Source organism: Larus michahellis, chromosome 7 (assembly GCF_964199755.1).
Source record: "Larus michahellis chromosome 7, bLarMic1.1, whole genome shotgun sequence".
Taxonomy (NCBI): domain Eukaryota; kingdom Metazoa; phylum Chordata; class Aves; order Charadriiformes; family Laridae; genus Larus; species Larus michahellis.
In genome coordinates, this window is record NC_133902.1 from 44,419,519 (window position 1) to 44,707,876 (window position 288,358).

General features: G+C 43.1%; 3 protein-coding genes across 35 annotated transcripts; all 3 read left to right on the forward strand.

Annotated features, from left to right (window-relative positions):
• Positions 1–2,515: 2,515 nt before the first annotated feature.
• On the forward strand, positions 2,516–26,485 carry ERCC3 (ERCC excision repair 3, TFIIH core complex helicase subunit). Its single transcript, XM_074593719.1, has 15 exons — positions 2,516–2,583; positions 2,721–2,926; positions 4,028–4,264; positions 4,874–4,923; positions 6,215–6,350; positions 6,566–6,730; positions 7,793–7,997; positions 8,998–9,312; positions 10,503–10,687; positions 14,339–14,541; positions 18,015–18,111; positions 18,295–18,412; positions 19,582–19,700; positions 23,721–23,873; positions 24,699–26,485. The coding sequence occupies exons 1-15, from the start codon at positions 2,565–2,567 to the stop codon at positions 24,831–24,833; spliced, it is 2,343 nt and encodes a 780-aa protein (XP_074449820.1). The 5' UTR covers positions 2,516–2,564; the 3' UTR covers positions 24,834–26,485.
• Positions 26,486–34,235: 7,750 nt separating this feature from the next.
• Positions 34,236–55,229, forward strand: CYP27C1 (cytochrome P450 family 27 subfamily C member 1). Of its 4 annotated transcripts, none has more exons than XM_074593721.1 (9): positions 34,236–34,716; positions 39,448–39,638; positions 41,582–41,781; positions 44,358–44,567; positions 46,286–46,449; positions 49,835–50,001; positions 50,806–50,884; positions 51,919–52,122; positions 54,827–55,229. In XM_074593721.1, exons 1-9 carry the CDS (start codon positions 34,375–34,377, stop codon positions 54,941–54,943), a joined length of 1,674 nt encoding a protein of 557 aa, XP_074449822.1. In that variant the 5' UTR covers positions 34,236–34,374; the 3' UTR covers positions 54,944–55,229. The 4 variants fall into 4 exon arrangements, with proteins under 4 accessions (XP_074449822.1, XP_074449825.1, XP_074449823.1 ...); XM_074593724.1 differs by having other exon boundaries at positions 34,591–34,716; positions 39,521–39,638; positions 54,827–55,090; XM_074593722.1 differs by lacking the exon at positions 34,236–34,716 and adding an exon at positions 34,932–35,056 and having other exon boundaries at positions 54,827–55,090.
• Positions 55,230–73,518: 18,289 nt separating this feature from the next.
• BIN1 (bridging integrator 1) lies at positions 73,519–171,253 on the forward strand. Of its 30 annotated transcripts, none has more exons than XM_074596064.1 (20): positions 73,674–73,903; positions 116,597–116,677; positions 123,711–123,765; positions 124,230–124,324; positions 126,218–126,313; positions 130,859–130,966; positions 133,636–133,728; positions 138,988–139,073; positions 140,916–140,991; positions 142,969–143,051; positions 145,804–145,854; positions 150,610–150,760; positions 154,847–154,975; positions 157,888–157,995; positions 159,775–159,798; positions 163,332–163,424; positions 164,214–164,324; positions 165,725–165,826; positions 167,034–167,084; positions 169,275–170,140. In XM_074596064.1, the coding sequence occupies exons 1-20, from the start codon at positions 73,820–73,822 to the stop codon at positions 169,380–169,382; spliced, it is 1,785 nt and encodes a 594-aa protein (XP_074452165.1). In that variant the 5' UTR covers positions 73,674–73,819; the 3' UTR covers positions 169,383–170,140. The 30 variants fall into 30 exon arrangements, with proteins under 30 accessions (XP_074452175.1, XP_074452193.1, XP_074452165.1 ...); XM_074596065.1 differs by having other exon boundaries at positions 145,804–145,848; XM_074596067.1 differs by lacking the exon at positions 167,034–167,084 and having other exon boundaries at positions 169,275–171,253.
• Positions 171,254–288,358: the final 117,105 nt, after the last annotated feature.

Below are 288,358 nucleotides of genomic sequence, written 5' to 3' on the forward strand. Positions count from 1 at the left end.
TATGCCCGTATACATATAGCCAAAAGTGATGTTTCATGGATTAGCACTGTTACTTATAGAAACACATATATCCATCAGTAAGCTGTTGCTGACTGAGTAAAGCAGGTACTAGTAAAAAGTGATAGGCACTGCCCGTATTTCAGAGATTTGGGTGTTTATAGTTGCTGTTTTGGTGTGCAAAATTCATGCCAGCATTAAAATGAAGAGTTTGCTTTTTAAAACTCTTTTTAACTTAATCTTATTGTTGTCATTCTAAAATTAATGTGTAAGCTTGGTGACTAAACCCTGGTGGCTCTTCTAGCCAGGTTTGAGCTTTGGGACATTTTTAAGGAACGCCGTTGAAGACAAGTAGATTTGTGACCCGATCTGCTCTGTGCGCCATGGTAGGAACATTTCGAAGCTGCTGGGAAGCAGCCCGCATGACATGACAGCCAGATGTCACCCGCAGTTACCGGGGTGTCAGCGCTGCCTTCAGGAGGAGCCGCAAAGGCACACCAAAGGGGGAGGCAGAATTGCTACCCACCTGCGGCTTCTGAGTCAAAACCCTCGATCAGAAACAAAGGAGCTCCTTTCTCTTTTCATTTCCCCCCGGCTTGGCCTGCACGGTTTATTTTTTTCTTTCAAAGTGAAATACTGCATAGGTGGTGGCCACCGACAGCTCACGAATAAGGTGCGAGTTCACGTACAGCTTTCTGGGGGGGCCACGTCGCTTGAACTCGGGAGGCTGCAGGTCCCTGCCGGCCGGAGCAACCCCTGGGTTTTCCCCAGGCGATTATATACAGGGACGTATTCGAGAGGTAGATGGGATGGGGGAAATGAAATTCCTCACGTTTCAAAGCAGCGGTGCTAGCAGTCGCGCTTTGGCTCCGTCTTAGTTTTCATAAACCTACTTTAAAAGGGAGAGGAACTGGATTAAAACAATAAAAATTGTATCTCATGGTTCAGCCCTTACGTTGGGTCCACGGCTGAGGGCTGGAGGTCAGTCAGGGTCTTCTGTCGAGTGAGGAGGAAAAGGATACGCGAACTCCAGAGTGGATATTCATGGGAAATAAATATTTCAGAGGTTTTTCATGTCTTTTACCCCAAAACTAGACGATCCTTTTCCCCAGCGGTTATACAAGGTGGATTTAAAAACAAGGATTGCATCTTCTTTTCCGAAGAGGCGTTATCGTTATAGATGGTCGGTTCCCTTGTGTTTGTTTCTCGTTAATCGCAGTAAGAAAAGGTGGTGGCATCCTAAAATTGGAACGGTCGATGAAAGCATCGTGTCTGTCGTCTCAGACCTCGCAGGAGTCGTGTGATGGAATATCACTGTAAATAACGTGGAGGAGACTTAGATGAGTCAGAACGTAGGCTTTTAGTTTTCATGAAGCTATGAATAAAAATTTGTAAATTTTTCTCTTGATCCTAATGTACATTTTTATGTAGCCATTAAATTCTCTATTTAATCTATCAGTTTCTCACTGTAAATGTTTTTACTCTCAGTTGAATGCTGGGCACAGTTTGTAATGTATGTACACAAAGGTGTTTTTTTCTATCAACGTTGACTTTTTTGCACATTTTTGGAAATATTTAATTTGTACACTGATTTACTACTCTGACCAATTGTCGATGGGTGTATGAGAATCACGTGTGTGTGCAATGTACTACTGTCTGGATGTATGGGGGGTTTTATTATTACTTTTGAGATGTTGCTACCAGTAACTGCACTGCTGTTGCTGCTTTACATGGAATATCTTCTGTATTTAAAAAGAAAAAAAAAAAAAAAAAAAAAAGGCGATAAAAACAATTAAAAAATTAGCCTATGGTTATCTTGGTTGAGGAACTTGGGAGTTGAGCGTTGCTTACTAGTTCCCTTGGTCTAACAACCTTCCAAACTTAAAAACAAACAAACAAAAATCCCTTGTAATTCTGTGTATGCATTGAATGTGTGTGTGTATCTATATCTATCTATCTATCTCCCAGTAATCTTATTCCACGGTTTCATTTCTACATTTTTATGAACTTGTTTTTTAAGGGTACTATGTTTAGTTAGAATAATTAAATATATAAAAGCTTTGAGAGATGATTTACTAGATAAATATATTTTCAGCTGGCTGATGTTCAAAATATTTTTTTAATTTTTTGTTTTTAACCATTCGAAATGTATTTGTATTTCCAAAATCAGACACGAATTGTACTTAGAAATATATTAAAACACTCTGTAGGGACAACAGTGTCATTTCTCTTTTAAGAATTTTGTGCTTCAGAACAATGCGGGATGTCAGTCTTGTGCCCCGATTTCCAATGGGCTTTTTTTTATTTAAAATGTGCTTTGCGGAAGCCTCTATTTTTAATTCTTATTTTTTAAAAACCCCCGTTCTCTGCCGTTCCCCTTCTCTTTGCCCGCTGTCACCGAGGCCCTGCTTCCCCTGCCCGCCCGCGCCTCCCTCCGCGGTGGCGGCGGCCCCGGCAACAGAAAATCGATGGGTTGCACGTTCCCCGCCCGCTTCCCGCCTCCTCCCCTCCCGCGCGGCGGAAGTGACGCGCCGGCCGGGCGCCGGCCTGCGGCGGGCACGGCGGCCATGGGCAGGAAGGAGCGGGGTGAGCGGCGGCGGCTCGGGGTGGGCGGGGGGAGCCCGGCGGCGGGGAGCGGGACCGGGGGAGAGACGGGGAGGGGGGGTCTGTCCGCCCCGGGGTGCCGCGGGGCCACCTCCTCACGGCTGCGGCTTTGCTCCCAGAGAAGAAGAAGTCCAAGAAGCGCCATCACGATGAGGACGAGGAGGATGAAGATGAAGTGCCCGGCAGGGAGTCTCAGGAGGCCGTGCCCTCGGCGGCGGGGAAGCAGGTGGAGGACAGCGGCACCAAAGTGGACGAGTACGGGGCCAAGGACTACCGGCATCAGATGCCCCTGAAGGCCGACCACTCCTCGCGGCCCCTCTGGGTGGTACGTGGGGCGGGGGGGGCCGCACGCCGCCCGTCGGCCGCGGGTATAGAATCGTAGAGTGGTTCGGGTCGGAAGGAACCTTAAAGATCATCTTGCTCCGCTCCCTCTGCCATGGACGGGGACACCTCCCACTAGACCAGGTTGTCATGGAGTATTGGGGGTCAGGAGGGGGCCCACACGCCTCCCGTGGGGCCGGCGGCTCCCGTCAGCCGCGGTTGGCGTGGAGTAAAGGGTGCTGTGGGCCCGGGTGGGCGACCTGGCTGGTGTGAGCGGGTCCCTCGCGGGCGGCGTTTGTAAAGGGAAGCTGGTGGGGAAGCGGTTGTGGGTTCCCTGCAGCCTCCAGGCAGGTCCCCTCTCTGTCCCTTGGTGTGCCAGTGACCGGACCGGGCAGTGGAGCAGCTTAAACCAGATGTTTCCGTAAGGGAGGTAAAATGGCTTGTGGAAGCGATTGCGTTGGCTCATGGCACGAGTGGGATCTGTCATGTCAGCGACACAGCAGTGGGGTTTGTGTGTTGGAATGGAACAGCCTTAGGACGGGCTGGTCTCATCTTCTGTAACTGGTGCCATTTCTCTCTGCCCTGAAAATGGCCTCAGTAAACCTCTCCAAGACACGGTGGGAAGCACAGGCACACAGAGAAGAGGGGGTTGTTACTGACTGTTGCTGAGTGCTGTGACACACAAGTGCTATCTTTCCTCCTCCGATCGTTGGGTCAAATGAGTGAGGAGTTTTTTGTTTCAGGGGAATAGGGCTGGAAGCTTGCTTCTGCTCAAGCAATTTGCTTAGCATTTAAAAAGAAAAAATACCCCAACATGTCAGTCTGGAAATGCTTAATCAGTCTGGGGGTGGTTTATTCTTAGTGCCATAGAAGGGATGCACACAAATCAATGTCTGGACCCTTTCAGAAGACAAAAGTTGTATGTTCCTGTGTCTCCGTTATTCTTTTTCTTGTTTTTAGGGAAAACGCTTTTTTTGAAACCCTGTGATGCATTACTACCTACATAGTCGACTGTCTCTATATCATAACTCCTGCTTTATAGGGAACTCCCAATTCTGTTCAGCTAACGCTGTTGTGCCTTCAGCATTTCTTTTTATTTCCGTAGGCTCCTGATGGCCATATTTTTCTGGAAGCCTTTTCTCCAGTTTACAAATACGCACAGGATTTTTTGGTTGCTATCGCTGAGCCTGTGTGCAGACCAACCCACATTCACGAGTACAAGCTGACTGCTTACTCCCTGTACGCTGCCGTTAGTGTTGGCTTACAAACGAGTGACATCACAGAGTATTTACAAAAACTGAGCAAGACTGGTGTCCCAGATGGAATAATTCAGTTTATCAAGGTAGGACTATTTTATTGGCATTGGAAATATATCTACTGCTACTAGTGAAATATTTCCTGCTGCCCCTGCTTAATTGATTTATTTTTAATAATTCATTGATTTTACCATCAGATTCTATTCTATCACTGTGTCAAGAGACTGTATGTGTTTTTTGCACACATACTATTTTCACAATATATCCTGAGTGGAGTTTATACCTTTTAAAAAAAATATGTATACCCATATGCACAGCTTCATCCAGTAATATGGCGAAAGTTTCCTCTGATTTGCTCTGGAAGAAGACTATGAATGTGGGAAGCTATCTGGAATAGCCAGGCACTCTCAAACATAGCCTGTCTAATCCTGCAAGTATGTTCTTGCAGTCTTGGAAGCAGGTTGGAATTGGGTATAAAAACTTGACTATCTGTGACTGGTCTCCGGCATGGGATGATGGGTGCATCTTTTGCAAATATCTTTTCTGGTGCATTCTATAAGCATAACAACACTGCAGGTAAGCGTTTTATGGTGCCGTGCTTCCCCAGAAAGACCTAAACTGCATTGCAGCATTTGGTCCCACACGTAGAATCGCTCTTTTGCGTATTCCTAACGACTGCTCTTGTTTGTTTGCAGCTGTGTACCGTCAGCTATGGGAAGGTGAAGCTGGTACTGAAACATAACAGGTAAGTGGCTTCTTCCTTAACCTGGGTGGCAGAGGAAGTCCTCCGTATGCGCAGCTCTGCATAAACGCGTGGTCTGGGTAGCTGTTGAGTGTTGCAGCTCCCGGCTGAGTGTAGCATCTGTTGATACAAGGTCGCTTTTTCAATTGTTGAAAGTGTTTAATACATCAGTCAGTCAATTCTGTGAGGCTGTCCTGAGCTCCTGGTGGTTAGCGTTGGACTTGCAACGTATCCTTGAGGTTTTCAGGTAATTGTTTTGTTCATTTCTTCCTAATTTATGTGAGCCTGGTTAGACAAGCTTTTCTACAGTCTTACGTATTTTGACTTTTAATCCATTACTCAGGAAGGATAAGGAAATCCATTGGCAAGAGGTGTATGCCTGTTGCTGGGTTAAATCTGATTTACCTTAGACCTAGAAGATGATGTTGGAAGGGGCCCCGAGAGGTCAGCTAGTTTAGAGCTGACCAATTTTATCTCAACCTGTGATTCTGCGATAGGGAGAGGGAAAGGAAGAAGGTGGCAGAAACCTGAAGCCTAGGCCTGTAGCTTGCCTGTGTTTTCTCTTTCTGCTTTTATTTCATTTGCAAAGTTCTCTGTTGTCCGACAGCCCTGGGACTACAGTGCTGTGCTTGTGCTGCTGCTTTTTTGAACCTGCTGCTTTGGGTAGAACTAACACTAGTATTACTAGCAGGTTTTTGTCCTCTTCCTAGGTGTTTCTGAGAAAAAGATTTCTTCCATACCACGTAAGACTTTTGTCTTTCTTGGCTCGTATTTTAACTGTGATCTCCAACCAGCATCGTTATTGATGAATCTCCAGGGAGAGAAACAATTTCAGGATGTGCTAATTTAAATTTTTAGATGGTTTGTGTTTTGGAGGTTTTGGATTTGGGGCTTTTTTGGTCCTGTGGGCAGGACTCTAAAACACCACATCCAGTGTTTTCACAGACTCGCCTCAATTCAGTCTCAAAAAAATGGACTTGTGTCACATGTCACAAATAAGATGTGTACGTGAGAGCTCTCTATAGTCAGTTCTGCCAGAGTTTTCCTGCTTGTGTTGTATTAGAGAACATTTGAGTAAGATGGATAACTGCAAAGTACATGATGCTTTGGTATAAGGCATCTTTTAAAGATTTTGATTGACATAATTTATTTATTTTTAAATTACCACCCCCAAGACTGGATACTCGAGAGTGCATTCAGGATGGTTATATATTAAAGCATCTATGCCACTTTTCCTTTAAGTTTTTCAGTTGATTAGTTCATAAAAATGTTTGTCTTTGTTCTTTAATTTTAGGTATTTTGTGGAAAGTACCCATCCTGATGTCATTCAGCAGCTTCTGCAAGACCATGTAATTAAAGACTGTCGCCTGAGAAATGCTGAGGGTGAAGAAACAGAGCTCATTACGGAGACGTTCACAAGTAAATCCGTGGTATGTTTGGCATGTCTTAAAATTGTTGAATTAACAGTAGATATACTGTTGAGTAGTTTGGAGTGGTTGTTGTTTGATTATTGTATCAGCAGTTGCGTTTGGTTCTGTCAGCAATGATCTGTGCCTCCTTAATGAGCCCAAATCGGCAGGGCACAGACGGACAGAGTGTGTCTCCAATGAAACTATTGGTGAAAATTCCTGTCCATCTATTTCAGATCTCCAAATCTAGTGAAGGTGGCTTTGGTCCATCAACGTCACAGGGAACAGATGCTCAGAATAAGCCAGACGTCCCAGCTGACTTATTTGAGTTTTATGAACAGATGGACAAAGATGAGGAGGAGGAGGAGGAAACGCAGACAGTGTCTTTTGAAGTCAAGCAGGTATGAGTATTGTCTCTGCATTTGTAGCTTTGGGGAATGTGCCCGGGTCTTGCAAATACACATGCGAACTTAAAGTACTGTGGCTCTTTGTTTGATAGGGGAGATCGCTGGAAGTCATTAACATTTCTTTCCTCTTGCCTTCCAAAATCTTAGGATCTTCCTCTTCGCTACAGAGGGCAGCAGACTGGGTATTGTTCCTTCCTTGCCTGCAAGGCATAGTGCTCACAGGCCAGAGAAGGGCTCCAGAGTAAGGGAGGTTCCTGTCATGTGCAGCTTAGTGTTGCTTTGGGCAAGGCAAATGAGAATTCAGTGGAGGGCAAATCTGCTGCTGGATTCAGAGCTTTTTTTTAACTTTTCGACGTGTGGGCGGTTCTGTTTTTGTTTTGTGATTCATGTTTGCAGAAGGAACTCTTGGTGGTTCTGATTTCATAGCTTGAGAAGGGCAGCTGGAGGTTGGAGCACAGTCCTGGCTTGACCTTCAGAGACCCTCTGTAAAATTTCTCAATTTGTTTTTGGACTCGGTGAGTCTAGTGATGTCTTACTGGGGAAAACGGATTTTTTTTAAAAAAAAGATAACTTGGTAGCTATTTTGTTTACCTAAAAAAACCCCAACCCAACAACCTCTTGGTGATTGAATCGGCCTGTCATTGTGGTGGAATAACTGCGTTACCAGGGTATGAAGATTTTCCAGATAACAGATGTGTAATACACAGAACCTTTTGTGTCTGTTATTGAGCTCTTTGTTGCAGGACTTCAGGGTGTAGTTTAGTCACTGCCGGATAAACAGCACATCTGAGAGTAATGCATCATGTTCTTCCATCTGTCTAAATAGCCCTCTCTAATATCGACTGTTATTTAAAATGTTTGAGGGGGGCAGGGGTGGTCATGAATAAAGTTTTTGGAATAAACTTTAACTCTTGCAGACTTCGTGAGCATAAAGGATAAATGTAACTTCACATAGTACTATATAATCTGGTTGTTTAGTGGGGGAAAAAAAAAAAAAGAAGAAAGAGTTGATTCAGATGTGGAGAATTTACCATTGTAGCTGTGTTTCCTCTCCAGGAGATGATTGAAGAACTTCAGAAACGTTGTATCCATTTGGAGTACCCCTTGCTGGCAGAATATGATTTCAGAAACGATTCAGTGAATCCCGATATTAACATAGATCTGAAACCTACAGCTGTCCTCAGGCCCTATCAAGAGAAAAGCCTAAGGAAGATGTTTGGAAATGGACGAGCCAGATCTGGTGTTATTGTCTTGCCGTGTGGTAAGTTTCTGGGTTGGTATTTTGGGGGTTTGTTCTTTATTTGTCTCTAATAAGGTGACTTCCAAATATTAGATTTCAAACAGTAGTAGGGACTGTTCCGGGTACCAGTTTGCGGAGTCCTCTTGGTTTTTAACAAGCGGGTGGTGAGGCTGTGGTGAGGGAGAGGCCTTTGATAGAGCTGTTGGTATCCTTGGAGTGATTGAAGAACTGATCTGTGGTTGCGGTAGCTTCACATTCCTGCTCATGCTTTCCCTGTTCCCTCCAGGTCAGCTCTGCTGGTCTTCCAGTGAAATGTAAAGCTGTTTGCATTGGAATCATTTGTTCCTCGGTTGGGAATAGGGAGACTGGGGTGAATTGGGAATACAAATATGGCATAAGGGGGTGCAAGGAAGAAAAGTGTTTGTGTGTACGAGTTCTGGGCAGGGGAGCTTGAGAAAAAGTCAGGAATGTGGAGATTGGGACGACCTATGGGAAGCAATGGAAAAGGGAGAGAACAGGAGACTGCATGCCAGTGCCCTTGGCATTTGGGGTGCAGGGGGCACACGGGAGATATGGCAAGGGCCTGAGAGAGTGTGTCAGGGATGGCTGGAGGAAGTGTGAAGGAGGAATGGAAGGATTTAAGGATTTGCTATGTTGGGGGAATGACCATGACTTCCCTCTAGAGGAAGCTTTCTGTAGCCACCTGGAATTTAACATGCTTTTGAAATTAAGAAAGTGTTAAAATTATTGCTTCTAATTGGCAAAGCCATTGTTTACAATGTTTATCCTGAGAAAATACAGTTATGTGTCCAGCGGACAATCCAGCTGGTGATTTAGAAGTGAATACTCCCATTTCTTTGAGACTGTTACAGTAAAGAAACAATGAAGAATTTGCTCTTACATGATTTCATATCCTCTCACAGTTTTCCTCTTTTCCTTTGCTCTTTATTTTTTTTTTCCCTCCTCCTGCTCAGTGATCTCTGAGAGATGAGTTATGAATATCACTGTTCTGTCCCTGCAGGTGCTGGCAAGTCTCTTGTTGGCGTGACAGCCGCGTGTACTGTCCGCAAGCGGTGTCTGGTCCTTGGTAATTCTGCAGTGTCGGTAGAGCAGTGGAAAGCCCAGTTCAAGATGTGGTCCACCATCGATGACAGTCAGATATGTCGGTTCACTTCCGATGCCAAAGACAAGCCCATTGGCTGTTCCATTGCGATCAGCACGTATTCCATGTTGGGACACACGACAAAAAGATCCTGGGAAGCAGAGAGAGTAATGGAGTGGCTTAAAAGTCAAGAGTGGGGCCTTATGATACTCGATGAAGTACATACTATCCCTGGTAAGGAAGCTGTGTGCAAACCTTTCACATTATTTACACTGTTAATGTTACTCTGCTCTTTTAGAAGTGGTGAGTTTTTGCTGGTTTTCTCATGATTAATATAGTGAGCAAATCCATGGCTTAGGATTTTGAGACAAGTAAACTGCCTTGTCCTACCTTCTTTTTTTTTCTTTTTTTTTTTTTCCCCCTAATACTACAGAGTTTAGCTAACCATTAGTTTTCTGAAGCCCTTCAAATTAGACACTGTGTTTTCTGTAATGGTAGTGTGAAATACAAGTCCTTGTCCTTCTGTGTAGGTTGATAAAGTGCTCTTAAGCACTGAATTACATTTGTATAATTTTGGAGAAGAATTCATCTGCCTTCTTTTGAGATGTAGTGGCACCGCAGGCTAGCTTTTAATATCTATTTCTACTCAATAAACTATGAGTAACCATAGTGATTCCTGTCCAGAAATAGCTGTTGTATTTGAAATTACTGTGTAATTGAGATCTATTCTTTTGGAAAGCAATAATGTAGTATTAAAGTGTCTGTGGAATAATCCTGGCTAAAAATACCACTCAGGGTTCACCCTCTACCTGTTCTCATGACTTCATTTGAATATAATTTGGTTTCTACAGAAATGATGGATTTCAGAAATAGACCTTGATGATTAACTGCCGTTTTATCAAAGTGGCATATTGCTGCCACTGTTCTTTCACTTTTGTTCTTTCTTGGTTTCATAAAAATTAAGGTATAGAATCTCCTCTCTGTCTTCAGAGTCTGCAGTTACCGGATCTCTAGCAATACTAAGGATGAGTAGTTCTGCCATACGCTAGAAGTCTTGAACGTGGCAGAGTCAGCCAAGAATCCTTGTGTCATAGTTCTTTCTATGAAATACTGTATCACCTAAACCAAGCCGTGTAACCTCTGAGTATATTAATTTTATCTCGGCAAATGGGAAATAATGCAGATGCCAGAAGGTTTACTGGGATTTTCAGAGTACACTGAAGATGTAAACTAAAGCTGCGATCAGTGTGAAGTTTTGCTGTAACACAGCTTTGTTAGAAGTGTATGTGAAACGGGGTAAAATTTCCCAACGCTGGTGCCTGCTCTGTGTTCAGGAGTTGATGAAAGTCGTTTTTTAAGTTGCAGTGTGTGTCTTCTAAATCCATTCAGGAAAGTAAACAGAAAATTTGTCTTGCATTTCTTAGCAAAAATGTTCAGACGTGTGCTCACCATTGTGCAAGCTCATTGTAAACTGGGGCTGACTGCTACCCTGGTCAGAGAAGATGATAAAATTGTTGACCTGAACTTCCTGATCGGACCAAAACTCTATGAAGCCAACTGGATGGAGCTGCAGAACAGTGGCTACATTGCTAAAGTCCAGTGTGCCGAGGTGATGCTCTGCTTTTTGGTACTACTAGTGTTTCTTTAGTATGCTTACAACTTGTTTGTTGGGTGGTTTTTTTAAGAAAGATGTATACAATTGTAAGTATTTAACTGGTAAAATCGGGTGCTGTTACGACTTTTCATTCACTTCGTAGCTTGGGCAAGGCTGCCACTGGTCGGTATGAACAAGTGGCAAATCCAGTAACCACGTGTTCTTCAGCCACATGTTCTTCAGAGTGACTTCAGCACTCTTTCTCTTGGCGGGGATTGTGGTGCCTGATGGGCTGTCCCCAGATCAGCATTCGGAGAAGTGAACAGTGGTTGCAGTATCGTAGACCTAGTTCGATGCAGCTGACATTTGTGTTGTCTGACATGACTTCGTACCTGAAGCTCAGTTCTCTGTGGTAGCACAGCATGGTGTTACAATGAGCATAACATCAGGTGGCATGCTGGAAGCTGCTTTTTGGAGACTTCAGCTGGTAGACAGACTGTAGTTTGAGGAAAATCCTTGTAACTCTTAAAACAAAGAATGATAGTAGAAAGTTTAAAAAAAAAAATAAGAAAATACCCACTTATTTCAAGCCTGAAAGCATGAGGGTGAAAACTGAAAACACAGGGGTGGATCTTACTATTTTTTTCCAATATAAGGGTGTGACCTCTGTTCTTCCAACATATGATGAGAGAAAAACAGGTACCAGAGAAGTGGAAGCCTTTCACACAGGCACATTAGAATTTTGAAGTAAACTTTCTGGTCAGACTAAAGGTCTAATTTAATATATTGTGTCTGGTAATTGACAAGAAAGATACTTAGGGAAGAGTATAAAAACAAGACAAACATATCTGTTACTTCTCCTGATACTTCTCCAAGCCATCCATCTTTTCTGACCTATACTTGGTTCCTCTGTAACCATCACTGCGTTTCTTTTTCACTAACTTGTCTGGACTGCCATTGAATGGAAGTGAAGTTTTAGCAGCTACAACTTGCTATGGTGGAGTTTCATAACTTACCTGTCTCTTGGGGTTTTTTCTGGGGGTTTTTCACTTTCTTTCTTGGTTTGTTTTTTTTTTTTTCTTTTCTTTTCATTTGGGAGAAGTTTTTTTTGTTGTGGGGGTTGTTTGTTTTTTTCAAACCTATCGTGCTAGTTTCATGGGATTCTTCCTTGTTCTGGTACTGGAATAAAAGATGCAGATGCAGGTCAGCTGTTCTCCTTTTGAAATTTGTGCAAACTGGAGGCTGTAGAAGGAAGAAACCCTACAACTATTTTTAAGTAATAGAATGCAAGTGAAGAGCATCTAGAAAATAACTAGGTTGAAGGGAGAGTAACCGGTCTGCAAATTTAAATTTGACTGTTTAGGCACTTTGGTTGATTCTGCCTTGGGAGCATAATTCTTCTCAGTCTCTGAACTGCCCTTTAGACATTGAAAAGTGAAGCACGGGCTACCTTTGTCCTGAATCATGTGAAAATTCTGCAAGTTTATATTCTTTAGGCTTAGGCCAATGTTTTGACATAACATTGGATAGGACTACCAAAAGCAAAGAATCAAAAAAAGCAATGTTGGTGGCTGATAAATAACAAGTCTACTACGTGCACGACTGCGTTGCATATTTGTTTGGATTTTCTTGATATGTTGTTGAGCAGTAGCATCTTTAATCAACTTGGCGTATTCCCCGAAGCCACGAAAGATGTCTGGTTTGCTCTTTAAGTGCAGTTCTTCCCAGGTGGCAAGAGAGGGCAGTCTGGTAAGGCAGGTCATTGTCACTGCAGGTACTACTCTTTCACTGCTCTAAAAGAGAACAAGCAGCACAGTTAAAAAGTGAAAAGTTTAAAAAAGGAGAACAAGCCTGTCCTTCAATTATATTTTCAGAGTTTTGTGATTTACAAATAATCCCTTTCCCAGCTGCCATACTAAGTTTTTTGGCTTGGAGTGTGCATCTTGCAAAATGTGGAAATGGAAAGCTCACTGGGGTGAGAGGTAGATCTCATCCATTTCCAAATCCAGAAGAGAGTGCAAATACAAATCAAAATATATTCAGTTTGCTATGTAGTCAGAGGCACTGAGCAATAGATAAAGTATTTTACTACAATCAAATGTTCAGTATTCGTATTTCGTTCTCACTTTGAAATATTTTCTTCTGATTTAAGAATTTTAAATCCTTCATATAGACAGTATACAATAACAATGGAGCTTATTCAATGCATAAATTTATTGTTAATGTAGTCAAGGGATGAAAAAAGCCTCATGTAGCATTTAACTCACTGGAAAAAAATGTTTTGAAACAAAAACCTGTTCTTAACAGTCCAGGTTGTTTAAATAAACTCCTGTAAATTGTCACATAACTTCCTTAGCTGAATGATGGTTATGAAAGAGGCTTTTCTTTGCAGTATTCTGTTAATTTGTACTGTGCAATGGATATGGGGGAATAATGCATGTACAGCAGAATGAATATCTTCTAAATTATATGCACTATAGATAGTGTCATTAGATGCTATAGATAGTATCATTGCACTGGCTTAAACTTTTAAACTTCATAATTTCTTCTATTTTCATGCTACAGTAGAAAAAATAGGAAGCCTAAACTTGTGCAATACTATGATATATATTTATATAATAAAATAGTTGCTTAGGGAAAGCTATTGAAAACTTCTAATCAATCCTCGTGTTTTGAAAGTTGTAGACTCAATAGCTGTTTAAAATAAAGAATCATAGAATCATTTGGGTTGGAAGAGTCCTTTAAAGGTCACCTAGTCCAACGTCCCCTGCAATGAGCAGGAACATCTTCAACTAGACCAGGTTGCTCAGAGCCCTTTCCAACCTGACCTTGAGCGTTTCTGCAGACGGGGCATCTACCACCTCTCTGGGATAACCTGTGCCAGTGTTGTAAAAAATTTCTTCCTTACCTCTAGTCTAAATCTTCTCTCTTTTAGTTTAAAACCATTAGCCCTTGTCCTATTCCTACACTCCCTGATAGAGTCCCTCCCCATCTTTCCTGTAGGCCCCCTTTAGGTACTGGAAGGGGCTATAAGGTCTTCCTGGAGCCTTCTCTTCTCCAGGCTGAACAACCCCAACTCTCTCAGCCTGTCCTCACAGCAGAGGTGCTCCAGCTCTCTGATCATTTTTGTGGCCTCTTCTGCACACATTCCAACAGGTCCATGTCTTTCCTGTGCTGAGGGCTCCAGAAAGATCACTCCTTTGTGGGTATATGAAAAAAAACATTGGTGAATTTGTTCTGTAACGAAAACTAAATGTGTCTCTTAGCTTTCAGGATATGGATGAAAATTAATTTTTATGAAAAAAGCTTTGACTGCTGTTACAGGGAGATTATACAGACAGTTCATTCCCTTAATCATTGCTCTGTAAAAAGTAGTAGCATTCAGTAAAATTATTAAGTATGAAACGTAAAGGAAATATCTTCCAGTCTTGTTCCAGTGCCACTGCCAACACATTTTGGAAGGCCAGAATATTAATGAGGTTAAACAGAGTTTGGCAGTGCTGGAAACCAACTGGTAGCTTTCATTTTGGTACAGAAATTACTGTGTTAAAATCTATACAGAAAGTCATAATGCATTATCATCCCCCCAGTACCTTTTCAATTCCCAGCGGAATAAAAAAAATAAATAACGGAGGATTACTTTGTGTGTATGTTTTGTAATTCTAGGTTTGGTGCCCAATGTCACCTGAATTTTATAGAGAATATGTAGCTATCAAAACAAAGAAACGGATACTGCTGTACACCATGAACCCAAATAAATTCAGAGCCTGCCAGTTCCTCATCAAGTTTCATGAGCGACGAAATGATAAAATCATCGTATTTGCTGACAACGTATTTGCACTGAAGGAGTATGCAGTCAGGCTTGGGAAGTAAGTGTTCACAACCAACGATGGCACTGTTGTTTTCCTCCTTCCTGGAAAATTGCCTCGTAATCTCACAGCTTTCAGTGGTCTTTAGATATTTCTTGTAATACTTTGATTTAACTACAGTCCTCCTACGTGAAAAGGAACTCAGGAGGGTATTTTATTGTCACTGCAACATTATTTCAGTGTGGAACTGTTTGAAAAGAATCTCTGTTCAGCATTTGCCTCAGAGGAGTTTTCATCCAAGATTTCTGTGAAAGACTGTTAGTATTTCTCCATCCATTTCTCCATTTACTATTATTGAAAGCCAGTGGAGAAATGAAGGGCTTTTAAAAATATCACTAGAACTATTTCTTTAACAGATCATAGCTTCCCCTGTCTCTGTGACGAAGGTTTTCAAACATACACTCTCTGCACCTTTGAAGATCTTTTGGACCTCGGGGCATTCCTCTGCAGGTTCTCAAAAGGTCTTAACCTTGTCTAAAAAACTTAAGACAAACTTTTTTGGGATTTGTGCTGTACCACTGCACTGCCTAGAATTATTGTAAGCATTTAATAAACAAAAGGATATTCCTCCCATGAGCTCCTCAGCTACCTTAAATGACTCTAACATGAGTGCAGTTACGGAAGGTTATGCAAATGGAGTTTAATGTGGGGTTAGCGTCAGTGGGTTTGGAGGGATGATCAGGGAGAGTGTTTGCCAGGATAAGGCATAGAACAGTTTTTGGGGAAAATAACCATAGAAGCTGGCCTCATCCCGCGTAACATAATAACGTAATAGCCCACATAACGCCTTGCTTGCTGGAAGCTGTGGGGCATTTTAGCTACGTATGATTTCATGTCTAGGAACTTCAGCAGTACTTCTTAGCAAAACTGCTTTCCAAAATTCGTGGTCAGTTTTGACTGTAGTTTAACAGCCATGTTGTACTGGCTTGCTCTGACATCAAATAGTAAGCAGAGCTAATGGGGCTGGATGAATTCCAACGCCCGTGGTCTCTCTCATCATTATTTTAATCTGTCTGGACAGAGATTAGCTGTAATGATGCCTCTGGAATGTCTCTAGCAGTGTTCAGTGCACCACAGAAAAAGCCTTTAGCAAAGACGATGCTGGGAGGGGGTGTTTGCTAAGTAGTGCGGCAGTTGTTACGTGGGGCAGATGCTCCAGAAGCAGGGCAGGGAAACCAGTTAAAGAAATATTAGGTGCTTGCTATTCGTGTTCTTGAGTGAATTCTCCATTCCTTACATCACGTGTGGAGTGCCAGGTTATACGGCTGTCAGTGTTGAAAAGAAAGGAGGCTTGCAGTGCTGGATAAAGGTGAGGGAGTCTTTGTTTTAACCAGAGAATTTTCTATCATAGGCTGCTATGAGCATGCTGAAACAAGGGGAGCTGTTGGTTTGGAGGGGGCAGGAATTATATGCGTACGGAGGAGAGAGCAGCGCAGCGGGTACAGTGGTTGTGGCCGAGGCTCTGCCTGGCCCGGGCTGGCCAGTCCCCACCGCGCTGCTCATGGCCTGGTTCAAGCATGTGGGGTGGTTGGGCTCCTGGACGGAGGACGCTCCCAGATGGAGGGAGAGATGGCCATCGCCTGGCTGGCTCTGCCGGCTCCTCCCTTACCTACCCCCCTTTCCCTTGGTACTGTCAGGGAAAGACCATGCACGTGACAGGAATTAGTTTGACTAGTAATTTTGGGGGCTGCAGAATTCAAATTTGCTTTGCCAGCTTTTACTCTGTCATGAGTCTGTCATCCAGTGTCGTATAGCTCACGTGCTGTTTTTTACTGGTGTTATTAATATGTTTAAATCAGTGTTTCTGAAAGATTGTGCCTCTATGGTTTTGACAGTTATGTCAGTTAATGGGAGGGGGATCTATCTTTGCAAATCCCTCAAATGTCTTTTTGCAGTGAGGAAAAGGGGTCATTTTAGAAAAAAAAATAAATCAGTCTAGCATTGAATATTGTAGGTTCAGGAAGGTACTCAGATATGTGTTAATGAATCATTGTCAAGTAGGATCTGGGTGGGGGTGGGGACTGAAATGGAGGATTGATAGCCAGGAATTCTAGGTTATTCTGTTCTTAATAAAAAATGTGTTTGAAGCCCTTCTTGGTGGCTTTAAGAAACAGAAGGTTCACAAATGCTTTAGTTTCAGTTTAAATCTTCCATTTAAGTTTTGTTGGGGATTAAAGTTGTCACAATTTAAATATTAAATGAAATTTCGAATAAGGTTTAAAACCATTACTGAATGACACTAATTGAATAATAACAGTATTGTTTCAGAGTTGACGCATTTGCCACTCATTTTTAGCTGTGCTTTTCTAAAAATCTGATTAAGTACACAAAGTAGAAGAATTAGATTACAGGTGACTAGAATTGTTTGGTAAAAGAAAAATAGTTTGTAGTAAAGAAAGCAAGAGGAGCCAACGCACAGGAATTAGTTGATAAGAATAAAAAAACCTTAGCACTGTGTGCTGCATGCGTATGTTCAGCTACCACCCACCTATTTGCAACATTAAAAGTTAAATGAAACATTTGAGGTTGGTTCCTTGTGTTAGAAATAATGTATGGAAGTGTGAACAAAATAGAAATTGTAGAACTTAATTCCTGTTACTTGAAGGTGCTTGTTAACAAGCATTTGGAAAAGTAGTGCAACAGATGAAAAAGCAGTGTCTATGCACTCCTGCAGACCTCTTGTTTTTCATGTGGGCTTTGCCACTTCTGGCTTTTTTTTTTTTTAAGCTCTGCTTAGGCAGGAGGAAAACAGCCAGACTCTAGAGAGAATCTTGGAAATTCATAGTAGCCCAAGTTACTCAGGAAGTCTGTGGGTGACCAAGAGTTTGTGTGAGCCTTCTGGACTGAGATCTTGAATATTCCAGGTGATTCACCATCAAACATTAGAAACCTTAGGTGAAATGCCACTGTGAGCTGCTCGTGGCCATGGAACCTTTGGGACCTTGTTCTCATTTCAGCAGGTCCAGAAGGTCTTAGGAGGGGCAAGAGGTTAACTTCAAAGGCAAATTTTCCCAGAACAACATCCAACAGCCAGCTTGTGACACTCAGCATATCATGGATAGAGAAGCCTGGATTTTCAAGGAAGCAAAGGTTGCAGCTGTCAATGTGCTAACTCAGTAGATTTGAGGGAAAAAACCCTCTTATTTTAACAGCTGCCTTCAGTCTTTCATGTAGGCTCAGCAAATGCACTCAGTCTGTTGCTCTACAGCTTCATTGGTGCGTGTAATTGCAAAACATTTCTAACTGTCAGAATTTATTTCTGGCAGACTGGGTTGCTGCAGAGGGTTCCACAGCCAACTGGGTGGCTGCCATAAAGAGCCAAACAAGCTAAAAGTAAAGTGTAAGATGTACCAAAATCTGTTTTGGTTTTTATATCAATTCAGATGCTCCCTGCTGTGCTATCTTAGTTCCTGATAAGAAATGATAGAGGAATCTTGAATTGATTTAATTTGCATGTGTTCTGTTCTTTTCAGACCCTATATATATGGTCCTACCGCACAAGGAGAAAGAATGCAAATTCTACAAAACTTCAAGCACAACCCAAAAATCAACACTATTTTCATTTCCAAGGTAAGCGAGGACATTCAGTGGGTCATCGTACCCATCTTCAGAATGAACTTAAGAGTGAGTTATACGTGCATGTTGTGCGTTTGACACCTTTGTATCGCAGCTCACAAAGTGTCCTTTGTATGAAGTCTTTGTTTATGACACGTGGAAATAAGATGCTGCTCAGAGGCTGCTTCTCTGTTCCAGGTAGGTGACACATCCTTCGATCTGCCGGAAGCCAATGTTCTGATTCAGATCTCGTCCCATGGTGGGTCTCGAAGACAGGAGGCTCAAAGACTGGGACGAGTGCTGAGAGCCAAAAAAGGTAAATGAGGTGGTTGTTGGGCTCTGGGCCCTGGATCATTGCATCGCAGAACTGCAGAGAAACTGGATGTTCATGATACTTATTTATATTGTTCTTGGATTTATGTTTCAGTCAAAAAGAATATATGCCTATATAGCAGTGAATGAAAATGAAGCGTTTTCTGGGTCACTAAAGCTTTGTGTTGGGAAAACTTCCAAAGGACAAAAAAAGCTGAAGGAAAATTAACTTTTTGTTCTTTCAGGCTTCTTTCACTTTTTAATTCCTTGATAATCTCCTTAACATGAAATAATTTTTAAAAAATCATAGTATTAACTCTAAAAAGCAAGTCTCTAGAAAGCACGTTTTTGATACTGCAGATTACTTTATTTTAAAAATGGGATTTGGTTTCCAACTAGTTGCGACTCTACAACACATAACGAAGGAGCTCTTTGTTTAGAAAAATGATTCTTAAAATACTTCCTGCTTGCATTTAAGATCTGCATACACTTATTTTATGTGCAGTTTGTGCTTGTTACAGCTGGGGCTTTGTTTGAAAATGCGTACAAATCACATGTTAGTGAATTAACAAAGTCTCAGTGAAACCTTGGGTTTTAAAAGAGAACCCAATGCTGTTGGGTAATAGATATTTAGGACTGTAAGTTTAAAAAAAAAAATTATACGCAGCCTGGTATATCCTGGCCTTCAAATAGACCTATGAATTCTTAGGTAAATATCTTTGTTTCACCTTTTTTAGTGCAAAAGCACAGCGAACTCTGGTTTCCATTGATAAAACTTTTCTTTTGTGTTTTTCTACTGAACTTTTTGGATGTGTGTTGCAATCCTGGCTCTCGACTTTTTACTTCTGCTTTACATAATAGACTTGAAAATAATTTTATCTTTCACCTTGCTGAGCATAATAAAGAAGCAGGTTCCTCTCAGAGCACTAATGTAATTGTGGTAGTCTACATTTCCTTTTCCGTTTTTAACTTTTCACCCATTCTCAAGTTATTAAGGATGAGAATAGGAATTTGTCAATCAGTTAATGTCAGGTCTGGGTGCAGCTAAAGCTTGCAGATTTTTTATGTGGAGAAACAACTTATTTAAACACCTGTTTTCAGTATCCAGATCTTTTTTGTTCTTGGTTTCAGTGTTCCAAATGGAACTAATCACTCGGTGTGTTTGTCTCCTAGGCATGGTTGCAGAGGAATACAATGCCTTTTTTTATTCTCTTGTATCCCAAGACACTCAGGAAATGGCATATTCAACAAAACGACAACGGTTTCTTGTAGATCAAGGTTATAGCTTCAAGGTAACTTGTCCCTTGACATTTATTATATTTGTGGCCTAAGAATATTACTTTCATATTCTTTCATGTCAAATACTTGAAAATTCCGGCTGTGGAATGTATTAATGAAGGTTTTGCTTGCAAGCAAGAACTGTTCCAGTATTGTTTTATCACCTCTATTACTGTGAGGGTAGATAGAAGTAACTTAGTACAGCTTCTAGGAAGGTAAGTATTCTAACTTCAAACCAAGAACCCACTGGGGAGTGAAGCAGAACATTACTTGCATGGTTGGTTTACGTTCATGCTCTTCAGTTGTCCATCCGTACAGTCCTCCTATTATACGTTATTGTATTGGTTGTGCATAAAGCCTTGTTGATAGGTGTTCATGTCGGAGTGGCCAGCAACAATTCAGAAAACTTCCGGAACATCACAAGTCTCAAATAGTTTCCAAAGAACTCCTGTCTCAGGCCAGTGTTTCCCTATGGAGCAAAAATCTTTTTGCTTGTGGCTAAAGACAACATAAAACGGGCAGGATTCATCTGTCCTATATTCGTACATCTGACTCTGGGAATCATAGTTAGGTGTCTGAAATGTCTAGCAACCCATTCCAAAACAAATACCTTTCAGGGATCTTTGTCCGCGCACTAATCTTGTGCACCGTTTCCACAGTGCTGTCTAAAGCCTGCAGTGGTACAGAAAATCAGTCAGGATGCAGACGTGTTGATGTGGTGGCTCTGTGGTAGCAGAAACTCTTCTGGCTAACGGAGCTCTTCAGACTGCTTATTTAGCTTCTGCCAACAGTTTGACCTTCCTCTTGTAATTTTCTTAGCATGGAATTAAGTATGTCACCAAAGTCACTGGGTTGAATGTTAATTGATTCAGAAATGACAGAATTTACTACAGGAAAAAGACTTACTGCAGAGTAGATATCTTCCTACTTACAACTAAAACATAGTCCTCAAAATAGAGAACATTTTCAGTGTTGACAATGTACCAGAACCATGGCTTGTAAGTCAGAAGTTTCTCCTGAAGTCCCTTTTGTAAAGGGCTGAATGCTGTCTCATTTCTCCAGACATCCTTGAAAATTGATCACCCCTTGTGCTTCAGTTTATTGTGTATCTCTAGATGTTGTCTTCTTCCAAACATAAAGTCTCATTTCACCAAAGCTCCTCTCTTATATAGATTTCACAGTGTATCTCATTTATTTTTCTTTTAATCCATGGGCTCCCCCGTCGATTGGGTTGTTAAAGGCAACAGAGTGTCGTGATATCTCTTGCTTTAGGTAAATTATTCCGTTACAGAACTGGAGTTTACTGCTCTGATTAGAAGCCTTCCCAATAAGACACATTGCTGAGAAGAATAAAAGATAAGGCTCCCATGTCTGCCTTTAGGGAACAAGCTCAAGCTTACGGTGTTGATAGAATCACGCAAGGATTGCTGGAGGTGCAGGGGCAAGCACTGGAGCTATTTGAGAGCTTTTCCTCAAGAGGCATACGTGCACCACAGGACATCGCGATGGGTGAAACCTCTCTGAGCTGCAGCCATGCTCAAGTAAATAACTGCTCTGTCATCACCATTAAAGAGAGCTTTAAGGGGGTCCTTACACCAAAACAGACGTGTCACAGTATTAATAGGTAAAAACCGTGTTTTGCTTTGTAGTGAATGTATTTTGACAAAATTGCAGATCAGTACTAAGCTGCAGCTAATTACTAATTACTAATATGCAGCAAATGCATCTATGTGGCTATAGCCAAGAAGATTAGATAAATCCCCTTACTTATATTTGAACGCCTTGGATTTTAGAACTAAGAAAGAGGTTAAAATAGAGGGACTTTATTTTGCAAGGAAGACCTTCTGGGAGCTTTGGTGTAATATAAGAAAAAATGCAGTGCAAGTGGCAGCCGAGTATCTGGAGCTCACCAGTGCTGGAATGTTCTTTATTTGCAGTTTAGAAACAAAATATTAGAATATCTATTTTCTTCTGTTTGCCAAACTTTAAGCCTTAGTCATAGCTGGCATCAAAGGATAAAAGGGCTGGAAGAAACTTCCAAGAAACCATCTATTGTGTTTCTTCATTCCAAGCCAGGATCAACTATGTGTGTGTCATTCCCAGCAGATGTTTCTCTTCTTATTCTTCCAAATATGGAGACTCTACCTCATCTTTTGGTAATTATTTCAGTGCTGATGTCCTCTCCTTCAGAAGTTTTTGTTCCTAAATTACTAAAAATTCATTATCCCTTTAAAAGGGTAACAGCTTTCACTTTTTTCCTAAGACTTACTTTCTTCTCACCATCTCTCAATTGCTACATTCTCTGCCTTTCATCAAAAAGAGGACTGGAATAATATTTTATGCTAAATCACATATTTTGTCTTTGCTTCTTAAATAGGAGCCTTGTCACCACAATTTACTGCATGGAGTTTACTGCTGGCGGGTTTTTTGTGTTAGCTAACCATGGTTTAGTTATTTACTGTATTGTGTTTTTATTTAGAGGCTGAATGTAGAATATATTAAATTTTAAACAACTAGCAGAAGAACTGACTATGTCAAAGTATTGGGGATAACTTTAAACTTGGCATCTGTTGAACAGCTTAAAAAAACGATGATGCAGTGGGAATTCTTTCCGTTCTGTGAATCACGTTAGCACTGTTTTGCAACCACAACTGGAAACAGGCTAATGCAATTTAAAACTGCTTTTCGTGACTTCTTTATTTTTGAGAAGATCATAGCACATACCCTGCTAAATAAACAAGAAGGGGAACCATAGTGTTCTTTTAGCCAAATATAGTAGGACAGGTTGCTTCCCTGAAAGGATTCTTAAAGCTAGGACACGTCTCAGGAAGACATCCATTTTCGAATTGGAAATTGCCATTGCTAACAGCCCACGAGACTGATTGTTCATTCTAGCATTTTTCAAAAACAGTACTTTGTGTCTAATATGGATTGGTTTACCTTAAGCTGTATTTCTATTTTTTTATCAGTCATTGTGATCAGATCCAGACCAGATTACTGAGGTAATTAGTTTCTAATTGTATTGACTCAAGAGATAAGTTGAAAAAGGAAGATGAGGAGGAGAAACACTACATAATCAAGGGAAATGGATGAATTAGAACGTCTTTCTCAAAACCTCTTCTAAGTTGGAAACATAGTGGGGAAAACTGAGATTCTCATGCATAAAAATATGTTTACCAGAATGCATTTAATTGCAGGAAAATTTCTTGTGATGTTTTCAAAATACCTTTAATTAAGAAAGCAAGCTGCCTATTGTAGAGCTTTTTAACAGAAACTTGAGAGTTTTTCAATTCTTCAGAAGGTTCTTCAGCTAATGGAGTATATGGCACTGTGCTGCCAGTAGATGGCATGTGCCCTGCATCCATGGCTATCAAATGAGTTGCTAAGAATTTCAAAGACAGCAAATCTAACAGAAAAGTACACAAATGTTGAAAGCGTCCTTTTGCTCTGCTGCTGGTACTTTGTTGCAAGTTTCTGCACTGTCTCTCAACGACTGATGATATATCTCAATTTTTTAGTTGGTTTTTTTTTCCCCGCATATTTCTCAATGCTTGTTACTAAAATTCTCAGTGTCTGGAAAGCTAGTGGATTATTTTTGTTAAATATAAAGTACTAGTTCTTAAACTAGACAAATCTAGAGTCTGCATCAAACCTTGCAGTAAGCTGAATACGCATCTGAGCTATATGTGCTTTGGTCAGGTTCTTGGTCAAGCTGGTATGGACAGTGTTTGGCTGACATCCTCTGCCCAGAGCTTTTCTTTTTTCTTTTCTTTTCTTTTTTTTTTTTTTCCTCCCAAAGGTTTGTATTTTGCATTTCCAGCTAGAATATAGCAAGGGATGGATGCGTGTATATATACGTACACCACGTAACAAGATTTTGTATGTATCTGTGCTTTCCATTGTATTAAGAAATTCACACCATCAATAAAAGTTGAAGGCAGTTCTAACAGGGTATGGAATCCAAAATCCTTGTCTTGGTTTTGAATAGCTAACGCTGAGGAGGAAGAGCCCTCACTTTGTGCTCTGTTTCTTAGGTAATAACAAAGCTTGCAGGCATGGAAGAAGAAGAACTTTCATTTTCATCCAAAGAAGAACAGCAGCAGCTTCTCCAGAAAGTCCTGCAAGCGTCTGACCTGGATGCTGAGGAGGAAGTAGTTGCTGGGGAATATGGTTCAAAGTCAGCTCAGGTAATGAAGAATGCTTTGAAAAGGATGACCACAAATGCGACAGAGCCAGACTGTTCCATTTTAATTCTAAATGTGATGCCATCGTTGATGCCCTAGTATCTTTGTGAAACATTGGAGAACAGATTTATTTTTTAAGCTGCATTAGTACTTAGCTATTTGAGTAAGTCACTTGTTGGGCACTAGAAAAAAGCTAGGTGTGGAATTCATATCCTTCATTATATTTGAGGGAGAAGATGACAGATCTGTTGTTACAGATTTTGAAGTAAATCTTCCCAGTCACAAGCAATGAAAATATTTTATAATATTTTTAAGATACATCTATGTCAGAGCACATACTCTTGTGGTGGCACTATGCTCCTTGAGTCATGCCCTGATTTCCTCATGCCCAGAGGGCAGAAGCGTAAAGGCCACATCATTTTCAGAAGTACTATTATTGTCATAGTTTAACATTTTCAGAAACAGATACAAGAAAATAAATAGCCTGAAACATTTATTGATACATAAGTTAAAATCAAGCTACAATGTGATAACTAATTTTCTGGGGTTAATTTTTAGCTAAATGGCGTTATGCTGAAATGTATTATGAGTTCCCACTCTAACGTATCTTTCCATATTAAATGTTATATATGTTTGTATACTTACAGTGAGCGGCAGGCACTGACTTTCTTTGTAGAAATTCTTTTTAAGAAAAAAAAACTTCAAAGACTTTTTGGCATTAAGGTCACTAAATGAACAGTGCCGCCCAGTAGCCAGCGGGCACCAGTAGGTTAGAGCTGGTCTGTCTAATCACACACTAAGCATGTGGTTTTCTCCCCTTACTTGCAGGTGTCGCGTCGTACAGGCACAATGAGCTCTATGTCAGGAGCAGATGATACGGTTTACATGGAATACCACTCTTCACGGAGTAAGGCATCTGCAAATAAACACATCCATCCGCTATTTAAACGCTTCCGGAAATGATGTCCATCATGTGTGCATTTTGTTAAAACTGTGGATCCATGTACCTGGTTCCGTAACTAAAAATATGGAGTTGAAATTTCTGACAGGTCCTATAGAAGACTTTTTATATAGCCACATATTTACATAGCAACGTATGTGCCCTCATGGATGAATGTGAAAGTGAAAAAGGAATTAAATGGTACCACAGGAAGGATAGTATCCAGTGACTGGATCCTGGTTAGACCTGTCTGGTTTTCAGGGTAATTAATAGACTATATTTTTATCAGCTGAAGAGCCTTTTTCAGAAAAATTCTGGAAAGGTTTTGTAAATGAAGTTTGTACTGATGTTTGAAATATTATTTATCTGATTATTGTGTCTGCTCAACAAAATACTGTTTGGTTTTTTTTTTATCAAGACCATAACATTGGTCTTGATCTGTTGGTTCAAAATAGGTTGGTATAAATCTTCACCATACTGGAAGGAGTAGAGCTATCCTGGTTATATGACAGTTGTGCTTCAGAAAAATATTGACTGTTTCTTTTTAGCATCAATTAATAAATTGAGAATACAGAAATATTGGAAGCATAATTCAGAACACATGGTGCTTGTTTTCAGTCTCTGTATCAGTCAAGTAATTTTCAAAATGGAACTCATCTGGTTCAGTTTAAACTTCGTTTAGTCTCTGAGCCCTACCCTGTAACACACGGTTCCTTCTCTTCTTCTGGGTCTTCTGCCTCACTAACTGGGACCAGCCATGACAGTGCTTGTGTGGCTTATATGGAAGAGACTGATGTGCAGTATTCTGCTGCTGATTTGATGATGAGAGGGCTGGAGCACCTCTGCTATGAGAACACGCTGAGAGAGTTGGGGTTGTTCAGCCTGGAGAAGGGAATGCTCCAGGGAGACCTTATAGTGGCCTTCCAGTACCTGAAGGGGGCCTACAAGAAAGCTGGGGAGGGGCTGTTTGCGAGGGCATGTATTGATAGGACAAGGGGTAATAGTTTTAAACTAGAGCAGGGTAGGTTTAGATTAGACATTAGGAAGAAGTTCTTTCCAATGAGGGTGGTGAGACACTGGCACAGGATGCCCAGAGAAGTGGTGGAGGCCCCATCCCTGGAGACATTCAAGGCCAGGCTGGATGAGGCTCTGAGCAACCTGATCTAGTTGAACATGAACATCTAGCTCGTCACAGGGGGGTTGGACTAGATGACCTTTAAAGGTCCCTTCCAACCCAACACATTCTATGATTTCTTCTCCCCGGTTTTAAAGCATTATTTACTTCTAATAGTAGTTCGGACCAGCTCTTGTGGAGAAAGTGGAAAAATGGTAATTTAGCATAACAGGTGGGGTCTATGATGGTGGGATAGCTGAGGAAGTCAGTCAGCATCCCTCCGCATAATTCTAACATGCTTTATGAATTGCTTTGGAACTATTCTCCACTCTCCATAAACTTGAAAAAAAAAAAGGAAATGGCTTAATAGTAATACTGATTTTTGTGCTTGTGGCACTAGTAGTGGCTGCATTTAGGACAGCGCTCTAGTTCTTATGTAGTAAATCTCGGCTATGATGACTAATGATCTTACTTTCTAAGTAATGGGTCTGTGTGGGATGCAGTACTTCAGTATCAAGTAAAGCATAATAATTTTACGAGTAAAGAATGACTCCATGCTTCAGCAATAGTGTGTTGGTATTCAAACTTTAGATGTAATTACTTTGATATAATTACTGCAGTAATTACTGCCTGCTATTACTCCAGACTGTAGCTGCAAGTGGCAGACTGGCATGCATTTACTCACTGCGAAGCACTTGCTGCTGCGCATGGTGGCATCTCTACTGGAACACGGTCAGTCCGTTGTGCTTTCCAGACGGGAGTCGGTCGCTGAGAAACTGCTGGTTCCTGGGGCTTTTGTTGTACTGGCCCCTTGCGACTCCCAGAGTTCCAGGTCCCACTCCTCACCCGATGGTCACCACAGGCTGCTCCAGGATGGCTCTGTAATCCCAGTCCTCCACGAAACTACTTCACCTTCTTCAGCCACAAAACTCAGCACTGCATTTTTGTCAGGTGGGTGCCTTTATTTGAAGCAGTGCTAGACATTGCAGTCGGAACTGCACCGTGACCAGGCAGTGCGTGGTGGGCTTTGGTTGTAGCCTGAACCCAAAGAATCTGGGACCACCTCTCTCTCGGAGTGCAGTCAGGTCCTCACAGGCTTTATCAGACGCTCTTGTTGGCCAGTGCTTCTCTTGCACAAATGCATAGCGAGATCCCTTGCTAAGCAAAATCATAGAATCATTTAGGTTGGAAAGGACCTTTAAGATCATCGAGTCCAACCGTTAACCTAACGCTGCCAAGTCCATCACAACACGTGGAAACAATATGGATGAGCACTCCATGTTTGCCTTGAAAATGGTGCAGATGCAGAAAATCTTGCTTTCTGCCATGTGCTGTATACATACCCTTCTGAGATGCTGCCTTTATCCCTACGGGATTATGCCTGGACAGCACTGGCTGTTTCCCAGCAGCAGCAAGGTGCAATACGGTTCATGGATCCAGCTGACTTGCAAATGAATGGTGACAGCTGGATGATTACCCAGAAAGGATTTGTCTGCTGTAGGACTCTCGTTAAACTGGGGGTAAAATAACAGATTTGGGTGGCAAAACTGTGTTTTGGACCATGAGCGATGGCAGAGGCAGGTGAACTTTGGCATAAGTACATTGTTTCTTGGAATTCCGAGGGCAGAGGAAGTGCGATTTTCTTGGATGTAATTCAGGTTTCCTTGCTGAAATAAAAGCTTTCACTCCGCTTCCTGGCCACCTCCTTAGTTAGGCTGAATTCCATACTGAGGACTTAATCTTCTTGAGGAATTGTCATTTTTTAATAGTTCTTGTCTTTGCATTTCTGATAGGCTACAATAGTGAAACTGATGTTTCTGGGCTCTTCACTCTCATGGCAAACCAGCAAGTGTCTGTGAAGGGATTAATGCTTGAAGGATCTTGTTGTTTTTCATTACGATGGCCTTCTAGACTAAAAGGGCACAGTGACATTGGGGTGGCAATCCCTGCAGCGTTGCAGCTCAGCAAAGCTCTAAATTACACCCAGTTTCTATTTCTCTGGTTCCTTATGCCATATGGTTCCTTGTGATGGTTATATTTTAGTAGCGCCTTACTTTTTTCTGGGGTTTTTAAAAACTTAGGACTTCAAGGCAAGTGGTTCTCAGGATAACTTCATGTGGTACACAATAAGAAGCACAGGATAAGGATCTAAACCTGCTACAAAAAGTCTACAAGTAGAGCTGAATTCTTTATTTGTTGCAGTGGATTCGTGGGGTTTTTGATAAGCACTGAACAGTAAATCATGCAGAGGGCTATCAACACCGGGGATTGGCTAGCTTGCTCTGATTTAAATACCTTTTTTTTGATATCTGATTAAGATTTGAATTGTTGTCATATAGAATCATAGAAATGTCTAGGTTGGAAGGGACCTTTTAAGATCATTGAGTCCAACCACCAGGTCGTTGATGACACCAAAGATTGAGAGAAGCAGTTTTCATTTTTCTGTTAAACTAAAGCTGCTTCCATAGTAAATTACCCTTAAGCTCTGTTCTCACCGTATAGCCTGTTACATTCAAATTTGTCCCCTTTTTGGGAATTTGGAAAGCATTTAAAATTCCAAAGAAGTAACTTCACAACTTGAAAAGATCTTTTCAGTAGATGGGTTTCAGGACAGTCAGAAAAGGCAAAAATCATGACTAACTGTATGGCTTTTTCAGTGAAGAGATGTTTTAAACTACACTGAAAATTTTTGCTTATGTTTCTGACATTTCAACACTGTTTTTCTGCTTTTCTGTTCTGAAGAGCCTCTCTGTACAGTCTTAGCTGAAAGTGTTAATTGTGCAAAGTTAAATGCTTCTGATCAAATCTCTTTTACTCCCATAAATTATACTTGCAGATGCATTAGCTATTTAAACAGTTACGTAAAACATACAGCTCAATGTTTATTATACTGTATATCATAAAATAATGTTCAAATAGTTACAAGCCAGACAGAACCAAGACACTTAAAAAGTGAGAATAATTCTAAGAAAACAGAATTCCTGGTAAGATGATAATGTAACCATTGACTCTGAATACCGATGTTATTAGGACACAAAGAAAGCTTCAGCTGAACTTTGTCAGAGTTCATGCAAAGAGGAGGGCAAGTTTAAATTGGATTTAGAAATAACTAAGTGAAGGTAACAAAGGACAATTAATATGACCCCAGTAGGGGTTCTAGACTGAGAGAACAGAGCGACTGCAGATTTAGAGACAAATTACCATCCAAAAATAATACATAACTTAAATTATCAATAGTTGAGTTTAGCTTATACTGTGATCCCGTTACATACCAAACATTAACTAAAATTGAAGCACTTCTGCTGCGAAGAGGCATGTGTTCCAACTTGTTTGAAATAACAAAAGCCCAAACTGACTAGTTACATAAAACAATTTTTCAAACTCACCAGACCAGGCTAGGACAAACGTCATTGTTTAAAGAACTGTGAGTGTGTTTGCAAGTCGCTGTTGAGACATCTGATAAATATACATGCTGGAAGATTGTAGAAGTAGGAGAAAATATTTATCTTCTAAGTCACATAAATGTGTTTTGGTTGGCTTGTGCTGATGGCATAACTTCTCCCTTCTTTACAGTTTGGTGGGTTTACGTGTATTGGAAGGAGGTTTTATATCATGGCTGCTACACTCACCATTATTCCTGGGAATTCCATGGCAATACTACTGGCCTTCTGTTACCTGAAACAAGTCTGTGATCATATTTGGGAGGAAAATGGGAGCAGGCAATGCCGATCCGTCCACCAGTTAAGGTTACGCCCTAAACCTTTCGCTATGTAAAACTCCCTGCTGCGCTTTCAAATGTTTGTTGGTTTCTCTCCTTCACTTTCCCTTTCTCTTTTTCAAGCCTACTCCAGGAAACTGTTATTTCAGCTTCATCTATCTCTTGTAGCATACATCTTAGGGTTTACTCATAATTGTTATTTAACGTGCTGCAGTTTGCATGTTTGACCTCCAACTCGGATTCTAAGGATGCTAAGTGTGTCAGGGAAGCAGCAGCCTTAGTGGCACATACAGACATTAATAACGCTAATTTGAAACTCAAACAGACCCACAAAATTGTGATCTGTCACAGCGAAAAGAAGCAAATAGTTTAATTACACATTCCATGTTGTGGTAGCCCACATGTATTCATTCAAATTCATAAATACCTGCTTCCTGTATTTGGCTATTTAAATACCATCCAATTTGGCTATTGTTGTCTGGAGTGTTCTTTTTCTACAGTTTACCTAGAAAAACAAACTTGGATCTGCACTGATGGGTTACTATAGTATTACCGATAATTATTGTATTGTAGTGTAGTAATAGTGTACCTGAGCCTGCATCTATTAGTGGCTCCGCATTTCTACTCCATCTAACAAACCTCCTAGAAATATCTATTTTTTTTATAAATATTTTTTGAACATTAAACCAGGGTTATTTCATAACCTATTTTGTGACCCTTCTGTCATGTTATTCCCTTACGACAAACTATGGTATGTTGGCCTTTTAGGCCCACTGGTCCTCAGACCTACTGCTGGTCCAGCACCTGCCCTACGTAAAAAACGCGTTTCTGTGGATGTCAATCCACTCGCATCTCCTTTTGTACAAGGAAGTGCTCTTTACACAGATTTGCAGAATAGCATCTTTATTCCCCCTTAAATCCTACTTCTGTTATATCAAAGGAATTTGGCAATTTTCATCATTAATGCATTGCTACATTGTGCTTTATTCATTTATTTTTTTCTGTTATACTCAGCTGGTGCCTCAAACCAACTCTGGAAATTCTTCAGGATGGGGTGATTTTGGTTTTTTTGTAAAACACTGACTTTCTAATAAAAATAACAGATAGTAAGTAGTAATGGAGGTGTTAGGCGCTCCCTGGTTATGAATCTTTTCTCAAATGGCACATACATTCCACCATTTCTTTAAAAACAAATAATAAGTATAATATCTTATTCAAAGTCAATTATGTACTTTGAGGTTTTCCTGTAATTTTTGGTTGTTTGTGGGGTTTTTACATTAATAATTATTTGCATGTGAACAACAGGAGAAACTTTCTTAGACTTTCCATTGTTGAGTGCTATCTTAAAAAACAACACCAAAGTCTATCCAGACAGCAAAGAGCACGTCAAATTCTTCAGGAGGCTTAGCACAATGGATAGCTAGATTTTTTTCCTAAAATTGGCTTTACCGTGATTGTATAAGGTGCACATATATACTTGACAGCTGGTAATCATAGAATGTTTGACTAATATTAAAGATTTGCTGAGGATTGCCAATAATGAGATCTGAAGGACTGCAGCTGTTTTACATGCCACACCAGATGAGCTAGTAAATAGAGAATATATATAAATGTATACAGGTAGGCGTTCCATTGGAGGATTCGCTAGTGAGCAAGGTAACTAATTAAGAACAGCTTGGCAAGGTAGGAATTATGTAATGAATAATCCTGCAGAGAGACTACAGCTGTGAAGGAGCATGGCTGCCTTGGCTGCAATTAAAAATGAGACAGCTCTGCTCTATAATATTAAACACATAATACACATAAACACATGTTGTACACAAGTTCTATGGTTTGGTGTCTCCTGAAGGGAATGGCATATGGACAATTAGTGCTGCCTTCAGCTCCCTGTTTTACTGAGATCGCATATTTGCCGAGTGTTTACCCGTTTCTTTCAAATGGGATCTGTGTTTCAGACCATTTCAGTGCAAACAAACAAATAAAAATCTAACAATAAGTAAACTGCCTAAAAGACTGAGTGAAAATGGGGTTATACAACACAGTTCCTGTGCTGGGACTACTGCCACCTCCAGAAATTCCTCAGAGGGAAAACAGGTACTGTCCTGGTGAAGTACTTACATGGTAAAACTTCTGAAACTCTTTTTCAAGTAGCTTGGCTAGAAACACTCCTACAATGATTTTCTTGGAAAAGAAGTAACTGTGGGGGAAAAAAAGTGAATGTCCAAACACGGAATTAACCACAAAAAATGTACAACCAGAGAAAGCTACTGTCACTTGCAAAACTGTAGCCTTTACAGCATAATGTATCTGAATTTATGAGATGCAGATGCTTAATGGTGTATGACTTTAAAATAATAAAATGAATACCTACCTGATAGCTGTGAACGGCAGTTTTTAGGAAGGGTTCACACATTCCCTCCATCGATCTAGAAATTACAATAGGAATATAATTTTTAAAGCTGGAGAACTACTGCGTAAATTTGAAAAAAAAATCATTTTCAAATTATTAGTACTGAGATTAAGAATTTATTATTTTAATTCTGATATAACCTTGAATATGTATAGTTAAGGAATTATATTGGTGTTCATTACAAAGTGAATTCATATTCTTTCCTTTCTATTTGTTGAATTACAATCTAGGGACATCTGTTGTTCAATAGCTTTAAATTTTTGTGGTTTTTGTTCTTAGAATATGGCAAATGTAATTTAGATAGTGCAGATAATTTAGATAGTTTGGATTCTCCTTTGCATGTTCTAGGACTTGTGTCCATTTTTCCTGTCAAATAAATAAATGTTCCAGTTTTAAATCCTTCTGCAGACATCTCATAGTGCATCTACTTGCTCTGGGAAATACTCCTTGTTGTTCTTCTCCACTGTCCGTGAGACGTGGAATTAGCCTTTTATTTACTTATGATGATAAACTTTTTCTGAATTTCACACTCACCATCTGATTAAACCATATGACATCTCTGTAAGTATTTCTTTTCTGAGTAACTGTGTCTCTCAAAGAATCTTTAGATAAATATTAAAGAAATAATATAGCTACACCACATAGGAGGAAAAGGGAAAGTCTAGAGGTATCCTAGATGGTGATATACCCAGATGTGCCTGACTGACAGATGTTTCTCAAACCTGTTCTTACAAAGGTCAGTGACAGCAATTATATAACCTCCTGAGATATCTCGGCGATCTGAGACATCCCCGAAATATCTGTGACAGCAGGGCTACCTGAAAATCTAACAAAGAAATCTGTACCTGCAAACTAAGCCCATCATCTTCTGTCTTCTCTCTCTGACATGCATCTATGTTTTAACAAAACGTACACATCTGTAGGCCGTTGTCATGCTCCTGGTAATCATCTTTCACACATGAAATAAATCTCTCAACCTCCTCCTTATGTAATTTAAAAAAAACTTCTATTTTTTTTCTGTTGTTCTCTGGACCCTTTCAAGTTATGATGAAGCCTATTTTAAAGACACTATTTTAGCTTAAACCAGTGCGTGCTTGGTAGATTTTTAAGACTGTTTACCATCTGCCTTTTATTCCTGTAATATTTACATATTTACTGCTGTATCTACAAAGACTGATGCACATGTCTAACTTCGGAGATAGATTCATTTCAATGGAGTTATCAGTGATAAAATTAGGCATGTACACAAATCTTAAGTGGACTGCGGCCTTAAAAATATAAATGTAGAAAAATAAAAAGAAGGAAAACAAAGGCAAATAACTTTGAAGCTCGCTGGACTTACTTTTCCAGAAGTTTATTCATAACTAAATTCTGTAAACATGGATCTTCCTTGAGACTTTCCTCAAGTTTTACCTGACCTTCTGATTCAGTTAAAACCAAAGTAGTCTCTTCCATATAATTTCTAAAAGTAATCAATATTTTACAGATTATCACGCCACCTTCAGAATTATAAAGAAATAGGTATAAAGACAGCACAAACACTTTTGAAATTGTGCGAAACAAACTGATAGACAGGTTGGATCTGTGTGTGATTATAGATCTATGCAGCCAAATTGAGGAAAAACTGTGGTGGGACGCTGTGCAGTTACAGGGCACTGGTTATTTTCTACAAAAGTTGACACAAGCTGCTTATAGAGTATATCCTGCCCAAAAGATAAATCATTCCGCAAAACAAATAACATCCCTGGATATTGTCATTTATGGGAACTGTTTGTAAGGTTAGTGTGTAAAACCATTGCTATTTGTACGTGGATGCAGAAATGTTTTCCATACATGTTACAGGATGATGAATGGTACTATGAGAACTTCTGGCAGAAAATACAGCATTTTCTAACATATCAGAATGAATTAATGCCACAGAAAAAAATAGCCCTAAACCCACCTTTTCAGTGAAGGAGAAAGACAAGGTAATCCTTGCGTGTGAGCCTTTTGCCAAACCAATGGGGATAAAGAGGGAAAAACTAAACTTTGGCTGCGTGCTCAATGGGCAAATTTATCGGATTTGAATTATACAAAATAATAGGTTCGCTCTATTCAAGTCTCATCCCAGACCCACCCCCCTTTTCCAGCCCGAGGGGAGGGAGCGTTAAATAATGGTCTGTGTAAACTGATGCTCATGCAGCGAGAGTTTGGAGAAGTGCTGCTTGTACAAGTTAAAGCAGGCAGCGAAGAACGAGAAACCCAATTAAAAAAAAAAAAAAAAAAAAAAGAAAAAGAAAAAAGGCAGCTGCAGGAGCAAAGTGGACCTTCCTGAAATTAGAGATGTCTTTCTTCACCAGAGTTTTGGCGATGAAAGGCAAGCAGAGGCTTGAACCCCAGAGGACTTACTTTTACCAGGGGGTTTTCGCCCGCGGGTTTCACCGGCTGCCCCGGCTCTGCGGCCCCGGCTCCCTGGGGGTGCGGAACGACCCGCCGGCCGCGGCGGAGGACAAAGGCGCGGGGGCCATGGTGGCAGCCCCGGGGGGGCCCGGGCGGCTGCTGGAGCCCACCCGGCGCCAGCTCGGACGGGTGAAGAGCCTGCAAGAAATGCCGGGACCCAACACCCTCTACAACCTCTACGAGTTCTTCTGGAAGGACGGCTTCGGCCGCATCCATGAAATACAGGTACGGCTTACTCGGCTGGTTGGTGGTGTTCTATTTACTTCAGCCTTTTGCTTTTCTCCCCTCACAAAACGCCGCTCGCTCACCGGCACCGCGGCGGGCACCGCGGCGACCCCCGCCGCGCCGCCCGCCCACTGTTAGGGAAGAACCGGGGTTCGGAGGATCCGCCGCCTCCCTCTTGGAGGTTTTTATGCGGTTTTGTCTCGGTATGGAGCCGAGGAGTGTGGGGCTGCTGAACGGAGCCGGCACCCCGCTCCCGCCTCCCCCGCCTCCGCGAGGCGACCGCCTGGCCGATCCTCCAGCTCTCCTCGTTCTCATCTTTATGCGTATTTTCAACTTTTAGGTAGGTGAGTCAGACTTTAAAAAAATACTAAAGCCCATCTTTTTGAACCGGGTTGCTTCACAGACTTATTTTTGGCGGGCAGAGCAGGGGAATGCAGGCTTTCCTCGGATGCCGGACCGTAGCGCCCACCCTGAGGTGAGGCCGTGCCGGCGGCCGGGGCCGCCTCAGTCCCGCTGCGGGCATTCCCGCCGCTTCCCTGCTTTCAGCCCGGCCCGGCGCTCCTCCGTCGTGGTCAGAGACCATTTTGTCTCTCCAACCCTCAGCTTCTACCCTGGCCTCCCCTTACATAAATATACTTCGTATATATAGGTCCCCTGAGGGGGCGGTAGATGCGCCTGGCCCCGCTGCCGTCAGCGCTGGCCGGCCCACGGCTGCGGCCCCCCCCGCCCTCCTCTCAGCAGGAGGCGGGCGGTTTGAAACCTTCTCGGGGGTGGCCGGAGGGGAGTGGGGGGAACGACGACGACGGGTGGGGACAAGGGCTGCCCGCCCGCCAGCTCTGCCGCTCCCTCCCTCGGCGGCCACATCGTCTGGGTGCGGCGGGGGGGAGGGGAGGCGGGTGGCGGGAAGCAGGGCCCGATGGTGGCGGGGGCGGAGGTGGATGGTGGGGTAGGGGGGAGAGGAGGGAGGGCGGAGAGTGGCTCCTGTCACCTGGAGGACGCGGTGGGGAGATGGTGAAATAAATCTGGGTAAATGGTGAAATGGGGTTGGGGGGTGTTGAGAGCTGGCCTCTGTGGTTCGGGCACCTCCATTGCTGCGGTGTCCCGCAGGCCGCGGCCTGTCCCCTGCCTCAGTCGCACCCCGACAAGGCGAGCGAAGCGGCGGTGGTCCCTGCCCGGGAGAGCAGGAGTTGGGTGAAGGAGTATCCATCTTCTGCACAGCGTTTCTTGGCTGTTGGTATGGGCAGCTGACATAGCGTAAGGCTGTCTCTATCCAAAGATGATTTGGTGGTTTGGTGGTTTTTTTGGTTGCTTGGCCAGGCATGTGGGTTTCATTCCTAAAAAGTCACAGTGCATCTCCTGGGGCCCTTCCCCACATAGTCCAAGTGATTCTAAAGTAAGCACTTGTGTTGGAGGGAGTAAAACAGTGGTTTTCACCCTTTTTCAGTTGTGGATCTGTAAGGCTTTGATCTGTCAATACAGATCTCTTTGGGAATACCTCAGATGTGTCATTTATCATTTTGCTTTTCTTAGTGACCTTTCCCAGATTGCTAGGAAGAGATTCACAGCCAACCCCAAGAGGTTCACTGCGTGGAAATCACTGAAATAAAGAAAAAATGTAAGAGAGGAGTGAAAACAGAAAAGGGAAACCAGGACAGAACTTTAACTGGTTTGAGGGTCAAAATTTGAAAGTTAGGATTTACAAAGTGCCTTAAAAACACCAGGAAGAGGCACGAAACACTAAAAAAAAAAAAAAAATCACATGTGTAACTTTGTTGTATTTACCATTGAGATTTCTAAAAAGAAGTGTTAGGCTCCTCAGTCTATGCTGTGTTGGTAGCAGCCGAACTAGGTTGCTGATGATGAATTGCTCAACTTAATTGCTTGCTAACCAAGACATCTGCAGATGAAACTTTATGATTGCTAAAGCTTTTTGTTGCATTATATTTCTTTTTTTTCCTCTACCTCCTTGATGGTGCACAGAATCTGAGAGGCACTTACCATAGTATCATAACACTAAAAAAACACTACCATTGAATTCAGGCTTTCACTGTTCTTTCACTGTCAAAACTGAAAATTATTCAAATATTAAAAGGAACAGTAGGCAACGTAAATAGTGTATGCTTTTTACTATCACTGGCTGATACAGAAATTTTTTTCTTTAATAAATGTTATTCATAGAAGGAAAGCGGGAGGAAGGATAAGGAGGAGTTGTAATTCGATACTAGTTTTTATTCTAAACAAGAGTCTTAAAAATCACTTTACAAATCATGAATGCCCTGCTTGCATACACACTGGATGCAAATAGGCATTAACTGGATTAATAACAGTCTGTTAAATTTAACAATACACTGAACATCAGGAACGAATTAATCTGAAACCCTTTGGTAACCAGCACAGCTACTTAAACCATGTCTTTCGGCGCACACAGATATTTGTACCCTATATGCAGAAGGGGTGGGGAAACCAAGCACTTTTTCACAAAGGAGGTTCTGTTCTCAGTAACATGATTCCAGCTAGTCCTGGCCAAAGCACTAATGCCTACAGCAATTATGACAAAGGGAAAGTATTTTTAATTTGATGTGGTTAGATCTCTTTTGTCTCATCAGCACTATGCAAGTATAAAGAAAAGAAAGGTGAGGGGGCAGGGTTTGCATGCTGGCAGTTTGAATTTATGATGTGTGAAAGAATGTCTGGTGTGAGAGTGGTATGTGAGACATGAAAGTGTAATATTTTTAAGGTATGGAACAAAAGAAAGAAAACCTATGTTGTCATAGAAAATATGGAAGAGAAATTCTGGGCATTTCGTTAAATATGAAGTTGATATACTGAACATCATTCTGATGAAAGCAAGAGATGTCCAAATACCTTGTCTTTGTCTGATTCTGGTTTAAAACTGATATTTCATTTGTTTGATTGGATGGCTTGACACTCGATTTATTTTCTGTTGAAGTTTATCCTCCCACGTAAACCTCACCATCTGTGGAAAAAACAAGCTGCTCCATAAATAGCACAAAATTTGTTGAACCTGTTTTTCTGTGACTGATGACCTGTATCCCCCTCACTCCACTGCCTTTTCCTTGCAGCACTTATTTCCCAACTCATGCTGTCCTTTAAAGACTCATGCTCCCAGTTCTCTCCAAGTTCAGTTTCAATGTCCCTAAAATATCTCCAGAGCAAGAGACACTTTGGGTTTTGGGAGTGCTTGTTTGTATGTTGGTCTGCATGTGACGTTTGGTTAGCAGCAGGCCAAGCAGAAATGGTAACAGTTGAGTTCCTGCTGTAGCGTTTCCCTCATCAGGGTGACTAAGCTGAATCCAGATGCTGATTTTTGAAAACAGTAAGAATATAATTGCAGGAGACCTTTAACTCTCTGTTAAACTTGACTGAAATTGGCCATTGTCTACCAAAAGTAGTTAAGAACAGACTGGCAGAGACCACAATTGCACAACTCTTGTTTTATTTGGAAACCAGGCAAAAAAAGTTACATTTTTTATAAGCACTTGGTACCATATGCTAAAGAGTGATTCATGTGTCTTAAACTTATTGTTGGCAATTAAACAATTCATCTCTGTAACCAAGACTGATTAAAAAAATATTTCTCATAAGTTAATCTTGGGTGAACACTAGATTTTCACTAGTGTAGTTCTATCAAACGTCTTTGTTTTATAATCAACATAACTCTGCAAGCAGATGTCTTTGGATTAGATTCAGGTAACGTGTCAAAGTTAAACTTTGGTCAGTTTAATTTGTTAATTGCTACTTAAATTTTAATGCCTTTATTTCAGATTAAAATAGTTCTTGAATCTAAAGTTCTAACGATATCTCTTGAACAACTGCTTTGCGGTTTTGGGTTTTTTTCCCCCTAAAATGTTGATGTACCTCTAGTCCAAGTGAATTCGTGGTAGTTGGGTGTTTAATTTCATGACCATGTCAGAATGAAATTTGTTTGAAATAATCGGTTTCATGGGACAGTGATAGCGCAATCTTACTGGAAAACTTTTGGGTTTTTTTTTAATACATATTTTAATGTTTTCCAATCCTCTTTCTTAATTGCCTGTTGCTTGCATCCAGCTTGAATCATACAACTTGTGGGTCAGCCACTAAATAAACCTCACAGCAGGAATAAGACCTTAACTTTTTCTTCCTTTTGCAGAATTAACATATGTCCTTCTAAAGTTCACTGTCCCAAAATGCAGTTTCTCACTAGGCTGCCATACCATCACTGTCCTTGGTTAGGTGTGAGAAACTTCTGGTAGTTTTCTGTAAAGAGTAAAATGGTAGAGTAAGTCTTTATTTACAAAAGACGTTAAAAGTACATTATTATAGCTTTTTATTAGACTGTTAATTTTGCCCTTTTTGCCTCTATGTTTTTCCTTTTTTTCAGACGTTCTTTCTAACCTGTTTGATCTGAAGAGATGTGTTTTTAAGTGCCCCAGGTCCTTTAATCTTCTCAGTATTTGGTTTCACTGATGCTTTGTGCCTTAGAGCTTTGGGTCTTTTCAGTCAGGGGTCCTGAACAGTGTGACCTCTCTGTTTGCTTTGTGAATATTTCACAGTAATGCGTAGACACTTTCTCCTGACATTTCAAACCATTCCTTGACTGGAAGGCTGAGTGTCAAGTTCTAGATGTGATAGATGGAATCGCTCTATGACAGATTGTCAGTTTCCTTTTGTGTTATTTTTTCCTTAGTAATATTTTACTTCTGTTTCTCTTTGTTGGTGATATTGTAGCAAAAACACACTCAGGAATATGGAAAGATCTTCAAGTCTCACTTTGGTCCCCAGTTTGTTGTATCCATTGCAGATCGAGATATGGTTGCTCAAGTCCTCCGGGCAGAAGGTAGAGCACCACAAAGAGCTAACATGGAATCCTGGCAGGAATACAGAGACGTACGAGGGAGAGCCACGGGACTTATTTCTGCGTAAGTGTTGTTAGTCTTTCATTTTCTTTGTTTTCTTGTAAAAGTGTAGTGATTTTTCTGAAGGAAAATTCCCATGTCATCTGGGAATTCAGGCTTTTCTGTCTGGGGAAATTTGTGTATTTAGTGGAGTGAAGAGGGTAGGAATTTATGGTGGATTGTCTGTTGTGCTGTAAATTTTCAAAGGGATAGTAATGATGTGTAGTTTGAATACGGAGTAAGCTACCTTGCATAAAAACATTCTTGAGGAGTGTGTATCAACTAGAGATGTCTGAGCTGACTTCCTTGCCTGGAAGCAGTATTACAGGAAAGGGCTAACTTGGGCACAGCACTGCAGAAATGTGGTTTTATTGCTTCAGATCTAGACTGTTGCATCCAGTTGGCAGTGTGCTGTATGGACTTGTTGGCTCAGGCTGTCTTTATCTTCATTGTTCACCAAAGTGTCTCCTCAGTAGATTAATGCAGAGAAGTCACTGTATGGTAAATTCACACTGTAGTGCATCCCCATGCAGATAGTTTTGTACGTGTCTGATTTTGGAAGAGTTATCTGTTTTTAAAGCTTGCATAAACTGGCAGTGCGTGTGGGTGTGGTTAATTGCCACTGGGAACTACTCACAGGCCCCACTGACATAGGATGTTTATTTAGAGGAAAAGTAATTTCCTGAGTCATGGACAGTCTGTTTCTTTCATGGTGGCAAAAAGTGTTATGTGTTGCACTGTAGACTCAAATCTTAAGCTGCAGTTCAGAGTCAAGCTAACTAACAGTTCCCTGATATTTTGTGAAATGAGATCTTAAATCAAGAGATAGTCAGAAAATGTCTCTTAAAGAGATTAGATTCTTTTTCAGGCCAATAAGTTTCTGTAACTTGCAACAGCATTACTCCAGGTAAAGGAATTTAATGGGAAATACTTATATAACAATTTAAAATAAACACATAAAAGGCAATTGCCTGTCTTCATAAGGAATTGAAAGATATCCTTAGAACCACTGTTCCCAAATACTCTACTCATATGAAACATGTAGATGCTACAGTTCAGATTTTTTGCCTTCATCTTCATTTCAATAGATGGCTCACCTAAAAGAGAATCTAGCTGTAAAATATTTCTCTATAGCTAGGTCTGCTCTCCCATTACTGGGGATAGCAGTACTGAAAGCGATGTACATATAATGCATTTATGATACTGGATCAGATCGTTGATTTGTCAGATCTGGATGTGATGCCTTTGGTAATCAGGCACCAGTTCTAGGTAAAAGAAAGCAATTTTGCAGACTATCCATTCACATATTTATTTAAAGTAATTTTAATAAGCAAATTTTGCAAATCTCGCAAATTTCTTGTGTTAGCTACTACTAAAAATACTAATATAGAGACACTTGTCAAATTCAGAGCACTGAGTGGACAAGTTCTGTCACTCAGACCAGAGATTGACTTACAGATGTACATACGTGTTGCAACACTGACATTTAATGAGGATGTGCAATAAATAAAGAATAAAAATGTAGGAGCATAATACCAAATATAGAATCATAGAATTGTCTAGGTTGAAAGGGACCTGTGAGATCATTGAGTCCAACCATTAACCTAATGCTGCCAAAACCACCACTAAACCGTGTCCCTAAGCACCACGTCTACCCATCTTTTAAATACCTCCCAATATGATGACTCCACCACTTCCCTGGGGAGCCTGTTTCAATGTTTGATAACCCTTTCGGTGAAGAAATTTTTCCTAATATCCCTCCTAAACCTCCCCTGATGCAACTTGAGGCCGTTTCCTCTTGTCCTAAAAAATGCTGTGCAAGATCATTGCACATTATCGTCATTTTCATTTCACCACTTGCGCTCATTTGAGATGAAAAATCATAAACAGTTTCATTGCAGAGCTCCTACCCAGCAAATTATTGTTAAGGAGAATTGTGTATAGACATTATTAATAATTTCTTCTAGGGAAGGGGAACAATGGTTAAAAATGAGGAGTGTGCTGAGGCAAAAAATTCTGAAACCCAAAGATGTGGCTGTTTACTCTGAAGGAGTCAATGAAGTTATCACAGACTTAATTAAGAGAATCTACACCCTCAGAAGTCAAGAGGACGATGGGGAAACAGTGACCAATATTAACAACCTTTTCTTCAAGTATTCAATGGAAGGTAAGTGTGGGCTGTATAACATCTGTAAAAAAAAAAAAAAAAATGGCTGTAAAGCAGTGTGCTTATGGTTAGGAATGTTTGTCAAATGGCTAGTGCCCCGCTGTGGTTAATCTGAAAAGGGAAGCCTGATATTCTGCATTCAGGTGTCTTCCTACTTAGTGCAGTAGAATTCCTTTGTAGAGTCCAAAGAGATGATACCTTGTATTAAGGAAAAATTCCTGTGGAAATGCTGGTACATAGGTAAAATGTACAGTCAAGGCACTCAGCAGTTTCAGTTCTCCGTATTTCTGTATTAATTTCTCAAGAATAAAGGTGTTGACCTTCTAACTGATTTCTAAGACGTGTTAATTTCACAACACACTGGCCAAATTCCAGGTGGGGAATCACTGTGTGATATATCTAATTTCTGCTCATAGGTTAACGTGGGAAAAGACACTGCTTTCCCCTGCCTACACATGCCAACTGTGGGGTTGTTGTGCTTGCCTGAAAATCATCTGCCACTGGCTACTGTTAATGAGGGAATGCTAAATGGAGCTCCAGTCTGAGCTAGTACAGCATTTCCTGTGTTCTTGTAGAAATCTAATGGTGATTCATATTTCATGCATTCCTTTGACTGCATACAACCTGATCTTGTTATATGAACTGCCTTTTAAAAACATTGGTACTCTTTGCTGACAGACAGCTGAGTAAGTTGAGATTTGCAAGGACTTCCAAATTGCTCACTTATGAAGACGCTGTATCAAATGGCTGGCTGGCTGTTCGGTAAACTAACCTGAGTCTGTTCTACATTAATAATGTCTAAAAATGGCATTCAACTAAGAGTTACCAATTTTATGGAATTCTAAACTCTGAGCTTACAGATTCACTTTAACTGATGGGTTAGTGTAAATTCTTCACATTCTTTTAGCTTTTCATTTATAACTTGTGCCTGGCACGCACTTATTTCCTATATAAATCGCAATTTTAATTAACTTACACTGTCGACTGTTCAGGGAACCAAGGTGTACAATTCTTTTTTAGAAAACCACATAAAAAGCGAAAGAATGCATAAGAACTAGCAGTTACTGAAAGAGGCGCAAGAGAAATAAAAGGCACAGAAAAATATCTCCCCAAGGAAGAAAATTAGGGAAGGAGGAGTGAGTTGAAAATAACCAGATTTTAAAATTATTCCTATCAATAAAGAAGAAATATGAAGCAAAGAACAGGGAAAAAAGAAAAGTTTCTTAAAAATATATATATTTTTTTGAGAATTTATGTAGAGTTTCATGGAGGGCAAGATCAAGGTTTAAACATCATATCTATTGTACCTGTTTTTGTAGGAGAGACAGAGAAAAAAAAGAGACTAGAATGTTAATAGACCAATTACTCTAATTATCTAGTTAACAGTTATTCTAATGTTTCCTGAAAAGATGTGGACAAACTGTTAACTAATAAATTTTAAAGCACTAAATTTATTTCAAAACATTTGATTTGATGCAAATGGCTTTGAGAAATTAGCTAAATGCCTTTTTAAATTACCTAATTGCCCCACTGGATGTTAGAAAAAATATTAAATAAGATTATTTTGATAATAGGAATGCTTTTTGTACCGTACCGTGTGATATTTTCATAAATAAACTGGGTAATATGATCTAGATTTTTGCAAATTGTGAGGAAAAATTTCTAGAAACTTGTGTTCAGAAAATAATTAAAATGGTTTGCTGTCAAAGTGAGAGAACATTTTGGCAAACTCCAGTAGGGCAGTTTCTGGCTGAGTTCTGTCTAATATTTAATAATTTGGGTATGTTTATAAACTGAGCAGAGAGATTGCAGGGACACTAATGGATGAGTAAGAATTAACTTGATAAACAGAAGAAATGGTCCAGAATTGAGAAGAAGTGTAATAATGTAATAAATGTATATATAAAGTAATAGAAATATATATCTATAAAGGGGGGGGAAGGGGGGATGGTATTTCGAGTGGGGATCACTGCAGTACTGCAGACAAAACATCTGAGGAAATTGGAGCAAGTCAGGAACAATAGACTTGTTAATATCACTTGCAACAATGTCACACACTTGCTATCTTTCAAGGCCACATGGGGTATATTGTGTGCAGGGAAATCACTGTCTAGAGTGCAAGCTCTTTATCCATTTATGCATATTCATTATTCATTTATGACCAGCTTATGACAAGGAAAGGCATGGCCACTGCTGGAAACTCCTGCGTTGTCACCAGTTACCAGAAATGGGTTTGGACTTGTATGTTCCTGTGTGTTCAGAGGCAGGCGCAGGGTTTGTGGTACAACGCAAAACAAAGCAAACATGCTGGAGGGCTGCTCTACTTCTGGTGGAATTCTGGGCTGTCTTCTCATGATGAGCATTATTGACAATTGACATTAGTAGCCACTGTCTCGCTACAGTGTTTAGCTGGGATTTTTTACTGTGTTTTAAATTTCTATTTTATCTGCTCCCAACTGCAGTAATAACTAGACATTTTTGGAAGGTAGTTACATTATGTTAGCATTATAATTCCTTAAATTATTGATATGTATATATGCATGTGTATAGCAAATTCTTTGATTTCGTATGTGCAGGTGTGGCAACTATTCTGTATGAATGCCGGTTGGGCTGCCTGGAAAACAACGTCCCACAGCAGACTGTTGAATATATTGAGGCTCTGGAGTTGATGTTTAGTATGTTTAAGACCACTATGTATGCAGGTGCTATTCCCAAATGGCTTCGTCCACTTATTCCAAAACCCTGGAGAGAATTCTGCAGATCCTGGGATGGACTCTTCAAATTTAGTAAGATTTAGTAGTAAAAAGTTCAGCTGTGTTTCTGCAGGTTCTCTGTGTGTTTGAACAGGACTTGCTGCATTTCGCTTCTAAAATTATAAGAATACATTGTGATAGAAGTAAGCTTCATATTAAACTCAAACTGGCCAACACAACTGTTTTTAAAAATAATCTACTGAAAAAGAATTTTACCACTACAGTTTAATTACTCCCCTACTGTACACTGCTGTTTCTTTATTTGTCTTCATCTGTTTCAGTGCCCAGTCCTCACTCCAGGTCTGAGTTCTTTGCCAAGGCTTTATCTTAAGCCACTCAAATTTTTATAAGGGTGGTTTTGTTGATTTCAGCAAGTTTTCAGTCAGGCACTCTGACAAGTAACCGCTAAAACTGACTAGAAAGTTAAAAAATGAGACTCTAGCAATTAATTAAACTCTCTGTGAAGTTTATATATACACATAAAAGCATATAAGTAGACATAGAAGTACACTGTTGTACTACAATATTTTTTGTGTGAATAAAGCATTCCAGGCTACTTTATCAATCAGCTTTCATGTAAGTAAGAAGGAGTTGACTTTGCAATATATATTTTTTTAATATTCTAGAGTGTTTAAAAAAACCTTGAACCCTTTTATCCTCTCTAATGTTAGAAAGCTGCAAAAGTTTTAAAATTTTTTTTTATTAGCACTATTTGTCAAGGTAGGTATGTGTACATCTTCTTGAGAGTAGATTCTTTAGTTTCTTAACTTTTAATATGCCTAATATGCTTAATTTCTAATATGTATTGATCTGTACCTACAGTAGGCATTAGGGAATCCATTTAATGCTGATACAGGTGTGTTTTCTGTGAAACACATACTATTTTACACTGCTACTTTTAAATTGTTTCCCATGATAAAGCACTCTTGTTCCCTTTTGTGGGTTAAAAACAGCAGCAGACTTCAGCTTTATCCTAGCAGCAGCTGAAAAACTGTTCTTGAGGAATTTATTTTGTTTGAAACTTGTTATGCTGTTTCTTTGTTTAATCCCTTTGTGAAAAAGGAATGAAATGGTGAGAATCAGTGTATGTGATTTGTGTGTTCGTGTAGGTTTCATAGAGGAATATGTTGATTCTATTTCTTTTTTTTTGATTTTCTGAGGAGTTTTCCTCTTTTTAAAGCCCTAGTTTCACTGAAGATGCTGTTTGTAGTCACTACAGTATAAACGGGATTGCGGGTGAAATTGCTCAAAAAGTCATTCACAGAAGTTTTTCAATTTTTGTTACTACTCGATGCTCCTCATCTTTGTCTTCAATGTGATTTAGTTCTGTGGCTTTGTCCTTCTGGTTGCTGCTAACATCTTGCAGCAGCCGCTGTGTGCTGACTTGCAGCATGCTCTGCAGAGTTCACTGCTTCTTGCAGAGTCATCAGAAAACAAGCCAGGTGGGCACAAAAACTTGACCTTGAGCTTCCTTTGCTCACAATCAGAAACTGTAGTCTCTTGGGTCCTTTCCTTGTGCTCAGCATTCTCATGCTGTGAGCTACCGAGGTTCCTGTTAGCTCTGTCTTGCCTTCCCGTGAGTATGCAAGGATCTCCACCACCACCCTATTATCTTTTCCCTGAGAAAACAGATTCAAATATTTTGTCTCTTTATGGCTATGTAGTGTAGTGTAAGGGGGAAACGTCATTACTGAATGGAACCAGCAGAAAAATAAAAAAGGAGACTTAACAAATTTTTTTTAATCCCAAAGGTCAAATCCATGTTGACAACAAATTGAAGGCTATTCAGTCTCAACTGGACCAAGGAGAAGAAGTGAATGGTGGGCTACTGACATACCTCCTAGTGAGTAAGGAACTTACTTTGGAAGAGATCTATGCCAATATGACTGAAATGCTTCTGGCAGGAGTGGACACAGTAAGCTCGTTATCATTTTTCTTGTGCACATTTGTTTTTGTTAACCAGTACCATTCACAGCTATCTTTAGCAGGGGTTATGTTGTTTATAAGGGCATAATTTCTGATACATTTAAGTCATTACATCCTTAAAATTATAGAAAATACTTACAGCACTGTGTAATCTCTCTACTAGAATGAAGTCAGTGTTGTTTGGTTCCTCCTGTGGTTTACAGGAACCCATCATTTGGGAGTCAGTTCCGGAGTTTATTAAATGGATAAAATAGCAATTGTCTTTACATTCAGCTTGAATTTCATACATTTTCTTCTCTTAGTTTGAATAGAAGGTTGGTATTTGTGTTTTTTTAAGGTAGGCCACAGTAGAAAAGGCTGCTGAAAGTTAGTATGAAAAAAATTGATCAATGAACTCATATGTAGAATTTGGTAAAGGATTTTTACATATGGCTAATTAAATCATCCAGGACACACATTATGGATCAGATACCTGGTTTGTGCTGAAGTCCGTTAGGAGGGGGGTGTTAGGCCAACAGTAATGTAGATAAGGCATAAGTTCACCACCCGTGCTTGTGCTGGTAACATACAGTCAGTCTGAGACAAAGAGTTGTGGTGATGGGGCATTAATGAGGCTACCTTATGGGGAATGTTAACACTTAGGGAAGCATTTTCAGTGGCCACCTTTCCTTATTCTTCTGATTTGTCATCTAGAGTGTTTGAAGAAACATTAAGGTCATGTATATTTCTTGCTCTCCTTTCTTTCCTATCATATGAAGTCAGTGTAGCTTAGTATTGACTGCAGCATTACAATCAGAAGAATAAGGAAAGATAAAAATGAGTTATTGTATATACAATATATATGGAGTTACTCAGGATATCAATGAACACTGTTATTGTAAATGATTGTAAATGAGGAATTTTTACAAAGAAATCTATGTGGATTTCGTAGAAAAAGTGCTATGTAAAAATGTGTTTAATAGTCTTACAAAATACGATATTAAAATAAGTGAAACAGTAAAGTGGCCATAACGTGAAAAAAAAACCTCTCTGGATAATTGAATTCACATTTTTTTGATTTGACTAAGTTTGCAAGGTTTCTAGAGAAAACAAAAAAAAACCCCAACAGTAATACTTTTGAGTTCCAAAGCAAGGAGCATATGTAAAGCTTATTTATATGCTGAAGATTATTCCATTGGTTACTATCCAAGGGGCTTATGAGTTTGGAAACCTTTTTGATGTCTGGTTCTTGAGTAAAGCACAGTTATTCATCCCATTCGTTTTCTAATCTTTCGGACCCTTAATTTTCCATTTGCAGTGTGTGAGAGAGTTTTCATTAAACTAAAAGGACAGTGTTCAAGTTCATGCCAATAAGAGTTTCTCTTTCCATTTGACTCAGCTTTCTCAGCTGGCAACAATCATTTTGTGAGAGGACGGTACTTCTGATTTCCTCATTTCCAAGTACAAGACAGAAATTGAGGGAACCTTTTTTCCCCTACTGCTGTCACTTCAGATCTCATTTTATCATGGAAAACGAAAGAGGTTTAGAGGATTATAAAAGCTTTCAACAAAATTGTAAGGCAGTTTTTGTCTACAAAGCATGTTGGCTGTCCCTGGAACAGTGCTAATTTTTAAGAGGTTATGAAGGAGCTGGGAACCTGGGAAGAAAGAGTGTTTATATCAGAAAAGTTCTGTGTACAGCTGGCACAATTGCCAGCTCTTCTGAATTCTGAGAGGAATAGGGCAGGGTTGCATTTTAGCAAGGGACAGCCACTCAACATCACAAGAAGAGAAAAAGAAAGGTTCTGAGAATGATATTTCTAGCATTATATCCCAGTCTGAAAACAAGACATAAAATGTCACTATCATGATGAATTTGCGTTCTAAATCGATCTGAAATGTAAGCCCAAAATAGGACATTTCCAGAAGTTGGGTTTTTCACCCATACATTGTTTATAACCTTAAACTTTGTTGTGCCAATGAGTGAGAAGCTGAAAATAAAACTGTTTCCTGCCTGGAAAGCGAAACTAGTTGTCTGTCTTTGTTATACAAGTTGAAAAAAATACATTTAAAAATAATTTAAAAAAATAGGGTAGAGATTACAATTTTTCTCTGCTAAATGCTGTAAGACACTAAGAACAACACAGGTACGGAACAGAATGATTCCATTGTCACTTTTCTCTGCCATACTTACTCCGGAACATTGAAAATACTTTTTTCAGGGTAAACTTTCTGTCTTCAGTGATGGTTGTGAGGGAAACAGGCTCAAGTAAGGCCTTTGCTTAACCTTAATGTCTTGGGTGCAGCTGATAGGAGAAGCAAAATGTCTGGTATTTGACTAAGTCTGTCTAGTATTTGAATGGAATAGACCCTGAAATCCAGGTAACTTAACCACAGGGACTCATGGTTAAATGAATGATAACTATTGAATCACAAATAAAGAGTTTAAATACTCTACTTAGTTTGTGTTACTACAGATGGAGTGAGTTTGTGCTCTTAGAGTGTATCCTAAACCACAGATGTGCACTGAAGTGCAGTTTTCCCAGCTGAGGTTAAATAGCATTATGTGATGGGTTCCTTTAAATTATCTTGTAGTCAAAGTTGAACTGTTTTCTGCTTTGTCTTCTGTTTCTTCCTTCAGAAAAAATATTTTAAAATGATTTTTCGTACAGTACCTTTTTTCTGGAACCTTGATGATTATTAGAATCATTAATTGGGGAGGGGTGAGTGGTATATTTTAACATTTTGGGGTCACTTTAAATATGTAAGCTCCTGTTTAAGCTTCCTTAAGAAAGCTTTCAATAGGATGGTGAATGTCAGTCAAGTGGGAATTTTCAAGAGGTAGAAAGTGCCAATTGTGGTGTAGCATTCCTTACCAAAAGGATAAAGTGTAATCTTAGCAGGGATAATATCAATTCTGTTGTGTGGATGCTATGAGGAGACCACCGTATGCTTAAAAGGGGTTGGTGGTGTTCTGAATAGTATTCTCTTATCTTGTTTCCCGTGAAATATTTTTGTTGGGAAGAAAGGTGAAACACATATTGAAAACTACCAGTTAACTTAATCCATTGCTGTTTAGAGTCTTTATGTTTCAGTACTGTTTATGTACTTTTTTTTGCATTTGGTTTTTCTGTTGCTTTTTAGTATTTCACTGAGAAAACATCAGCATGGGTTGTTTTGATGTGTGTGGGATTTTTAGATGGAAAAGGGATGGAGGAGAGGATGGTGAAGTCTGACAACATTCCATTGAGTCCAGATGTGAATCATTGCCATCTGTTTTATAATTTTAAATGTAAAAAACACATAGTTGAAAACTGTTTGTTTTTCTTGGCTCGAAATTATTTGTAATCTAATCTTGTTGGACTTGATGATGATGGTTGTGGTTTCTTCCTTAGACTTCTTTTACTTTGTCCTGGGCAACGTACTTGTTGGCAAAGCACCCTGAGGTTCAACAGCGTGTTTATGAGGAAATAGTTAATAAGCTGGGGAAAGACCAAGTTCCTCTTTCCCGTGATGTCCCAAAATTGCCTTTGATTAGGGCTGTGCTGAAAGAAACCTTGCGGTAAGTAGCAGACAACTGCAATCATTAATTAAAAAAATTAATTCCATGTAATTCTAATGGATTTTGGGTCCATGCTAATGTTTGTATTTTGTTGATGTTACTGCTATTTATTGCTTCTGCTTTTATTTATTGTAGCAGTATTGTCTCCAAGGATGCACAAGCAATGAAATGTGATAGTTTATATAAAGTTTAACATTTTTAAGTATGGTAGAAGTAGTATCATATATGTAGGACGTGTCTGTTGAGGTAGGTAATTGAAAGCTTGAGTTTTGCCTTTGAGGTATTAGTCTGTATGATGGACTGTAACAACCTCCTCCCCCACACACTACTGCAAAGTGGTACTTTGTAGTGCCACTACAATCGTTTTAAGCTTCTTGACTTAAATTGAAAGCATGTGACATGGTTTTTTTATATGTTTATACCAAATGTTCATAGTGAGATGAGGGGAGTAAGAGGATTTTAGAGAAGGCATCATCAAGGCTTTTTCAGCTCTCACTAGTGCTAAAATATCTCCAGCTTGACCAACTGGTTGCATGTTTATACATGTGTAAAGCAAATAAATATATAGAACAAATAGCTTAACCTCCAGTTACTCGTGAATAACTTTAGCCGGTATTAATCATGTTCTCACAGATGATTCAAAGCCTTTGAATATCCAAGGTGTTCTGTACTTTTGAAAAACCTTTTTGCTGTGAATGCGTATTGCATTCATATTGCATTTTTTGTGACTATAAATTGGAATCTTAACTTTTAAAGTTTTATTAGTTATTACTGTTGAACTTCTCATAAAAAAAATTTCTCTAGGTTATATCCAGTATTGCCAGGAAATGGAAGAGTGACCCAAAAAGACTTGATCGTTGGAGGATACTTCATACCTAAAGGGGTAGGTTCTGTTGCAGTCCTCTGCAGAGAACACAGCTTAATTTTTCTGTATGAAATGTCATTTGTTACAACATGTATACACTTCACTGATTTCAGAAGATTTCACCAAGCTAGAGCATTAAGAGGAAAGTATTTCAATAATACCCATTTATATGACAAAAATGGATTTTATAATTGGCTTGTTGCTGTTGTTTTTTTTAGACTTGGGTCCTCACCTGCTAATCAAATTTACCATCGTGACTTATTCTTAATATTCTTGAGGGTGGAGTCTATTGATAACATCTCTGTGCAATGTTTATAATTTGATTAAAAAAACATTCATTTTTCTTTCAGTTTTCTAATTCTTTAATTAGAAATTAGAGAATTACTCTATTAGTTCCCTTTGTAGGAAAAAATTTATTTCCTTTTTAAATTATTAATCTTTCTTTTATACTATTCAAAGATTACACGGAGGTCATGGTAGAACCATATGGCTCTATTTTAAATGATGGCACTTTTGTGTTGGAACAGTGTAGCTTTAAAACAGTCAGGATTCTTAATTCTTAATGTACTTACTTAAATATTATTCCACATATATACCTTCCCCGCACCCCACCCACCACCTTACCTCCCCGGGCTTGTTCGGAAACATCATCACATCAATTATTGCTGTGTTTTTCCTGAGATGCATTTTGTTTTTTCCTTCCCATTCACTGTTTTTTTCCTTTTCAAATGTCTTGTATCTCTCTTCTCCTTCTCTCCGATACTATCTTTTTGAGACAATTCCCAATACTTGTGACTTTTGTTCCCATCTCCTTCCCCACTGCATCTTCTCTAATATATCCAGCAACATGTAAAACAATTTGAAGGTTATTTCATTTGACCAGTTGAGAAAGGGATCTGATTTTTCTAGGTATCCTTTTTTCTTCTAGAATTACTCAAAAATACTTAATTATTATCACCTCATATTGCAGTAATTACAGTAATTACAAATGCTTTTCTATTTTATTATGCATATTGGAGTTAGCTAAATATAAATATCATTTATTTCCTCAGACGCAGCTGGCACTCTGTCATTATACTACTTCATACAGCGAAGAAAATTTCTCAATGGCAAATGAGTTCCGACCTGAGCGCTGGCTGAGGAAAGACAATTTGGACAGAGTAGACAATTTTGGTTCCATCCCCTTTGGTTACGGCATTCGAAGTTGTATAGGAAAAAGAGTTGCAGAGCTGGAAATTCATCTTGCACTGATTCAGGTTAGAACTATGTGACAGCATTACAAGAAGAAAAATATATTGGTATGATTCTTTTCTATGTATCCCATTTCTGGATATCTTACAGTGCGCAAAAACTTTGTTTTGGAGTGTTGTCTAGCATACTCATCCTGCAAAGGCTTAAAAAATTGAAAATAACTGTTCTTGAAATATAGCGTACTAGTTAAACTACATTGCAGAAGAAAAATTCTTTATAGTGCAAATGCAGTAAAACTAAAGGTAAGGTTGTTAAGGAAATGTATGTATTTAGTACAGAAAGTTTTTGTAAGCAAATTGGAAGTGTTTCTAATGTATATTAGAATGGTCACCTGCTCAGTTTCAGTATTTTAGTAACAAAGAATTCAGTACTTAGAAAAATGTAAAAAATGTTTTATATCCTCGTACTGATCATAGTGTTACGATAAATAGTAGAATTTTTCTGTTGTCCTTGGTTTTCTGTCCCTTCTTGTTCTTTCTTCTCACTTCATTATCATTTTAGATATACATAATTTATAGCTATACAAGTAGTTAGTACATGTTGATATATATTGTTTTCCATTGCTTCATATCATAAAGAAATCATTCCCAACAGCTGCTACATTTTTGTCACTTAGAAGACACCCTTTAACTCAAATGCTGAGCTCAGATTGTGCAATCAAAACGCGAAGATTTGGGAACTATCTATAGTTAACTATAAAAATATTTAGACCTATTATATGTATTCAAAGCAAGGTTTGATTGAATTTGCCTTAGAATTTCCTTAAGTAAACTCCTAGAGTAAACTCCTGAACAATTAGCACGTGTCTTTCGGAACTCAGAGTGAGATAGCTCTCAGGGGGCTGGATAAAACAAACACACTTGCATCTTTTTGAAAAGGAGGATCAAGGAGATAATAGAGAGCCTGCTTTTGTTTTCTGGAGAGAAACTAGAACAAAATAGTGCACAACCTATTTACAAGCATCAAGATAATATTTAAGTGATTTAAAAATAGAAACACATGAAGCATGGAGCTGATCAAAGAGAAACTGTTTCAGACCAGTCTGATGTATTTCTTTGACTTGATCGCTTACCTAATGTGGTGGATATAAAATAAAGCACGTATTCTGACTTCAGGAAGTATTTTCACATGTTGTATACATTGTTCTCACAATTAAATTAATCAAATGTGTTCCAGATGGAAGTACCTGTAAAATACATCCACAACTGGTTGGAAAAAAAGAAATAGCTGGAGGCAGTAGCTGTCAAATATTTGCTCTTGAACTGGGAAAGCATTTAATTAAATATCTATGAGAGTTTGTCCTGCATGTGATTTAGGTTGGTATTTTCATTAACAGTGTAAATAATGGATTAGAGAATAATTTCAGAGTTTGTGTAGGATACCAAGCTAACATGAATTAAGTTAAAATCAGAGGATGTGAATACAGAATTAAGAAAAAATGGAGAAACGTTCCCACATCAAACCAAAATTGTTCACTAAGGACAGCTGCAAGGTACTGCTCTTGAGAAGAAATCAAATGCATAAATACAAATTGCTAACCAACTGACTGGGTAATTAGTACCGTAGAAACAGACTGGAGGGATATAGTAAAAAATTGTTTAACAGTAATGATGCTAATTCTGACAAGGCAGTGTAATCCTTGGGTGTATTAACAGTATTAACAAGCATGTTGTATGTCAGAAAGAGGAGCTACATTACTCAATCTTACCAAACATGAATCCTCAGCTAGACAATGATACACAATGAACCCTGTGTACTACATTTTAAGGGCAATATAGTCAAATTGGAGGAAATTCAGAAGACAGAGAAGTTTGAAAAAGAAGAATGAGATGAAAATTTGATCCAAAGTCTAGCACTGAAAAGGTAGTTATGTATAGGAAAATAGTGCATTGTTCATCATGCTTACTAGGAGAAGGGTAAGCGAAGATTGCTTACTTTATAGGAAAAAGTGTTAGATATTTAATATTAGGAAAAGTTATGGATGTTGTGGTATTTCCTTCTGAATATTAAAAATAGATAGCTGAGGTGTTCTATGTTCAGCTTAAAAATGGGTGAGATCAATCTCTTGAAGTTTGTTTTAGCCCACGATTTCTGTGATTTATGTTTGCAACTGATTTTCTCCGTTTCATTAATTGTATGGAAATAGAGGTTTAATGTGTAGAGAACCTGTGGGACTGCATTATAGTGATTCTGTTCAGGAGAGGTTCTAATATTTGACTCCTTGAATTATGATTGTTTCACTTGGTGTACTGGACAGTTGCTGTCTCAAGTTTTTTTTGTTTCCTCCTGCCCAGGCAGAGAAATGTGTGCGATGGAATTGGGACTCTCTTATTTCTTTGTTTTATAATTGCACATATTGATTTATATTAAAGGAAGCAAAATCAAAAACACATAGAGAAGGAAGCTCACAAGGTTTGAAAGAGACCTTAGTTTCTGTGATAGCTCAGACTGTTTAATCAAATTGTTGGAAATCCTTCAGAAAGGGCTGGCTCAGTACTCCCTCAATCAGAGTAGGAAGATTTTTAACTATAATCTTCACCTTCTAAAAACCACTTTTTTCTTTCCTGTGTGAGAATCATAGCACTTATACTTCACAGAATTGGCAACAGAAATTTTGTTTGTGACAGTCTGTTATGTTCTCTTTTCCAAAGTTTAATCTTCATCTGTAATTCTGCAGCTATTTAATACTTGTCCTGTTTATCTTCACAGTTGCTTCAGAATTTTGAGATCAAAATTTCTCCCAAAACCGAACCAGTTCGTGCCAAAACCCATGGACTTTTGACTCCTGGAAACTCCATCAATGTGAGATTTTCTGACAGAAAGTGAGACTCACATGTTTTGGAAATACTTATGTAATTTTCATGGGAACAGATTTGCATCTTATGGATGTTATCTTATGGATGTTTAATCATGCTTGTTCTCTGCTTTGTAGGTATTTGGCAAACTGATCAAGTATTATGTTCTGCCTTAGTTCTAGCAGTACATAAGAGAAATTACCTCTCCTATAATAGATAATTACACATATGAAAATATATACTGAAAAAACTCCTTCTTGCACTGGGAATCTCCTTTTACCTGGAAAGATTTCTAGTAACGCCACCACATGCATTGGAAAAAAAAAATAATTAAATTCAGACATGTCAGTATCATTCAGTGTTTTTGTTACACTCCTTTGTCATAAAAGTCAACTACTTGGTGAGTGTCTTTGAGAGCAAGAGGATTACTATATAATATGTGAAAATTAGCTGCATTTATGAGTTTGTGTTTTCCCGTGTCTTGTCCTCCAATGTTTTTTAAAAGTCTCCACCTAACAATGAAATTATGAGATCATTTTTCTCTTGTCTGTAAAAACATTTACTCTGCATGTATTAAAAAATTAATACAGTAATATGAAAAGATAGGAAAAATACAATTTCTGTCACTTAGTTTAGACTCAAAATACAGAAAAATTAAAAATTTATCCAAACATAATCCCCATAAAAAGTTTCTATATAATTTTTTTAAAATTTAAAATCTTTAAAGTTTAAATGTCACATTGTAGAGTTATGAACCCAGACATTGTTCTTGTCACCAAAGCATAAGCTGAGTGGAATAGCACAAGCCACTTTCACTGTTCTATCTAATATTATGCCAAACCCAAATGTAAATAATGAAAATGAAGTAGTTGATATGTTTTCAACATTTAATTAAAATACTGCTACTAACTGTCTTCACAGTTCTTCAACAGTAAGAACTGGAAACTTCCCATTGCAACATGCTGAATCCATAGGTGGCTGCGCAGTTGCCTTCTGTAGGATGTAAACCTGACTACTGAAGTATTTGGAGATTTTTTTACTATCTAGTGTCTAATACAAAGAGTGGACACCTGAAAGGTTATTTTTTTAATTATGATTTTATTTTTCCTATGACAACTAACAGAAATGTCTCACGTGCATGATATTTTAGTCTTCAGATGACTTTAGTATCGCTGCACTAACCTTACATTCTCATTTTTGAGAGAAACCTTATACCTTGGGTCCATGTTATGCCTTGAACAACGCACAAACCTGCATATCCTAATATGAAATTAGCTATGTAATTATGTATAGTTAACTGTTTACATGTCAGGCGCTGGCTGTTGTTTGTGAGGTAGTTTACGTACCGATAATCGTAAACTTTTCAGCCGTACACAGAGTTAGAAAAAGTCGTGCAACTCTGTTTTTAAAATGAAAACATTTTTCTTTGCTCATCTAGCTATAAGAAGTCAAAGTCAGGTTGCAAATTAAATAACACACTGTAGTTTTAATGATGTACATGAAGTTCCACATAGCTAACTACTACAGTCACATTGGTGTAGTATTTTTGTTACTTTTGGTAGTGCCTTTTCAAGGTCTTGACAAAAGAAAAAAAATATCCTTTGTATGGATCTTGTATATGAAAGAAGAACACTAAACAAAATTGATCTGATCTGTGAGATTAAATGTTTACATGATGACTTTAAAATGTTAATCCTGTGTTGAACATATATACGTACTATAAGAAAAACAGGTAATCTGCAGAGGATTCAATCTGCTTGAATGAGCTTGCCTTCTGGTGCTGTTTTCCAGGGCTTCACATTATTCCCTTTATTTTTATTTCCCATTCTTAAATAGAACGTCCCCATCTTAAATAGAATGGAGAGAGTTGTATTTGCCAGAGCCAGCTGACATTCCAAAGGAGGTATTTTGCAAAGGTCTGTTTAAAAATCTGCGGATTGAGTGTTTCACTCCATAACTCTGCCTGTTTTTGTTGACTTGGGGATGAAAGAGCCCAAACCACGAATCCAAATTTGGGTTCTATAAGGTGCCTTCCTTTTGCACTGTCAATAGCACCAGTAGAAACACCAGCCATTGCTATATGGCAGTACGCTTGATACTTTGTATCAATCCGTAAGTAATACATCACTCTAGAAGAAGGAAGAGGCGTTTTAAAATGCTCTTTGAAGCATTTGAATCTTTTCATGAAAACAGAAAGCCTGTGATTTGTTTTAATAGAGCATCTATCCATGTAAGTTGTCTTTTATACATAATAAAATATTTATACAGAATTTAGAAGTTGTGGTTCTTATTTTAACTGCTATTTATAATTGCATTTTCCTTTAGTGTCTTAAAGTTTTTAACTGGTTGACTAGAACTGGAAGATTCACTGCTACATGGGAAATTGCTAGTTCAGCTAGAAAAGATGGAGACCGATACAAGAATTTAAGGTGTGTAATGACCTGGATGAAGGAGAGATAATGTTTTGATTAATGATAGTTGCTTAATATGTAGAAGAGTATTAATAATATAAAGAGTGAAGGTATAAAGTATAAAAAAACCCCAACAACCCAATAGAGATGGGTTGGAATTTAATAGCAAAAGACATGTATGTAGGGAATAAAATGAACTCATTTGAGGAGCTCACCAGTTGAAAATGAAATGTGTAGAGGAAGACCTAGGTAATCACAGATGACTAGAAGTTGCAAGTCTGTTGGCATAATGAAAAATACAGCCTAGAATGTCTGAGATTAAGTATATCTGATAGAGACTGGAGAAGAATGGGTGTACATAGCATCTTAAGTGCTATGTACAGTGTGGTTATGTGTTCAAGAAAGGTGGAGTTTAATTTGAACAGGTAAGGCAACTACTAAGATTATCAGGTTAATGAAGCTTCTGTGAATGGAGAAAGGGTTACACTGCATTGCTTTTTGCTCTGCCTCCCTGTGATTTAAGCAGACCACAAGCTTGCAGATCAAGCCCTGGCACATCTGGAAGCTATGCGACCATGGGTTTAGGAGAACTTGTTTCTTTGGACACAAAACTGTGCTGACTTGGTTGCACTCCTTCCAGTTGGATCAGGTAGCAGAAACATGGATGTCTGCAAGAGACTAAATGTATCCTCTAAAATATTCATGTAGTTAGTCTAGAAAAGTGAATATTGAGAGAAGACATAAATGTTCTCTTCAAATACGTTCAAGTTAAGGTGTTTACTCCTTAAGGTAAAGGGCAGTGCTTGCCCAAAACAAGTAGCACCAGCTAGTAATGAATAAACTGGTGTGGAAAGTTTCAAGCCAGCAGGACAATAAGAGTTTAGAATAAATTTACTGTAAGAAATGGTGAAGACAAAAAAAAAATAATTAAAAAATCTCCAGCCAGCCATGAAATGATGTAGCATGGTGAAAAGAATTCTATAAAGCGATTGTTTATCTAGAATAACTGTATTCAGTCAGTCTGTTCTCTGTTTTTTCTTACTCTGTTGTAGGTACGTAGGCGTGGAAGGAATCTATGTGAAGTAGTCACAACTCCAGCAAAATTGTATGCCAGTGGTGAATGAAACTTAAGAGCTCCTTAAATACCCCAGCATTGATGTGGCTGTGAGGATGGAGTGTAGCATGGCTGGCAGCTGGGAACATGAGAGAAGTAGGCACCGGGGGTGTGTTTGGAGCTAGAAACAGGAGTTGTGCTGTCGTGCATAGGGCTGCGGAAGGGGAGTAGGAGAGACACATGGAGTGGAGGCTTTGGGGCTATACCAAATAATCTATGGAAGCGTACATGAGATCAAAGTTAAGGAACTGGAGAGGTGAGCTGTGGACTGCACATAGGTTGGGGGAGGATGAGAGAAATAGGATGAGGCAAGAGCAATTTGGGCATCTGATGTGTGGGCTATTTGCACTATATACCAAAAAACCCACGAGGGCCGCTACTGGTTTTAATCATTGAGGTTTTTCCTTCCTGTGTTGTATTGCCACATAATAACTTTAAAAAATGCTGTCATATAATCACTAAAGATTTACAACTTCTGTAATACCAAACTTTCCCTGTGCATGCCCAGAGAAAGACTCTGAAGGGTTATAAAAAAAAATCACTAATTCTCAGTGTTCCAGAGCAATGTTGGTTTGCACTGGCAGGCTCCCACGGAGGCAGATGCTTTGAGGGTTTTTCACCTCCTGAAGTGTCAATACAGGATTTACAGGGTCATGTGAAAAGCAAATGCTAAGATGATTTAAAATGCTACCAAGTTATAGTCACAGCACTGTACGGCTGCTTAGGATAGATGTAAATACATATGCTAATACAATCACTATGGAATGCACATTCAACTGGCCTTACACATTGGACCCTTCTGATTTTTGTAAGGTGTGATCGCCCGTATCATGGACTGTATATATTGAAGCAAGATAAACTACAGTTCACTGCAATGTGTGTTGGAAAATATTATGAAAGAGAGGTCCAAAGTTGCCAGGTATTTCTTATTCATATATAGGTTTTCATCTAAATTTTACACCAGTAGTAGTAAATAATAAAGTTAGATGGGAAGGTGTGAGTAGTAACTATTTTAATACTTGGTGATTTAAAAAGTATATTTTTATATATGTAACTATGCACAAAAAAAAGAAAAATATTTTATCATCTGTGATTAGTACACACATTCACATACTTTTCTCCCTTTCAAAGGGTATTAACACAGAAAATAAGTAAATGTATACTCAGAGCTTGCAAATGTTATTTATTCATGTTCATGCTAAATTAAAAACAAAACAAAACAAAACAAAAACATGTAGATGTCGTGTGGGTACTTTAAAAAGAATTTCATCTGAGAGTTTCCCCCGTGGTTTCCAAGCTTTCTACAAGGAAACCACTGAAGTACTACACTGTTTTTGGTACCACTAGGTGGTGCTGCTTTTATAGTATTCCTTAGTAAAAGTCCGTGATTATGTACCTATGGAAAAAAAAATAATTATAGCTAAAAGCAATGTACTTACTATAGCTTCCTAAAGATAAAAGAGTTTTGTTTTACTTGTTTAACAAGGACTATTAGCCCTTGCATGTGTAAATGTACTCAGTTTGTGTTCATCTCTTGCACATGCTTGCTTAAAATGGGAATTTGCATCTACCAAGTAGTACAGTGTGTCCAAAGTTTCATGTTTTCTCCTTAGAGAAAATTCAGCCTTTGCAGTCCTGTATGCCTTCTCCTGAGTTTTATCTTGAACAGAGTTTGTTAATCATTGAGCTTTGTCACTCTACCTCTTATCATGCAAAATTCAAAATAAAGACAGTTCCTCCTCTGAAGAGATTACAGTCTAGGTGAGATAAGAGTAAAGAAGACAGAAAATAATTGAGGGGGATATTTGGCGTATTTCAGGCACCACTGCAAATTTCAGTCCTGCATTGCAGTAACCAGCAGATCTTTTGACACAGTATTGAGCCAGTCTTGGCAATGTTTGAAACTTACTTTTTGCTGCCAAGTGTTTATCTAGTTGGGAAACAGTTAAATTGAAGCATAGACTCAGTGAAGCAGCCCACTTTGCTTAGATAAAAGGAAGGCTGGAGTCAGGGAATTTGGAAGGAAGTGTCAAGAGATAAACGACTGCAAGAGAATATTTGCCCAGATAAGTTTCAGGATAAGATCTGCTTTTACAATTTTATTGTTTCAAATCAGTCAAATGTAGAATTGGTGTCTAAACCAGAAGCTGAAAGGTCTGAGCAGATTGTTCAGATTGCATTGTTTCTATATTTTTGAAAGGAAAAAATGGAAAAATTTGGAAGTATGAATGAAACATTTTTCTTAAAGGCAAAAAGTTGTGTGCTTTGCCCTATGCAGGACATGAGCTATGAAATTGCCCAACTTTCCTCAGCTTAATCATTATTTTTCAGAAAGCAAGTTGCTCAGGCAACTTCAGGAAACCAGTAAGCAATAGTAGCTGTTTGGAAGACATTTAAAGTAGGTTAAATTTCTTTGTCTGCTAGATGCAGGTAAGAATTTGCTTTCAGGTTGACACCCATCAGCTGAACTGCAGAAAGTTTGGGGGGGCTCTTAGCTCCCAACAAATACAAAATAATGCAAGTAACCTGCAATAAGGAATATTAAAGTAAAGTTGTATTGTCATGAGCCAGGAGTACACACGTAGGCAATTACCAAACTGACCTTGATACACATTATCTTAATAATTTCTTGGAATATTAGCATTTATGGGAGATTAGTACAGTTTAAAGTGCATGCTGGGACACAAACTGGAAAAAGTATAATAATATGAGATAAAGCGATGCCATATGAAAGTATTCCATATAGCACATACATGATAAACCCCAAAACCATGCAGAAACCATTAACTGTTACAAGTGGTCTCAAAAATAGCATCATATGGTATCTTTCCCAATAGCAAATGTTGATGTTCTTAAAATTAGAAAGCATGCCAACATATGAACGCCATTTTTTTTTGAAGTGTTTATGGGAAATGTCAAAGAACTGTAGACAGAGAACATGACTAACATGCTAAAGGAACTGTTGGTGGAGAAACGTGTAATACATCAACATTGACACATGCACAATCATGGCAATCTAGTCTTAAGCAAAAAATCAGTTTATGTAGGATGAAAGCAATTGTAACACGGGAAATCTAGGGTGTGCAATTAAATAAAAAAAACCTATAATGTACATTAAAGTTGCTAATTTATGATAGAAATCTTTGACCTGGGTCTAAGGGAAACTGATAAGACGGGATGCCTGAGAACTTTCCTCAAATCATAAAATTTCAGCCATGTTTACATTAGCAGCTAGCTTCCTTTGGGCAATTAGTTTATCAGCTGTTTGTTTTTCTAACTGAATTAGTGCTTACCTTGGTTTACAATTGCAGGCGTAGACAAAGAGAAGATTAAAAAACATTCAGATGAGTCTTACTGTCAGTAGCTCACCTTGTGAAGGTCTTTGTCTCCTTTATGCAGATAGGGTTAACCACTTGAATTTGCTTGAAGGTTCCCCAAATACTGCAGAGACAGTCTCATCCCAGATGGAAAAAGGAAGTATTAACTCTAGATGATTAGAGAATGAAAAAGGTATGTGGGGAATGAGTTACACATATCTGGAAGGGCTTGGTTAAAAATCCTCAACTAAGATACTGCTGAAAAGGCAATCAATATTTCACTATCACATTTATAGAAACTTCTTTTATGTTATTGTCACAAATACGTAGATAATAAATGCATAATAACCATGATAACTCCATCAAACACCAGTTATTTTCAGATGAAGTTGCATGAAATAACATATCATTCTTTTCAAACAGAATGTAAGCATGAAATTAATCCAAGAAATAATGACTTACTAGTTGCTAGTCAGTTTAGTTTTGCAATATAAATAGGTATCAGTGCCAGAAAGTAGGCAGACATTTGTCTCGCTTCCATCCTACATTGTATTTTAAAGGTGGCTACAAAAAATCCCAACTGTTGCAGAGTTCTGAGACCTTAGTCTCAGCTGGCAAAGCTTTCTAATTCCTATCGCGACGCGGTGCATCAGTCAGCTTCTCACCAGCGAAGACTGCAGGGAATGGCCACGTTTGTCCGTTCCCTGGCTGTGTGAGATTAAGTTGAAACAGGAAAGGTGTAATTCAGCCATGCTACTCTACCAAAGCAGATGTCTCTAATGTTTGTATGTTTGTGAGACTGTAGACTTTAGGCCCACGGTGAACAGTTTCAGTATGTTGAATTCCACTTTCTGCATCTTCTGGTGCTGGCTCATCTTGATTGATAAGGCATTATTGGCAAATGTATAGTAGAGATTAATGTTTAAATCTGTCATGACACTGGGCCACATTGAAATGCAAGAGTAGTACTTGCAATTACTGCAATTATGTTGATGTATAATTTGGTATTACATTTATAATTATTTTTTGATGTTGGCATTTCACCACCTAATATTATGGGAGGGGGGAGAGCAAATGAAATTTATGCAATTATTTGGCTAGAAAAAATTTACAGATAGCACACTATCCTCATTCTACTGGCACAGAAAATAATGGTCTATTAATGAGTTTCTGTCACGAGAAGCGATAAAATATCAATTGTTCAATTCAGGTAGAATTAAGATTAATTAAATTACAGGAAAATGTATGGTGGGGAATGATCTTCTATTTCCCAGATGATAGGTTAGGTCAGGGTACTAAGGTTTTTCCACCATATCAGCTACATCTGAGTGGAGAAAATCTTGCCTAGGCCACTTCACTTCACTTTTATGACTAGTATTTCAACTGCATAGTGTTAGAAAAAAGTTGGGAGAAAAGAGTTCATTATTTTTTAGATGCAACACGTGGAACAACCCTCCAATTCCTTATTCATTATCAATATGTATTTGGCATCTAAAGTTTGAAAGTCTAATGTTGGACAATTTAACTGGAAGAGTGATGTTTAGCCTTAGGACCAGGGAACAATGAGAATCCATTATTTATTTGTCAGGGATTTGTAAAGGACTAAACCAAGGAAGCCTATTGTGTCATGCTTTAGTGTTTTTATTGAGTATTTTTTAAGAGGATGGCAAATCAAAAAAGGGTGAGAACTGCTAGCTAGAAGATATTTTCATTGGTTGGTTTCTTTGATTCTGATTGGCTTTTTAGTGCCTGGTGGTTTTGTAACCAAGAGGCCAAGAGAAACAGATATCAAAGACAGCATGATTCAGTGTATTCTTTGTGATCAGCTGGACGTTCCTATGGGATGAAGAGGAACTTTTAATTGCAAGAGAATGGGGGACTAGTACTTGTTGTGTCCAAAGAACTGTTTTGTGTCTCTACTCTTTCATATCAATGAGCAGGAGCCTGTAAAATATTTTTTAAAAAAAGAGCATTGCTGATCTGATTAGCTTTATCAAAACATGTCTAGGGTACAGTTCCATCCCATATGGTATAAAAACAAAAATTGTGTGTGTTTATATATATATATCTCTTCAGATATTTATATAAGATGACAAAGACTTGTTGGCTGTGAATTTTGTGGATAGGATAATTAATTAAATACCTCAAGGAAACATTGCATTAATGGCAAGGTCAAATCTTCTTCTTCTCCACCTCCCTGTAAAAAAAACTTCCTGTATAGAATGGGAATACCTAATTTCAGGAGGAAAGAATTGTGTGGTTTCTAGGATTATCACACCCCTATGAGGCTGTGAGTAGAGGTAGTATTGGTAGGATTTGCAACTGACTCATAGCTATTAGTTCCTCTGTCTGAATGTAGGATTGCTTGCCTTGCTAAATGTTTACCGTGGAAGTCTTGGTAAACTTGGAGCGTATTGGCATGCTAGAAGGAATATTATTCTTTTTTAAAATCTATGATCTCAGAAGGTCTGTCAGCATACATACACCCAGAGGGATAATGCTGTGCAAGATTATTCTTATCCAGGCAGTTTGCTTTGTCTTGCTGTAATGGAGATGACTAATATTACGGAGAACAAAAATACTGTTCTCTTATAATAGTTGCCTTTTGGGTTTCTGTTTTCTACCAGTTTCTGGAAGCTAAATATGAGTAGCTACAGTATGCAGTCACTTGTTTTCTCATATCTATTTGTGGGTATGAAGTCTACTATTGCTCACAGTAGTGTGACAACAGTATTAGAGGTATAAGTAAGCTAATGACCTCAGTGAAGCAGGAGTTCATGAGGAACAGTCTCTTCCAAATCCCCAGAGCTAGAATATAGAAGAACTAAATCCTTAGGATTTGAAAAGATCAGATCATAACTGAGATTTTCATTCTTTTTTTTTTTTTTTTTTGGAATAAGACATTCAAAGTTTCTAAAATCACAACACTGATCTAAATGGTATCTGGGGAAAAAAAATGTGTAAATGGAGAAACTAGATGAGTTTATGGTTTTGCTTTTTTTTTTTCTTAACAACAAACATTTTTTGGATGTTTGTTTGAAATAAAATATTTGCAATAAGCAGTTTCTCTTTCATTCCTCTCCTTGCATAAGATGGAATTACTGGATGGAAAAATAGCCCTTTGAGAAAGGGGAGTAGAATGTTAGTAGTAGCTGTAAACTTTAGCTTGTTTTCACAGTTTCATGTTCCCATTTCATGCAAGAATTTATTCGACCTATTTTCATGCAGGTTTCCTTGTTTCCTTAAAGGTGACAGCGAATGGAAATATCAAAGCCTTTACTTCATGGAACGTGGAGTTCCTCTACTTGGGTATTAGTTTCAGTTTGTTATTTAGACTGAAATGCGTATGTGAGCATTGCAACCCATGAAACTTTCTTCCTTTATAGGGACTGGTCTTTGGGAAGCTCAGCGAACTTCCAACTACGCAAACTCTCTCCCTTTGGCTAAAGTGTTAGAGGCTTAAGCTTTTAGCATAGATGCATTCAGCCCAGGGCTGTGCACAAGAAGTTTGATGTGGTTTATCAGAATTAGTGGTTAAATGAGGTTAGTCTGGCACCATACACTCATTTCGGACTACATAGCTTAAGTTCTGTGAAACATTTTCCTGGATGTGGAGATGTGAGAATGCCTCCTCATTTTGTGCTGCTCTTTCTTGACTTTCTCATCACTGTACTGTTTTTTGTCAAGCTTTGGCCAAATATCAAACCAGGTGATGCTGATTGTGACCACATTCCCCGGTCACTCTTAGGCAGGAAAGAGACTCTCTCGCTCCTCTTAAACTGCCAGGGCTGTGCCTGCAATAGCTATAGGAAGTCTGCATGAAGGGATATAAATGGGAAGAACAAAGCATTTAAGGATTTCATACAGTAAAGGGACCAGTGCCTCACATGTGCAAGGGAAGGGGCTTTCTGCTCCTATTCAACACATTAGAAGCAGTGCAGGGAAGAGTAGGAGGTTCTCTGGTTGTTTTCCAAGCAGCATATTTTTGCGATATAGAAACTAAATTTATCTTTACCTCCATATGCAAGAGAGATGTATCACGTCTCATGTATTCCCTTAGCTTATGACTCAATGTCACTATCATCAAAGTATGCAGGGAAAGAAATGACCATGAATGCCTTAAAATAAATGAAAACATTGAAGCAATGGCTTAATTCTACCTGCCCTTCTTTGGTTTTGAGTTTTTGGGATTCAGATTTTGAAGTTTTCTTCCTGTCTGGAAACCTATTCATATGATTCCAAAAGGGAGGGTTTTGACAGAACGTCCTGTATTGCAAAATTTCTAGCAAAGACATTGAGATGCTGCAACATTTCCAGACTTGTTCTTTAGCTTTCAGCATAAAGTAGTAGAAATATCACGCATTTCCATCACTTGTACAGTGACATGTTCAGAAAAAGTTTCACAATTTAAGATGTTTGGTTGGTTTATCTGGTGGAGTTGCCTTGTTTCAAAATGGAGTTTGGAAACAAAACAGAAATTTAGCTTGACATTTATTTTTTTTCCTTCTAGCATGCTGATGACCCTGATATCTGTATACACAAGGCTGTGACTCATTCAACCGTCGAGGAAGCTTACTTTAAGACTCTGTAAATGCTTTCTGCTAAATTTGGCAGGGACACTTCAAGATACCAGAGCATTGAATGGCATGTAAAAATGTCACATAATCTGTGAAGAGAAATATGTCAATTCTAACTAGGTGACCCTCAATTCTAAATCTCTATAGTATTCCATTGTCAATCGTGGATCAAATATTTGTCTATGAATACCAGAAAACTGGTAATTTACCAAATTTGGAAACAGATAACTACCTGCAGCAACTGAGTACAGTACTTAGAATTTAGGTAAGAATCCAGGTTGGAGTAGCAGAGAGCTGTTCACATTAAGAACCATTTTGATGGGATTGTCTGCTCTTTTCCTTCACAATGGTTTACACTTCATTTCTGGATTTTTAAGCATGTACTATCGCAGTGCAGGGACCCAGACTAATTTTAAGGTGGAATATTTAAGTGATGCAACTAGCACCTAGGTAATAGAAATGATTCCAATGCATTAAGGCTTACATACAGTAAACACCTACTTGAATTTTCTTGAGCCTGTTCTTTTCTTTTCATTGGAAATTAACCCTTTGGTGTGCACTAATGGTAAAAATGGTATAAAGAATAAAGCACATGCATAGTTTGAAAAATTCCTTAAAGTCCCTATAATATCCAGAAGCATTGTTTTCCTATATCAGATTTTTTTACTAGAAATGCAAACATTTGTATTGATTTACCTTTAATGAAAACTAGTGTCTCTGAGAGTGTTTTTTGTGAACATGTATAGTTAACTTTGAAATTACTTACTAGGCTCTTTAATTCTTTTGAAGTCTTCACTGTTTTTCACTGAGTCTTTATGAAAGTCTTTGATAGAGTTTATAAAGCCAAACCGGTGGAAATGGCTGAGTTGTTAAAGGTAAGAATCATATTTTTGCATTTGTCTGTGTTGTATTTTCTGGAGGTCAGTCCTGGTCTAGAACTAGGAAAACACTATTATACATGTCAGTTACTATTAATTATAATAGATTGTATAGTACTGACATATTGAATACATGCAGGAAACTGCATTTGCCAACCTGGAAAGTTACTGATCTCATTTTCTGAAAAATCAAATCCCAAACACCAAAAGCAAAGACTTGACTAACTTTGAAAACTAAACAAATCTGAAGTGGTAGTAAGCTTACAGTAGATGAAGGTGAGATAGCTCTCGTAAATGAATGAGTCACTCAATGTCATTTCTAAGGAAATGAAATGAGGGTATCGGTAAAGGGAAGCAAGGAGGAAGACATTGCAACTGGGGCAACTGTTACAATTACGTAAATCGACCTGGTATGGTTATCACCAGTGTGAAACCTTGTGGAGTTATGGTTTTTAGAAAATATTTTCTGGATTTCACTTATGTTTTGTGCTGTTGACATGGTATCCTGGTGATATGATATCCTTCGTGTGATTTTACCAGATGGGCCATGTGTTCTACCATAGGTAAGAAGGACATAAACTGGGCCATCTATTAGAGTATATAATTAATCTCCATTTTAATAAATAGTAGAAGGCTTCCAGAATCTTCAGAATAATTTCCAAAGCAAGCACATGATTCACTTACCTGCTCCCTTGTTGACTGATGATAATGAAAAACTAAAATGCTTACATGTGCACGGTGGGGCACATAGAAATTTTGGTAAGCTTCTTGGAAGTATATTTGTGTAAAGCTTACAGACCATTCCCATTCTTTACTTACTTCATTTATTAGTGAAGGGTAGCTGATCTGTTATAAATTCAGGGTCTAAGATGACTGTGATGGCCAAATCCCCAGAAAACAAGAAAGGCAGCAAAAAGAAAATAGCTACATGCAGCTGAATCAAGCATGCAAAATGGCACGTGGATGGAAAAGAAATTTGATCTGAAAGTTGAAGTTCAGTGAAAAATCTGCCAAAGTTTTGAAGTCTCACCCAGTAAGATATATCATGAACACCACATAATTATCAAAAATTCAAGCAAGGTTGCAATCAAGTCTTCAGTGAGATCCGAGACAAAGCTTTAATGTAATTTTATTTCCTGCTTCTCCCCCTTTCTGAGGAATTGAGTCTTCCTGAACTAGACTGGCAAAGCTCTCAGCTTTGGAGCCTTCCCTGTGCTATGGTATTAGATATTTTTTTTGTGTTTAGGACATGAGAAGGGTTACTTACGTATCATCTTCTGCTCCTGATAACAAGATAGTGAAGAGATTCAACAGAAGTTGTGAGTTTGAGAGATGTGGGAGAGAACACCTTCTGGACACTATTTCTAAACCGAAGTTGTTTCATCTTGCTTTTGTTTGAGGGGACAGAACACATAATGAGCAAGGTTTTATCTATTATTTTCGTGGCAGAAATTTCCTAATCCCCCCCCCCCACCACCTTTCTGTGGGAGAACAAAGGCAGAGTTTGCATGAGAATATAGTCAGTCAGAAAGGAATGTTAAGGCAAACTAATGGTGACACTGATGTCTGAATTACCCTTGATAATGTTATCAGATTAAAAGGAGAGATAGAAGTCACCTTTGCAAGCTCTTCCTGAATGTTGTCCCGGAAGAATGCATGATCTGCCATGGAAAAAAAAAAAAGTGAGCATGCTGTTTAAGGCAAACAAGGTTCGAGTCAGAACTTGATTAGATTTTCCTACAGAATGTATTTTGTGTAACTTGTTGTTTTCAAGGTGTTGGATTTACTGTTTTAAATTAATCCTTCAACTGACATCACTAAAGCAAGGGAGTGGCGTTGGCAATTGGTGAGGCCAGCTGACTTGTAGTGTTAGAGCCGGAACAAGACTATGGATCCAAACAACCAGAGGCTTTGGAGTTGTTTAAAATGTGAACCCAGCTTTGAATACAAACAAGAAATCATGACTGAAATAGACCCATCTTGCGTTACATTAGTACTTGGGGAGAAGGGCTTTAGAGTTTTTGGAATAATTTATTGAAAATAATATTATTTAGTATGGATATAAACATTTTAAGAATTCAGTAATGATATATTTATATTTACCATAAACATCTTTAATCAACTGAGATCTAAAATGTTTAAAAAACCCCAATAATTAAAGACTCAAAATCAGAACTCCTTGCTGAAACGAAACAAAAATCATGTTTATTGAATTTTAATCTTCTCTGTAACTGGAATGGAGAATATATACTTCTAGTTCCATGAATGGTAGAGACCACTACTATTGTAATTTTGAAATTATTTTATCTAAATGAATTGGTTTATACATGGAAGATTTTGCCACCAGTAGCAGGGAAGCAGATACATTTTGACTATCACAGCTTGTAGCTCTAAACATACAAGCTACAATTAAAAGCTCCCAGTCAGAAAAAATAAAGATATGTTAATGGACACATTGCTGAAATTACTCTTTAAAAAATAAGATTTTATACCAATTTAAATTAGAAATCATGAAGAAAACATCCTGTTCCCAGATGGACAAACTTGGCAAAACAGGAATAATAATTAAAAAAAAAAAAGAGATATAACAACAGTTTGTGCAACGAAGGGAATAAATTGTACTTAAACTACCAAGTAATAGTCTCCAACCCAGCGAGCACTTAAACATATGCTTAATTGTAAACAGGTGAGCAGTTCATCTCTCTTTAATGAGACAACTGAGAAGTGAAATGCAGTTATGGGGATGAGACCTAACATAGGCATTACTGACTAGAGTATTAATGGAGTAAGAAAGCAATAAAAAAGCAATGGTAGGTATGTACATGTTAAATATGTGCTTTTGTGCTATTGTGTTTGACAGATTTGCTGCTTCCCTATGAACTGTGTAAATGAATCATGCTGTCACCAGGGAGATGGACTACAGGTGGGTTTCATAAACCACCTGGCTCTCTTAACTTTAGCTATTTAAGCGATTCATCTAATCTCCCTCTGTAGCTAAGGAGGAAGGGAGATGTTTCTAGAAGCTGTTTTACCTTTTATCATCCTTTAGAGGTACTGATTTCCCTCTTTTGACTATAAAAGGAGCCTAGGTGACTCAGCTTAAATTAAACTAGATATGTTTAGCTGGTTACAATTAGATGAAATGAAGTGTCCTAAGGTCTAGTGTTAGAATAAATGAGACAACTATGCACATATTGAACCTACTGAATCTCATTGCAGGAGACGGATGTAAGCATCAAGGTCTATTTTTTTTAACTCCAAGTGTGCAGAATCTGTCATTAATGGCTTCTAAAAGGTTAGACAGCTCTGCCTCACAATGACGCAAAGCACAAATGAATATAAGCATTAAGTTGCTAGCCTGTATGTTTATTACTATGTGCAGTCCTGTTGACTTACAAAATTATTATTTATGTTTATAAGCTTGTAAAAAAACTGTAAGCTTGAGATCAGAACAATGGTGGATAGATGTGAGTCTCAAACCTCTCTGGTCCACAAAGCAACAGCCTTCACCGTATATCACCTGGCTAAAATGGCTTGTGTGTTCGTTCAGATGCATAGCCACTCATTGTATGTGATGTTCACTGGGTCATGCTAGGGGAATACCTTTTGTGACACACCTGGAGCCCCACAAATGCTTTGCAGCTTTGGTGCTGATCCAATCAAGCACAGAAATATCTGGGAAATGACTCATGCTGGGAGGTGGATTCTTGCTGTTAATCCCAGCTTTTAAAATGTACACAGTTTGTCATCGTTTTTCATTGTGGTGAACGTTTGTGTGTGGCCACTTTTGTTTTACGATTGTCTCATGTTTGCCATGGACTCTCTTTTCAGCTCATGTGCTGCAGTCATTCGCTTTTCACTTGAAAGGACGTAATCAGACAAAAATCCCTTCAAAACCAGTTTCACTGAAGAAAAGACCTAAGCGGGAGAAGCAAATATATGAGGTAGGATGGAGAGGAATGCATTCTGACCCTGAAACATCTGCTCTTTTAAATGTGATGTTACAAATGTTTAACCACATGTGTATCTTTCACTTTTAAAAGCTCAGCTAAGGAGGAGGAGATAGGGAGTAAGGGACAAAGAAAACGGGATATTAATTATGTTTCCAGATCATACTGAGCAGTGAGATGCTGCAAAATTGTAGATGGTACTGGACAAGAAATGTAATACCTCATAAGGCTGAAATTATGGTCAAAATGAGACGCATTTGGGACAAAAACACAGATGTGTATCTAGAGAAAAACACAGAGAAATAAGAATACTAAATGTAAAGCCAGAAAGGAATTGAATAAAATTGCAGTTTGCAATACAGTGTGGCATCACAGGTATGCATACACTTGAGTCTGAATGTGTCTCATATCACTGCACTTTCCTCATATACAACTGAGGCACATGCCTAAGTATTTTATTGAATAGGAATAGTATGTCTAGTAACATAATTGAAGTATAACATGGATTTAAACCAGTTTCTGAATGAGGCCTTTTGTCATTAAAAAAAAAAAAGCCATTGTCATAACAGGCAAGAAATGCAGAGGCATTATCTCATGAAGCCTCACAAAGAGGTGTTGACAGGTTCTCTGCCCACAGTTTCTAAGGGCTCTGGCAAGACAATTGTTTTTATTCCAAGTTCTGAATGAACAGAAATAGTTCTGAAGCAGAAATGGGAAACAATAAATGAAATATAAGGTGAAAAAGCTGGCCTAGCTCTCTCAAGTAATCACCTTCGACATTTTTCTGTTGCTTTAGATCGCAATAGTGAGCGCTACACTCCTCCCTATCTGTGTGAAACCCTGGAGATAACAGTCTTCATGTGGCAAAATAAAGACTGTATGAAATCATCTTGGAACACAGGTAGGTTTTGGTACCATCTTTGAATTAAAATAGGTGTAAGAGGTGCAAGTCTCCATCTTCAATTAAGGCAAACGCAAGTTCCTTAAATATCTAAATTGCCTGCAGAGCATTGGTTCGGTTGATACTGTACTGGGCGCTGTGTGTGCCCCAAGCAGATGTAAGAGCCCACAAATAAGTAAGGCGAGTGTGCAGAAGCAGGCAAGGCGGGAAGCTTCCCCACCACCTGACCGAGCCCCAGCATGTGGAACTGACGGAAGCTTTGAAGCTGAGTATTAGGATATGAATAACAGTGCTGAGGTGATTTCTTGTATTCCAGGAAGCAGAACTTTGTCCTATCTTGTAAAGGAATAGAAGTTCACGAAAGGTATTTGCACCGTAGGTCTAGCAAAGCATGACCGAAGCCCTGTTGGGATGAAAGTCATGGCATAACTGCAGTGTACGCAGTCAGGAGGTCCAGGATCACTGAAGGGGGACAAGGGCAGACAAGAGGCAGGGCGTGTATTTGGGCCAGGAGCAGCAACACTGAAAAGCAGTTGATCTACAGCTGAAAAATGATACCATACAGACTAAGATAGCAGGAATTCAGGGGAAATTAGGCCTATAAAGCGCTCTGTGCAGTCATGGTTGGTTTTCTTCAGGTAAACTCCATCACTGCAATGTCTTCTGCAGTGGAGATACGCAAAGCGCCTCACTCCGCTGTCACCATTACTCCCTAACTGTAACAGCCATCATGTGCAGTCGTGCAGAATCCAAATTCTCGTGCAAATCTAAAACCACGTAAAAAGCCACTACCACAGCACATTCAAAGTTCTGTACAAACATTAACCAATTACCCATCCTAATGTTCCTGTGAGACAAGCTGGTCAATTGATTATTCCAGTTCTCAAAGAGACAGGGCAGAGGTGAAGGCATTTACCTGGCTCCCGTAATAGGTTGGTGCATTAAAGGATGAAATCTGAAATTTCAGATTGCCCTTTTAAAAGCAGAGTATTGGTTCACTTACAGATCCCTTCCCCTAAGAATGTAAATTGGTCAGTGTTTGTAAAGATCTGTGAATAATTTGAAAAGTACCTTTGTTGTATAAATTTAGGAGTACGGACAATCGGCAGTAGCAATGAGTGGTACAAACACTCTTAAAACAAGAATGCCGGTTTGCTGCAGGATGAAAGACAACAGCAACCTCGCGCCATCGTTACCTATCTAAGACTAAGATTAATCGCTTGTTACTCTCTGTGATTACTAACGAAGACCGATACCGCCATGAGCCAGCATCTCTAAGTAATGTTCCTCTAAGTCATGTTTTGAAGTGTCAGTGACTTCTTCAGGGGCACAGCTCCTTTCCACCAGGTATCTCTCCCTCCATCCCATCTCTCTCCTTGGGATGCTTCCCAGATTTTCCCCACCCTGCCTGGCTCCTCTGGGCCAGGCTGCGGCGGATCCCCCGCCGCAGCCTGGCCCAGAGGAGCCAGGCAGGGTGGGGAAAATCTGTCAAACACCTCTCTTTTCGCTTCTTCTCTCCCTCCCCGCCCCCGCCGGCAGCATCCCACCCCTCGCAGCCGAGATACCCAGCCGTGTCGCTGCTGCCACCTCCCGGGGCGACGCGCGGCCCCTTTAAGGCGGCGCGGGGGTTGCACTGTCCCTTTAAAAGGCGGCGGGAGGGAGGCGGTGGCCACCGGGGCCATCGCCTGCCCGCCGGGTTTTCCCCCCCTTTTCCTGCCGGCCCGGCGTTCGCAGCCGCCCGTTAAAAAGAGGAGGCAAGATGGCCGAGCTGGGCAGCAAAGGGGTCACCGCCGGGAAGATCGCTAGCAACGTCCAGAAGAAACTGACCCGAGCGCAGGAGAAGGTAGGGGACGAGGGGGGAAAAGGCGGGGGGTGCGCTACCGCCACCGTTCCCGCCCTCCCCCGGGATGCGGGGGGCGATGCCGGGTACCGGGGATGACATCCCCTCCCCAAAGCAGAGATGCGTCTGGCGGTGTGTGTGTCGGGGGGAGGGCTGGCAGCTGCCTCTCTAAAGCCTGCGGATTTAGGGCCCCCTCGCATCCCGGGAATGCGAAATATCGCTGCTGCGAGCTGTAAGGGTTTTCCGTCCGCCTGCACGCTCAGGATAGGCAGAAACATGGCATCGGATTCAGCTGGGAGAGGGGAGGGAGGGCAGGGCGCCGCACGTTGGTTTTAAATATGTAGATGTTTATTGTTTCAGCAGGAGGAGACCGGCTTTCTACGGTGTTTAGGTTGTGCTTTATGCGGCGATTTCAAGAGCAGTACGGTATTTTGCGATGGCGCTAAATACGTAACCTCAAAGATGGTGAGGAAAAGGAGATGGGCACTTGCTTCCTTATCTTCTAACAGCACAGCATGATAGTCGCTACTTGCTTTACTGACCTTGAACTCCAGATTGTGGAATGGTGGTAAGGCAAAAACCATACTGTCTTTGTAGATTGTGCCGATGTCTGCTGAGGGAGGGCTTTTTTTTTGAATCCCGGGAGCCCTTTCGCTGCTCTCCACCCAGCCCCGTGCCAGCAAAAGGTGCCAGGAATATGCAATGGATACTTTTCATGTTCATCTCTCTGGCATGCTGCATCTGATGCCAGATGCCTGCTCTGTGTAGGGATTATCGGACGTTTTACGCAGGGACATTGATCAGCTGCTTTTATCTCAGGCACGCTCATCTTGGTTTTCAGTGATTTGCTGTGGGATGACATTGACTGAATAAGGACTGGTGCATCTTCGAGGGAGGGAGGGTGATCTGCCCACTGCTGCTCTTGTTGCCTGTGAGTTATCTTTAGCAGCTAGATTTAATCTAGGAGGTTTGGGATTGGATGCAGTGCTGGCCTGAGCCTTGTACCAATCGCTGACACTGTTACAAAATGCTGCTGGCTCAGAATGGCAACCCAAACCTGTTGGGCCTAATGTTGCACATGCTGCTTCCCCTGGTTTAAGGTCATTTACTGAGACTAGAAGCATGCTTTGGACTTGCCTGATTGCTTGGAAAAAATAGCAGATCCAGTATGGAACTGGCTGCAGCAACCTGGCTGTCCTGGCTTCGCTCCATTCATGAGAGTGAGCGTGGCCACATCCGTGTTTTTTTCCCCCTTACTGTGGTTCCAGGAGGGGACAGGACAGGAAATCTGTCTCCTTATATCTGCTCTACCTGAATTTGTCGTAGATGCTAAATTCGTTCTGTGTTAGCCACCAGATGGCAACCATCTTAATAGTTAATATTAAGGTAGGTGGTGAAGGCTGAGCTCCTGGCCTGCTGATGAAGTTATTGTATTTAATGGTGCAGCTTGGAGCCAAGTGTGGCCTGCCAGGCCCTTCCTCGGCTTCTTATCAGAATACACACAGGTTCTTTTCCTAGGGGAGAGAGTTTTCCACAAGTTCCTCTCAACTGGCGATCCAATTCACTTCCTTGCTTATTCCCTGATGGTGATTGGTGTTGTGGGAAAAACAACAACAATAATAATTGAGAGTTTAGCTGTATATTGCAGGTAACTTGCATGATCTGAAATCAGTTGTTTGTCTCTTTACACAGGAAAAAATACAGCTTTTTTTCCCCTCTAAGGAGAAAAGCAAAACAAAACCCAAAGCACTTGCTTAATAACCTCACACAATTTCTAGGCCCTTTGGCTGTTGTTATCCTAACGCAAATGAAACAACTTTGCTCTCTGGGCTCTCAAAAAAGCAGTCTTGCTTAATTGTCTGTCTGGTTTCTTCATATTGCTGCAGCTTCATCAGCTTCATCTCTAGCAATTCCTCTTTTGTGGAGCGGTAGGTGCTTTACCCTTGTCTCTAAGAGACAGAGTTTCACTGAGGCAAGCGTGTGAATGTGAACTTTCAGCTCGTGAGGAAAGATAGAGCTGAAGATGAAGTGAAGAGGAAGGCACCGGCAGTTATGGCACTACACCGGTGCTGGTCTTGTAGTATTTTGTTTTAAACTGTGTTAACGTGATACTATGTGTAGCAGGAAGGGTAAACCGCGTGTCTGGAGATAAGGACCAGGTGTTTAAAAAATATTAAAAAAAAAAAGAAAAGGTAAAGGTGAGCAGAAGTGTGCAGAGGTAGATCTGGGCACGCAACAGACCAAGCGCTTAAAGATGTATCAGATTTTGGTGAAGGGATGCTGAGTGTGGTTGAACTTTCCTTTTTGAGGCGAGTATAATTTGACGCTTAAAGAAGCTGACAGTGTTCCTTTTACGTATCCTCTTTCGATTTGAATCTAGGATAAAAATTCTTCCCTTCAGAGTGGTATCTCCCTCCCAACTTGAGCCCTGAGGCTTTGACTTCAGCAATTTCCTTCATGGTGAATTTAAGCCTTGTGTTAAGTAAAGAATGATGTCTTTTTGTTCAATGCAGAATTTGCACTGAAACACTGTACACATCTTTTTTTCCCTTCTGAGATGGCTATTATGTAAAGTATGTAAGATATTCCTTCAGAAGTACTGTTTGTTTTGAGCCTTTCAGCAAAACTATTGGCTATTTTTGGAAGATACTTTCTCAATTCCACAGGAAATGTGGGGCAGAATGGTTGCCTATGCTGTTTGCAAATGGGCTGCGCACCCTTTTAACCTCTCTCTCTATTCAAAGGTAGCCTCAACTGTGATACTTGGTAATAATTTGCCCATTGTCCAGTGAAATATATCACATAAGTTGATGCCTCTGTCCAGAGCAATCCACCTAGAAGAAAGGACACATGCAACTGTTGCTAGCTCATATATCATCCTTTGCAACTAACAATTAGGTGATTTAGGCTGGAAGTCACAATTTGTTCATCCTGAAGGATTTTCAGACCAAGACATTGAGCTCTGAACCTTTCATAATTCTAAACTTCTTAAAATGGAGTAAAATTGTGATGCCTCCAATGACATGGTGTTTTGGAGAGAGCCTAGTGTTTGCAAGCTCTTTTAAACTTTGCCAGTAAGGATTTGAAGTTTTTTTGCTTTATGTCTGTAATCCATCATCTCACTTAAATTTTATGTTTCTGCGATGTGATCAATTTTTACCTTATACTTTTGAGTTTTTTAAAAATTTCCCCAATTTCCACAGTTCTTACTTTGCTCAAAGAGTGTCCTGTTTCCGGACGTGTCAGTCTGCACATGCACAGACATTTCTGCTTTGAACAAATTAAAACAGTGTCTCAGTTACTTGATGCAATCCTGGTATGAGGGTAACTCCTCTGCAAGGTTCCAGGAAGGGGTTGAGTTCAGGGAGCAAATGGATGGGGGTTCTGTCGCTTGACTGGCAGTGAGGGTCCTCGTCACAGAATCGAGCTCTTTGCTTTCCTCCAGCAGGTTGGGCAGAGATTCAGAGTGGAAAGAGGGTACTGGCTGCACGGGCACTGACTGAGGTTTTAAATTGCATACAGATTAATAGGCACATCTGAGGAGATGAATTGTAAAGTTGACATTAGAAAGAAAGGTTTTTCTTCAGGAGCTTTTTTTGTGTGGAGAGTAGAAAGAGATGAACTTACTTGTCCCTTGCTAGACTTCGACTGAGCATGGGAAGTTCCTATCCTATAGGAGTGGTGGTCTTTTGCTCTCTTCATTACAAAGCTGGGCAAAATGAGGAGTCTCTGTTCTTTGCCATGAATAGGCTGTCATATTTTTTCATATTTTTACTCTGAGGCACCAAAAAACCAAGGGATCCCCTTTTCTCTGTCCCTGACCAAAGGGGAAGACTTTGTTCCAGGACCTGTCAAGCTTTAGTTTGGACATCCAAACTCCCTTGTGTTAGAGGGTATCATTTAGGTTGTAGACTCTGCCACTGACTTGCTGTGTTGCTGTGAGATGTCACTTCTGCTTTCTGTTCTTGGCTTACTTTGTTTATCTCACCGATGTTTACCCACAACTTTGTTTACAAAGTTTCCCTGATTAAAACTTCTGTCAGAGCAAAGTTCCGCTCTCCTCTGTCTGCACAGTCCAAGGAGGCTGGGCTGTATTCCTGTCCCACAGGGCTAGTATGACCATAGTTATTGGCAGCCAGGCTTGCTGATGCTTATTCCCTGCCTGCTACAGTGCAAAAAAAGATTTATATGCCAGTAAACCAAAGGCTTCGCTAGAGAATTTGCAGCCCAGCAAGGAGAAATAACCAAGGACGCTGGCCCTAAAAAGGAAGTTGGAGGGCTGCTTTTGGCAGGCCACTGTGACCTGATGTTCCAATGCTTTTTCCAATTAATTTGTCTCATGTAACAATTGTAGCAGCACAGGCTGGTCCAGAAAGGATCTTTTCCTTTCCCAGAACCTAAGGCTTTGTTTCTTTCCCCTTGTAATCCTTTGGTGGACATGAGGAGGTAGTGATTTGGGTGGAACATGGTTTGCAGAAGGCATGGCTTGCATTTTGTGTTTGCCCTGATTAAGACTTTTTTTCCACCCGATAAGACGTGCTCCAATAGGTGGAGCGCAGCAGATCAGAACACCTAGAATGAAATCTCAGCCCTGTTGAAGCAGGTGGGAGTCTATACCAATGAGCAGCACCCAAGAACCTTAAACAAAATTTAAATACAGCTGTCTTCAGGATTCAGCTGGCAGAGGCTGCCTGATCTGTAGCACCTCTGCAGATGGGGAGGGAGGCTTTATATAAAAAACGGTAGATGCAGAAAGCTCTCTTACTGAGCAGGAAGTATCACATCTACCTACTTGGGATGAGGGAAGTTCCTTATTGGTTTCCCTTCGGGATCCTTCTGTCTCTTCAGAGCTTCTATGGTTTTTGCTTTGCTTTGCCACCAAATCGTCCTCCCTGTGCAGTCTGCCTTGTTGTGCCAGTGAAATACAAAGAGCCCGAGGATCTATAAGAGTTGTTCTCTTGCTGATCAGGCATGAAACTTCCTTTTTTTTTTTTTTTCTTTCCCCTTGGAGAACTCCCTAGAAGACAAAGAAAGGGCTTCTTTATATCTTTTAGCTTGCTTTCTGAAGAAGGCAGGGCTTAGGTGGCAGGTAGAGTCTCAAAGGTCTCTTGTGCTTAAATGTTGCTGTAAAACAGACACTGGATGGAGGAGGGAGATCTGAATTAATGCCCCTAACGTACAGACAGATGATTCCAGTATGAGCTCAGACTGTATTACTGGGTATCAGATAATCTGCATGGGGCAGGGAGGAGGTGAAATAGGAAACCAGGCTCCACATGTTTTCTTGCCCATGGAATGGTTTGATTGGCATGGTGCTTGCAGTACCCGGCTGAAGGTGCCCCTCTGTCTGGGTGTTGGTGACAGTTTTCTTTTAAGAAGCAGAATCCCACAGATGGATGAATTTTCTGATTGGAAAAGGCCCAGACCTGTTCCTGGTCACTTTATCTTCCCTGTAATTTTGAGTCTTACAGCCAGTCCCCTTAAGTGCAGTTCTTGTGAGTTTGGATCTGTAAAGTAATAAGATCTTTTCAATGAAGACTTTTGGTGAGGCTTTAGGCAGGATGGAGTTAGTGTCACAGAACTCATCACTCGTCAGGGAGGGTGCCATCAAACCTGTCTGTCCTCTCCCTCCATCGAGCATACTGATTGTTAAGCAAGGTTTTGTGTTTCCAGGCACAAATGTTTTTTGCAATGTCACAAATGCTCTTGGCACGTGACTAGCAAATGGCATGCCCTAGCCAAGCCATTCAGGAAAGCTGTGTGCAGACTGAGGTGTTCAGCATCTAGCCAGACTGGGGCCTTTGGGAATAAGGCAAGTTTTCCTTTTGGACAGAGACACAAGACTCTGTTGCTTGGGACGAAAAGCTCTGGTTTTAGAAATTTTGGAGTGACAAGAAGGTATCTGAGGTTGACAGGTATTAGAGTGGCTATTTTTTTCCACTGTTGTGATGGTGACCAGACACCTGAGCTGCCTGCTGTGCGAGTTCTGCAACTTTGCAAGGATTGTCTTACAATCCTGGCTGTCTACCTGTACGCGCAGGGATCAGACTCTCTTCCCAGAAGTGCTGTAATGGCAACTTGACATTATCATGAAGATGGGCTTGATTTGCCCAAGCAGAGCAGACTTATAGCCCTGTTTTCTTCAACTTGCCACAGCTCAACATGCAGGGCTTCCTGTGTGGGCTGGCAAAGCTGGGGTGTGCGGACTAGCTGCTTCTGCTGTGGGATAAGACTGTATTAATGTTGACCAGGAGACTGTGCATTCTCCACCCCGGAGTGATGAGATGGGAATAAATATGAAATATGAGTAAAGCTTCCTCTGAGAGCTGCTGGCAGGTGGAATAGAGCATCAAGGTCCATTTTGACGTCAGCCTGTGTTTTAGCCTTCTCTTGAGGGACCATATATTTGTTTTTCTCCAACACCTGCAATATTGAATGCATTGAATGCCAGCAAACCTATACCATTCTGACAGTCATAGTGCTGAGCTAAAAGTGGGCAACTCTCACAGGAAGGTGTTGGAGGAGAGAAGAAAGTCATTTACGTTGTCTTGCTAGTTAAAAATCAATTTTAAATATCGTATTAGTTGAGTATTTAATATTGTCAGAACAGGAGTGAGGAACCTGTGCAGAGTTGCCTGAACTGTTAGCAGCAGTGCAAGGGTGAATAAATTTGGCAGGTGTTTTTTCAGCAGGTGCATGCAAGTGACTGAGGGACCTCAGACAGTTCAGGTTTCCCTTGGAAGATCTCCTGGCTTTGCTAGCCTCTGAAGCTTCTTCACCTTCACAGAGCTGGCAGTACTGCAGGGGAGGTCCCATCCCTCATTCCTAGAGAAAAATTGGAAATAGCTAATTATTAGCAGAAAACAGGATTAATGACTTTATTTTTGTTTGTTTTAGGTTACATTTTTATTATGCCAGCTTGCTTACATAGTTTTGTTTCCTAGCTGCTACTCAAGCAAGTACCTCTCCTTAGATTTGTAGTTCTGTGGTCTGAAGGAACAGCCCTGGTAAATGGGAACAGAAACTGTCCAACCTGAATAGGTTATACAATTGTTTAATTAATTCCCACCTCCCCCTTTCCCCTCCCCCCCCCTTTTTTTTTTCTGTCCTCAAAGTTCCTCCTGGATTATGTTGCATTCAGGAAGGGTTTGGACAGTAGTTATATTTTGAGGAAGACTTGGAAGTCAGAGTTGGGGCATTACACGGACCTAGACAGAGGTCTCAGAATCACCATGAAGCAGCTTTATGAAATGAGGAATAGGTGCCGTGTTTGCTCAGACCTCTGCAAGTACATATGTATAACACAGATTTTTCTACTACTTAGGCTGTGCTGCAGTAAACTTTGCTCAAAACTGTGGCTGGCAGGGTAAAGTTTTTGAAAGTCAGCATTTCCAGAGGGGTGCAGTTAGGAGAGTCATAAAAGCCAGACAGTGTTGCCTTTCTTTTTGTCTCTTTCTTTAGAAGAAAGGAGAAGTCTGGGTGGCAGTTTGTCTTTAATGTAGGCTGCCGGGCAGGATGTTTCAAAAGTGCAAACTTTACCAATAAGGAAGAAAGCAGTACTCAACAACAACTAATCCCTGTGTGAAAACCACTGGCCGCATTTAATCTCTTGATGATGCACGTGTATCAAAGTCTCAAGTACTGTCTTCTCTGCAAGGATTTGACAGGCAGACTCGGAAAGCTGGTAACCTGTTCTGAAATTATTTATTTTTTGGTAATTCTTCACTGATCACGTTTGGTTTTAAGAGCCACACTAATTTCTCAATTCTTTTCAAATTTACCTTTTCAGGAGGGAGATTAGAGGCTGATGTAGCTGAAGTACAAACACTTTTCACTGGGCAGTTGCTAACACTCTGCTTTGAAACTGTGTTAGACAGAACTGCAATGCTTGTTTGCCAGCAGGGACCAAAAGGGACCTTCAATCGTACAGTAACTACAGTGTTTGAAAACACAACTAAAAGCATTTATGCTTTTTTTTCTTTTTTTTTTTTTATTTCATGCTACTTAGCTTAATTGCATATTTTATCAGGCCAGAAACAACAATGCATGACTTACCTTCAAACTCAGCTCTAAGGTGGGTATTTGCAGAGTGAATAAGCAATTATTTCCCATTGGATTTATTTGGAATGGTGCCAATGACAGATGTGAATGTATACCGAATAAAGTACAAAGACTGACTTTTGAAGAAAATGTAGATCTTGCTCCTTAACAGAAATGCTGGTCCTGTAGCTCTCTAGTACCGTTATAGGCAATGTTACCCATTCCTGTAAGTTATACTGGGTCTTTTGGTCCTACCAGCTCCGTGAGTCTGAGCGTGGAAGGACCAACCTTATTTCCATTCCTACTTCCTCAGCCATTGCCGGGAAAAAAAAGGGCAAAAACTTGAGGGGAAAAAATAGTATATTTAAAAAATGCAGGGAATTCCTTTCCTGGAATTTGAATGCTCAGCTCATTAATTTTGAATTTTCAGGTAGTTGAGTGGTGTCTTGGGGAGATGCTTTCTTTCTTCTCCATCTGTGCGTGGAACATGACCCCTCTGGTTCAAACGTTGATTCTGGCACAAGAGACCAAAAAGAAAATTGATTGAGTTATTGTGGCAGAGGACAGCATGTTTCAAAGGTTACTTTGAAAAGATATTTTGGAAAAATTCTGGTGAGAGGGATGACGGGCTCTATGAGAGAAACAGTGCTCAGGAAAAGCTTAAATTCGTTCAGATTGAGAAATATACTTGTGTTTTGTGTTGAAACACTCCTTAAGGTATAGGTTCCTCAGCGGAAGAGTGAGATGACTATTCTTCTGTGTATTGAACTAACTTCTACAGTAGGAGAATACTAGGAACTTTTTTTTGTTTAGACTGAACAGCCATTGCGAAAAGCCAAACCTAGCTGTGTGTTTATAAACTTGAGCCATTGAAAGAATGTATCCACTCGGATAATGTTTCCCTCCTCGTGCATACAGACAGCATGATTATTTGTTGGTATCTGCAGTGTGCTTGTATTATATACTGCCAAAAAAGGCCATTCCCTATCCTGAAACAATTCCAATGTAAATATTGGACAGTCTCAGATAATTAAGATGCTTCTGGTTTGTTTCGGTAAAATTCTGTGTTCCAGAAGACTTAACAGCGTTTTCAGATATTTTTGCAGAGGTTTGCTAAGGATGGTTTTGTAGGCAAGGGTGCAAGCCTATTTTTGAAAAACAAAATTTTTATGAAAATACATAAGCTGAGGAAATTGGAAAAAGAGATTGGCTTTTTATGGAGAGGACGAGCAGCTGTATGTGCCAGGCTGGGAGGGGAGGGTTTGGAGACTGTGGTGTGGTGGAGGGCTGTTAGAGGAAGTCAGAGGGGTGACGTGATGAATTGATTGTAGAGGCCTGTAGTGGTACGCTACATCCAATTGCTCATGTTCTGGGACTTGTCTGTGCGTGGGTTGTTGCTAGACTAGAACTTTTTGCCAAGCTGGAGGTTTTTGCTCTTTTAATTCCCTGACCCTTGGTGAACATAAATAATTCAGGGAGGAAGTGTGCATTATCAGGGCTGGATGCCCTTATGATGAGGCTGTGGGTACAGTAGGTTGGAAGAGCCGTGTTGCTGTGCTGGATGAAGGTGATCGACACAGAGCTGAGGTGGTTTTAGATGAAATGTCTTCTAAGCTGTCAGTCCTGAGTCTCCAGTTGAGGCCTTAATTTTTGAGGAGGCTCTTTAGGGAGCACATTGCAGTGGTTTTTCTCTCCAAAGACAGTGTGGCCCAGATTCTCAGCAAGTACTCCGGCAAAGAAGCCAGTGGGCTCGCACCCATTCGCAGCATAAGAACTTGGCCCATCAAGCCCAATTCTCGAATCTGCTGTTACTCGTCCTCCAGCTCTTCTGAAGTAGAGGCAGTCCTCTCAGGTGGAAAGGAAAAAGAGCTGTTTAAAAGCTGCTTAGGAAGAACCAACAAGAACTGATCATCTGTGTTGCTCCTTATCTTCCCATTTCGATGGGACAAGCCACGCTCTGCAGCCCAACCTGGCTGTGGAGGGCACCATTCCTGAATCTTTCCCCCATGTCTGATCCTTTGCAGCTATTGCTCTCTGACTCAGGGAGTCCCAACAGCTGCTCCAAATGTCTGTGTCTCTTCCTTTGTGTGTTACTTGTTCCAGATCTGTCCTGCATTTGAGAAACTCCCATCCTTGTTCAGCAAGGTGGTCGTGAACACGTACAGGAGGTTTCCTGTCCTCTTAAGGGCTCAGCATCCAGCCTGTGCCTTCTGGAGTCCCTCTCACATCGTTCTGCCTTATAAGAGCTCCTCTGCCCCTCTCCCTCCAAGCACACACCTGCTCCTTTATCTCTTTCTCCAGCTCAGGCATGACCCCAAATGCCTTTTATGTTTTGTCCCAGTTTGGTTGCTTCATTTTCCATTAGGGCCTGCATAAAAATAAAAATACTTCTTGCAAATGTATCAGCGTTTAAAATGAGTGTTGCAGAGGAGGAGGTGGAGGACTTGAGAAGGGGGATTTGTGCAAACAGCATTATTTATGCTATCAGTTCCTCTTACTAGTGTTACTGTTGGCTATAGATAGGGTTTAATTAAGCTATGTTAAATGCCTACCCAAGTAATAGACATTGATGTCGCTGAAGTCCTGTTGCCTGGAATGTCATGTTGATGCCAGCTGAATTAAGTGATGCCATTTGGCCTTATTAACTACAGAGCTACGATGTAGCTACTACCCAGTTCCACAGTTGTGCCCACTTTTTTTGGTCTCTGATGTGGTATCTGTTTAAGGCTGGGGCAGACAGAAAGTAGGGTGGAAATTTACCTGCTTTCTTGGAGACTGTTTGACATTTCCTGCTTCTTTGTTTTCAGGGTATTGATAGATACATATTCTCCCAGTCTCTGGTTTGCTGAAAAGTAGGAACTCTACGGAATTGAGTGTTTTTACCTGCCTGCTTTGAATAAGAGCAAACCAAATGGGGAAAAAAAAAATGCCCAGAAAGTTATGAATTAGGCATGCAACTGCATATGGCCAAGATGGCTTGGTTGCACAAGCACACCTAACGGCTGTGCGTTCAGTGCTCTGTCTCTTGGGCAGTTATGTGGTAGAGTGGTAAACATGTGCAGCCCATGCACCTCAGACACTACAGACCAAGACTGAATGGTCAAGATGACCCTAATGGAGCTTATGTGTCTTCTGGTGAAGCTGTGAGTTTTCAGCACCTGTGGTATCAGGCCATCTGCTTAAGGTGTCAAGGTTGAAGCATTCAAAGTCTGAAAACTCTGGCTTAAGCTCTTAAGATTCTTAATCTCCCACGCTTCTCGAGGTAGGTGCCTGCTTCTGTCTCTGGATTTGTTCTGGTGGAAGAAGTCACTGCTTACGAATGGTTACCCCACTGTCCCGTTTCCTGCCCGGCGCACCTGCTGCTGGAGCGCTTTGTGTGAGCCTCCATCTGCTTGCCTCTAGATAAAATCTTGTCTTTGTCAGACCAACAGTTTGAACCGACCCAGCCACTTTGACTGGGGCAGCAGTTGCACGTCACTCTTAAACCACATCTGCCACCGACATGTGTCATCTCTAGTTGCTTCTTTTCTCCTCCTTTCTGCATGCTGCTGCCCCATTACCACCTGTCTGATTGTGCTGCTTTACCTGTTTTTCTTTCAAGCCCATCCTCACAAATAGGTGCATTCCATAGTAAGTTCTGGATGGGGTGGACTGGAGAGGGAACAACAAGCACAGGGACAGAGGAAAGACTAGCAATCCAGGGTGCTCAAGAGAAGATCTGCCCCGAGGTAAGGGTAGAGTGGAGGTAAGACAAAGTTTGACCCGAGGCAAGAATGTCTGAATCAGCAGGACCATGGGGCAGTGGGGTGGTGGCTGCGCTGGGCTTCTTTCCCAGCTCAGCTCAACTACACCTATAGCTAGCACCCGACCTCTTAATTTTACATTCCTCTTTCCTTTATATTCTGACTTTCTGAAACCCCTGTCTGAAGGATATAAAATAGATGAGGAAAAATTGAACGTGAAGTCTAAATGACATTTGCCAAGGTTTGTTTTTATTCTCAGAAGCTTATGTGGTGAAAAAGCAGGACATTTCCATGTTCTTCTTAAAGATAAATAGGTGGATGAAAAGTAAAGGCTAGGAGAGGGATATATCCATGCTTTCTTTTTAACTGCTAAAATCTGTCAAACAAAGGAAAAGATAAATAAATAAAAAACAACATGCTTTCCTAATAAACATTCACAAAGCAAGGCAAGCTCATGCATTTATAGAAGGGGGAAAAAAAAGTGCACTTAATAACACAGTGAGTTAGACCTGGAGGGAAGATGGTGTATCAGTCAAATGTTTGGGGGTGGGAGCATAGATACATGTAAGGAAGAAAAAAAGCAAGAAATCATTCTTGTTTCAGTTTCTTGTATACCGTTGGTTATAGCTGAGAACCAATCCGTGAATTTATGCCAGGGTACAAGATTAGTGCACGGGTTGTACCTATTGTACCGGGCAGGCATAATGCAAAATTGCCTAAAGAAATGAGAAAGAGGTATAGGCGTAACATAACAAGATTGAATCAGCAAACGCAGCAGGAGCCTCTAAAAGGAACCTGGTTTTGAAGGTGCTCAGATGGCCTAGGGGTAGACAGTCACTGAACTGCATGCGAGTGTGCGAGCATAGCACTATGGAGACCAAACTATGATGTCGTGTCAGTGAGAAGAGAAATTGCTTTTCTATATTGCCTGTCACAGCACCACTCCTGCTATATCGTGACTTAATTTGACCTGAATGATGCCAGAAGCTAAACTGCAAAAACTGTGGGTGGGAGTCGGAGGCAGAAACAATGTGAAAATATTGAAAACAGTCAAGGGGCTAAAATTTTCATATAAAAAAATCCTTGAAAGTCAGGATTTGGGTCAGTGCTATATACACATCAGGGGCCCCAGCCAGTTCACCACCTCAAGACTTGTCCCTCTTCTAAGTACCCTCTGTGGGAGAGGAGATCGTTGGTTTGAGTCTGTCAGTTATGTACTTAAAAGCACCTTTCTGCTTAACTGATTTGCCATGTGCAAAGGTGGTGAGAGGTAATGCTTGCAAAACATCCGGAGAACTGAGGATTTATTTGTGTGGTTTTGTAAACATGCTGTAGAATTGCCTTGAGGAAAATAGCTCTTGCATCCTGGAGATGTACTGTGTATCTTCCTAAACTGCCGGTACGGCGCTCTTCTTGTGGAAAGCCATCCTTCTAAAAGCTGATATTAGAAATATAGAAGGTGCATTAATTTTCTTTTGCAACAATGAAAACAGATTCTTAAGCTAGATCTTTTGCTTCTACTCAGATTTCGGTTTCGATCCAACAACTAATGTTCACCTTTTTTCATGGCTGGCTTTTTTTTTTGCTGTGGTGTTGGGCCAGTCTTCCACTTGTACTGGCCTTTTTGTTGTGTGAGAGCAGTTTTGAAGAGGTTCGTGTTACATCTTGGTCATTTCTGAAAGTCACTTGCGGGATTTTTATCTGTACTTAAGTAACCACAACCTTAATGTTAGTGCCCCGCCTTTACAATTAAGGCTCTCCTATCACCCCCTTTTCATTTTGTTTCGTTTTGTTTCTAACTTAAGTGGCAACAAAAATCAGTTGCTACTGTCAAATGAAAAAACTTTGTCTTCACCCTTGATTGCCAGGCTCCTGACTGAATTCATGGCGAATCCCGGAGCTCGGGCTGGCAGACATGGCTGGAAAAGCTCCCCCCTCCCAGCCTGTTCATGTGCATGGTAAGCTGACTGTGACTTACTGCACGTAAAGGGGAATGAGGAGTGAGGCTGCGGCTGCACAGATTAAAGAAATCCAACTGATTCTTTTTCTGGGACAAAAGAGAAAGCAAAATGATGTTGCAGTTCCTTGCCACCTTAATTTAATTTCATGGTATTTGATGGGTGCTAACAGCAGCTTTCCTTTTCTGCTGGTTCATGTTGCACCTGTGCAGTTTCTCCTGCAATAGGTGCCAAAGCCCCTTTTTCAGTTCCTGCTCAAAGGTGAGCGCTACCACGGGGCAGTTAATGTTCAGAAAAGCAGTCTGTTGTGATACTAAAAGAGTCTGAGTGGCTTCTCCTTCAGTATCCTGATGGATTGACTTTGACCACTGCAGTACAGTATGGATGCCAATGACCTGAACAACTTACCCAGGAAGGAGAAAATGATGCTGATAGCGCTTCTCAAGATGATTTTCTTCCACACAGCGATAAATGATTCATCCAAAGTCACTCTTAAATTAGGTGAGAAGATGCCCAGGGTAGTTGGGGGAGGGCACGCTTCAATTCAGGATTGCAGTAAGTTGCTATCAAGCCAGGTATCCTTTGGTATGCCAGGAAAATCTTTCAGCAAAAGTGTCCTTCTGCAGTGTTCATGTCCTGTTCTGGGGAGCTGACTCCATAAATGGACTATTTGGAGGCTCCGGAGCGTAATATTCCCAATTACATTACCTGCAGGGTCACCATGCCCTCTAATGCAGCTTGCAGCCAGAGAGTGGCTTTGTCCTGTCATAGTTATATGCTTAAAGAGCATTACTCTGATTATCCAGGAGGGTGGATTAATGGGAGTTGATGGATAATTGGAGGAAGGGAGAGGTGCTCGGGAGGTGAATTTGAGTTGGCAGACTTGTTATGCAAAACAGTGCAGTCTGCTTGTGAAAAAGTAAACCAAAGAAACAGGTCTGGGGAAACTGTCCTGCCTTGAGGAGCTTGAGGAGGCAGATAGCAAGGTGCTTGCATGGGAAGTTGGGTCATTAAAATTGTCACTAGTGAGTTGTGATTGTGTTTAAGGTACTCAGTAAATCTTCTGGAAGAAAATGAGGAAGACAAGATATCCTTCTGTCCCTCCAGAACTTGGCAGCTCAATTTAGCTCCAAAACATCTGTGTTTTCTAGTTCTAGCCCTCTCCCATGGTGTAAGAGAAGCGGAGTCCTACCTGGTGGGATCATAAATGGAAGTCAGTTAGATGTTGCACAGCAGCTGTGGGTGGGCAGGGGTGGTGAGGAGCTGCCTGTCTCTGTTGTGGGCAGAGGAGGCTGTGTGGCAGAAGGGAATGAAGGAATGACCTGGCCAATCAGGAAACCTTTTGATGTCCAGTGGCTGAGAACAGCAGTGTGTTGGGAGTTGTACAAGTTGTTTGATGAGGAAGAGAATGGAAATGTTCTCCTGGTCACAGGAGAAGATCTGATTGTGTGGAAGGAACAAATGTGTTTTAGGGACCTGAATAGGATCCAACTGTACTCTGGGTAATCTGCACTCTGGGGCTTCCAGAGGAAGGATAAAATGAGACTTTCTGCAGGGGAAGTGACACTAGTGCCAGTTCTTACCTAAAAGAGTGCTACTTTAGAAGGACAGGAAAGAAAGGGATTGCCAAAGAAATCCCTAGAGAGTGATGGTCTGCCTTGTCTTTCTGGAGTATGTGTTTGTAGGGACTGAGTCCTACCCTTGAACAGGCTCTTAACACCACTGCTGACCTTGGCAGGGGCTGCATGTGCAATGCTATAACCCTGTCTGTCCTCAGAGCCCTGGAAACACAGATACGTGTGCCCCCCTGGTCCAGTGAAGTAAGAGTAACACAAGTTGGTTTCCTGGGTGAGTTAAAGTTTCACCATCATGAATGGGACTGTGAATGAAAACGAGGATGGGTCAGTGGAGTGGCAGGCCTTGGAAATTAAGTCCTTCTTGAGAGCCTGCACTAATTGCCTGCCAACCTCCAGTGATGGGCAGCGGGAGGCAGAGGGACAGCTGACGGCTCTGTTGAGGGAGGTACCCTGCAACTCATTCTTCAAGCTTGGGGATGGCATGGGTCCGAAACCAGTCATGCTGTAGATGTGGAAGGGTATCAAAAGCATTGATGGTATTTTTAGCCAGAATGATTAGGGGCAAGGGTTGAAGGGGACAGAAAAATTTAGCTATTCATGCATTTTTCTCCTGATGCTGAGGAACCAGGTGTCCTCGTCAAGGGATGACTAATTCCTTGTTTCATGGAGCGGAGAACAAAAAGCAAAGCATTTCTTTTTTCCTCATCAGATAAAACAAGTACTTGTTTTTAGAGGTGAATTTTTCATGCTTGGAATCTGCTGCCTTCCTTCTCTGTTCCCCCTTGAGCTGTTAGTTGATCTGTGTCACTAAGACGTGTCCTTTAATGCAAGCGTCAGTTCCCTCGCACAGTGTAAAATCAGACTTGACTAATGTCCCTTTTTCTTTAAATTAAGAAAAAAATAGATGTCGGAGTGAGGGAACCCTGTTGAAGCAGAGTGTATTGTTCAGTTGCTCTGGTTTGTTATTGTAGGGTTGCTTATCAGAGCTGGGCTGTGAGTATTTACCTAAGCCTTTCCTGTTTGGTCCCCTGTCTCCCCCACTCCGCTCCCCCCTCTCCCCCGCCAGATCTCTTCTGTGGTGAAGCAGCTGGGGAAGATACGAGAAGGGGAAACCCGGGGTCTGAAAGATGTGTAGACTCTTGTTCCATGCTTAAGTGCTCACTCTCTGGATGATGAAGATTAAAAAATGGAAAAGGGTGTGTGTGGCAAGAAAACAAATTCTTCCTTCATTTCTTCCCCCTGCTGCCACCGTCCTTAATTTTCCAACTGTAATAACCTTCTGATGATATTTTTAATCACAGAATATTGTCCCCAGTGGTAATGGTAGCTCTTCTGCCAACCCCATGCACATGTACTAACTTGGATAGAATTTTTTAGTGTGTTATCCTGAAGCTGTGGCCAGGATAAGCAGGGATGTTAACAAGTGGCTGGAAACTTGAGGGAGATGTATGAAAACAGAATCTGTTTTTGTGGTGACAGGCTGAGAGATGAAAATTCATGTATAATGCTTTCTGCTGGCTTTGCAGTCTGGCTGCACTGCTTCCTTACTAAAATCCCTTGATCTGCTTTCTGTTTGCGATCATTCTCTCTAGTGTTTCTTCTAGCTGTCAGTCAGGGATGGCTCGCATTGATTTTTGCCATTTGTGTAAGGGGAAAAAAAAAAGGTGCAAGTCGGGATATCCTCTGCTGAAGTCAGCTCTGGCTGCTCTGGGAGAGTCTTGCAGGGGAGAGTAGAGGAGAAGGAGATGATGATATGAGGTCAGTCAGTTCCCCTGTCCTTGTGGCACGTGTCCATGAGGCATGCTGGACTGATGCAACTCATCTCTTTGGGCCTCAGAACTAGTTCTAGCTAGTAACACATGGATGGCAAAAAAAAACAAAGAGAGGCTTGGAGAAACTGTTGTGTATTTACCTGTGTTAGTATATCCTGGGACTAATATCTATGCATCCTGGGTGATTCAACCCTGTCTGTCTCAAGCAGTAAATCTCAGAATTACCATGTGGGAATGGGTTTTTTTTTTGAACCCTTTAGACTGGCTTTCACTGCACAGTTGGTGTCCTTGCTTTTCAGAAGGAAAAGACCCCATGTGGCTGAGATTCAGCCTATGCAAAGCTGACTCAAGGTTGCAAAAGTAAACAGAAGCTTTTCATCCTGCCTTTACTATCACCCAATTCTTGAAACCTGGAATGCTGAAAGACAGCCAGGAACACAATCAACATCTTTGTCTCCTCCAGCAATAGCTGGGCTTGCCTATGTGTCAGAAATCTTATCTTCTTCGTGTGTACTGATAACACAATGGTCTCAGCAACAGTAAGGAACAATGTTCAGGAGTTGTGAAATCATGCGCTTGCTTTTATCGTGCCCCCTCAGGGACTATGTGAGAATACTAGCCTCGCTAGGATAGAAAGGAAAGGTAATGATATGGAAAGGCATTCTGATTTGTACAAAACCAAACAGAGCATCTGTGATTAAGGCAATTTTTCAATGCAGCTTTTCCTGGTTTTGAGGGGAACTGTGACAATTTCTCCATCTCTTCTGTAATAAAGGTTAATATTTAGTATTGACCTACATGTAATTTAGGGTTGTTTCATACCACTGTGGCACACTCCTTGTACAGCCACGGGCAAGTTACTTGTTCTTCAAGAGGTCTCATTTTGACATCTGCAAATGATAAAGAGGAAGTGATTCTGTGTTGGGGTGAAAAAAAAATAAATCTTTGAATACAGGCCTACTTGCAACAAGCCATTGCACGTAGCCTGTTTTCCTGACAGTGCTGTTATAATGCAGATAAGACTGTCCTGCTCTCTGTAGCAGAAATCGATTAGGCTTGTGTTGTCTGTGGTGCTGACGATTGATAGAGACTTGCTTTCAGCGAGCATCTTTGGCTTATTTATGTCCCCGTTCTGGAGGCTGAGATGAGAAAGAAAGTGGGGTTTTTTTGTGCTTGCAGTACGCTGGGGCAGCACCAGTGTTTTTCTATGATGCACTTGTTTCTTTTGATACAGAAGAAGGTTCTGAGTTTGCTTCCAAGGAAGATGTCCTAGCATTTCACGCACGCTGGTGGGTGCATGTGGAAGAATAGCTGCAGCTGTATGCTTGTGCTTCACAAGATATTGGCGATCAGCGCTGACTATGCATGCATTTCCTTCCTTTCATCTGTTTAGCAAAGAAATTAACTTCTTGATAGCATCAGCTGCACATCATTAAAGTTTCTCCTTCCAATCGCATCATCCTTTCAATCCCACACAGTAATCTCCAGCCATCACCACGCTTGGCAGGAAGCCAAGTGCGTAAGAGCCTGGATGCCCTCATCAGACAGCTACCAAGAAGGGCTTTCCCAATGAGATCCAGGGGAAGCCCTAGGAGCCTACTCATGGTTCTGTGCTCCCAGCTTCTTTTTGTTGTTGGAAAAAGTGCCCCTGCTTTGACTGTATTTTCCTGCTCTTGGAAAAATTTAAGCAAGCTGCCACATCCAACAACTCACTCTTTGGATTTTCTGTCCTCTAATTCTAGACCAGCCAAAACACAGGCAACCCTTCCTCTTCCAAGCTAAGACTTCTTTCTCAGGATCCATGTTGTTCCACAATAATATCTATTTAGTTGTTGTTCTAGATCCATGTTGTTCCACAATAATATCTATTTAGTTGTTGTTCTAGATCCTTCTTGCTATAATTTTTCTTTCTCTTCCCATCATCTTTAACCTTTGCCTGTGGCAGCTGTGCAATCAGACCAGAATCCAAATGAAGCTGCCACTTTGATCCTAGCCTGCGTTTAATAATAGGGTTGTGGTTGTTACTGAGGAAAGAACATATCAAGGTGCGTTGGCTCTTCTCTTATCCAAAAGTTTAATTAGAGATTTGGGCAATATACAATAGTCTTTGTGCTCTGGAGTGGTTGTATGGAATTAGGGACCTGGGATACTCAGGAGTGCATGTCCTGCTCGGTAATACCTGTTACACTTGGTACTTAAAATACCTAAATGAAAGGCATGTGGTAGATGTGACACTGAGTTCATGATACCTGTGAATCCTCTGGATTTTGACTTTTGCCTTCCCATAAGTTATCCTGTTTTCCTGGGAGCATTTGATGCATTCTGGTACACAATCCAACTGGTTTTGGCTGCCCCAGAGCTGGATGTTGTTTCTGTGGAGTGGCTAGATGCAGGTTGGGTACACAGAAGTGCTTTGAAGTTTTGCCATTACAGATTTATCTCCATAATTTTTGGTCATACTGTATGTGGCTTAGAATAGGAGATTCACGCTATTTTTTTAAAACACTTGAATCTCAGTGAAACCTTGAAGCATTATAGAAAGTGTGTAAAAACTGAGGTTTGGAAAGGCTCTTGGTGAGAGAAGCCAAAGTTTTCAATAAATAAAATGGTTCCTGAAACACTTTGAATTTGAATGAGTTTGTCTGAAAATGTGATTGATTTATCTGCATCTCCCTTGTACAATTAAGAGTTTAAAAAAAATTTGAAATGCCAAGACCAGAATTTACCAGCTTTTCTTGAAATAGAAAAAGGCTTGGCTGTGATTCTCCCTCTTTAGAAATGGGAGTGAATTTTTAGTTCTGTTGAAATACAAGTTTGGCAAGTGATGTTTTCCAGGGACTTCATAGATAGAAACGGTACACAATTCTGTTCAAACCCAGGCACTGAATCTAGTCCTTTAGCGAAAGATCCACCCTCACAGTTGGTGTGACTTAGTGAAAACAATGGCCCAACGCTTTGTTAAGAGGGCATAAGTAGGCACGGCTGCTAGGAAAATCATTTCCACCCCTTATGAGCCAGGCTGGGACATCAGAAACTACTGGTTACTTTTAACTCGATCTGTATTGCTATTTCTAATTGAGGTTCATTTCTCAATCCTGTTCAGCGTATGGCCGCTCAAATTCTTGGGTTAGCGCAAGAGGGACACAGTGATGTAGAGGCAGGAAAGAGAGTGGTAAATTAGACTTTTTCAGTGGCCTTATTGGGAAAGCTTGTATTCATGAAACTGTGGCCTCTCCAAAGACTCCTCTGTGCTTTGGGGAATTCTCCAGTCCAAGGCAAATTTTCTTTTCGTCCCCCCAAGCAGGATAGTTCTGTTCTGGAAATGAGGGTGGAGGAGATGCTCTATTCATTTGTGCTGGAGAATGTACTTCAAATGAAACTCCTATTGTTTCTTGCAGGAGATTAATTAGAGCAGAGCTTTCACTCTGGAAATTGTGACAGATTGCACACCTGGAAGTGATTAGGTGGCAGTACTTTTGAATGCTTTGTATGTATAAGCTGTCTACAGAAGATAGCTTCCACATCTTCTAGCCAGTGCCTGAAGGTTTTTAGGATTCTGGCTTCTTAAGAACCCAGGACCCTTTGACATGCAGCCCCCCTGCCCTCAGTGCAAGCCAGAAGTGCACAGAAGGTAGAAGCAGCCCAGCCTATTCTTTCCTGCCCCATCCTGTTTACTAGCGCTGCTGGAATCGATCCCTGTTGATTCTGGCGCAGCCGTGCTAAAAGCCACAGGGGGACAAAAGCTCCTTTTGTTGGGAGCTGCAGCCAGGCGCATGGACGTGCTTCTCTGCATTTGCCTCTTTCCCGGGGTATCACGCAGTGATTTCGCTGCTGCCTGGGATGCGTGTCCCTCAGCTTGGTGTTGCCGCACTGGCCAGGGAGTGTTTCCCGCTGTCGTCTTCTGGGAGAGGGAGGAGAGAAAAGGCATGTGTAAAGTGGCGGTTGAGGTTTGCACAAGAGGAAGTTAAATATTGGGTGAACATGACCCTTTATAACCAGGTCCAGATAACAAACGTGAATAAATAGGGAAAAATAGACTTTGCTCCTTGTTCTCTTCTGTCTTCACTCTTAAGGATACTTTATGCAGCTAAATCTCAGTTGTGTGGGTTTTGGGTGTTTTTGTTTGTTTGTTTGTTTGCTTTTAAGACCTGTCTTTGTTCAAGCAGTACTAGCATTTAATATTTCTGAAGCTCTGCAGGCTGCACATCACTAATACTAAAGTGCAGTGGTTGCTGGGGAGAGGAGTTGTAGAAAGAGGTTGGAATTGGAGGCATGAGCTGGGGAACATCTGCCTGGTGCAAGAAGTTCTCCTCCCTTTTCAGGTTTCTGTTCCCCTTGGTGGGAGCACTCCAGTTCCTCTCCTTTCTTGGGTATGGTTGCAGAGCTGTTTAAGGAGGGGGAAGCGGAACCTGTGGCAGGATAGGATCCAAGCATGGAGGTTTTATTCTGTGCCCATGACTGGTGGGGAAGGGAGGTGGCAGGGCATGTCACTTGCCAATGAGATCTCAAAAGCTTACATTTAATCTTTGAAACACTGTCTCCCATGCCCAGCAGGTATCTGCAGCATCATCCAGTGTGGTGGGGAATCGGGCAGCTGCTGCAGCAACTGTTGATGGCAGCCTCAATGCCTACACCTCTTTCTCGCAGGTGATAATAGAAGTAGTTAGGTGATGGCACTTGCCTCATGGGAGTGAAGGCACAGAGTGGTGTGCACATGCCATGTGTGTTTTCCTGAGCTATTAGTATGGATTGCAGCAGCCGTGGAACACTTGCTGGTTGCTGTCATGATTCATTTTTATTAAAATCATGCCAAGCCAAATTTAGTATGTAGGAGCTGCCCAGGAGGCTGATGTGACTGTACTGGAAAGACATCTGTGTGGGTTAGCACGCGTCACGCTGACGCCCTCTGTACCGAGGAGGGAGGTATGTTTTCGCCTGCTCGTAGCAGTTCACTGCAGTCACAACACGTGTGTTGCTGAACGTGAAGGTTAGTGGCTGGATTAGGAACCTTACTGGATGTATAACATGGGATGTGCCATGTTTGGACAGCTGTATTGGCAGACCTGGCATGGCTCTGTGTTTGGGGATCAAGAAAGGGATGTTACTCAATTCTCTTGACTTCTGCCTGGGAATTATAGAAAACAGAGAAACCTTTATAAGGTTTTTGGAAAGAAAGCTTCTCATCACTATGGTTCTTTTGTTTTTTGTACCACTCACTCCAGGTTTAAGTCTTTATTCATAATTGGAGTAGATTGTCTTGTTATAGTCTAATAAGGTGCTTGTTCTTTTGTCAGATACACCAGGTACTGACTCCTGTTGAAGGGGTTAGACCTGGCAGACTCTGAGTTGTGTCTAAGGTGAAGATTTTTTTTCATCCCCTTAGCTGTTTGGTCTGCGAATGTGTCAGTGGGGTTGAAGGAGGCACCCTTAAAACCATGATGAGGAATATACCTCATGAAAAGATCTCAACTATGCTCTAGATGAACTAGAGCAGGGCTTCAAACCTTTTATTGAATCGTGGGGCTTTAATTTTCTTTTCCAGGAGCCTGGCCTTCTCTGTAAATACCAAATATACAGCTTGCTTTCTATGGTTCTTCTTCATGGGCCTTGAAGTCTGCAGACCACATGCTGAAAATCACGCAACGTTCTCTTATGTTTATTACCAGAACTGTAATTGCAAACCAATATCTTCTGGCCTTGCTGTCTGTTTAACTCCCTGTGCTGCTTACATTTTGAGATTCTAAGCAAGTAGTAACACGTAGGCAGGCACCTATAGTCCCTCCACATGTGCTTGAGTTACCCTCAGCTTGCTTCTCTGAGTAAAGAGTTTTCAACTTCCCTCTTTTGAAAGGGAATTTAATGTGAAAGCTGAAGTCTGTGGTATGGCAATAATTCTGTGTGCTTCCACTTGAGCTTTCTTCCTGCCCCCTACTCTGAGCCTGATCTTGAGAGTAGCTCTCGGTGCACAAAACAGTTCTGATGTACACAGGTTGGCTGGTAGATACGAGCTTTTCCTTCCCTTCACTCTGCTCCTCTCCCACCTACCTTTGTTCCAGGTGGCCTGTCACCTTGTGACTAGGACTCCGTGGAAACAGTAGCTTACTTGCCTTTGATTAATGTTACAGACAGGACTTCAAATGTTATCAGGCTGGAAACAGCAGCACTTGATGGCTTCTGTAGCACATACAGTATCTGGTTACTCATTGTGCAGGGGGGTCTCAAGGACAAGCAGCCTTTCTTTCCACTGCTGCTTCCACTACCTCCTACCCCCTCCTCTTCCCCCCCCGCCAATTTCTCCTCACCTTTCCCTAAATTCTTCCCTCATGGTTCACCTGAAAATGAAGCAGAGAACAATGGAAGTGTCGGCTTTGCTGTCCTCTTGTTGGCAGGAGGTTTTGGAATGTAGACCTGGGCATGGCTGTAACTCTTGGCAGCAATAGCTCTTCAGAATAGCCTGATCACTGGACAGAGGTGCCTCAGAGGTGCTATCCTGATAGAGCCATGGGTGCTGAGCTGGCCAGGGATCAGGGTAAGGACAGGCATGGAGTAGGATGCGAAAGTGGTGTGTGTCAGCCCTGAGGACGATGCATGGGGCAACAGCTCTGTTCTTGGCCTCCTTCTCAAACTCTGACACTTGGTATGGCCTCTTTGGTCCAGGCATAAAGCTCACGATGCTGTGTGTCACTCAACTGAACCTCCTTTTCTTTGCTTGACAAATTTCTACGTGCAGGAAAATTCTGGAGAGTCTGTACCCTCATGGGAAGATGTTTTTAGGGGTTTGCAAACTCAAAAGGTTGAACCACCATCCCAAAACATAGCATGACTAGCAGACTGCTCACTATCAGAGTGAGTTCAGACCTTTATTTGGTTCCTAACATGGTCTCCTGCATCTGGGATCCTCTTGGCCCAGTCCTGCAGTGATCAGCACCTGATGTAGTAGATCTGTTTGTGGTGATGGCCTAAAACCTCAGTGGGGTTTTCTCTGCACTCTGAAGATGTAGGAAGAATGCTGAGAGGGTATCTTTCATGTGTCCTTCCTATTCTTGGAGGTACTTGCTTTATTAAAACCTTGCAATCCCCATTCAGGCCGTGTTGAACTGCTAGAAGCACAGTATGGTGGTGAGAGTGTGTCACTGTGCCCATCTGAACATGGGCAAAGCTAAATTGCCTGTTCAGATCTGGCTGCCAGAGTGGTGAGATGGCTTTGCACCAAACACTCCCTTCGTTGATTCCCCTGTCTCTGCCGAGAAGGATGCTTTTTGGCAATGCATAGTGGAGGTTGCTTGACTGATGCCTGTGTCTTCCTGGCTGCCTTGGTTCATCTCACCTCCTGACTGATAATTGCTTTGAGGGGCAATCAGAAGTGGTAACTAACTTCTACAGCAACTCCCGTGTGTCAACTGTGGCAACTTTCTGATGCTTCCTACAGTGCCAGATCATCTGTTGCTGTTTCTGCCTTGTTTCATGTGTTCAACCACTGCCCTCCCTCTTCTCCTTCAACATAGATCTGAACTCTGCCCTGTGGGGTTCATTCTCTGGGAACCGAGTTTTCCAAGTAGATGAACAAAACCTTAAATCACTCTAGTCATTGAAATCTTAGTTCCCTTCTTTTGCTGGTTCTGCCTCTTCCCTGACTTAGCAGCAGCAAGAACAGGAACAGAATAGGAAACCACCAGGATAAGGGGGACTGTGTATAAACAAAAGTCAATCTCAAGTTAACAATTGAGCAAATCCACTGCAAGGAACTGGGCAAGTGGAAAAGGTCCCTGCTGTATTTCATGTGTGGCACAAGGGAGGACGAACTGACTTGCACATAATCTGGAATAATAAATGCTTAAACTGTTGACTTTATAGTAAAGATTCAAACATGGTACTCCCTGTTCCAGAGGCAGAAGCTTTTCAAAAAGCTGTTTAGGATGCTGATTATTACCCAAAGTTGTACATGACTGTCTGGAGACAGTTAATGTTTAAATGACGCAGGTTTTAAAATAGGTAACTCGCCCTGTTTGGTTGTAGCAAAGTGTTTAAACACATCCTGCTGGATAGCACAAAAGCTTGTCTGTTCCTTTTTTGCTACTTGGATTTCATGTTAAACTTGCGGCAGAGCGAGTTGAATGGAGTGCTGGCATTTTAAGTGCTCTGCTGGTGAATCTACCTCAAGGTCACAGCTTGGTGCTTTTGTCACTGTGGTGGAGAACTGGCTTTTCTCTTGCAGCGCTGAAGATGAGCTGGTTCTAGGGCACAGCCTGGCTGGTTAGTAGATATGATTGTAACGTATCAAATACAAGGTAAAAAAGTATACTACACTGTTTGGTCTTGTTCCAATGTGCATGGTCAGGTCCTTGTGTTTTCCTTACAGCACCATCACATCTTGAGGTAGCAGTGAACAGAAAAGGAGTCTAGCCATCTTGCTCTTAGGGCTAACTAGCTGCAGGGATCTGTGGGTGGCTGGGACGTGAAGTGTCCACATTGATGCAGAGTGAGTCCAGGACTAGAGATGTATTAGCAGGTTCTACTTACTTCTTAAGTAGATTGTGTACTTGAATCCTTCTTGGTCATCCAGTGTAGTCCAAGGTGTCCGTTGCATGTCAATTTTACCATGTTGAATATGAAATGAAATGTAAGAGGCTGTGAATGTTATTAGGTATGGGGAGGGCTTCTCTGGTTCAAGCACTGTTTCTGTGTTTGGGAGTTTCAGGTGATGTTTTATGGCGGGCAGCTCCTGGGGTCTGTGTCCTAGGCAGGAAGCATGCTCGTACACCAGCTCTCAGGTAGAGAGCTGAACAAGTTGGTTCATCTACAGTGAGACAGCATTGTAGCAGCCAGTGGGCCAGATGATGTACAGTGTTCTACTTGGCATGGTAAATCATGAAGTTCTGTAGTCACGAAAACATTGTCTTTTCCTGTAATGCAGAGCAGAGAGGGTTTATGGAGTATATAACCTCAGACAGTTGGATAGAAGCCCTCAGATCCACCTTGAATCTCTTGATTTGCTCTAGCATACACATGCCAAATTAAAACCTACGTGACTTAAGCTGTGTAAGGTGGAATTTCAAGGCGCTGGGTCTTGATATTGCAAAGGCAATCCAAAAAAAGTTTGTGAAATACTGAAATCTTAGGATCAAAGACAGATTCAATCACTGGAATTAGGTACCCTTCTGCAGGTGCTCTCACAGCCTGTGTTGAATAATAGAGAGGACTTCACACAGCAGTGCAGATGACAGTGACATAACCGAGGGAGGGCAACAGTGAATGGGCATGACATCTACTAAACAGCAGTGATGTGGTTAAAGAGTCTTGCTGTGATCTGGAGATGAGCTTGAGTTCTACCTGGATTTGCTCTGTCTGCCTCCTAGTAACCTTTTGCGAACAGGCTCTTGGGCAAGAGGAGATACAAGCAAGTAGATGCAGTTCTGGCCTTCCTTTTCCCGTGAGTGCTGCTAGCTATAGAAACGAGCGTGCTGTAACCACAGAAGGTCAGCAAGGCCTTTAGGCTCTGGACAGACATCTGATTTTACTGTTAGCCTGTATAACAAGATTAGCACCAAATGACTCACAGAACAAGTCAGGTGGTCTTTAATCTTCTGTAACTGGGTTGGTATGAAGGCATTTTCATTATCATGACAGAATGTGGCTGAAAACTTTGACAAAATCAGGTCTTCAGTGACAAGTGTTTTCTGTAGGAACTCTTAACTTCAATTAAAAACTAAACATTGAAGGGGTGGGTGTTTTAGGGGGGGTGGTTTCAGACAAAAAGCTGAACATCCCTGAAAAGGATTTTGTTGTTGAAGTTTTTGGTGGGAGAGAAAGTGATGCTTTCCCGTTAGCTCGGCGGCGAACCCAGGGGTGTCCCTATGGCCTGAGTGTCTGGATTGAGGGGCCAGTGGACGTCACAGCTGAAGCTACAAGTTATACCAGCTTTTCTTCTGGAAGGCAAACTCCTTTCTGACTCTCCTGGGCTGCCTTCATTCATGTACTTATTGGTTGCAAGCTGTTCATGATTATTCCAGCATGAGGATTTAATCTTTATAGTATTAAAAAAATAGGTAAATCTCTGTAATAAGTGAAATCTGTCCTAAATAAAGAGTGTGTGTTGCAACAGAATGCCTTTTCTCTTAACTACCTCTGTGATCATGGTTGGCCTTTATGCCACAAGTACGGAGGGCGCGGCAGAGTTTGTTCCCGTTGGAGGAGCAGGCTAGGATTCAGACTAGAATACCTTTATTTTGTCTCCATTTCAGGCTTCCTGTAAATAACACAACTGGCCCAGTCAAAGGAATAACACCAGAGCCAACCTGTAAATACCAGTTTATGTGCCATCTTGAAAATGGTCTGGAGTTTTCCCTATGTTGAAGTGAAGCTAATACCATTTTTTTTTTTTTAAATAAGAAACATTAACCTATGTAAATACCACTTGGCTTTAGCTTATCAGGTAGTATGATGGGATGGGGAAAGGAGTTGTATTTTAAAAGTGGAGATCCTGACTTGTTAATGAAAATGTGACTGGAGTTAATAATTTCTGGCAAGGTAACTTTACATTTCTCCTCTTTTGTTTATTATCTGGCCATGATAAGTTTATGGTTCTGCTTTATAACAGCTCAAGAGGTTTAAAAAACTACTTTGATTTGCACAACTACTGCAGGAGGGAACAGAGAAGCCCAGAGACTCTGTTCCCCGAATTTCCAAGATGCCTCTTGAATCACTTCTGAAAATGCGCTAAGGGTGAAGTCAACCCTTGCAGGAAGGATGAGAACTGTGTGCTTGACTCTTTTTGCAGGAGCTGGGACCACTTATAACTGTGGCAACTACTTCTGCACACCAGGTGTGTAATAAAAGTGTGTGAGGATAGTGAACAGAAGGTGACAGAGCCGGAGGGAGGCCAGGAGAGAGCAGCTGGGTGATATCACTTGAGCACGTGTGTGTCTTAACAACCTTTATGATTCAGGCTGATATTTGAAGCAGTCTTGTATGATGACAGGGAGGGATCAAAGGAATGGCTGTGCTGTCTGTAGACAGCAGGTGCTTTTTAGGGATGATCTTCAAATACTGGATAAACAGAAAAGTGATTATTAATGGGGTGGGCAAGAAGTGCTCAGGCACTAGCGGATGTAATTCTAGTGATACGCATGCCTAGAGAATAGGGTGTGGGATATACTCCTCTCCTCTAGCTACTGCCCAACTTTGCTCCATGCAGAAAGCCAAAATCACATCTGCTTTTCAGTTATCCTATTTTTTTTTTTTAGGGAATATTTCTGTTCTGCCTTAAAAGGTGTATTGAAAAATTTAAACTCCATAGTGTATGACAAGACCTCCCCTTCTCTGCACCCTTTCACATCTGAGATGCAAAGAAAGGTGAGTGGGCCGGGTTTTCTCTGCAAGCAGTGTCACAAACCTGGAATCATTCAGCCAGGGGCAGTGGGGTTTGCTTCTAAATCACTGAGAATCCATTTCCCAAAGAATCTTTTATTCTCAGAGAGCCCTTTTGAGAGATGGGAGATTGCAGGTGCAAGGCTGCCTCCCTCCCACTCCGCAATAGGCTGCGGGAACAGGACAGTAAAAAGCAAGGGTTGGGTCTTTATAGCACACACCTGAGTGATGATACAGGAGAGCTGAGTGCAGGCTCAGCTCGGTCCACTCGTGTGCATTGATTCATATATAAAACGCTTTTGTTTTCCACGAGTTATGCAGGTCTGCTTACGATTTCAAGCCTTTGGGAGAGCTGCAGGTTGCTGCCAGTTCTCTTGGTTATTAATGGCCACAGCAAGGGCTTTCAGGTTCTGAGAATAGACTCTGCATTTGCTTTAGAGGGGACAGCTGACAATGGTGTTTGATACAGCAATATGTCTCTGCCTGACTTTTGACTGACAGTGACACAAACTCGCTCTCCACCCAGCCATGGCTTGAACCTGGTGACATTTACAGCAGAGCTAGCTTCTCCAGTCTAAGTTTAGATGGTGATTTTTGTGTTTGTTTACATGTGTGCTCTTAATAAGATGAAAAAGCAGGAGGGGTCTTCCACAAAGAAAAGTGGAACAGGATTTTCAAACCATGGCTGAATATGAGAGAGCGAGGCCTTCACCCTGCATGGATTTTCATGGTCTGGTTGCTGTGGATCCTTTTTCAAGATATCCGAGCGCTGGAAGGTTATTGCTTACTTTGGCATTTTTGTTTTGCTCTCATGAAATATGTGGTAACTATTCATAACTATGGGGCTGTCTGTTTGACAGGGTTTTTTTTGAGAAAGCTGCACTTGGAATTGTCTGGTAGCCTTAGCCCCACCTGTGCACAGCTAATGACATGTGCTGTGGGTGTATGTCCGTAAGCCATCTGGAAATAGCCTGTGATCTTAGCTGACTGCTGAGACTTCATTTCTTGCCATGTATCCACGTTACTCTTTTAAAGGCTTTTCCTGTTAATGAACCCCCCTGCATGAGAAAAATCTTCCTCCCTCCCACAGCAGAGAAGCCCAGAAGAACAGAACTGCCAATGTGCTTCTCAGCCCTGCCTTGAAGGATGAGCCATGTCAAGGGGAGCCTGTCTGTGTCCCATTTGATCCTCAAGCGAGTAATGCTGAAGCATAGCATGAGTGAGAGAGTGGATCCTTGTCTAGTGATGGCTGAGCAAGAGATGTCCTGAGTTTATGCATAACTTTATGCTGTTAAATGGTGGTTGAGTGGGACTAGCTTTTGGTCACTAACACTTAAAAGCTTATTTCAGATGAATGACCTAAAACAGAATGGTTTTGTCTCCCATTACATACCCTTTTGTAAGCTTTCATTCTTTCAGGAATGTGACTGTTTTCTCATACTGTCTACTCTAAGTCTGGCAGCAGGTCATATAACCCAAATAGAAATAACTGCCTTTTAGACTTGGCCATGAGGGCTAGACACTCCGTATCCTCCACTAGATGCATGGAGAATTTGCACCTATGTTCCTCTGGCATTACAATGAAAAATGGACTATGAAAGCTGTTGGAACTCAACCCTTCGTGAACATCATAAGCAACTTAGTGGCCATGTGTTTCTGGATAGTTCTCCTGGGACTTCAGACAGTGCTAGCAGAGTTACTTAGAGAAGTCTGATGGCAAGTAGCCTCCAGAGAGGCTGTCTCTGGAGCCGGCCAGATGAACCCATTTTAGAACAACACTAGTGTTTAGAAAAGTGGTTTCAGCCATCCATTATAGGGAAAGCAAGCTCCTGGTTTTGGCTTCTTTTTTGTCTAAAATGAAGGCACAAATATGTACGATCAGGGCAGCAGTCCATATGTCTTTGCATCTACCTTACCTCACTTCTGAGTTCCTTGTCAGGAACAATTGGCTACCTGTGATGAGTAGGAAAAGATTTGCTGGAAAGGGTTTTCTTTTACCATTCCTCTTCCTCTCAGTTTCCACTTCCCTCACTCCCTGCTCTTAAAGTTTGCAGAACTCCATCTACATAAGCAATGCTAGCAGTGTTTTACGCTGTCGCTTGATATTTGTCGAGTGAGCTGCACCTTTTGTCTGCAGGAGACTTGGGGATTTCCAGTTCCATGTCCTTTGCAGCCCTTCTGCCCTTTGCTAAGCTGGACACGTGGTCCCAATTCATTCTTGTTGGTGTGATAATGCGTTAGTACTGCAGCAGTTCTGAAGGGTAAAAGCCCGGGGTCAGGATCCTGCCATAATCAAACAAATCTGGAACAAGAAAGGCCTCTTGCCTTGAGGTTGCACACAATGAGTGATGGTGCAAAGCAAACCAAGCGTGCAGCTGCACCGGTGCTGTAATCAGCAATCCTGGTTGCCTGCATTTGGGATTTCCTGGGGCATGGTCTGCAGGTGCAGGTGAGAGGCAGGAGTCAGTCCATCAGCATTTGTGTGAATGAAAGGTGCAGAGCTCTGCTGATCTGGTGAGTCTTATTATTTCAGTAACTAATTATGGGATAGTACCAAAATCCCTAGGTATTCTGTGTGACATCTGTGGAGATACGAGTGGTAGATTGGTACTGCCTTTCTCAGAGGAAGATGGAATGGGAAACTTTTTTGTTTCCCCACCCCAACAGGTTAAAGAGATTTTTTGAAGCCGTGTACCTCCCTAATGCTCTCCTTGAGATCTTTTTGCAGCAGTTTTAAACAATCACCCCTGTATTATTTCATGGCCCTGTTTCTAGTGTTGATGAATGTATGGTCCATAGCAGAAATAAAAGCAGCCTGAAGGTCTTCTAACAGACCTCCCTCCAACTGATTTACAGTGACATTTCCTCAGTGTGCCTTTTCCTTCTCCTGTGGGAGTGACAGCTCACGTCCACTTGTTCGTAATATATTCAGCATCTGTCAACACCCTTCCAGCCTGGAGCTGAGCAGAGAGCCTTCTTGTCCAAGGCTGATAACTGAGCTCTGAGACTGCTGTCAAAAATAAAAGCTGCTGAGCTCGAATCAGATCTGGTTATCTGAGAACTGGAAACCACGTGAAAGACAGAAGTGACTGAGTTGATTATTAGGAGCGCTTAATGTTTTGCCTTGGCTGGGAGATCTTGATGTAAATGTTTGAGAGAGAATAAACATGAAAAACTACTTTCCTTGAATTGCTGTGTCCTGTACCCAGTTTAAGGACTTGGCAAACTTAATACTGCTGCTGTAGCATATGAAGGAGCCCTCTCTCTCCTGCTCTCCCCGTCTTTTTAAAAAAAGAAAAAAAAAAGAAAAGCACCCTGAAGTCCCCCTCCCACTCTCTGGCTTCATATGCCAAACTCACAGGTACAGACGCTCATGAAACCCTGTTGTCCCATGCAAGTGTGACAGCTTCAGCACAGCATCCTTTCTGCCCTGTGGTGGTGATGTCAGCTCATCTGGGCTCTCTGGGCTGGCCTTTACATCTTCTGCCATGTAAGAAAAAGTCACTTTAGAAGTCTTCGCAGCACTATGTAGAGGACGACGTGGTCACGATTAGCTGAGAAGAGGAGGCAGAGGAACTCCTCATGTCATCGTCTGCTGTGGGATCACATATATGACTAGTAACATGGGGATAGCATCCCCATTCACACTGCCAGTAAATCTGTGCCTGCTGTAGGCAGGACAGTGAAGTGTGAAAGGGCCCTGTTCTCCACAAATGGCAATATCAAGCAATGTGTCATTTGTAGCATACCTGATATGGGTATGTCAGGTGTCCTTATGCCCTTCACCTTTGAGTTGTGCTTTTGGGAGAAGAGAGTGAAGCATTCTGGATCTGACTTTTGGAGTGAGGGGAAGCATTTTCTGCCAGGCCAGCCAGGGGGTCCTGGCTTAGTCTTTCCATGATACCTTCCCTCTAAAGGTCTCCAAGTTCAGTGTCCATCATGCTGGTAGCTAATAGAGCAAACCTGCCTGATGCGAATGTGTTCACAGTTGTTGTTGGAAGGAGAGGGCTTGTGCTTGGCAACCTGTTCTTAAACTCTGAAGAAAATCTGGGGACTAGTTGTATGACTTAAAAAAAACTGCTGATTTGTTCAGAAATGTCTTTTCAATGTTGGCCACTGAGAGGGTGTTACTGTAGGGTCTATCATAAAAGGGTTCCGCATTGCCAGTTTTAACAGTCCTTGCAAGCATATTTTGGACCTTACCAAAAAGGACAGCTAATAAAAAATACTGGATGTGCTAGTGTTAGGGGAGCAATTCAATTTATGACTTTTTTCTTAAAAAAAACCCAAACCCAACAACTTTATGTAACATTTTAGGTGGAACATTGTGCTTGTAGTGTAGCTTTTAAATATATCCCAGTGATATTGGGAAGATCTGAGTTTGGGAGTTTTTGTTTTGTACTGTTTTTCTGTTTTATTTTTTTGTCTTCTCTTTTTAAAACTCAGCTGGATCCATTCAAAAGTACTATGGGCAAGGGTTTGGTTTTTTGTTTTGTTTTTTCTTCCACTTAAAGTGCTATCTGGAGTAACAGCAAGGCAATGCATATAGGGCGTGCCCCTTTAAGGAACTGCATATAGAGCTCACCTCTTTCTTCAAAGATCATGTTATTTATAGGCTTTTTGCCAAAGCTGATGCCACAAAAAAATGACTGAGCCCCTGGACTTTGTGTACACTTGAATGTCATCTTTATCTCTTTCCTTAATTACACTGTATGAGGCTGGAATTAGCACAGATTAGCTGCACAGTACTTCCTGTGCCCTTTGATTTCAGAACTCTGATTTGCAGAACAGGTCCCACTGCTGTTTTGTGGAAAGCCAAGATCAACCCATTGAACTTGCTGAGATTTAGATATTGTAGCCCAGTTGTATGGGAAGCAGCGGTGAGCCTTTGGAATAAGGTGAAGGACTATGAATGTTTTTTTAAAAGGATTTCTGTACTGCCTGGGTATTTGTACTGCACTCATTAAACTATCTGGATGTCAGATGTGAATCCTGTATAACAGGTATAGAATAAACTGCCTCTTAGTTCAGGTTCCTGATGATATCCTGGGAACTTGGAAAAAGTGCTGAAAAGATGAGGACTAGATCAGTAAATGACCTTTCTGCATCAAAACAAAAAAATACTTCCAAAATACCAAACACGGAAGTTGTGCCAGCCAGGTATGGAGCTTTTAGCCTGTCCCATTGTGCTGGTCCTTTTCTTTCCTTCCTACTTTCTTCCTTAAGTTTACTTGTTGATAATATACTGTAGTTAGAAACAATGTTAGCAGATCCTGGTATTGAAGGCTTCCCAGAGTGACTGGCAGTAAGGCAGGGCAATGTCAAAGCCCAGTTTATAAAAGTGATTTAATCACAGGGTGGAAACTGAAAGCAAAGCGCTTAGCACTTCCCTCTGAAAGAACTGAGTACTGCCAGTACGGTGGGAATGGTCCAGCAGGGAGCCTGCTGCAGGTCCTACTCCAGAAGCAAAGAGGCTTTTTATGTTGATCCTCAGAGATGTTGGTCTTGCTGAGACAGGGAGTGGGGTCAGCAGATATTATTGTGGATGCTAAGAGCAGTAGAAACAGAGGAAGGCGTAAGCTGCGTAATGAAAATCGCCCTGGCCTTTTTCCTAGCACAGAAGAATTCGGTTTCTGGCCCCAGGTCCAGGAGAGCTCTTTATCTTGGGCACAGGCCTCTGCCCATGGGCTCAGCAATTTTGATTTGCAAAGCAAGACAGTGATTCTCCTTGCACAGCATGGGAGCCAGTTTCTTAAGCTCCAGGTGCAGGAACAGGCTGAGGTCTCTAGACTCAGAGGTAGTGTGGGAGGAATGTGAGTCTCGACCTTGGGCACACTTCACAATTTTGCTACCCCTCTGTTTTGCCACAGCGACATTCCTTATCTTTAGGCTGTGGGGTGGGCACAGGAGACTGACCAATGTGCAGAGCTGAAGTACCCAGAGCCTTCTCCCTCCCCTTGCTGGCTGTCCTGCGCTGAACAAGTCTCAGGGTTTAGGCCGGGTTCTTCTCATTGTGTTTACCTATGGTCTTAGGACACTCAGTAATGATGTACGATGTATGAGGTACTCTTTGATAACCACTATATGAGTGATGTGAATCCCTTGTTCGATAGCCTGTAACTTTAGATAAGCGTCCCCAAAGGGAGCCAGGCACAGGAGGAAGCATCTTAAGAGCGAAAGATTTCACAAGCTGGTTCCAATTAGTCTTCATACTGAATACCATGAAGTCATGTAAGTACATTTACGGAATGCAGATATCCTTCCTGTAGTAGTATTGATTAACATGTTTCTACATGTTTTTGTGTTTTTGTGATGTTTCAGTGTGGCAGCTAGCTGAGTCTTTGCATCCATTTATGTTGTCTGCTAGCTGCTGCATCCCATGGGGAGAAACAGAGCACAGTAACTTTGTTTTGCTTGAGGTCTTGGGTGAAGCACGTGGTGCAGTTAGGAATAGCCTGTTCCCACAGGCCCATCGCTGCAGGCTTGTACCCTGCAGTTGCTTCAAGGAAGGCTTCTGAGTTTGGAACAGGGATGGCAACCGCTATAGAAGAATCTGATGCTGCCAAACAATCCTCTTTTTATGCTTCATAGAAAAAGGGGAGTCTTCAGCAGTGTTATTCAAAGGAAAATGCTCAAATAACGCAGTCATTCTTAGATGAGCATGGTGCAACACACAGCTTCAAAAGTGGGACAGGTCCTTTGTGTACCCCCCTCTTGGGGATATTACTCACTACTTATGACTCAACCTTAAGGATAAGCTGACTATCGTTTCAAGCCACCAGACTTGAAAAAAGTCCTGCACCTGCTATGCTTATTTGTACACCTTGTCTTACACCTGGCATGATCAGAAACAGGGATATATTCTTAAGATGCTAATTTCAGCCTGGTGAAACTTGTTGCTGTAAACTTCCTCTGAGCCCATTATGGGGAAGTAGGTGTTTCCAGAAAATAATTCAGAAGGAGAAAGTGGAGTTCCTGGTTTTTTCCCTATTGACTACAGAGTGAGGGAGAAGGATTAGCCTTGTAAGGCAACCCAGTGTGACCACACTGAGTCACATTAAACTCGAGAGATGTGTCTTGAAAGTGCAGATGATGGTGAGGCTGCTCCTTAGTAGCTGTCCGAGGCAGATACTACAGTTGAGCCTTCAAGGCGATGTAGTGTGACTCTTGCTGCTACAGAAATTTTACAATATAGTGCCATTTAGGGAAGGTGGCAGTGACACGTGTTTCTTTGATGATAGGCTATACATGCCATTATTATCTAGTCATGCTTGGATATATATTGCACTTCCAACTGTGATATGGAGGAAGGAGTGAGGTCTTTTTTCAGAGGATATTTGTTCAGAGACAAAGTGACTGACCTTCTGTTGCTGTCATCTTCAGGATTGGGAAGACTAGCTTTGGAAGGGCCTTACAAGGTCTGTCCCCTGTGTGGACTGGGATGTGGCTTAAATCACACTTGAGATGCTTGTCTAATTTTTTTAAGTCTTTCATTAGCAAAGGATCTCTATGCAATCTATTGTAGTGATTTAAATTCTTCACTGTTAGCATATTTTTGGGGGATGTTCTGAGACTTCAACCCTGCAGTGTGACCAGAAAATTATATTTTTAGTTGTTTGGTGTTTTTTTCCCTAGTCAGTTTGGGTTTTAGAATATGGCGAAGCACGCAAACTCTCATTAGCAGGACACCTGTGAAAATCAATCTCAATGTGTCTTGAGCTGAGCACTCAAAACTGGTCATCTCCTCTCTCTGTACCTCTTTCCCTTTTGCCAGCTGGGGATGCCAGGCATAAATTTGGTGACTCTGTGACATACTGAACAAACACTTCTCTTTACAGCTGGATGGATGTGACATTGGACATGCATTTTTCCAGGTCATTCAGGAAGTCTCTAACAAAATACTGCATTGAACCCTGATTTCCCAACTCTTGCCCAGTGATTGAGGCAACGTCCTGTCTTTGCAGGATCTATTGAACCTTGTTAGCCAGTAAGAAGCAAACAAGAAACGCTCTGTCTGCGCCAAGTGCGACGTTGCCCTTTCCCATCTTCCAGTGATCCGAGGGTCTTGCTGATTGCTTAGCCACGGGAATAATTTTCTCAATTTAAAATGAAGCGTTAATATGTTTGGAGTTTCTTCCTCTCCACCCCCATCCTCCTTTGTCCCATTGTTTCAAAGAAAGACTTAATTGTGCCAGGCTTGCATGAGGAAAGCCAGGCTGTCCCCAAGACCAGCCTAGAGGCAGGCGTGGAGGGCAGGAGGACGTGCCCTGCTCCTGGGGAGAGTCAGAGGGGGAGCAGGACTCCCACTGCTGCTCTTGCTTTTCTCCCTGAGTCTGAGTGGAAAAAACAAATTACTCCATGAGCACACATCTACTTCGTTGAGCAAGTCACATTTCATTTGGGCAGAGAAGAAACCAGGCTTAAAAAAGCTTATGAAACTTCCTTTGTACCTTATTAAGTTATGTGTCTTTGTATTTTCCATCTGACTTGGACCATATTTTCTTCTCCCTCTCTTCCAAGTATAATGACTTCCATGGAAGAATAGGCAGTGGCCTAAGATCAAAGATTTGTTTGTTCTGTTGCTAGTTGACCCATTGGCACATGCCAATTTGTTGCAATTCAAAATTAGTCACAGTATTTACTGGCTCTACCCAGTTGGTAGTTGGAGAATAATGCACTGGAGTTGGCAGATACAGCAAAAGTCAGAGACCTCGTTTATGAGGGGAGGAGAGGTCAAGAGATGGAGTGATTTGGGAGCATCGGGTCCATCTCAGTAAGACGTAACCACAGCCCCTTCTCTGATACAGTAGGGAGTAAGATGTAGACCTGCAGGGCTCCAGTTCTCTGGCTCTGGGCTTAATGGCTCCCTCTTCATCAGGGCTGGACCACCCTAAATTCAGATGTTTCAAATGCAGATTTAGCTCTGTTAGGGATTGACAAGCTGCATTGATTTTTGCCTCTTTACTCGACACCTGCTTTCTCCAAACTGGCCTTTGGCCTGGGTGACCCATAAAGTAGTGTTTTATTAGGTTTCTGCTTCACAGAAAGGGTCTGCGTGGAGTTTGATGAGACTATTTGGGGGTTTGGGTCTTTTGTTGCAGCATTGATCTTTCAGAAGAGAGTGATGGGAGGTGCTGGGTAAGAACTGTGGATGCATAAGCAGCTGGCATATATTTCCCTATTAGAAAACATATACCTGAATCTGTTGAGGTTGTTTTTTAGAGCAATTTAGTTGCATTTCAGTTAGTCTGATACTGCTTCTTGATGCTAGCTGCTGCTGCACTGCTGGCAAGTGTTTGTCTTTAATGGTGATTTGTGTTCATCAGAGTGTTTGGTCACAGGGCTGATCTCCATTTCCTTCATGCCCAGTGCTCAAAGCAGAGTGTGGGAGACCTTGTGCTAAGCAGTGTGGGGGTCTGCCCTTCAGGAATGCTTCCTACTCTACACCTGGAAAAAAGAGGGTGCACTGCAGCCAGATAAGATGCTTCCTTTTGAGTCCTGCAAAACTGTGGTATTTAGGTAATGCTCAGTCAGCCCGTGAATCTTACAGTCTTGCCTTTGAGAAAAACCTGCAGCACGGATTTCCCTGAGGAAAAATTCCATTTTTCTGGGAAAAGTTGCTGTTTTTAAAGGCTATTTCATGTCTTTACTTCTCTGACCATTGCTAGCAGAATGCCAGATGTCTGATACAGAGGGTTTCCAGATTCCTCTGTTGCTTCTTCTGGGTTATCTCACTTCTCAAAGTGTATCAATTCAAAGCTTCCTGCAAATAGTTCTGCCTGCAACAGACTACAAATACATCCATGATACGAGAGGAGTGTGATCATTTACGTATTTGTTAATAGCATCTTCCCTCCTAGGATCTTAAAGTGCTTTTAAAACTTCAGTCAAAGTCTGAATCTCCTTGTTCCTTGTGTTGCTTTTATTCAAACACAGGGAAAGTTGAGGCTCCATGGGTGGATCTGTTTAGAGGTGCTGCAGTAGCTGGTCAGGTGCCTGTGGTCCTAGTTTATGAGAAATGCAGAGCACCTGCTGATCTAGCTAATTGTTGGAAGAGACTTGGTTTCTGAGCAACACTGGAAACTGGTGTCTGGTGCCTGAGGCCAAAAATGTTGGCTGGGATGACATCTGCATCCTGTCATAGTGAATCCATAGTGAGCCATGACTGGAAACCACAGCAACGCTGGAACTCCCTCTGAAATCCATCGCATGAGGTGTTTTGTGGGATTCATACAAAGTATTCTCTCCTTCACCCTAGCTTGCGCTGTCTTGAAATGGTCCCTATCCTTGTGCAGGGCCAGGACTTATCCGGTCAAGGGCAGATCAAGGAGCCTAGCCACGGTTGCTTCTTAATCTTTTAAATGCCAGATCCATGCCCGCTGCCTGCTGTGGTTTGCCTACAGACAGCAGCTGACAGATCACACCATCTCTGATCTGCCCTGAGATTTGGGAGCTGCGGTGGGGTCCTGACTCCTACCCTGGTAAATCTGCTCCATTAATAGCTACCAGAGAGCCTGAAGTTTCCATCCGAACTTTATCTGGCTTTGCAGTGAGCTGGAGGATTAAAGACTGTCGCAGGGGAAGGGAGGGAGCAGCCGTGGCTCACCCGGAATAGCCTGACCTATGACGGCACGTACCAGCCTGGGGAGGGGAGTTGTCCCGTGAGCTCACGGGTTATTAGCAGTGAGCACAGACATGCCTGCACTCAGCAGCACACCCAGGGCCATCTGCTCCATCCCTGTCTGGTTTAGGGGGTCCAGAGGGATTTGGTACTGCAGCTTGATGGGAGAGCTGGGAGCAGGCTTGAGGGCCAGCCTTGTGGAGCCGTCTTTTTATGCTGTTCAAATGACTTAGGGTTTGACCTCTGAGCTGTTGCCATGGGACAGATCTGTTTCTGAGGGAGAGTGGTGTGAGAAGATAACTCCTGCCGTGCTGCAGCACGGGCCTGTTGTCTCTCTGCTGTGTCATAGCCAGTAATAAAGAGATTAGAGTGGGCTGTATGGCTGTGACTCACCCATAGGGCCAGCAGGTGTGGGGCACAAGCCTTCATCTACCAGATGGGGAAATAATGTCAGAAGCAAGAGAAGTTTTCTTGGTGGAGCCAGGGATTCACTTCTCACAGACTCTTTCTTCTAACTGGTTTTGTTTTTCTTGCCTTGTTCCTGTGCTGGCGTCCCCAAGTCCTCTGTTCCACCTGCCTCATGTCACCACTGTGGAAAAATGCAGGGTTTCTTCTGATTTCCTCCCCCTTCATTCAGAGCTTCTCCTCAGCTGAGCATTGCTGTTGCAGTTTTTTCCTTATAGATAGGCTGTGAGTCAGGGCACTTTTCAGTGCCCAGCATTTTTCAGGACTTCTGCAGAGCACCTGAGCATGGTGGAACAAGATCTTCCCAGCTGGCCGGATGACTCCAGACTCAGTGTGCTTGTGCCCCAAGGAGCAGTGGAACTGCAGATTAGCCCCTTGGATATGTGGGAAGCAGGCGTCTGGCCACTGCAATGAATGGGTCTGTGGGTGCTGCTCAGTGTTTTACACCAGGAAGCACTGAGGCTGTTCTAAACCTTTGACCCCTGCTGACATACTCCAGATTCCTCCCAGTTAAACTGTCTCTTCACTCCCCTCCAGGCCTGAAAGCGTTGCATCTCCTGACTAGCCAGACAGATACATTGCCCCATGAAAAGCTCCTTTATATCCCCAACAATTCTATTGATCTGCACATTGCAAACTTCATTCTGCTTTGGAATTTGCAGGTTGTGTACTTTATTATTACTAGTGATGGTGCTACTGGCATGATGGCTCTTTGGACATCTAGGAAGTCACCCAGCAGGTGGGAAATCCATGCTCCATAGATCTGGTAGCCTAGGGTGGTACAGATGAACACAGGGCCTTTGAGCAGCATCCGTTATGGAAGAGGTTCACCATACTACCTGATGAGAAAGATGAGGCTGTACTGAATCCTTCTCTCCTGCTGGCATGGCAGAGAAATGCGTAGCCTCAGCAGCAGTGTTGCTGTGACATGTGCTCCCCTTCATGCTGGAGGGGGAGGAGCAGATGGAGAGGCATCAGTGGCTGGTGTACAGGACTCTCTGCCTGTCCAACCAATGTTGCTGCTTCTGCTCTCCAACAAGCTGTTCTGTGCCAAGGGTTTGAGAGGAAGAAGGGAATATTTGTGCTTTCTATGTCCTGCTGCATAGACAGGTTTACCAAGCACTTTAGGTACTTGTAACTGCCGTGTTTGCTGCTGTCACTTAAGCTGTCAGAAGTTGTGCTTCTAACTTTGGAGGTTTTTGGTTCAGACCTTGGTCGCAAAGAGGGCAGTCTTCATCTGTACGTGTCCTTTCCCCTCCTTTTGATATCACTTGAATACCTCAGAGATTCCTGGAGGTGAAGAGGCTGTTCAGCTGAGGGGGAGTGAAAAACAGCGATTCCCTCCTAGACATTCAATCCCAGCCTAAATAAAGGGACTTATGAGCTGGGTGCTGAATAACTGCACTGATTTATCGTGTCTAGCACTAGAGTCAGTTATTGCAGTCAGGGGTGAGCTGGGAATATGTGTGCTTATATGGGAGAGAGGGCAACTGAGATTAGCCAAATAGACATAACACAAATGTCCTCCACCTTGGCTGTTTAAAAAGATGAGAGTGGGCCAGTAGGTGCATTAGCAGTTGGACTAGATGATCATTGTAGGTCCCTTCCAACTGAAAATATTCTACTCTACTCTATTCTACATCCTGTTGCATGGACCTTCTCAATGCCATTTTGGGGACCAAACATGAAAGTCTGATCCCTGCCCTGCAGGGTAAAAATCCTTTTTACATTATCTGAGAAGGTCTGTAGGTAGCAAAGGGAGCTGGAGGAAGTTGATTTGTGTGGCTGCCTGGCAGTCCCTCAGAGCAGCTGGTCTGGAGACACTTACTAGTGTCCTTCCTGTAGACCTGATGGCAATAACATGCACCCGCTTTTCCATCTTGACCCTCTTCTTGCCAAGACGGGCTGAACATGATGGCTGAGATCTGTGTCTAAAGGACTGCTGTGCTCAGCAGAGCAAGAGAGACTTCAGCTTTCCAGTGCTTTCTGCCTCCTGGGCAGTCATGTTCTGGCAAGCCAGGGCTCCCTTGCATTTTGAGGTGTTCCCTTGGCACCCTTTCTAGCCGAACTCCGGCTCCCCAGAACCTCCTGTGAGTGAGAACCAGGTGGGCTTTTCTCTGTTTTTCCTGGCCCTGTGAGAGAAGGCTTTTTTTTTCTTTTTTTTTTTTTTTTTAAGCATGGTCAGGTTTTATTTTCGATTAACAAAGATGCTGTAATCTAGTTTAACCAGCTGTAGTTTCTATCATTGTCTCCCTGCCGCTGGAGTTGATTGGGGTATGGCAAATAGCTGCTGCCCTCCTCCACGGCTGCAGTTTGCCCAGCCTTCTTGTGATGGACCTACCTTTCTGCCCAGAAAATTAAATGCTTTGTTCAAAGCCTGGGAACGATCCACTTAGCTGCATGGAGAGATCATTAAGAGAGAAGGGTGATAAGGGAAGTAGTCTGATAAGGATTTTTTTCTACAGGCTGTGGGGAGCTGTGCTGTGCAGGGAGGCGGTGAGAGGAACAGGACTGGCTGCTGACACTCTCAGATGTGACACTTAGACCGAGTGTCACATAGATTCATGGTGTAAGGTCCCCAGTTGCTCTCAATCGCCAGCTCCTGCCAAGCACGTGCATATTGCAAAAAGGTGGCAAGAAGGTGGGACTTTCACTGCTCCAGCCACCTTCTCTCTCTAAGGAGGTCTCTGCATGGCTTTCTGCGTTTGAGGACAGCCCAGCTGTTCTGGGAGCAAAAAACCCCACCCTGTCTGGACCAGAGACTAGCGTTAAATCAGGATAAGTGTAACCACACAATACAAGGCATATTAGGGATGTGGTTTGTTTCTTGCTCGTCCAGGAGATAAACAACTGGGTTGCTATTGCCTTGCCTGCAAAAAGCATTAGACCAGTGAAGTACAAGCCTCAGTCATGCTTTCTGGTACAGCAAAGCATATGAGGTCTGAGTTCATCCTGATTCGCCTGTAAGTCCTTTTTCAAACTATGACTATGTGGAGAAGTATTCCTGAAATTCTGAGCGCAAGAATAAGGGAGGCTATTTAACTTTCCTTCTTTCATTTCAGCCTTGTGAGCAAAAACTTGAAACTGATTAGTTTTCTCTACTTTGCTATACCTGTGTTTGAAGTCTCCTGTCTTTCTCCTCTCTTTCTGCAGGTCCTTCAGAAGCTTGGGAAAGCAGATGAAACAAAAGATGAGCAGTTTGAACAGTGCGTGCAGAACTTCAACAAACAGCTGGTAAGATAATTGCCGATATGTAATTACACCCTGGGTTTCAGTATTAGCTTCCAGTCATCTGCTACAGTATGCAATTAAAGCCCATTAAATTAAACGATGCCATAGGCCTATTGAAGTGACCCACAACTTGTAGCTCTTCACTTACGAGAAATCGCGCTGTGTCTTCCAGTGTCCTTATCATGGAGTCGGTGAGAATGTATGCTGAAAAATAATACTTGTTCTAGACCCAAGTTCAGGAAAAGAAGTAGCTCAACCACAGAACGCTTCCTTCAGTTAGCAGCTGCTTTGTAATGTAATTTTTCCTGCTGGGCGGGAAGAAGAGATGTAAGAGCAACATTGTCTCTCTGAAAGATGGATAGAATGGGAAACAGATTAGAAATGAAAAATGAAATGGAACAAGGCAGTTTCAGTTTCCTAAGTGCAGCAGAGGGAAAGAGAGACAAAGAAAACAAATGGTGAAACGGCTTCCACAGCTAAAATCTAAATCTAACTTCCTCCCCATCCTTGCACAATCATTGTGTCAGGCCTGAGTCATTCTTCTTTTGCATGTCTGCTTCATCCCTATATTTTAGCAGGCAAAAATATTTTAACAGTGTAGCAATTTGTCCCCACCCTCTTACTTAAATAGCAGGAGGTTTATATCTTGAATTGGGAATGTGGTTTTGTTTTGTGTGGGTTTTTTTTAATTATTATTATTTTTTTTTATCTGGAGCTTTCAGCCACCGAGAGGAGGGGTGGAAACACCATTTACCCCAGGGGATTTGCACCCTGGTGCTTGGTGTTAGGGGAAGTGTTGCTTCTGTTTCATGGTGGGAAATGCGTGCCACACCAAAGCTCAGGTGACGCTGAAGAAATTTTTTACCCCCTTTGTGCCCTGACTTATTTGGGACCTTTTTGTGGAGCCGTTACAGGCAGCTGCATCGTGTCTGTTAAGAGTCAGCAGATGTGATTCTGTGTCACAAAACCAGCTGAGAAGGGATTTGCCACAGTTGAATATAATGAAAATCTTTCAGTCTGACTGTGACTTCTGTCTGACTGGAGCTGACTGCAGATTCCTGGAGACTAATGCTCATTCTCTTGGCAGCGACAGTAGCTGTTGCTCCAGAAGTTTGTGCAATATCTCTATAGTATGTCCACCAACGATGTTCGCTTGTACACAGAGGAATAAAGTTTGGCTGCTTTCTAATAACATTACATTACCAGGTGTGACTGTATGATTTTTAAGTATCGGCAATCAGGAAATAGCCTTTTATTAAGGAGAAATACTGAAAAACTCAAATCCAAACTTCTTGATCAGGCTGTCTGTGATGGCTTTTCAGTTCCCAAAGCCATGAGTTCTAGTGGCGCACCAAGTACTGCCTCTGTACCCCTTACAGCTGAATTTCTTTTCCTGTCTTGCAGGGACGGGCCATGAACTTAAATTATCCAAATAATTTATCAAAGGATCTGGAGGCTGCTCTGCATTTGCCGATTGTGGTCTGTTGGTTTTGCTTTGGCCCTCAGTTTCCCTGTTACTAAAATAAAAACAAACGATGCTGTCCTGGTTTGAGGTTGTTTTACAGGGCAAACCATAAAAGTGGGTTCACTGGATTGTTAGGATATCCATGGCTGAGGAGTTGTTATGCCAAGCAAAGGGGAAAAAGAGTTCAGCTATATGTGCATATATACACACTTGGTTTTATTTTTATATGTATGATACGTGTGTGTAGTATAGCTATGTGTGAGGTTTCTATGGCCTTTCCTTACAAAGTCTGCTCCAGTGGGAAATGTAAGTCTGGAGGAAAGCTGCTCTTCTGCTGCAGGCTTGTGACAGAACAGCTCTGCTGTGGAACTGGCTGGGATGTGACCAGGCAGTGGCGTTATTTGCTGTGTTGATTAGAGGTTCCTCTGGTGTTGGGCCACTTCGACACATGTTCGCATGCGTAGGCTGTCAATGAATGGAGAGCAGGTCTAAAAATCACTTACCCATTTTCAATCAAGGCGTCTTGTGGTTCTCTGAAATGGTGGTTGAGTGGACATTAGGGAAAGCATTGCACTTCCCAGCTCTCTGTCCTTTCAGGTTCATAACAGCACCACTCGGAGATCTCTGAATAGTAGGAGCCTTTTAGCTGAGACAGATGACTTTGCTGTGTGACAGATGAGCTGGACATAACCGTGCTGCTACAGGGCTTGCCTGTGTCTCTTGAAGGCTTGACAAGCAGCACAACTGGCCCCCATATTACTCCCTCATGATAGATTATCTTTGGCAATTAAACTTCCAAAAAGTCCATTTGAGGGCTCCCCGCTCCTTCCCTTTCCCAGTGTCACTTGCGTTCAGGCATGCGCACAAGGATCTGTCCTGGAAATTGTCCTCGCAGACCTGGGAGCAAGAAGCCTGCTGCAAAGGTGAAACACAGCCCCTGCCCAAGGTGTGCTGGGCTCTGGCTTCTATTCCCCTGCATTTGAAATACTCACTGGAGAGACAGGGAGTGGGAGGCTGATGGCAGCCCTTAAACCTGGCACCACGTTGTGTTTCTGCCTGGCAGAGTGGCTGGGTTTTGATACCCTTCATGAGCTGTTGCTCATGTGGAAGTCCTGGGTGGGTTTACAGCGTTTCACACCAGATGCATGAGAGGCAAGCTGCTGCTGGCACGGGCTGCATCCATCTCTGCCTGTACCCCACGGTGTTTGGCACAGCCTCAGCCTGTGGGGCAGGCAGCGTGGACTTAATCTTTGCTCTCGCAGCATAGGTTTGGCTGTGGACCATTACAGTCGGTAGCTCAGAGAGAGACGTTCTTGCCAGGCAAGAACTCTTCACGCCCAGCAATTTCTATTTCAGCCCTGTGTAGCTAAACAAGCTTAACGGCTTGCCTGGTACCCCAGGATGGGAGCTTCTCACCAGTTGTCCATGCTTTGTGTCTTAACAGCTCTAGTTTTGCTGAGTTGGGGGCTTATATGAAGCTGTTGTCTCAGTGCTCCCCCCCTTCTTTTATCCCTTCACAGTCTGCTCTTCCAGCCCTATATTAATCTAAGCTGGAACAGCACATTGCCTGCCCCTCTCAGGTGTAGAACGTCCTTCCTAATAATAAAAATCCTTCACATTGGAACTGCAAACCCAGAGAGGTTATGTAAAGGGGTTGCAGTCTAATATTTGGATGAAGGAATTCCTTTCAAAGATTGGGGAGAAAGTGGTTTTAGGAAACTTGTCTACTACTAGGAAACAGCTCTACAGAAAATCACATACTTACGGCTTGGTGAACGGTGTTGCAAATAACAACCCCAACAAAACAAGAAAGCACGAAAATATACCAAACCACTCGTGTTTTTCTTTCACAGAGCTATAAGCAATAGGTGGTTCATTAGGTCTTTGGAGAGAGAGTTCTTCCAGCCTCCTGAGTTCAGCACTTCTATTTTTAAATACGCATCTTCTTGTACATACTGTCCTTCATATTATACCTGGTTGTGTTATAGGCTTGCAGGGTTGAATTACACCATGATTGCAACTATGGCGATATCTGCTCAAACAAGACGACACTTGTGTGTTTGAGTAGAACGACTTATTGTGGTCACTTCTACATCAAGACAAAGTGTCATTGTCCCTGTGTGTAGGTTTTAAGTCAGTTTGGTAGTGCAGGGATGAGAAATGAATATGGGATTCAGAATCAGCACCGATCTTCCAGTTTTGTCCTAGTTTTACTTTTCTTTTGTGGAGTTTTCTTGCTCTGATATATATCTCTCTCTACATATATGCTATTTATTCTTTCTTTTATGTTCTTGCAATTTAAAAATTACTGATTTTTGAATATCTTTGGATGCAACCGTACCTCTATAACTTCCCACTGCACATTCTTAAACTCTTTCATAAGTGGGAAGTGGATTAATTTTTCAGGTTCCAGTTTAACTCTCTTCCCTACTTTTTTTACCTCTGAGTTTAGAAAGCATCTCTTAAATGTGCACTCAAGGGTGTTGAAAGCTTCTGTTCTATACAGTATTTGACAGTGTCTAACTACATTGCGAGAGGTGTTTTTGCAGAATCGTGGCTGTACGTGACAGCTCGCTCTAGCCTGCTTGAAGAAAGCAGGTGTTGCATGCACAGAGAGAAAGCAGTTGCCAAAGTTTCTTGGGAAAGCATTAATGCTTAACATAATAAAAGAAACCCATGTAGCAAGTGAGGGAGCTGCTTTACTGGTGGTGAAGAAATAGAGCAATATAAATGCCAAAGATGGACCTGGATGGGAACTCCAGGTGCCCAGGGGAGCTGGGGAAATGGGATTCATAGCAAAACTCTGAACATGGGCTTTTCTTTGAAAACCTTTCTGCCTGCAGATCTTGCAGGCTGTAAAATCTATTCGCTCTCTCTGGCAGGCTTGGTACTTCTAAGAGGCTTAAGTAACCCCATAGTCATGGACATCAGCTGTAACTCTGCCTTTAAGCATCAGGAAGAGGTGACTAAGAAAGACCACTCCAGTGGCAGGATGCAGCACTGCACATTGGCTGACTGCACATCGTGGCAAGACAAGTGGTGTTGAGGATGTTTGGAGAACACAGAAGGCTAGTTGTGCATTGCTGCAATGGCATGCTCCAGTATTCAGGCCTGACTTGCAGGTTTTTCAGGTAGTCTATCTAAAAATCTTGATTCGATGTTTAATTGTGATGCTGGTATACCTCTCAGAGGATCATTTTGTCCCTGTGACTTTGGGACTGGGCATTGAGACTTGAAGAGTTCATGAGTCTGGGTTCTGTCCTGTGCTGCTGTGGCAGGACTGAGGCAAGTATGGTCACAATTTTAGAGGTGGTTTCTGATTTTAGATGCTATAATTTTGAGAGTTACAGTTCTAGACATTGCAGCGCCCAAGTGTACGGTGGGTAAGTTCTGCAGAGGACCTCACCTGCTGATTACTTTCTGATAAATTTAATGCTGCATGTTCAAATTTAGTCATTCTTAAAAATGGTATAACTGCAAGATGATAATGTATCCATCTGAGGGATTTTGCTTGATAGTTTCTTCTGTGTCGTTTCCTCTTATGTTCTGACATCTTATGTTGCCAGTTCCAGTTTATTATTTCCAGCATGGACCAATTCTAGGCAGACAGCACTGCTTTCCTCTAAGCCTTTCTTGCTCCCTGCATTGGGCAGAAGCAAACACATATTACAGCTTGATTGAATGGCTGCCTGTCAGCTCAGCCTCCCTGATGGTCCTCTCTGTGTGTGCTTTTTGATTACTCTGGCACCTCCTCCCTGGTGGTTTCTGATTGCATCTCTAGGAAAGTATCACCTGACCAGGTTTCCACATTCGCCTCAAGCCAGCAAAAAGCAACATTTGTTTGCTCTGTGTTTTAAAAACTCCTAGGACTTTTGCAGCAGATGTGGTCATTATTCCTTTCCTGTTGTATACTCTCTTTGGGTCAGTTCCAAATGCTTCTCCAGAGCAGGAGACTGACTTTCTTTTATAAAAGTGGTCAGCTCTTTCCCATCCCTCGTTTCCTTTGTCGATGGCAGTAGGAAAAGAACAAATGTGAACTCATCCAGAACTTTCGAGGCAAGAAAAACAAATTGGGCCATAGTGTTGGAAGCAGATGGGTTTCTCCATGAAGCTATGTTAGCACTGCCACTTCAACAGCTGGGCAGATTTAGCCTCTGCTTCGAGAGCGCAGCTGCACTGCGAGCACAAAGGATCACAGCACGAGCTCGGTTGAGGCAAGAGGTGCCTGAGTGGTGGGGAGGGCTGATGGGAAACATCTGCCTTTGAAGCTCGTAGCTCTGAGGCAGCTGTCAGATGTCCTGTGAGCTCCCTGTCTCTGGAGTTGTCTTCAGCTGTCAAAATTCATTATGCTGGGGGCTCCCCCAATGGGACACAGACTGGGAAAGAATGGGAGGAATTGAGCAGGCTGTGAGGAAGGTGTGAGGTGTAGTTGTTGCTTTCCTGCATTCTTGTTTTTGCAGCTACTTTGGGGGTTAGTGGGGATCCCGTGAGATCCCACAGGGTAAGAGAAACCGTTTTATAACAGAGATCTTTGTCTCTCAAACTTTTTTTTTCTGTACTTCTTGCATACTCCAGAGGTTGTCTCCACAGGTGTCCTCAATGTTTGCTCCTCTTCCTTTGACATGCTCTGTGGTGTGGATCAACTTCTCAAGCCTTGCTTTTCTCTTCTTTTTGTTTCTGTTTGTATAATGTGACTGGCTGGATTTGGGAGTATTTTCCTGCCTGCTTTGCACCACTGTCAATGACACATACCAAGGTAGAGCAGAGCTGGGCCTGACTATTCTTATCCTAGTGCAGGACAGCAATCATATGGGGAGTGACTGTATGTGTGTGTGTCTAAGCCAACTGTGTTGTAAAAATCTCCACGACCCTTTCTAATCTGGGTTCTTGTACCGCATTCACCTGTGCCATCTGAAGGCTCAAACTGGCAAAACAGCCCAGCTTCTGGTTTTAATCCTTTGTTTTCCTAGTGAGTGAGATCTGCTGCTGGCAGGCCACTTCCACAGTGAAGCTAAAGAAAAAGATGATTAATTGTGTATTTGCAAGCCCTGCTGCACAGGACGGTTTAGACAGGATGTTTGGGCAGGTCAGAAGTCCCTCGTACCCACTTTGCACTGGGGTTTTGGTTTGCAGTGTGGCAGGAAAAAGTGGTGAGCTAAACTGCTCACAAACTGGTACAGAATAAATCAATTTTATCTCACTTCTATATCCTACAGATTCCTTATCTTACAAAATAATTGTTGCCCTTAGGACCCTCTCCAGTTGCTTGTATGAAATCAAAATGCTACATCTGGCTCTGCTGGGAAGAGCAAATCACAGCTTTACCCACATCAAGTTACTTGGTACTTTGGTGGTATTGTTGGCCAAACATGCCTGCAGGTCACCATCTGTGGGCTTTCCAAGTCAGAGGGCGGTGGTCTCCCTGTTAACATTTATGTTTTGTGTGGTAATAGGGCTGGCATGTAGCCCATCTTCAAGACCATTTTTCTTTATTTAGAAATGCTTGACTCCTCCTTCTCACACTCTCTTTACATGTGAGAATAACTGATGGTCTTCTCCTTACGTTTACAGTCCGAAGGCACGAGGCTGCAGAAGGACCTCCGAACTTACTTGGCTTCTGTAAAAGGTAAGGTCTGCATAAGCAGAGAATGGTTTCCTCTCTAGCGCTTACCTATGTAGTGAGGTTTCTGCAGCATCTCCTTCCTGGTGGTTCCTCAGACATGAGCTGTGGGAAAGGTCCGCCTTGTCTAGGTGAGAGATCTTTTATAATCCCTCAGGACCAGCTGGAATGGAGTGGGGTTGTGCTTTGATGCCAAATAGCTGGTGCTGTCTTAGCAGATAGACTCTCATATCTTCTGCTAGGAGAGGATGAAGACAAAGGGTTTGATGAGACCGCATCCTCGGTTCCGTTCTCCCTCTGGTTACCTTTCATCTCTGTGTTATCAAGGGTCAGACATTCTGTAAGGAAGAGCCTAGCATTTGTTATAACCCATTCAACACCTCCTGTGTCCCTATGCCTCAGGATGAGAGTTAAACTGTGAGGAACATGCTATTTCCCTCTTTCTGAAGCAGTTCTCTCTTCTTTCCTAGCCATGCACGAGGCCTCCAAGAAGCTGACAGAGTGTTTGCAGGAAGTTTATGAGCCGGATTGGCCTGGGAGAGATGACACAAATAAAATAGCAGAGGTAAGAGACTGTCCAGGATGTGAGGTCACCAGACTTGATCTGTCAGCAGAGATGAGCTTTGGAAGATATGTCTGTGCACCACATTTCTTCAGTCATATGACTTTGCAGAATAATTGGAGATACAAACTCAGCATTGGAAGAAGGGAAAGTTGAAGGGATGTGGCCTGTGTTTTTGTTTGTGTAGGCACTGTCTCCAGACGCTTGAATGCTACACAGAGCCGTATGCTATTGAATACAAACAATTTGTTCCCCAACCAGTGGCTAAACAGGGATAGAGGATGCCAAAAAAAGGGTCAGTAGGGTCAACTGGATGTATTGCTTATGGTCTGTGCAAGAGAAAGGGGAAGCTAAATCGATGGCCAAAGCATGGTCAGAGCAGCCATTGTGTAGCTGCAATAACCTCCCACTCACAGCAGTACCACAAGCTGCCATATTTTAGTTGCCACCTTGTTTGGCTGAGCCACGTATCATCCCAACCTGCTCGTCTTCTCATTCCTTGGTGAGGTGATGCCTGTCCAACTTGCCCAGGTGTTTTCTGTGGAGCTTAGGGCACAGCCAGTCATTTGACAGCTTGGATCCCCCTTGGCATGTGCGTGTGGTGGGTCCAGATGGAGGCAGGCACCCCCTGCCCTCTTGCTCAGCTGTTCTGCTGAGCAGCAGCTGTGGCAATTCGGCTCTGTGGGTCCATCTGCCATGAGGCTGCAGGACTGGGCTTACTGCAGCTGTCTGTGGCATTGGAGCAGGGGGTAAGGAATAGAGAGGAGAGCAGGAGAAGGATTCTTCCCTTCCTCTGCTTTCCCCTGCAGAAAATCTCACCTGAAATAACATCTGCATCTTGCTTAGGAAATACTGACTTCAAAGCAGATAAATCAAACAAAACCTGAACGTTTCCAGGTCAATTCTTGCATTAACATGGAAACTTTCCATTAGGAAGTGCTGTTGCAGTAAATAACGGAGTTGTAATTCAGCTGGTTTGGCTTCACGTTCTCTGTTGGCCTTGCTTCTTCCTGAACCACTGCAGTGCCTCTGGGGAGACCATCCCATCAGAGAATTTGAGCCAGAGAGGTCAAAGGGAGCATAAGTCCTGAGAACTAACTGTAGCTACTCTAATGGTCTGCAGGAATATTTCCAGTCCTCCACCTCTCCCTTTAATACCTTTGTTTATGTTTCTCTCTTTCAGGGAGAGAGAGGCAGAAGAAAAGTGCTATTCCTGCCAAAAAATAATAAATTCTCACATAAAGTGGGCATTTTAATAAATATTTTAGCCAAACCCCTTTGTTCAAGAGGAAAAACAGGAGAGAAGGGCAATTTCCGCCTAATCCAAAGGGTTGATGGGAAGTTACTGTGCCTAAGATAAGATCAAGGATAAAGTGTGCAGAAGCTTGGGTGTAATTCTTGGACGTGACCTCATTGGGCTTTGGAGGAAGGTGTGAGGGATGAAGACTGTTAGAATAGCTTTCTGTTATTGTTCATTATCCTCCAGAAAGCTGTGTTGTAATGAAAAGCAGAAAATAGTGCCTAGTGGTCTCAGGTGTCCCATTTTTCTGGTTGCTGGGAGAAAAAGGTAAAGCCAGCCTGACTTTCATCTTCCCTTCTGTTGTATGGACTTGAGCTAGCTCTGGGGGGTAAAAGACAGGCCTTCAAAGGAAGGTTTGCGAAGGGTGCTGTGTCCTTGGAGAGGTCACCTGAATTGGGAGCATCAGGCTCTATTTCTACATTTCTGTCATGACCTCTGTTTTCAACTAACTTCTCTGCTCCTCATTTTTTTCCAAAGATATGACTATTTCTTAAGAGCTCTGGGGGACTGAAATTGTTGACTGTAGCACTCATGGACAAAATAGAAATGCAGAGCTCTGTGTTCTTGATAGTTTGCTCATCACTTTTGTTTTTCAGAACAATGATCTCCTCTGGACGGATTTCCATCAGAAGCTGGTGGATCAGGCACTTCTGACCATGGATACGTACCTTGGCCAATTTCCAGATATTAAAGTAAGATTCTCTTTAAACCTTTTGATCTAGAAAATCACAGCAGATGAAACCCTGTAAGAATCAATTTCTTGCATCCCTGTCTTTCTTCTTTAGGAGGATGTGTGTGCTGTGCCGCTGCAAGCTCTCGTTTTAGAGCAGCCAAGATCTTTGCAGCTCTGGGTCATGTGAAAATGTTATGTTTTCCTTTTGGGCTTGAAATGAGAGTGAAGAATTGGGACACTGAAGAGAAAACATAAGTGTGAAACGGGAGGATTCATGAAATTTCTTATTGTATCACGGTGCAGGAGGGCAGTGTCAGCAATAACTCACAAGCTCTCAGTCTCTCTTTCCAATCCTTTGGTTTTTTAACTTCCTTGTAAGTAGAAAGCACAGAGGAGGTAATCAGTGGCAAATGTCCTTTATAGGTAGAGGCTGGTATGGAAGGCAGATTTCTGTGTTCCCTGAAGTCCTGCTGTGCATGTAACCAGCTTTTTGCAGCGAAGGGGGAGATCGTATCCAAGGACCTCGGTTTGAATGGTGTCCTCTCCCTCCCCCCACAGTTACGTCCTCTCCGTTCGTTTTGAGAAGGTTATGCAGGAAATATCTTCACCATATGGAAGCGCTAGTAATGATATCACCATATGGGAAATATCAGCTTGGCTTCTTCCCAGTGAAAACAACCCTTTCCCCACCACATGTCTCTTAAAACGTTTGTCAATATTTGTTGCTTCAGGAGGATGGTGCTGTATCAAAGGGGGGCAGGTCACAGGCTTGTAGAATGAACCCTGAACAGCAGTGCCCTTCCTCGCCTCCTGGGGCTCCTTGTTTTTGCTTCATTTTTCCAGTCTCTGGAAAAATCTGTCTCTGGAAGTCTGACGTGGGGAAGGGTGAAGAGGCTTGCTGTTGCTTTCCACCCGATCAAGGCTGTAGAGTTGATTGCTCCCCGTCGTGTGATGCCATGTGCCTCAGTTAGCAGCGCAGAGGCTCGTGCACTGCTTCCTAAGCAGAAGGTTTTATTTCAGACTCGCTGTAGTCTCAGACTTCTGCACCGCTTCGCTCCAAATCACAATTTACCAGCCTTGTCGGCTGTGCACTGGGTCACCTTGGAGTGTCACCTTTTTTCTATGCTTAGTATCTTTGGGATTTCTTAATTCTCCTGGGGTCTCGCTGAGGTTTTACAGTGGGATTTTAAAAGGAGCACAAGACTGGGACCACCCAAATTCCACCAGAACTCAACGTGTTAGGCACTGAGCTCCCATGGATCTTTTCTGTCTTCGGAATGGGCCACTAAGGTGTTTATTACTCATGTCCCTTTTTCAGTTTTCAGATAATGCTCTAGAAAATGGGAAGTTGAAGCAATTTTGTGCACATTTTAAGTAATGCTTTAGAGAGCACTACTCACCTCTGCTTCCCTTCCTAGAACAAGTGAGAATTTGTCGTTCTGTTGGTTCCTACAGTAAGCTATAGATATGTTTCACATAGTTGTCTATTTCCTTAAAATGGAGGACTTTCAGTGGCATGAATTTAAAAAGGTCAGTATGTTTTTGTTGGTAGTTCAGCTGGATGCATCATCCTCCTTACCCCAGAGCAGTGAGAAATGCTCAAATCAAGTCTGGTTTCTTTGACCAGTAGAAACTCTTATAAGTACTGTTGTTGAAGGCTGCTACAGTTGTACAAAAGTATAATTTGGCTTCACATAAGGAATTGGAGGTCTTGAGGATAGCAGGCAAAAAAACCCACCCCAGTCTTATGTAATTTACAGAATATTTCAGGGTTTTTTTGTTGTTGTGGTAATAGTTTTCTGTTTTGTGTTTTCCACAAAAGAAAATTTTCTGCTTTTCTTGGAATTCTGGCATTACTGCACTAATGAAAGATGATTTATGGAGAGAAGATGATTTTAATTTACTTACGTCAAGGCCTGTTTTTTGTTAACAGCCCAGTAATTCAAATGTGTGATGAGTTAGATCATGCATACATTATTTTTTGTTAAATTCTAACATATTCTGAAATAGTCATTTGAGGGGCTGGAAAAATTCCCTAGAATTTTTTGGACTTCCAACGGGATCCACAGCGGGAATGTAAAAACATATAAAAATCCCTTACTAAAGACATGATAAGTTAAAGAGACTAATTTTTAAATGTTGGGTGGGGAGGGGTGAACAAAGCCTCTCTGTCTTCTCTAACTTGAAAAACAGGAATGCAAAAAATACTTCATCCTTTCTTTGCAGGTCAGTATCTGTAACTTCTAGGAGTAAGTCTCTTGCATAATCTGTAGCATTTCTGAGTGAGTTTTTGGTTGAGGTTGCAGAGCACACAGGAAGAGTACAGGTCTTTGTGGCGAGCCCAGAAAAGATAAACCATAACCCTAGTTCTGAATAGTTGTGGAATTAGCAATTTTCTGTCTTGCACTGGAAGTGGTGCCCTATTTCTACTAGGTTTAAAATGAAATATCAGTAAGGACAGTAAAGTGTTTTGTGGTGGTTTGTTTTGTTTTGTTTGTGTGGTGTTTTGTTTTGTTTTTTTTTTTTTTCTTCTTTAAGGAGCTTTAAATTAAGATGTATCTATTGCAAAGCAGTAAACTGTTGAAGTTCAGCTTTTGCCATCAGATAGTGGTGGGCAGCTGCAATTATCCTAGAGTAAGACAAGGAAGCTACCCTGCAGCCTTCCAGGACTGGGCTGAGTCCCATTACTGGCATCACAGGCAATTGCATGATTGATGGTTACTCCTGGAGGGCTCGCGGTGTACCCGTACCTCACAGCATTTCCATGGACTGTAGTAGAAATATGAGGGTGGGGTTAGAAGATTGGGGGATGCAAAAAAAACGGGAGGAGTGACCTTGTTGAGAGATGGGTGACATTGAATCAAACTCCCTGGTGGGGTGGCAGGGAAACCTAGAAGTGGCTGTTTGCAATGTCACAGAGGTGGGCAAAACTCCATCTGTCTCTACCAGTCTGACCTGGGGGAAAAATCCTATCTCTTAAATCCATGGTCGGGCCATGTGTTTTATCTGGTGTGTGTGGAAGATGCATTAACTAGCATCTTGGAGATTGTCATACTGCTGCAAGCTCCCGCTGACACCCTGTCTCCATGCCTGGCTGGCTGCATGACGTTGGGGAGGTGTCTTCTAGTGACCTCGACTGTGAGGTGGCACAGCTTCTTTGTGATTCCTCTCCTGAAATGAGCTCAGTACTTTGAAATCAGTTTGGGTGTGCGTGTGGCTGAGATCCTGCAGATCTGCCGTGACTCACACAGAGCTGCACCAGCATTTGCTGAAAGTGCAGAGCAGCATGTGTGGGAGACGTGCGAACTGGTCCCAGCTGGTCTGGCAGAAAGATCAGCCCCGAGTGCGGTTTTGTAGCATATCTGCAGGAGCCAGGGGGGGAAGACCACATCTCCCTGACAAGCGTAGTGGAGGGACGGATTTTGCTTTTGCAAGCAAATCCCAGTGCTGATTCTTCAATTTGCACTTTCAATTTCCCTGGGTGCTGTGGTTAATTAGACACCTCCTGGCTCCTTGCCGCGCCTGTTCACTCCAGTTCTCTAGCCTGTCTTTAGATGACTGACCACTGACACTGGACCAGGCTCTCCGAGCTGGGGTGATGTTAGGGTCAGGCTGGGAAGACCTGTGTTCCAACTCAGATAGTCTGGGGTGTTTGTAGAGACCGTGGGTGTGAGGGTCTAAGGGGGGTAGATGGTTCTTAATCCATCGGGCCTGAGCCTTGCTGAGGTGAATCTATGCTGGGGGAGAGAGCCTGAGGCACCTCGGATGAAGAGGGGTAATGGAAGATCAGGCCACAGGCCTGACTGTCTATTCTGGATTCTCACCCACGGACCTATCAGGAGTCCATTCCTGAACGCAGTCTGGTATGCAGTTGGCACCCTCCTTGCGTTTGTTACAGCTTCAGCGTGTCTTGCTATTAGTGACATAGTGCTACAGGTTTTCCCTCCCGCTTCTCTTGCTTAGTAGCCAGTTACAATGGACCACTGCCTGTGGCTGCAGACACTTCTGTCTGGACCTCCTGTCGCAGGGTCCAAAATGCTGACCTAGGTGTATCCTGAACATATTGATGAGTGTTTTTTCTGTGCTGGCAACAGAAATGCCTTCTTTTGTTGAACTTAATCTTTTGAGCTTCCACACAAACTAGGGCTGTGAGCTGGTTAGTTAGAGTCTGGCTGCAGCGCTCCAGAGGCCCTGAAAATTATGAAGCAGGTGCCCGTAGGATGCAGACACATGGGGATGCTTAGGAAGCGCTGGAGCTACAGGTCTGAAAACATTAATGGCATCCAGAGTTGGGGCCTGTTGTTCGTTGGATCCTTTTGCTTTCCCTGGCTGGATCTGCTCTCCTCCTGAGGATCTCCCTCTAGAATGGTGGTTGTCACAGGTTGCTCCCAGGGCCACCTCTCTGGGCAGCCTGTGTGGAATATCCAGTGAGTGTCCTTGTGTGGGCAGAGTATGGGATGCTCTGGAAGTTGGATGAAGAGGAGCGGGGAGGATTCCTTGTGAGGCTTTGGGGTTTTGGGTGCTGGGGAAGATTGTCACAACTCTTTTCTCCCATCTTTTTTAGTCTCGTATAGCGAAGCGAGGAAGGAAGCTTGTGGATTATGACAGTGCCAGACACCATTTTGAAGCCCTGCAAACTGCAAAGAAGAAGGACGAAACCAAAATCGCAAAGGTAAAGCAAGCAGAAGGATGGGCAGCCATCCTTTCATTTCATGAGGTCTGCATTTGCCTATTGAGCAGTTTTTAAGTGCGCCGCTACCTTGGGTGTGTTTTGTTCAGAGAGGTGTCATGAACTGGTGAAGTTTGGCTAGGTATTTCCTTCTTATTTTTTTTTAGTTCTAGAAAGCAGGATGGTCTCTGTTGTAATGGTTCAGACTCACCATCATCAGTGAGCATCTTTTGGCAGCCAAGGCATTTCCTCAGATGCTGCAGGACCAGTAACCTCTGTCAGGAAAGCCCATGTGCCTCCGAGGGAAGCAAAGCCTTGTAGTGCCCCAGCAAAGTTTGCTAGTTTGTCTGCTTCCTGGGGCTCTGTCTCCCCACCTTTATAGCAGTGGTGAGAGTAAGTGTTTGTGTTGCTTGAAGTTGGTTGTGTTTCTGATATTCTAAGATGGAGTGTGAGTTACAAGTTCATTGGTGGAAATGCTCCCTGTGCACACTTGATGACTGTTCTGTTGTCTGTTGGTCACAATCACTGGACAATAAATATGGCTGAAAGCAGGAAAACAAGAGTTTTCTCTTATCAGGGTATAGTTTCTTTCGTGCCTGTGAATAGCTTGATCTAGGGTTAACCCAGAGCATGCTCAACATGCAAGTGCAGGATTCTTTTTTTATTTTTTTTTTAATTAGAATAAATGTCATTAAAAAAAATATTTAGATTTTCTTTCAAATGTAGATGAAGAAAGGTGATAGTGCTAACCTTGTTCTAGAGAAGACGCGTGGTTCGAATACCTGTCCAGAAAATAAGCTGTGGGTTACTCCTGTACCCTGAGTGGATTTGAACCACGTGCTCCACTCCACAGGGCAGGTCTTGACACAACAGAATAATCCAGGGCTGGGGAGACATCTTAATTCTCTTGAATGTGGGCCATGACGCATCAGGACTCTTCAGGCTAGAGGCAGTGTAGGAAAGAGCGAGCCTGGATCTTTTAACCAGGCTGAGAAGAGTTGTCATCCTTTGCTTAGAGTTATTTCTGGTAGGGGGAAATATGGGCTATGTGGGAGATGCTAGAGTTTCTCCTGCATGGAAGAAATAGAGATGCGTCTCTCCCCTGAGCAAAGATCTACATTTAATGGCCAACTGACAGTACTTTTATTTTTAAGCTGCAAGTCATCAGTCATCTACTCACCCGGTGCAGGCACTGTGATTAACTTTGACAGACAAAGGGGGGAAAGATTGGTGGCTCAGGTGTCATTGCATCATTTGTGTGGCAAAGCAAGTCTTGGTTCTGTATGCAAGGCATGAGGCCTAGCTGGTTGTGCCTTCTGTTCAAAGCTGTACTTTACTGTGTTTAGGGGTAAGAGCAGAATTTCCCTGGGGCGTGGTATTATTATTGGTGTGTGCCTGTGGGATCTTTGCTGCAGTGGGAATGGTCCTTGTAGAAATTAATCTACTCAGTTTGGTGCCTGGTGATCTGCACCAAAGAGGCTGGCCTTCTTTGCTGCACTCGCTTGTGTTGCCCCAAATGCTCATGTAAGACATTGTTAACAAGGGATTGTTTGTTGTTTTTTTGCTGAAGTATGAAGAACAGTGCAGTTTGAAGAGTGGAATGTTGAGATTTAGAGAGTTGGTGCTCTGTTCCTGATTCAGCCTGTGCAAGTGTCTCTCAGTATTTGATTGGACTCTTCTCATTAGCCAAAATGTTCACTGGATCAGATCTTTCCTCCCTCTGTGCTTTAGCCCTAAGCTCATGCATGGGATGATACGTGACACATCACACTGTCCTGATCCTGTAAAGCTGGGAGCAATGAGTCCCCGAAAGATATGTACGTATGCTCTTCCCAAATGGGCAGGTTTCACAGACCGGCTTGTGGGCCCACACTTGCGGTCATGCAGCTCTGCGGGGCTGCGGGCAGTAGCCCAGGGCTCAGCGTGCACGACGCTGATGTAGGAAGTTCATCTCTCTGTTCCTGTGACTGCGATTTTGCTCCTGTGACTTTTGAAGGAGGATTGTTCTGGTCTAAGGTACTTTGGAATATGATGATAGGCCCCTAGGAAAGAGAAGTCTTGTTTATGACACAGCATACAAATGGGAACTGACTTGATTGATGTTTCATGTTATAGTAACGCTAAGAGCAATGTGAATGCGTTTTGGGGTTATATGGTCTCTCTTTTTCTTCTCTGATACATGGATACATTTCTCACCCAGGACTCCTGCCACTTATTGCTAAACTCACAACCTGCCATTAAAATAAAGCACTGTGGACTTTCAGCTGATGCATGCAAATAATCACGATGGTTAATTAATCCTGACCTCTCTTTAAGGAGCTCCCACTTCCCAGCCATGACTCGGAGTAGGGTTGTCTGTGTGTGAAGTCACTAACAACTGTATCTGTTGCTCTTTGCAGCTGCCTGGCTGGTCTGCAGTATCCCAGCCCACGCTGGAGCATTAATTACTGCTAAACTTGGCATGCTTCAAAGGATTCATAACTGATCGGTCTCGGGATGTTTGTTTTTTTTCTCTCGCCTTGGTGATACTGGTTTGGCCCAGCCTCTAAATACACTCTCTGTTGTGATTTTGATTTTTTTATCCTAAAAGATATATGTTTGTGTCTCTCTTTTTCTCTGTTGTTTTTTGTTTTTTTTTTCTCTTTTGACTCAAACATGCTCCCTCCCCCCAGCCTGTTTCGCTGCTTGAGAAAGCCGCGCCTCAGTGGTGTCAAGGGAAGCTACAAGCTCACCTCGTTGCGCAAACTAATCTGCTCCGAAATCAGGTGACTGCTGATCTACCTGGCTCTAACCCTGCATGCGCTATTTTGGGCTCTAGATTGTACCGTGCAACTAATCTCTAGGCAACGTTCACTCTAGTCCCCTCTGTTTAAATGTGTCCTTGATATTCCTGAGCCACAGTGGACACGTGGAAGTTGCTGACCAATGAACAAATCTGTGCCTGCACTATTGATTTCTAATCAGGTGTGTTAATACTGGACTATTGTTTCCCCCCCCTAAAATGAAATAAGGATGAAGAATGGCTGTGGAATAACGCGAAGGCAGAGGGTGATGTAGTGTACCTCCTCCAATTATTCCTTTCTATTTATTCTAAGAGAAGCAGTGAATTTTTGTTGATGCTGTTTCAAAACCAAAAAAGAAAAAAGAGGAAAACATTGGAAAAATTGGCTTCTGCATTTCTGCTGTTGAATAAAGCCATAAAACCCCATATTGTTTCAAAAGCAATTTCTATGTCTGCTGAGTTAAGTTGCAACATTCTCCCATGATAAAATCCACGTTTCCTAAATGGACGCTGTCCTGGCTCTTGTGGTCTAAATGAAATGTTTCCAGGTGCAGGGAGGTTCAGTCTGCATAGGAGAAGAGGCGAGTCCAGACCAGGGAATTTGCACCCCGTGTAATATATTTGAACAGCTCCAGGTTGAGGTCACGGTTGCGTCATGTGGCAGAACTTGGCTGAACATTTAAGTTATAGCATCTTGAGGGACATAAGAGCAGCTCAGAGAAACTGCAGGGACTAAGAATTTAAATCCTATTTGCATAGGAGAAGCGTGGCTTCCTGATGAAATCTCCCTTGGTATTTACCTTGGAGCTCCTTAAGGGATAAGAGGGAGCTGACAGAAAACAGTAAGAAGAAAATGCTTTCAATGGGCAAGGGATAGTAAATCATTACCCAGACTGGGGGAGTGCCAGTTACCTGCTTACAACTTCCTGGTGAGCTCATCTGTTCTCATTCCAATGCTCCTACGTTTTTACATTCCTTGTCAGTGAATGAATTGCAGTTTAGGAACACAAAATCGCTCTCACCTTATAAAGCACCTGGGTTTTTCACAGTCAGTTATGACTGCAGATCAGGGAAAATACTAGATTACCACATCAGTAAAGTCCGGGGAAAGAACAGCTGTTAGCAGCCCTGCTTAAGATGCATAGCAAAGGGAGGAAATATGTATTCATTCTTGATTGAAGGGAGAAAGACATTTGGCAAGCTGCCGGGGGCTTTTCCTCGGCTTCCACAGTGCTGGGAACAATCTGTGCGGTTCTTGACTGGTCTGTTTCGCTGATGGTATTGCTGGAGGACTAGAAAGCAGGTACGGGAATTTTCTCAAACTGCAAATAAATAAATCAGCTCTCGGGCATTTTTTCTCTTCTCAGACTGTCTGGGGTGACTGGCAGGAATACCACTGCTCACACATTGCCTAAACAAATGGTACCTAGGACTGCTCCTCATCCATTGCGCTCTGATCTTAGACAGACTATGGAGATAGATAATTTCACTGTACTGGGGGACTTTGCCCTCAAGCAGGTGACAAGGGGGTATGTAATCTTTCCACCCATTGTGTTGCGGGGGTGTTAACCTCCTGCTAAGTGACAGTAATATTTTCAGTCACCCCAGATATTTTCAAATCAAATTAAATCCTCCCTTAAGTTTTTCCTCTTTCATTCTTGAACTACATAATACTATTGCCAACCTTGTTTTTTTACTTCTACTTCTGTGAGTCTTTGCCTGGTGGTTTTTTTTTTTTTAAAACTTATTTTTATTTTGATTATGGACTAAAAACCCCAATCTCAATAAAGAAGATTACTTTGTATTCTGAACCTGTAGGTTTTCCAGCTGTTCTTCACAAACACGAGCAGAAAGGGAAAGAAAAAAAGCTTCAGTTTTTATATTTGCATGACTTCAGGACTGGAGGTGTTACTGACAACCCTAAATCTCATTAAGCTCTTGATAAAAGCGGGAAGGCTGATGACACTGCATTTATTGAAGAGCTTCAGAATGTTAAGCCTAAATAAAAAAAGTCGTTCCCCTTACCAGCAGCTGTGTTGCTGTCTCTTCTTGCCTGATAATTTTACAACCTCCAAGCAAAAATGGGGTCAGCAAGACCTATTATTTCTACTGTCAAACCAAGTCCCTCCCTCCAGTGTGCAAACTGCTGGCTTTTTAGGCCTTTAGAAGATACTAACAAAAACAATACAGTGGGGGTTTTCTGTAAAGCCTCCTGGGGGGGTTGTTATTGCACGCTCTCAGTTACAAATTTTTATGACTGCAGAAGGGAACAAAAGGGAAAATGGCTTAGAACAGCAAATTCTTGCCTTTTTGCTAAGCTCCTCTGAAATGCTGAGTACAGACTAAAAAGCAACATTCTTGGTGCTGCAGTGATAACAGAACGATATCTCTGTAGAAGAAAGCCAGCAAGTTGAGTCCTGGGCCATACTCCCCTTCTGAGAGGCAAAACCATCTGGGACCGGTGGGGCTTGGGCCTGGGGTGAGGCACCCAGCTCTCCTCCTTACCCCTGCTTCATGGGTGTCTAAATTATTTACTGAGCGGTGCGTAATTAATTACCGCAGTTCACAACATAATGTTTGAAGAGAAATGGTCACCAGATTGCCTGAAAGCTCGAGACTGGATATTGCCAGACACTCGTGAGTGCTGGGATGCATGATGGTAGGAAACATAAGGGGGAATAGCTGCCCCCCCCCCCATCACAACTGAACTGGTTGTGCTTGGCACTCTGAGCCCTGGCTAGGGGGAAGATCAGGAAAGCATTTGTGTTGTCCAGCTCCTGTTCAAACCTTCCCCCTTTCAGGCAGGAGAGGAGAGGAAGAATTTTCTGAGATCACATTTCATGGACCTGGGAATTATGTCCTTCTGCTCAGTTCTCCATCAGGTTGGCAATGATGACAACTAAAATAGAAAGAACACAGATAACGGCAGCAATGGGCTCTGCCCCTGAAACCGATGTCTTTCCTCCTTTCCCCACTGGAACTGCATGAGCTGGCTTTTCTTCTAGCAGGGCTCATGACCAAGTTGATATCTGTCTTCAGCTCTGTCCGGAAGCAGTCAGGGCTATCCAGTGTCAGGACCCCTGCTTCCAAGCAAAATAAATCCCACTGGTGAGAAGATCCCTGGGTCAAGGGAGTGAAGAATTAATTGAGTGCTACACCTGGGACTGTAAGAGCACAAGGTGAGCCACAGGCACTAGATGGATCCCTGATTCCTACAGCTACTCTAGAGTGAACGTTGCCTGTTGCTGATTTTGCCTTTGCCTTGGGATGTCACAATATTCATATGTTGCTTTCTAGGTTTGACCTTCTGAACAGGTAAACGAGAGAGGGAAAGACTGTTATTAATGTTCACCGTATCTGAAAAATTAACAGCATTCAATGGTGCCTCATCTCCCAGCTATCCCATCCTCCTGGGTTGATTCTGGTTCCAGGCTAGTTTGGAAATTAGAATAAGATAAAGCCAAAGGATGCACTGGGTTATTTTTTTTTTCTCCTTTTAAAATGGTTACATTAGAAACATTCATTCATAGAGGGATTTTAAGGCAGAATGAGTCTTTGTGATCATCGTCTCTGATCCAGCATAAACTGTGTCTCTGTTTAAATGGGCTTTTTGTTTGTTTTGTGCAAACTGTCTTGAAATGTTGTTCTTTTCAGAGAGCTTAGCAGCGAAATACAGGGGTTTCTGGGTGGAAGCATCCTGGCTTCTTCTCCCCCTGCCTGTTCCTCACGAGGTCTGCTTAACTGTTGAATACCTCCCAGTTGTGTCTTTTTCTGGGGGAGACTCTTTTCTGATCTTGAGTACGAAGTTCTAGCTGTGCCTTTGGCAGCAATGAATGACCCTTTTAAAGGTGGAGCTAGCTGGAAAGTAGGAGCTTCTGTGGCTTGCTCGTAAGTCAGGAGAGAAATGTGGAGTGTAAGGATCCCGCGCAACACTGTGAGGAACAGGACTCTGAACTGCAAAATATTTTTTTGTCCTTTCTCCCATCAATCCTATCTTTGCATATACCTATTACTAAGGAGCAGTAAGCCGATTTCTTTAATTAAGCCGGCACAAAGAAGGTAAAACTTTTATTCATAGAAGGGTAGGAATCTGGCTGCAGGCTCATAGAGAGATCCAGTTCCCCAGTGGCTTGCGGGCTCTTTGCAGAGCCCTGTGGTGTTGTGACATTCCTGCTGTTGTCACACATACATGTAGGCACTCGTGCGGACCTTCCTCATGTTTCTCCTGCAGGCATTTGCCATCCTGCATCCCACTGCTGTGCTGTTGCAAATTACAGAAAAGAAACATTTTAATTAGCACGCTTTGAGTTTTAAGACAGGCCACTGAAAAGAGGAAGAGGTCACCTAGGACAAATATGGGAAGGAGAATGTGCTTGTTGCTGGTGTCTGCTGTCAGCAAGAGAAACCAGGATCATCCTTTTTGTCACCGAAACCCGACAGGATTCATGCATCAGTGTTGGGGTCTGTCCGTGTCCATCATGAACAGATCAAATTTAAACTCTGAACTGGGAGAAAGAGGTCCTCTAGAAGGCATGTTTCCTTTGGTGTTGGTGGCCAACAGCCAGCCAGGGTTTGCTCTTGTTTTAGATCCTCATCAATGAGAGTATGTGAGACTGCTGAAACCAAGACCTGCTGCTCAAGCATTCCAGCCTGGCCTCCTGCTGGCACAACTCATGCTTTGCATACCCTTCCTTGCTTCTCCAGTCAGCTTTGTGAGAGAGCTGTATCAGCCAAAGACGCAGACCTCCTCCCTTCCTCAGAAGAGATGGGGCTTTGGCATGACCTTACCTGAGCAGAGAGACTCCCCACAAGAGAGGACTCTTCTTCAATGCAATTTGGGATGGATTTCAACTTTTTCAGAGACCTGGCAAGGGGAAGGGGTCACTGTTACCTTCATCTGTATCCAAGCTGGAGGCTGAACTGCCTGACCAGCTCCATTCAGTTTTTGAAGCCAGGGAAATTTATAGAACTTAAAACACATTAGTGGATGTTTGAATTACTTTCAGAATATCCAAACGATAAAATCCATTGAGAGAAAGCCTTAGAGTAACACATGGAAGCTGAAGGGGCATCAGGTCACTTGTGATGCAACCCTGGTTCCTCAGAGACTCATTTGGGATGGGGATTACACCATGCCAAAATTTTGCCTGGTCTCCCAAGGAAGTCGAGAGTCACAGTTGTCCCAGCCCTGTATAATACTTGTTTGTGTTGGAGCTGACAATCTCCTTTCTCTGTTATTAAGGCTGAAGAAGAGTTAGTAAAGGCTCAGAAGGTGTTTGAAGAGATGAACGTTGATCTGCAGGAGGAGCTGCCCTCACTATGGAATAGGTGAGTGCTGGAAGTTTTTCCAAGGACTGGTTGGAAGGAAGCAGAGACCCAGGCTCGTGTATCAGTGTTCTCCTTAGGTTGGGCTGGGTGTCTGCTCTTGTTTTCTGGATTATCTCAGAGAGTCTGTCCTAGGATTCCCCCTAGCCATGTTCACCCTGGGCTTTCTGTGCTTTGCTTCATGATCCTCATGAAAAAATCAGTTTTACCACAAAACCAAACTGTGTTTCTATGCTTTGTCTCATTAATCCCTTTGCCCCACCAACTTTGCCCAACTTTCCTGGGCAATAGCCCGGATTCTGCTGTGGACAGCAGGCAGAGCAGGCTGGGTCACTAAGATTTTGGGTGTGGAGCTGGCTGGCTGGAAGGAACATCTGCAGCTGAGTGGGTATGTCAGCTGACTGGTTAAGGGAAAATGAGATTTTAGAGGGGTTTTATACAGTCACTGAGGTTGGAGAGAGCCAAGAATTGATGCCTTGATCAGCGCGTCTCACCATGCAAGCTTATGAGCAGCCGGTGAAGCGGCAGGTTTAACACAAGAGGGCGGATGAGAGGACAGGTTGCTCTGCTTTGGATGCCACTTTCAGGTTTGGACAGTTGGGTGAATAAAGATATGGGAAGGATCCCTGTGTGGCTGCCTTCTCTTGCCCCTAAATGTGCTCCTGGCTATGCGATGCCATGAGGAACTAGTAGTTATATCTGTCCTGTTGTGCTGTACTTAACCATACATAGCCTGGGCAGAGGAAAATGGGCTGAAAGAATAGGAAGACAGACTTGAGGGACCATGGATTTGTCATACCAGTGATTATGGTGATAAAAAGCAGGGAGAAAAAACAGACCAACAGTTAGCTTGGAGGATGAACTGGAGGACAGTAGAAGCTGATGTATGGGAAGGCATGGTAGAAAGCAGGCAAAATCCTCCTAGGATTGTCCCAGTTTCTTATTTTTAAATGCAATGATCACATCTAGGTTGGCAATGCTGGTCTGTGGGGGATGGAGAGAGTGGGCGGCAGCAGGGTGGGAAAGCAGAGAGCTGATGTCTGCCCTCACTCCCTTTTCCTCCCAGCCTGGGTCAGGGCTCTTTGCTCACAGCCACGTGCAGGCCTGGCTGAGGAAGGAGCTGGGAGGGATACAGGCATCTGGGTGGTTGCATGTGCAGAACGGTGGTGCTGCTGGCCTTAGAGAGCATCTCCCTCCTGCTGTTGCTCCTCCAGCTGGGTGCTGGTACAGCACTCCCTGTTGGCAGCTGGCAGGCTGGCTGGAGGAAGGAGGGCAGCAGGCAGCTGCTGGGATTTTAAGGTGCCACAGGTTGTTCACAGGCTCCTGTTATCCAGCTGATCCTTCTGCTTTCCTGTTGCTCTCTGTGCCTGTCCTGTGCTTTCTTACTCTTCTGCCCCTGAAGCAAACAGTTCATGCTTTTTTCTTCCCTTGGTGCTGAGGGACTTCAGGGTGAATTAATATCTGTCCTCCTGCCAATTCCCCCAGCTCTCCCCACACTCCATCTGCGTCACAGCCTCTATCCTTTTCCTTTCCATCACCATACCACTGGTGCTCTTTTTTTTTTTTATTTCCTTTTTTTTTTTCTTTTCTTTCTTTCTTTCCCCCCTGCTCTGTACCTCCCTTTCCCTTTAGCCAACACAAATTCAGATCCTATCTGACCTTGGGCATGTTTGTCCCATACATGGCCTTTGCTCCATCAACCCCTTGATCCAGCATGTACCAGACCTGACAGAGTTGAGTTTGAATGGGAATGGTGGGTGGGAGGTAGCAGAACGGGCAGAATTGAAAGTTTTTGGGAGAGCATTGTGTCCATTAAGTTCTTCTGTCTCATTTTTCATTTGGCAGTCGTGTTGGTTTCTATGTCAACACATTCCAGAGTATAGCAGGCCTAGAAGAGAACTTTCATAAAGAAATGAGCAAGGTAAGGCAACTAACAGCTTATCTTACTAATACACCCTCTCCTCACTGTTATGAAAAAACAAAACAACCCCCTGAAAAAATGGCTGGAGAAAACAGAGTATTTGCCCTACATCAGAGGAAAATGTCAACCCTTAGTTTTTTCTGAGCCACTTAGGAGAAAGACTTAGATAGTAATGTAAAGGGATGGAGCACAGGGAAGAGACCATGGGGCCATGCAGGAGTGTGTCACTTGGCAGGGCTCACGTGCAGATCCACAGAAGGAAGGGAAGCCACTTTCAGGCCTGTCTCTTGCTGCCTTTTTTATTTGGTCTACATTATGGACCTGTAACCTGGGCACTCTCAGCCTGTTATCTATTTGCCTCCTCTGCTGCCTGGCAGCAAGTTGCTGTGAACCCTCATCTATCTAGCTGTGGGAATGAAAACAGCAGGGAATCTGCCAATCTGCAAGTCTGCTGAAGACTGAGACCTGCCTCATTCCAGTCCCTCAGGAAGGCACTTCCCAGCAGTACCTGTCTGCCTTGGCTTCTTTCCTGCCCTGTGACCCAAAAAAAGGCATATGCATGCTTAGCATGGCCATTGCATGGGCTACCAGTTGGCTAGGAGCTGGGAATCGCAGCAGTAAGCAGTGTTGTAACCTGGTGGTGGCAGGCTGCATCCTGGTGCTGTGTGCCAGCACCCAGCAGACACCTCAGGAACAGTCAGTGGGAAAGCCCCTCATTGCCACTCTCATTTACAAGTATGTTCTTGTTCTTTCACTTAAAAGCTAGAGAAGTCTTGAATTCCTTAGGTCTGTACGCTGCTCCTGAGAGTTGCACGCCCTCTGTAAACGTTGCACTAATCTTGATGAGCAACTGAGAGCCCAGCTGGAAAACTCTTGTATTCCCTCCCCTCCCCAATGTCATCCTGACAACAAGACAGCCGCTAAGCAACAAGCAACGTTATAGGGCTTCAATTCCCAGCAGTCAGGGGCCCTCTGCCTTGGTGTAATGCATCAATTTTGAGCCCTGCTGACATTTCATGGGGACCTTTCCAATTAATAGCCTGCTCTTCTCCACTGAGGGATGAACTGATTGTTAAGAATAGGGAGGATTGTTATAATTATCAGTTTGTTGCTGTTAACTGACATTCAGCAAAACATGGGAAAGATGCTTGTTAGACAGGAATTATCATGTATCATGTCTCGGATTTTTCTTTCCTGAGCAGTTTTGTACGAGAGCAGGCTTTTGCTTTGTTCCATAAGAACCATCTGTTTCTTATTACTGCTATAGCATCCAATTAACTGCTGGTGTTGCCGGCACAGTGCCTCCAACATTGATTGCGTTGGATCCCTCCTCCTACCAATGATAAATCTGGCATCTCTTCTTGTTTATGAATCGGCTGTTTCAGAGAGGAGTGTCTGGAGTGAATATTGCAGCCTTGAGTGCCGGGGAGAGTTTAACCCCTAATATTGCATTTCTGCAAAGATGTCCAGGTCCTGCCCAAACCTAGATGGCCCAGGCAGCCTGTGAAGTCAAGGCTTGCTGTTGACTGGAAGGCCAGCTGCCTTTGGCTCCACAGTTGAAATGGCCATATCCCAAGCTTTATAAGCAGGTCTGAGGAACAGCTTTGGCTACAAATCCAGAGTGAAGCTTCAGTTCTAGCACTTAGGTAAACACACTGCCCACTTCTGCAATGGTACCCAGCAGCACACCAGTGGGGGCAGGTGATAAAGAAGCGAAGTGGATGATGTGTAAGGGAGACAGAGCATTCCTGTGAGGTGCCAGCAGCTCTTCAACAATTTGAGTGCTCTAGCATTTCATACCCCATGGAGGAGTGGAAACAGATGTAGGACTGTCCTCTCTTGGGATAGCTGAGTATGTGCACATGTCTGGGCACAAGCCTGTGTTTGGTCAGCCTATGCAGGCCAGCCCAGACTCTCTTCTGGCACTTAGGGCTCTTTTCTCATTCTTTTTCTTTCTTTTGTTTTTGTATTTTGCAGTTGAACCAAAACCTCCATGATGTCCTGCTGGGTCTCGACAAGCAGTACTCAGGCAATGCCTTCCCAGTTAAAGCACAGCCCAGGTCAGTAACTGTGGGAGTAGCCTCTTTCCCTCAGCAGGGGAGGAGGGACAGGGATGTCTCTACCAGGGGTATTGAAACCTCCATATTGTCAGCTGGGGAGTCATCTGACTACCTGTATATAGCCGGCTGGTGCCCTCTTCAAAACTCCCTACAGCATGTCCAAGGTTGCACTTGGGGCTGGGTGACACAATGCAATACCTCTTACCTTTCTAGAAGAGCATCTGGAGGCCTAAACTTTCACTAGGTGCTGATATTTAGGCAACTGACTCTCAGCTCTGCTTTTTTAAAATCAAATTCCATGCACTGACATGCAATACTGAGCTGCCCTTCCTTCTGCGTCCAGTTGCCCAGTACCTGTCCTGTTCTTTCCTTAAAAGCTTCCACCATGTATCTACAGCTTGTGAGCTTGAGCGCCAAGAGCCCGTTTGTTTCCCCAGCCTCCTCTTTGGCCCTCCAAACTTGGAAGCACCTGTTTGCTAAGGCCATATGCCCCTCCTGTGTACCCAGCCGAGGTGCGTTTCCCCCGTGTGAGTGTTGTGGAAGTAGTTGCAGCCTCACTAACATGAGGCCTCCTGATATCAGAGCACTTCTAGTCTGCACATATGCAAGGAATGAGTGTCCTCCAGGCCTTCAGTTTTCTTTCCTCAGCTGGGTCCAGTCCTGTATGGCTAAGTGCAAGTCTGCACATTCTCTAGCACTGAGAGGGGAGGGAGAGGTCGGGCTCTGGATGAGGCTGTCTGGCTCCCATCCACATGCGTGAGTGATGAAACAGTGTCGGGCTCTGGCTTCCAGCTGCTGCTAATCCCACGTGCCGGGTGAGCAGGAGCACAGCCCAAGTCCTCAATTGGTGTATTGACAGAGGGAGGAGGTGAAGTCAGCATGAAGTAAGGGCAAGCTGTGGTCTGAGTGCATTGGTTCGAAATGGCTAGATCAGCTGTTGAGAACTCTGTGCTCCCTTGTCTCTCCTCCCAGTTTAAGCTCCTGTTGCAGTCGTGCATAGATGATTTGCGTGTCTTGTTCCAGCAGTGTTTGTGCTGTTTGACAGCTCTAAAGAAAGAGGATGTTTGAGTTGAATTTGGCCCCTGAATTTTGGATTGCTAACACCAAATTTCCAAGATGGTAATAGGAATGCTTCTTGTGAAAATAATATCTTCTTTCCAAATTAGCATGTGGTGTTTGTTGATCGTTACAACCCCAAAAGACTGAAACCTTGTGAGGAGGAGGCTGTGGTGCCCATCCTCTTACTGCAATGTCCCGTGTTGTCTCTGATAGTAGTATCCTCCAGGATCCTTGGAAGAGGATGGGGTAACAGGATAGATGAAGGCTGTAGGTATTGCTTTGTCTAGCGCCTCCCTCCAGCTTCGTTTCTTCCTCAATGAAGAGACTGCAGGCTATAGTGGCAGCCTGGCCGAGACGTGTTCGTTGTTGTGGCATGAAGTTTCTGTCCTGAAGGAGCTTCCAATGCATAAATTACCTGTCCTCACGATTCCCGCCCCCACAAACTGCTAGATTCATCTGGGGCTATAATGGGTATCTCAGCTGCAGTTCTGTGCTCTTTGGCTGGTTATGAGACCACATGGCCTAAAAACCAAAAACGAGCACACACACAGAGGTCCCCGGGCGGGCAGCAATCTCACTGCTGCTGCTTCATCACTTCTTGCATTTTGGCTGAGATGCCAGACCTGCCCCAGAGGGACTCTCTTCCTCCTGAGCACAGTGGAGCCGGGTGCTGTAGGAGGATGTAGGGAATGTTTGCCAGGGCAGTAAATATGTTTTGCAGTGACCAGGAAATGCGATGAGGCACCTCTGCCTTTCCTGCACATCTGGCCTCTCATTGTGGCGCAGGGCTGGAGCGAGAGTGTGCAGGAGGAAATAACCCTCACCAATCTGATTGCTCATTGTGGTCTGCAGTAGGAGCAGATGCTTCCCTAACCCTTCTCTACTGGGAAGGAGATTGGAGATAGATACAATGGCAGGAAATGAATGAGGAGGTGTGAGAAGAGAGGCAATTAATCTGTGCACATTATTATGGCATTCATCCGAGGCCTCACAGAAGTATTACTGTGGCTGATGAATCTGATGCTGGCTGTGTAACACAGTAGCACAAAGCAGCTGATGTATTTCTAGGAACCTCAGACATATGTTTGGGATTTGTTTCTGAAAGAGTTTGAACATTCAGGGCTCAGATGCCTAGAAGATCTAGGAGGTCGGTAGCGTTATCCTAGTACGATTGGACAAACTGGAAAAACACATAGTAGGAAAGCTGCTGATTATGCTCCACGTTTAAGACTGTGCACAGATCCCATGAGTAAAGGAGAAGAGGGAGCTTGTTTCTTGTGTACCAATATTTACGGGGAGAGTGAGGAGCTGTGATTACCTGTGAAAAAAGGACGTTTATAGTTCTCTGCTCTGCAGTTTCCTTTTTCTTCTTCTCCATGTGCACCCTGGCCCCATAATCCAAAAAGGAGGGAAAATGCTAGTTTGCTCACATATATGTAGATCTTTGACAGGCACAAAAAGCCCTCTCCTACCCTCTCCAAACCAGGCCATAGCTTTCTAGGAACTAAGGGAAGTGTGTATGTGTGTGTGTGTGTATCTGTGTGCGTGTGGGAGAGAGAGAGGAGGTTTTGTCATCTTGATTACAGTGAGTTTTGTGGCACCACGTGAATGGGTGCTCGGAAGCATAACTTTTCCTCCCTGGTTTGACTGTGCCATCCTGTAACGGAAATGATTTGCGTGCCATCCTCAACAGAAAGAAAACTAAACTGTTCGCCAGGCTGAGGAAAAAGATGAGCAGGTACCGGTACGGAGAGCAGCATTTCGATACGTGTTTGATTTAGTTCCTAAAACTGGAGAGGCTGTTGCTGGACTCTTAACAGCCTGGCACGTGTTAACCCTGTGATGGGAGAGGGGTCCCTTTGCATGATACGATGTGTTCATGGCCTGCTGGGTCCTGCTGAGATCTCTCTGTGTCTGGATAATCCCATTAACTGCTTGTGTGCTTGGTTTGAATCCTTGCTTCTTTTCCTATCTAAGAAGGCAGTGAGAAAGCTCGGTCATTGTCTGTTCAGTTGTTTTTGTGTGACTAAAAGCACAGTCATGGGTTTTCTGTGGGAAATATGAGCAATTTTGGTCATTAAGAACTTCTAGTTTTACCTAGTGGGGCTTGCCCTTTTGAACAGATCTGAAATGCTGCGTTCTTGTTCCGTGCCTGGCCTGGGAGGAACACGAAGCAGGTCTTTCACACTCAGAAGTCCTGTCCTATCTACTTGTTGCAGTTGGGAGGATGATGAGGCGGGAGAAGGACACTTCCAGCTTTGCTCCTTACTTGCTCTTTGCTCCATCCATTTAAAATTCTGTGTAGGACTGAAGAAAAGGAAGCCTGTTGTCTTGTATAAAGACTAATGTCAGCATCTTGCCTTTCAAGACAGTGATGGCATTGAATAATTGGATTGCTACAATGCCTAGAGATCAAGGACTCTGACAACAACATAGTCTGGAGCAAAGTGGGAGTTGGTGCATAATGGCATGGAAACTTCCTCTAATTTTAGTTTTTGTATTGGTACTTCCTCCATGGGGTCCTTATAGGAAGAAAAAAAATATTATAATTATCAAGATGATGTTCTGCCAGCAATAAAAGCAAGTGCTGGTGGATTGGGATCCTTGCTTTTCTGATCCTGCCTTCCCACTGACTAGGGCAAGTCACAGAATCCTTCTCTGTCTCTGCTATGCATCCTTTGTAAAGTGGGAGGCTGGAGGGTGGAGAATGGTAATTTCACAGGGAAGCTGATGGCAATTCTTGATTTTTATATCCTCAAATGAAAAGTAGTGAAGGAATATCTTGTGTTGTTACTATTCTGAGACTTTCTCCTGTAGGAAAAGGAGGATTCACAGGAGTTCTTCTCTGGATGTTTGCCTCTGGTCCTTGGTTGGACCAGTGTTGTAGCCGCACCAGGCAGGAGGTCTAATGTTTCCAGTCACTGGGAACAGACGGATGCTACAGCAGAGGGAGAGCTAGTAAATCTCATCTCAATGAGCACTAGCCACAATGTCCTCCTGCTCTGCCCTGATAAAGTCCAGTTGGCTCAGCAGTTAAGGTGCCTGACCTGGGCTGTGCTGGGGGTTTCTCCGGTCAGAGAGAAACGTGCAACCCCTGGTGCAGGAAAGGAGGGTCTGGGACTTGGTCAATCTTTGATATGCAGCAAGAATGTACATTTGTGCCACTGTATGTTTTGGTATGTAGGTGTTTTTTCCTCCTTTCTTCTCTTGCCACCCCCCTGCCCCCCCCCCCCCTTTTTTTAAATAATTCTCCAGTCTGCTTTGGTGCTAAAAAATAAATTACTTTTGGCTAAAAGGCCCTGTCTGAGCTTTAGTTGAGATGCCAACCTTTTTTTCTTTTTAACTTGAGAACTTGGCAGAAGGTGACTGGTCTGTTTTTACCATATTGGAAAGCAGGTTTCATCCTCTAACACAGGATAGTTACAGGCACATGGGAACCCCACCTACAGACGTTACTCTGCTCTTCCAGAACTGATGAGGCAGCCCCAGGAGGGGCCTGGGAGCTTGCAGCCCTAAAAGAGGCTGTGGGATTTTGGCTTTCCCTTCAGCTGTAGTAACTGCATTAGACCCTCTTCCCAGCTCTGTATTCACAGAAGAAATTTGACACCCCCTTCCCTGCCTGATATTCCTGGATTTGGCATCACTTCCCAATTGCTCATGGGAAGGAAAAAAAGGGAGCAATGACCTTGTTGTTTTGATATGCTTTTACTGTGGTACTCACATTTGGTCAGTGGGGACGGTCCCCACACTCTTGCTTTTCCCCATGCTTCCTGGAGCAAGCAGTCAGTTTGGAGACAGGACTATGCTCTGAGTGGGCAGTGTGTGCTCCCCAGGGACCTGTGAAGGACAGAGGATCCTGGTGACAAGCTCGCTTGACGTTGGTTGCACTGGCTAAATGTGTGCAAAACAACAAGTGCAGGGATGAAGGTGCTGCTCGGGGGGGGCTGGAAAAGTCTCAGCCAGAATTAGCACTGGCATTTTCCTAGGGGCATCAGCCAACACATCAAACAAGCTGTAAATAGTAGTGACTTAATGAAGGCTTTATTGCGGGGCCCTCTCAGCCCTTGTAGGATGAGGGGAGAAAACTGGGCTGCCTCTCATGTGGGAGCCTTTTACCAATATATCTCCAAATTAAGTCACTGCCAGGCGCCAGAAATAAGGCACTAAAAAGCTGTTTCATGGCCTTTAGAAAATAAGCCTGAACTCCTTTCTCACTGGGAGAAATGGCCTCTTCAGGTGCTTAGAAGGAAAAGCCTACCCTTGTGTTGGTAGGCCAGCTGATAGTCCCAATATTCACGGTGTAGTCTGGGCATTTGAGGAGTCCTGGCAGTATAGCTGTAGCTCACTGTGCCCCCATCTTCTCCAAAGTGCTTTCAAGTGTAGGGAAGGTAACTTCTATTTTTTTTTTTCCCCAACTCTAGCATCAGAGGACATTTTCTGTCATTTCCTACCATTCCCTGATGACTCCCATTTAGAGAAGGACTTCCTTACCTTCACCCTCCAAACCATTACCTCTTTAATCTGTAGCACAACCTTGTCCATTTTACAGAATCCTTCACATGACCCACTGCTTAGAATTGATTTCTGGGGACCTCTGAGGAAGGACACTGTAGGCATATCCAGTCAAACTGAAGAGCTGTAGGTGTTGATGTACATGTTCTTTAGTCCCTTGTCTTTCCTTTTTTGTCTTCCTTTCCCTCTTTTTCCCTTGGCCTGTGTGCCCTTGGTTGAGAGCTGCTGGCAGAGAACGTCATTGGGTTTGTTGCATCATGTTGGTGTGCTGCTGGCATCAGTGTCATCAGAAACATCCAACCTGCATGTGGACCTGAGAACAAGCGCTTTGTGGGGAAATGTGCGTGTGCGGTGTGGATATGGGAGAAAAAGGCGGGGGAATGGGTGAGGGCAAAGTGAATGAAGAGGGAATGGGATGGGGAGCTTGAAAGCTGGAATGTTGAGCAGGGGGAGATGCTTGCTTGGAAGGGGAGGTTTGTTGAAATGCCTTGCTGTCCCTTCCTCCTCTTCCTGTCCCCTTCCTCGTGAGTGTTTAGGAATGAGGCCATCATGCATGTTAGCCAATGACCACCACACCTCGGGCATCCAAGTGTGAGTAGATGTACATGCCTGGAGCTCTGGGCTCTCTTTGGACAGAGCAAAGAAATCATTGACTTGATGTCCCTGCAGAATCAGGTGTGCGTTGCTCTAGTCCTGGCTCTATGCCAGGATTTATTGTCTCAAGTTGTAGGAAAGGATCTGTTCCTTTCAGCCTTCTCCCAAGGCCTTTAACTTTGCAAGAACCGCAACTTTATAAGTGAAGGCAAATATCACTCCCTGTAGATGAGATTGCACAGCCCTTTTGCAATATTCTGTAATATTCTGTTTTCAGCTGTGTATAGTTTTGCCAAACTGTAACCATTTCTGCTAAAATATCCCCTACCAGTGTCTGTGCTTCTGCATGACTTGAGATAAATTGATTAGTTGCTTTTCGGGGAGCTGAATTTCAGCCAAGATGATTCAGATGTTCCTGAGAATTAGGCTGGGAAAATGGTTTTACCTTTATCCCTGTTGAAATTCTCTGGTAACCAACTTTTTAATAAATCTCTCATGATTCCATATTTTGAAGCACAGACCTGACACTTGGCCAGGGCATGCCCTTAGGGAAAGGCGTGTGCCTCTTGCTATTCCTTTGAAAAATCTGTCCAAATCTGGCCAAGTTATGAACCAGCAAATGCCATTGGCATATGCTCCTTGTATTTAATTCCCTGAAGAAGCCCTCTTGACTGTGTGTCAGAAACAGTCCTGGAATGAGGATCAACTGGAAAGGCAACGGCAGAAGGGGTTCACTGAAAACAAAGTAGGGGAGACTTTCCATAACAGAGAAATCATTATTAGCCAGAATGTCACTGTTTCTTTGCTGTCTGGAATGATCTGTGAAAACTCCGGCTGCTTTGCCCCTCTCCCAGCTTAGCCAGTTTGTACCACATAGAGGAATATGATATTCTGTGATTACAGCCTTAGTTCAGGTGTTGTGAATCTATTAGTCATAACCCATGCAGGTGTCAGTGCACCACCACGTAGAAAAATTCTGATCTGTAGAATTTAAAACTAAATGAGCTGCACAGAGCTCCTTCCCCTGTCTGCTTCCCCAGTATTAAAAGGCCATGACTTAATGTCAGGCACTTATATTAGAATCTAGCAGAACTAAGGATGCCTGGTTGTTTTTTTGTTTTTGTTTTTCTGTCTGAGGCAAAGTATATTTAGAGAGTAGCCTGCTGCACAGTAATGCTGCTGCAGTGTGTTGGACTGCAAGTGACTCAGCAAAGATGCTTCTCAGAAGCTTGTAGAGGCTTTAAAAGTCTTCCTCGTGTGTCTGGGCAGGGAAGCAAAGAGATAATGGAGGCCACTGATCTGTGCTGGTTAGCACAACTCCTCCTAGGCCTGGCTCAGACTTCTCTCTCTTTCCCTTTCCCTCTCTCTCCCTTTCTCTCTCCCCTTCCTTCAGTGACAGCACCCCAGCGAAAGCAAATAAAAGCCCCTCGCCTCCACCAGATGGATCTCCCATCACCAGCCCTGAGACCAAGACTGTCAACCATGATCTGGAACCGTCCACTTTGGAAGCGCCTGGGGCAAGCATCCCAAAGTCACCATCTCAGGTAGTGTCCCCATGACATTGACTATGTCTCTGCAGTATTACCACTGATGGCACAAGCTCTGTGAGTCAAAGATGTCTGTCAGTTGCTTTTTTGGGCCTCTTCCTGCTACTGAGGACAGAGAATATGACATGACAGGTGTTCTCCTTCACTGGTTCCTGAGAATGCAAGTTGCTCATTGGTCGTCTCTATATCATATAGGGAAGAACTAAGCTGTCTCTGAATGCCTCTACAGGGGGAAGGTCAGTAATACATTTTACTGTCCGGTAGGATGGCCAAGAAGATCCAGGGAGGATGGAGTTGTAGGTAGGTGAGGAAGTTTGTTCTTTACATTTGAATTAACCTGTGGAATTCAATGGTCCAGTTTCTTCCCAAGAACTTCTGTAACTGAGGAAGGTTCAAAGAAAAAAGTTTAATATTGATAAGGATAGGGAGAACATCTGTACTTTGCATCATCATTTACTTTAATCTCAAGATAGAATATTATGCTAAAAATAAAGGCATTATATTCTTATGCTATGAAGAAATTAGGTGAGTACCAGGAAGAAGACTGGCTGTTACATGGAGTCCGATACCTTCCACGCGGCCTTTGTTAGTCCTTTCCTTACACAGAAGACACCCAGTGGCATTATTAAAACAGCAGATGTAGCTCCTGCTACTCAGCGTATCTTATGATATATTTTACTTCGGGATTTAAGGAAAATGAAACACTTACTTCCACTTCCCATCCCTGTATTTCACAGTGGTGGAAAAGTTTAGTAGGGAAAAAATAGTAACTAAGCCAAATTTATGTCTGGTGCCACTCCTTGCATTTCAGTAAGTGGGACACCAGGGAGGAGTCTTCCAGGAAGAATTAAAGCTGAGAGAGGTTCTGGCTAAACTGGTAAGAGAAAACCTATCGCTTCTAAAAAGAGGTGGACGCAGCCCAGAACTTCCTTGCTGCTGTCATACGTAGCAGTGTGATTCCAAATCCAGGCCTGTGATGTAGGCTGTCTCCTGTTTCTGGATAGCCTCTTAGAATATTTTTCCCTCCACTGCATTTTTGATTTTCAGGATTATCTAGGGACAAAAAGGGGATGTTTGTACATTGGCAAAAGGGTCTTTTCCAGCCCTGTGAGATGTGTGGATGCCTGGCAGTGTCTTCTCAGGACTTCTCCAGGGTCTCTGCACTGCTCAGCATTGCACAGCCTAGAGCGGCTTCACCACCACCCTGGCTGGGACCTTGGAGGAGGGTATGTGTACAGGGGAGAGAGGATAGTGCATATCTATCCAGAATTGTCTTCCTGTTTTTTAAGAGATTGCCATAACTAGATTGAAACTTGGAACAAGAAATGGTACAGATACATCGAGCTGTTCACTGCAGACTTCACTCACCCTGCCTGTGGACTTGTCTTGCTGAGTTTGGCTTCTTCCCTTTCCTTGAAATAGCACACATAAGCCTTGTTTTTGCCAGGCTGCAAGTGCTTGCTCATTCACTTGCTGCCTTCCTGCCCACAGGAATGGGGCTGGAGGCACCCCTTGTCGAGCAAGCAGAATATTCCAGTGCAGTCCTGGCTAGAATCTCAGATGGGACACAGACTGAAATGGTATTTGCAGCTAATTGCTGCCACCACCTGGCAGCTCTTTCCCAGTCTATATTTAATTCATTCTCTCAGGCTTTACTACGGTGAAGAACAAGTTCTCCACTCCATATTCATACTAGGTGCTAAGAGTTGGAGCCTGGCTCCAGAGGGAGGGGAGACGAGGAGTGGGATTTCATACCCAGAGCCAAGCTTGACGTCTGTATGGATAAAGTCTAGAAACTGGGTCCATATCAGCTTGCCAGCCCACTGGAAAACACAAGTGCCTGCTCTCTCAACAGTGCTCGACTTTAATACTGAAAGCTTCACAGGTGTCATTACTTTTGATCTATAGGTAAGTGATTTTTTTCTAGGGTCCTCCTAGGGAGGCTAGGAGCCTTGTCCTCTGGGGGCGGATGGAGCAAAAGGCAACAAGCAAGTGCAATTCTCTGGCCTTGTCCTTTCTGAAGTACTATACAATAAACAAAGGCTGCAGAGAGAAAGGCAGCAAAACAGGAGAGATCAGATAAATACTAACTAAATTTTGAACTGTTCCCTATGTCAAAAAAAAGCATCTTTCTTACTGTCCTTTAATTCTCAAAAATAGCTTATTTCTGTCTTTTGGAAGAAGCGACTGCTGTCAGCTCTCTGCACTGAGTAACGTACAGTAATGATACAGGACTTCAGAGGTCTATGAAATTTCAAAGGTCAGACTTTTGCTCTCAGTTACACCACTGAAACACTGTAAGGACACTTGTGAAATCAGTGCGACTGTGTTGAATTTAGACAGATCCAAGTCAGCAGAAAGATTTTAGAGGATTTGTTTTATTCTAGGTAGCAAAGTTGTTTGTACTTGATGAATTTCCAGCTATAACCCAACATCAATATGCAATCCTGCCGTCTTTGGGATGTGGTTTCAGACTGCAGTTGGAGGTAATGCTGGATGCTGTGGAAGTGGTTGTCTCCAAGGCATTAATGCATTGGAGGGAAGGAGATTGACTATTTTAGAGAAGTAAATAGCAGAAGAGCCAGGATCTTTTTGACTTTAGAGTTTGTAATTGGAGCCTCACATTTCTGCAGATGGTGGCTCTGTTCTGAGAATAGCTTTTCTCTGAAATTTTTGGTCCCTTCTTGCAACGAGCAAGCAGGGGATTTTCAGGAAGGAAATATTTTTGTGTGGACATACCACCTTCTGCAAACAGTGAAAAGTTGAAAGTGAATGCACTACTTTAATTATTTCCCCTAGCCCAGCTAGTTAGTGAAAAATTTGTGTTTGCTCTCTAAAGTAGGTTAACCCCGTAGAAAACTGGGCATATCCTTAGCAATCTGAATAAATGCCCTGTAGAGATCAGTTGTATGCTGGAGGAGTGTGAACACAGAACTATGGGTTGGGGATTGCTGGGTTTCAGACCTGGAGGACACTGATATACTGGGTACGGTTGTCAGGTCTCATGAGTCTTGCTGCTTTGGGATCCTAGGTATGATGAGAAGATCAAATAACTGTAAGACATCATTGCAAATAGAGAGCATTGTCATTGCTGAGCATTGCTGTGGTGCTGGGAACTTGTGTGGCTGCTTTGTTCTAACACAGCAGCAGCTCCTCAAAGTATGATTTGATCTAGAAATGATTATTGACCCTTGGGAACAGGAAAATTTGAAAAGGGTGTGGATGGGTTGATCTAGGGAGGGTCTACCACAGCTTCCCACGGGGTTGTGGATGCAGTGTCAGGCTGTCTTTTAGCATGATGGTGGGTGTCTTTTAGCATGATGGTGGGTATTAGTATGGGTTAGAGTTACAGGGCCAGACTTTGTTATGCGTTCTCTGGGATCTCCATTTGGGAAACACAACTTTATTAGCGTCAATGCTCATTGGTGAAACTGAGAGCAGAGTTTGGCCCACAGTGTCATGGATTCTCAGGAGTTTGAATTGTTCTCACCTAAAGCTGAGAATTGGTAAGACACCATCAAGAGTTCCTTCAGACCTTTCTTACAGTACACTGATAACCAGTACACCAAGGAACCAGCACTGGGCAGATCAGAGTCTGTCCTCATGGTCACCTACCCATAATAGGACAAATTGAGTTTGATCTCTCATTCCCTCAGGTATGGTAAGTATGGCAAAGGGAGGCAGTGCTGGCCTGGTCTATTGAGTCGTGTTTGCAGTAATTGATCTGCTCCCTTCCCAGTGGTTCTTTTGAAGGTTGCACATGCTTTAATTATGTATGCATGTCCTGTCAATGCATATTAATTGTGTTACGCTTCTCCTCTGCAGAGGGAAACTTGCCCACGGCTGAAGTGTAACTAATGATGCCAAACCTTCTCTGGAGGCGTGTGGTTGTTTTTTTGTTTTGTTTCAATTCAGCCCTTCACCTTCCCTTCCTCTCTCTTCAGATGGAATTGGTTGGACCCTGCTATGTGCCTGTGGTTGTGATTTCCCTCACCTTCAGTTTTTGTGGCTAACCTGGTTCCTGTCTCTGGTTTTTTTGGGTGTCGCCGTCTGTGCTGTGGCCGTGTGCTCACTTGCATGCAGTTGAGGAAAGGGCCTCCGGTGCCTCCGCCTCCAAAAGTCACCCCCTCCAAGGAGATCAAGCAGGAGAACATCATCAGTCTGTTTGATGACAATTTTGTCCCTGAGATAAGTGTGACAACCCCTTCGCAGGTTAGCTGCTATGCCCTGCCTTATATTTGTCTGCCTCTGAACTTTTCCTTTTGACCTTTCTTCTCTTTGGTGGTGTCAAGCCATGAAACCTGGTCAGGTGAAGGAGGAAGGAAAGCTCAGGACTGGATCTCAGAAAGCAAAGGGATAGATAGGAGGCCATCCTAAAGGGAATGGTGGTTACAAGGCAGCTTTGACCAACACGTTGCCCTTTGGAAGCTTTGATTCATAGAAGAAACAGGAGAAATACAACTGGTGAAAATGCCAGGAAGTAATCACTGCATTTGTTCAGCAGCAATGCACATGGATTATGGCTCCCCTCATATCCCATGGTATGCTCTCTCCAGACCTGCTCATCCTGGATGTGGATGAAGCACCTGTTTTCTGCTCTTGTACATGCTCAAGCACCGACCCTGGCATCTGTGCCAGTTCCTGGGAGAAGGCAGTTTCATGCTCTCTCTGCTTTCACACATGGGCTTTGTGTTAACGTTTAAAGCCCACACCTGCATGGGAAAGGCAAACAGAAATTGCATATAGTTCTTTTTGCAGAGAATAGGTGCCTCCAGTTTAGATGGGCAGGACTGTGCCTGCTGTCAATTCAGGACTCCTGACGCAGTCTGTCACTCTTCACCAGACAGCGGTTGCCATCAGAATATTTCTTTCTTGTCATGTGGCACCTTTTGAAACCCTGAAAATGGAAAAACATTTTCAAAATATATATATTCCTCTTCACTTTCCTTTTTATTTACATCTCTGCAAGAGAGGATGCCAGTTGGGGAATTCTGTGTTGAATCTAGGAGAATGGCAGTCCTTATGTATATAGGAGCCTGACCAGATTTCTGGCTGTATCGTGAGACACCTGCATCTACTTTTTTTTTTATACATATAAGTATATATATATTTTTTTTTTCCCTAAATGCTTGTTAAAGCACAAGTAATGTCTCTATCAGTGCTCATCTGTGACTCATTTCCTAACTTTTCCTTGCATCGTGATGCTCGATTGCCTCTGGTTTGCCACCTTCCACCCAGCTGCTGAGTAGCAGAGGTGGAGTGGGGAGGGAAGGAGGTCCATGTCAGGTTTTGCACTGCGGTAGATAAAGCTTGCAGAGCAGAGAGATAATTTGACAGCAGCGTTGGAAGCGGGGGACCACAGGCAGTTGAGCAACCCTCTGTCATTCTCCGTGCTTCCTTCACCTGTATCATAATGGACAGATCTGTCTGCCCCATGGTTTGTATCATGTGTTTTCCATATGAATGCCAGCCCTTAGCCAGACATATTCTTCTACACCTGATCAGTGTCCTGACCCAGGATGGGATCTGCTGTGACATTCAATCAGATGGGAGTTCTGAGGGAGGCCTCTGGTTGCCAGAACAATCTTCACTGAAGCACTAAAGCCACTAGCATTGAGCATGTTGTCCAAGGCCATTCCTGTCAGATGTCTTAGCTCCAACGAGCTATCTTGTGGGAGAGCTGGGTGAAGGCAATGGGTGATAGCCCTTGTGTGTAAGTCTTAAATGGCAGGTAAGATTATTCCATGGCTGGAGTTTTTGGTGTCTCACCAGCAAACAAATTTAAAGACTGGGGTTTGAGCCTCTCCGATGCCCTGGATATGCTTGAGGACTGTACTAGAATGCAAGTTGGTTTTAGCATACTGGTCAGTGTTTATTATTGTGAGATGGGAGAGCTTGATTCCTTGTCCTCCTGCCTGTCGATCTCAAAAAGAGATGTTCATAAGTGAGAGAAAAATCTGCAAGATAATTGGAGTAAGAGGAAGTTAGAGGAGGTGAAGGTGTTGGTGGTGTGGGTTGCATGTGGAGGACTTTCTCTTAAATGGTATCTCTTGCTGCTTTCCAGGGGGTTTTCCATGGTGGGACTATGGTATAACGGTGGAGACCAACCTGCCAGACTTTGTGTGTTGTTGTAAAGGTAGCTGAAGCAGTAGGGCCAGCAAGCTTGGGAGGTCAGTGGAAATGGGGGCATATCTTCCTGGACTCTACTGGAGAGAGCAGCTTCCTCTGAAACTGAGTAGAAAGGAGTGTCTTGTAGTGGTTAGGTTAAATCTAAAACCCAGAAGTGATAGTTCAGTTTTGCATACTAATGACGCATGTCCTTTATAGTGACTATTTTACTAATGGTAATCAGCGAATGTGCCATCCGTGTCTTTAGCTAGAGTGTTAATCAGTCAAAGTCTGCTGACTTTGAAGAGAGTAGCAAAGCCTTTCCAATTTATGCTCTGTTAGAAGACTGGTGTGTGCATGTTTCTCGGGTGTCCTAATGGAAAGCATTGGAAATAGCATTTTTTTGGATTGGGGAGTGATTCAAATCCCTCAGCTAGGGTGAGGTGCCATATTCTGTGTTTCTGTCTCAGGAGACAGGGGGAAATGAGGAGCTTTGGGAGTTAGCTCTGAGATCCCACAGGCTTGGCTTTCAGAAGTTTGGTGGTTTTCTTTCAGAAGAGTGGTTTTCTGCCTGGATACGTGTTCCTGAGATAAGTTGTATGCATGGCTCTTCTGTATGTGGCTGACGAAGTCTGTCCCGGGCCTTTAGTACAAAGGCAGCTGGATGAGCTATAAGGAATAGATGTAAATAGAAGAGAAGCCCTTCTGGGTCAACAGTGGCAGTGATCCTTTTGACCGCAGCAGGTCAGATGCTTACACCATGTCAGCTCGTTTGGCCAGGTGAGAAGATGAATGAATCCTGTGGAAAAGAAAGGTTTGAGTTACAGTGGCTCCCATGCGAACTGTCCGTGATTATAGGCACCAGGCAGTCAGGAGTCACATCAGCTGTTTGCATTGCCACCACATCTTCTGCGCTTGCAGCCTTAGCTCCTGGATAGCACATACCCTCCCTCTACTGTGTGTGCGTGTGTGTGTGTCTAATGCTCGTACTGCTTTTCTTCCTCACTGCTGCCAAGTTTGATGCCCCTGGGCCCTTCCAGGAGGGAGCCAGCCTGTTGGATCTGGATTTTGATCCCATTAAACCAGATGCCACTGTGGGGAAGACCCCCACACCCGCCTCCCAGGTTGGTTCATATCACCGTTCCTTCTCCCTTCCATAACTGACTTGGTGCCAAGTGTGGCGTGAACTCCACCCACATGAATGATAGTGTGGACCTGAGCTGTGAGTGGCTGGCCTGGGTGCTCAGACCTGTGCCTTGCAGACGGGTACCTTGATCTTCTCTGCTGGATGCGTAAGTCCAGTGGGAATCAGGTGGCTATTGGCCAGGTCACAGTCTGGCATGTGTTTGTGGGATGCTTCTGCTTTGCTCTGATGATCTACTGATTGACAACTGATTTAGTTTAATGTACGTCCATCCCTAGATTAGCATCTTCTGTATGCTATGTGGATTTAAACTGTTGCTCTATGGATGGGAGTTCAGCCTCTATTCTGTGCCCCTCCTATCAATTACTCTCAAAGGGATTTTTAATAAGCAGACTCTTAGATAACCTGCAGTTACTTAAGGTGAATAAAGCTGTAGATGGATATTCAAGTGATGTGAAGCCCTTCTTTTTCTGGGCATAACATAGCCTCTGTTCATAGTTAAAAAGACGGTTCCTCTCTGAGCATAGCACTGCACAATGCAGCATCAAAAAGGAAGATGCCTAATTCTGGTCTGGCCTGTACCTGGTCTTGTCCACCGTCACAGGCAGGTGGACTGCACTTCATTTTACGTCTAAATGGCTGGGGCTTTGCAGTGCATCCTGAATTTGGCTGCTGTACTCACTGAGACTTTCATATGTATGAAATGGTTATTTTTTTGCCTGTGGTTGCCATTAAAATCTGTAATAAACATAATTGGGATGTTTACGGTATTTCTCCAGTATCATCCTGTCAAATAGGCCTGTATGACACAGATTTTTGTAGCAATAAGAGAGATCAAACATTAAGTATTTGATTATTCAAAATTAAAATACTGTACCTGCAAAATACTAGTTATTATCATAGTTTGATACACGCCAGTATGGAAAGCTACCACTTTCTGGAACTTTAAGTGAGCAGATAGGCATTTTGTGTCTGCTTGCCTGACAGAACAAGCTGCATGCCAGGATAAGCTTTTTTTTAAAAAAAAATATTTACTGGGATTTTTTTTTTCTGTCAGCAGTTATAACTTGGATAATGGAGTATACTGGCATAGGATACGAGTCTAAATTTGGCTTAAAATGGAATTATTTGTTACCCTTCCAGCAAGCAACAAATATTACACTGAGTGGGTTTTTCAAAGCTGTTCAGCAATATCACGTTCAGTGTTCTAGTGTATTTCTTATTAGCTTCAGAAGTCTTTAAGAGTCTGAAATCAATGCTTTCTAATGTTAACCACAGTACAAAACCTAGCGAAAACCACCTAGTTTTCAAAGCGGCCAATTTTATTTCCTATAGGGTGGGCACTATTGCAAAGTGGTTAAGATATGTCACTAGTGGTCCAAAAACACCAGTTGAAATCTTGTTCTGAAATCATGCTAACTCTATTGGGTGTGGATATATAGGAGCATATTGAACCCTAACGGACCGCAAACTCCTGAGGTTTTTTTTCTGACTGCGTTGTCTGCCACTGATAACTGAACATGGCTTGGCTGTCTCCCTTCATACCAGAGGTAGAAACAACCCTTATTCAAATGCCTCAGTACAGTGGGGAGGGGTGTATAAATTCAGGTACTAAAAAAAATATTTTAAAAACATGCAGAGATAAGTGGTGTTGAATGTTTATGTCTGCTTCAGTCTGATCAGCATCTGTAATGTTTGTACTCACTGAAATAATCATGTATAAACATGTTTTATTTTTGTTGCTCTTTGACATGCTTAGTCTTTACCTTGGGATTTATGGGAGGTAAGAACTTCATATGGCTTTCATCTCTCATCGTACTGTGCATGTGCCAGTGCCATCTCTGTGTGCATACCTGTCTCTTTTCCCTCGCTTCTTTTCCTCTCTGCACACCCCAAGCCAAAGTTGCTCTATGTGCTGCTGATGCACCTCCTGTGAAGCCCCAGGGGCAGCCACATGTTTACACTCTGTTTATGTTTATGTCTCCACCAGCACACAACCCCATTGCCTTTTCCTGCTAACTCCCTCATCTTTCCCTTGGCATGATGCTGTGACGTTCTCCTCAAACTTAATCCCACTGTGCATCATCATCCCCATCCACTCCCCAGTATTTCCTAAACTCTGTACATCCTGTTGGTCTTGTGTGTGATGCATAAGTGTCTTGGCTGCCCCTCGTCCTTACTGCCTGTACCATTAGGTATCCATACACGTTTGCTATTATCTGTGGTATTTGTTCTTCATTGACCATCATTGCCAGGAAAGCTGACACTCAGCCTGTGTCTAGACTGAAAATTAAGTGCAGGCCCAAGACTTACCTGGCATCTGCCTCAACCTCAGCTTTGGAGCTTGCTTGACAAGGGAGACTCTACACATGCTCTGCATCTGAACCAAACTCAGACCCTCATTTGTGCCCTCTAGATATATCGGGCCTGGGAAGGTCTCAGATTGCTGCAGATTAGCCCATTGGGAGCTATTTCAAGCACAACTACTTTTGAGCCTCTCTGAACAAACAGCCAGCAGCGTGGACAGAAAAATGCTTGGTCTGGGCACTCAAGCCTGCTGCTTGAGCTGTATGCCATGGTGTAGATGTAAGCACCTTGGCTGATGCTGGGCAATCTGTCCTGCCAACCTTCCCATTCTCAAGGACCAGATCACCACCTAGGGTCAGTACTCGGGAGGACGTGACTTAGCCTTGCCCAAGGACTCACTGTGGACAGTGCTCTCCTTCACATGACGTTGATGTCAAGGAAGATGTTTCCCTTGTGTGTTTTATCAGCCATCAGTATTTAACATCTGCCGTAACCCTGTATGTGCATTGTCAGTCTGTCTTAGTAAGAAAGAAAAAAAGTCTGTGTTTTCATGAGGAAAGATCTCATGCCTCTCCAGTGAATGGGCAGGGGTGAGCTATGACTTTATCTGATAGAGATGTGCCTACAGTCTGGGGTGCAAAAAGTGTTTTGTGCCATTTCTACCATTCTGGAAATTGATTTCACCCAAAGGACAACGTAATCACCCGGGGAATGCTACTAGACAAGATGTTCTCACCACACCAATTCTCACCTTGGCATACCGTACATGGTTAAAGAGCCGAGCTCCCTATAGCTGGAAAATCCTTCTCTTGTTCTTCAAGTCTTCTGCATTTTTTTTTTGCTATAATGTTGTTCTTAGCTGTTATGAGAGGAGACTTGTTGCATGCCATGAGGTTAACAACTGCATAGAAACTTGGATGCAGGAGAACTTGCTTAGTCTTGCAGACTAGGAAACTTTCATTTGGTGTGTGGGATGCTGCTGTTGGAATAAGCAAAGCTTTCACACCTGGCAACAGCAGCAAGCAATTCTCCCTCTTCTCCCTATAGTATCTTGCCATAAGTCTAAATGTTTTTGTGGGCTTTGGGACTCCCACAGGTACATGAAATAGAAAAATAAGTAGCTGACATGAAAAACACCCTTTGTTGAAATCCAGGGGATTAATTTAGATTCAATTTCTTTGGTTATTAAATACTGTTTTTGCAAATTAGCTGCTTTTAAAAAAGGAGCTCTCGTTGAGTTCCTTTTCACTTGTCCACATAAAACCCATGCTTGGCCAGATAGAGTTGAACAGACATCTGTTCCAGTTTCATTGAATCCAAATAAAAAGCAACCTGGGAGTGAATCTACATAACCAGGAGAAGCCTTTGTAGTGTTTCATATGCATACATTTACCTTAGCACCACCAAAGCTGCTGTGGGAACAGCTCTGCTGTATATGGTATCCTCTAGGAATATAGGCCTGTGGACATGGTGATGGGGAGACATGAAGTAGGAGGTGATGGGAGAGGAAAGCATGTGTTAAATGGCACTATTGGAGCAGCTGAAGGTAAAGTAATGGCTTTTTGTCAAATCAAGGATTTATTTCTTCGTTATTGCTGCTGCTGTAGGAAAACTACGTGGAACATTGTGCCGGTGCATGGCTAGTAGCCAGATGGGTGTGGAGTTAAGGGTTACCATGGTCATTGCTTTACACTAGGCTTTTGTAGGGTTGGGACTATGAGAATTGCAACATTAAGAAACGTGGACAATGCCTTGTCTTGAATGTGGTTGTATTCAGGCATACGCGTGTTTACCCAATGTATAAGGCAGGTAGGCATGCTAGAGCTGGTTTGTTCACATGTATTAAAAATGGGAAATCTCTGTATAGCAATCTCTGTCATGCAAGTATTAAGTGGGTGTCTGGTTAGATTCTGCAAGAAGACGTGTGCTATCTGGTATAGAGAACAAATGGATATAGACTGGCCATGAAAACACCCGGCCTGCAAATTAGACCCCTGAGATTCTTGTCAGGAGTCTTCCCAGGTGCTGCCTGGCCAGTCTCCCAAGGGCCTGATCTGCAGCATTGATGCTATGAGATCCAACTTACTTCCTGCATGCTGCAGTTTCAGTGGGGCAAATGAATAGCTTTAATTTTGTGTTAAAACAGAGTTCACCTGGCTTCAGGCAAGGGAAAATAAAAACTTGAGCCACTGGAAGTGTATCAGAGATGTCTGGTTGGTCTTTTGCTGTGTGCAGAAACCCCTGTCTCCAGGCTTCCTAGAACAGTGTCTGCCAGGCAGTGATTTGTAGGTGATGGTGGATACTTCTCCGTGGTGGTGGCAGTTTTTCTGTATTAGAAACTCCCCTGTCCACCAACACAAATGCGTGTACACACCATTCGGAATAGTCATAGCAAATTCTTAGTAATAGAATATTCACAGCAGAGTCCAAATTCATGACTCTCTGGACGTACCCAAAATCAAACTGGGTGAAAGTTAGCACAGTTTTCAATTCAGTTTGGTTCGGTGCTAATGCCATATAGACGCTGTGTCCAGAGTAAGTTCCACATCTGGATACAGTATTTCCATGATCTTCTCTTTTCTGGGAGTATGCAAAGGTTTAAATATTCCTTGGTTGTTGAATCCTTGGAAGTAGCCTATTGAGAGATCCTTGTTCCCTGGCATGCAAGCACACTTGTATTCACGTACAAGTGGGCAATCTATATGTAATAATAGGTACTGTGCATAGATTGTGAAAAGAAAGGATTTTTGGCGTTTCATTGATTTCCTCTGGAGTATCGCCTGCTGCGTGGCTGGAGTGAGGGAATGCAGGCTTTATTGTGATTTCACTAGGTTGCAGAGAAAGAGGGAGACAGAAACCTAGCAAGACCCTGAGGTTTCTCACCTGTTTGTCAGCAGATGGCAGCAGTCAACAGCATAGAGCACTTGGACAGGCTGAGCTGCACTTTTCTGCACACACATTTAACTGTGATGAGCATAACTCTCCACCTGGATGGCTTTTGTATTGCAGCCTGCAGAAGCAGCCCATGCAGGAGCTGAAGCAGCTGGATCAGAAGCAGCAGCTGGAGCTGAAGCATCTAAAACTGAAGCTGATTCAGGATCGGTAAGCACCTCGAGGGACAGCAGTCCCTTCTCTCCATCGCATCCCTTTGTAATACAGCAGACGTGGGAGGCTGGGCTGGGAAAAGAGATGCGTGGCTGCTTGGAAAAACACATCCCTGCCACCCCAGCAGTTAAAATGTTCTTATTTAGAGGCCAGACTTAGCCGTTGCACTTTATCTGTGTAATGTTTAGGGAGGAGCTCTGCTGTAAGATCCACAAAAGGATCTGTCCCTTCACCCATGTTGTGAAGCCAGCCCACAGCCCATGCTGTGTTAAGTTTACGTTGTCTGCTGGATTCTTCCTTGCTCGCCATTTATTTTACCTACCCTGTCCTCTGGGCTCTGCCTTTGTCCCCTGAATGTCCAGGGTTCCTCTTTTTTTCCTGACACTGCCACCTTTTTAGGGTACTGGAGTAGGTTCCATCTCATGGACACTTAGTTCCCATAGGCTGTCACATTTGAGTTGTCTGTCCATGAGGGCTCTACAAGAGCTACATTTTGGCCGCAGTGAATGGGAAATGTCGAGGATTATGCTCCCAGAAAAACTCTAAATCCTCTCTGCTCTTCTGCAGCCTTAAGCAAAGGAAGGCAGTGGTCGCGTCTCCTGCCTTCTCACTGCTGCCTCTTCTATCTATGGGGTGTTTTTGTCACTGACTGGTGTGCTGGGAAAACCTGCTGAGGCCGTGGGTAGGGTTGGGATGTGGATTCTCCAGGGTGGACTTGGAGCTGCAATTTTTGGATTCTGTTTTCTCAATGGCTTTTTTCCTTCCCTGGCTGCTGCTGCCCACCAGAGCTCTCTGCCTGCTGTCGTTGTGGAAACTTTCCCTGCTACCGTCAATGGCACTGTGGAAGGAGGCGCTTCGTCTGAGAGAGCTGACATGCCCCCAGGATTTCTGTTCAAGGTGAGCGTGTGGTGGTGGGGCGCCGAGTTCCTGGTGATTTTTTTCCTGTAATGAATTAACTATTTTTGCTCAGCATGGCCAGGGGCTATGCCTCAGTGAAAGGGAGAAAGGAAGTTGAAGGAGAGATACACCTTCCAGTCCAGCAGCCCAGCTTCAGGCAGTTCCAGATGCTTCAAAGGACTGTATAAGAGCATTGGTGTCTAAAAGTCTGGCTGCGCTGTATAACAAAACACCCCTCCTTCTCTCTGCTGCAGTTATTTCTGTCTCTGGTGGTGTGGTAGTGTCAGTCACAGACTCTTGGTGTTAGATAAGAACTTGTGCTCCAAACTGGAAAGGTTAAACTTTGATGCAAGTAGCAAAAGAGGAGGTGCTGGAAACACCATTAGGGACTGAGGACTTCATGTCTGGGGAAATTAGAAAGCCAGGATGAACAGAGCAAAACATAGGATTAGACAGGAAAGTATGGTGGGAATTCTGAATATGCCAAAGATCACTTGCAGCTTGTTTTGAAGGTGTGGGGGAAGGAGTGATTCTGGGTAAGGACAGGCTACAAATTTAACATGCATAATGGAATAAGGTAGCACAGATGCATTATGCCCTGAAAGTGAGAAATGATAGTCTCCTTTTTTGTTTGTTTAACCTGCTATGGGAAAGCTTTTTTTTTCTGCTTTAGTCATGTCCGTGCATCTTTTTTTTTTTTTTTTTTTTTTCCTGGGAAGTCTACCAAAAGCAGAATGAAAAAACCCTGAAAAACAATAGGAGGCTCATCACATTTTTACTGGTTACACACGGCACTATAGACTGTCGTGCTCGAAGTGGAGAGCTGTGGTATGAAGTAGAAAAGCTGTAATGCAGATGTTGATAGCAATTAGGCAGAATACCAAAGAGAAAACACAGCAGGATACGATCACTTAAAGATCCAAACTGATACTCGTCCCTTCCTTTCTTCACCCTGCTTGCTGTGACAGAGGTGGGAGGCTAGAATCTCTAACACTCTTGCAGTCCAGCTGCAAAAAAAAAAAGTACAGGGCACCATTTAAGTAAATACAGGCTTTCTACGTTGTGAGGTTTTTAGGCCCATACCATGGGAATTCAACCCTCCTAAAGGAAGTTGAATGAGACTCAGGAGGATGCCCTTGTGGGAAAGGCGAGCTGCATGCTGGGCTGTATGAACAAGCATGTAGCCGTTAGATTCAGGGAAGTAGTTATTCCTGTAGATGCAGTATTTGTGAGCCAAGCTCACCCTGCCTTGTGCAGCAGGTTGGATCAGATGGCTTCCAAAGGTGCCTTCCAACCTGAATCATCCAGTGAATCAATGAAGTGGAAAGCCTTGTCACCCATTACAGAGATGGGTGAGAGAAGGCTGGCCTCACCCAAGGTTTCCTCTGCTCTCCCCATAGGTCCAGGCCATGCATGATTACACGGCCACCGACAGTGACGAGCTGCAGCTGAAGGCTGGGGATGTTGTGCTCGTGATTCCATTTGAGAACCCTGAGGAGCAGGTGAGTGGGGAAGACAGGGTGTGAGCATGGGCCGGGGGGAGCCAAGGGCATTTCCAGAGCTGCTTCTTCCTCCACTAACAGTTGGCTGGCTGGGTGCAGAGCCATCAGTTTGTGGCTGGGAGCTGGCAGGAGAGCCAGTTGTCCATGAGCTTGAGGGTGGTTTCCTGCAACAGAGGAGGACTCTGCTTGTGGCTGGAAAGGGGAGACGTTATCCTGCATAAAGCATGTGAACTATTCATGGCTTTCTGTCCCTATCAGGGCATTCGAGCCAATGCAGGGGCTTTCGTGGTCAGGGAGCCCAATGGAGCCTATACTTTGCCTCCTTACTGCTCCTGAACTTGATGCACATTCCCTGTGACCACTGCAGTGCAGACTGTGGCATTGGCAGGAGCGACCCACAGCTTATGATGTTTTCTCCCCTTCTGAGAAATGATGGAGCTCACAGAAAGCAGCTTGCCATGGATGATGTCTTGCACTTCAGCATAGCAATGCCTGTTTCCAAAAGACAGTGTTTGGTCAGGAGATGGCAGCAGAACCAAAGGCTGGAGCAAGTTGCTCAGCCCCAGAGAACAGTTTTACTGTCCATCTCCAACCTGAATTTAATTGGCGATGCTTTTCTGAGCTATTTCTAGAAGCCTTGAGTAAATCCTCCTCACTTGCTGTTTGAGGGCTTCCAGCTGATACAGGCAGCAGCAGTTTTACTACTCTGGATGAGGGAAGTGGTGATTTTATAAAATTCATGCTTATGTCTCCAGGTTTTTGTTTGGAAAAGGAAGGGAATTCTCCAAATTTATTCAGCAGTCACCAGCTCTTTGGGTTTGGCCAAGCCCAGACAAGATCTGGATTCCACAAGGGGTAAAGGGAAGGTGATGTAGTTCACTGGCCACAGAAGATGTGGACCCCTCTTTGTGGCTCAGCTGTTGGCTTTGTGAATTATGGAGGCAGATCTTGCTGCTGCTTGTGGAATGGGAGCTATAATGTGCCAGCAGTTCCTGCAGAGCTAGGTGCTCTGGGGGGAAAGGTTGTATGGGGAAGAGGCAGTGATTCCTTCTGGAGACAGGACTCTGAGTGGGACTGCTCTGCACAAGCGTTTGTGAGCGTTTATTTCTCAGAAAGCTGTCTGTTGAGTGGCAGCTCCCCTAGTTTCTGTGGTAGGAGATGGCATTTGTGGAGCAGAGTTTTTCAATGCCCTATGTTTGCACTCTAGCTGGATGTGGGTGCAACAGCCATGAACTCGAGACTCTCCAAGCTGCAGAGGGTGAGCTCTGAGTGTTGCTAACATGATGCTGTAGCTGCACTGAAGCCCTCTAACCCTCCCACAGTGTATCCTGTGCTACAGCTCATTTCCCTAACCTTGACCATACCCAGCCAGAAAGTGCTGGCTGTTAACATGTGCATGAACTGTGCACGTGAGTGGAGGAAGCTTAGGATAATAGACTGTGATCCGTGTCCCTGTCTTGTAGCTTAGGTCTCAGTCTATGGGTACGTCAGCCAGGCCTGGATTCATCTCTCTTGACAGAAGAAGGAGTTGAGGGCAGCAACGTTTCAAAGCTGGCACTTCAGGTGGTGTGGTTCAAAATCGGCAAGGGTCAGTCTGGGTCCTCATGTCTAGTCCCTACAGCTGAGGAGACCCTTTGTGGCAGGATGCAGTGGGAGTTTTGCATGCTGTATGGCACAGACGCTGTGTGCAAATGGATGAGCTTTTGTGCTTGCCGTGCTGTGAGCTGGAAGCTGCCTTCCAGACACTTGGGCCCAGCATCTTCTGCCTAGTTGTTTGTCTTCCTGATTTATGGCATGTCAGTCCTTCCTCAGCCCCTGCAGCTGGCTGCTGCAGATGGTCTCCCGTCTCATGCCATTCCCATGACATCTCCTGAATGCTCAAATCTAAGGTAGCAGCAAGGGCTAATTGAGCCTGCAGGCACCCAGGAACTCAGGTACGGTGGCTGTTCTGAGCTGCTGCCATGTGAAAACTGCAGAAAACACGACAAGAGGGCAGAACCTGCAAAATGGCAGTGTAAAGCAATACGTGCCCCATGGATCACACCTGGCGGGGTCTGTACTGTGTCACTCATGAACTGTGCAGGTATGTTTTTAAAGAAACAAGTTTCAAGGGGGGGCATTGCGTGGCCTTGGTAAATACCCAGGTAACTCCTGCCAGTTCCAGGAAAGGAGAAATGCCAGAACAACTATATGAGCTGTACACATGTATGCCCCGTGTCCCCACAGCTTAGAGCATCTGGTTACCTAAGCGTTTCTGCCCAGGCAAGTTGTGTGGCTGGATGTGATGACGTATCTCTAAATGAGTCTGATGCACGCTCATCCACAGGGGTGGATGCAGAGCAAGCTGTCAGATTTGGAGGTGGTGGTCTCCTGTGCGGTTGCATTGCCCCATGCTGCAATCTTAACCCATAGGCTGCCCCACTGCAAATAAGTGGGCACATTTGCATGTTAAAGGGGTGCTTCCATGGTGGCAGCTCCCAGGCATGCAGTGAATAGAGTAGCTGCTCATCTGAGCTGCAGGAACTGCAGCTTTCCCACATTGAATATCTTGTCTCCCTCATGTGCTCAGATGGAGTGCAAATCATGGTTCTGGGCACCCTGCAGAGAGCAGGGGAGAGGGTAGGAAGTCTGGTTCTTGTCCTGAGCAGGTTCTATCAGGCAGGACTCCATTTGCATCCCTGCTTATAGATCTATAGGTTTGGTGGCTGTGGAGGACCCTTGTGAGGAACCTCAAGTCTTATATCATATATAGCACAGGTTGGGGAGTTTTGTCAACTACACCTTGCTTCAAGCCCAACAGCCTGTTGGATTTTGGGAAGATGAATTCAGCTCCTCAGCTCCCAGTTCACATAGACCACATTTTCAGAGTAGTGAGCCAGACTCATTTTGCCTGTGTCATCCCTCTAAAACGCTAATCACCCAGGTGCTATGACTAGACCAGGGGATGAGCACCTCCAAGGAATGATTCATCCTTTCCAAAGACCTGTGCCCAAGATGAATGGGTGAATTACACTGTGGAGATGCCCGTCTCTTTTCTGACTATGGAGAATGCTAGACCCCTCATATTTAGATAGTGAAAGGTGAGGTATTTGGTTCCTGTCCTGTAGCTCTAGAGACTTTCTTTGGCAGAATTTCTCCTGCTTCAGTGGATGTAAATTATGACATGTTTCTATTACACTTGCTAATTGTTTAGAATTTCATTGTCTCTAAACAGTCTGGGTCAGATAGGAGTTTGGTACTGACTCTGGTGGGATGTAACTTTTCCCTGTTAAGAAGGGAATGAAAACATTTTTATTTTTTTTCCTTCTCCCCCATCCTCTTCCTGGATTGTCTCCAAGCCAACTACAAGCATGGCTTTGATGTGCCTTGACACCTCCTTGGCCTGCACTCTGTAAGAAAAATCCCTACTCACATCTATCCCTCAGCGTCTGATCTCTGTCTTCTCTAGGATGAAGGATGGCTGATGGGCGTGAAGGAGTCTGACTGGATCCAGCATAAGGAACTTGACCAATGCCGAGGAGTTTTCCCAGAGAATTTCACAGAGCGGGTGCAGTGAAAGCCCAAGCCCACCAGCCGCATTTCTGCTGGAAGAAAGCAAGTTTTCTGGTAGATAATTGAAAAAGAACAGAGAAATGAAAAGAAGAGAATTTTAAAGGAACAGAAGCCTGAAAAAATTGTCAACTTTAAGGGTGCGTTCTTCTCAAAGGGCAAGGTTTCAGAAGTAAATTGAAATTCAAAGTGTTATCAAAATATATAGAGATAAATAATAATAAGGCAAGTCAAATACCCTCTTCCTCCTTTGGTTTTAACAGCATTTGGATTCAGAGGACTGATGCAGAAGCAACTCAGCATGGTTCTCTAAATACTGCGTTGACTCAGTTGGCGAGATGTCAGTCTGATCCCTGGAAAGGCAATATTTGTCTAATGGCTTGAGAGTAGAAGCTGTGTTTGCTCTTGGGTGGGTTCATCTGTTTTGTCTTGAAGGTAGCTTGCATGGCAACCGTAAAAATTCAGCCTTCCCTACATGTTCCAACTACAGTAGGCCAAACTTTCTGTTATGCTGTTGAAAAAAATATTTAGTGTATAGTGTTCACCAATACAATGTATGTGTGTGCGTGTGTGTATTTTATTTTCTTCCTTTAAAACAGTGTTACACAAACTGTGATTTTTGTACATGTAAAGACAGAAGAAACTACATGGAAAGGGCATGGAGAAGATGAAATGCGTGAAGCTGTGCTCAGTCCAAAGTTTTCAAATGCAGATACCTAAATTCTTGCAGTAGTATTGGCCTGTGAAATGCTAAGGGGTATGCACAAATTCAAGAGAAGAAACAAGATGAAACAAGCAGATGCCATTCAGATGACTCTGAAATTTAGCAGAGGGAATCCTCTGCCTCCAAAACCCTGTAGGCAGTTTCAGAAAAGCTTAGATTCATGTAGATGGAAGATAGCTCTCAAATCTGGCTGGTTAGAAAATTGGCTTTTAGAGAAAGAGATAAGGGAAGAAAATTTCTTCTGAAAGAATGTCCAAGAAAAAACAATTTGCTTTCTGTGTTTTTAATTGGCATTGTTATTTGTGGAATAATATTTGTTATTTTCCTTTGGAGAGTTCTCTAAGTGAAATATTGTTAGATCAGCTTTCTCCAGTGCTGTGCTGGTGATCAAGTTAACCTCTAGGAAAACTGGACTCTTGAAATACGCATTTAAAATGGCTGCATGACTTCGTGATATTTTAATGCATTAGAAAGGAAGGCAAGAATATCTAAGTGTCAGTGTCAAGGAGACACCCTGCAGTCTAATGCTGATGCTGAGACCTTTCCTATACCTTCCCTTTGCTTCTGTTTGTTTTTGAGTTTTGTTTTTTAGTTTAAACAAGCAGATGACAAGGCTGTTTCAAAGTGCATATTACACTTGTTAAAATAAGCCGGTCTGACCCTCCAAGACTCTAAAGTCCCACAAAGGTACTTTAAACTTTACTTGAATACTGATGCAGCTGGCAAACAGGTCGGGCTATTATAATTTTTTATGGCTTTCCCCCCACCTTCATGATCTTTTTGCCTTGAAGGGATTTTGAACAGTGAAGTTACCTCCTGCTGTAAAGGGAACGGATCACTCTCTCAAATAATCTTCCAAAATGTTAGGAGCTGGCTTTTGTCAAAGATGCACAGAATGCTGACACACACCACTGAAAATCCCACCTTTTCCAATCTGTTTTGATTATTTGTAGGACAACAAAGAAAACATTGTAGGGCAAAAGTGCACGTTTTTTAAAAATTTTAGTTCAGAGGGACAGATCAGATTTTGATCAGAAAATATATCCTTATAAAAGCAAGAATTGCTGGTGTTCCTCCAGCTTTCAGCTTGGCAAATGATCTGTGATAGTTATTTACACCAATGTAACAGGCATCAAAATCTGTCCTATATACCCAAATCCCTTCTCCTTTTTTTTTTTTTTTTTTTTTTAATAAACTTGCAGGAATTTATATTTTACATCACTGTTCCAAAACCCAAGAGTATTTAGGGATGACTGCTCACAATACAGAAGGACTGGACTCCACAAGTTATAGTATGGTGAGCCATTGCTTTAGAATACTGCCCTGTTTGATTTTTTTTTTTTGCTTTTTCACCAGGGTTGTCCTTATTATTACTCTTTTTTTTCCAAAATATCTATTTTTATGCATTTGTGACTCCATTACTCCTTTAAAGAATATTCATAGAAAAATATACATTGAAATATACATAGAAATATATATATTAAAAAGCGGGTTGATCCAATTAACATGATGCTGTCAGCTTAAAATGTTTATTTTTATGCAAAACCTGTGGATTATTGTTTTTTAAAAAAATGACAAGATTCTAAGTACCAGAGCTGTGATTTTTTGTCTTGCAAGTAATTGTTCTAGAGCATTTAGAAAGCTGTGCTGATATCTAATTTATTGTGGGTTTTTTTTTTTTGCTGTTTTTGTTGTTGTTGTCTTCTGCTGTGTTTGAACCAGATGACTGTCCCAACAAAAATCCTTGTAAGGCCTTTTCATTTTATTGAGCTTGCAAAGCAACTATCCAGTACTGTATTGTCCCTGCAGAAGTCGTAACGCTCTGCGAAAAAAGGGATGTTGTTTTCAGGTCACGTGAGTGATGCTCAAATATCGTTAGTGCGGAGGATGTCGCATCTCTCTCCCTTTGCTTCCCCCCCCAACTCAAAAATCCCAACCCCCAGCCCCCCTCGCTTAGAGCAGGTCGGGTGGGTTACCTGGATCTTGCATGGCTCACGAAGAAGTGGTGGCAGCACATCTCAGTCAAATGCAGGATCGGACCCACAGTTTTATAAATTGCCTTATATGAGAGTAGGATGGCATAGCAGGAAGCTTGTAGATGGCAATGTTTTTTGGAGCTAGGAGATCTCTTGTCTCCTCGGTCATGTTCAGCCCATCGTAAACAGCCACAACTCCTCCCATTTTCAGTATTTTTACATCTGCTAAATACCTTGATTCTGGTTGGTATTACCTGGTGAAATGAACCTCTCGGGGTTTTTTTTGGCTTAGGACTGATTCAAATAGAAAGAGGGACAGTAAACTCCCAAGTAGGCTGTGCCCACAGTGGTTTTTCAGTTTGCGGGCTGAACTGAAAAATCTGGGGAAAAAAGTTGTAAGGGTGACCTGAAGTTGTAAGGGTGACCTGAGACAATTTTTTTTTTTTTTCATTTTCTCAGTGAAATGAAAAAGGGAAAAATCAAAGCATAAAAAATAATAATCCTTTCAAACCAAAATGAAGCATTTAATTTGTAGAGTTGCTTTTTCACTTTTTTAAAAAACATTATGACTTGGGCTGTAACAAGTTGCTTTGAAGCAAAAATGTGAAACCTTCTGTTTTGAAGATGCTGAAAGAAAATGTTTTAATGTTAATAGTCTTTTTGCCTTTGCCTTTTTTTCTTAATCTGATGACTGGTTTCAGTTAACCCTAAACTGCATTTTTTAGTGAATACGTTATCCACCGAGGAGAACCCAAAGACGCCTGTTGCCCAGTTCTGCTCGACTGACAGGTACACTGGACACTTTTCAGGGATTACTTGGTATCTGGCCCAGCAAAGCTGCTGTTTCCCATCTAATAATCTTTCACTTGATTATTTTACTGCGTGAACAATAAAAGCATCCCTCATCCCATGCCATTGACTGGTTTTGTAGCCTGTCTTAGAAAGACCTTCTTGCTCTATCGGTCTCAGTTTGGTCACAGATTTATGACTATGTATTTATGATGCTATTCCAATTGGAGCCTAATCCCATTGTGCGGTGGGAATTATCATTTGCCCAACTGATAAGAAAGAAATAAGGCATTGCATTTTCTCCCTTTTTCTATCTTAGCAATGTCAGTAATATATCTTTATTAGATAGAATTAACGAAAGGTCCCAGGGTAAAGATGAATGCGTTGTTCCAGGCAGACTCCTGCATACTCCGTGCTGCTTTCCGTGGGCATTCCTCAACTGTCTGCTTTTACCACTTTTGCGTTACTTGGCTGTGAAGGCAATGTGGTAAATGGCATTGCACAGTCTTCATTCCGGGTGCTCAGAGCTAGTCCTGCTTTGTGATCTGTTTGCCACAATCCTTGAAGCCTTGTTCACAGTTGCAGGACGCTTTCCCATCCCACTATCCAAAGGCTGTGGCCAAGGCAAACACCCCCAGGTTAAAGGGGTTTCTCTGATGCCCTGGAGCCAGGTGTAAGGACTCCATATTCCGCCTAGAATTGGGATGTCGGCTTAGTTAATTTTGCAACAGCTTCTTGAGGGGAAAAGGCCCAAGGCTAAGGAGATACTTTATCTTTTTCATTTTGGGTTGATGTGCTGACTGATGTGCTCACCTCTTGGTTCCAGGGAGGTCCAGAACTTCTTTATTTAGGGCTGAGAACAAAATGCAAGTGGTCAAGATGTGCATGGTCAATATGGTAACAGGTGTCTCTCCTGCAAAGGACACTGAGTTCAGAGTTTCTTCTTTCCTGCTCTGTGACAGACAGGTTGAATGCTCTCTGCCACCATTGTAGATGTTTTGGAGGCCGTGCAGTCCATACCCGGAAACAGTCAATGTCCTTTGCTGGAGGACGCAGAGGTGCTTCTCAGCCATTTCTAGGAAAAGCTACTCATCTTCCACAGCCAAGGCCTGTGTGCTTCTAACGCAGTAGCCTGTGATTTCAGCAGCCTCTGTGTCTTTCAGCATCTGTCCCCACTCTCCAGCTCCTCCTGCTTCCCAACCTCTCCCGTGCTCTTTGAGGATGATGGTAGCATAGGGCACTTCCCATCAGCATAAAGTGCAAAGCTAGAAGATGCATAAACACGTCCATCAGCAAATCTTACACAGTGCAGCTTGATGATGCTGGTATTGGGAAAACAAGCAACAGCTTTTCTTCTCTGGGCTGCCAAGGGGAAGCTATGCTTTGCCACACAGGATCCATCACACCTGACACTGGTGCAGACACCTCTCTGCTTGCATGCTCTGGTTTAGAGATCTCTGAATAACAAACTCCTGAGGGGAAGGGGTCCTGTGTGACCCCCAGGGCTGGACTGTGCCACCAGCCCTTGCGAAGCTTGGGGTCTGTGGCTGGCGCGTGGAGGCTGAGAATTAGAAGGCCATTTCAGAAATTCTGTTTATGAAACTCAATGGAGAAGCTATAGCTGTGAAGACTGGTCTGTATGAGCTTGTGCTTTTATGGCTATAATTCCTTCATCTGTTTTTACAGTGTATTCTGCTAATCCTGTCCCTAGTCTTCATTTCACGTAGATGGTCCCTACTTGGAACTTGCCAGATGCAGTCCTGGGCTTATTGCTTCTCTTTAACTGAATCAAATGGCAATGACTTTGGCAATGTATTGGCAATCTCTTTTCCTTCTGTTAATTTGGTCTCTGAGTTTAACCACAATGACCTGAGATATGTTTGGGTTTTGAGTGTTTTTTTTTTTAAAGTATCTTAATTTTTGTTTTGTTTAAACAAAGCTGAACAATTCCCATTGTATTCAGAGCTGTGACGCCCAGTTCCAGTGACAAGTACTAGATGGATTTGTCCCATTTTGTTTCTTGGCGATGTTCAGAAATATAATTTGTGTCATCCTAAATCCTGTGTCAGTTTTTCTCTTTCTCTCTCTCTCTTATTTTTCCCCCCTTTATATTAAGAAGCTGAAACAATTCAAGGTTTCTTTCTCCTCAAAGAGGTGAGTAGTTTCAAAAAGATTTGATTTGTCCAGGCACCCTTAACACTGGGAGTTCTTACAAACACGTGGGATGGAGAAGGCAATGCTGGTCCTTCCCTGAACAGCAGAATAAACTTTTCTAGCAGCCGTCTCTCTTCTGGTTTGTTGCAAGGACCTGACACCAAACAAATGCAGTGTATGGAAGGATTTGAGACCTTTGGCTTTTAATAGCTACTAACCCCAAGGTGATGTGATCTTCATCCTCTTAAGGCAAGTTGGTTGATGGCAGTGTGACACTGCCTGGGCACCCTACCCCATCCGGCCAAACATCTCCCACCTCCCTTCTCCCTGTTGGCACACCGGGGAGAGCTCTTAGTTTCCAGGCTGGCTTCGGGGTCTGCTCTTTAATGGGGCTTTTTCTTCACCTGTAGAAAGGGTGTGTTTCTGCCCTTTACCAGAATGCTTTGGGATCCCAGAGGGAAAGGATTAGAGGGATTCACGGTTCGTAGCTGGCTGTTTTGGGGCCGCTCCCACAGATGCCTCATTCCAGCCAGGTTCGGCGCAGCTGCAAGTGGGACACGGTGTGTAAATAGCAAGCGCTGGCCAAAGGTTGGAATATTATCTGATGCAAATCGGTGCCAATTAGCACTTTGATGAATGGACTGCCAGAGTCCTCCGCTTTAGCATGCGGGTGCGCGAGCCTCAGCCAGCGCGGGGAGCTGGCCAGACTGCTTGCACGGTTCCTTCCTTTCCAGACGGCCTGGAGAGCTTAGTGCCTTTTAGCCTCTCACCTCTGTGGCACTTGGATGGACCTATATCCAATCCTGCAGCAGAGGGAGGGGAGGAGGAAAGCTGTGCCCCTGAAACTATTGCTGCAGTTGGTGACTGGGGCTCAGCTTGGCATTGTGTCTCCTGCCAGGCTGAGCCAGGCCAGCTCTGCCGGGGCTGTGAGCACAGCTTGCAGGGCAGGAGCAGAACCCCAAGGCAGCGGGGCTCTGTGCATGCCTTCTGTTTGCCCTTCCTCGTGCACTTTCCTTCTTGTCACCCAGAAATATAAAGAAAACAGGGGAGGGGAGAAGGCAGCCGAGGGGGAGCAGTGTGCATAATTCATTGTCAGCTGCCTCTGCTCAGCTGCATAATTCATTCCCAGAGATGTCATCTTGCTCCAAACAGGCGGCACTTGGGCTCGTTGGCCACGTGCAGGCTGGGCTACGTGAGCCCTGGCAGCACGTTTGGAGCAGGAACAGCCTCAAGGGCGCCTGCATCCGGCCCCGAGAGCCTTCGCCATGCTGTGGGGAGAGCTGTGCTTAGCGCTGGGAGCACAGCTGGAGAAGGAGGCCTCTGCAGATGGAGGAGGCACAGACGGCACCAGGTGAGGCCGGAGTGCCTGGAAGTGGATGAGGTGGAAGCCAGGGTGTTACATATGCTGCAGGGGACTGGAATTGGCCGGTGTCAGTCTCTCCACAGCATCCCCACATGAAGGGAGAAGTTGGTAGCAGGGCTGTCCTTCAGTGGCAGCCCACACCACCTGGGAAGACCCTGTGGCAGGGAGTTTGAGCCCCAGAGCCGAGCTGGGAGTCACTCTGCAACCCCAAGGAGGAGAAGGGAGTTTGGGGCAGCTCCCGGCAATTTCTCCTGTTTGCTGGCTGGGTGAAGCTGGTGCCCTTTGCAGAGCAGGATTGCTGCTTCAGCAGGTGGAGGAGCCTCTGCTGCCCGTCTGCCGCATGGCCCAATCCACAGAGCTATTAATAATGGTGCAGGAACAGAAATTCAGCAAGTGCCCGTGATTAATTAGTTCATCAAGGGCAGTTAATGGCCAGCCTGCTCTCCTTGGCCCTGTGGTGCAGGTAATGGAGTAGGCATCACTTCTCACTGGGCAAGGTGCAGCCCTCTGCCAGGAGCGATGGGCAGAATTTGCAAGCTGTTTTGATGCGCCACTGATTGATAGGTATTTGGTGAGAATGTTTTTTCAGGTGCTGGGGGGAGAGATCTGTAAGTTATCTGAGCCAGGTACCCAGCTGGCGGCGGTCCAGTCTAATATCAGCTTTTCCTTTCCTAGCAGTGGCATTATCCCACGTCTTGACTTCTTTACATGTACTCTGCTTGTCTCAGCACTTTCTCATGAATTAATATATAGAAATTCAGGTACCACCTATGCTGCATGAGGCACGGGGGGGTGGCAGAGCCGTGCAGTAATGAGGACAATGCAAGCAAGGCTGGTTTTTGAAATCTAAGTGGGATGAAACAATCTACTCCACAGGTGACCCTGCCAGGCAGGGGCCTGAGCTCCACCGCGTGTAGGTCATCACCTTCAGCCCAGCTGCTTTGCAATAAGGTAGGAGAAAGAAGAACTTTAGCTGGAGTGCAAGGTATTAAAATTAAATTGCAGACATTCATGTCGTTTGGTCAGCATAACACAGCTCAAGTTGTGAAATTAATGTGATGGGACCAGGGCTGCTGCTGGGCCAATAAGAGGAGCAGTGCAAGCCTGTTGTCCTGTGTCCTAAAGGGGATCACGTTCCTCTTTAGGGCACCTTTTGTGACTGCCACAGTGTTGGCTATTGTGGCAGAAGTCAAGTGTGTTTGGAAACCCCTGTGCCGCAGGCTGTAATTTCCTCCTATCTCCAATTTGGAGACCTGTGAGAGCCTCCTGGAGTGATTTCCTTTCTCTAATGTCCAGGATTGCCTCTGTACATCTCTATTAGAGGCTGCCAGGAGAGACCTGACTATTGATTTAGCAGAATGTGCTGTATTTGCTGTTGAAAGCGATGCTGCGGTTAGGTGTGCAGTGATCCAGCCACACGGGAGGCACCCCTGGAATCTGCAAGTACCTTAGTACAAAACATCCAAATGTCTGATGAACACCTTCTGTATCAGACAGACTTCTGGTCCCTGTAAGGAAATCTGAGGAAGGCTCATGCTGAGAGCATCCGTGCTGGGAGCAGGCAGGGTGTTTTAGCGGCTGGGCCGTGGCTTTGCTTTTGCTGGTCACTTAAAGGGTCACATTAGCCAGAGATGCTTTCAGCCTTCTAAGAGCTTTCCCCATAACCCACAGCAGAGGCTGGCTTTGCTTCTCTGTGACAAGAAGCCACCTTCCTAAATCCTTAGCAGGTTGCTCCTGGAGATGTTTTGTGAAGTCTCATGCTCATCTTCTGCCTCCCAAGCCCACTTTCCCATGGGCAGGCATGTCGGGGAAGGCTGTATGTCCTGCCCTACAGAGGTAGTGATGTACCAGATCAGGAGGACATGTATTTTATTTTGCTTTTCCCTCCTCTATCTGTCAGCTCCCAGCATTGCTAACTGTGTCTCAGGCTTTCTGCTGTGTTTGCGAAGCATTCTTGCTCTTTCCCATATGATACAGAGGTTTTTGCAAGAGTGTAAATTACTCCCATCCAGTAACTCTTTTATGAAACACTTTTCCTCTGCACAGTGAAGAAAAATGCAACCGAAGTTGGTAATTAAATGTTTACTGTTAAGTACTTTATATATTATATACTATAGATCATTCCGTCCATTAAACAAACCATTTAACTCCCTTTAACAGCATTATTGTCTACTATTAGGTTAATCAGCATTCACATCCTGTAACTCTGCATTTCTATCTAATTAGCCTTTCTTTCTTACTTCATATTTCTATTTAATTAAGCTCAGCATCACAGCTGAATTCCCTGTACTCAGTACTAGGAGAAGACTTGATCCTTTCAACGCCCAGGGCGGTCGAGGGGCCCAAGTTTTAAGCAGTCTCCTTGGATATCTGCTAAGGTTTTCTTCCCTGAGTCAGTCCCTGCTTAACTCTAGAGAAATTTGTGGCCATGTAAGAAGCTGTAGGTTTCACACCTTCCCGATTATCTCAGATTATCAAAGAGCTCCCCTGTGCATGGTGGCAGCAGCTGGTGTAAGTGTGTGCTGCGATCAGTGCGTGGGACATACAGCCACCGCTCCAGCAAGAGGACATGGTGGGTTTCCTGCTCTTGCCTTTGCCTCCAAGTCTTTCTGGCCCTGTGGATATTTTGCTAACACATCACTGGCAAACTGAGTGTCTTACGAATGACTCTGTGCGTGGCATCCCTGGGTAAAGGCACCGAGAGTTTGCAGTGCTGGGAGTCTGGCAGATGCCTGTTGAAAGCTCTCCTGTCCCATCACTGAACCAATCCAACCTGCTGTTAATGTACTATCATCTTAACTACTTAGTAAGGAACTTAACTGTTCCTTACTATCCACACTGGCATTTGGGTGAAATCTTTGCCAATCCATGGCAGTGCTGGTGCTTGACCTGGTGTCCCCTCAGAAGACGACCTCACCCTGAACCAGTTCATGCTCTCGCTTGGAGGACCAATGTGACAGAGGGTTTTCGCACTTTTTTCCCCAAAGTGAAGTCAAATTTGTTCATGAGAAAAGAAGAAATACTGAAAACAAGTCAAAAGGAGATTAATGGATTTTTAAATCTGGATTGCGTCATCTCACTGGGAGTTTCATTCAGGTATGTGTTGGGTAAGGAGTTTATTTTCTTCCTGGATGAAAGGCGGGGAGTTTGTGTTGTGAGGGGCTCACACCTCGCTCTGGATGTTGGGGTAAGGATCAGCAGCTGGGAACAGCTAGTATTTTACCTGACCAGGGCAAAAAAGTGCATGCTGGTGATCTTCCACTTGCTCCCAGGCTCTGGACATGGGTAAGAGCTGGGGCTGGTGGGACAGGCTATAATACCTGCCTGCATGTGGGGATTTCTCAATGAGCATCAGTTTTATATATAACTCCACGGGCCCCATTTGACAAACCTTTGCGGAGTTCCTCCGGTTTTGATCTCTGGAGGGATGCGCTTTTAACTGGCGTGCTAGCTGGCGGATGGCACTGACCCATCGAGGAGGCCATGACACCATGCACGAGGCTGCGTGAGGCTAGGCTGGGCTTTGAGCACTCTTGTGACGCTGTAGCTCATGTCACGCCTGCTGACAATGTGCTCTTGTGGCGTAAACGTGTGCTCTGTTCTCTCAATCCCCGAGCCCTGGGGTCTGCTACAGGAGGCTGTCAGTTGTAATCTCTCCCCCTCAGACATTTATGGGGATACCCGAGGCACCCAGCTCAACAGTGTTACTGGAAAGCAGATTAAATAGCAGGCTGGGAACACCTTGCTTGTCACCGTTTAGCATCCAAGCTGCAATGGCTTTGAGGAATTGTCTGGGCCCCTCCAGAGTCCCCGAGCAGCTCTTTTTGCTAGTACCAGTCCAGAACAATCAGCAAATTGAGTTCTTTTTATTAACTTTAAAAGAAGACATTCGCCTCAGCTAGGAGAATAAAACCAATTTATGAGGCAATTAGCTCTGCAAAAACATTTCAGTCTCCCCAGAGCAGCCATCTGAGGAACATCTTATTCCAGCTGCACAGCTTCTTCCGGCCTTGGGTTTACAGCACATTGCATTTATCATAAATAATAATAATGTATAAACAAATGGTTTCCTGATGTGTGTGTGAGACAGCCAGGAAGGTCTTCTCTGCCTGAAACTAGACCATGTTGTTGTCTTCCTCCCTTCAGGTGCCATTCCTGTGGCTTGTTACTTGGTCGTGATTCATTTTGATGCTCAAGTATTATCTTACGTGGGCTTTTCATGGGACCTGCAACAGGGTTAGTTGCAATCCAAAGAACCCGAACTACATGAAGAGGCCATAGCAGCAGACTCAGAGAGCTCCGTGGGTATTTTCCAAGGCCCTTTGCAGGAATTGCAGCGTTCTCAATCCACAGGAATTGCCTGTTAATGTTGGAAGTTTGGGCAAAACCCAAAAATGGGGTCTTCCTCTGCCATTATTGTCCCGATCAAATAAATTCTGGATGATGAAGGTGGTGCAGAGGTGAATGCGAGTTGGGATTGGAGTTGACACAAAAGTTTGATTTGCTACTTGTGGGCTAGCCTGAGACTTCCAAATTTGCCTTAGAAGAAAATTGAGAAGAAAAGTTAAAATTCAGTTTCAATGAGCTGATGCGAAATATTATTCTGCCAAACACAGAACTTCTATTTTCTGTATTTTTGTGTTTCAACTTTTCCATTTTATTCTAAACATCTGTCTCCTGATTTTAATTACATTATATTATTGTGGAAATGAAACCTGTACTATCAAACCCAAAACACTAGACTGTAACGTTTTTACTACAAATATTCTTGGCAAAGTTAGTGAAGTTCTACAAAACTTTATGATTCTGTTAATTCAATGTTTTTTTGACATAAGGTGATGCAGCTGGAGGAGTGCTGACCAGCTTTGGCTTATAAAAGGAGCACTCCTCAGGAGAAGAGCCCCAGGCTTGCACCATTTTCACCTCCATCAGCAGGAGGGAATCCTGCAGGGCTTAGTGTGCTTTGAGAAACCCAAGGGGAAAGAAAGTGCAATTGTCTGCTCAATTATGTGTGATCGTATTAAAATAGCCAGAAAAAGAAAGGGGTAAACTCCAAGCTTTTCAATGTGAATCAGGATGCCCAAAAGACAGCTTCCTATGGAGACTTTTCAGGTGTTAAAATTGGGGATCTCTGTACCTCTGTTTCTCTCTAAGCCCTGTTTGTGACTCTCAAGAAGGATGTACCCAGCCCTGAAATGCCATTGTCCTTGTATTTATTAGGCTAAAGACTATGAAAGGGCAGGGGAAAACTGCTGAAAGCCAATGTTCAGTCACAGCCAGCACCAGTCCTGTTGGTTGCTGTGACTCCTGGATACAGCCGTGGACACAGCATAGGAAGCATGAATCCCAGGCAGACCTTCCCAGCCTTGGATGTCCCCTGCTGCCTTTGCTCGTTGAATTAAAGACCTCACAGGACCACCACCTGGGCTGTGGTGGCTGCAAGCCCTCGGGGGATGCGCTGCTCCGAAGGGGGCTGTGCGAGTGACCCAGCACACTCAAGCCTTTTGCAGCAACTCCCCGTACAATTTCCAGTTGTGCACTTTCCTCATACTGCACACCGCAGATTAAGCGTGGGATTTACAGGCACTCAGAAGTACCGCTATCAGTAGCTTGACCAGCCCAAGTCTATCAGTGGCTTTGAAGGGATTTTTTTTTCTTCTTTATTTTTTAAAATCCTCTCCTGCCCCACTTCTTTCTCCATCATTGAGTTAAAGGTCTGGTTAACATCTCCTTTGGAATAATTCTTCCTTTAAATTTTGATGACTCAGTGAGTCCAGTCAAGGCTTTTTAAAAGCTTTTAATTCTAAGCTTTGGGGGTTTTACACAGCTGGTTAAATCTGTAATGACTTTTCTTCATTCCCACTTGAACTTTCTACTGTTCTGGTGCTTTTTAACTCCTGCAAGGCCTCATTTAGGTTCCATCAAAGGACTTGCACAAGGAGAGTGCATACCCCCTTTTTATTAATGCGTGGGCGTATAAATTATGCTGCCATTGAAGGGATTTAGCATAGCCTGAAGAAAACAACCTCCAAGGTATTGACTATCATGGCTGCATTGTTCTGTATGGAGCCTGTAGCAACTGAAATGCTTCCTCTATGTATGTGTCTGTGTGTGTACGTAATACTCCATGCACTTACAGACTAAATTAACTCCTGGTTCTGCCCTCCCTAGGCCCGTGCTTTAGAACGGTGCATAGTACCGTTTATTTTAGATCCAAGCAGTTTTCACATTTTAGCCTGTATGACCAGCGACACGGATGCTTCAACAAGCCAGAGGAGCATCACTGGCCTTGGAGGAGGAAGTGAACTCAGACTAACCTTTAAAGCTGAGGGGCTGTTTTTATGGTCAGGGCTGGTGCCAACCATCCCACTAACTAAGATCGCATAAGATCTTGAGCTGCAGAAACCAAAATTTTGCTCTCTGTGGTTAAAGGTGAGGGGACACGCTGGCACAAAAGTAGCAAAGAGAGAGATTTTTCAGCAGCCCGTCTCTGCAGGACAGATATCAGGGCAAGCCTTTGTGACACACCCCTGCTGCTGCCAGCCGTGGGGTGTCTCACAGCAATGCTCATCCTTAAGCACCTCTGCTTTGCCTGCCTTCAGATGTGAGATAGTCACTAGGCAGTTGCTTGAGTGGAAAAAAGGGGAAAAAAAAAGCAAAGAAAATGGAGGGGGGGGGAAAAGGATGAATGAATACATTGTGTTGTACTTGGAAACCATCTTCTGTTATCTGTGTTGTTACATGCATCAGCTTTGATAGGCTGCTTAGTCGTCTTCTGGCCAAATATTCCTGTGCTGGTGTACGAAAGCTGTCCCACTTTGATACTCGCTCATACAACCGTTAGCGGTGCTGTAGTGGAAGCAGCTGTCAGCTGGATAATTGCACGGAGGCTGCTGGGTTTTCCTGCCGATTATGGAAGAATTCAGACATCCTGGTGGGAGGCTACTGTGCAATGTTTGGGCAGGATTTTCAAAGGTGTTTAGGTGCTGGAAGATTCAGATAAGTGCCTGTGGGGAATGCCAATGCTTGAGAAGACTCTGTACCTAAATCCTACTGAAATCATGGGCGTTTTGGTGGTGGAGCTGCTGAGGCGCTTCTGGAAAGTCACATCTATAAGAAGAAATGTTGGTAACATAGCTTGTGTCACGGAGAGGTGGCAAAATACCCGGTGCCAAGTTAGAATAAACAAGATAAATGTATAATTTTATGCCCTTGCCATTGAAAAGGGATTTGGAGGGAGTTGAAATATCAGAGATCATCTGCAAGAAAGGGTTGACAGATCAGGAAAGAAAGTTCTCTTGGAGTAGGCTTCAGGAGAGCTAGCTTTGGTCTTTACCCTGCCCCAGACTCGCTGTGGAATCACAGGAGGTCATGGAGGCCCAGCCTCTTGATAATATAGCAGTTGAGGCTGGTTTAGAGGTCTCTTACCCCAAAGCCCTGTTTAGTCCCTGAAGAGGTTTCGATGGCCACTGTATCCAGTTTTGATCAAGAGTTACTAACACATCGGTCTCCTTTAGATGTTTGCGTAAAATGTGGTTTCTGTTACAGAAGATTTTATCTATATCTGCCCTGTTCCCCTGGTCCGCAGGGGAAAGCCCAGCCCCGTGCCTGGGCTCAGCCCGGCTGGGCAGGCCGAAGCCTGAGGAGACATTTTGTGTGTGCAAAACCTGCCCTCGATGGCCACGTACCCACACAACAGCCCTGGGTAGGAGCTGGCCGCGTGTGCCATCTCTGACGGGTGTCACCGGTGCATTCAAGGGTTTTGCATCCAAGTGGACTTTGGTGTTCCCTGTGCTGGCACCTTCTGCCGTGGGTGCAGGTTGAGGGCTGAGGGTGATGGTTGCTCTCTGCTGGCTGGCACTGGGCAGCAGCCAGGGGCTGCTTCTCCTCTCCAGAAGTGACACTGTTCATGTTTTCTCATCAGGAAACCTGTCACAAAAAGCCCGGTATCATGCTAGCCTGATGCGTGTCTCCTAGGGATTGATCTTTCTTTCAGGACAGGCTGGAAGAAACATGTCTCTCTTGTAAGTGCCATTGCAGAAGGGATAAAATGTCTTTCAGCGTTACCAGAGACAGCACTGTATGACTTTGCTTCTTCAGATGTGAGGTTACAGGGCAGCAGGCCATCTTCAGCTGTCAGACACGGAGAACAAGTGGTGCCCTCCTCTTCTGGCTTCTTTCAGGCTTGATTCTTCCTTAAGACATTCAGATCTTGCTACAACCAGGGTCACGGCTGGCTCAGGAGCTGGGCTTTGACACGGGTGAGTCCTTGCTTGCAAACAGTTCCTTTGCAGCTCTTGTAGGTCTTGCTGCTGTGGCATTTGGGGCTTTTGCTGTGATCCTGCCGCTGCCACCGTGTTGCGGTTGCCTTCCTTCAGCAGAAACATCTCACGCAGATCTCAGCTCCGCGGTGTCTCAGCCTGGCTCTGCGTTTTGGGGGGAAAAAAATCAGAGTGGGAGGGAGGCTGTGGAGCCCCAGCAAGAGACACGCTCCCCACATCCAGCCTCATGCTGCGGCTGGAAATTGTCTTGCAGGTGTTACGGGTCTGTGGGATGGGATGGAGGAAAACTAACAGGCCTTATCTCAGCTGGGGAAAAGAGCTCTGTAATTAGGATAAAGCCCTACAGCTGCCAGCTTTCTAATTTCTTTTCTGCTTTCTTATTACAGGGAAGTGAGTTATGTCACCCGCTCCTCAGAAGATAAAAGTTTTGTTGTCTGAGGCTGGATTGCACCCAGGAGTGTGGTCTGGCCATCAGATGGAGAAAAGGGCAGAGGATAATGATAGCTGGGCAGCTTTTTCAGCAAAAAATAGAAGGTGAGGCCACCTTTTCTAATGAAAAGGAGGGAGATGAGGAGCTGGGGAGTGTGTGTTACAGTCATTAGTACGGAGTTTAAAAGAACTGGCAGCGCCCTGTGTTTTAAAGTCCAGTCGGTAGCACTTAATAGCCCCAGCTTCCCGCAGAACTCCCTCAGCCTGTTTGCAGTCGCTCCTGGCAGTGAGACTGGTAGATTTATATGATTTTACGAGGGTACAAAAGAGTTGCTTCACAGCGCGGCACCGTTTTCCCTTAATGGACTCTGTGACAAAACAAATTTCAGTGGTGTAAAAGTGCCGGGGCTGCTGGACCAAAGTAGTCCATTTGCAACATCCCGCGGTGAGGGAAAGCCACAGGACTAGTTATAGCCATGCTGAAAGGAACCAAAAGAGCTGATCACACCAGGCACTTATAAAAGGACAGATTTATAGCACTGGCCTGTGCATTATAAAGAATATCATTCTTTCTGCTCCTGAATTTAGCCTAATATTAAAGAGCCAGTGTGCTGAGTGTTGCACAGAACACCGCAGACAGGGCATCTCCATGAACCCCCTTCAGGGAACTGACACGCTTGTGCAATGGCATGCTTCTTCAAAATGGTTCAGCCCCCGTGAGGAAGCAAAATAGTCCCCAGAAGGTGGCCGGGTCCCCTGGGAGCAGTGTGGCCTCTCAGCCATGGGGAAGTTGCAGGAGGCAGGTTGTGAGCAGGGAAGGATGCCTGAAGGGTGGCCCTGGCAGAAGAGGAATAGCCCGCTGTGGGGAGGGAGAGGAGGTCTTACAGTCAAGGGTGAGACGCAGCCACAGCTTGTAGATAAACGCCCAGGTATGGGTAAGGACCTTTACGTCACGGTGTCAAGCAAATTCTATTTCCCTTAAACACTTCACGTTGCATCTTTCTTGGAACTGCTCGGAATTGCTCCCCTTGAGGAAGGTTGGGAGGTTCAGCAATGGCTCTGTCAGATTTCATTTTCATTTTCTGTCTATGCAGAACAATCAGGGAATCTGGATTGATGGACTAGTGTTACAGCTGGCGCCTGACAGGCTTTTATCTAGACAGTGTAGATATGGGTGCAATGTCTGGATGACATATTACTTGGACTTTGGGAATGAGATGCATCTATTCCACTTTCGTATCTTATTATAGACGTCTACAGCTAAGCTAGAAGTCCAGTGCCCAGGAAGGGAGAGGAAAAGCACCTATAGGTTAGAATACATTTTATCTGGTGGTGGATGCCTAATGTAGACCAGACAAGGTTGTCCCTATTGACAGAAGAGGAATTGAGCCAGCTAGCTCAGGTATAGCTAGCACCAGCAAGGTGGGCAGGGTTAGGTGTGGGGAGCTGAAATACACCGTGCGGACAGAAATGGTTTGAGTTTTCCCATGAGCTTGAAGGAGGATTGAAGTTTCCCATGGTCAGACAATAGCTCCACACTCTCTTAAGTACATGCACTCACACAGAGCAGGAGAGCAGTCACACTACCTCTGTGGGCACATGACCAAAGCAGAAGTTAGGCATGTTAGGTCTATCCAGATCTAAATCAATTTAGACCTGTTTTCCCTTCAGCCCTGTGAGTATCATTGAAGAAAGGTGACTTCTAACACTCCGGTTTACACTCCAGTTCAGCCACCTGATATAAGACAAACACTTGCTGATACTGAGCTGAAATCTCACTAAAGTCCCCCCACGTGAGTATCAGCCATAGACAAGTACCCTCAGAGGGCAGAAGATCAGCCACATGGGTGCTGGATGTGTGGGCTGGGAATGACTTTGAACGAGTGGGATATATGCAGAGGGGCGTGATTCCTGCTCAGGTCTCCAAAACAACCCAGTTTGCAGACGCGTATGTCTGAGAGTCTGCAAACTGTGAGTAGCCCGGCTGGGAGCATTGAGTACACCCACACTGCTGCACGTGCGTGGGGACTGGAGTGTCGTTCTTAGGGTCCCACACCATCTGTGGCTTCTGTGGCGTAACCCGAAGGCGATGCAGAGAGGAAAGGAACTTGAAGTTTGAGAACTTTCTTCATGGCTACGGGAGCTGCTGCCTAAAGCAGGAAACACAAAGATCTTGCTGCCTTACACAGTTAAACTTCTTGCCCTGCCTTGCTGGTCTGCATATCCACAGGAACGGCTCAGGGTGGCAGTGCTGCCTTGTGGTTTGAACCGTTCCCTGGGTTGGTTTCCTTTTCTTGCTGACACGCAGGGAGTTGTATCCCCAGAGTGAGCATCAGGAGTTTCATATGAAAAAAACACAGATGCAAACTGCAGAAATCTGTGTCCCGCCATGCTGGGTTTAATTAAGGGCACACTGAAAAAGTCCCTGTTAGGTACCACCTCTCTGCAGTCAAGCTGTGTTGGAATTCAAGTGGCTTTACGGCAAGGCTGATTTTGGGCTCACATCTGGCAATATTAAATCACAGCCCTGTAGGAAGAGAAGGTTATTTCTATTTTCTGTGTTTGGAGTGACTACGTGTGCCAAACACACATTTCTGCTACAACTGGTAGAAAGAAAAAAATATGTAACTGCTGTAGGAAACATCAGAAAGGAGCACTGTGAAATGCCACGCCACTGACCGTTAGCGGTGCCTAGTCCCAAAGGGAAGTGCGGCCTTTGAAGGAAAGCACTTTGTCTCAACATCATCTCAACATGGGAGATAGCAGTGGCACACGTATCTGGTACGGACGCAGCCTTGTGGTGCGCTGGTGGCGATTCCAGTTGTGCTCTCTGCAGTGACCCATCTGCTGGGAACAACTGAGAGTGTCTCATGTGCTTGAGAAAATTCAAGCAGCTGATATGTAGATGCAAAATCTGCCTACTAAATGTGTTTCATTTATTTTCCTGTGCAATTTACTATCTATTAAATCTCTTTGCCTAATATAACCTACCTACCTAATTAGATATAGTTATATAAACAGAGACTAAGGCAATGGGACATTTTTCCTAGACATGTCCACTTTATCTACCAAAAATCATTGTTCAGCTTGGTTTTAAGGATTTCCCTTATTTTTCCTGGATTTCCAGTATAGCCTGACTGAAGGTAGCTATGCGGTACAGTTACCTTTCCCCTGAACAGCAGATCTGCTGTGTGGATGCTCTGTGCCTTTTATGAGGAGCCTGTGGCCCATGTACTTAAAAGCAGGTATATTTGTCCGGGGGCTCCCAGGTGGAAACAAGGCAGCCCTCAAGATGTATGAAGAGATACAGAAATACGTTTCTGTATGTAAATATGAATCATAAATGCAAACACCCCCCTCATTTACAGTGGCTGGCTGTCAGTTTTGTGGTGGGGAATTTCAGGAGCCCTTGCAGGAAGGTGTCCTGCCGCAGGCATCCTGCTGCGTGGCACCAGGAGTACCTGGGTGCAGCTGTGTGCTTCCTCTCGGTAACATCACTCAGGATTATTCCAGCCTCAGAGGTAACATCTCATCCGGGCCCAGTGGCAGATTTAAGGCCTGAAATGTCCTTGAAGCTTTGTTGATTTGGGAAGGAAATCGTCTCCACTTGTTCTAGGCAGCACTGGGGCTTCCCCTGAGCTTTGGCAATGCCCAGGGCAGGCAGTTGGCTTTTGTATCATGACTTCCGCTCCTCATCAAGCTGGAGGCTTCTCTTGCCAGCTCGTTTCCCCATGCTGTGCTTTGGATCTGCTCTTTGTGCAGTGAAGGAATAACCCTGAGCCATAAGGGGGTTAATTGTTGTGCTTATAGAGCAGAGTGTCAGCAGTGCTTGGGGCAGAGCAGGTTGTGGTGGTGGATGACCATCTCCACTTGTTTCCAGATCTGTTTTCTACAACGCTATGGCTATGTGAAGTCACACTTGGTGTTGCCCAAGGGGAAACAGCTCTGTCAGAGTGAAGATTTGCCTTTCTGTTCTTTTCCCTACGTGTAAAATGGCAGGGATATTTTGCCAAGGCTTTGGAGACTCTTTGGCTTGAAGTAAAAAGAAGGTGAAGCACAAAGAATAAGAAGAAGCAGCAATGTGTAAAATGGAGCTAAACACAGTTTTCTAGGATTTGCAAACCCCATGAAATCCAGGCAGGGCATTGTATCCCTTAGAGCAGGGACAGCATTTGCTTTTTTGGAGGATGAGAGATTCTGTTGACTGTCTGCAGCAGGAGTCTCTGCTGCTGCGCTGCTCCTGCTGCTGCTAGAAAGGGAACACAAAGGCTCCTGTTTAGTAGACACGGCCAAGAATTTCTCCGAAGCATCAGATGTCAAATCAACATTTTCAATCTCTTCTCTCTGCCTGAGTTGCTTTTCCTTCATGTTTCTTTCACTGCTTTTCTCCTTCTAAATCCTCCCCCTCCTTCTCCCTGATCAAACCCTTTCTCTCATGGCAAACATCATTACTACAGCAGGCAAGATGAAATACGCCGCAGTCTACCTCAATCCCAGTGCAGGCAGAAACCCAAGAGAGAAGGGCAAAGAACAGCAAATAAGGAGGTTTGCAGAATGCCAACACAGCAATGGCAGCGAGAAATACAAGACAGAGCTGTTAACCACACAAGGAAATAAATGCTCCTGTGGGAAAAATCATACACTAATGCCTATTAGCTTAATAGCCCTGTGGTTTCGGCAGAGGGCTGAGAGACAGAGGGTCTGGGCTCTGCGTGCCGCTGTGCCGCAGCCCGGCTGTCGCCTGGGAGGCTGGATGCTCGCTTTGCCCTTGGTCGTCTTTGCTTTCGGCTTTGCCACTTTCCACTGCAAAACAGGATCTGGTTTCTTCTGGGGTTGTCAGACACAGACAGGGGCCAGCAACACCTGGAGGAGCCCTTGCTGTTGGATGAAGGACTTACCATGCGTGTACACACTTGCGCAAGGGAGACATCTCTCCCCACGTGTGGTTCCTCTTCTCCCATCTCACTCTCTGTCTGGGTTGGAGCTGAGTGAAGGTCTCCAGCACTTCTCTTCAGAAGGAGATTGCACACAATGTGCCCAGTCCAAAATCAAGGCACTCTGCAGGTGTTTTGTTGGTTGTTGGGAATTCAGGGACTGAACCTCAGAGCAAAAAGGCCATGGAAAAAAGAGAATTAAATGGAAACAAATGGCAAAGCCAGTCCAACAGAGAACAGGAGATAATCAACTACCAGTTTACCAGGAAGGTTTATGAAGGAAGGAGTGCAAAGCTTCCCTTGGAGAAAAGATAAAGAGGTAGATTATGATATACTTTACTTCATCGTGCTTCCTGAAAAAGAGCCAAGGGCATTGTTTTCTACTTTAATATTTTGTGTTAAACATTAAAGGGATGAAGACAAGGAGCCTGAGTAGCTATGAGTTAATCTGAAAAGCAGAGATTTTTAGGCTGGGGAGTAGAGGGACTTTATTGGTTATTATTAGACTTTTCAGCTCACAATAGACAAGTCAATATTTTTTTCTTTTGACTGCTGCTGTTTCCTCCTCCGATTGTTAAATCCTCTCTGCCTTGAAATGCCCTACTTTGAACAAAGTCTGCTGGTACCTAGCAAACAGGCTAAGGATGCTGAGAATTGAGTCACTGGGCCCTCAGCAGGTAACTCAGTCTGAGCACTACGGAGGCTAGATTTGGGGAGGTATGGCATTAGTAAGAGATAAACGTCTCACTCTAGGTATTAACACCAGGTATTTGGGGCAAGAACATATCAACTCCCAGCACCCTTTTGCTGTGGGAAGGGTGAGACCTTAGGGAGGAGAAATAAGGGGATGAAATTCTGTGTAACAGGTTATGAATGTTCTGGGCAAGAAATTTTAAAGAAGAGTGGTTGAATGGAGGTCCTACTAGTAACTCAAGATATGAGACCTTTCTCACTTCAGATTTAGCCTTTTAAGGCTGCCAGGAGTTAACACAAAAGTAATTATCAGGCAATGGGTAAATGGTGCTGTGATGAACAGGCTGAGGCACCCTGGGGGAAAGAGGGGTCTCTAATGACGAGGGTGTTGCCTAACACTGCAAAAAGCTTCATCAAGTCAAATGCTACAATTAGCTGTTGTTTGCTACTGCTCCTTATGTTGCTTAAAAAGGAAGGGCAAGGTTTTCTACGCCTGGAAACTTCTGCAAGCACGGGGGTGAATTCTGAATAGAGATTAAAAAAAAAAAAGTTGAAATTTAATATTTTTCCTCTTATGACCATGTCACGTCAGATTTACTGCCTTGCAGTGGCTGGCAAGAAACTTATTAGGAAATAATACTGCTACCTCGGAGCTGGGGTATTAATTTTTAATCGATTACTTCTTTGTGATGATGATGGAAGTGGAATATCAAAGATGGGTGAACAGTGTAGCACATGCCCTTGCTTTTCTGGAAGTACACGCTGGGCCCTAAGCTGTTCTCAAGGCTTTTCTTTCCCAGATGGCCGAAATAAGCCTGTGCCAGCCTTCTCCTGCAACCTGCTAGCATGTGAACGTCTCCCAGTCTCTAATGCGTTCACTATCACTGTGCCTCCACAGAGTGGCAGATGAGGAAGCAAAGGCAGGGGGAAGACTTAAACCCTTTGGTTCCAGTGGGAATGAATCACTAAAAGACGGTTTATGGAGTTGATGAAAATGAATAGAAATCCCCTGGAAGAGGAAGGGACCCGAATCTACATCACTCCATGATCTGAAAGGGACAAACAAAGCATGGCACAGGACACCCAGGGTATATAGGGGTGTGTTGGGAGAGGACTGCGGTACGCGACTACTACCAGAGCAGCATGGGCACGCGTCTCTGGCTCCTGCAAATGTCTCACCACGACTGCTGCGCTGACAGCCCAGTGACATTCACTTGTGTGTATCACCAAGGTCCAGCTCTGCCATTTGAGTCTCTCCAGGCTTTCCCATAAGGTGGATACCCAAGGCTCCAGCCTTCCCCAAACGCTCCCTGAGGGCTCTGTTTGGAAAAGGAGCTGCTTTTTCCCCCAGGCCGCCCTCTCTACCTGCCAAACATGTTCTTCACTGCAAAGTGAAGCATCTGTAGCCTACACATGCTACGACTGAAAAGCCAGCATCTGAGGATAAAATATGAAGGGAAAAAAATTGCTTCGGTTGCAGCTGCTGGTGGGAAGCAGCACGTAATCGGGGAGACAGAGCTGGTCAGAGGAGCAGCAGCCCTCAGGCCCTCACTGGGTAACGACCCTGGCAAACCATGCTTGCCACAAATAGTCAAAGATCTTGCTTTTTAATATCCCACCTGAGGAAATGGCCCCTCCATGCCCCCACCCCCTGAAAAAATTTTGCCACTAATGTGAATTATGAATGCCATTTTCCTGCAGAGAGCTGTATTTTTCCTTGGAAACTTTCCTTGCAGTCGTGAAGCAACAAGTTTTGGCTTTCAAAGAGCAGGTATGATCAGAGCTTCTGGTGGTGGGAGGATATTCACGTGCATACATATATGTAGAGATGTTACTTACAAACAAATTGAGGGTTTGTTTTCTGAAAGGACTTAATGCCTGATTTTGGTGTGTTCGGCTTTGTAAACTTAACACATCTTTTTAATGTGACAATTCACAAAAAAGTTTTCAGTCCCCCTTAGTCTGAATCCGTTATCTCCGCTGCATCACTACGTCAGCGTGGGCTGGGGGACACAGTCCCCAGCCTTCTCCCAAAAACACAGGAGGAAAGGGCACACTGCAGTTGACAGATGCAATGGATTTTGATACTTCATGAGTGTGTGTGTGTCCCTGTGTCCATTTCACCCTCAGAAAACACAGATCTGCAGCCTATTTGATGAAAGAACTTCGTAGCTCAAATAGCCAAGCAAGAAAGCAACAACAGAAAGTGTAAAATAATTTTTTCCTTTTTTTTTCTTTTGGCCTTTCTGTTTCGTAAAGAAATTCCCCAGTCTGCCCTAATGCATTTATATAAACGTAAGTTGGCAAGGAAAGCACATGTTAAAAGCAATGCAGTGAGTTGCTGTCTGAAGCTTGCTTCATTCATAATGGTTATTTGCAATATACTGGATTGTACAAATATGGGGTGTTTCACACAGAGTCATGCTGCAGTCTCTCCCCCTCGAAGGCAAGTCTCGGAGCTCAAAGAAATCACAAAACCCACTCTTCTGCCTTCTTGCAGATGTGATTTTAGGGGTCACAGTTGGAGGGAAAAGTTAGAGGTAAGTGTGCTTTCAGTCTCTCCTCCACAAGGCTCATGGTGAGCACTAACCAAGGTTGTGGCTCCCTGCCTGTTATGCAAGGCAAGTAATAGTACATCTTAAAACAAGTTATATGCAGTCACAGACTTCAGCTTTAAAACATTCCCAATGGGCCATGTGACTTAGCATGGGCAAAAGGCTGGAGCTGGGGAATGCTGGGGCACGGTCCTCTGGAAAGGGGCTGGCAGATTTGGTTCCACCTGAAAAGGGACTCTCTGGGAAGAAGAGGCACCTTGTTGCTGTCTGTTTTCAAGAAATGGAGAGATGGAAGAGGCTTCCCAATTCTCGCCAGTCCTACCTCCTCAGCTGACTACTTGGTGCTCGTTGAAGGTCTGAAACCAGCGCATGGAGCACCTGACCCCAGCAGGAGCCGGATTTCACCGTTCTGATTTACTAGAGTTAGAATTTGTCTCCTCGGAACTGGCTGAGGGCATCATCCATTACTGCCACGTTTAGGTTTGGGTGGATGAATATGATCTCTGGGCACAGGGACAATGCTGTCACTGGCCAGTCTGGCCTGGAAGAGAAAGGAGAAATCTGCAATTTCAGAGGGAGAAATATCTACTGACTGAACACTGAGAGTGCTAGGCTCTTCAAAAAGTGGCCTCTTTTTGCCAATTCTTCTTTCTCTAAAGGATCAAAAGCCATTGAAGAACACAGAAAAGAGGGAAAATAGAACTGGGATTTATAAGCAAAAAAACTCTATTGTGTATCAGGTCTGAACCCATCCTCTGCTTTACATTTCACTGCTCATCTTGGGAGAAAATTCAGTCCTGAGGTTTGCCTTCTCCTCTGCACTGAACACAGCGATTATGTTCGTCCTATTCAGATTCCAGACTCATTTTTTCTTCCTTTTTCTAGGACCTGTGCTGTTGTTTTCCATCCAGCCACTCTTACAGTTAGAAAATGTACATTTGAGAGGCTGACTTGATTTGCTCTTTCCCTTGGGGAATAATAGATGTCATGGTGTTTAGAAAAATGAAAAGAAAAAACCCCTTTCCATGCACCAAAGGTTGTGGGGAGAAAACCATTTAAAAAATCCACATCCTAAATACTGTAATCTAGAGCTGACAAAGATGGTCACAGACTTGTTTTCTTCTTCTGGCTTAACCTTCCTTTAGCCACTACAAAAATTCCTCCTAACTCCTGTCTCTCCAGGAAGTTTGACCAGCATTGTCTGAAGCTTTGTGCTTTCCCCGCTATTGATATGTACCATTTGTGGAAGTTCTGACTTTTTAAAAAATATTCTAACAAAAAATTTTTTCCAAACAATCATAACTTTTTTATCTTTTTCAGTCCTGGCCCATACCTCATTGTAGGTGTCCGTGAAAGGCAAATAGACAACTGTGGAGTCTAAAGAGGAGCTCTGGCAATTTTACACAGGTCTTTCCTCCCCCCACTGCCTGCCCCTGTAATCTGACAGTAAAATTGGATTTTTAGTATCTCTTTAACGCTCCAAAAAGTAAACCCCTTTCATAACACATATCGTTTTCCAAGGTAATTCGAAGAGAATACCTTTCACTTTCAAATTGCCCTTTGGCAGATTGGAAACCGCTGTTGTTTTGTGAAAGCTCTTGGCATTTAAAACTGCTTTGTAAGAAGGAGGAGGAGGAGGAAGAATTAAAAAAAAAAAAGAAAAAAAAGCTCCCAACCCTGGTTACTTCACGTTCCTTCTGATCTGTCCAGAGCTTTTCAAGTGAGTGGGAACACGCCGACAAATGCATTCTGAAGAAATCTCATTTAGCCCCTAAATGGTGCTTCACAATTTCCAATTCACGCTGTTGCCATTTTTACTGGAATTGATGGCTGCCATTGTTATCAAAGCTGACAGGCCTCTGGTAGGTTGCACAATCAGCGCAACCTGCTCGAGCCTTTCATTATTCCCAAGTGGCAGATTCTCATGATATCTCTCTTTTATAAGCATTGCTCATTTTTATTTCGCATTTGACATGGCTCCTCCACTCACTCGCTGCTGGGGTGTGGAGATAAAAGCGCTCCTCTGAAGTTAAAGGAACAACAGCTCCGACACGCGATGGAAATAGTTGGTGGCTTCTGTCCTTCCAGCACGTTTCAGATCAGACGCTGCTCTGTTTATCTAAATTAGCGGTTGGGTAATTGCCCAACTGATTCATTCTCAGCCCTGGCATTGAGGTAGTGTTTTGCAGACATGCAAATGTCCTCTGAAAGCAAATCCAAATCGAGGGTTTTGGGGGCTTTTGTGCTTGAAAAAATAAAGAGGACAATGTTTCTGTTGAGCTGGTTTTGTGTAAAAGTCTCTCTCTCTCTCTTTCCCGCTTGTCAGCTGGCAGAACATGGAAGGGTGCTGAAAAATCCCCTGAATGACCAAACTGGGCATCAGGGTGATAAATGGGATGAAAGGAGAAGCTCCCTGGGAATGTGAAGGAGCTGAATGGAAGATGAAAATCCCTGGAGCTGAGAGATGTTTACCTGCACTGAGTACAATTTAGGCAACCTGAAAGGATGCTATTCCCTCTGCCCGCATTTTCTCATCAATAAGACTCCAGCCAGAAGCTTTGCTCAAGCCCCTTGCGTTCCTTTTATTTCACAGGCAGCACTAAGGGGTGAAAGAGAAGGAAGGCCTTTTGACTAAACCTTCATAAACCTTATTTTTCAGGATTTTACTGTATAAGATTTGCATAATGTCAAATAGGAAATTCCGGTGGATCTGTGAAGAGATCTACCAAATCCTCCAATGTCATCCCAAAGATTTTGTGTTTTGAATTTCCATAGGATTTTCATCGTGCCTTTGCCTTCAATCCCAGCTGTGTTTTCAGCATGATTTTTTCTATTATTTAGCTTGGAATTGCTTTGAGGTTGTTCTTTATGAAGATAACTTCTCTATGAGGAAACCACTGCGTCTGTCCTGCTCAGATGGTGATCTGCAGTGGGTTTCCCCCAGCCGCTGGGCTTCGTCACAGCTTTTTGAAGGTATTTAGACACCTAAAGGCATCAACTGGGATATGAGACCAGTTGTATAAATGTAGTTCTGTAGCTGTTATGTGCTTGCACTTACACAAATTAGAGGGAATGTGCAGGAAGAGGGATCTGTGCTTCTGCACCAAACCTGGCTTCTCTAGATTTAGTTCAAGTTTAACTGGGCTCTGCTAAGTGTTGGAAGTTGAAATCCTGAAAAAGTCAAGTTTCCCACAGGGAAGTGCCCAATGAGAGATGTGGGTGAGTGCAGCAGTCAGTGAACACCATAGGAACAGGGATGGAGGGAAAGCAGGGCACAAACCCACAAGAACTTCTGTAGTCGAACAGGCAAAAGAAATCTTCTGTCCTCGCATCATGAAGGCAGCCAAAACCAGGGGCTTTCATGGTGTAAGCCTTCTTTCCTGCCTCTGGTGCTTGGGATCATCGTCATAAGGGCAGATCTACAGTTTAATAGAAATAAAGAAGGAGGAAAAACCAGCCTTGCAGGTAAATTAAAAAAAAATATTATAAACAAATAAATTAGCAAACAGATATTGACAAATAAGTAACTCCACATCCCCTAGTAGCATAATTGCCATAAATACTGAAGACAACATTGACAGCCAGGGATAATATCTTTTACTATTAGATGAAGGGACATACCTAGAAAAAAAAATAAATTGAAGGAACTTGTGGGCACAACAGCTTTTCTTTGGGTCTGAAACAGAAGCAGCAAACTTCTAGGTAAATAAACATTAGGGACAATTGTCCTACTTTGATTTAATTACATGAATCGGTTAAACAATTAGAGAGGAAAGGGCTGTTAAAATCTCAGAAGCAGGTGGGAACATTCAGGTTTGATTTCCCAAGACAAGCTTTCATGATGATACTGAGTCAGGTATTCAATCCCTCCCTTCCCCTTGCTGTTTGTTCCTGTTCTTATCTTTTCTGCACAGCCAACCGCTGCTTGTGCAAAGGTGCTGTGAACAGGATCAGGGAACTGAGTGAATTCAAAAATAATTCATGAAAAAAATGATCTTTTAGGCTTTTTCCTTTAGGTCAGAGGACAACTGTAGGGGTAGGAGGAGAGGGCAGTCACTGCTAAAAATTTTGACTCGTGGCCCTGCTGCTTCCAGAACTAATGCTATGAATAGCTGATGTCCATTTTGCTCAGCTGGACCTGGCATCACTAGAAATTAGCAGAAAGTGGGAAAGGGCTGGCTGGCCACTGTCATGCTACATAGGACAAACAGTGCTGCACAAAGGGCATGCTGTCCAGAAATTGTTTGCCCTGTAAGGTGGAGCCCAACATGTGACAAGGAGAGACCCTGAGGACAGGATGACATTTCACGGTGGATGTTAGGGATTTATTGGGTAGGGTTTAGGGTGGACTGTTACCGTTTGCTTGGTTAGATTTGAAGAATAATGGCCCTGCACATAACTGTGAGAGACTCAATTTCCAGAAACGGCTTTGATATCACTGGAGGCAGATGTGCCATGAGGATAATGTCTTCTTACTACCATAGTGCCTTGCAGTGGCTTTGACAAACCAGATCTGCCTCTCCTGATAAAACTCAGAAGAAAACAAATTCCTGACCAAGCAAACATTGAATATGTTTCCTCCTTAGGCACAGATGAAAGACCCGGCATGAGAGAGGTTCATATTATTTCTCACCTGACAGGAAGGCATGTAAGTACCAACAACAAACACAGACTGAGAGCCTACAAACAAAGCAGGTGAGCAGACTGTACACATACGCTTGTATCCCCTGCCTGTTTCTCATATATGTAAATTTTTGCTTGTAACTATCCAAAGGACATGCTGAAGTCTCCCAGCCTGGTGAGGATGCTGGTTTGCAGACTCCTGCTACCCAGGGCGCTCTGCTCACATCCATGTTCCCTGCGGTTCCTGCTGGGAGGTATCACAAGAGATTAATTTCACACCGTTCACCATCACAGAGCAAAGTGGCAGCTTCTTGTTTGATGTATAAATTATCCTCTTTCATTATGTTGGATGCTTAAACACACTACCTGAAGATGCATTCTTCTTTGTAATAAGAGATAATAGGTTTGACTATTTTTAATGTGTCAGAGGAGCTTGTTTACAGGATAAATCCCCGGCAGCGCCCACTTGCCTAGAAACAAAACAGAAAATGTTTTTTCGTGTTAAGCTATCCAAAATCAGGTCTCCAAAGGCTATGGACGCACATCTGACGCGTGGTTCCAGTCCATGCATCTTGAGCAAAACACAGTGTCCAGAAATCAGTTGCTTTCACGGACATCTCACAGCAGCTGCCACAGCCCCTTGGCTGTTGTTTGCTCCACGCGTTTTGGGGGAAGGACAACCTCTAGGCTTTGTGGTTTTGTCCTGCCCCAAAGTAAAGCCCTGACCCAAATTTTATCTTTAATCCATTTCGCCATGCTGCTGAGATGGAGGAAGGGTTTAACATCAGATCTTAGGTCTTCCTGTCTGATGAAGCCTCATGCTTTATGGGAAGCATTATTTAGATGAGTAACCAAAAGCTGATTCAATGGCAGGAGTTTATCAGCTGTTTGAGGTAAGGACTCAAACAAACTGGTACCGTGCATTCCTCCTCCTGCACTGCTGGTCCTTGCCTCATTCCTGGGGATTTCGTATCGTTACTCCTCGTCTTTTCTGCTTAATTTCTCACTGTTAACGTGAATGATGGGCCATATACAGAGCCTGTTTTCTCTTTCTGGAGACCTTGTGGTTTAAGCAACATAATGTCTAGGTTGAAATCACCATTAGGCGATTCTTTTGAAGGAACACAATTTATATTGGGCTGGAGGCAGAGTGTACCCTGCTGACAGAGTGCCCTGCTGTCTGCCCTCTCCCTGCTGAGTAGAACAGCTCCTGAAGCAAAACGATTCCTGATTTACCCTCAAATACCCGAGTTTTAGTGGCATCTGCTGAATAGAGGCTTTTACAAGTACAGGATGAAGCAGGTAGTGCTGCAGGGTGACATCACCAGCCTTCCCAGCACATGTTGTCCCCACAAGTCTGATTTTTTTCCCAAACCAAACTGAAATGTGTTTACATAATTTCCAACATGATTCTGTGGTGTCCCTTATAGCTCTCTGGGATTTTACCTTTGTCATCATCTAGTGCTGTAAGCTCCTGCTGCTGATCGTAGCTACGTAACCGCTTCTGCCTGCCAAGTGCAGGTCCAGAAGTAGATCTCGCTGTGATGGTACCAAATATCTGTGACATCTTGTCTTTAAGATTACAAGGTACTGATTTTCTTCTACAGTGTTTCCCATCATTAACAGTAAAAAAGTAAAACAGTAAGAGACATCTATCCATCCATCCATCCATCCATCCATCCATCCATCCATCCATCCATCCTTTACCTCAGCACTCTCTAACATCTAGCTGATGCCTACCAGCTCATAAACCTCCCTAAGTCTGGAGAAGATACATTTAAGATATTTTGGCCTTGAACACAGCCCTTAAAGCCATATCCCTTTGATCTTGCAGCCAATCATGCTGACAAAGGGACTGTGCTTGACATCCAAGAAAGATGTGTGTGAAATCCAAGATGGGGAGTGTTAACCCATATGAGTTTGTTCCACACTGCCTGATTCGTTGTTTTGGGGGAATGTCTGAATGGGAAGGGGTTTCTAAGCTTCCTTCAGATACTTTTAGACAAACCCATGAGGTGTTTTTGGAAGATGCTAAATAACATACTTTAGCAGTGCTACTGTGTTGGCAGATTACAAATATTAGCCCTTTGTAGTTACTGCCTTCAAAGTGGCAATAAAAGAGCCAGATCGGCGCATCTCTAAGTCATTTGCATTTTGTGTTATTTTCGTACAATTATGTGTTTGAAGAAAGAATGCTTTTTTCTTCCTTTCTTCCCCCCCCCCCCCCTTCCAAAGCTCCCTTAATTACTTTCAGTTCAGGTTGACTTACCATCTTATTCTAGGTAATGAAAGTCAGATGGGAAATAGTGAAACTTAGTCTAAAGTCAATCAGTCTGTTAAGATGAATACAAAACGCACTCGTGGTTCATTCACTCCTGGTAGGGAAACAGAGATGCAGATGATTCCCACTGAACACCCAGAGAAGAAATGAAAAGAGATCATTAAAGCAAATATCAACACTGCAGATAGAAGAGGGAATGAACACAATGTGCGCTGTGTCTCTGAAGTGCTGCTGTGTTACAAAAGCACAGGAAATAGTTCGCATGAATTTTAGAAGTTTTTATCTTTTCTTTTTTTCTGCCTCCCTCCCCAAAAGCTCCATCAGCCCAGATTATGAATGATGGAGTGACATAAAGCAATGGTACTTTTACTGCAGTTTGCACATTCATGTGGGCGAGACTAAAGGCAGCAACGTGCCTTTGTGGCCAAGAAGGCCAATGGCATCCTGGGCTGCATCAAGAAGAGTGTGGCCAGCAGGTCGAGGGAGGTCATCCTCCCCCTCTACTCTGCCCTGGGGAGGCCACATCTGGAGTGCTGTGTCCAGTGCTGGGCTCCCTGGTTCAAGAAGGACAGGGAACTGCTGAAGAGGGTGCAGCAAAGGGCTACCGAGGTGATTAGGGCACTGGAACACCTCTCTTGTGAAGAAAGGCTGAGGGACTTGTGTCTTTTCAATCTGGAAAAAAGATGGCTGAGGGGGGACCTTATCAACACTTATAAATACTTAAAGGGTGGGTGTCAGGAGGATGGGGCCAGGCTCTTTTCAGTGGTGCCTGGGGACAGGACAAGAGGTAATGGGCACAAACTTGAGCATAGGAAGTTCCACCTAAATGCGAGGAGGACCTTCTTTACTTTGAGGGTGGCAGAGCACTGGAACAGGCTGCCCAGAGAGGTGGTGGAACGTGCATCTTTGGAGACATTCAGAACCTGCCTGGACATGTTCCTGTGCAACCTGCTCTGGGTGACCCTGCTCTGGCAGGGGGATTGGACTAGATGATCTCTAGAGGTCCCTTCCAGCCCTTATCATTCTGTGATTCTAAGTGAAGTCCCCATGAGTTAGCACCTCCAGAGCTCGGGAGCATGCTGGGAAGGTTGTGTGGAGTGGATGCAGCTCTATCCCCTCTAGCTCAGAGGCTGGTGCAGAGCTGTGAGAGGCTACTATAGTGTGGGCTGTTGCAAAAAACCTCTGTGCTCTCATGCTTTCAGGCTCTCTTCCCTACCCAGAGGGCTGTAGTTGATTGATAGAGGGTCTTGAGCAGAGGTTGGCAGCTGAAGCTGGACCTCAGCAGGCTGTTGGGGTGTTCTCACCACCAGCATGTGCCTGCTTTTGGCAGCCAGGTGTCCTGGTTATAGAATCATAGAATGTGTTGGGTTGGAAGGGACCTTCAAAGGTCATCTAGTCCAACCTGTCTCCCAGCCCCCTGACGAAGCGGCACGGGCTTGTGCGACTGCAGACTCTGCCTGCTTGTCCAAGCCTGTTCGGGTGAACAACTGTGTGTGTGTCCATCCTCAAGGTGTGACTCAGAAGCGACTGATTCTACTGCCATTGTGCCTTTCCTTCTGTGCTTCACTTTCCCTGGCTGTAAGGGAAAGGTTTCCAAACTGCCCCAGGCAGGTTCTTCTGAACCATCTCATGCAGTGTGCTACAGTGAGGTTAACTGACCCCTCTAATCTCCTTGACTCCTTAGGTGGGAAGGTCTGTCTGAGCAGAGAAATTCTCATTTTCAGTTCACATCCTGCACATTAAAGCTCCAGAAAAACTTCCAAGGTAGGGTGGCATATGTAAAGTACTGTAACTGCTGATTTCTCTCTGGCTTGCAGGTGTTGCGTTTGTTTTCGGCTCATTGCCATTAATTGGAATGAATTTTAATGACTTCATGTGGCTTAGGTTGGAGGCAGTTATAATTAATTCCATGTGTACATGCCAGATATATGGGTACGAGAAATCTCTTGATCAAAGAATTGTTTCCTTGCAGGAACAAAAGCTGACGATGCCAGCCGCTACCCAGCACCAGCCTGGACTATGCAGCCTGAATTACTGCAAAACCAACTCCAGTCATTCCCAGTCCCTGAGACCACAGGAAAAGTTCCTCACCGTGATTCACCTCAGTTCCCCCTCTCTGCAGGGGTGTCAGTGCTAGGAGTCACCTTTCGAAAAGTTTTTGAGATCACTTAACAAATCACGCAATGTGACCAAAACCAAGTCATGTAGGCAAAGGAACTGGGAATCACTCCAGGAAAGGGATGGCAGCTTAGTTCTCCATTACTACCATTTAGTGGCATCTGTGAGAGACAGAGCACGGGGAAAAATCACTCATCTTGACATCTCTCACAAAAGTGGGACTCCCTTTACAGTCCTGATCAGAGTATCCTTTCCTCATACGACAAGAAAGGGGAGGGAAGGTGGTCCTGTGTTCATTTTTCAGGCTTCTAGTATCCTTTTCTGGTGTTCAATTTTTCCCTTTCAGATGCAGGGCTCTGTGCTAATGAAGATTAAAATGTCTGTCCGTCCTTCCTTGGTGCAGGCACCGGAAGAAGCCAGTCCGTGTCAATATGTCTCTGGCTTTCCTCAACCCCTTGGTCAGGCAGCCCGTGGTCTCACAGGGAAGAAGGTGGGAGGCTGGTGGAAATGACCCATTTGTCTCAGCAGGCAAAAGGTGTGTGAGAGCCTCCCACATGGCTACAGTGCACACGTGTTCTTTTAAGAGCTCAGAGTTAAACATCCCTTTTAATAAGGATGAGACACTTCCATTTGCATAAGTGTCAGCCTTAATGGGACTTTAAAATGGATAAAGCAGCATAGGGATCACTCCTGTACAATTGGAGAGGCTGGCAAGATGGCCTGAGAGGAGCAGCGCGTGTCTTCCTGGCGTGGAAGGTGATGCCTGTGATCCTCCCCAGCACCTGCACAGGGTGCTGTCAGGAAACTTAATAAACTGTGCTCCATAAGAGACCGCAGTAGAGCCCTAAGCTACACAGCCTAACATCAGAAACAGCCTCCGGCATGCATACTAAAAGAGATACTATGAAATACGAGGCTTCGACAATTTTCCAAATTAAAGAAACTCAGCATGTTACTGGGAGGCAGCTGGGCACTGGTCACTGCCCCTCTGTTCATGTTTTCAGTCTGCAATGGGTGCAGGATATGTAACTTTTTTTTTTTTTCCCCTGAGGATAAGCCGTGCTGTATTGCCTGGGATGTTACCACAGGCTAGGGAGGAGTGTGCGGACAATTACTGTAGTCCAGCTGCTGTGTAATAATGTGCTGATCAGCCACCCGATGTTCTGCTCCAACCTGATTTGGAGCCCAGGCTTTGAGTGTGATTTAGTCTGAGCGTCCCTTGGGTGGGTTCACAGCTTGCTGTATTTTAGTTAAGCCTATGGAGGACTTTCCATAAAGTATCTTTTTCCTTGCTGCCCCGACTCTGTGCTGTCCTTTTTCAGATTGGAGGACGTGAGAGCCTGCAGCAGGGACAGGGTGACTTTGACATAATGAACCAAGACAGGTCTCTGCAGGGACACTTTAGGTGAACACAATGTTGGTCCTTTGGAAATCCAGTATAGGAGTTTCTCTGAGAAGATGAGAAAGGAGTATCCACTGCAGGCCAAGAGGAAAGGATCTTAATTCAGTCACAAAACTCTTCTTTGTAACTATTTACATCCAATTGCAAGTGACAGCATTCCTGGACAGGCGCTCAATCAGCCTTAGAGGCATGACAGATTTACCTAGCTTATTTTAGGAAGAGGATCCCACAGAGCTGCCATAATACCTCTAACTGGACACTGACAGAAACCTGCCATTTTCCCCCCATGGCTACTGCTGCCCTGATCTACTCCAACCCTTCTTTGGGGATCTCAGCAGGGCTTGGTAATTCTGGCACACCACTGTGCTAAAGCGGAGATACGGTTGTTAAAAGTTTCCGATAAATGCAGAGGGTGGCCAGGGGGCTTGGACCCAATCCAGCTGTCAGTGTAGACACAGCGAATAATATATTGACTGAACTTGTCTACGTCCCCTTGCAGGGATCAGATCCTGGTTCCTGCTTCACAACAACTAAAGCTGCTCTGACAGGAGTGACTGATGCTTTTAGATCCAAAAGTCACAGTTCAGTTCACGTGCATGACCCAGCCAATGGAGTGTGGCATGGCTTTTCAGAAAACTATTTCTTTGCAGCCTAGATTTGGTTTCAGGCTCTTACAGGAGAATGTTAGTGCCTCAGAAAGGTTATTTTGTAGTTGCCTTTATTTCTGTCAAAGCAGTTCTATTTTTTTAATTGGAGCTGCTCTGTGACAGCTACGATTATAAATCATTTTTGATATAACTTTCCAATGCTTTAGAATTCCACTCATCTGGCCTTTGGTTTAGAAAGAGCTGATCCCACAACACCCCTTATCCCTTTTTTTGATGCCAGCAGCAACCCCATTAGGACTGAAGTTGAAGGGTTAATGACAAAACTGTAATTAGTGAGAGTTTGAGCACCCTGGTTCAAGCTGGGGACATCCCATGCCGATGATGAGACGTTAATCCTCAAAAAAGAAAGCTGGATGGCAGCAACCTAGATTGCTCATCAGCCTGGTAGCCCCATGTAATCTGGTGGATTCCTGGTTCTGTATGTGTTTTTGGGTTTTGCACCCTGATCAGTTGACACAGTCAAATATAATGCTGCCCAAGATCCAGTGGTCTGAACACGACGTGGTCTTGCAAACAACCTCATTTCTTCTGCAAACCTGTGAGAAACGTCGTGTGGATACCTAACGGGTCCCTGAGGCAGGACCTGGTAGAACCATCTATCCCAGGAATGCAGGTAGTCACTGTGCTCACATAACCCTGGGTGTTTCCCTGGAGCACTTTTGCAAGAACATACGTAGTTGTGGCATGGATTAAGATGTATGGATCAGGAGTCCAACCACCACGCTTTTTCAAATAGGTTTCCAAAGAATTGGTAACATCTGGTCCCGATGCATGATACTCTTGACACTGTGACCTTGAAATGAAAGTGCCCTTGTAATCTCTCTTTCTCCAGTGACAAGGAGTAATGTGGTGTGACGCTGCACTGGGATTTGCCCCAGTTAGTGCAGAGAGAAACAGAGGTAATGCCTTAAGCTCCGCAGCCTTTCCCCGTGCAACAGTGGGGCTTTGCAGCTGCTGGCGGTAGGGGAGAAGCTGCCTTTCTGCCATGAAACTTTGGTCAGAAGTGGAAACACACATGGCTTTATAAAGGAGAGTCTGTAGGGTGGAAAAAAATGGAGCAGAAGTACTCTCTTTCTCTCATTTTTTCTTTTTTTTTTTTTTTTTTTCCTAAGAAGGGAAAAACAACTGTCTCAGCCCAGTGGGGTACGTTTGAAATGCTTTTGAAAGGCACTGCGAGGAGCTGGACTACTTCTCTTTAACCATTTTCTGCAGCTAAATGAGAAAAAGTAACAAAACCCGAAACAACAGTGAGGAAGTCCAGAGGTCTCTCACAAAGTTTGCTGCTAAAAGACAAGCTTTCCCTGTGACTTAGAGGGTAGCTGCTGGCCAGGACAGCCTTTCAAGCGTCTGAGCAAAGAGATAAGCATATGTGTGTGTGCGTGCGTGCGTGAATCCTTTGGACAGCTCGGAGTGAGGAAAAAAGCCTCACTGAAAGTGGGAGAAGGCAGTGCAGGAGTTAGTGTCTTCAAACGCTCCCCATACTTTGAAAAAATCACACCAGGCTGCGTAATTCTCTCGCAGATTAGAATGAAAATAATGGGTTTCCTAATGAGACCCGCATGTGGTGAGGGAGGTGTTTTCTGTACATACATGCATACTTTATACATAGGTACACAGCGACTTTACATCTATAGATATAGACATATACATGTATGTATAAGAAATCTTAGGCATTGTTTTAGCCGTTGCCCTTTGATCATATCTTTCCCTCTGCTTCTTTATGCTCTTTTTCATACTTTTCTTGCCCACTAACACTTTTTCCATATTTTCCCAAACTCCGAACCTGCGTGGCCAGGCCCTGTCTTCCTCCAACCATCCTGCTCATAGCCAGCAGAAAAGAAATACAGGGCTTTGTGTGCGTGAAAGATTTTCTCTTTTCCCCAGATAACTGAAAATAAATGGTGATTAGATTAAAACAAACAACCGTGTGTTCCTACACCCCACTACCGAGACTGGACCTGAGAAATGGAAGAGATTGCTGGCGTGGGGCTGTAGTAATCATAGCTTGGCGTGATGGAGGACCCTTCAGGCAGAGGAAATAGACCCCCAGCTTGCTTCGTGTTTTATTGGTCTGATCCTGTGGAGCTGTGTTGATTTACCGCAGCAGAAAAAAACTCTGTTTGTAGACGTGTGTTAGCGAAATCAATTCGCCCACTCCGGAGCGCAGGCTGGTGGAGGCTGAGCGCAGCAGGGACTCCGTGCCCATGGCAGCAGGCGAGTGCTCGGGACAGCAAGTGAGGGATGGAGGAGGCAAACGGCATGGGGGTGGCAGGGCTCGGGATGTCACCAGGCGAGTAGGAAACAGTGATTCACAGCGATGGCCATTCCCTCGGCCCCGTACCTACCAGCTCTATGCAGGCAGCGCGGTGGGGCATTTCCAAGCCTCTATAGTTGCTGTGTTGAGCAGCCGCCACTGGGCTCGGTGCAATGTGTGCACACCTGTGTCTGCTTTGTCCTGATTTATTCAAGACTTGCATGGATTTATTTCCTCTCTGGTCTCATGCTGTGCTCTTGGTTTCCAGGTGCCCCCTCCAGGCCAGGGTGCTGGTGGTTGTGGGTTCCCTGCTGAAGGTAGGGTTTGAAGCTTAGCGATTTTTCATGCCTGGTTTCCTTCAGGGAATGGGACGGTTTTGAAATGCTCTACTCTGCTCACCCAGCTGTGGCAGGGGCAGGCCATGGCCATGGCCACACCTTTTGCTCAACCTTTCCTTGATAGGACTTTGCTTGCTAGGACTGGTGGCTCTTTGCCTTTGCTCACGCTCCTCAGACTAACAAAAATCAAAAGCTGCCTTCTACATTGCCATTTCTGTCCCCTCAATATAGCCTGTCATGACAGAGTTCCTTTGGGGAGCATGTTTTGACCTTGTGGACATGATCTTTGGAGCTTAATGTTGTAATGAGGGTTCCTCACTAATGAATGCATTCAGAAATGTTCGTTGTGAAGGGACCCCAGCTCCTGTCTCACAGGAGTGGCAGAAAAGGCATCAGAAACCAAGGAAGCTGGGAGTGGAAAATCTGAATAAATAAGCGATTCTGTGAGTAATGGAGTGACAGAAATGTTCTTGATCATCCCTTTCCCCCTTTCTTATAACATCTGCAGCCTGGGCAGACTTTCAAATATCTCTTCCATACAACAGTGCGTTGGGGCAAGGAAAAATTCAGCATATTACTGGAAGCGTTAGCAAGTGTGGAGAGAAAGTGCGAGATGGGGCCAGTGGAGTTTGCAAGTTAGCTGAAAGCACAATGAAAATGCACCACTTAGTGAATGTATAAATAATTCCATACATTATTCTATAGCACATCAAAACACAGAGCCAGCCTCACATGCTTCAGCAATTTTTGCTTCTGAGTGTTTTAAATGAGCTTGAAACCCTCTCAGACGCTTTTCTTCATAGGTGAGTGGGTATCCAATGTACCAAAAGCAAAAATGTAATTAAACTTTAAACTCTTAAAATGCCAAGTACCACTGGGATAACACATGGGTAAAACACAGTAATTGTTTGTATTTACTCTACGTCTAGTTAGCATTTCTTTTCAGGTGCCTGCCAGAAATGCTAGCTTGGGAAAGGCAAAAACTGTAAGAATTAGTTTGTCTTTGTGAATTCAGGGCTTCAAAGTCTTAATTGACTTTCGATGTGGTGTGATCTCATTACCTGCAGGCTGGGAATAGCGCTCCGGATGCCAGTAGTGCAGTGGGGCTGGATGCTGGTAAAGCAGTGGGGCTTTTCTCCCATATATTCCAAAGCCCTCCCCACAAACATACAGCCTTCCTCTCAAGTACTACGTCCCACCGCAGAGGATCTGAGCACACTGTGGGCAAGGTCTTGAGTCCGTACCTTTAAAATGGAAGAACAAGTCTCTGCTTTTTTTCCCTCAAGTCCTTTCCCCGTCTTCCTGGGGGCGTGGTCATTTCAGAAGGACTGGAAACCTCCATGTCCTGGGCATCAAAATAAGGTTTGTGGGCTGTCTTGTCTTCTTAGTAGGAAGTAAGGAATTAAGTCCTTATAAGAGTAAGAACAGAGGAAAACGTGTCTAAACTGCCATACCAAGAAAGTTTTTGGCTGCCAGGACATCTGGCAAATCACGTTAAACCTGTTATATTCAAGCATGAAGCCCTGTGTCTCAGTTGTGCTGATACCTATGCATATGCAGCACCTAAGTCATCCTACTAGAAGTTGAGGGATTTCTTGAATGTATGAGGAGACTTGAACAAGGTTGTCAAATCTCTCCTCTGGATGAGAAGAAATGTTTGTTACATTTCCAGTTCTGCTTTTAATATGGTAACTGTAAAAAAGGTGTGGGAGAGAAAAGTAAATATGGCCTAACCCCCACCTTTCTTGAGCATTTCAGATGGTTTGTAGGAGAAGGTATGAACTTGTTCTTTGAGCTTTGAAGGGGTTCCTGCGTGTGTAACTGTCAGGGGCTGTGCAGGGACTCTGAGGTTAGTAAACACCGCGGGGAATTTTTCTTTTTACAGTTCCTGCCTTTTGCAAAATGGACTTTCCACAAATATTTTTCACTACCGATAAACTGTGGTTTCCAAGCAGAGGTGTTGTGCACAGGATGCCTTTTTAACTTGGCCTCAGCTTGCTTTTGAGCAGATGTGAGCGAGTCCAATTTTCATACTAATGGGTGTGTTGAGCTTATAAAACATTCAAAAGAAAACTGATAAAACATCTTAGTAGCATTTGTGAATTTGTGTTTTGCCAGACTGCTCCAGTTTACTGATGGTTCAGGTGGTTCCACGTGTTCCCAAAAGGATCTGCACTTGCAGAGCAAGTCCTGCTAATGCTCAGGTATTTTGCATCGAGTACATTGCAATCTGATACAGGGTTGTATCTTGGTTTTGGGGCACTGAAAAGGTTGTATAGCAATCCACTGTAAAGATCAGAATTCCAGTGTATTGCTGTAAACAAGATCTCTGGAGTGACTGAAAAATTGGAAAAAGCTTTTGGAAAGTTTCTGAACTTCTGTGGAGGTTTGATTAATTCTCAAGGCAGAAGATTCCCTTCTGCATCTAGACACTCCCTCCTCTTGACATTTGCTCTATTTCATCTCAAATAGCTGATCACCCGGGTAAGGCAATTAAAACAAAAATAACACTTTTATTCCCGTCCCCTTTTTTTAAAATGGCTTTTGATAAAGCCTTGCAGTAAAGGCCAGTGGAATCAGCACCATAATGATCATGAGAGATTAGTCCAAGAGCAGTTTGGTGTGTTTAGTTTTGTTTGTTTGTTTCATTTTTTTGTTTGGTCTTGTTGGGTGCTTTTTTTTTCCTTTTTCTTATTTTCTCCTTTCTTCATTTTGCAGTCTCCAGAGCTCATCTGGCCAGTTTAGCCACCCACAATTCAGACAACTAAATCAAACTGTCTGTTTGGACTGCCCTAGAGGTGAGGGGGGAGAGAGGTGCTTCCAAGGGTCGTTCATGCTTCAGGGAGTGCTGCCTGCCGAGGGATGCTGTTCCCTCAGCAGCTTCTGTAGAAAATATAAATTCTAAGATCACAAGTCCAGGGGTTTCCAGTCCTGTGATCCGGGAACCTTAGTTTAAAATGCTATTTGGTAACAATTTAGCTCCAGACTCAGTCTGCACATACTGTAAAGCCTGGAGAAAGTGAATCAGTGATCCCTTTGCTTGATCATAACAAACTTGTGGCAATTCCTCTTTCCTGGTGTGATCTCAGGCTATCCATGGGGAAGGGGAAGCCAACCCCTTTAGAAGCCTTAGTTGAATGATGTGGCCCGGTCTTTTATTCCCACCTTGCTGAGATAACAGTTGAAAAGCTCATGTGCAAGAACAGCCTTGTTCATCTCCTCAACACTCTGCTCCACGGTGGCCAAAAAGTCAATTGAAAACCAACCTGCAGAAAGGCAGTCAGACAAGCCAGAGAGAACCCTTTTTCCTTTTAGCACCAGGGAGCTTGGAGGCTTCCCATCCAAGGCCTTTTGTTAATAACAGCCAAGAAACAAGGCAGAAGGCAGACGCAGTCTGTGCCCTCTCTCCAGGCTGGGAGGTGTTAATGGATGGGTGTGAGAGGTTGCAGTTGGGGTGGAGGTGAAAGGCAAGCAATCTGAACGCATCCATCAGGTTGATTCCTGCCAGCTGCTCTGAGCCAAGTGACGTGACATAATCACAGAGAAGGCAAACCAAGCAGACTTGAGGAGTAGAGGGTTCAGTAGCCAGCTAGATGCATCCCCTGTAATGAGGAGCTGCCTGGACCACAGGGTTTGGCTGTTTTGGATGGGGAAAGCACCTGCCCAAGTCAGAGGTTACCACCAGCTTCTCCCTAGGAACAATGTTTCTGCTCTTCTGCCCCAGAGAAAGTAAGCGTGGAAAATGTGTCACATCTTAACAACTGTTTTGACATTTTCTGTAAGGTTAGGATGAAGAAAAGCAGAACCTCCTGTCAAACCCAGAACCAACAATGAACTGTGAGCGCCTCAGTGTATGTCAGTCCCTTGATATTCCCAAAGGATCTTATCTCCTGGGTTTTAATTATTTTTTTTTCTTCTTTACACCCATTTCTCTGTTTCTTTCAGCTCTTCTCTGCCTTACCACTGGGAGTTCCTTTCCCTGTCTCTTTTAAACTCAAATTTCTCTGTTCTGCTTCTTCTATTCTTTGCCCCATATTTGCCCTCTCAGGCCTCCGCCACTGAGACTCTTCCTTGCAGCCATTCTTGTCCCTGTCTTTGAATACCTGTCTGTTCCTCTTCACATCCCCACACCTTCCCTTCTCTAGAGTTCAGTCCAGTCTGTTTGAAATCCTCCCTCAGTTTCCCTATGTCCTGGGCAACCTCATGCCCTCCTATGTAGCTTTTTTTCTCCTCTCAGAGAGTGACACCTCCTTATTTCTCTTGAATTTTAGGATTTCTCTCCTGTGCTACTTTTTGATTCTGTCACACCCTGAGTTCACCTCTCCCATTTCGCTCCACAAAAGGGAGGTTTTGCAGATTGTATTGATCAGCTTATCTTCCGAACTTCTCTGTGACAGGGGCTGAAGATATTCCATGTGTAACGTGGGCTGGACTTTCCCTTACAATGCCGCTAAACCACCAGAGGCTCCATAAAGGTATAGACCATTATACTGTATTATGGCTCTACAGCATCATCGTATTACCCAGCAGAAAAGCTGCAGAAACCTGAGATTACACTTTTTCCTACTAGGTGGTGAATTGTGATTAGAGAACCCCATGGAAAAATTGAGTTGCTTCGTTTAGTTCTGCTCTCAATTCATCAGCCTGAGAGTTACTCTCTTGCCTGCAGCCGTGGCAGACTGAAATAGCACCATTTGTTCTAGTAAGTGGGCAGAGAGGACATGGCTAACGTGCTGAGCTTCTCCCTGCCAACTGGCTGCTCTTTGGAGATGTGGGCTGAAGGGAAGATCTGCTTGTCTGTGGTTTGGATCTAATTATGGTTGTCGACCTCCTGACATTTTCTGTTGTGTATCAGACATAAAATTGGAAGCAACATGCTATTTTAGTCCTCAGGCGAAAAGGGCTGCTTAGGTCCCACCTGTGTCTTTGTGTGTCTGGGAGCAATGATCAGTGTTTTATTTTCCTAAGCTCACAGAATTAGCCCAACAGGGCCTCTAAGAACTTTTAAAAAGGTGACTTAAATTAGATAGCATGGTATTTTGCTCTTTAATTACTTTTTGGTGAGGTTTCTATAATGTCAGGCAGCACGGATGGATACCACAGCTTTGTTATCATTACAGGCTCTTTGATGAGGTAAAAAGAAGAGTATCCCACTTTATTTCTCCAGCAACCTTAAATTTAATGAAAAATAGTTTGGCTTCATTCAGTGCTGTATAGTCTTTTATTGAAAAAGCTAGTGGGGTTACTTATTTGTCTTCTAAGAGTCATCCTGGGTACATCAGCATCCTATCAAGGAACAAATGTTAAAAGATGGTATCTGGATACTCAATTTCTCAGGAGCTTTTGTGCTTTTTATCACACTCCAAAGGCTTTTAATCATTACCTCATTAACTTAATGGTTGAGATTCTAATTCCTTGAAGACCTGGGTTGTGCCTCTATCTCTCTGGCTTCCTTACTATTAGGTTTGAGTGAAGTGAACATTAGAATAGTGCTATGGCATGCTGTTAAAAATTCAGTGTAATCCTTTCAATTTAATATGGAACTTCTATTGAGGTAAATGGAAAAAGGTTCAGACTCTTCATCTGCTCCACATTTATGCCTTCTCTCTCACTAGCCTGAATCTATTGTCTTTGTTCTGCTTTCCATCACAGATGAATGGGGACTGCCTCAAGCTGACCGACCGTTATTCTATATTTTAAAACTATTACTAGCAAGAGGCTATGTTATGATACATCCAGTTCCAGCGAACTATGTTTGAGGGACGGATAAAGAACTCATGACTGACAATTGAAGAGATACTAATGTACAAATACACATATGTAAGTACATATACAAAGGCACATATATTTGAAATCATAATTCCCACCTTCAGTTTCTAACGGTGCTGCTCTAAAGGACACTGCTTCTGCCAAATGTTGGAAAGCACAATGGTTATTTCTGCAGCTTTTTCCTCTCTCCCAGAATTTTTTTTCTTTCCTAATTGGTCTTCATAGTTCAAGTTGGTTTCTTGTTAACAGTCAGTTTCATTTTCTGTTAGCACAGCCCCTCTAATTTTTCCAATAGTACAGCATGAGGTAACAAAAAAATAGCTATTCTCACTTGGGATTTAATTTCTTGCAATGTTGTGGATAGAATGGTAATTAAACAACTCACTGGTTCAGGAAACTGAGCACAAAGTACTGATATTTGCATAAACTGCTTGACAATTGGTCCATGCAGTGTCTGAACACTTCATAGCATCAAGGTATTTATCTTCCAACAACCCCCAGCAGGTAAGAGTATAATATCTGGTTTTGCTGATGATGAAAGGATGCACATAATTATTAATTGACTTCCTAACGACATATAAGGAAGAGTCACAAGTCAAACCTAGGGCTCTTGACTGCTGAACTTTTAACCATAAGATCAAATTCCTTTCAATAATGCATGTATTGTATATTTGAATTTAACAGATCCTCTGTCTTTCTGTTTGTGTCCGTCTGATACTGCTGGCTATAATTTGGGGGTAATATCTTTCAGTAACAGTAAATAGGACAAAAATCATCTTCTAAAGGTTCTGCCTTGTTAGGAACTTCCATGTTTGTCATTACAGAAATTGGAATCAGCTACTTTTAGCCAATTACTTTTCTCAACAAATGCAAATAATCTCTTCCACGTCCAAGGCTTTAGGTTCATGTATTCTGTTAATTTGTTCAACTGGAATGCGTTTAGAGGCTGCTTTCATAACAGGTGATAAGAAAATCTTGATAATATGGTTGAGGGGCTAGGTGTTTAGACAGTCAAGGTTTTGATAAGACATCAATAGACCAAGTAGCTATAAAAGGTTTGGGAAAACATTATACAAATGTTTATTGTGACCTTAATGATACTAAAAATCATAGAAGTGCTGTTAATATAGATTAATTTTAATGACTGCTTGAAGAATCTTCGTATATATATAAGTGTATGTATGTATAATCAACTAGTGCAATATGGAAACTGGTTAATCTAACTTCTAAAAGGTCATGTGTGAGAAATGGTTCTTTGGGGTTTTCTTATTTCTTAATAACAACTTCTAGCCTGCCAGCCTAAGAAGTCTGTGAATATGAAGAGACTAACAAGCTGCTTGCAAGCTTTTTGCTTTATCAGACTATTTATATATACATTTTTTTTTAAATAAATACCATTAAGGTGGCGCTGATCAGTTTGTGGCTGGGACTTTCTACAACGAGCTGGAAGAATTAAACCTAACCAAAGTAACAAGTGTAAATTAAGTTCTACCTGATGTCATGTAATATGATTGTTACTACTTTGTTTTACTCTCTCCCCATCTATCCACTCAACAAAGCCCAGTCGTTGAGTATATTGAATGCTTCTTCCTCACAAGCCCCAGCTAAAGTCAGGCACTGAGATATTCTGTTTTATGGGAGAAATTTAGGCACAAAGAAACTAAACAGTTTGCTGGAGATCTAAAAAATGAAGTGGAGAAGTGAGCAGCTGTGCTTCCAAATCTCAGTCCCTAAGCAGATACACAACATGGATATTTTGATATTGTTTCTACACAGCTTTAAATTTTGAGCTATTCCATTCACTGAACACCAAAAGGTTTCGGGGCTGCTGTTTTCAGGTCCCAAAGACCCCTTGCCCTTCGTTACTCTAAGCTGCAATTCATCACTGTCTTACTAGAAAACAAACAAACCCAAACTCTGTGGTGAACTGGCAGTCTGGAGCACTTCCTTCCCTTTTTTGCTTGATTTCTCTTTTGTATTACAAATTACTAGCCTTCACAGCCGACATTGAGCTTTCTGACGTTCAGTTTTCTGGAAGGACATCTGTATTTTCTTCCACTGGCTTTGTAAGAAAGTGGCAGTGTATGAGCAAGGTGTGTATGTTCTCCGGCCAAGAAGATCAGGCCCAAGTGATAGCAGTGTTGGGCCTTCCGCAGCTCAAGTTGTCACTGAACAGCTGATCTGTGGTGAAGAACTGAGAGTCCCAAGCTCAGTACAATTGCGAGCCATCCTACTGGTTGGTTAGTAACACATTTAGCTGTGTCATTGCAAGAAGCTTACAAATAGGTCTGTGATCAGGGATGGTGACCCAGAGGAGAGGTAGTAATGCACGGAGGGGCTGTAGGTAACCCACCTACGAGGGAAGGCTCTCTTTGCAAAACTAGCTGTTCAGTAGGTGGAGTACATCTACTTGCCACTACTCTTGGAGGACAGCATGCTCACTTTGTGCCTTATGGGAAAAGCTTAAAGGAGGTGTTTGGATCAGCCCTTATGAAAATCAGGGCTAAGTCCCAAGCTGCAGTTCATCTTGCCATGCTCCCAGGAACCAGTCATATCCCAAGTAATGGAAAGGCTTAAGAAAGTTGATCAAGAAATGCTGTGCAAGACTCCTCAGAGCTTGAACGGTGGACTTCCTTTCCAATCCTTTGCCTAAGACCATATCATCATTCTGCTAATACACCTTGCTAATCCAGCCATGAGAAGTGAGCCTCATAATACTGCTTTGCAGCCTTCCCAGGGAGCTCCCTATATGTACTGGCTAGCTAAGTAAACTGGAATAAGGTTTCTTTAGCAATGGTGTGTGCTTCTGCTCGTTGCAAAACCAAACAGGACAAGGTGATACCCACCACATGGGTATGGTATTGCCCTGCAATACCACCATCTCTCTGTTTCCTTCCTAAAATATTTACTATTGTGTATTAGCAGAGATTTCTACAAAGGTTATAGGTCTGCAGAAATCTGGTGTCATGCAGCACTGAGACTTGTGTCTAAATAGACCTTAATTTCACACCAAAGCAGCACTGTGACTCCACGCTGTTCTGTCCTGTTGTGTTGCTGGTAAGCACACTATGCTTTTTTGCAAGCTGCAGCCCAGGTGTGCTCATTAGTTCAGCCAGCAGCTGCTGTGAGTGAAAGCTGGTGGACAGCACAAGGATATAGTTTCAGTGAAGAAGACATCAGGAAAACAGCAGACAAACGAGCTGTGGTAGTGGCTGTGTGGGAAGCGCTTTTGTATTCATGACAACTCGCTCATTTGCAAAGAGCACAGAAAATCAATCAAAATCAAATGTAAACAAAGAAATGATAAATTAATCAATAAAGCCATGGGCTAATCAGATTGCACCCTCCTCAATTACTCTAATAGAAAAAGAACAATTGCTGGTTATGGCTCCTGGTTTAGAATGGCAGTCTCTGCAATCAAGCACTGATTCCGATGTTAGTTAATTAAGTGAGCTGTATGGAACAGGATTCCACTTTGTGTTTTTTTATTTAATGAGATAAATGGATTCAGGTTCCCAATTTCATACACCTTCCCCAAAGGCTGTAAAAGAACCATGTACATGAGTTTATATTTGTGTGTAGCCTCAGAGCTGTATTTTGTAATGGCAGGGCTACAGGACACAGAAGAGCTCTGCTCCACTGCAGGCGCTTGTGCCTTTACACTGTGTAATCCCTGTCATGTAGTCAAGCTTCAGCTTCAAACCCACTAGTCTCTACTTTTCTTATTCTCAAAATCCTCTCCTCAACCTACTAGAAATAATTTACTAGTTTCCAGATTAGCTATGTCTAAACTACCTTGTAGTTAGTTCCAAAAGCTGAGTGTCCGTGGTTGGGCTATGTTTCCTTATGTCTGATGCTTACCTGGGGATGCAATGGTGGGCATTTGTATCATGGAGAGAATCCATTCTGTCTGTCAAAGAGCAAGATGTGGTCACTTTCTGGTCTAAAGCTTCCTGAATTTACATGTGATACTCAGAAAAAATACAATTCTGTTCATCTGCCATAGTATATTCCCTTGTTCATTGCTCATCTTCTAGTACAAAAGCGAGGACAAAATTCTTATTTCAACTGATTGGAGTTGGGAAAGAAGGGTTTGTAAAAGGAAACTGTAGATTTAGCCTTGTGTCATTGCAATAATTTAGGGAACAATTTTTTCACTTAGGTACCCTGGTGATCATACAAATGACTTCGGCCCTCAGGCTGTCTGAGGGGGCAAAGCAATGGCTTTGTTTCCTCCAGACAAACTCCCTGAGTCTGTCAGACTGCCTGGCAGGCATGTGCTTCTGTATTTCATGGCCATAGGTGACTGCAGAGATGCCATCTGAGTACTACAACAACCTGTGTGTGCTTTGATGTCCTTTGCACTCTGGGGATCCTGTCAACCAGGCAATGGTTGCTTTCACAAAGGTAGTCATCACCAATGAGTGCCAAACCAATGAAGGTTATAGTTTCTCCTCGATAATACTAGTATGTCTCTGGTGCTGGAGTATAACAACCATTTGTGTGTTTAATGTCGACTCTTTCCACCTCTCTGCTGTACCAGACTAATGGAAAGTGTTTCCTGTTATCTCCCCTTGTTCAAGAAGAACCTAGGAACCAGCAGCAACCTTTGCACAGAAGACAGATGCTTTCCCTCTTGTCCAGAAACTTTGCTCCCACAAAGTTTTCCATGAGTTTTAATTTTTTTTCCTTTTCTGTGAGAGTGAACCTCATGTCAAGATAATGAGCTTCATGCATTCAAATCAGGGCTTGAGTGTTAATTAGGTCACTCTTACTAGAATGATTTATTGACCTATATTCGGTATTAGCAGCCCTAAGTTTTCCTCCATAGAGAGTCAGTGAAAATCACTTTCATCAATCTTCAAGACATTGATAATCTTAATTTTTTTCTCTATTTTAGGTTTTCAGAGCAGATTAATAAATAATCTACTCTGAGGGTCTGATTGAGTAGTTCTTCAAGATGTTGAGAAGCCTCAAAAGAAAAAAATATCCTGATTTTTAGATTTTCAAAGCAGATTAATAAAGATCAGCTTTTGGAGACTGCTTAACTATTTTGAGCTGAACTGGAGGTCTTTCATTGATTCCAGTAGTCACTGGATGTCATTTAATATATCGTGCATAGAGAAGATGGCCCAGCTATTTGTGTAGGAAAAGAGCTTACAAAAGTCTCCAAAGCCAGAATCAAATATCTGATATTTGATAATGTGATGGATAGCTTGTAGAAAGAAAAGGAGTTCAGACTGAGAATTTATAGTCCCTTACTTCTGAGCTTTGGAATTTTTTCAGAGCTCTTGACATGGGGGATGGGTAAACCAAGTACAAGTAACCTTCATATTTGGGCATGTTTGAACATCTAACACGCCTGATGAGACTCTGATGTTGGTCTCTGGAGTGTCTTGCGGGCCAGATACTTTCTCGTACTGACTGGGATGATTTTTTTTGGGGGGGAAATCTAATGAAATACAAGCCCCATGCCTTTTTCGATATGGGGACATGAAACTGTCATGATGCAGTCCTAGGGCAAACAAAAGGAAGTAATCTTCACAAAACGTACCCTTAGGCTGTGGAGTTCCTTGCTGCAGATGCTGTAGATGCTAGAAATTTACACAGATGTAATACATAAGTGGAAAAATGAATAGGAAAAGAATCCTTTGATAGGTATGTCCTTTGGTTTGGGAAAACTTTAAAAAGGATTTCCTGGAGGCTGGAAAAATACTTGGAGAAACATCATTGAATGGTTCACCTGTTCCAAAAATAGCTGGTGTTGATCAGCATTGGAGGAAAGATCCTGGATCAGCTAATCCTCTGTCCTGGTCTCCTTGGCTTACGTGACCATGCTGCCTCTGTGTCCATCTTCTGCCTGCATGAATGTTTTTAGTGGGTTCAATTACCACCCAATTTGGCAGAGGGGTAGAAATCTCAAACGTAGCCAGTTCCTACGCTTTTTGTAAAAAGAAATGGCCTGAAAGAGGTTAAGGAGAATTTATCTGTATTGTCAGTGCATGATCACAGCATTTGCTAGAGTAGAGAGTCTACATAAGAGTGCGCTGTTATTATGGTCCAAGCTTGGGAAAAAGCTTCAGAAGTCACACTCTATTAGACACCAGAAAATCCAGCCAAAGACACAGCCAACCAAACAACTCATTTCAATTACCTTTCATCTCAGTGTTTTCTTTGCAGAATCAAACCCGGAGAAATTTCCCTGAAATAAAATTGCCATCTTTTTCTTTGGGCCTGATTCTACATAATAAAAATGGACTCGTGGGAGAAGCGAGGCCCTCTCTCCTCCTCATGAATTCAAGGATCATTAAGTGCTCTTAGCAATGATCCAAGATTTGTCTCTGCAGAGCCTCCACGCTATGATTTTTGTATAGTTCAGTTCTTTATTTAGGTCTATAGGAAAGGTTTGCAGGGAACAACCAAGCCCTGAAGTCCTTGCATTAGAATACCTGAATCAATAGGAAAAAAGAAAGGCTTGTTCCAGCCTGCAGGTATGAATAACAAACACATGCAAGGCCAGATTCTGCATCCTTTGCTGCTTCTCAGTTATCTGGTGGCTCTGACTGGAGTCCAGCTGAGTGCAACGAACTAAGTCGGTGGTTAGGAAGGAGGGGCAGAAGCAGTCCTGTAATGAACCGGCTATAAGGAGGCAAACTGCCTGCAGTTCTGGCACCCAAACATGGGCTTGGTGGTGTTCCTGGTCCTTAACAAACCCCAGCTGGGAGGATGTTCCTGTGCGTACAGCCCCTCCTGGAACTGGTGCTGCTGCATTAACACTGCACTCTGGGTTAGCCGGGTTTAAAGGCCATGCAGAATTTCCCAGGTGGGAACAGGAACTTGGCAATGTATATATATTTCACAGTTTACAAAAAATAATCAAGTCAACCTGTGCCAGCTCTCCCTTATCTCCCTTCACTTTCTGTTCCCGCAGTTTCCTTTCTAATAAGATCAAAAGGGCATCTAAAGGTAATAACAAGATTGTCTTTTCTCCCCTAGTGAGCTTTCTTCTCCAGCATGTTGATGCTCCTGATAACTGACCGTGCTTTCGTATTTATTCATGAGAGTGATTCTGGCCTACAGATCCATACAGTTGATAGCAAGCAGATCACTCTGGAGACACGACTGGACAAGAACAACTAATTGGTATACAGGGTTGGGAACATTTACAGTGAAAACTCTTCTCTGGGGAGATTGGAAATAGTGAGAAATGTCTTCAGCTCGACATCTCTGTATAGGTGCATGTGGATTGGCATTTAGATAATTGGGATAAAGGAAGAGAGCACTTGGCTCTTTCAGCACCAGTATAGATTAGCACCAGCCAGCTATCATAATTTAACACTGAATTTGAGCTGCATGGACTACATGCAATTAATTATGTGCAAGTGAATGTTACTGAATGTGAAGTAAATACTAATGGCTTTGGTAAATACTAATGGCTTACGGAAGGAGTGTTTGGGGTGAAGTATTGTATATCTTCACTTGATCTCCAATGGGCGTTGCTTATGTGTTGTGGAAAGACTAGGCTAGATTCTTGTTTAAACCTAGGATGACTGTTTGTTCTCATATAACATAATAGCTAATAACTTTAACTAGAAAACCTATTTTCCTTCCATACATTTGTGTAGTAAAGAAGGGGAAGAATAAGATGGATTGGAAAATGTGCACAAAAAAATGGCCAAAATGTGGAAGGGTTTTTACTCTGTTCTTGAATTAGAGGTGGAGTTGTTTGATTTTGTTGATGCATTTCTAGCTTTCTGGCCTTTAAAAAAGTTTCTAATAAAAATCAAATCCCAGAAAGAGAGCAGCAATTTCTCAGAGGCGGAAAATAACATCAAAGTAGAAATGATTTTTAGAGCTGGCATTTCTGGGATGTTTAATGATAAGTCAAACTTGCCAGAGCAGAGAAAAGCTGAGCTAATGCACAACGATCAGAGATTTTTCCCTTGACTACCACATCTAATACTATCAACAAGCCTGCATATTCCCTACAAAGAGCAGATGGGAAAACATCGGCTAATGACCGTATGTACAAGCTTGGGAATCTCTCCTTTGCAAAAAGGCAGATACTCCAGATAAAAGTTTTTATTCATATATATATTTATGAGTTACTATTAAGTGAAGGTCAAATTCGTTGGACAGAATCCTTGCAAAGCCTCTTCTATTTACCGCATAGGGTCATTTCACTGCTGTAGGAAGAAACATTCTCTCCTTCCCAATTTGTAACTACTCAAACGTATCAGGTAAGATGGATGCAAAATCTGGTGGTGCAATAGATCATCAGGAGGAAGAAATCAGAATCAAGAGATGTAGGATTATCTGGGAAAGGTCTGGCTTACTCATGGATAGCAGAGAAGGACTCACTGTTGGACCTGGTAGTGCTTATATTCTGTGGCCCAACTGGGAGTCCCACTGAGCATTCAGGTGCATTGCCAGATTGAAGAAAGGTGGTTAAAATCCTACTGATCTCTTTATTGCTGCACTCATCTTTTTCTTCTTACAGGAGTGAGCAAGCAGTAGAGCTTAAATGAGATGCAGAATGAGGAGAAGCACAGAAAGAAAGGAAGTTGCAAATGTGAACTGGAGGAGGTACAGAAGGATTGCTCTGAACACATATTTTAACACAGAGGTCCTAGCATCTGGGAGAGTTGTCTATGCAGGCTAAGAGGCATCTCTACCAAGAGAAAAGCCTTTTGCCCAGAGAAAACTGAATATTGTGTAGATCTCTGGTTTTAGTCCAAGGACTAGCAGAGACCTACCTCCTGGACCCCTCAGGAAGCCTGTTCCCAGTCCTTACAGCTACATTCTGCTTGCTAAGAAAATAGAATCCTTTAAAAGAGAAATCTATCCATTAAAATGAGAATATGGAAAGGCTAGTTATAAATATTAACTTTAAACAGAGATTTGAGGGAGGCAACCATTATTTTTGCTCCTGCCATTAGCAGTGGTTTTCAGATTTCCTGTCAGGATTGGGATATGGTGTATATTAAATTAGCAAGTACTTCTAGTTCATGCGGAGGACATACTGCTGGGTTAAGAAGCTCATTAGCAATATTTGCTGAAATCATATTTATTCCCAGAATCAATACTCGTAATATACTAATTAAATCATCTGTTTAGGACAGCCCAGTGCTGTAGCAGAAGGAGTCCGCTCCCATTGTGACACATGCAATACAACATTTAGCTCCCATTATTATTAATGAGCACTGCAGGCTTAATTCCTGATGTCAGTCTCTGAACAGGCATGCACAGCCTCATCCATCTGCTGAATGTTTTAAGCGGTGTCTTTTCCAGCACTCAGGATGCATTAACCCTTCCAGTGCCTTTGCTTTGGAGTCGTGAATGGACTTCAGCAGCAGCTCCAAAACCATTATCTTGGTGGACTTTGAAAGAGGGCCCAGGGGCGGTCACAAGGAAACCAAAGGGATAAGATGGATATGATGGACCTGTGGAACTGCACAGAAGAGATTTCCAGATTTCCCCACGTTCCTGGAGGCTGAGTCATTTCATGAGGAAAGCAGTGCTTCTGGCTCTTGGTTGTCTTGCCCTTAAGTTAAAATAATAATGATTTTAATGATTCCCTATTCTCAGTACTCTTTATTGTATCATGAAATATTTTATGACTTTAATTTCTTTAATTGTACTAGAGTACAATTTCCTGCCCTGGAATTTGGCTGCTGATCTCAGCCTCTCATCAAGGGACTCACACTGTTGGAAGAAGATGTGCTCTGGTGTCTGCAAGTCCCAGCTTCCAGCTGCAGCTGCCCTCCAAGACACGGATTTCTGCAGCTCTTCTGACAAACCCTGTCCAGGAGCTGCAAGGAACAGGTTCAACTTTTAGAGGTTATTAATTTGTCAGCTCCAATTGCCCCCTTGCTGAAATCCAGGCAATGGAGTCAAATCCTTGGCTGTGATTGGCAGAGGCTGGGTGTGCATGGGAATAGCCATTGAGCTGATGCTTCCTTCTCCTGCTGCAATTCCTTGTTCCCTTTTTGCCTTTGTCAAAGTGGGGAGGGGAGATTCTCTCCTTTACTGAGTTTTGCATTTCACAGCTGCAAATTACTGCAGCAGGGGTGAGTCGCCTCTTGCTCCAGGACACGTGGCAGGTCCAGGCTTTCACTCATTATTACTGCCGTACAAATTCCTCTGCTATGACTAGACTCTGTCCAACAGTGTGACATTTTTGTTATAAAAGAAAATGCATGTGGTTAGCATTTTGCTTATTAGTCCCTCTTCTCCATCTCTCTTTGTTTCTCCCATACGCTGAGACAGCCTCTTTGGGGCTTTGCTCACCCTGGGACTTTCTGGAAATGACTGCTATTCTTTCTGAGGCTTTGTGTGTCTGGTGGATATGTTCCTTGAGCTACATATTTGCTTGTACCGCTGTAGGTGCTTGGCCCCGGCAGCGAGCATGAGCTGGGCAGATGTGGAAGTAGGTGCCCAGACAGCCAAGGAACGGCACTTCCATGGTCGCAATAGGTCTGAGAAATACTGACTGGCTGCCCTGGGCATGTGGGGCCTCAGCAGGAGGGGATGGCAACGGTGCTGCACTGCATGCATGGGAGATGGGACGTAGTGGGGCTGGCCAAAGGAGAGGATGTGTGGCTTGCAGGGGTCTGTGAAATGGTGGGTTTCCACTTAGACTAAGCGTGGCACAGGCGAGATTTCCCCAGTGTTATCACAGGCATGCAGTTGCTGCTTTTCTCCAGCTGACCCAATTCAAATCGAGAGTAACTTTAGGGGCCCTAGCATGGGCTGTCCTGATGTAACACTTGCAAAATCCACAACTTTTCAATGACAGGCCAACAAGGAAAATTCATTCAGCATTTTTCATCCTGCCTTTGTAGGGATTGCTAGAAAATAAACTCAGCTAGAAGAGATACAAGTACTGGGGACATTGTACATTATGGCTTGTGTGGTGCCTTTGTACCGGGGTGTTTGTGTGTATTTTTGTGCACATGCACTCTGGTTGTTGCGCGTGCAAAGCCAAAAGCAATCAGCCACAAAACCCATTGCCCGTTAAACCCCAAATCTACTGTTCCCTGAGGAATTTGACCACTGCCTTTAATCAACCTGTGCAACTGTCTCTCATGAGGCCAGCAAAGGAACTGAGGACACCTGGAGTTATTCTCTCCTGGGATTGCTGGGATTTCTATGAAGTTCATCCTGAAGATCACATTTGGCTATGATGAAGGCATATGAAGCAGTAAGTGTATTTTAGGCATTTATTTACCTTGTTTTCACTGGTTTCTTTTTCTAATTCCGTCCTATTCTCCCTCCCTCTCTCCTTTCAGGTAATTCTTAATATTAAAAAAAAACCCCAAACCAACCCTGCCTGATGCAATTTGAGGCAAGACAGGCACATTTTATTAAGGACCACAAAACACTTAGCGGCACGAGGGTTTTCATGTGTAATCAGATGCAGCAATTGGCTTGATTGCAATTGCTTCTGGGTCTGTTGCACACAAGCACCTGATTAGATTTTAGTGGCACTGCCAATTCTGGAGGAGCTTTCAGCCTCGTGACATGAACAGGCCTGGGGGAAATCATGTGCCTAGTCCTTAGTGCCACCACCTGGAGAAGGGAAACATGGGACAGGCAAACAAGTTAGCAAGGACTCACCCTCTAAAGAAACTGTTGTCTTGGTGGGAAAAATGGATGAATTTCCAGCTCCTCTGCCTTCCCAGTTTAACACTGGGAAGTGCTTTCTTATTCTTCCTTCAGTTTCCAAGTGGTATCAGACAACTTTATGCCAGACACCCCCTCCTTGACTGCAGATCTCTATGGACTCTTCTGCAGTGGCCCTGCTCTGCTGTCCCACCCACGTCTTGAGGATGGGGATGAACATTGCCAGACAGGGAGGGACCCTTTTCCTGGCCTTCTCCCTTGAGGTAGCAGTGCCCGCCTGGATGGAGGAGAAAGGAGCAGAGGTGGCAGCATCAGACAGCAGGCAAGGCTGGTAATGCTTACTGAGTAACATTTCCTAATCATTCTGGGTCTTTTCATTGTGGTGCCACCTATATTTGCTATAGGTACTCACCTGTATAGCCTCATTGTGAAGGCTGTGCTGCCTATTCTGTCTATTTACAGAGAGAGGTGAGCACTTGAGAGGGTGCTGTGTTGCTCCCAGTCATGGTGGAGCTGGATGCTACTGCAGCTACGCTGTGCAAGTGCCCAGGAATGGGACTGTGGCAGGTTGCTCCCACCCAGGCTGTTCTGGGGGCTCCTGAGACACGCAGCCGCTGGTGGCTGCAGTCATTTCATTAGGGATTGGGAGAGCTTTTTGAAAAGGTGGGTTTCAGCTGTGAGGAAAATCAAGTTTCTGTTGAATGCTTTTGCTGTGGAAAATCCCAATTCTGAAATATCAGACTGATGAATAGTGGCATCTTTGATCTAAACAAATGTTGATGTTCTTGGCATTTTTGAAATGTCAGTGCAAAGCTAAAATCCTCTTATTTGACTCTTCTTGACTAAAAAAAAGATCATCAAGTTGAAACAAAGTTTTCCTGTGAAAAATATTGCCTGTAATTAAAAGAAAAAACAATTTCTTCTCTTTCACAAAAGAAGTATTTCATCAAAAGAATTCAATCCACTGTAGGGTGGTAACTTGAGTATTTTTCACATCAGCCACCACCTCAAGTGGTGTTTGAGGGAGCACCACTTCAACATCAGACTTTTTATTGCTCTGGTGGACGTAACCTAAAATGACCAGATTTTTAGAGGCGAAATGCTCTGAAAATCACCCACCTTCTGTCTGTTTCAAATTTGATGTTCAGAAATGCCCTGTGGCTCTGGAAACTCTTGATGATTTCCATCCACTTGGTCCCACTTTGGGAACTCACACGTGCCCCTGCCAGTGAAACCGATGAGAATTTTGCCTGAAGAAAGTTTGCAGAATTGGACTCTGCTCCAATTTGGTTTTCATCATGTATAACAAAGTGCTTATTTACTTTTTTTTCATTTTGCTCAGCTTGGACAATTAAACCCCTGAGTCATTTTGCTTTTATTTCAAATCAGTTGCATTCCCCGGTTCACTGCCTTGCCTGGAGTTTTATAATGCTCAGACACCAGAAGGGAAAAATGGCATTAAAACCCCTGAAGATGTTAAAATTCATATGCTTGGATTTACAGTGCTGCAGGGGCTATCCATTAATTTGATGAATTTCTTGATTTCTCTGTATGTGTATAAGTGTATGTTCTTATTAAGATTTTTAGCAGCACTGCGGTATGTTAATAGTCATTCACCTCTTGAGAATAAAGCTGTACGATATGACAGAGGGAGAAGGTGGTTTCAGCCCAGAGGACATTAGTGGAGACCACACACAGCTGGGCAGCAGGGACAGCCCTGAACCTGGGCGAGCAGGTGAGCCCTAGGGCAGCCCTGGCTGAGAAGTCTTGGCAGAGCTGTTTGTGGAGAAACTGTTGCCCACATCTAGGGCTGGAGGTCTGACTCGGGCAGGTGATATATGCATCTCATCCTCATTAACAGAAATAAGTGAGTGAAAATTAAAGCTTTTGTTGGCTGGGAGCACTTCTCCTTGGACTGGATTTAGCACCTGGTGACAAGAAGCATGGCAAAGCTTCATACTTTCCCTGCCGAGCTGGCTGCATCTGAGGAGGGCTTTAGCACTCAGTGAGGGCACATGGCCTCTTTCTTTCCATGGCTGGGAACACTTTCAGCACAATTTGGTTTTGTTAGATTCAACCAGTAAGATTTGGGGACTTTTAACCTGAGAAGAGTTTGCCAGAAACATGCACACAGATGGATGTCAGAATACAAGGATGGATTAGGTGCTCACAGCTTTATAAATCAAAAGCTTTTCCAAACAGCTGCAATTTGTTGACTCCTAACCATTTCCCATGGAGATGAAGAAACCCTCTGAAATTCTGCATCTGTGGGTTACTGTACAGCACACATGATCTTTTGCTTAGCATCCTTTCACAGATGCTTAAGGCATAACCTTAGGATAACTGTGGATATCTTTCAGCTTTCACAGTGGGAGATAAGACTTAAAAATGGATCCTTCCCATTAAGAAGCAAAAGGCAATAAAATATTCCTCAATCTTTACAAATATTCTTTTTTTTTTTTTTTTCAAAATCCCATATGTTGGTTTTGCTTGCTCTGTTTGCAAGCCTGGATCTGGCAATGCTGTTTGAGGTTTGGCCCTTTCAACCCTTCCTATAGAAAGCAGAGACAGCTGTGGTAGGGACGATAGCCAGCTTTCCATGTCTGAAGAGATCAGGTGCTAACATAAATATTGCCATGTATTAATCTCCAGAGCACCTCTCCTGTGAGGGCGCAGTATCGGGTTTGTTTCTTTCGATTTCATCAGTTATGTACTTAAATAAATACTCTGGTTGATAGGATGTGCTGCCCTGGGCCCATATGTTGTATGAACTCTGAACTTGTGCAGAAGATGCAGGGGGACGGGCATGGACCAGCAGAGACAGGCAAGGACCCTGTGAGCCAGCACTGAGTGTGAAAATAGGCAGTTGTCATGGCATAGCAGAAGTTTATTCATTCATAGGGATTATTGGTCATCTTATCCTCCTAGGTGAGGTGACATTCAGTATGACGCAGATTAGCCTAGAGGCTAATTCTGTTTTCTTGTGTCTAAAACTAATACTGCTGTGAGACATCCATGGCCACATCCTCCATCACCACTGGATTTTGAAGACAGGCTATGAGCAATTTTTCCCCTTTAGATGTTGAGGCCCACTTTTCTGTGTAATTTTAGAGAGGGTCTGAAGTCAGCTTAATTTAGGTAGCAATTTTAAAGTTGTTTTTTCAGTATAACCTGTTACTGGAGGGATAGACTTCAAAGCCAAACCAAACCCCTGGGGAAGAAATAACCTTTGCACCCCCAAGCCACAGGAACTGGAGCGTGGCCATGGCTTTTGTGCCATGCCAGGAAGCTCTCTCAGTTTGCTGGGTGGCACAAGTGTAGCTTCTGTCAACAGCTTTCAGCAACAGAGCTGAAAGGCAGGTCCACTCCCCATGCATCACTTCTGTCATGCCAAAGTACTTTGCTCTTCCCCAGGAAGGACATTTCTTCTGCCTCTCAAGAAAAAGCCACAGAGTGTTGTTGACCTTTTGACAAATAGCGAAGAGATGAGTCTTGGACAAGCGACTTGCTGTGCTACATCAGGGACAAAACAAATAAACAGTCCCTGGCTCGGGGCAGGCGCTGCACATATCATCCAAAGCCCATGCAATACAGTCATCCACGGTCACCTGGAGTCTTTTGCTGCCCACTGCCTGCCCAGGATACAAAAGAGTGGATAGTTCTTCATTCCTTTGATTTTTAGAGAGCTTTGGCTCAAATTCCTGCTGTGAGCACAGCGTTGTAAGTATCTCGGTGAAAGTCGGGCTTACAGACTACTCCTTCCTCAGTGTGAGACGCTTCATTAGCTGCGGGGGAAAGACGGGAATGGCACAGTACAGATGAAGGGCAGGTCTGCGTTTCAGTGATGGGATTGCAATTAGCAGCTTCAACTGTCTGTAGGAAGAAAGCTTGGCAAGTTGGGATGTTTTCAGGGTTTGGTAGTAGGAGGAAGAAAGCAAAAGAGAGAGAGGAAAAAAAAAAAAGGGAAGAAAAGGAAGAAGTCCAGGTCACAAATATAATAGAAGAGAACACGAAGTCAGCATTTCCCGTCTTGTTGTTGTACAAGTCTTTTCTGTGTCTGACAGATAGCTGCTTCACAGCAGAAGTGACCCATATTACTTCTTTATTGTTTAAACAAAGAAAGTCACCAATTAAAATGACTTGAGTTTATTTCAGCACTTTGTGCTCTGGGAGCCTCATCGATTGGAAGGGAAGGCACAGGGTTGTCTGCTCTGCTGTAAAGCAATACAGTCCTTTCAAGTACATTCTACTCGCCCAGCTTTTGTCAGAAAATGTATCAAATCTCAAATCACAGATACCAGACATATAGCAGAGACTCTAGAGATCATCTTTTTCACCCCTCCACCCCAGAGACTGTTCCAGGGAGGTGTTTTTCTATGCCGTTCTTAAAAGCCTTCTGCAATAGTCATCACACTTTCCTGAGCTACCTAGTTCCTAATTCTCCTGATATCTAATTTAAATCTCCTTTGCTGCAGTTTAAGAATTTACCACCACTGTTTTTGCACTGTCCATAATGGACAGAAGGAGATGACATATCATGGAATCAGGCAGATGTCAGGTGAACAGCCTCCTGTTCAAAGCAGGGCTAACTCTAAAGTCAAAGCAAGGGGCTTTCTTGCCTTTGGTGACAACTGTTAACTTATTTGAATACCATTACCAGCTCTTCTCCCCTGTCCTCTAAGTAGTTTGACATCAGTTCTTTGAATCTTTTTCCATAGATCGCGTTTGCTAGACCGTGTTTATTAGTTATTGCTGTATTATTAGTCATAGTTGTATATCTGATGGATGTTCTCATACCTACATGTGCGCACCCATCCACAGACACATGCACACACAGCTAATTTTGATGACTAGAGCAACAGGGCCAGAAGCCTTTCCTTGGCAAAATGGTTTGGTAAAGTGAACTTAATTCTGCATGCTGGGAGTAACAGACTGAGTTGTGCAATGTGAAGTGCAATGAAACATTAAATGGCAATATGCTACCCGGCCACTAGAAGCATTTACATCTTGTAGTATGATGGATGTAACATGGCTATTGGTATGGCAACAGAGCATATGCTTGGCTTTAACCGTTTCAGCAGTCCCTGTTGAAGGTAAGGGTCTCTCACATCTACTTTCAGAATGTATTTACCTACTTGTCCAGCTGGCATTGCTGTGGCTTTGACCATCAGCAAGATTTTAACCTGCTGTCACAGACAGCTCTTCAGCATCCCTATGCTCACTGTTAATGTGATTTTAAAGAAATGGACTGTGAACAGGAGCTGGTGCTGTTTGCAGGATCACCAGCACGGTTGCACTTTGGAGCCTGGCTGTGAGCAACAGGGATCACGTCTATATGTGGACTGGCATGGCTGTGCAAATATCTTGACGGACAGGAGAATTGGTCCACGGTAATCTGTCTGAATATAGCTCTGAAAACTTGTAGAGCAAAGAAGCAAGGAAGCCAAAATGCAGTGCTAGATTATTTACCTGGGAGCCACCTTATTTCTAAGAGCTTCCTTGCCCTAACTTGGCCCAGGAGCCACGCTACAATGCAACTACTTCTAAGAGATAACATTATTTTAATATTTGCATATTTGTAGTGTGGAGGAAATCCACATATAGATAGGACTCCATTGCAGCAAGTGCTGTAGAAACACAGCGCGGGGAATTTAGTGGTCACAAACTACACCTAAATAAAAGATAATAGAATGATACAGGGGAACTTAGTACAACGAGGATATAAATCTTGTAAAGCAATGAAAACTACTTATTGTTTCCATGGTTTTGGGGAGTCGCTATGGCACAGGAGTGTTGTAAGGAGGACTCAAGGAAAGAAGATGAGGTAGCTTTCACAAATATAGCCAATTCTGGTAGCTGCTCTGTAAAGAACATATTTGTCACAGTTAAAGCTTGGGTTTTAAACAATCTCAGGCACAACTGATTGTACAGTTACTATGCCCATAATATGTGGCTTGATGTTGACATGCTTTTAATGGGTAGGTATTTTTACTTTTGTCTTACTCGTTAAGTTGTTATTAGAAAGTGTTGCTCAGGACAGTGATATTCTACCTGTAGCTATCCTGGGTCTCTGGGTACTTCTAGGACATCCCTGAAAAAGGAACTAGGAAAAGAAAGTTTATTAATGGTTGGCTCAAATCACTGCAGGGGCTTTCACATGCTGCCATTGGAATACTCTTAGACCCCTGCAAACCGAAAGAGGCTGAAAAATCACTAGCGTAGCATGAATAAGCAGGAAAGAGTTGAACTTCTTGTTTTCATTTTCCCCAGCAGATGTTCAGTTGTTGAGGCATCAGAACCACCGGATGCTGGAAGAGGCGTTTACGAATGACCTGCTATTCCGTGTCGTCGCCTCTGGGGGTGCCACCAAGCTGGGCTGGAGGCGGCAGCAGCTGGTATGTCTCGGTGGGGTACTCGGAGTAATGGCTGTCATTGGCTGGATGGGTGGAAGTCACGGTGGTCTTCTGCTCAGTCACCACCTGGTCCCTGTCACATGCCACAGAGATTGATATAAATCATACCCTCTCTGCAGTGAGGGCTCGAGAAAACAAATTGATGTTTTAAAGCACAAGAAAGGAAGTGTCAGAGACGCAGCCCTAACAGTCTGCCAGTGAGCTGGGGGGCTGTCACGCTGCTTGGACTGAATGCTGAAAGAAGTCATCAACAAGTGGAAACATCTCTGGGAGCATAACTGGAAGAGTAAAGTCCAAATCAAAGGCCAGGGCAAGACAAAGGACACATCTTCCCTTATTGTATATAGTGGTGGTGAGCTCTAGGCTGAAAAAACAGCTAGGGGAAGGGATGGACTCTTCCTCTGAAGACATGCAGGCCTGCTGTCACCTAAGAGACAACCTCTTAGGGAACAACCTAAGGGGAACAACCATTTACATGCTTCCAGGAGATAGGAGACCTTTGAGCACAGAGACCCTTATCATGTATCACATTTTGAACTGGTAAACTTTGACAAGCAGGCGGATCAAGTGATATCTGCGTGCTTTTTTTGATGGCCTAGATTTGCTTCTGGTTTTGTTTGCTAAACCTAGCCTCAAAATGTATCTGCACTGTTAAGGTTAGTATCTCGTAGCTGGTCTCAGCAGTGGGAGAGCAGAGAATCAACAGAGTATTGGATGTTTACGCCCCTTGGTGAAGTCAGGGCAGGTATGGGTTCTTGTACTCAGTATTAAGCAGGACATCCAGAAGCTTTTTCTTTAAATTAAAAATAAAACTGTTAAGGAAGCATAGTCTATGGAGTGCACTTTCCAGGACTCCCATTTTTCTGTGTGATGTCTGCTACCTGAAAACAAAATGCAAAGATTGTCTCATCCCACCCCTGGAGGAAGATTAGCCAGAGTAGTCAGTGACTCTGGTATGGATTTTTCTACAAACTAATGAAAGGGACAGGTACAGATGATTCAACAGCAACCAGATCTACATCCATTTTAACTCTCTTTGCAAAAAAAAAAAACAAAATAAAGCAGAAAAAAAAAGTTATTTCTATCTATCTGGATCAATCTGAATTATTAAAGTTCCCCAGTGTAAATCACTCATGGAGCATTAATTTTTATGCCAGTCAAGGAAAATTAAGTGGCCTAATCACATTACATGTTCACCATTACAGGAACTGCAGAGCTTTTCCTGTATTTGGTTGGAGGCTATTCCATTTGGCTGGACTCTTTTGATACGGCTTTGCCTGTGTGTGCAATTAAAAGACTTTTTTTTTATTAACCAGTTTTTACATTACACTCAGCGGCCCCGTCACACAACTAAATGACCCGTTTAACAAGCATGATAAAATCCTCATTAGGGCCTATTATAGGATTTAGTGGAATCTTCCTGCCTCACTACAGCACAAGCCTAATCTAATTAACTCCGCCACTTAATTCTCTCCCTCCCTCTTCTTGCTGTTTATTGGGCTTTTTGTGGAAAACAGATCCAAGGAACACAATTAACGTAATTTATCCTGGAAAATCCCCAAACATTAGCAAGCTACAAATGTAATTGGAAAAGGCATCACAGAGTTCAAGCATAGTAGGCAATTACTCCAGAACTGCAGCACTGCATATTATTGTGTTACTTCTTATTATACTTTCCCAAGATGAGCAAGGAGGTAATTCTAACCAAGTGCGTTTAAAGCCATAATTAAGGGTCATCTTTGTGTTTGAACAGCTTTCATATTTAATTGAGGAAAAATGTGTGCCTTCAAGAATGAAGTGCGTTGCTAGGATGAGGATGTGCAATACGGAAAGGAACTGAATGTTGTGTTCTTGAACTCATTGGTATAAATGTAGAGAAGGTCCCAGTTATGAAGTCTGGTGCCGTACTTTGTAAACAGATTTACCAGTCACCAGAAAACAGAATACAGCCACAAGAGGTAGCTAGTCTTTGTATATCTTTCCTAACAACAAGGTGTAGAACATTTATGAAACACAAGATGTGCTGCAATAAGATCTGTTAGCCATTGAACATGGAAGGGACACTTGGGAAGACGCCATCATGCTATTCTGTTCTTTTCACAGGCTGAAACCTTTAATTTGTGCTGTTCGTACTTTTCCTAAATGTGGTGAACTCCTACCAGATCCCAAGACATCCCAGCCTAGTTACACTACGCCTGAGATGATCAACTGATCCCAGAGGTGCCCTGAGGAGCTAGGGGCTGACCTTGGTCTCTAGAACTGAATATCTAGCCAGTTATTGGAACTTCCCAGTTAGATACGTGAGACTGCTGTCTGGATGAAAAACTTATGACACCTCTGTGTTATCATTACCTAGTAGTTAAGTGTAGAAGGTGACTAAGTTTCTATAAGAAATGAGAGTAACCTCCAGCCAGTATGGGAACACAGTATACAAGAGGCATATGGGAATGCTCAAGAGGTGGGTGGTGGTGCAGAGAGGTACAGGTCTTGTCTAGCTTTTCATTTTAGCAGTTGTGTTTGTGTTTTTCTTGTGTTTGTATGTGTGTGAGAATGAGAAAGAAGCCAAAATAACTCCTCAGAGATGGAGAAAAGGAAGCAAAAGAAGATGAGACGCAGGTCCAGAATATAGTGAGAGGAAAGCAGAGGATAAGTGAGCATTTTTCGTTCAAAAATGTCGAACAGGAGCTTAGAGACAAGCACAAAAGGGTTGTCCAAGTCATCCCTTACTCAGAGGAAGCTGATTTTATGCATAGTTGCAAATAAACTGTATGATCTCTGTGGACCTTGACTTCCTCCTCCTGGAAGAAATTAGCCACATGCCTTGACTAAACTAGGCAGCGGCCAAGTGTGACAAGCAAATAATTGAAGCACAGGATGCAGCAAAATTCAGTCCATATTTCCCATCATTCTCTGAACAGACAGAGGAGGATTTTTTAACCTTGTATGTATTTGGCCTCTTTTGAAGTTGCCAAATCAGGGTAAGCTGCCTTTTGGGCGGCATGCTTTCATGCCACACTGAGTGCAAGATGGAATTATGTCATCTGCATTATGCAGGGGGTTAAACAAGATGACATGGTGTTCCCCTGGGAAATCCGATGTTTGATGCTATTAATCTTTCTTATTAGTTTGGGACTGGGTTTTTGGAAGCTTGACTCCCAGGGAAGTTCAAACCTGATTTTCTTGAATGGGGCAAGATTTTGAAAAATTTGACACAGTCTGCTGCTGCTGTTCCTTCTGGAAACCACAGCTTTGGTCCATCTTCTCTAGCACAGCTTCCTCTAAGTGTGAGAAATAGGAAGGATGCAACCTGGGAATAATCAGACAGACACTGAAACTCTAGTGGAAAGTACCAAAATCCAAGGCTGAGATATAAGACAGCCTCCTTACCCTGGACCAAGGGAGTTACTGTTTCTGAGCCTAATTCTTTCATGAATCAATGCATTTGGAATAATAATAATTATCAGTGTAGGTAGGGAAACCCTTAATTTGTTTGCAACGATCTGAGAGGTGTGGTGTGCCCCCCCCCAGCTGCTCTGGCATGTGTGGTTGAGCTCAACAAGAACGTCTCAGGCATTTCTTTGATTCCTCAGGGGACTTGGTGTCTAAGAAATGCAATTAGCAGCAGGAAAGATGCACGGCGTATTGCGTGGCTTTGTGGAGTCTTTGCTGAGATAGAAAAGGGTCACTCCTATCAGTTCTTGCAAACCATCTCGGCACAGTGACCGAGGTTTGACAGCCTGGTAGAGAAGAGGCTGGTATGCTGTGGGCAGGTCACGGGCACTTTGCGCTGCCTGGAGTTACATTTTGTCCTCTCCGCTGATCTTCCTTCTGAGCAAGGAGCACTGAGTTCACCCTGGCTTGCTGTTGCATAGACATGCCCCAGAATCAGAGCAGACTCAAGACAGACACAGCTTATGGGCTCTAGTGTTGGCAATAGCCCTGCTCCCAGCAGTAGGTAGCACTAGGTCACCTCCAGAGGTCCCATCCCACCAACACTTCTATGCTCGTGTGTCTGTATTGTTTTGCTATGTAGACTCCATAGCAATAAACTTTATGTGTCCATTTATTGTCATTGGAATGGGTTTAAATAAGTTGAAAGACAAAAATGCTTTGATATTTATAACAGCCCATTCCATAAGAGCAGGGTTTTTTTGGCTTCCAACTTTGTTGTGGTTTTCAGGTTAAGTAAAATAATGGTATGATTTAATGTTACGATGAGGTCACTGGAAACACAGTTGTGGTAAGCCAATAGAATACGATACTGTGAGTGTTTTTGTGGGGTCATGCATGCCATATTTACCTAATTAATGATTATGTAAATTAGACTCTTGAAACAAAAAACAATATCCGCCTTGAGTGGTTTCCTAAGGTGGTGTTGGAGGAGTTGCTATTCATCTTATTTCCACCGTACTGGGGCTGTGAATATGAGAAAGCTCATGTGTCATGAGAGTTAACGTAGATTTTAGCAATAAAGTTGGCTCATATTTTGTTTGGTTTTTTTTCCCTGTGCAAACACAACTCCCCATGTGAGACTACTAAATAAACAGCTCAATAGAGAAAAATAATTAGAAGCCTCCCTCAACATCGAAATGGATCTGGCTTCACAATCACCGTGGGATGGGGCATCACAGAAGAAAAACACCCCAAAGGTTGTGTAAGAACTAAACTTATGGCAGCTTCATGCTTACAATATGATGCTGTTTGTTACCAGTAAGCAGGTGTGCTCGCAACGTGACAATACCATGGCTGATGCCAGGCCAAAAATGTCCCAGTAATTCTTGCTGGAGTGTCATCTTTGGAGTGAGAATGGAGGATGTCCTGGTTTATTATGGGTATGACTGTAGAGGAAAGTCCCAAACAACACTATTTCCACAGCTGGGCTCAGCAGGAGCGGGTTTTGCTGTGCAGTTTGCTCTCTCTCTGAAGCGCATTGCCTGTTTGATAATTATAACTGAGGTTTTGAGTTGGAGGGGCATGTCTCCAAGGCAGAGCGATCCTGGTGTCTGAGCAGGGAAACTTCTTGGCAAGGAATGAAGCTGCCATGCCAAAACAAGTAAGGAAAACATGGAAGATACAAGTAAAATAGGCTTCTTAATCTCCATTCACTGAGGAAAACTTTCTGGCCACCCCAAGCAAATGCCCATGCTGCAGGTATTGTGATAGGCACCAGGTATGTTGTTATCAATAATTGCAATGGATGGATGACTCTTCAGAAGGGGGCGATCTCTGAGCTTTCTGGGATTTTGTCTGGAGTGAGCTTTTGGCTGTCCCAGAGCAATTGGTGCAGGAAGCTTCTGAAACGATGACAGAAAATGAATGAGGCAGCGAGCTCACTGACAGCTCCCATCACTGATGATCTCCCTTCAGGTGAGAACAGCCACAGAGCCCTGGAGAGAGATGATACTTGCTCCCAGAATTTCATGCTTTACTGCAAACTTTCCCTCTTTGCACTGGGAATGTGGAGGCGTTTGGGTTTCAAATACAAGCGGAGTGTAAGGAATTACGGCAAACCAGTTTGGCATTCGTGGGTAGATGCGCCAGCAGGATGCCATCCGCCTCTGCTGGGAGCGTCGCATCAGACAGCCGTGCTGGAGTGAATGCTCTGGCTCCAGGCGGGGCTGGCCTGTGGTTTGCGGATCTAGATAAGCCAGCTTGGAGAGGTTTGCCATCAACACGGACGCAGGGAAATAATGTCCATACAGCAAGTAACATTGCCTTCAGCTTGGAAGCCTGAACAGACAGAGACAGTTGGAGCTAATGTTGTCAGAGCACGTGTGCTCTAAGGGGGTCATTTCCAGATTCCCTTAATGCCTTTTAGTCTTGTGGTCTGGCTGTTTCTTAATTCAGGAGGTCAAAACCCCTCACTGTGACTGTCTGTTCTGATATTTTCTGTTTGGTGGACCAGACCGCTTCCCTGTATTGACTCTTGTTTCATCAACAGCTTGACTGGAAAAGCTGTCCAGTCTTGATTCCACGTTTCCCAGTGACAGAAAATCATCACAAACTCAGGAAGTCCTAGCTCTTAATTACCAGAACTTTTATGTGTTTCCTTCTCGTTATTTCACTGCAGTGACTGTTTTGGGGATTGCTTTTGTACCAACCTACTGGTTTGAAGAGCCTGTTAGCCAAGTATTGTTCCCCAGATAAGCACCGAAAGGCAGAGAGCAGCTTTGGCATCCCAGCTCTGAGGACTGGCAGCTTGCCTCTCAGGTGGGAAGTCTGAAGGAGGGCGATTTAGTCGCATGGATGAAATTAAAGGAAGAGTGGGAAACAAATCTGTTGAGAGTCATGTCTGCCCTTAAAAGGCAGGAGCCAATGGCCAGGTCTTAATTTTTGCAAATGTGCTGACAGCCATCTGATGAAAATGGGTTGTGATTTGTCATTGTCACTGGAGGCTAAATAAGCGTGCTTTTGTTCATGCACGCTAATTTCTGCCACGCTGGCTCGTCTTGGTCTGTAGTTTTCTGTGGGGGTACCTGAGGCTTGGCAGGCTTTGTAGACCACAATGTTTTGGAGGGCTCTGTGAGTGTATTTGAGGGAGGGCAGCTGTCTGCAGAGGGCCTCAAGGTAAACCATTTCCTTGTAAAGAAAAGGAGGACTGGTCTCCTCTGATCACATTTGCTAAGAGTGCAGCACTTTCTTGCTTTGCAGACTCAGCGTGGCAAGAAACTCCTTCATGGAATCTCTTTGTTCTTTTTCTATTTCATTTCACAAAAAGAAAAGTGAAGTAATAAGGAATTCCGTTTTAACTCATCACACCAACCTTGGGCTGACTAATATCGTTGATTTAAGCCCTCAGAGTGTTTCTGTTTTCATGATGGCTTTTTGCTTTGCTATTTGCCAGCATTATACCGGGGAATGACTCATATTCTCAGCACTGTGAAGGATAGGAAGGAGGGAGCGTGCAAGGTTTTGTTCCCACTGGCGGACTGTGGAACAGGCAGTAATTTGAAGATCTGTCTCCCAGAGCAAGAGTAGGCTCAGGCACTAAAAAAAATGGCCAGTCAACTTTTCTGCTAAAAAATTAGCTTTTAAAAAATAAATGTATCAGTTTTCTGGGGAAAAAATAGTTTTTGATAAAAATGTGAATATTGTGAAGAGTGATTTCTTTTCTAAGTTAGCAATACCTCTGTGACACCTCCAGGCAGCTGTACTTCATACTCTGTTTTCTTCTAGGAGAAAAGAGTTCAACTACACCTCACGCGATGCATGCTGGTGGAACAGCCAGAGTTCTGGAAAACTTGCAAAGAAAGGCTCAGCTTGCATTTTTGATAAGTTTAGTCTCTATAACTCCATTTGCCTATGTATTAAAATAGGTGCAGCCTATAGATATAGAAGCCTATAGATAGCCTCCCTATCTCTCTGCCTGGGAGACTGTCACCCGAGAGACCTCCTCTTCGAGGCAGCCCAGAATTGTGGCTACTGCATCTCTTCCATACCTCAGGATGTGATTTTCCTGCCCTTCTCAGTTTGCTTCCCTACCAGACAACTGCTTTACTTTACTGGTGCTCAAGGTCAGCCTTTCCTGGGATTCATCCTGGGCTGCAAAAAGCCAGCCAGATGACACGGGCACTCAAGGCTGATCAGGAAAATGCCACTCACCTCTCCCTCTACAGCCCTGCAATATAGATGTATCCTTAGTGAACTTGCAAATCAAATTGAATTTCTTTCTCCTGTTCAAGTAATAAGGAGATTTTGTTGTTAACTGGCAGGTGCCACTTTGAATTGCAGTGGTGAAGCTCAACATGATTTCTATATAGGTCAAGCATGGATTACTCCGCTTACAAACGTGATTTGGAAGAATCTCTTCTCAGAAAGTTTCTCTGCATTTCTAGGTATATGTAGGCATTGCCAAGAGCTAAAAGGAACAGAAATGCTGCCAGAAGCAGTGCGAATGAGGTCTCTAGTCCCTGTTTCATAACTGCAAACAGTTTTTAGATTAAAAAGAAGGAAGAGGCTTAAATGTCTCCCTGCTGCTTGTATTCTTCTGCAATCCCTGTAAAACTTCTTCAGTATAGTGGGCCTCTGTGAATTTTAACTCCCTCAGAAAGAAATGAGCAGCGGCTTTTTAATCTATCCAAGCATGAGAAAAACATATGGAAGACAGTGACCGTTTTAGGTAGAGGAGTATCTTTTACTGAGTGCTGTTATGGAGACAGCTCCTGGAATGAGAAGGTGATGGGAGTAGTGGAAATTGTGATTTTGCTTCACATAAAGGATGAATTTGTTCATGAAAAAGAAAGCTTTCAGAATCACCCAAGAGATTTAGGAGTTTACATCTCACTGATCTCCTGTTGGATGTAGGTGCTGGACTTGCACAGGCTTTTTGAAGGTCTGAGCACAGATGGTGAATAAAAACATGAAAAGATGTGAGAGGCTTTGTATGCATGGAAACTTGGTGGGTTTTTTAGCTTTACGAGTGGGTCTAATAATCCGTTACATCGAGTTGGGCTTCCTGAAAACTGTTTCTTGCTGAGGTATGGCATCACGTTACTAAAAATTGCAACTATTTCCAGTATACTCTGTGCTAGTTTCTTGTCCTGGAACATTGTACCGCTCTCTAACTGGAAGCACGGATGAGTATTGGGATGGGTATTGTGGAAAGGTTGTAGTTTCCTGGACCCGAAAAAGTTTAAGGGTGTGTGAGACAAACTTCTTACAGGAGGTGAGCTATGTCTATTCTGTCCAGTTAGTTAAGGGAATTGAGCAAATACTATTGAGCTCCTTTCAGCCATGAATTTCTAGGATCCTACCTGAATGCCCTTCAGTTGTGTGTTAAGTCCTGTAACATCTGCCTTGTGACATTTGCTTTTTCCTTCTCCATCTTGCTATGGGAAAGAGTAGTATGAGAAGAGGCACGCTTCTCATGAGTTTTGCCTTGTTCTTATTGCTTCTATCATCTCCCCTTGTCTCTTGTGGGGAAAGCAGACTGAAAACGCATTTTTTGGCATGCTCCAAAAAAATTTGAAATTGTTCTTGGTCTTGTGGGAGTCTGATCCAGCACATGTAGTCTGAGATAATTGTTGTTTCTAGCACAGAAGAGACTTACAGTAGAGACACTACCACAGCAGGGGAGAGCCTGAGATCTCTCTTCCCAGATGAGTTTCTGTACTTTCAACGGGATACTGTTCAAGGGTTTTTGTGCTTAATATCTTCAGGAGCAACTGAAAGAATGGCACTGAAACTCTGTGAGATGTGTGAAATGTGGGATTTTTAAAACTAAGTCTGTGTGGGAGAAATCCCACTTTAAAACAATAAGTTTGATTTTCCGAGTGCGTGAGGTATCGGGATCCCAGGCATCGTTGAATATGTACAGTTGGAGATATTGGGATCCAGCTGTCATTTCACTCTCATATTAGTACTAAGCAACTTTCCAATAAGATGTTCTGGATCCAACTTGGAGACAAAATTGAAAGACCAAACATTTAAAGAAAAAAAGTAACTCTATATGCATGAAGTTTTTTACACTTACTTATGTTTGTTTATTGCTCTTGGCAAATGAGCTTTTTAATTCTTAAATTTATAGCTAATAGTGTCAGAGATTTATTAGACCAGAGCAGATCACCGTTGTCATTCACTCAGACTTCCCATGCGCTAGAAGCAAAGCATTGCAGCCAGTTTCCCTGTTTTGAATTCCACATGTGAAATGTGTTAAGAAACACAACTGATTTGGAAAGCTCTTCTGCCTGTGGCAAAGATATAATTTCACTCCCAATTTATATACTGTCGGCAAACAAAAATGCTTATCTTCAATTTGAGGAACGGAGTTTTGTATCAAGTTAATCAGAAGCTTTGGGTTTTACCTGTTAAGGCAGTGAAGGGAAGTTAACCTCAGAGAAGCAGATGAGAACCTTTGCAAAACAAGATCATGTGAGCAAGCGGTTGCACAAATTGCAAGAGGCCTCTGACGAACCTCCATTAAGTAAGAAAGGTTTTTTGTGTCTGTGAGTAGGGAAAGAAACTTGAAACTCAGGAGTCTTGATTCAGCCAAAACGCATTAGGCTGGAATCCAACATCTTTTTCCAGTATTTGATGGCACTGAGCAGAACAGAGGAGGGGGTATAATTAAAAAGGAATCAGGACAATTAAAATGAAGGAAAAGCTCCCTCTGTGTTCACAGAGGCAGTAACAAAGGCAGGTGATTAGGTTCTTTTTGAGGGTGGTTTTGGATTGGCAAAGGGAGATTAGCTCTTGTGAAAGCCTTGCTCTGATTTCTAATTTCTAGCTGTTTTTCTCATTTCTTCCAATCTTTCTTTGCTGTTGCTATGAAAAGGGCTTCGATTAGAGGACAGAAAAAGAATTGGGAAAAGACAGAGAAGTCAGAAGACCATGTTTAAGTTTCCGCTGTTACCTGAAAAGTAATAATAAACCCCCCACTACCTGTAATTAGGATAACCCAACCCCAACTATGGTGTAGATTTGCAAAAGAACAGTTTCTTCAGAGCTCACAGGTGACTATCTGATGGAGAAGGGCCCAGATTCTATAAGAATCATTTGTTGAAACTTCTATTATTCCACATCATCCATGAAAACAACTTGGTGCACTTTACAAAAGAAATAACTTTCATTACTTCCATTTTGCAGATGGACAAATATGTGAGATGAATTAACCAGGCTCATTCAGGAAGAAGTGAATCCAAATTTCATGGGCCCTATGAAAATACACAAACCATCATCAGAAAGTTCCACTGAGCTTGGTAGGAGGCATTTATTCTCACTGGATCCCAGTGTGATGTTGGTTCAGCGAGTAAAGACGGGGGATCTTGCCCCTAAAAAAGATGCTGCCTCGTCAGTCTGATGAGACAGGCTGAAACATGATGGTAGTAGCCCAGAATTGGATTGAAGGGGGCATCTGAGTTGCAATGTGTCATGTCTGATCCGGTTTTCACTTTACGTATTATATGTGGATTGGATCAATCTTATGAAGCTTAGAAATAGTCTTACAATAAAGCTTAGGAAATCAGAATATTTTCCAGTGGGCTAATTAATAGACAGGTGGATCTTTAAGATCACTAGACCACTCTTTCCAGGATCCTGTTCAACTCAGGCTGCAGAATTTTACTCGTTTCCTCCTCATACATGCTGAAATAGATCAAAGCTCTTTGATTTCTACTTGGAAACCTACAGCACTAGAACAATCAAGAGAATTTCCAATTTAAATGTTATCTCAAATATAACATTTTTTTGTGAGATGTGGTAAACTGCCAAAGTGCTAGACAGGAAAAGCCAGCCGCTTTGGAGAATAAAAACTTAGAAAGGAATCTTAACACTTGGTAGGAAGACTTTCCCACCAACAAAGAGATGTGGAAATACTCCCATGCAGTTGTTTATTGACTTGAATCATAAGGAAATGGCATATCTGGAATTAGCTGTACATGGCAACGTCCAGACATGCAGAGGAAGGAGTTATGTGGGAATCAAAGAATATACGAGGTTAACAGAAGGTACCTTCAGAAGAAGCAATAGCAGAGACAATAGATGGACTAGACAGGAATAGCAGCAAATAACTCACAGAGTGGATCTGCCTAGTTTCTGCCTGGAAACTTATATTAGGGAAAGAAAGAAATTCAATGAATTAAATGCCTGTAGTCTTGACTTAAGGACTTGAAGAGGTGGAGGAACCATGACTTCCTTTGATTTGTTAGTGCTTTAACAGGTATAAACATGGCTTAAAATGTTCACTTTGCATCTGTTTGGGGTTTGCCTGCCTTCAGGTTCCTGGCACTGGTCCAGTTGTGTCTCTGTGTGATGTTACTGATATATGGTACTCAAGACATTGCCCCTACTTTGCATGATGGAGTGTCACTGTGCATCGTTTCCAGTATAAACTCATAGATGATGGACAGGCACACCTGAGTGTTTCTCAACTATATTGTTAAAATAACTTCAGTCCTGAATAGAGTCAATGGAACAGAATGACAACAGGGACAGTCAAAGAGCAATGGCTATTGCTTGTCTATCCTTTGTCATTCTCAGACAGGTACATCCTCCTTTTTTCCCAAGAGGAGTCTCATTTTTGACAAGGTGATTTGAGCATCACAGTAATGGATAGGTACGGATGATTGTTTGGAGTGGGGTGTGTATGGGAAGGAGAGTGACTGGGAGTGTACCTTACGTTAAAGCTTGGGATATAAATCACCTGGATGGCACTGGCCTAGAAGTAAGATCACGCTGTCCTAAGTAGGGGTTTCTTCAGTTTGCATCAGAAGGAAATAATGCTTGCTTGACACCATCTGTAAATCAATGCAAAGTTGGCTTTGGGAATTTAAATATACACGGATGTAATATTTATTAGCCGTAATTACTTACCTTTGTTGGTACAGTTATTTTAACTAATTTGCTAATTACCTGTGGCATGGTAATTAATTACCTACTGAACTCCTGGAATATATATGGAGACACCTTATGCAAAACTCTGGTTGGATAGGTATTTACTTCACTGTTATTCCATGAGCTGCTTTAAGCATTTAAAAGTTATCACTGGGTTATGTTTCTCATAGTGTCATTATGGTTCGCCAGCTGCATTTCGCAAAACTATTTAGCTTTGCAATGAGCCTCCTGTAAAGCACCTGGATTCATTAAGGTCTTACAATTTAAGGACAAAGAACTGTCCCTGTAGCTGCTCACTAGTCACTGCAGAGAAAGTCTTTTGAGAATAATTTCCATGTTTTTTGCACTGCACAACCCAAGAGGAGGAAAAATCCCTGTGTAGAAATAGAGAGGGTCTCTTGGGGTGTGGTTGATGGACTGCTTTAGCTTTTCTCTGCTGCATGAAGCAGCAGTTGAATCCTATTTTGTGAGGTGAGTGGAGGGGATACAGAATGAAATAATCTAGACATTTTAAGGTATTTTGATTTTAGATATAAATTGTTCTCTATTACCTAGTGTGTTTTGCACATAGAAAATATTTCCTCAGATGGCCCAGAACTTGAAAGGATAATCTTGAGATTTACTTTCTCAAGCTGGTGTAAGAATCCCAGCCATTCTGCTCCATTCCAAGCTTGAGCTTGGAAACTGAGCCATGAATCAGTGTCAGACAAACCATGAACAAATGACCGCTCATGCATCTCCTGTCACAGCTTGTAAAACCTCAAGACCAAGAGAAAGAGAGGGACAGAAGTATACTGAAGGGAGAATTCACACCAGAGGCAATGAGTGACATTGAGCCTTTATGTAATGCTGTGCCAGATTCAGAACAGTGGAAAGAAATCTGTGAGTTACACAAGACTCACAAACAAAATTTGGGGAAAAAATATCCTAATGCAGGAAGAATCATTGCCTTTCAGATAGGGTAAGCTATTTCAGGAGAGCAAACCTTCATAGGGTGCATCACAATCATTGGTTGATACAAGAAGGAGCACAGCAACCACTGCTGAGAGTAAAGGGAAACCGAGCCATAAAAATTAAACTGGCAGGAGAAGTTGTGGAAGCTCCAAGGAGGTCTCTGAGCCTGCAAGGCAGAGCAGTGGGGTGGCAAAGCATGGGGAGTACTGGGGCTGGGGGGGGAGTTGAGACAGGTAAACTGAGCTGTAGGAAAGGGAAATAGAGGACAAACTTGCTGTATTGCAAAATGCAAGTGAGCGAGTTTAGAGGATGCTTCACAGAGCACATAGACAGATATGAGATGTACTTTTGGGTTGTGAACTAAAGGGGAAAGTGGAATGATTCACACAGTTGAGCAGAGTTGCCTTCAGCTGCCTTGACGTGAAAAGTTTCAGGCATGGGGCTGAGAACTCAGGAAATGAGTTAGAAAGTCTTGAAGTTTGAAGGTTTGAGATGATGCCAGTACTTCTGACCTTTCTTTCACCAAGCAGTCCCCGCTGAGCAAATTCTAGCCTCGATCTTCAAAGTGCAACAGTCGTATAATTCCTGCTGCTCCTGATGGAGATATTCTGCTGCCTGTTCTGAAGGCAGCTTGCTATCTCTGTCCTGTGGTTTCCAGTGGATTTAGATAAGTTGTTTGGTACTGGGCTCTGCAATAGCCCAGAAGTTACAGAGGGAGCCTACAGCAATTGCACTTGTGTACCTTCACTCACTAATCTGTGTACCTTTGTTACATGTCAAAAGTTAGGTTAAACTGAGAACCTGGAGAACAATTATTATCTCTTTGGAAATTCTTTTCCCTTTCAGGAACGTGACTATTTCCAGGCTTTTTCCTGTCTGTGTGTTATGTCTTAACACTTCTGAAGTGTTTGCCAAGGAGTGGCTTGCCTTGAGACATTTTTACCTGCTTGTTTGTTCTTTCTGGACAGCTCCTATTAAATTAAACCATATACTCGTTCATACAGACAACATCCCAGTAACCAGGTCAATACACACGAGTCATAAATTATTACAGAATGAGTCCAAATCCATCACTGAGGCATCCATTGATTATCCATACAGCTATTCTCTGTAAGTGAACACTTTGTATGCAAGGTCACTGCAGAATTCAGCTATTTTTAAAAGGCCGTTAATAGCAACACGGAAGCAGGCTTTGATTGAACTGGAAGTGTAATTTTCAATTAAGAGCCTTCACTCAGTCTTCCTTCCATTAGGGTCTAATTAGATTTCAGGAAGACACGAAGTTTCAGATGCTTCAGCCCTACAGCCTCTCCATTAGCTGACACCATATGCTTCGCGGTTTCCATTGTGAAGTCCCGATTAATTTGCTAACGTTAATTTTAACTCTAGCTGAGATGCTTCACCAGGGAACTGATTAATGGACTAGCTGTAACCAGCCCATCCCTGTTTCTTTCTGCCATCAGTTATACAGTAATGAGGTTAGCGAACATCAGACTGATAAGTTTTTTTTCTCTACTACTCTGGGAAATGTATATATTTCATTTGGACTATGTAAGCAAAGGAACAGTCCCTCCAGTTTGTCACCTGGATTAGATTACTAGGTTGCAGACCCTCTCTCCTGACCTGCTCCTTCCTGCATCAGTTCCTCTACCTGTGGTACCTATAGTATACATACAAACTATGGACCTGTAAAGACACCTTGGACAGTCCTTTTTTCATAAATTTTCCTTCCTTCTGTTCCACCCTTTTCCAAATGCTTTGCTTGATCCGGAGAGTGAAGGCTAGGTAGAGCACATCCGGTGTGAAAAAACTAACTTTACTTCATCTGTTCTGATATTCTTTGAGCTGAAACAAAAGCTTCTGGGACCGGGGTTGCTGATCTAAATTGAACAATTTCTTGTGAGCATTTCCCACAAATGCTGTTAATTTAGCTAAATGTTGATCATAGTAAGAAATGAATATTGGTGTTCCAAGAAGCACTAGCTGGAGAGCCGTGTCCTGTTGGTGATGAGAGATGCAAGAGACTTGTGCTCATTGGAAGGGATTTTGCAACACAGACAAAATACTGCAGCAGTGGAAGTCAATACTGAGTGAGGACCAACTTTTGCTCAGCTCACACCAGATGTCACAAATTAGGCTTTCAGATGATGAAGGTTTTCACAGCTGTCTAACTGCAGGATTTACTCCACTGTTAAGCAACTCTATTCAATAGGCATTCAGACATGCTGAGATATGGATAAAGGGTGAGACATGGGCAGAGAGGTGATGGGATGGCCACCAAACAGGTAATGAGATCCCCTTGGACAGACTTTGTAGACAGTTTTCTTCTGTACTTCAGCTGCAGAGCACATGTAATACTTTTCTTGCAGCTCTGTTTGCTGCTTGGGTTTCAGCCCAAAGTGCACTGGCTTTTCAGCATAAATTAGAATGATCTGCAGTAAATAAAGAAACAAGTTAGGTCACTTCTGGCTTGGAAAGAATAAAATCCACCACTGAAGAATAATCTAGTACAGTGGTTTTCAGTCTGTGAGGATCTTGTCTAGAGCCCAAAGGGAGGAACGCTGCAGCAGGGCTCTGACTGGAACTGCTGCACTTCCCTAGTTAGCGCTGCTGTGAAACACCATAAGAGCACCTAGCTGTGCATCAAGTCTACCTTTATGACATTGAGATCCTGAACTGCTGCCTCAGACACACTTGGTGGATAAACACAGACCTTCTGTACTTAGGGAATTCCTCCCAGTCCCTTTCTTATTTCTCTGTGTGGTTTTGGCTGCCAGGCTTTCCTTTAAAACAAGCCACCGCAATAATATCTTATTGACTTGGTTTTATAGGAAAAGGAAGAGTTGTAATAACTTTTTATTGACATTGCTCTTCCAGAGAAACATAGAAATAAATCACCAGCCTGCAGGAGTCAGAATGCTCTCATGCTTTCTGGGACTGTGGTCCCTGGATTCCCCAGCAGGATCTACCCAACCTTTCTGGCTATCTGCTGTCAAAAAAACCTCCTTCATCAAATGTAGTTGAAATGAGCCAAAAGGAGGGAAAGTCGCTGCGGTTGTGACTGACAATAGGACGGACCAATAGTGTTTGGAAGCTGAGGCTCTCTCTATTGCAACGAAGAAGCTAAGAAAGGGTTAAGTCAGCAAACTGCTACAAAGAGGTATCCGGTACAGAGAACCTAAATCCAATGTGAAACTCCATCAAAGTTTGTTTTGCGGTTGATCTTAGCTCTTTGCAATGTGAATCCTGGAGGGAATAAAGGAGCTGAGGGAAGGAAGAACAGTTTATATCTTTTGGGTAAAAATCAGATAAAGAGAATGATTAACGAGTGTACGTTTTTCCTACAGTATTTTAAGAACTCTGTCAATACCCTCCCCCTTCCCCTTCCCAGCCTCGATGCAAAGGCCTAAAATTAGATAGCTGATTAAGGAGAGCTGCAGGGCAATCTAAATACATCAATCTTGCTTGTAATGAGGAACACGGCTACATTTCTGCAATGGTGATGAACCTTGGGGCCAGGGGTGCCTGGATACTGAATGTTCTCTGTATTGAACTTCCCATGCAGCCATTAGTTCTCTGCATCTCTGAATGGCTGAATGTGATTACAGGAGCCGTCTGGGAAAGGAGGGTCCTGGGGATTGAACTGGGCAAGTTTTTTTCCCAGGGCGATAGACGCTTTCTAGACTCTTTAACTTGTTTGCCAGCAAAATGGGCTGCCTCATGCCCATTTCCCCTTTTACCTCCCACCAAGAAATGTGTAGCAAAACCACATTGAAAGGTCCACCTTACCTTAACAAGCCTTTATGTACAGTTTTTTTGCACTTAAAGCCACATCTTCCTGTTCTTTTTAAAGACTAATGGCCCATTTCATGTGCCAAATGAAGAAATTTTATTAGCCAAAGAGCAAAGATGTGTCCTGAAGCAGAGAAGCAGGAATCCACAAGAGGGAGAAAAAGCCCAAACCTCCCCATAACAGTAAGAGGAAATAAAGTTCTCCTAAACAATTTGACTTTTTTAAAAAAATTAATAATATTATTGTATATCCCAAACAAACTAAACCTCTTTTCTTAGTCTCTAGGGCAGCTCCAGAACTCCCCTTTCTCTTGTGAGCAGACACCCCTGCTGACCAAGGCTCTTTTTATGCTTCTGACAGTTCAGTCACATCTACCAAATCGTTTTAGGATTGGTCTAAGGACTCTCCTGGGTTTTATGTCCTTAAAAGATGATTGAGAGACAGGTAAGTGCCAAAATACGGAGTTGCAATTCTTAGAAGTATCTACTTCAGCTGCTGTCTTAACCTCACAGACTTTAGTTACTTAGATGTCAGTTCCTGAGAGAGGTTCCATGCCCCAAGCTGTCTTGAACTGAGCAACCTGTTTTCACCTAGGTCAGAAAACTAACCTTCATCTGCCCACATTTCTAGGGGTGTCAGGAAGTTGTTCCAAAACATGTATCTTGACAGATTAAAAGTCCCGTGATCACCCAAATAATGCTTAAGGAGGGAGCTGTAGGGTTTTGCCACTCGTGGGCTCAGCCCAGACTTGCTCTGCTCCCAGAATTAGATCCAAAGTGTCTTGTCTATTATATCTTCCTTTTTGCTGTTTGTAGGGAGGAGCAGTTCCAGCAGCCAACAGCACAAACAGGGCTAGAGAAGCAGCATCTCACAGCTTTTTCTGAGGGCTGAGGACCCTGTGAGACTGAAAAATCTACTAAGAAGGTATGTCCATGTAAGCTTGTTGTTGCCATTTTGTTGCTCAGTTTTTTCACTGTGCTTGCGACCTGCAGTGGGGAAAGTCAATAAAGAGCTTCTCCTGGACATGAGTCTGACATATCCAAACATCACATCTTGCTAGTAGACCACAAGGGAGAAGGGTAAGAAAGATCCCCTTTCCCTTTCCCATTTCTTGGAGGATACTTATGGTCACTTCAAATTCAAGGTTGAAAGCCATTTAAATCTCCACTTTCTCCTAGAGAAAGGGCACTTTCTGATGACCAGAGCAGTGCTTTCAGACTAGGTGGCAGGAACACATTTCCCTTGTTCGCTTCCTTCTCACCACACCTGACTCTTGTGGTTTAATCAGAGTTTCAGGGAGCAAATGAGGAGAAGTTCTGTGAGCTTAAAGCGCTTTGTAAAGAGTAGCGTTAAAAAAAACAAAACAAAAACCCAACAACCCAAAAGAAATAGTGCTTCAGTTTACTAGCTAGTGACTTGTGTCCTTTTCACTCATCTCTTATGGAAGGGAAGAGAAGGGAAAAAAATAGGAAGAGAAAGGCTAGCAAAGAAGAAAGTGTACAGGTCTGTCAGTTCATACTTAAAGCTTAAGGAAGGAATTTAGTATTCTGCACAATTGCTTCCTTCTTATTTCTTCTTGCTGCAGTTGCTTCTCCACTTGCTAATTCATCTTAATTATAGAACATTTGGACAGCTCAGAGCAAAGTTCTTTGTTGACAGCGCTTGAACAAGAGAAGGTATTCAGGCTCATGAATAGGCACTGTGCTGAGAAAGTCTAATTGGCTTGCTATGACCGACATCGGTACAGATCACACAAGTGAGGCTGGTGGTGTGCCTGGATTTTGCAAAGGTTTCCTTGATCTTTCTGTTCTCTCGCTGGCTCTCCTATTCTCCTACCCTCCTACCCTCTCTGCCTCCCTACATCTTGCCTTTCTCACAGGGTGAAGTAACAAACTGGGGTAAAAAGGATCTTCAAGTATGTTGAGGGTTTCATCGGGATGTTTAGAAACCAACAGAGAGTGTCTGCATGATCTTGGAAGCAGAGTATTAACAGTAGTGTTAATAATATTAATATTAACAGTGTCTGATTGCTATAGAAATATGGTCTCAAGTAAAGTGAATTCGATGACTGGGTAACTAACCAATTTTCATCTTGGAGCCACAAAAATACTGGAGGGACAAATTGGGGCTCAGGCTCAGATCACTACGGGTACAGAACTGAGAAGCAGCACAAACCAACGCCAAAGGAGTGTGAGGGCTTCTTTGCATCTCAGTGGAGTTTGTGCCTCTCTGATGGTGAAGATGCTCTCTGCACAGCCCAGAGATGCCCTCTGCTCTGGGCTTGCCTATTTTCCTTGGAGTCATGCGGTTACCCTACAGAGGAGTGCGAAATACTCTATTTTAAGGAGGTTATTATCTCCAGGGACAACCAAAGTGAAATTGCCACTCTCCTTGGAAATAAGCAGTGGTGCTTGAATACCAGGCTATTCTAATGCATCTCTGTCCTGCTGTGAGTGACCTTCCAGAAACTTCTTTTCTCTGCAAGACATCTCACCCCCAAAGCCATCCCATTTTCTGCTGCCTATCTATGCAGACCAGGAAGGAGGTTTTATTTAGGTAGCTCTCCGTTTGTACTTAAAGCCAATTACTTTTTTGTGCGGAGAGCAGAGGGTGGTCTATTTCAGCAGAAGAGGATGTATATCTGGTGGTTTTGAATGGTAGAAAACAAATGACAGTTTACTAAAGAGGGGAAAATTTCAGGGATAAGTGGTCTAAAACAGAGCCTGCTGCTTTACTGGTAATGTGGAAAAGTTTGTATTATAGTTTGTATACCACTCTCCACCTCTTCCCCAGGATGTCTTTTGCTTGTTTAAAGTGAAAAAGTTTTCAGTCACGACAAACCCCAGAGTGAGTCACGAAACGGAGTTCACTCTATGCAGTGTCCAACTCTGTTGCTTCCTGTTTCTGCAATTGGTTCGCAGCTGGTTGTGCTCCTCAGCATTCACAGCCACACTCAGAGCAGGCAGAGTAAGACCTAGAAACTCATGTGGGACTCACCAGGACTGGCTTTTCCTACTGTTTGGACCCACATGACCATCCCCTCCTAGTCATGAAGACATGCCCTTGATAAAAAATGAACCGGAACAGAGGTGTTGTGGGAGCCTGCCCACTGCTCTGCTACTTAGACAAGATGTTAATATTGATGCTTTATTACTGAAATTGCAATTTTATTTTAACAAGCAGAAAATCAGAAGCAGTCAAAGTTCCAAATCTCATAGAAAGTCTGAGGAAGTTGAGTAACTTTAGAATCCCCTAGAAATCCCAGCCTATGAAAGCGGAAAGTAGTGCTGTTGAATTTGCCAGTCTCTCTTGGTGCTGCCAAAGAGTAATGTTACTTCCAGTGGCTGGAAAAGTGGCTGGAAAAACATTTCTAGGACATAGCTTCCTCCAAAGGGTACCACCTTCTGTAGTAAAAAATGCAGGAGGAAAGGACGGTGATGAATCACCTCACCCAGATCCATCCTCAAGGCAGAATCAGGTTTACCCGAAATGCTCCTGAGAGATGTTAGTCTGTTCGGGGCCTTGCCAGCTTTTTCCTGATGTCTCACTTAAATCCTTCTTGCTGGCTTTTAAGCCAATACCTTCTTCTATCCACAGTGGACATGCATTTATTTATTCATGACTCATTCGGCAGCTACCTTCAGCGCATGTGAAAACTGCTATTCCAATTCCTCTCTTTTTCAATCATTAGCCTTAAACCAGTTCATTTCTTTCAGTCTTTCCAAATTAAGTCTGACTTTCTAGATATCTGGTGATCCTTGTTTTGCTGATAACTATTTTAAAGTTAGTTATGTTACATCTTTCTCAAAGAACAGTTTCCGAACCTGGGTGCAGCACTGGGCAGAGAAAGACCATTTCACACATCTGTGTGAACAGCAATCCTGTTAATGCACCCAGTCTGATGTTTGCGTTTTGTGTAACAACACAACAGGATCCTAGGGCTCCACAGAGCTCTTCAAAATGTCGAGAACCAGGAACAGACACAAGAAGCAGTATTTTGTATATATTTAATTGTATAAGTATTTTTTCACCATCTTTTTCTTAAATCCTGGAGTGAATAAAAGAGGGGCATAACTTTTTAGCTCATAATGCTCATATTCCCATAGGAGGCTCTGAGAAAGACACAATTTTTGGTCTGGTTCAAGCCTAGACCCAGTAATGGTCACACAGTGTGAGGTTTCCAAGACTAAGCATATGTTTGAATGCTTTGCTAAATCATGACATTCATGCAAGGGAATACAAAGTGGTGTCTCTAATACCTTTTAGCTGGTGGCATCTCAACGGAAAATTTTGTAGTAGAATTTTTTATGTGCGCGCACACACACACACGCGCGCGCGCATGTATAATGCAAAGAAGTTTTAAGAGCTCAATACTATATGAAATAAGATCAGTATGTATTATTGAGCATCAAAATAATACCTAACAAAATTAGACTATTTGAAAACATTATTATGAGTTATGGAAATGGACATTACCTTGTAAAGGACTTTGAACTTTCTCTTATATGCCTCTTTCCATACTCAAACCAAGTTGCTACTTGCCTGTCTGCAAGCTTGAGGGCAGCCAGCAACTTCCCCACCAAGGGCTAATGTACAGGCATAAAAATGCATGGGAACTCTGTAATAAATTAGTAAATATTATTACAAATATAAATATATGTAAATATATACATGTATATGAAATCTTGCTACATGTAGCAACAAGTTTCCATAGATATTATTTTTTCAACTAATGTTTAGACATGCTGTAGAGCAGCAACTGGGCTGACTATGAAAAGGTGTGAGTAGGAGAATTATAACATGCAAGGAAATAGCCATTTTTTCAGTTTTCTATTTTATGATAACTAAATATTATTGTCTTGCTAGTCTTATCTCAATAAGAGATACTGTTGCTTTGTATGCTACTGCTCTCATAGACGTTGGTTGCAGGATACCACAACTGCAGGTCACTATCAGGGCAGATGATCAAAGACAGATTTTAATTACATTTATGAAGTTCTGGTGGGATTGGATTCAGCTGTTCCTGGGATAAGAGCATGACTATATTGACTATGTAAGAGTTTTGACCGGCTTGAGATCAATGAAAGAATAGAGGTAAGGAAGTGAACAAGGAGAGAAAATATCTACAAAAGGAAAATATATATAACATATATAATATATTGCTGAGACAGGTGGGGAGCCCAGTGAAGGCTGTGTTATCTGAACCACAGATGGTCTACGAGAGGCTGCAGAAAGGTGGAGGAAGGGAGTGACCTTTGGAAAATGCTGGTAAATGCAGTGGCTTAGTAACAGCTCCCTTCCACCAGGTTGCTTCAAGAACATTTTCCTACCTTGCCTTTTCTTTTCTTTGAAGTGAGGCATTGTCAGGATTGCTTGTACTTTTCGTTTTCAGCTGTCATCCAGTCTCACTGCAATCAGAACTGAATTTATCAGCCCTGTCATGGAGGTGCAGCAACTGAAATAACTACAAATAGGAAAGGCTGTGAATGCTGAGGCAAACAGCTACAGGCTAGACGGGGTCTCCTGAGAAACAGCATTCAGCTACAACCAGAAGGAATTAGGAAGCTACTGAGTAGGATGGTCTGTTTTCCCAGGAAAATGTGTCTTCCTTGTTTGTGGCAGTTTGGGATGGATGGATGGATGGTGCTGTACGCACCTTTCCTTTGTCCAGCCCCGTGACATGGCTCAGCCAGCATCACGGTGGTGGGAACTACCTGCTGCAATGGCAACATCACCACCGTGCATCACTGGAGTGGGTTACCCTGCCCTGTAGCTCAAGGGATTGCTACAGTCCCCTTTTAGGTCCCCTGGAATGCATACCTCCAAGTCTGGGCTGTAAGAGTGGAAGAAGAGCTCATGTCCTGTACCCTGTTCATTCCAGCATCTCTCTGGGGAAACCCCTACAAAAGGAGCTCACTTAGGTTAAGATGCCGTGAGTAATTTACTATGAAGATTTCTGTGTGCTAAAACCTGTTTGGTAGCAGACTCTGGGTCTGTTGTTATGCCGGGGTAATGTTTAAGTGCAGAAGTCAAACCGGCTGGCTAGGCTTTCAAGGGAGATGGCCTCAATAGTTGAAGAGGCTTCTCCACTTTGCGTATCCCCACTACTTTAAGATCAACTGATTATTATTTTTTTTTTTTTAACTTTGGCATTTATGGAGGCTGGAAGCTCAGCAGAAACCTTACAACTGCCCTTTCTCTTTTGAAACTCCAACAGGGCCAAATAGCAGCCCTGACCACACTTGGCAGGAGGGTAAAGTGCAGTGAGCACCTCCTGTCCTCCCTCTCAGTCTGAGCTTCTGTATCAATACTTCACAGTGCTGCTATTTATTGGCAGCAGAGCTCAATGAGCTATTTATTAAAGCTTTTTTTTTTGTGGAGGAATAGCACAGTTGTTTTGAATATCACTATTGGATGTGAGGAAGTGGGAGCAGGTGGCAAAACAAACCCCTCAATATATTTATGGCATGACTTGGCTAAGAAGGAGAATCCCCAACTTTATGGCTCTTGGATGAGTAACGGGCAGCTGCAGCTGACCTGAAGATGTTGGCCTCTCAGAGGGACCCACTGGCCACCTGCTCCAAGTTGCTTTTGCCAGCAAATGGCTTGAAACAGAGGCGCTGATGGCTCTGTGGGGATGGAGGCTTTCTCCTGATGGACACCGGATCAAATCCAGCTCAGCAGGGAGTGATCAGAAACTATTCATGCTGCTCTCCCCTCAGATGGGTGCAAAACTGGGAGAAACACCGCCGATGTCAATAGTTACCCAGAGGTACCTATGGAGCAGTGGAAGGAAGCAGGGACTTGGCTGTCAGTCCTCTTTTTCCTCCGGAGCAGCCAGTGTTCAGGCAGGTCCGTGGGAAAGAGACCGCTCTTCTCCTGTTCCTTCACTGTCACTCCTTCAGAGCTCTGCAGCTGAGGCTCAAGAAGTGCATTACAATATATAAATAAGTAGCTGTGATGAGATGCAAACACAGCTGAGACATTCTTTAAATGCTTTGCTGCAGCAGCTTTTTACCCTTAAAATTTTCGGGAATGCAGCCGTCCTTTGCTGGTGGATAGGCCGGGGCACAGCACTGGTTAAACCTTTTGCAGCCACAGGAATTGTTCTGGTTACCTCCCCTTAATGTAATTTAACAAGATGCAGAAAGATTTAATAAGCCATACATGTATGAGTGTGTCTTGAAACAGGGAAAAAAAGGAAAGTTTTCCAGGACCCCTCCAGTGAAAGCAGGGCACTTGAGCTGTATCTCACAGATTATAAACCTATTACATATTTACTATTTTTCCCCTTAGAATGAGCCCAGCTCTGTGAGCCTCATGCTGTGCAGAGTGTCCCATTATGAACTGTGTGAAACCAGCAAAACAAAACCATCTTCAATTCTTTTTTTTTTTCATACCTTTCTGAATCTTGTTAGCCTTGAAATGCCTCGCATTTACTGCATACTGTGGCAATAAATACAAAATGAAGTGAAAGAGGATGCGGATTATTAAACTACACTCCTTAATAGATTTGATTGCATCTAATGTCTAAATCATGCGGCATTGCTGAGACATGAACAGCACTTCTTGATACAGCAGAGCCTTTTAAACTGAAGGCCTGATGAAGGAAAGTCCCTCTACGGGAATACATATTCAATGTATGATAGCATAATGCCCTATTATAATGGTAGGACACACATCTTCCTTCCCTCTATGGAACCATGATTACCATCCTGGTCTGAACTGAAGTGGTCTTCATAATTTGGACATCACTTGCTCCTGCTGTGTTTTTCTGCTTTTAAATTGGAGGCATTTATTGCAAATCTCTCCTATTCTTGCTGTCAGAATCCTCATGTCAGAAGAGTGGCTAATTGACAATAGAGCTGATCTAAAAAATAAAAATAAAAATGGTCATCGAGGAAGGCAGCAAATGTTTACCTTTTGAGTTTAGGTATAAAATTATAATCGTATTAAAAAAAAAGATTGGTTGTAATTTGGTTGTAATTATTAAACATTTTTCTGAAATCTTTCTGAAGTAAATCTGCAGGGGTGCGGGTAATAAGATGAATAATTGTCTTTAGAAATAACACAGGTACTGTCTTAGCACTCTGAGGTAAAACTCAGATGGGGAAGGACTGCCAGGACTATGGGCTGCTTTCATGAACTGTTAGCTTTAGAAGGGTCCATGTGACTCAGGAGCTTTTACACAAGGGACAAAGACCTGGTGGGATGGTTTGGTCTCTGTAGGCCCTGGAGATCTTCTCCTTGCCAGTCCCACTCCAGGGCAGAGGAAGAACTGCTCCAGACCTTGCTAGCCTAGCACAAGATGCAACACCTGGTCTAGTGACCATGTTCAGTGACAACCCAGCCGTTTTACCTGGTCCTGCTCACTTCCACTTTCGCTAAGCAAACAGCTGGGTGGCCCCTGCCATGATGCTGCTGGAGCTGCTCCTAAGCTCTTGCCCAATACCTCCCTCCCCCTTCTTCCAGGCACACTCTTGCTTCTTTGCTTCATCTGTCCTTCCCTTCCTCCTTTACTGCACCTCCTCGTGCCATGGCCACTTTCCCTGGGGCAATGGATTGCTGAGCGGGCTGTTGTTATAACCACAAGGTCTAGCACAGCTTTGTGTTAGCATGGCGCTATGGACAGTTTGACAGGACTTCCTCCTTGCTGTCACAGGGGTCTCTCTGGGTTGTACTCCATGTTGTGGTGCAAATTTGCCTTCAAGATAACAACAGAAAGTCTTGGGGTTCCGGTTATAAACTTCTTGTTATCACCAGATGCTTCATTTTTATTCGCTCACCTCCCTCTCTTCCACTGACATTTTTATGGCTATTTATATACTTTCTGGAGGAAAAAAAAAAGGAAACTCAATAATATATTTTTCCTATACTTTTTTATTAGGCCACTATTGAATTAAGGTATATTTATTTTTATTAACAGTTATTTTTATTGTTCTTTTCCAGAACACAAGAGGCACCAGCAAGTAAGGCTGTACATCAGCCCATGACTGTATGTGCAAGTGTCACTGCTGCACGGAGCTCCTTCTCTTGTTTTCCTCCTTACTGTGTGTCACCTTCACACCACTGCCACCAGCTCTCAATCACTCCCTGTGATGGAGGTCAAAGAGTACTTGCAAAGTCTTGTCCAAGGGGCTGATGGAGCACTTGAGACAGGCTTCATCTCCCTTTGTCAGCCTTCACAATGAAAGCTTCTTTTTCCTGACCTTGAGGCACTTAATATTTCTTTAGTGCTCTGCTAGCAATGGTGTCAGCCGGCAAATTGTGACTCAGTTAGCCTGAATTTGTCTGGGCTTATTTCTTCATAGGCTTTCATCGTAGCAAAATCTAAATGTAATTTCGTACGTGATTCCCTCACCTTTACCAAACCTTCAGTGGGGGCAAGTTGGAATAGCTCCTAAATTCAGCACCCCCACTATTACTAGGTTATGGCTCACAACAATGGACTTCATGTTAATGTACTAGATTAACAGTTAAAATGCTTTGTGACATACTTACCAAAAGACCTTGGGTAACTCATTTAGTCTTTCTTTGCTTCCACTTGCCACTCATAAAATGGACATCACAGTCTTCCTTCTGCTTGAATAACCCACAAAGCTTTTATGATTGTTCTCTACATTATTTACATGCTGTTCACTTTCTACATAATTTGCAGGTTCTTTGGGACTGGGACTACCTGGAGTATCTCATACAGAATCTTTGTGTAAATAAAATGGCAAATTGTCTCTAATTTCTGTGCAGCACCCCATGATTTATCCTTCTGATTAAGGAAAAAAGTAATATGAACATTTAAAGAAGAATATTTTCTAAAAATTGGAGGGTATTTGGCATCAAGACAATCTCCCTTTGCAGCCATGAAGTCCTGCCAGGAATGGAGAGCTTAGAGATAACTATGAGCCTGAGACATCCCACCCCATGTCCATGTCAGGCAAGTACTGGTCCAGTTGAGTAGCCTACTTAGACCGTGCAGTCTAGTGGCTTTGTTTGTGTTGTTCTGGAAAAGTGACGAGTGCCATACATCCTTCCCAACGTCAGGCAACACAGCTGTGTCACACATAGCCTGCTCCAGGCAGTGTACTCCAGCCACGTCTAAGACCTAGCTTGCCACTTATAGTCTATGTGGCAGCCCGATCTGACCATGACAGTTGCCTCAGGGCTACCTTTAGCATACAATGAAGATGACCCAATAGCCACACAACACAACACCACAGGGCACCCTGAGCACACCTGCATGGCAGTTATCTCCAGCTAGCTACATTTGTATGAATCCTATCCACAGCCCTTCTACGAGGTGCACTGTCCCACCATCGAATGGTTATTCCTCGATAATTTGGGTGGTGCTTGCCTTGGCATGAAGAGAGACATTCACATTTCATCTGGGCAGGAAATCTATATTTTGTATTATTCTTGTGTTAATAATACAGAGGGCTAAATCAAAGGTGAATTGATTTCCTGAAGCTGAACAGACTTTTGGCGTTAGCACAGATACAGCCACAGTCAAAGAGCAGACCTTTCAATTTAGTTCTTCTGCTGTCGATGTAAATAAAATTGCTCATGAAGCAAATTGCAGCCAGTTATTGTCTGCGCTCAGAACCATTATGTTCTTTGGAAATGATCATTTATGTTAGACAGCGGATTATGTTTCTATGAAAGTGTGTAAGGCAAATGCAAAGCACAATTTACCTTGAAGGTCAGCTGAATATTACAATTGGCACTTACAGGTCATTATTATGCAGCTAAAATGATCCCAGGGAAAGGAGTGATATTTGTGAAATGATACAAACCCAGAGATTCTTGATTAGCTGATAGGAACCAAGAGAAAAAGCCACATGGGCAGTTAATCCATATGACCATGGAGGGCTGGAGGTGCAGCTTCAGCATAATTATGTGGCTTGTGTGGGCAACACATGGGTGTGGGAAAGCATCCCTGTAAGGACATGGCAAGGAGAGGGAGATATCTTCCCTTTGGCAGCTCATGTCAAAAGAAGGACTTAACTCCAATTTACATACTATTAAAGGTGGGGATTTGGGAGACAGAGCAGAAAAGTAACCCTGGGCAGAGAGGTGGCCTAGCTGGCAGAGCACAGGACCCATCTGAGTATTTCTGTGCATGTTTTTGTGGGCAAAGTTACTGTCACCTAAGGAAAATGATTAGCCACCCACCCTGAGGCATGGCCTGTTCTGCCTCCGAGGGAAAAAAATGAGTTATAACCAACTACAGCCAAAAGGCTGGTGGTTCCATTGCTGTGAAATACTATCATTCTGCTCAAGTACAGCCTTTGTGCTGGTGCTCGTGGCTGCATAGAAGTCCAGTCACCAAAGCACTCTTTAGCTTTGAGTACACAGAGCAGCAAGAACTGGGTTACTGTGCCTCCAAATTTCTCTTGGAGGCAGCCTGAGCTCAGCAGGGGTTCAGGCTGCCAGCCCATCCTGTGTGTCTTTGCAGGTGGGTATCCTTGCAGGAGAGACCCTGAGCTGCAGAGACAGAGGGGAGATTTGGAGGTTGCCAAGAAAGTACCCCACAGACAGAGACCATCCACATGGAAGTGCAATTGTCCTTGGAGCACACCCCGAGCTGCTGGGTTCCTCGTAGGTTCACCAGCTGGATCACCCAAAGCTAACCCTCACCATCCCTTTCATGTGGCTAGCCAGCAAGGAAGATAGAGCAGATCCTCACACTCTTGGGGTCAGTTGCCAGACAGCTGAAGGAAGCTCTCAAAGAAGAGGACGTCACTCCTATCAAGAATAAATGATCATAGAGAAGCATGCACACAGGCAGCTCTGCCGGGAATTGCCTCGTGATATGTGCACGAGGACCGATCCCCCAGCACAACTGGCTCATGTAGCCGGCACTCACTGGGTGTCCATCCTCTGCCATGACAGCTCAGGCTCCAGCAGGTTCAAGGATGATTTTCAGCATTTATTGTAGATCCACAGGGGCATTCTCTTCAGCAAAAATGTGTGTTCTAAAAAAGTGCTTTGCTACTTTGGAGAGAAAGGTATATCTCCAACAGTCATGCTTCTATTGTCATTGGCTAATGACAAACCGCTTTGTACAACCATTTCAAAATCCTGTAGGCAGCTGCTTTCTGCCTTTACAGAGACCAAAGAAAGTCCCGAGGGCTTGGAAATGGTGACTACTAATCCTGGTGTGTAGGCACCTCCAGAAAATGGGAAAAAGGGGACCTGGCTGTCGGTAGGAATCATCTGGAAAGACATCTCCTAGTGCCTTTTCCAGACTAATTGGATGAGATACTGCAATCTTTTCCAGCACAGGTCTGATGTTTGATAAAAATAGCAGAGCCATGACCTGTCAGTATTGGTTGTCCATGCTAATGGTTCATGGGAGAGAAAAGGGATTATTAGTACTGCTTTAAAGTATAAAACTGGCTTCTTTTACTTCCAAGCTTATGGCAGGAGGCAGGATGGGAATTACTTTAAAACACTGCTGGATACAGAAATAATAAAAAAACCTGAGTCGATTATAAGTGAATGTCCTTTTTAATGGTGCTGTCCCTAATGAAGTAGAGCGCTCCCACCTCTGTCAAAAGTTTCCTTTTTCTGCGTGTTAACATCAGACAATCAATCTCGTCCCATCAGCTTCAGCAGTATGCAACCCTCTCAGCTCACTGGGGAAACACTTCTTTTTTTTATTTCCTCTTTAATTAAGCTCTGCGGCATGCTGCTTTACTTGCAAGGCTCAAAGATGTATGGGCATTGCTTCAAACAAACCATTGGAGAGAAGACCATTAAAGATAGCCCTCTCTAACACTAAGTGGTCCAAAGCCACAGGTAAACTAATGCACAGGCAACAACATCAGCAACAAAAGAAGGTAATGATATGCAATTACTGGGTTTGCAAATACTCTGCTGGGATCGGGGCATCTAAACACACTATGCCAGACTGCTGAAATGTACAAAACAATTTTTTACAATTGCAAAGCAAGAGAACACTTAGCAGCAGCACACAGAGTATGGCAAGCTCTGTGATTAGTATGAATGGCTCTGTCAAGCTAGTAAGAGAGAGGAACAGATAAATGCTTTCCATCCAGTTTTACTACTGTCTGCATCATAATTCCTACAATGTAGTCAGAGGTGATTTTAAGCAGTTGTTACCAGGTAAAGGTTGGACCATTCAAGTACACATTCATCAGGCACCTGCCTGATGGTAACCCAGATCTCTACAGATGTGAGCTGGTCCCTAGCCATTGCCTTCATTGATTGCCATCCATGCCCGGACCATTAGCTTGCTCTGGTTGTTCAAAGGAGTCTGTGCCCCATTACTGCCTGCTTATGCCTGTCTGTTCAATAGAGGTGGCTGGTTGCCCTCTGTCAAACACTTCAGGTTACCCTTGAAATGCTTCTACTTCCCATGGTCTGTTGTGCTGTCCAGGCGCTGCCTGGACGTTCATCTGTTGCCTACACAAGCCATGCGTTTTCCCCTGCATCTGGGCTATAATTAGAAAAACTGATAGGCATAGCTACCTACTAAGACTTCACAGCATTATCTGTATTTAGACCCCGAGACATTGGTGGTGGGGTAGATAAGGCTATGTAGTTATAAACTCAAGCAGAGGTTAAATATGCCATGCAATGTTTTTGGCCTTTCTGACACCATGCTATGGGTCATTTATTGTTTGTCCCATGACGGTGCTTAGAGACTCTTGTGCCGCATAGGTGCTGTACATCAACACAGAAAAACAGACAGCGTTACAGAGAATTTGCCATCTAAATAGGCAAGGAAATAACCTTACAAGCGTCAGAGCTCAGGACTTGAGTGCCTGGCTGTTTCCCACTTAGGTTCCTCTCTGTCCATAATATATCTGAGCTGGAGACACTATACTTTCCTCATTAGGACATATGGGATTTTCTACCTAACTGCCTATTTTCATTCCACTAGGAACTCAATGTCCCTGAGACCTTGATCCTTCACCAAATTTCATTGAAACCGGTGAAAAAAAAATTAAAAAAATCTGCTGTGCAAGGCCTGAGTCACTTGGAGTGACTGCATTGATACTATTTGATTAGAAGAGCAGGCTAAACAACATGGAAGAAATTGCTATTTTAATCCTTGTTTTTCTGGTGAGGAATGTAAGCAAAGAGCAATGCAGTAAGGTACTTTGAAATGGTTTGAAATATAAAAAGAAGCTTGCCCTGTGAATTCTCATGTTACCGGGCTGTTTATGAAAATCTTTTTGCACAAGGAAGTATCTGGTGGCTTCAGATTAGATTATACATACCTGTTAGGAATAAAGCAGAAGGGGATTCTGATAAAAAGACCAAAGGCATAACCCATAAATCAAGAAGTAAAACAAAAATGGAACCTGCTGCTGATGGAATTTCCATTGATTTATTTGAACAGCACCAGTATGAATAATAACTTAATCTGTCTCAAGACTCTCTCCCCACAGCACACTGATTTACAGCAGCCATCCATCTCTTTTCATAATTAGTGGGCTCTGACAGTATTTATTCTTCTCTGCCCACCTTCATTACCATTAAAATTTAGACTTCCTCCCTGCTCTGGAGCAGCCAGCGTTCATGCTGCCTTGTGCACTGGGATTACTCAACAGCTTGATTTGTGGAGGCGGTTTCCTATATCCCGCTCCTTTGCACTGGCAGGTAGAGTCTGCTGCTTGCAGGAGGAAACTTTTCTAGGAATGCGGCAGAAATCAACACAGCTTTGGTACTGGGTGGCAAAAAAGAGATGGGGCTATAATCCTGAAAGTCAAGGCATGGAGAAACCAAGTCTCATCTGCCCCCTCAGATGCTCAGCAGAAGCAAGGGGAACCAAGCTGGCCAAATGATCAGTCAATGGAGTAAGTCAGGCTCCTTTGTTATAGGCGATTTTCTTCAATCTCAGGTTCATACCCACTCTAAACTTTAGGGAACCACAGAAACAGATGTAAATTATTTTGAAGCATAAAAAGCATAAATGAAGATGCTTAAATTCAGAAATATTTCTCAAATAGCTGAATGTAAGATCAGAAGGTGATTTTCTGTGTCAGCATAATTACATGACGACATGGCGTTGTATCACTGCATAATTTGATCTTAGAATTGATTTGGTAAAGAGAAAGAAACTGCTTCTTCTTGGACAGACTGCATTTCCAGAATGCTAGATGGGCCTGAAGTTTCATAACCAACCTAATTACACAGATATTGCTTATTAATATTGTAAATCAAGAGATGGTATTAGGCATTTAATTGGCACATAATACTGATGTGAAATTAATTAAATAATCATAGGAAGATGTATTTATGTGACCATTTTTGGTTATTAACTGAAATTTAATTGAGTTGCTTGTGGTAACATGTGAAATAATCTCTGAAGAGGTTTATTGGAGATACAAATGGAGCCTCATGTTTTAACCAGTTATTTTTGGGTTCAGAGCTACCTCTTTCTGTCTATGGAGTGTCACTGGGGCCTTACAGTAGATCGACAAACCCAACTTTTGTTTCTCAGATCATTCTGGGTGAAACATTTTCAGTGTTTCAATGTGCACTTGCAGCCCAGAAAACCAACCGTACCCTGGGCTGCATCAGAAGAAGCGTGGCCAGCAGGTCAAGGGAGGTGATTCTCCCCCTCTGCTCTCCTCTGGTGAGACCCCACCTGGAGTACTGCATCCAGCTCTGGGGCTCCCAACATAAGAAGGAGATGGACCTGTAGGAGTGAGTCCAGAGGAGGCCACAAAGATGATCACAGGGCTGGAGCACCTCTACTATGAGAACAGCCTGAGAGAGTTGGGGTTGTTCAGCCTGGAGAAGAGGGTGTCAGGGGGACCTTATTGCAGCCTTTCAGTACTTAAAGGGGACTTGCAGGACAAATGGGGAGGGACTCTTTATCAGAGACTGTAGTGATAGGACAAGGGGTAACGGTTTTAAACTGAAAAAGGGTAGATTTAGATTAGGTATTAGGAAGAAATTCTTTACTGTCAGGGTGGTGAGACACTGGAACAGGTTGCCAGAGAAGTTGTGGAGGCCCCGTCCCTGGAAGTGTTCAAGGACAAGTTGGATGAGACTTTGAGTAACCTGGTCTACTGGAAGGTATCCTGCCTGTGGCAGGGGTGTTGGAACTAAATGATTTTAAGGTCCCTTCCAACTTAAACCATTCTATGATTCTATGATTTTGCTCATCTTTCTCTCCCTTTATCGGAGTTGTTAGCATGTGACAGCGTGACCAAAGGAGGTATCCCAGAAGATACACACTAAATCCATTCAAAAGTGCAAACGGTGGTCTCCTTTTTTTTAAGTCAGAAGGACCAAAGTCAAATACATCATTTACTGCAAATTCTTCTTTCTGCTTGAATAACTGTGTCCATTTTCTGGATACGGAGACAGAATAGAGAGGTGAAAATAAAGTGCCTGTCTTGCCCTGTAAGCACGCAGCTGACACGATGATGAAATTTCACTTTCTGTTCCCTGATTGTCCACCTTAATCACAGGTCCATACATTCCAGCTTCATTGAGAAGCTGATTGCACATGAATGTCACCTAGCCCCTGAGTCTCCTACAGAGTACCTCATCACCTGTGCTTATTTAGATAAACAAACATTGCTGAGAGCAGCACACTTAATGAAACCTTATTTGCACAGCTTTGTGACTTGTGACTGAGCTTGCTGGTGTCTAGGAAATGACATGTTCATCCTGCTGAGTTTTCGTTGGTGAGGATAGCTGTAGGCTCTACTTCTCTTTTCATGGCACAGGTTTTCATGGAACTTGTAGTAGACCAGGAATCTTCCAGCAGAACAGGTTACTCAAAGCCCCATCCAACCTGGCCTTGAACAATTCCAGGGAGGGAGCCTCTACAACTTCTCTGGGCAACCTGTTCCCGTGTTTCACCATCCTGACAGTAAAGAATTTCTTCCTAATATCTAATCTAAGTCTATCCTCTTTCAGTTTAAAGGTGGGCATGTGAGAGATCATCTCCTCTGTCAAATTTAGCTAAAGTCAAATGATGCTTTCAGAATTTATTGTTGGGGGGAGACTGAGAGTCTGAGCCTTCAGACTGATAGTAGGAGTCCATAAACCCTGTTTTCCTAGACAAAATAGGCTACAATGATCCTTTACAGGCAAACCGAAGAATATCAAAACAGCAAGCCTCATTTTATTCATCCTGTCTCAAGTAATCATACCGCAATCTTTTTGGTTACCTTTATTATAACAAACCCCATCGTGCCCCTCTAAGAGGGGCACCTCCACAGCAGTTTGCCGACAAGATATTTATGCACCCAAGTGTGTCTGCTGGTTTGTCTAGTCCTTCAGCACAAGAATGATTTTCAGTATCACTGCTCATTATTTTTGTATCTGAGCTAGTTTAACACCACAGGTCCTATCTTAAACATCACTTAGATCCCTCACCTCATTATTCTACCATACATCTCTCTTAGGATGTGTTTACCAGGAGAACTGAACTAGAAGATGAACCCCTTGCTGATTTTTTGTGGTAGTGTGAGACCTTTGCTATTTGGCGCATAGTCTTGATAAGGGAACTCAGAGAAAGCTATTAAAGGGTAGTTTATATCAATGGTCAATGTCCTTTATAGTACCACCTCTGAGAAACCTCTTCATTCAATTGCCCCGTCAGGCAGCAATAACTGCCTCTACTGATTTGTGGCAAAGCCAACTGAAAGAATAAGAAGAATAAGTACTTCCTTGCCTTTGGTGTTGCGTGAAGGGAATTTCTAAATTGCTGCAGGGAACACCTTTTCTTGAGGATGTGCTATTTCACCCAGTAGGAACTGCAGAAAAGGGGTGTGTGTGTGTGAAGAAAGGCCTCTCCTTGAAGACTGCTCTTTGCAAACACGGTCCTTACAACAGCAAATGAAAAGAAAGAGGGCTGGGGGACACAATGCGACAACAGCACACTGAAGTACCCACAGTCACCCACTGTTCAGAAACCCTCGGCAACATCTAGGTCTAGATGAGCAGTGCATTTGCCTTACCTTTGAATTCCCTGGCTTTTTTTGCAACTTCACTATTTCTTCGGTAATAAAGGAGCAAGTTTAAGAGGGTTTTTTATAGAACCCTTCAAAAAGTGAGCCAGAGTCTGTGGAGGCAGACTGAAAGCGTGGTGCGGATTTCAAGGTGCAGAATAAAACCATATGGTCCTTTTTAGTAGACAGGGAGAGGATGCTGTAGTCTGGTCTCTTGGGAAGATTTATTTTTGTGTTCCTTTGTGTCAGGCATACCAGCAGGCGGAAGAAAAAGAAAAGGAAATTCAGATACAGGATTATGAATTCAGACATCTCAGTTGTGAGGGGGCCTTTAGATAATCCAGGTCCAGACCTTCATTTGTGTGAGTGCACAACCTCCACCAAGCACTTGTAGTGCAATGACAATATGTTTCTTGTAGTGGGTTCAGAACACAACCAGGCACGACTACAGCATTTTGCGCATAGTTGTGTGCTTCCCATGCAGGCATGGAGAACACTAAAGACAGCTGCCTGAGATAAAAGTCCCTCCCCAAAAAAAGTCCCCCTCTGCACTCATATCAACACATATTCAGGGTTACAGCTGTCCTTTCAAAACTTTCCAGGGTAACGGCCCAAATAGCCTACTTTTAGAAATTCGCTGCACTAATTTCTGAATTGGTAGCCAGACAGGAAGAAGCAACACCGCCTTCTGCCCACAAAAAACATACAACACAAGGCTTATTTAAATTCTAAAAGGATTAAAAAAAAATCTGCCAGAAACAAACATTTAATAAAAAAAAAGTTTATTTTATTCTGAAAGATATTGCAGCGTTTGATCTTCTTTTCTTTAGACCTACTTTCAAGATTTTTATTAAGAGAAACTTGGAAAAGCCAGTTTGCTTTAAAGTGGAACGTAGAAACTCACCATGCAAAAAAGTCACTGAAATGCTCTGGCTTTTTGTAAATTACGAACAATGATAAGGCAAAAGACTATAAACCCGCAAATTCTTTCAGTCAACCCAATGTGCATTTTTTCCATCAAAATCCGTGTTGCCCTGCTGTCTCCCTGCAGTGAAGAAGCTGTTTTGCTAGCCTTTCCTGACCTCTCCGTAAAAACTGCTTGATTAATGGGAAGTGAAGATGAGGCAAAGACCTACAGATAACAGTCTTCCTCTGACAGTGACAGCATCCCTCTTTTTCTTTAGGCACAGAGACCTTTTACACTTTGGGGACAACGGAAATAGATTCATTTCAGAGAACTGCATTCAGGCTCATTTAGAGTTTAACAGCCAGTGCTGTATTAATGGCTGTCATTTTCTTCTTGTGCTCATACCTGCTGACACGGGCTTACAGCATCCTCACGTTCGTCAAAGTTGTTCATCTACCCCAGTCTGCTCCAAAATACACCCCAGAGCCTAGAGTGAAACTAAGTGATTCTTTAACTGCTGCTTGTCCCCGTGCAGTCAGGAATCTGTCATAAATGCAGTGTTATAAATCTGGAATTTAGAAAGCCGTGTAGTAAAGCAGATTTTGCTAGAAACAGGCTTCCTTCCAGCTGAGAACGAGCTGATGGGAGCTTGAAGCATCCTGTGCATTCCGGAGGGTAATTTCTTAATTAATTGAGGTCCAAACTTTGCTGCTTCATTGATGAGTATAGTTTTCCTAAATTACCAGCACTATTGCCTGCTTAGCCATGTCTTGACAGCAAGCAGTTTCTTAAGCATTTTGAAGTGAGAGACTTAGAGAGTTGATAGAAATAACGGCTACAAGCAGTTAGGAGAACAGACAGATTTCTTCAAAGAATTAACATCCAAGATAGCAGCTGCAAATTAGAAAGCAGCAGTGAAGATGTTTCTAGCTTTCTTGCCCAGTCTGAAGTACCAACTGTACTGAAGGACACAGGAGCTTGTGCTGAGTAAGTGTGTGACAGAGCCTCAAGTCTCTGCATGAGGGAAATCAGATTAATCAGATATCTAAAATATCTTTTGGTAATTTCCAATTGTTTTTTTAACTCTGCCCAAAGCATTCTTTAGCCGAGCTTATTTTCTTTTTCAAGTGAGGTTCACAACAAAGAATGAATGAAGAGAAAGGTGGTTTGTATGAAAGACAGACAGAAAACATTTCCATTAAGGAATATCAGAGGAAAATGCAGAAAATGACACCCTGCTCCACTGCAAATGATTCAATACAAAGCATTTGAAACCCTTGAGCTCCACATTGCTGGAGGATGGAAGAGTCCTTGGAAGAAGTATTATTACATATCCTCTTCCTTAGAGATATGCTTTGATCTGAGGCAAGGAAGCAGGATATGGGGCTAGATAGACTTTTGGTTTTTCACGTGCACAGCAATTTTCTGTGTCAATTGCTCTTCAGCAGGTAGGGTTATTTAGAAACACAGTGAGAACAGGAAAAAAAGCCACAGTTGAACACCACACAATAGCAGTATAGGTATCCTGAGTTAAAAAATAGGAAGGAAAAAAAAAAGAAAAGCAACTCTATTTGTGCATCTACCCTTTAAAATAACTGGTTAGGGAACGGACTTGAAAGATAGATATTAGTTTTTAGGATAGAGCCAAGTCATTGATTTGACCCATTTAGTTACCAAAGTCAAATATCCACATGTTCTACATTACACTGAAAAGAAATTTTATTTTTGCACATCGTCGTCTCACTTGCTTCTAACCCCAATGCCCAACCACATAGTCCTGAAATTGGTCCGCGTACTTCTCCCGTTCTTGGTTCATCAGGAGTTTGGATCCAGACGCTGGAAATATTTGAAAGGTGAGGACATCTCTTCTTGCTGCATCTACATCAAGGCTGCCTTCATGGAGCAATCTGACTTCTTTGGTTTATGAGTGCCATGGGTGGGCATACAACAGATTACTGCAGCATTATTAACTTATTGCTTTTCAAGGCCATTGCAAGGGGTGCCACGAAGAAGTGAACCCATGAAGAAAGATTGCATGACTTATTGATACAGCTACAGCATCTGAGAAGGGCAGAGAGGTTGCATTACACAGAGGAAAACTACAGTGCAATGGTCAAAACATTCTGGGAGGCAGAAAGGCTGCAGGGTAATTGACAGGGCAGGCTGGGCTGTCTGTACTCTCCTTTAAGGGAAGACATATTCCCACCACAGGGACAGCAGGTGACATCTTCACATGAGTCTCATCAGATGAGAAGTGCAACTGGCCAACAGCCTTGCACTGGCTCTAGCCCTGGTGGACGAAGGGCCGGAGCATCATGTGTCAGCTCAGACATGCGAAGCATGGGGGGTGGCCTGGCTTGGGCATCCATTTCTGAGGCAAGCACTAACAGCTCACCCATGCCTTGCTACCACATAACAATGACAGGCAGGAAATTCAGGTCTTTCTTCCAGCTTTCTCCTTGTATTTCCTACAGTGTAAAGGAAGCCAATTCATGATGCGCAAATATTTCTTCAGTACGCTGTGAGCCCTCCACGCTTACTCATGCCAGAAAGACGAAAACTTGCTACAGAGTTTTACTACCCAAATATTTCTGCAATGGCTTTTTAGTTTTGATTTCAGACTTGAAAAGTTTTGGAAAGCGCTGAGTTTCCATTAAATAGGAGAGTGGGTTGAGACAAGTGAAAATGGTGAGAGAAGGAGGGGAAACCACCCATTGTGCAAAACCTATTCTGGTATTTTACTCTGAGTTATTTTACTTGTTTTATCTCATGATGAGAATCATAAAACTGTGAGACAGAACCCTGAAATCCCATTTGTCTCCCAAATAAATCCTGCTCTGCTACAGTGGCTGATCTAGCAAGTAATTAAGTGGTTATGATAGTCTTCCCAACTGTCTTTTTTTTTAATTTTTTTTTTTTATTGTGATCTCCATCCCACAGTATTGGAAAGACTAGAGCTTCTCTGTCTTTAAATTGAAGCATGGAGACTGTATTTCTGACTGAAACATTAAATATACAGAAGATCTAGATGCCATTTCAGTCTCAGATGCTACTTCAGCCAGCCTAGGCACTTTTCCTCTCAACGTTTCACGCCAGGGTTACTAAATAATACCTTAGAAACAGAGTTGCCGTAGGGTTTTATGCGCCAATTGGACAGTGAAGAAACAGAGGAAAAATTAAGTCAGCTTTTTGCATAGACAGAGGTGGTCATGCTGTGACTGTTTGGATCCTGATGGAAGGGCCTCATATTCCAATATTTTGTGAGCTTTGCTCCTTGAGAAGTGTTCGCTACTTCTGCAAAAGGTGGAGTTGAAGCTCTCTCCTCTCTGCAGGGGCCAGCATAAGGCTTATTATTGCCCACGGGCAGCCTCTGAGGGGCTGCACGGCATTGAATTTCTGCCTCCTTTTCAAGCCCTTGATTTCCATCAGGGATGCGACTCCTGATTTCAATCCACGTGAGGCTGAAAGCGCTCCCCAGGATGGGAGGCAGGTTTTGCTCAGCCAGCAGGGCTGTTACGAGCTGCCAAACCCGGCACCAGGAACCGTGCACACCATGAGACTCCTGGCAGTGAGAAGGAAATGAGACAAACAGTATGTTTTTGTTTTTAAAGGAAATATGCTGCTGTCTCTGCTGAGAAGCTGAAGAAAGGTTTTTATTTTTTTTTTAAAGGCATCAGCAACTGTTGTCTGTAACCATATGTTGAACAGTCTCTGCACATCAAGTTTCTCCCACTCTCCGACATTTCCCAGTGCGGCTGCCCCGTTTGCCAAGCAGCTGTCACACTCCCCAGCCATCGCTGCTAGCCAGAAACTCGTTAATTTGCCTTTAGGACTTGGGTCTTGAGAGCTTCACAGATCACAAAAACCTTTGTTAATCTGGAGGGTTTGGGATGGCTGCGAAGTTCAAATAAATCCTTTTCCTTTTCTCACCAACTTTTTGCCCTGAATTATGAGAAGGCAGAGAAGAAGACGTAGCCCCATTACAGCAGAAGCGACGCTAATAGCTTGAACTAAGGCCACGTTGGGTGGATTCCTTCTCCTTCCCCTAGAACCAGAGTGAATCTTCCATTTTTTTTCCCTGGCTCAAGGCAAATATTCTTTTAAAATTGCGTTCAAAATATCTTGCTCCTCCTGTAGGCCAGAGAGTGGAGAAGGGAGAAAAGGGGTTAATATAAAAATTAAAGAAACGTTGGAACAGGAGAAGTAAATTTTAGGGTGGGTTGTTGTGCCCTGTTCGTGCTTCTGCTCCCTGTATGGAGAAGCTGTCCTTAAACTGTCCTGTCCAGTTCCCTTCCTCTATATATTGATTTATCATCCTCTACCTGCAGCCATCCAAAGAAGTAAGGAACACATCTGCAGTGTTCCCCTCTTACCAGTCCACATGGCCTTGTGCAGCCCCTCCTCACGGCCGTCACACCCAACCAATACATCTGTTGTGGGGGAAATTCCTGTACTGCAGAGCCGCACCTTGCCCACGGCAGCCATGTTAAGTCCTGGTAGTAAATAGTAGTTCTAAAGGCATTTCATCCCTGTCAATCTACCTTCAACAGCAACAAACATGGAGGCTGGAGATACTCTGAGGGTTCTGGAGTTCATGTCTGGTTGGCCATACCTGATCCTCCTCTATCAGGCTTCATTGGCACAGGTTTTATGGGTTTCCCAGTAAACCCTACTTACCTGTAGGTAAGAGAGAGAGAGAATACCAACTGAATTAGGGATGTTCACTCTGGCTGGCGGAGGCTTTGGAAAGCCAGCTAATTGGTACCGTGCTCAAAGGCCTCTGATCTTGCCAGCCCATCTCCAGCTACCTCTCCAGAAAGGTCTGATCTGCTGTAGTACCTGTGTCATGTTTGCAGCCTTGTAGAAATGTATCACATACCCTGAAGCATCTGAAATGGCTTCAAAGATCTCTGTTTATATGACTGAATTGAGCCCAGAAATCATGCTTGTCACAATTTAAGCCAATGATCTTTTGTTCTGTACACAGCTTTTATTTATTTGAAGATTGTTGTGTCTCTCCTCACTCGAATGAGAAAACTCTTCTTTCAGATTTTCCCCACAGCTCATGTTTTTGAGTTCACTGACTGTTCTTGTGTTCTTATTTACCCTTTCTTCACTCAGTTCAGATTTTTTTCCCTTTTAAATATGCTGTTCCAGACTGGACATGATGCATCACCCTTTGCTAGTTTGCGCCAGAAAGGATTGTTTTGTCTTTCTTATGACCTTTCCCTTATATATCTATCTCAGAGTAAAGTTTACTTTCCTCTATAACATTATTGAATTTAGTTTTCTGATCCCTCGTAACCTGCAGATCCAGTTGTGACTGCTGCTACAGAACCCCAGATTTTTTCATTGTCTTTGAGTTATTTTTCTGCCTCTATTTCTCCACTAATTTCAGGATAATTTTGACAGTGATCCATTCCTCCAAAGTGCTTCCAGCCTGATACCACTCTGCAAATTCAATAAGTAGCATAACTTCTCCTTCAGCCAGGTCATTAATGCAGAATTGAATGGGACCGGACTGATGTTTGACCGAAAGAGCTATTTTTCCAAAAAGTTCTGCACTTTTCAATAATTCCACCTAGATCACACCTCAGTAGCTTGCTTATGCAAGTATTATGATTCGCAATATTTATGTCAGCTAAGATGCATCTTGGCCTGTGCTAAGTGGGAAGTCCAGAAATTAACCTTCTTCTGTGGAAGGTCAGTTGTACAATGAAAGCCTAGAAAGGCCAGGGCACCAAGTGACGTGCAAGTGATGCTGAGGGCTCAGGCACCTGGAGAGATAACAGCAAGACAGGGGACCATCTCCTTGCTCTGCTTCCTCCGGCTCTAACTGGAGTAAGGGATCCTGGGGCACCTCCTGTTTTTTGCAACTTTATTGGTACCTGGAAGCAAATGAAGAAACAGTAGCTCATTCTTGTCATCAAGGCCTCTACTTGTGGGACTCCTGGCACTTATCAGGCCTGGGGAAATTTCAAATGAACTTCATGTAGAAGAATAAGGTGCATTAGACTGAGCTACCTGGAATGTCAGTACTTGGTTACTCAATGCCCTAATTCACCAAGTCCTAATTTGCTGTTCCTGTGTGCAAACCTCAAGTGTCCTCACTACCCTACAGAGAGCACAGAGGCCCTTCAGAGTTTCCACATGGGGTGTTTCACTGCTGAAGCAAAGTAATACACAGAAATCCTATAGCCAAAAGAGCTTATTTAAACATTTTTTTAGACAGAAGGAGAAAGAAGAGAAACAATCTGTCTGAAAAGCAAAACTTCCAGAGAAACTCTCCCAAAATCTTGTGCTCAGACAAAAATAAACCACCAAACAAACACCCAAACATATCCAAAACAAACACAAAACACACCAGGAAGAGAGAATATTCCTACTAATTTACAAAACAGCTGGTAACATTTTGCACACCTCAGAGAGAATCCCACAGCACTCTCCAAAGCTTACTCAGAGGAAAAGAAATGGCTTTTGTCCTTACTGCTTTCCCCAGGTTCCCCAAATGAAGGAAGAAAGTGGGTCTCAGTCACACCCACCCTCATTCACAACAGACAGATCTCAAATCCTGATTAAAAGGAGAAGCTTGCATGGTTTTTAGGGCAGACTCAGCTGCCCCAAAAGGATACATTGTTCCTCCACATATTGAGGGATTCTTTGGTGCTTGAAAAGGTGTGTTTTTCAGGAAAAGCTCTAAACCTGCGTACTAGAATTTTTTTTATATTTTTTTTTTTGACCACAGTATTTCGTCCCAAAGTGATGTCTGGCTTTGCAAAGTAAACTTAACTGCAGGTCATCTTCTTATTTTTCCCCTTCCTATCGAAACGTTTCACAAAAGAAATCTCTTTGTGCACTCATACAAAATAATAATCAGTAATAACAACATTTTTAGCACCAGTTGATTGGCACTTGTTTTGAAAAAAAAAGTAAATCTATTTGTTTTGCCCCGTGGATCGTTCAGGAACTGCACTCCGAGCTTAGCAAAGCTCCTTCTGCTGGCTGTTGCAGCAGTCACACAAATTGAATTGAATCTGACCTTTGTTTACTTGCGTGGCAAGATCCCCTGTATCTCTGCTGTATTTCACACAGCGGGAGGTCAGTGCGGACTGTCCAAGGTCAATCTTGCTGCTGAAGACCAATGGCTCTCCTGCTGGGGAGGTGTCACAAGGCATCTAGTCAAGTTTGTAGCAATGCAAACTTGTTAACTGTTGAGGAGGCTCTGGCAGTTTAAGTGCATTTGACCAGTGAAGACCCTCACTGACTCGAATTCATTTACTTCTCTGCAGGGGGTAACGAGGAGAAAGGCTGAGACAGATGGAAGTGAAAGAATCTGTGAAATTGTCAATCCTCCTATCAAAAAGGCAACAGGAGTGTAAACTGTCTCCTGGAAGTACATATCAGTGGGCTTAACCTGCAGTCTTGGATCACAGCTCAACAGGCTGCTAGGGAAATTTGGATCTGCCCTGAATTAATCTCCTATGCATAGCAAAAGGCTGTATGAAGCACCTGGGGCTTGCCTTTGCACCCTCTAGTGTCTACTGTTGATCAATTTAACAGGAGGAGAAAAACAATTACAGTTTATTAGACCTTCGTTTCAAAACAGATGAAAAAGTATTGTCAGATATACTGAGAAAAGTGTTTGAGGAGTTGGGGCCAATGGAACTTGGCCCTTCCACTGGGAGGGGCTGTCACTAGGGGACGTGCACGGGTGTGGGGCACCCTCTAAGGAGCTGGCTGCTATGGAGCTGTTCGAAAGCAGTAGAGCTGTGTAAACGTGGCATTGTGCTGGAATCAAGAAGCCCTACCTTGTAACTTTTTGGTGGTAATTAGCTTCACCCAATCAGCCTCTTAATTAATGCAGCTATTCTGGTCATGGGACAAGTTTAGATGTCTCTGCATTGACCTCCACTGCACAGCAGACAAATGGAGAGGTGATCAGCCGTGCTCATTATTCAACTTGTACATATCAAAAGAGCTTTACAAAAGTGATCGGTATTTTACAGATGCACAAACTGAAGCAAAACGCAATAAGGAACTTGCCTGAGTTTTCCAGCATCAAAGTCAGGGCTAGAATGGAGGTCCCTACGTCCCGGCTCACCTTTGTAAGAACGGCTCTGTTCTCCGAAATGAGAGTGCATGAGCACAACAGGTTCTTCCCAGATCACATTCTGGTGTAGGATGCCAGAGTCCCCTGGGTTCTGTGTTAAGGGTATCACAATATGTTTCAGTTCAGCATGGTAATAACGAGTGGGATTTTTTGCTGTTATTGTTATTATTTGCTCCACTGCACTTACATTTTCTGCATGTGTTCGTTTTAGGTTGTTTTATGGCTTTAGCAAAATCTTTTATCACGTATTTAATTTTAAGCATATGCTCTGGATGCCCAGCAACCTTAAAAGCATTTAAACCTCATGTTCAAAGTTAAGTGGGTACTTAGCTGAACTGAGACAGACTCACATGTGCACTAAACGTTCAGTAAGTGTGTGACTGTTTTGACAAAGATGTACAGAAATGAGAATAAATCTTTAGATATTGGTTCAATAAGCACGATTCCAGTGACTGCAGAGGAATAGACCGGGAATATAGCCCTTGCCACCTAGGCATTGGTCCATGCAGCTCTGCATCAGCCCCTGGCTCCCTGGGGCTTGAGATTTGACATCTGATCCACTGAGTTTGGCTCATTTGGTCCTGAAGTGGGGAAGGTCATGATGTTGCCCTGGCACTGATGGCACAGGGACTCCTCTAAATCTTTTAAACCTCTTAAACTTTTAAAGAAAGATTTTAAAGAAAGATTTTAAAGAAAGATAGAAGGTGATGCCCATATGCCCTAGGCTTACCACTCTCATGTGACAAGATGTAGCAGGGTCCACGTTTTGGCAAAGACATTGGAAGTCTATTGAAGGAACGAATCTTCTTCTGTGGGAAAGGGAAGAGATGAATAACCCCAACCAGGCACAGCACCCTGAATTTCAAATCAGGAAGGGGCTAATTGACTCCAGTTGTTACGGCTTTGGCTCAGGGCCCCGTGAACAACTGCAGCTCTGGCTCTGCAGAAACCTTTTTCTGAACTAAAGGTCTCATTTTAGGCTGTATTCAATAAGAGGTTGAAATGTGTTTCTACTTAATGATGGTGACAATTGAAGGTGTCCAGGAAAGCAGTTGTAACTGTGTTTAGGGCTGAGACAATGAACCTATTGAGGATTCAATTTGCTCTTCCTCTTTGTTCCCCCCTTCCAGTAATAAATGGTTAATTACCAGTTTCAAAGGCTCGGTGAAATTCGTCAGCTTGCAGAAATCGCAGTGATCACCATATTGCCAGTGATCACCAAATTGCCATTGTTTTTCCAGATAAAAATATTTATTCTTTTACAGAAAACACTAAGCAACCTCCTGGCTTGAGCTGTCAAACCATGGCCTTTCTCCTCCTCAATGGCAGGGGGTGATTGTGCCCTGGTGACAGGATTGTGCCCATCTGACGAGTCCCATGAACACAAGCTTCCCTCCGTGCAGCCTTATTCTCTGTGTTGGTGTCTGTGTGACCCCTTCTCCTCTGCCACCAGGAGGAACCTGGCAGGGCAACGGCTCAGGACCAGATCTGTCCCATCACCACGAGGGAGTGGAGCCCCTCAGCAAGGCCCCACTTTTGAGCCCTCATTTGAGCTGACTTGTAGCAGGATTTGCCCTCTAAATATTCCCATTGCCAAAAGCCCCAAACCCTACAAACCCAAAAGCACTCAACCCCAGCCTGATCCCTACTTGCTTGTCTTAAAGGAAGTACCAATGGGTGACCAGGCTGAGATGTTCCCTTTGCTCTGAGCACTGATCGCTGCATTACAGAAGTGGAGTATTTTAGGAATTTATCTAGGAAGTTAGGAAGTTATTTAGGAAGTTATTTGTTATCACCTGTGTTCAGTGGATTGTGAGGGAACCTCAGCACTGAAATTTTCACAGCTGGGGCCAGAAGCTGTCAAGTAAACTAGCTGCACATATGGTTGTTGACTAGAGTATATATTTCAGTCCCAATTAATGTGAGCATCACAGTCAGGATTTCTTCGTTTCTTTGTTTATTAGGGATGCTGAAACAGGCTGGATTGGTACAACCCGGCGCAGGATATCAGTGTTGTACTCTTGTTGCCACGATGTTATTCATCAAGATTTCCTGCAAACAGCAGTAACTGCTGATTCTCTGAGCCAAAGACACCGTAAGCACAAAACTAACAGCGCCTAGCTATGTAAATGAGGAGTACATTATAAACAGACAGTAGTACCATCTATTCTGTTTTACTATATGCCACTCCAAAACTCCAGGTGCTTTAAAAATATGGATGAAAAATATAATGATTTTCAAAAAAAACCAGAAGTCTGAGGAGACAGAGCAGAGCATAGAAAGACCACAGCACAATTTCTATTTTGTAGCCTGCCCTTCTTTTCAGGCTCCGTGTTTCCTCAAGGAAGTAATCTGCTGACCAGGATTATTACCCAAGATAGTTTCCTCAAATTTAACAACCCTCTCACAGCAGGACAAAGAAAGGAAAGGATGTGTCCCAGTAACTGGGAAATCTGCAGCAGGGTCAGGGTAGATACTAATCTGCTGAGCCTGGCACTTTACTGCACAAAAACTATATGTGCAAAAGGCATTTGCATCTTTTCTGTGTCCCTGCCAAGTCATGCTTATAAAACAATGAAAATTGCACCTTCTCCCTTGCAGCTGAAAAAGAAACAAACCCAGAACAACCCTCTTCCCTTTACAAATATTCCCCCTACTTCCAGGAATGCTGACAAACACCGTTCAGGTCTAACAACTTTAGGAAGATTCATAATTAGGATGCAGTGTCATTGAGCTTCGTGCTCAGCATTTAACAAGACAGATCACAACTTAACAAGCATAGTTCTTGTGAGTTGCTGGTAACAGCGAACATCGAGTTTACTCACTTTCTCTCAATCTTTTCCTCATTTCTTTCATCCCTTGACCTGTCCTTCTACTCGTTTCCTGTTCAGCAGAATATTTGAAGTTGGCATAATAGGATTTCTGTAATTGGCCCATATATAGGAAGCAAGGGATGTTTCTTTTATGGAATAAATTTGATTTGTAATCCTTCTTCATAATTAAAACCACTCAAGAGCCCAAAGGTGCACACCAAATACATTTTCTCATAAACTTTTAGTGCCTCCTTGGACTACAGAGACTCCGTTCTGGCTCGTCACCTGTCTCTAAAGTAGGATGCTTCCACAAGCCTTTATTCATTACCAAAATGATAGCTGAAAAGCAAAACAAGAGGTGTCATTGCAATCTTGATAGCAGAGTGCAGGAGCTGTCTGCAATCTAATGGCTCCTGCAATTACATCTTGATTGAACGCACTGATGAAGCTGCAGCCCCTTTCTTGAGTGCCATGTTGCGGGCACTTACTGATGACTACACAGCCACTCATCAACATGCCAAGACCCAGACCTGGCTGAGGATTATAGTCTGCACAGGTGAGAAAGGGAAAGCCTAAATGGGGGCATGTTTGCTTACATTTTCCTCAGATTCTTTTTGGAAAGTGTCTTGCATTGGACTTGCAGACAACCAATAGTGAGTAAGGAAAGTTAGCCAACAATTTTCCTTAGCCAAATATTACTATGGTAAGCTCCTAGAAGCCTTTATCCAGACTAGGTCCCAAGCAAAAGTATTTTCTGTATTCCAAAGTAAGAACCAGCTTTGGTCCTAAAGAGCTACCAACCTAAAGAGACCAGGCAGGGAAACATATTGCGAAGGTCCTCTTCATTATGCAGGAAAACTGGGGCTCAGGAACACAAATGTCACAGACAAGAAGCTGGGGCTGAGCTGACAAGAGAACTCATTTCTTTTGGTTTTAGATGAACTTTTGAGATGAACTTTAGATGAATTTGGCAGGAAGGACTGATTTGTGCATGTTGACACACACCAGTGCTAGATCCTGGCTCCATTTGCTATCTGTGGCCTGTGGCTGCCTTATTTGACCTTATTTCAGGTGTGTTACAATTTCCTCTCTTCCATGGCTGTAGAGGATGCTGAGTCCTCAGAGTCCTGAGCAGCCTGAGCTGCTTACTGCTTTCTTGAGATACCACAGCAGGGTCCTATTGGGTGCCATATGAGATAGTGTAAAAATAACTCATGGCTACCAGAACAGCTTTGTCTCTCAGGCCCGAGCCAGAGCCTGTTGGAGACCATGGGTAATTTTCGCTTAATTCTGATGCACTTCGGAGTAGGCAGTGAACTGTTGCCATTTCTGTGCTCCTTTCTCTGCTGTCAGTGTTACTCTGTCAAACAGGTGGAAACATCATGTTTTAAGAAATCAATAGTTCCTAGAGAAGTAAAGTAATGAATGAAACCAAAGTTATCAGCTTGGAGAGATGACAAGAAGGATTTAAAGATGTGAAGACACTGACTAACAAATCAGTCCTTCCCTCTGGGCTGCTGTCACTGAAGTCCAGATGGTACCTGAGCATCTCAGATGCTGGAGGCAAAGACCCTCAGTTCAGACAGACGGTTCATCACGGTGCAGAGTGGGGACTGCCTGCACAGAGGAGGGTGTCTATTGCCGTGTTGCTACGGCTGCTTCTTGCTGAAGTCTGCTGCATGCCCATCGCTTTGTAAAAGGTTAACTCATGCTGGGGAGTTTTAATTGCCTATTATCTACCCAGAAGGAACTAACTATCTTAAATAGACCACGTCAAGAAGCTTCTTTTTCTGGCTTTTCTTTGAGTGTTTTTGCAATAAATTTGTGCACTAGTCAAACTTGTGAATGAACAATAGAAACATAATGGCACTGACATGTTCACTGGGGAAGGAGACCCTGGGTTACACAGATCCTCCAGGAATGAATTTAAATAAAGTCAGGAACTTTTTTTAGTAGTATTAGTTTAGTACTCAGGGACTGACTGTTACACTTCAATTATTATTGCAGTGATTTATAATGTGGTTGCTCAGTTTACGTGGCGACATGCGTGGCCTATAGGTCAGCAGCACAGCTGGTGAGATGGAAAAACACGCTGTTGTGATGGGATGGGCTGATGCCTCATGGTCTGATACACAGCTCTTGTAAATCAAGATTGATTTGGATTACAGGGCCCAGGTCCTGGGCTGCCCTGCATGTGGTAGCTCTGCAGGACTGGTCTGCAGTTGGTCCAACTTCAGCCTTTTCAAGTCTAGTTGCTAACTTTTATGCTCATGGCCATTTCAGTTTGGTGGTGCAGCTAACCCCACTCATATATGATCCCTTCCCTTAGCTTTAAATGGAATTTAGGTTTCAGAAGAGAAACAGAATGGATTTATCTGTTTCTGTCAGAAAAATAGTAACGGAAGAAATCCTTTTGTAGGGATATGACTAGCTTTACTCATTTCTGAGGAATACAGTGTGATTTAATAAGGGATTTGGAGGGGGGAGAGGTGTAGTGAGATTTCTGGTAGTTCACTCACTGATGTATCGTGGGCAGAACAGAAAGAGATGGAAGAGCTGAGGTGAATGCTAGATAACCTGTGACAATGAAGGAAACGGTACAGTATATTAAAACATAAATGGCGCTAAGGACAGCTTTCAGTGCAGATTAGTATCTCTGGTTTATTCCAGCTGTTCAAAACACTTAAGATTACAGATTTAGTCAGTGACCAAGAAGCATGAAGTTGGAGTAATGAGCGTATGACATAACGGAAGAACAGGAAACAGGCATACACTGGTGAAGGGAAATAAAGGAGCTCTATGCTCTTCTGTTCCCATAGCCATGGCTATTATATCCAAGTGTGACCAATTGCTTTAGTCCAAACTGGGAAAAGAGGGAGAAAAGATACACAGATTTTGTTGAAACTGATGAATGCAGGGCAGAGCAAGGCACTCAGAAAGAATAAAGGACTGGAAACTTTTGCCACAGTAACAACTGTAATTAGGACCTTCTTATTTATCATACCATAATCAGCAACAGGGACACAAAATGAGATTTGTCCCTGAGTTTTGACCTGTCTTGGCAAAATGTCTGGATATGCCACGTGTAGGTATGTTGCACAGAGGAACATTTTCTTTTGCTCTTCTCATTTCCTCTCTGGATGTTTTGAGACCTCATATGTTTGGGGCAAGTTTTCTTCTGGTACTAAATTATTCAGGCTGAAATCACATAAAAATAGAAGATTAGACAGTTTTAAAGGCAACTAGAATTCTGAATACCATCTTTATTTATTATCAAACAGGGAACAAATTTGAAGCTGCTTTACTGCATTGTTCTATAAATATTGACTAAAGTATTGCAGTACAAGGAAGCATGTAAGTTATTACTCAGTCCTCTAAAGACAGAAGGGAAGAATCTTTCATTCATTTCATTGTATTGCCAGTATCTTAGAAGTCATTCGTTCTAGGAAGAAGAGACATCTTACAGGTAATTTACTGTATTTGTGTCTTCTGTCCCATGGGCTATAATGCAAGACTAAGTGTCAGCTACTGCTTTCAGTCTTCATTTCTCTGAGATTATTCCATCCTCTTTCTCTGAGGTGCTCTTCAATGTAATCATTATCCTCCAATTTGGCTCCCTGCAGAAAGCTTGAATAGTATCACTTGTAATAAAGACCTTGGTTGGCTCCTTCACCTAAGGGTCTTTTCTGTTCCTGGAAATGAAAGGAGAAGCCAAGGGAAGATTTACCTCTACTACATTTTCATACAGTGGAGACACTGAGGCGAGACCCATTCATACTCTCAAGCAGGAGAGGGGCACCGTGATGGGAGGGTCTTTGTCATCATGGACAGTTACTGGACTTGGAGAAGGGCCAACAGAATAAAGACACAATTTCTGAATTTGAGATTCAGACTCTGAATTTGAGGGCCTCTTTCTGTAAAAAATCAAGAAGTGTGTCTTTGTAGACGCTTCCATTTATACGTAGGATTCATCAATTGGGCAGTGACTTCTGTTAAACTGGACACAAAACCACATGCAAGTTTGTGACAGTAAATCATCATGGACAGCACTGCTTCTTATAAACCAAAGAAGAATATCTTGGTGGAAACACAAAAGTGATGCCCAACACCCTCTTAAGTCTCCGCCACTTACAGTGCTCAATTGTACTGACATTCAGCATTTCACATACTGGAAATACAAAGCTCATGAAACGTCTGTCCTCCTTACCCTGAAACACAGGCACCTTTGAGAGAAACCTGGTGGCTGTTTGAAACAATACAGGGGTACTGAATGAGAAGTGAAGGATAAAAATTAGCTCTCCTTAATGAAAATTGCAGGGAGGGTTTTGGGCAGCTAGAAAGCAGCAAATGACTCCACCTGAAATTGGTGAGGACATTAAAAAAAGCAACACTTGTGGGAAATGGAAGCCCAAGCCTTCCTGATGAATACAGACATGGGAGGATCTCTGTTTTATCTTCAATTAAAGCAGTGAGTACCTTTGGCCCGAGAAAGAAGAATCCTGTTCATGGACAGGATTCACAAGCAAGTGTGTGAAACCCAGCTGACAAACCATGGACGTCTCTCCTCAGTGAACCTGTCAGCAGTATAGATGGTGCAAGCTCCCTTTAGGTTAAAAAAACCATTAAAACAGCCCCCTCAAGCACTTTTCATGGGTGAATGTTATTTCATGACTGAGTGCTCAAAAATGTGCTGGGCGTTGGCCTGTAGATAAAGGTCCTTGTCTCTGAAAGCTGTTAATACGGAAACCAAACGTGTGTGATGATTCTAGCAGGGTCTATGGTAAAACGGGGACATCTCCTCCCTGGGCAGGCAGGGCCAATGCTTTGCTTCTTGATAGTTAGAAGTGTGACTGAAAAGATGCTGTTCCAGGGAGCCGTTTGGATCCCAGGGAACTACTTTTTTGGCAGTGCTGTCCAAGATCCTGCCCCTCACAGAGAGCTCCTGGTTATCTTCTCCTTTGAACAGGGAACAGAGTGCTGTATTATATGGACCAGGGTGGGGGAACTTCTGCTCATGGCCCTCACCCTTACTCCCCTGTATACCTCTTTACATCACGTAAAAAGAGGAAATAACAGTCACGTTGTACGCGTTTTGGAGTAAACGCATCTCTATCTGTAGGCACAGAGTGGAAGAGGATCCCACCATTGGCCAAAGCTCCTTGGTGCTTCTCTCACAGTAGAGAAGAATCAATGGTTAATACAGCTATGACCTTCCCCTCAAAAGAAATGTAAAGTTTGTCTGTGTGCCTGGGAAAAGCATTCTTTTGCATCAAGATGAGAGAGCAGAGAAAGACAGATAGTGAAAGAAGGCAAAAGAAAAGCAGAAAGCTACCTTGGTGGGGTATGGCAGGTGTGAACTCACAGAAGTACTATATTATAAGACTGAAGAAGGATAAAATATCAGGATAAAAGTTGCACAAATTAGAGTGCCAGTGCATTATGGGTGCATATGAGAATTAGGTGGTCCTGCATATTGCTACAGAATCACATGCTGTAGCAATCCTATCCCTTATTCTGCATTAAGTCCTGGTGCTGGGAAAATTGCAAAAATCTCCTCATGAAGTCTTCTCCAAGGGAGCGCTTCCCTTTTTGCAAAGCTGAAAAAAAATACGATAGGATGGGTATATAATGAAGGGATTTGGTCAGCTTGGAGGAAAGTCAGATCAAAGAATGTAAAGAATGGTCCCCTTCAGCAAGCTGAGGCGAGGGAGTCACTGCTCTGGTTCCTGCTGGGCAGCCCCCCTACAGTGGAGTCTGCAGCATGGGGAGTACTTTCCAGATATGTTCCCCCCTGCTTTGAGAGAGCAGATCCATGGGAGCACATGGGCAGACAGCTGGGAGACCAGCATGAGAACTCCCCTAGGAGGAGAAGTTCCCCATGGAGCTGGAGATGACAGCAGGAGCCAAAATAGTCATGTCCTTGCAGAGTCTGCCCCAGGGATGATGATTTTGGAGGAGAATAGGAATTTCAAAGCTGTAGTGCTGGGCTTTGGTTCCTCCCCTGTCTGCGGGGGTTCAGTGCCCCTACCTCGCACCTCCCTGGAGCCTGGACCTGGCAGATGCCTTTTACAACACCAGGATGCAGCATCGTGTCCCTGCTGCAGCCTTGGAGAGCTTGGGTATGTCGCAGTACAGCCCCTACGTTGCACATACCACCCAGTTAAGCCACACATGTGTTTTAGCATTGTCCTGTGCTCAGTTCTGGGGCAGAGGTAAGATTTCTTTGACCTCTTAAGAAGGAAGTTTATAATATTTTATATATTTAAAATATATATGTCAGTTTATAATCTTTTTTCCTCTGGAAGTTTTCAGCGTCCACCTACTGAAATAATTTATTTGGAATATATTGGATCCTCTTTGTACCTTAGAAAGAACGTGGTTTTTTTCTCTTATTTCTGTGAATACATTGTTCTGTTCTGTTTTGTTCTTTTCTACTCTATTCCTTGTTCTGTGGTTACCCCTGGAGGTACTGCGTACCTCCATTACTAGCCAGCACTGAACTAAGCTCAGAGGCTGAATTTAAAGTGGAATTAAAGAGGTATGTGACACACACCCGACTTCAGCTCAGGGTATTCTCCGTCCCTCCTACTCAGCAGATTCTCACCCTGTCCTCTCCCCCACAGAAAGGTGCAAGACCTCAGCGAGTTTAGCTGAACTCTGCAGGTGTGGAGCCCTGGAGACTGAATTCACAGTTAGAGCAGGGTTTTGTTCTCAAGAGCTGTCAGTGTGAGATCACGCCGTGATACAGTGAGAAGGTTCATGATGCCACCTTAGGAGAAGAAAACAAGGTAGCCCTAAGCTGTGTTTCAGGGAATAAAAGGACTGAAACAACTAGGGGAAAATCCATCAAATAAGATGAAAAGAAGAAGATACTATGCTGAACATCACAAAAAAAAAAAAAAAGAGAGAGAAAAAAGGAAAAAAAAGGAACGAAAAACCCCCTGTGATGTACTAGGCTATGAAGCACAAAAGTAACAATGAAAGTAGTAACTTCAGAAAGAGCTATTCCTTGTTCAGGCCTGCCTTTGATCTTTATTTTTGATTTCCACAAGGGCATCTTCACAGCCCCTGGATGTGGAATTGCTGGTACTGAGTCTTCAGCCGTGGGACGGCCAGCCAAACAGACCACCCTGCCCATATGATCTACCTTTGCTATGGCATGTCTGTGTCATGCAGCCCCTGAGCTAGCCGCAATCCCTGTAGCGCATGCAGAGTGCAGGCACCGGCTGAGTTTCAGAACAGGAAGGATGCCCTCGGCCAGCCCCAGAACAGAGGCAGCTAATGAACTGTTTCCCCTTCCCATTCCAGTGCTGTGGGGTGGTCTCTGTCTGCTCAGCATCTCCTGGACTTCTTTTCCTAGGGCAAGCTCACATGCATCTTCACAGACCTCCCCAGTTCTCCCTGCAGTAGGGCTCCACCGGGAGCATCTCTGCCTACTGAGCAGGCAGGCCCAGAGGTCCCTCCTTTGGGAGAAACAGCCTTTGGGCTTGTTTCCCATATGGTTTTAAAAAGCAAAAGATAAGTCAGAATAGTCCTCAATGCACAAAACATAGCATTGCTCATGGCTGCTCATGGCTACTCCTGTCTCTTCCTTGCTTGCCGTTTACTGAAGAGAAGGACTCAGAGAGTTATCTGTCCCAGGCCATAAAATGAAGCCACCCTGGCTGTGTTAGGAAGGTGAGCACTTCTGTATCGTGACATCATGGGGGACTCTGGTGATGGGCTATGTTGAGCACGGTGAAGCCTGGAGAGACGATGACAAGGATTTTTTTAAGCCATTATGAGGAATTGTTGATGACTGTTTGTGCATCCAAAGAGCAATGAAGCTGGTGAAGGATCTAGAGAACAAGTTTTATGAGGAGTGGCTGAGGGAACTGGGGTTCTTTAGCCTGGAGAAAAGGAGGCTCAGGGCAGACCTTATCAATCCCTACAACTACCTGAAGGGAGGTTGTATTGAGGTGGGGGTTGGTGTCTTCTCCCGAGTAACAAGCGATAGGACAAGAGGAAATGGCCTCAAGTTGCACCAGGGGAGGTTTAGATTGGATATGGAACAGGCTGCCCAGGGAAGTGGTTGAGTCACCATCCCTGGAGGTATTTAAAAGACATGTTGATGTGGTGCTTAGGGACATGGTTTAGTGGTAACTTGTCAGTGTTAGGTTGATGGTTGGACTCATTGATCTTAAGGGTCTTTTCCAACGTAAAAGTTTCTGTGACTGTGTGATTCTATTACTTTTATTTTTAATGAGTTCTGCTGAGACATTTTGTCATTCATTTAGCAGCCTGCAAAAGAATAAGCAGCTGAGCTTCGCTCTGAGCAAGCAAGGAAGTTAGAGCAGAACCAGGAGCACCCTGCAAAGCCAGTGTTTGATTAATTTCAGATGGCTTTAATTAAGAAGTATTCCCTCCTTAGTTAATTATGTGTTTTATGAGAAGTGGGTCTGGTTATCTGAAATCAAGCAAGGGATGGTGTTTCTGTCATCTCATCAATACAGGGTATATCAGTTCTGGGAAGAAAGACAGCATTAATAAATAACCAGATACAGAAACACGCCCCCACCAGACGCTAATGGGATCCACCTTTAAATTAATATATGAATTTACTCCAGTGTACCATGTACCATGATGTACCATCTTTCATATTATGTGCTATCTCTCTTTCTGTTGATTGCATTTTTGTTTTATTGTAATGCTCTGTGTGGAAACGCAGATTATCCTGAAGTAAGGTATGGTTCATGCTTGAAATGTCTGAAACAGGCATGCTTTTAGATGCATTATTTTCAAAGCATTAAAGCATTCAGCTTGTGACCTCTAAAAGTCTTTTTTTTTTATTTAACCCACGAAGTGCTCGGTGTTCCTTTCTTTCTGTGATTGGGACCTTTTAAAATGGCTCATATTGTCGCTCAGATACCAGGCACTCTAAAGCAACTGTAATTGCTGAAAATTTAGACCATATTTAAGAAAGGATGATAACATACATGCTCTTTATCTGCAGCAAATGTATATGTACCAGCTGATGCTGTTAGTAACTTGATTGTGAGACTGAACAAAACATTTTTTGGCCCTGTAATTTTTAAATCATTCTGACAAGTGGGATGCAACAGGTGAATGACACAAATGAAACAGTACAAGACAGGAGGTCGAGAGCAAGTAAAATGTGATCACCAGCAGAGCAGGAATCACATGGACCGCTGCCTTTTTATTCTCCCCAGACTCTCTAAATATGCCTTTCAGCAACACATGTGGACTGTAGAAAACTACAAATCTCCTCTTTTATGGCTTTGAATCTTAGCTGTGAATTGAATAATTTACATTATTGACCAGTGAAATGGTGCAAAGTGGTTTGAACGTGGAGGTAAATGCAAGTCTTTTATGAGAGACGCTGCAAAGGAAGGATGTAGGGAAGTCAAGATGTGTAAGCGAGTCACAGAATAACCTCAACAGTGATGTTCTTAAGCTTCACTGAATAAACATCAGAATGATTTGATATCCTTCCCAATAAGCTTTACAAATATTACTGCACTGTCTGAACATATTTCAGCCTAGCACGCTAACAGGGTGTCAGGAATGGCAGCATCCACGCCAAGACTCCGCTCTGCCATGCTCCCCAGCTAAGTGCAGGGACAGTAAATTTCAAAGCATCTTTAATCTTTGTCTCAAGTGTAAATAACTTCTCATGGGCTTTAAAAAAATAATTAAATAAAGTCTTTGCCTTCTTGCAGGTTTAATCTCAGTGCTGATGCCTGTTGATGGATCAAACACGCAGTCCCCAATTTTTAAATCATTTAACTGGTTCGATAGCTGTCTTATCCTTTGCTTTTATAGCTAAATCAATTCTTAGGAAAGAAAATAAGCTTGTCAGTGAATCATACCCACAGTGGTCTACCTTTCCTTAGAGCCAGTTGCAGATAATATAAATTAAATCAACTCCGAACTTTTTTAGAAATGAAAGGGGGTGAAGAGAAAAAATGCAGGAATTGCAAAACAGAAACAGTGAGGGGCTGACATGCTGCTGTCGTGGTAACACAGACAGTCATATCTCTGTCATTTACAATGAGTGGTTGCCATCACCATGCCTGTTCATTTCAGTATCTTTGTAAGTAAAACTCAAATGTATGAAGTAATGTAGGAGAGCTCTTGTACAAAGTTAAAGTGCTTGGAGATTCCTTAGGGCCAGACTGGAAATCTTTCCCCGGGAGAAACCTCCATGGGGTTTGACTCCACAGAAGGACCCCAGCACTCGGCAATGTGTCCTGGGCAACACTGTGATGGACATCAGCTAGAACTGGGGTCTGCTTTGTAAGAAAGTGGGGTAGCCTTTACTTCTCTCCCTTTCCTATACTGCTCAATAATTGTGGCTTTTGGTCCTTTCCTAAAAGTCTAGTCTGTCATGAGATACCAGGGGGAGGTTTATCAAAGGATGCCTGAAAGACGCTTCTGGATTAAAAAACAATGCACTGGTTCTTGGGATTGCAGGGCATTGGGTTTGAGGACCTAAGTGGTAGTGACAGGCTGAGCTAGAACCAGAATACAGAGGAAATGGTCCTGTGTCCTCTAAAATAAGATACGTCAGTCACTTCATGTCAGAATGAAGTCAAGACAACAGAATAAGATTTAAAAGTGCTTCTTTCAGTTGTCATTTCTGCTGCCAGCTACTTAATCTCTTTGTGCCTCCATTTTTCAGTTGCAAAAGAAAAGGTTTCCTTTCAAAACTTTAACTTCTGAAAATCTTTCCAATTTTCCTCTTTTG

Coding starts and splice junctions, on each gene's coding strand:
- BIN1 (XM_074596064.1), top strand. CDS start 73,820: ATGGCCGAGCTGGGCAGCAAAGGGGTCACCGCCGGGAAGATCGCTAGC. Junction 140,992..142,968: donor TTCATAAAGAAATGAGCAAG/GTAAGGCAACTA, acceptor TGTATTTTGCAG/TTGAACCAAAACCTCCATGA. Junction 150,761..154,846: donor TCCCAAAGTCACCATCTCAG/GTAGTGTCCCCA, acceptor ACTTGCATGCAG/TTGAGGAAAGGGCCTCCGGT.
- ERCC3 (XM_074593719.1), top strand. Junction 10,688..14,338: donor CTAAAGTCCAGTGTGCCGAG/GTGATGCTCTGC, acceptor TTGTAATTCTAG/GTTTGGTGCCCAATGTCACC. Junction 14,542..18,014: donor TATGCAGTCAGGCTTGGGAA/GTAAGTGTTCAC, acceptor TGTTCTTTTCAG/ACCCTATATATATGGTCCTA.
- CYP27C1 (XM_074593721.1), top strand. CDS start 34,375: ATGTCTTTCTTCACCAGAGTTTTGGCGATGAAAGGCAAGCAGAGGCTT. Junction 41,782..44,357: donor CTTCAAGTATTCAATGGAAG/GTAAGTGTGGGC, acceptor TCGTATGTGCAG/GTGTGGCAACTATTCTGTAT. Junction 44,568..46,285: donor GGATGGACTCTTCAAATTTA/GTAAGATTTAGT, acceptor TTAATCCCAAAG/GTCAAATCCATGTTGACAAC.